The sequence below is a fragment of the Stenella coeruleoalba genome (genome assembly GCF_951394435.1).
Source record: "Stenella coeruleoalba genome assembly, chromosome: 19".
Lineage (NCBI taxonomy): Eukaryota > Metazoa > Chordata > Mammalia > Artiodactyla > Delphinidae > Stenella > Stenella coeruleoalba.
In genome coordinates this window covers 29,235,994-29,524,351 of record NC_137165.1, presented here as the reverse complement: position 1 = coordinate 29,524,351, position 288,358 = coordinate 29,235,994, and the positions used below count along the sequence as shown (strand labels likewise).

Here is a 288,358-nt window from a genome sequence, read left to right as displayed (position 1 = left end):
GGGAGCTGGTGAACATGGGAGAGCTAAGCAGCTGCACATAAAGGAGGCTGAAGTGGTCCTCAAAGGACCCTAAGAGACTCGATTCTGAGCGCGGCAAGGAAGCCACAGTCAGACCTAGTCTTGAGGAAAACTCGAGTGGACAAAATTAAGGGCATGTACTGTGGAGTCGAGCTATCTGTATAGGTAACCTTGGTCAAGTTATTTAATAGCCTCTGTATGCCTCAGTTTCCTCATTTGTAAAATGAGGGAAGGTAGATATACCCACCTCGATAGGGTGGTTGAGTTAATACTTGTAAAGTGCTTAGAACAGGAGCAGGAATGTAGTAAGCACTCAGGATAGGTTAGCTGTTATTATTATTTATTATGATTATTATTAATATGATTTTTACATAGCCTATCTCCTCTACCATGAGCTTCCTTATTTCTGGGTTTTCCCACCCCACCAGTCTTCTTCCTAATACCCCATTCTTTTTTTTTTTAAATGAAGTATAGTTGATTTACAATATTGCATTAGTTTCAGGTGTACAGCACAGTGGTTCAGATATGTATATCTGATTCTCTTCTTCAGATTCTCATCCATTATAAATTATTACAAAATACTGAGTATAGTTTCCTGTGCTATATAGTAAGTCCTTGTTGGTTATCTATTTTATATATAATATATAAATATAATATATATTATATATAATATATATACTATATATCTTTTATATATAGTAGTGTGTCTATGTTAATCCTAACCTCCTAATTTATCCCTCCCGCCACCCCCTTTCCCCTTTGGTAACCATAATTTTGTTTTCTCCCAACACCCCATTCTTGGTATTAGTTGGTTAACAACTAGTCTCCACTAAGCTGCATCAGGATAACAACTATTATTTAATGTTAAAAAGGAGGGACCCCTTGGGGCTTCCCTGGTGGCATAGAGGTTGAGAGTCTGCCTGCCCATGCAGGGGACACGGGTCCATGCCCCGGTCCGGGAAGATCCCACATGCCGCGGAGCGGCTGGGCCCGTGAGCCATGGCCACTGAGCCTGCCCGTCCGGAGCCTGTGCTCCGCAACGGGAGAGGCCACAACAGTGAGAGGCCCGCGTACAGCAAAAAAAAAAAAAAAGTGGGGGGGACCCTGGAACAGTTCAAGGTCCAAAGGAGTGGCAGGGAGTGGAGCTACATTTTAGAAATGGGAATCTTTTCTGATGCCATATCAAATCTCACTCCCTGGTTGACCTATCTTGTCTCTTCAGATATATGGGTGGAAATGCGTTGAGTTTGACTAGGATGAGTAATGCACCAATATCTGTGGCTCTTAATCCTGGGTACAGATTAGATGCACCAGGGAAGATTAAAACAACAGCAACAACAAAAACCCTGGTGCTTGACCCCACCCTGGACCAATTAAATCTAAATCTCTGGGGCGAGGCCTGGGCACTGGTATGATTTAAAAGCTCCCAGGGTGATTCTGACATACAGCGAGATTTGACAGCCACTGCCCTAAGGCATTGGATGGGCCCACTGAGACTTTGGAGTCAGATACAAGTGAATTTGCGTCCTAGCCCTGCAATTCATTAGCTGTACGACATGGAGCGAAAAGCTTTATCTTTCTGAACTTCAGATTCCTTCTGTATTAAATGGGAATAATAATTGCTGTCTTGCAGAGATTCTATAAGAAGTCAGTGGAAACCCACGTGATGCACCTCATGTAGCTGGCATGTAGAATGGACTCACTGAGTATTTGTTAATCAAATGAATGACAGTCAGTGAGAGCAGTGCTGGAGAGCAGGGTGGGCGACATCTGATCCCAGGCCGGCCGTCTGCCTTCCCGGCTGTTTGTGGTGGCCGCCTTCTCTGCTCTCAGGCCTCCATGAGAAGGACAGAGTGAGACCCAAGGGGAGGCTTGCTCCAGGGTTACTATGTCTATTGACTGATCAGAAACACCAGGTCTGGGGAAGAGCAAGGGGTGAAACCCAGCCTTTCTTCTGATCGCCTGAGTCTTGTGCCCACAGGGCAGGGCCAGCCTAGGGGAGCCAACTTTTCTAATCAGTCCTCCCAGAGGGGGCGTCTTATCCTAAGTCACACAACCATGCTGTACAGGCTAGCTGTGGCCTTGCCGGCTCCCTCTGCGTCTGGGGACAACGCTGCCAGGAGGAGTTCATGTTGGCTGCTCTGCCAGCTTGCCATTCGAGCCCTGACAACAGCTACCAATAGCTCACCTGGGTGGAAGGTGGGGATGCAGTGAGCAAGGATGGGGTAGCTATTTTGAGCAAAGGTGTCGGGCGCTGTCTACATGGTGGTCTAGTGGTTTCCTCCAGGTGGCAAGAGGTCTGCTTTCTGGCTGGGTTCAGGCTTAGCATGTGATAGCATTCATACTTTTGTTTATTAATAACAAGATATCTGATGAAGCAACTGGGTTTCTTCGATCTCATAGCTTTCCATTCAAAGGTACGCGGCTGGGAAAAGAACATCAGGACAGACGCTTCGAATCATGGTTATCTCAGCAGTTAAGAAACCTTTTAAAAAAATTCCTGCTACCTGTGACACGTTCTCACTCTATCTCCCGCTTAGCGCCACCAGTCTAGAAGATTTTGTGGGTTTGACTCTTTGTAGTTTGTATTATGGAAACAATAGGTCCCCTGAATGTGTTCGGAGACACTGACATGTCCCGCTGGGGGTGTAGCTCAGACGAGACTCCTGGCATGACTCATGAAATCCTCCAGGCCCGTGGGAGATAGACTTTGTCATGCCCCTTCCTCAGACAAAGGAGCGGAGGTGAGTAACATCTCGAGCAGGCAGCATCTAGATTCTAGCCCAGATTTTCTGAATTCAGTCCGTGATCTTTCCATGTTTATAGGGAAAAAAGGGAATCAGTGTTAACAAATCGGTATAAAAATATAACAAACAGAATTTGAATTTTCAAAATGCAGTTTCCCATCAGGAGGAGGTGAAAATTAAGATTTGCAAGCAGAAAGTCAAAATATATTTCTTACCCAGGGTGACAATTTTATATGGGAGTGAAATAGGTACCTACCTTACTAAGTTGTCTAACAAGAGAAAGGTTTGAAAATGCTCTGTAAATCAAAGGGAAAGGCAAGTGGTTGTTATTTAGATCAGAGATGCTTAAACTGGGGTTCATAGGCCCTTGGGAAACCCATGCATGAGTAATTCACCACGTGAACTGCCTATATTTGCAAGAAAAATTTTGTGTGTATGCACATACCTGATTTCCTCTAGGAAGAGAATGCATAGCTTTCATCAGCTTCTTAAAGAAGTGTGTGACTCAAAAAATGATTAAAAACCACTACTGTAGCCCAACCCTTTATGTCATTTGCCAGTAAGAAGAGCAAAGTAATAATTTCAGGATCTGACGTGCCCCCTACACCCTCTGCAAGTATCTTTCCATACCAAGGGAACCCAGGGAAGAGGTAAAAGAAAGTTTTCCAGGGGAAGGAAGATCAAGTAAAGATGATGCCCTCTCCCCAGTGGCCATAGGCCTTGGGATTCACCCTGGGGTTCACATATCCAGCGCGAGAGAGAGGTGCATGAAGGCATCACTGCTCGAGTAGATAGATGGCAGAAACATCATCCCCTTCAAAGTGATGAAGTGAGATTGCTCAGACAAATGCTTTCAAAGTCTTCAACCTGTGAGTTTTGCTCCGAGTTCAGGAAATAACAGGATATAAATCTGCCCGAATCATCTCAGCTCACGCAAATTCAGTGCCAGGCCACAGTGGTTCTGGCAACATCTTGTTCTTTTTGTGTAATGACTTTTGATGCTATGGATTTAGATGGATTAGGCCATTTAGGGGAAAGATGGGGATATTAATATACAAAATTGTTAAATGTCAAATAAAATCCCTTAATAACGTGTGTGTTTAAGATGAGTATGCAGGTACTTTGAAAATTCTTCTAGCACTAGCTCAAACATTTAAGAAATCCATTTTGCAAGTCCAAACAAATAACCCTCCACCAATTATGCTGTACCTGTGTGAGTCTGGTGGGTGACTCTGCACAGTCTCGGCTGGGAGTGAAGGCCTATTCTCTTACTGCTGTCAGTAGTACTGACACAATTAATACTTCATCCAACTGGCTGAATGCTTAAATCCCACAGATAAGCGTACGGCTTGCAACCAAGAATTGGTTTTCATATTTCCTGCAAATTAATTACCTAAGGGGTTGATTTTACTTGTTTTAAAGGCCAACGTTTGTGTTAGATGATCTGGACATTTCCTACCCTGAAGGCCGCTACATTGTGGTCTTGCCAACGACAGCCTGGGATTTGAAATCATCTGGGGGTGGGGGGAGGCAATTGACAGGCAATTGACAGGCAATTGACTAAAAAATTGAAAGTTGTAATGACAATGTAATAATTTATATCATATTATAATATTATATATTCTAATCAGTGTGGGCTGAAAACATGACCATTCTTTCATTTATTGGTTCAAAAATAATATCCTATCATAAAGCTGGACAGGCATGTATATAGATCATCTATGATTCAGTGTAGACCCTGGTAACTCCTCTGACAGAGACAGTAATGTAAATCTAGGGGACACAGAGGAGAAAATACAGTGTCTTATGGGGACAGTGGGAGGGAGTAGTCAGGGAAGGCATCTTGGAGGTGATAACATTTAAACTGGGCTGTGTTTGAGGTATAAAGTTTAAAAGTGACTTAATTCCAATCCTATAGTAGATGTTGGCTAAGTGTAATACTCTCATTATAAAAACCACAGAACTACATCAGAAACCGTTTAGAAAACAGAAGAAGTACCACTCACAGTTCCATGCCACCAATATAAATTTTGTTGGCATTTTGCTGCATTTCTTGCCAGCCTTTTTCCTTGGGTACAGCTTCTCCGTAGCAGTTGTTGTTATAGTTGATATCGTATGTTATCGTAGTAAGCATACACACATTGTTAAAAATGAATCATTAATTAGAAGGCTTTTTCCATGTTATCACAAGAATGGGCAGATTTAAACTAGGTGGAGATGGGGGAATAAGCATTCCTAGGGAAGGAGAGAGTAAAAGTGCCAGTAGTGGGAAGTGGCATGTTGTCAGGGAGTCCCCTGTGGCTGCCCCTCAGATTTTTATGCAGGATCTGGAATGTTACCCTAAGGAGCTGGAGGTTTATCACGCTGGTGATGGAGAGAATTGCAGGTTCTGGGTGAGACAGTGACATAATTAGAGTCTGACCCCCTCTCTAGTGCTGGCTTTGGAAATTCTGGGATTCCCTGTGGCACTTGAGAATTTGGGGGTTTCTTGTGGAGATGAGTAAATAATTCATCCATCGTTATATAGAACAAAATCATTAACTAGTACCTGAATGAGAATGTTAATGCATTTTAAAATACTGCTTGGTTTTAGCTACAAGAGGACAGCCTGTGCATCATAAGACTTTATTTTAGAAGCTTCATACCTAATCATTTGATCTCAATGACCTGTCAGAACCTAACCCCTGCTGCTCCTTGCCAAGCTTGATCGTCCAGTTCATAGATGGCAAATAAGCTCCAACTTACCTAACATCTCCAGTAGTTGGCTGCAATGTCCTAGGAACTGTGTTGAGAAGGACTGAGGGCACGTCTGGCCGTAGTAGGAAAGAGGCCAGCTGTGTGGGAGCAAGAAGCATTAGCATGTATGTCATATATTTGCCATCTTTATTCTCCCTCAAATGTTCACTTAAGATGTCTTCTGCTTAATTTTAGTATGGCCCAAATTGATATAGTCCAGCCAAACCAACTGGGGTCCAAAGAAAGAAGCAGATGGAAGAAAATTCCTATTAGTCAACATCTCCATAAAGTAAAGGACTTGATCCATCAATCTATATCCATCCATCCATCCATCCATCCATCCATCCATCCGTCCACTTATTCAAATCTTGATTCTGCATCTGCAATGGGCCAGACAGTGTGCTAAGTTCTGGGGACAGAGAAGTGATTCTTGTCTCCAGAATTGAGAATCTAGTCAGGAAGCAACTGAAGAGATGGTAATTATAATACAGTATGTACCAAGCTAGGCAGAGGACTGAACACAGTGCCACGGCACAGAAGCAAAACCTACTGACCCCAACTGGGGCAGGAGAGGTGGTGGGGGCAGAGGTGGGCTGTGATTTTCTCATTAAGCTCAGACCTCCATGAGGACAGGGGCCATGCATCTTAGTCATCATTGCATCCCCAGTACCTAACATAGTGCCTGGTACATAGTAGGTGTTCAGTAGACTTTTGTTAATAGTGAGGTATCCAAGGAGTAGAAGGAACCCCCAAAGGTCATCTGGTCCATCCACCTGCCTCTGGGCTGAGGCACCACCGAAATCATCCCAAGTGCTATTTCGGGCGTGGTTATTCTTAGATGGCCTCTCTGACAACTGGAAAGAGTCAGAGCAGCAGCCTCTCCTCTGAGGCTTCAGTGCTACAGGCCTCCTTCAGGAGGAGCTCTGTTTGGTGGAAACGAGAGCTGGGAAGAGAGAGAGGCAAGTGGGTCCCAAGCCTGAAGCTTGGCTGGAGAGAACTAAGGTGGGCAGTCTCCTCTTCCTGGGTCATCAGGAGGAGAAACTGAGAAGGTGGTCTTCAGGAGAGGCTTGGAGAGTTGGGAATTGAGGCTCCGGAAGGACTGGGGCATTGTTGGGTTCTTAGCCTGGGGACCTACCAAGGGGGAGGAGGAATTTTCATGGTCCTCCTTGGATTTCCCCCACTAGAAGCCTCTGTTAGGGCAGAGGTCTCTTGAAATGTGCAGACCCTCCTGTTTCCACGGGTTGACTCAGGCCCTATAAGCCCTGCCCCCACCTCTGCCAAAACCTTTGGTGAAAGAGGAGTTTGAGGCTGCAGCTCTTAAGGAGATCTTTTCTTCCAGGACCTGTTTTTTCCAGGGTATTTCACAGTGGCCGGGGAGTGTTGGGGCCTAACACAGTCAGGCTGTACCAGGAGCCAGAGCCCACAGTATTCTAATCTCATGGGGAGATAGGAAGAAATGATTAGTGCGCACTGAATAGCCCTGCTGTGAGCATTCTGAGCTGGACTGGTGCTGGGGCAAAATCAAGGGCAAGTTCTAATCTCATTTTCAGGTAGGGGAAGGGTAGAGAAGTGACATTCTGGGGCAGTCTCTTGAAAAACAGGCGTAAACAGGGAACAATGGTACCATTCCTTTCTGACCTACTCGACCTGGTGCTTGATACAAAATGAGTGTGTGTGTGTTTGGCATGTATGTGGGTGAGTGTGTGTGTGTGTGAGAGAGAGAGAGAGAGAGACTAAGTATAACCTTGTGAACCCTCTTAGGAGGCTAATGCTTGCTCCCAAATCCCCCCTGCATAGGGATGGATTTGCCCCTTTTTTTCTTCTAAAAACCTGTGTTTTCTAAATGCAGTACGAAAAGTGGTTCAGTGGAGCCACCTCTGAGCTTCAGGGCCCCTTGATGGCTATCCAACTCCCACCCCTGTTCCCCTCTGTCCCACCCCCTGCCACCCAAAGCTTTTATTTTTAACTAAAAATAAAAGTTACAGAACAAGCCTGGGGAGACATCTTCTGACCCTGGGAGAGTAGGAGATAAAGGGCTGAAGGCTCATGGCCCGGGAGGGTGGAAGTGCAGAGACATTGTGCATTGGATCCGGCAAACATTACTGTACATGACCATGTGCCTAGAATTGTGCCAGGACCTGTAGACACTACAGAGGGGGACGAGATGCTGTCTCTGCCCAGGAGGGTCTTCCAACACTGCTCACTTCACGTCTCTCTGCAGAAGGTCTTGCTTTAAAGACAAATCGGACACACTTGCTTGAATGATGGTGGGAGCTCATATTCAGTACTTTCTTTATTGTGAGCCTGACAGCGTACACATGGTCAAAACCTCCCAGGTTGGCATCTCTGAAGATCTAACTGCTTCTCATCAAGCCCACCCTTATCCGAGCTCCTCACAGAGGATGCCTGAACTTCCTGTGTCTGTCCCTTCTTTGCTCTTGAAACACACTGGATGTGTCCTGGCTTTGTCACTCACTGTCTCTGTGATGGTGGGAAAATTACTTTTTGGGCTCAGGTCCCCTCTTGGTACTAGGTTGAACCATATGAAACTGCTGGGGTTTCTTTAGGTCAAAAATGACCTAAAATAAGATGAAGGGGCTGATGTGAAAGTCCCTTCGATCGCTAACATTTTAGACTCCTTAGATTAAGCCCATTTTTTCCCCGACTCCATCCTCCACAAGCTGAGTTCACCACTACTCATCACTTAAACATCAGTGTACCTGGCCTGGCTGCACAGCCGGCCCCTTAAGATGCACTTACTGTCACAGCAGCTTTAAGGCAAGTCCCCCTCTGCGTTTTGTTTTCTGGATCCAAAGCTGTTTCACGTTCCTTCTTTGTTGGGTTACTTTTTGTCCTTCAGTGCCAGCTCCACGTCACCTGCTTTCAGGTACTTCCTCAGCTCTCTCAGTCAAAAATAATTTCTCCTTCCTTCAGGCTCCAAGAGCCTGTCTCATACTTTTTGTAACATTTTCTCTTCCTCGAAATGTAAACATGCTCATTGCAGAATATTTGGAGCTGGAAAAGACACAGAGAGGGAAATAAAAATCACGTGCCGTCTGCCAACATCTAGTGTCAGCGTTTGATATGTTTCCTCCCGGTGTCCTTTTTATGTCTCTACTAAATTTATCTTTTTCCTAAACTGCCATAGCCCTTTATAGTAGGTAGTAGGTTGTATTTTTAAATAGACCTTACTTTTTGGAGCCCTTTAAGGTTCACAGCAAAATTGAACAGAAGGTACAGAGGTTTTCTATATACCCCACACGTGCACAGCCTCCCCCATTCTCAACACCCTCACCAGAGTGTGGTGTGTTTTGTACGACTGATGAACCTGCACTGACCCACCATCATCACCCAGAGTCCATAGTTTGCATTAAGGCTCACTCTTGGTGTACATGCCATGGGTTTGGTTGAAATGTGTAATGACATGTATCCGTCGTTATATCTCACACAGAGTAGTTTCACTGCCCTAAAAATTCTCTGTGTTCCACCTGTTCATCCCTTCCTCTTTCATAACCCTTGGCAAGCACTGATCTTTTAAATGTCTCCATAGTTTTGCCTTTTCAGAATGTCACAGTGTTGGAATCGTACGGTATATACCCTTCTCAGACCGGCTTCTTTCACTTAGTGATATGCATTTACATTTCATCGATGTCTTTTCATGGCAGTAGATTACATTTTTGGCCCTAATTCCTTATCCCCTCCTGTGTGTGTATCCTTTGTCCTGTGACTTTGCAGTTTCTCCCACTAATGGGGGTGGAGTGTATCCCCTCCACCCCCCTTAACTTTGAGTTTGGCCATGTGACTTGCCTTGGCCAGTGGATTTTTATTGTTTGTTTACTCTATGATAATAACTTTATTATAATATTTATTTATTTATTTTATTTAAAAATTATATTTATTTATTTAATTTATTTATTTTTGGCTGCACTGGGTCTTCGTTGCTGCGCGCGGGCTTTCTCTAGTTGCGGCGGGCGGGGGCTACTCTTCGTTGTGGTGCGCGGGCTTCTCATTGCAGTGGCTTCTCTTTGTTGGGGAGCACGGGCTCTAGATGCACGGACTTCAGTAGCTGTGGCACACGGGCTCAGTAGTTGTGGTTTACAGGCTCTAGAGTGCAGGCTCAGTAGTTGTGGCGCATGGGCTGAGTTGCTCCGCGACATGTGGGATCTTCCCGAAGCAGGGCTTGAACCCGTGTCCCCTGCATTGGCAGGCAGATTCTTAACCCCTGCACCACCAGGGAAGTCCTATAATACTTATTTAGATGACTTATAAGGATCTGCTTTACTAGCTGACTCACAGAGAGTATCTAGAGGGCGTTGAATGGATCTTATTCATCATCTCTTTTCCCTTAGAATCATTGTCACAGAGCAGCTGTTCGATAGGACGTCAGATAACCACATTTGTTATCCATGTGGATATAATAAACGATCCCTAAACTTAATGTTCAGAGCAACACACATTCATTATCTCACAGTTTCTGTGGAGCAAGCATCTGGGCGTGGCCTAGCTGAGTCTTCCGGCCCAGAACCTCTGATGCTGGGGCTGCAGCTGGGGCTACTATCAACTCAAGGCTCGACAGGGGAAGGGTCTGCTTCCAGTCTCACTCAGGAGGCTGCTGGCAGGATTCAGTTCCTCCCAGGCTGTTGGACTGAGGGCCTCAGTTCCTCACTGGCTGATAGCCAGAGGCTGCCCTTCTCCATAAGGCAGTTTATAATATGGCAGCTGGCCTCCATAAGAGCAAAGCAAGCAACAGAGCTGAAGAGGGCTCACAGGATGGAAGCCAGGATCTTTTGTAACCTAATCTTAGAAGGGATATCCAGATCCTACCTGCTGAAGGAAGTTACTAGGTCCAGCCCACATTCAAGAGGAGGAAAGTATGAAATACTACTCAGCCATAAAAAAGAATGAAATAATGCCATTTGTAGCAACAAGGATGGACCTAGAGATTATCATATTAAGTGAAGTAAGTCAGAAAGAGAAAGACAAATACCATGTGAAATCACTTATATGTGGAATCTAAAATATGACACAAATGAACCTATCTACAAAACAGAAACAGACTCACAGACACAGAGAACAGACTTGTGGTTGCCAAGAGGCAGGGGGGTGGGGAAGGGAAGGATTTGGAGTTTGGGATTAACATATGCAAACTATTATATATAGGATGGATAAACAACAAGGTCTGGCTGTAGAGCACAGGGAACTATATTCAATATCCTGTGATAAACCATAATTGATAAACTATATTCAATATCCTGTGATAAACCATATAGCACAGGGAGCTATATTCAATATCCTGTGATAAACATATATATATATATATATATATATATATATGTATAACTGAATCACTTTGCTGTAAAGTAGGAATTAATACAACATTGTAAATCAACTATATTTCAATAAAATTAATTTTAAAAAAAGAGAAGGAAATTAGCCTAGGGAATGAGTTTTAGGAGGCAGGGACCCTTGGGAACCATCTTAGATGCTGCCTACTGCACTCTCAGAGGACAGAATCAGGATTTACGTAACTCTGGAGAGCCCCGACACACACCTTATCGTTTAATTATTTGACAGTGATGAGGAGAAACGGGAGCAGAATCAACCATCCGGATCATTCGCATACTAGATACCTGGACTACGAAGAGATGACATACACAAAACAGCAAATTCTACAACACAGTGAATGAGATCACGGGTTCTTCAAAGGGGTTCTGTGTATGTATGATTTTGTGTTTATGTACATTGGGGGCGTGGAGTAGAATGTATAGCTTTCAGCAAATCCTCGTAGGGTTCCCTGACCTCTAAAGAGTGACTACCCTCAAGAGCTGAAGTAAAGGATGGGTGAAGATGGGTGGGGGCGTGTCAAGACTAAGAGCTAGGCTGACAGCTCACTGGCATGTTCCTCTCATGTGATTCGGTTTTGTGTCAAAGGGACTTCATGCCCTGCCTGACCCAGAATGGTCAGTTCATCTCTGAAGGACAGGAGGTATTGGTTGGAATATTCCAACAAAGAAACATGTGATGTGTCAAGGAGCCTGAGTGAATTAGGAAATATTAGAAAAGAAGTTGCATTTGCCTGTATCCTTAAGGCGGGAGCAGGGGATGGGGCCCAGAGGCTCAGGGTTGAAATTAAGCCGGCAATGCTACAGGTGGCCCCTGGATAAATGCTCAGTCTCTTCAGCAGGCCGGTGCTGTGGAGAGAGCTTTGGGTCAACTTAGGCAGACTGAGATTGCGATCCTGACTGGCCCCTTCCTAGCTAGAGGAGAGGTGACGTTGCATAATATTTAACTCACAGAGCTGATGAGAGATAATTTGCTTGTTTAAACCTCTACTTTGTTCACAGGGGATTCAAGGCAGCACTTGGAAAATAAAAAGGCATAAACACAAAAGCATTTACCACAGAGCCTAGCATTTCACCCACCCTCCCACCATTTACTCACCTGCCTATCCGTTAACCCATCCACCAGTCCAGCTGTTCACCACCCTTCTATCCATCCACCTATCCACCCTCCATCAGTTCATCCATCCATCCACCATTCACCCACCCATCTACACATCCAGCCACCTACATATATAATCATACATCCAGCTACCCGCTGTCCATCCCTCTACCAATCTATCCATCCATCCATAGTATGAATTGAGCACCTACAGTTTATCAGGCACTGTACTGGTTGGCCTGGTGGCCTTAGGCTCTGGGGGAACAAGACAGCTGTGGTCGCTATTCTCATAAAGGTTGCAATCAATCAAAAACAAAATAAATGTTTTTCCTTTTTCTTTTTCTCCTTCCCTCCCATCTGTCGTCTTCATCCTATTTTCTCTTCCTACCTCCTTTTCTTCTTCAGGTTCTGTTTGGGGGAAGAACTGACTCCATCATGAGTTTGGGAGACAGATTGGGACAAAGTTGTGGTGCACCCAGTCTCCTATAGAGAGACCTTTGGCCGTGAGGAAGAGTGCAGTGGTCGGTTGCCCCAGTAAACCCTGTGTGATGAAAATTAACTGCTTGTTTGAACCACTGTGAGAGGATAAAAGGGTCCCTGAAATCCAGCACCAAGTCTCTCTATGCATCACTCCTGTGGGATTGGCCCAACCCATAGGTGGGGCAGGTAAATGCCTTCTGCCTTTGGTCCCCAGTACCCCCTCCCCATCTACTCTTTGATGCCTGGAAGGCCACCAGGTGAAGTGTGTTTCTTGAGCTTAAGGCTTTGATCCTGTGAAAATGAGAATCTCTGTGGGAAGGTCCCAGTTTAAACTGGTGCTGGTTATTTACACCTGGCTGTGATGAGTATCACTTTTTTTTTCATTGGAATTAAATCAACAGGTATTGATTAAGTCTGCTTGAGATCAGATTGGGGGTGGTAGCTGTCAGTGTGACGGCATATTTGGAGAGAGGCCTGGGTGAGGAACGAGGAGACACTGCTGATGATTCTTGCTGGGCCACGTCTGGGCTACTGAGACTCCCACTCCTCTGAGTGGGTACAGAAAGGGGGCCTTGAGGGTTGGCTTTACGGGCACGTGACCTGAGCAGATGCACAGGGCCCTATGCTTGGTTTAATGCTCTCCTGTGTCTGTCTTACGAAAAATAATTTTTGAATGTGGGGCTTAATATTTTCAGCTTGCACCGTGAGGGCAAACTAGAGAGTCGGTCTTGGTGGGGAGGTGGGACCCAGGGAAGGAGACCCAAGGTCAAACACTGCTCAATGCAGAAGCCAGCCTCCAGCTGCCACTGCTCCCTCCTTCCCTGTCCGGCTCAGGACTTGCCTCCCTGAGAAAGGCATTTCTAAATATGCCCACCTGCCCGCATCACTCAACTGCTCCCCTAAAAGTCTGCAGACAACAGGCTCTGCTTGGCCAATCATTCGCTTGTTGATGGGCTCAGGGAGGAGTTGGCTGGATTCAAGTGCATGTACCCATTTCCCTGCCAGCACCTTGAGGCACCTCTCCCTTGCAACCTATGTCCCTGGCGTGGTGACTTTGGTCCTGAGTTAGAGTTCCGACCTCTCCTCTTACAATCTGTTTTCCTATGTCATAGGGCAGCAGGGTGCCCATCTCCCTCCCGTCTCCCTGGGTGGCAGTGAGGGCGGAGGGAGGGAGATGCGGGCTGGGAGGTACTGGGCGCACAGTAGGCACCAACGAAATGGAAGGGTCTTCTGGACCCTCAGAGCCTCCTTCCTCACCCATAAAGAGGAGAAATCACCCCCATCTCTCTTTCGGGGGCCAGGCGCAAGGGCATCTAGGCAGCTATCAGCTAAAAATACCCGGACCCCCAGCAGCGCTCGCCCCTGGCCGCTCGGGAGCCACGCCCCGCCCGGCGGGAGTCGGTCTGCAGAGCAGCATCTCTGGGGCGATTGTGCCTTGCGAGTTTCTAGCGCCGTTGAGCCCGTTGAGGTTTGAGTTACATTTTCACTTGGCAGAGTCTAGTTCTCTGATTCAAAGAGAAAAGCTGTCAGAGAGAGCAAGGGGGATGGGGGAGAGGATTGTGTTAAAAAAAGAAAAACAAAAAAACACAAAAAAACAAGGCTCCCACGGCTTCTCAGACTTGGAATGGAAGGGTTCTGTGGAGACCCGGGGCGGGGGGTTGGGGGGGGTGGGGGTGGGATGCATGCAAATCAGAACCACATGCACAAGGCGTTCCTCCCGGCACACGCGGCTCCGGAATGAAGGCGCCAAGCCCTTAACATGCTGTCTTAGGACCGGCCAGGCTTTGGCTGGGGAGGAAGACGTGGAGCTTGCACCTGTGTCCTCTCGTCCAATCGTGGGTGAAAGGGGAGAAGATGGGAGCAGTGGCTAGTTCTATGGCTCTACTCTTGGACTCTGGAAGGTCTTGAGACCTTGAGACCTCCTGGATCAGTAGGCCACGGGGAAGCTTTTTAGAGGTAGGGGAACATCTGGCAGCGCCAGGCAGTGGAAAGAGCACGAGCCTTAAATGTTAAAACTTTAAGCTTTAAACTTGAAAGTCAGAATGACTCTGGTTAGCTTCCTAGTTAAGTCCCTCACTAGCTGTGTGACTTTGGGTAAGTTACTTAAGCTCTCTGTGCCTGGAATTTCCTCATCCCAAATATTAGGGCCGTGGCCACTATCCCAACAGGCTTTTGTGAAGATGCAACGAAATTTTGCATTTTCATTATTAATTTAATGTCTGATTGATTAGGTCCCATATGCTTCTTTTCTTTCCAGAAAGGATATGAGACAGCTCCCTAAAAGAGATGCAGTACATTAAAGAAATCAAGACACAAAGAAATAAGAGTTGAACAGAAATATGAAGCTAGGGCAATGTTAGTCCACAAACCTGCACGGCATGGAGTCTTGCACAATTATTAAAATCGGTTACTAAATTTGTCTCTGAGCTTCTGCTTGGCCAAAGTAAAGCAGAAAACATCCTTTATAAGATTCGTGTTGTGTATTTTAAAAAATGGTTTCTCAGGAGAGCAGCTTTCCTTGGCACTGAGGCCACAGTCATTTTTCCCAGGGGTCCTTAAAGGTCCTTAAAGAGCTCGGGAATAAATGGGCAGCGGTTCTTTGTTGCATTGACTGTGCACAGAAGGCATGGGGGAGGAGTCCCGGTGCACAGTAGGCACGCTTTCCAAGGGACTGCACACGGTGTTTGGGGGAGATTGTCTCCTTGCAGGAGGACTGGGGATCCAGTGTCACTTTTTCTCCACTTCCTGTTACTGGTGGCTCGATTTCACCTCCTGCAACCCTGCCTCTCCCCTCTCCTTGCCAGGCTAAAGCCTTTGTGGGGACACCTCTCGGTTCCTCTTAGCTGGAGACGATGTAGAGCTATTGGGCTGCTCTCAGGAAGCCCGAACTCTCCTCCTGGAACTCTGCATGCTTGGCTCAGTGACATCCAGCTCTCTGGGTTCTGTCCCAGGGAGGAAACGTGTGGGCACTGTCTAAGAACTCAAGCATCGCTCCCTCCTGCTTTCCTCTCTTTGTCTTTCCTTCCTGGGCGAATGAAAGGCAGAGTGAATGAAAGTTCCCCTTCTGATGGGAAAACTCACTCGGGCCCTGTAATGAGCTAGAATAATTGATTTGTGGATGAAAACCGAGGTTGTGGAATTGATGCTCAGTGTCAAAACAGTCCGGATCACTTCGGTACCAATTCATTGTCACTGGAAGGGAGCTGTTAGGCGGGCGTCTGGTGAGAAAGGGGCAAACTTGAGTGGAAACATGAAAAGATCTGATTGTGTTGAGTCTCCCCCGCATGGCGCTACCGCGTTGGGATATGGTTTCTGTGCTCCAGATCGAAGGTCCTGGCTAGTATTTGCTTTCTTCCCTTTCTCGTGAGGGTAGAGACAGCTTGGCATTGCCCCATGAGAGCTACTGTTTGAATGTGGATACTAATTTAATCTGGAGTTCTGTTACTCTTTAAACAGTTAGGGGTTTGGCTGAGGTCTTTGTGTTCTTAGGATGCGATAGACAGTGAAAAATGGAATTGGAATGTTTTTTAACTCGTTTCAGAATGGAAAAGGATTCTCAGCCTCCTTCCCTCCAAATCTCCCTTCCCCCCCAATTCCCTGCTTCCATTTCCTTATCCTCTGACTAAAGCTTCTGATGAGAACGAAGAGCTATGGGGTGGAGGAGACAGAATATATACTTTAGAATCAGATAGATCCACGGAGGATGTTCAAATCCCGGCTCCTTCCCTGTGGGCCATGCACATTCGGTGGGAGCTTAAGAGCTCCGTCTCCTTATCTGTGAAATGGGGCTATGGACACCTGCTCTTTAGAGCTGATATAAAGATTAACTGAGATACAGTGGGGTAGGTAGAGCAACCACAAGAATACTATTATTATTTTATGAAAATGGCACTGACCTAAAGTAATATACTCCCAAAGCATTCGTGCAGAATTCTGAGTGGGTGTATTTCTTGTATGATGAATCTAGTTATTACTTGGGTCTTTTGATCTTGAGGAGTTTGTTGCTAAGTAGAGAGGCAAAGGGGTTGGGCTGTGTCCTGTTGTCCAGAGAAAAGGCACAGAGAAGCCGAGGGCTGGAGAGGTTCTGTGGGCCAAGGACCGCCATTTAATTCTTGCGTTTTATCCCTCCAACAACTCAAGGAGGTAGGGGGCATGTCTTCCTTCGAAAGATGAGGAAACAAACTCATATTCTCTGAGCCGCTTGTCATAGGTCACACGGGTGACACAGAGAGCGCAGTTCTGGTCTCACTGCCTCCAAATTTCCAGTTCTTTCGACTTGACTAAGATGCTGCCTCTGATGTTGACGGGAGGCGGGGCCCTCCACGTCTCCACTAGGAGGCCCTTCCTTGGGACTCTCATTGTTTCATTGTTGGCTTATTTCCCAGATATTTATTAGGCATCTACTCTGTGCCGAACACTGTAGGAAGTAAGAAGGCAGAGACCCCATCCTCAGGAAGCTGACACTTCATCTAGAGAGACAGACAGATACGTAAACAATTTTTCAAAAAGAAGAATGAGGAGAAATTTGGGAAGGAGTATCGGGTGCTTCTCTTAGCTGTAATTGCACTGCCAAGCCCGTGCATGGGACTATGCACATGGTAGGTGTGCATTAAATGTCATCTGAGTGAATACAATCTCTCTCCCCCATCATCATTCCCCAAATACTCACTCTTGGCCTCCCTGGATTTAAGACACCATGTGTTCAGTGCATAGTCAGCCCTCGGACTGACAGTCCAGGAGCCTTGCTCCATAATAGAAGCCTTAGCTGTGGGAACCAGAGAGGGTGGTTCACCCAAGAGAACAACAGAACAACCAGGGCTACTAGCTGTTGAGATGACTCGGGACCCAGACAGATCTGCACATTCATTTCCTCCTCACGACTACTGATGATGTGGGTATTCTTACCGTGCCAATCTACAGATGAGGAAACCGAGGCACAGTGAGGTTGCCATCTACAACTCCAGGCACACAAGGGGGAAGGGAAGACTGACCTTAGGCCTGGCCCCAGGGAGGACCTGGTGATGCACGAACGCCTACCTGTGGGCCCCCAGGTATCTGGGGTGGAGGGAACTCTCATCAGCTTCAGGAAGGAGGGGAGGAGCAGGGAATTGCCCAGCATTCCCCAGGCTGGACCTGACACACCCCTCCTTCCATCTGCCTCGGGCCTGCCCACCCTTCCCACGTCACTCTGGCAGGTGAAGGTCTCAGAGTGTGACTGCTGAGACAAAGCAGGCTCCGAGGAGCCTCCCTGACTGAACCCACACTTCCTGAGCCCAAGGAGCATCCTGAGAATTGCCGGCAAGTTAACGGCCTCAGAGCGGTATGGCTATTCATTCTGCCAGGGAGAGATGTCTTCCTCTGTTTCCTCTCCTAGTGATTCTTTCACTCACCCATCCTCCTCTTCCTCTTCTGATTCCTCTGACTTTTCTATCTCCTTTTTCTTCTCTCCCGCCTTCACACGCTATTCCTCCTCCTTTACACACCCTCTGTTCTTTTTGCCTCCTTCTTCTCTTCTCATGGGTTTCAAAAGAGTTGTCTTTTATACACACACGTGTACAAAACACATCCACGTAGGTGTGTGCATGTGATGTGTAGGATTACTTAACTGTGTATTATCTATGTGTGCATATAACACATATACATATATAAAACCATTGTATTTGCGCTGCTGAATATGTCCTTCTGCTAAGAATGTAGGAGATTCAGAAGGTCTGGGGTCAAAGTCTGGCCAGGGTCCCATTGGGAGGTTCAAGGATAGGCAGTAGAATGGGTGGGAAAATTACAACTCCACAGAAGCATGGGCTTTGAGTGTTAGAGATCACCTGGGCTAGTATCTTCTTTTTGATGCTAAGTTGCTGTGTGACCCTGGGGAAATTACCTGCTTTCTCTGTTTCTTCTTCATATGGAAAATAAAACCTGCAATACTATACAGAAGTGCAGTGATGCTCAAATAAGAGATGAGTGGCAGGAGAAATATAAATGGGTCATCATTGCCACTACAGGCTTTTATTCACACACCCCGCCCCCGCTCCCACCCCACTTCTTGTTTGAGTTGTGTGTGAGGAGGTAGAGAGAGAAGAGACGAAAAGGGGAGGAGAAGCTTCCTCTTCATAGAAAAGGAGAGCGGTTTTTCCATAATTCCGGTTGGATTGCTCACCCTCAATCTAAGGGAATACTTCTTAATTTTCTTTTTACTCATGCCCAGCTGAACGTTTGTCTAACTTTAGTCATTTGTATAAGTTTTGAAAAGCCTATTTTCTTTTTTCTATGTATAATGTTATTTTGCAATATCCAGTATGCTTTCTCAAACTCCCCCTCCTTGAAACGTGGATGAGCCCCGGCCTTGGAAGGGTAGAGAATTTGTCCCCAGTGGTTGTGTGACCTTGGATCAGCTGTTTACTTCTTCGGAGCCTCAATTTCCCTTCTGAGGGATGAGGGCCGACGACGCCTGCTCGGCACCTATAAGGCCTGTGGTGAGGAGATGACGTCCGCAGAATCAGCATCCTTCGTCCCGACGCATGGGGCTCGCGCCAGGCCTGCAGCGCAAGGCAGGGGTCCCCACGGTGGGAACAGTTTCTCTCTGGGGACTGCCTTCTGGGGATTTAGTGGCATATTTTTTCTCACCCTCAGGAAGCTGGCCAAACTCCAGGGTCGCCTATCATGAGCCGTCTTGTTTGCTTGCCGTTTGCAGAGCTGAGAGGGTAAAGGACAGGCTTTGACTATTCAGTCAGTTGGGTGGGGGTGGGGAGCTGCTTTAGGCCAGAGATGTGGGCTTTTTCCTCTTCTAGGAATCAGGGATTCCTTACAGGAGTCAGTGGAAGTGTGTGTTGGGGTGAGGGGGAATGTAGTCCTTGTTGGGGTGACATACAGTGCCGGCCAGTTCTTGGTAGATGTCCTCCCATCTGATGTTCAGTCATGCTGTGTGGAGGCGTGATTATCCCCATCTCACAGACGGGGCCACCGAGGCTCAGAGAGGGTACATAATTGTTCCTAGTCATGTGCCTAGCAGGATTTGCACCTATATCTGCGGCCTCTGAAGCACAGTGGGAATCTGGGATGGAGGGAGGGATGTTTCCAGGGGGTGACAGGACACATTTCTGAGGGTCTAAGGTTTCTTATCCCTGATTACCCATTTCCTTGAGCGGAATGAATTTGAGGAGCTGGCAGCAACAGCAGCCTGACTCCTGCTTGCGTCCACCCAGCATCCTGTGCGGCCTGCTGTAGAGGGAGTCAGCCACTCAGGAGGGGGGTCTTCTCTCCCCAAGCTATGGTTGACCATCTCTCCTAAGAACCACAGGTTTGGAGAAGTGGATTATGTTCCTGCTGGTCTTCTCCCCCAACTTTCATGGGCCTTTATTCCTTGTTCTGGGACGTCCAGCATGATGGCCATAAGGTAAAGAGAGTGGATACAAGAGGAGGGAGTGAAAAAGTGTGAACTTATAGAGGCTGACACATCTAGGCTTACATCTTGTTCTGCCACCTCCCATCTATGTGGCTTCAGGCAAAACACGGCACATCTTTGAGCCTCAGTTTACCCATCTGTAAAATGCGGTAAGATGAACCGAGGTGGGGGATGGAGGGAGAGCCCAGGATGGAGTGAGGCACAGAGGAGGAACTCAGAAGATGCCGGGTTTTTTTTTTTTTGTGGGACAGAAGATGTGTGCCCTAGGGACCCTTTAGTAAAGCAAAGTCCCACGCTTCCCTGCCCCCAGCTGTTCAGAGTAAATAGCAAGAGACATACATTTCATAAGCATGAAACTTCACTTGGAGAGAGAAAAAACAAGGAAGGGAAAAAGAAAGGAAGAAAGATGGGTCTGTGGACAGTCATCAGCAGAGCCATGCTCGGAGCCATTCTCACCAAACGGCTTCTTGATGAAGAGATTAAGCTTCAGTTACAGGTCACACCCAGAGGTGGCCAGAGTGTTTCTCTGTCACCCCAGACTCCTCACTGTGCCCGAAGAGCGGTGGGACCCAGTTCTGATGAGGGGACTGGGGCCCTGGCCTTCCTGGTTGCTCTTCCTGGTTGCCCTTTTCCTGGGACAGGAAGAGCCGCCCGGCTGGGGCTCCCTGCCCGCTGTCTGTCGTCAAGGGACAGAGCCCACTGAGCATTCCAGAGCCGAAGAAACAGAAACTCTCCAAGTTCACAGCTGTGGAGAAACACTTACCCAGTTTGTTTTTAATCAAACTCCCCATGCTGACACTGGGTCTCCATTCAACCGTTTAAAAAGTTCCACTAGCAAATAAACACTTCGCCAAATATTTGCCCTTATGTGTTTTCAGTAGTAAATACCAGCTATATTGCTCATCTCCATATAACACCCCGGCTGGGCCCGCCCCTGGTTGCTCTGGAGCCGAGTGTCCTCTCCAAGGATGGGTGGGAACCCCTTCCTGACCTCCCACCGCGGAGCCGAGAGCAGAGGACTCTCCGGTGAAAAAAGGCCCCTCTTACCCCAAAGGCCAAACCCGCTTAAGACCTTCACGTGGGCTTTGTATTGACATGTAGCTTAGCCCCAGGATGCAGAAACGTATTCTCTTTTCCTTGGACGCTCAGCGGCCAGCCTGCGATCGCCAGCACATCTCTGAGGATCGGGTCAGGGTTTGCTGCCGCCTCTCACCCAGTCCTCTGACCCGAATGGACAGTGGGGGAGAGTTTAGGACCTGGGGGTGCAGAATGAGAATGAGAGTGAGAGGGCTTCAGCTTTCACAGGGACAGCAGGGTATCTGGGCACTCAAGTTACACAAAACACAATTCCATACAGACGCACACACATACACACAAACACACACCTTCCCACTCAGCAGCCGTGGCATGGGTTAGCATTCCTTGGTTGCTAGCAACAGATCCCTCTACTTGGAGGAAGTAAGGGGAGCTTAGAAGAGAAGAGGTTGAAAACCCAGGTTTGGAATAGACAGTGCTCTCACTGGAAAGAATGTTCTACCATTTTCAGTCCCAGACACTGCTTATGAATCATGTTCCAGGGAGGAACCAGAGGAGGACAGGACACCTTCATTAACAGTCCCTCAAGGCTCAGTTGCATTGGTTTTCAACTTTTTTCACACCCCAACACACATGAAAAGTATTTGCAAGACATAATGAGGTGAAAGGATATAGGCTGTAAGTCTAGGCTGTAAGTCACTGCTGGACACTGCTCATTTCCCGAATGGGCCTGGGGCCTCAACAACTCAGCAAGCTTGTGCCCATTCATAGCAAGTGTTGGGAAGCTCAGCTGTTTCCAAGAGGGAGAGGTAACTCCTCAAAATACAATCAGGATGCTATCAACAATAGCACATGGCACAGAGGCGGAGTACCATCTAACCGCCAACGTGCACTCAGGCTTCCATCATCGTCCGCGAAACGATCGGAGCTGCTCTCCTGCCTTGGCTGCTACCTCCGCTCCTCCCCATCTCATTCTGGCCACAGTATATGGACTTCCCACCTAATTCCCCTCTCAGTAAAGGGATAGCAAGCAAATGCATTTATATCTCTGCTCACACATCACAAATCTCTCCTTCAAAAGACCCAAAGCCTGCAGAGCCCAGGCTATGGGCCATTGGTTTTTTTCATTGGCACCTAGAACAGTACTCTACACACATGTCATCTGCAAAACAGACCCCAGACTTAGCTGAACCCTATGCTGCAGACAAGCCACTCCCATGGCCCCAGACACACTCTTCTGTTTACAGGTCTGCTTGGATGCCCTTCTTCCTTTAGGATCTCTGCTAACGGAGACTCTTGATGTATACTTATAAAATAAACGATGAGAGAGGTCAGGTGGACTCTCCCCAAATAATAATCAGGTTGAAGCATCAGATAACCCAAAGGTGTTCATGGTATTCTTCGTTTTTCAAAGCTTGGCATCTGGATTCTCTTATGAAAATCCAGTCTTGATCCAGAGTGCCATATTCTTGGGCTGGAAAAACTATAATGCTGAGGGTTTCTGCCAATTGATAATCCATGAGAAATAAAAGAAGACCTGCTCTGAGACGACCATGCACATCGATGAAGAAATGGGATTTGATTTACAAGACCTTTTGATGAAGTCTCAGGAAGTCTCAAGAAAAGAGAAAACTAACTTCTGAGGAGAGCTTACCTGTGCTAGGTAATTGCACTTGTTATCATTTCATTGCATCTTTTCAGCAAATCTTTGAGGTAGATGTTATAATTCCCATTATGCAGATGAAAATACCGAGGAGTGATTTAGAAATATACCTGGGCTTGTTTTTTAAATGACGGCTCTGAGGCAGAGCTGGGGCTCAAACTCAGGTGTTTTATGTTTCTGTTTTACCTCTGCAGCTCTTTGCCTGCCTTTTCTCTAGGATCAGTGATTTTTTTGAGCCATGATTTTTGGCTAACTGGCACCAAAATTACATGACATGCCACCAGACTCCTTGCAACACGGGAAAAAGACACTCCTATTTGGTTAAGCTGCTGTTACACGTGGCTGTGGTGATCCAATCCAATATTAGTGAAAATATTGAATATATAATTATATAAATGCATATTTGCACTTAATAAAGGTAGCTATTATTAGGATAATATACATATATACATTTTAAAAAACACTCAGTGTATGAAAATCTATATTTATTTATTTATTTATTTTTGCTGTGTTGAGTCTTCTTTTATGTGCGTGGGCTTTCTCTAGTTGCGGCAAGCGGGGGCCACTCCTCATCGCGGTGCGCGGGCCTCTCACTATCGCGGCCTCTCTTGTTGCGGAGCGCGGGCTCCAGACGCGCAGGCTCAGTAATTGTGGCTCACGGGGCCAGTTGCTCCGCGGCATGTGGGATCTTCCCAGACCAGGGCTTGAACCCGTGTCCCCTGCATTGGCAGGCAGACTCTCAACCACTGCACCACCAGGGAAGCCCCTGAAAATCTATATTTATTAATGGGATACATTGCTCGAAGATTTTTTAAAGGAAATTCTGCTTTGCTAATAACTCAATAATTCATGTGTTTCTATAGAAAAAAGAACTGGACACTACAAAAGGGTATAAAGCAGAAAATGAAGACTTCTTTCTGCCATCCCCTCAATACTTCTCTCCAAAGGTAACCTGTGTATGAGCCAAAAACTTTTTTCTACGCAGACAGGTTGGGACTAGGGTGAGGCAAGGAAGTGCCTAGGATGCAAAATGTAAGGCAGTGCTCACTTGAAGGTTTGTGCAGGTGCGGCGTGGATCTGTCCACGAGCCTGGGGGTGGGAGGGGTGCCTCCTTACATTTTGCTCCCTATATGCTTTGCTTGAATCCCCTCTCGTCCTGGCCCTGCTATGCACTGCATATATTTATGTGGGTCTTTATATGGTTATTTAAAGAAAACTGGGACTTCCCTGGTGGTCCAGTGGTTGACTCCACGCTTCCATTGCAGGGGGCATGGGTTCGATCCCTGGTTGGGGAAGATCCCCCATGCTGTGTGGTGTGGCCAAAAAACAAAAAAAAGTGAAAAAAAACACAAACAAAACTGAAATAAACTATTTTATTGTGGCTTTTTTTTTAACTCAACAGTGAATTAGGATCCATTTGTGTCCATTCCTATAAATTTAGTTCAAATTTTTAACAGTTGTGTAGTATTCTGTACTATGAATGAACCATAGTTGAGCCATTGCCCTACGGATGAACATTTACATTTTAATTTTGCTATCATGATGCGTCTTAGTCAATTTGGGCTCCTGTAACATAATACCATAGACTAGGCGCTTAAACAAAAATTTGCTTCCTCAGTTCTGGAGGCTGGGAAGTCCAAGATCAAGGTGCTGGCAGGTTTGGTTCTTGGTGAGGGCTGTCTTCCTGGTGGTAGACAGCCATCTCCCTGGGTGCTCACATGGCTTTTCTCAGTGTGTGCTCATGGAGAGAGCAAACGCTTCTTGTCTCTTCCTTCTTTTATCAGGGCACTAATCCCATCACGAGAGCCCCACCCTCATGACCTCATATAAAACCTAATCACCTGCTGAAGGTCCTACCTTCAAATGCTAACACATTGGGGGTTTGGGTTTCAACAAATGAATTTAAGGGGACACAAACACAAACATTCAGTCCACAACACAGCAGATGCTATGAAATAGATAACCTAGGGCATAGGTACTTGCAAGTATTTCCGGGTGATAGATTCCTAGAAGTAGAAATGCTGGGTAAAGGGGTATTTGACATTTTTGAAAGCTGTAACCAAAGCTCCCTTTGAAAGTTTGGCACCAGTTCATATTCCCATCAACAGTACAGAAGGATACAATGGTAGACAGTTCACATTAGAATTATCTGTGGGATTTTAAAAAATAGCCGGCTTTCTTGGTATTTACGATTTCTCCAATTAGATTCATGTGCCATTTTCCAGCAGTCAGTTGACTGACTAGATCCAGACGGGCTGGCTGAAGCGTGTGTGCTGCCTTCTGGGCCAGTCCTTTGCCTTGCTGCTGGGGAATTCCACTGGCAGTGGTCGCTCTAGCTTTTCCTACAGGCCTGAGGTGGGTCTGGGCTGGCAATGGGGAGCCAGGCACTCTGAAAGGCTTTCCCACGGGTCAGTATTTCATCCTCGCTCTCCAATCTCTCCAGAGATCAGTGCAGGATCATGCAAGTGCTATGGGGCGTCAGGAGGTGACAGCTGTAGGGGGCGACTTCTTGGATACACAGGAGCTTGTGGAATCTTGATCTTTATACGTTGGAAACAAATAACTTGATGTGGAATAGTGCTCAGCCACCTTGGCAAAGAGGCAGAGTGCTGGACCTCATGACCCTTTGAGATTTTTGAAATCCTCCTCCCTGCAATTCTGGATGTCAGTTCCTGTCCATCCACCTTCTAGATCGGGAGTTGGCACACTTGGCCTGTGGCTCACATCTGGCCTGCAACCTCCTTTTGTAATAAAGTTTATTGGACCACAGCCATGCTCATTTGCAGATTGTCTATGGCTGCTTTTGCAACTGTAGTAGTTGTGACAGATTGCATGGCCCACAAAATCTGAAATATTTATTATCTGGCCTTTTATAGACAAAGCATACCAACTTCTGCTCTAAATGTCTTTTGCATTTGTCCCCTCTTCTTCCTTATTAGTTCATCTCATCCTGCCTGGACGGCTACAGTAGCCACCAAGCTGGTCACCACTGGTGTGAGCTTTCTGAGATGCAGATATCAGGGTGGCAGGCCTGCAAATGCTTCCATTTCTCCCGGTTGCCGGCGGTGTGAGTGGCTTGCCCCCTAAAACCCTCTGATTCTGCAGGCTGTGTGCAGCCGTCTCTCCACTTCACGTATTTGTGTGCCCCATGAATACTCCATAGTCAGTTACTTCATCCGGAACACGGAGCTAATAGCACCTTCCTGGTGTTTCAGTCCCTATGAGCTACTGACCTTCCCAAACATGCCGCTCACTGTCTCACCCTTTACCCTTGACCCACGCTGTTCCCTTTGCCCAGGGGTCCCTCCCCATATCCCTGGTGAACTGCCATTTCTTCACTGATGCATTTTCAACTCTCTCATTAGCAAAGACCTTTACCCCTTCCTCTTTATTCCCAATAAACTGCTCCAGGGCTGTCTCCCTCCACTGGAACACTTACCTGGCATTGTTGGTGATTACATGCATCTTTCCCTGTCTCCCTCACTGATCTGTGAACTCCAGCGTGCAAGGTTCCATCCTCCTCTGCCTCTAACGGGGCCTGGGCTGCACAGGTACTAAAGAAATGTTTGTTGAATGAATAAACACTAATATTGTTTGAGCCCTTGCTGTGTATCCATAGTGTCTCAGAATCTTCACAGCGACCTTGTGGCACAGTGTTATAGCCCCACTTTACGGATACGGCAACTAAGGGCATAGAGGAGCCACATGCTTGGTCTCAGAGCTCGCCAGGATCTAAACTAGGCAGCTAAGCTCCAGAGCGCATGCTCTAACTCCCGTGCTAATAGTAAGCAAGTGAAGGAATGAATGAATTTGGCGAGATTCTGTGAACTGAAGGCAGAAAAGGTAAATGTTTTCTGAACTTATGAAACTCGCTAGTAGGGTTTACAAAAGAAAAACACAAAGATTCCAGGAGACCTGGCAGGGATGGAGGCTATGAAGGGATCAATAGCCCACAGAGTTCAGGGAGAGTTTAATTTGAGTGAAAAATCAGACCATCCTGTGAATTCCTGGCAGTACTTGAAGAAGCTGAGGGGCCACAGGTAAACTAACAAGGCCTGACCCTCTGCATGTAGGGAAAAGGGGAAAAAAGGCACCAACTGTAACATTTACGGCATGCCATGCTTAACACTATGCCATCAAGTTTCATGTATGCTAGCTCACAGAATGAAAATTGCCCCCTGCCCACAGAAACTTTCTGACTCCATACATTTTCATTGACTAGCTATTATGTGCCAAGTCCTTGAAGTAGATGCCAAGGAAACAAAAATGAATGGAACTCTAGGGGTCTCCAGCCTAGCAGGGGAGACAGATGAATGTATAATTCTAGCAACGTGCTCAGTGCTATCAGAGAGATACAGCCAGGAATACAGAGGGGACATAACTCAGCCTGGAGACGTGGAGGAAGACTTCTGGAGAGCAGTGACTGAACTGGGCTCTGAAGGATGAATAGAAGTGGACAAGGCAGGGAAGTGCTTCCAGACAGAAGACAAGTCAGTGCCAAGGCGCAGAGACAAGAATGTCAGGGACTCTCTCTCTCATGTGAGCATACGACAAGGAGGTGGTCATCTGTTAGCCAGGGAGACAGCTCTCACCAGAGCCTGACAGTGCTGGCACCCTGATCTGAGACCCCCAGCCTCTCAAATTGTGACATGTAAATTTCTGTTGTTTATTTCACCCAGTCTATGATATTTATTGTAACAGCCTGGGCTAAGACAATAATTAAAAATAATAATAGCTAAAAAAAAAAAAAAAAGGAATGTCAGGAACCTACCAACAATTTGCTGGGGAGGAATGGCAAGTGAGGTCGATCAGGGAGGGTCTCAGAAGGCATGCCGTGGAGACTGGCTTTCTCCTGTGAGGTGACGGAAATACAGCAAAAGGGTTTTTAAGCAGATGGTATTTTTAAAAAAATGAGATGGTGTTTGCATGAAGGTATTGTGGAGGAAACAAAGAGAGGCACGGCTGGAGGCCGGGAAACTAGCGAGGAGGCTGTTACCTGGTCCAGTTGGGAGGTCATGCAGGTCTGAGCTAAGGACACAGGCAGGGGAGGTGAAAAGAGAACCAGAAAGCCAGGAAGTCTTGGCCTTGAAATGTTAAAATATGCACTAACCACCTATTTTCTGAAAAGCTTGGTTATTAAGATCTTCATTTGAGGAGGCTGCGCACACGCAATACTGGTGAATGGCCTGTACATGGAGCGTGCACACGCATATACACACATGCACACACATTGCAGATAAATAGTGGGATGAAAGCATCCAACAAAAGGACTAGACTAGACTAGACTACTGTATAGTCTAGTCTAAAATAAGTGGGTGTGTTGTGTAGGATGGAAGTAGGCAGGGAAGGTAAGAGTTAAGGTGCGGCTCTGGGAGGGGTGAGATGAATTAGTTATCTAATGCCGGGTAACAAATTACCCTCAAAGTTAGTAGCTTAAAGCAGCAAGTATTTTTTTTAATTGAGGTATAGTTGATTTACAAGGTTTCAAGTATATATCAAAGTGATTCAGTTTTGTGTATGTATGTGTGTATATATATATATATATATATATATACACATATATATATTCTTTTTCAGATTCTTTTCCGTCATAAGAAAAGATATTGAATCTAGTTCACTGTACTATACAGTTGGTCCTGTATATCTATTTTATATATGGTAGTGTTTTCTGTTAATCCCAAATTCCCAGTTTATCCCCTGCCCCCCCTTCCCCCTTTGGTAACCATGTTTGTTTTCTATGTCAAAGGAGCAAGTATTTATTATCTCACAGTTTCCATGGGTCAGAATTTGGGAGTGGTTTGGTCGGGTGGTTTTAGCTCCGGATCGCTCCTGAGGTTGCAGCCGGGATGCGTGGGGCTTGAGTGGGGCTGGACCATCTGATTCTGAGATGTTGAACTCATCTGGCTTTTGGCAGAAGGCCCCAGTTCCTCACCACAAGAACCTCTCCATAGGGTGGCTTGAGTGTCTTCATGACATGCCACTTGCTTCCCCCACGGGGAGTGAGCCGATAGAGCAATGTGGAAGCAGCAGTGTCTACCATGACTTTGCCCAGCCGTTGTTCCCACAGTGCCCTAGCGGTTATGCAGCTCTGCCCTATCATGTGGGAGGGGGCTCTACAGGCTTGTGGGTGCAGGCGGGCAGGTCATTGGGAGCCATCTTGGAGGCACAGATGGGCCTGGGGCTAACTGGGGGCAGAGTAAGTGTGGTGCGCAGGAAAGGGAGCAAGGCTTGGAGACAGAAGCTGACTGATGACTGGTCATCCCGCCTATATTCTGCCATGAGCCTTGTCTATGAGATGCGGCTCCACAGTGCAAATGCTGGAGGACGGTAGTGAAGGTCACTTGAGAGAAGGCTTATAAAATGCTTCTTGGTACCCACAGAGCACTATAGTAAGGTGCTGTGTAAAGTGACTGCACAAACGGAAGCAATCCTTCTGGATGGGAAGTTTAGACTTGATGAATCTAGGCGCACCTCACTGAAGACACTTCATCATTTATTTCTGTAGCTGCAGAAATCCGATGAATACCATTTATTTATCTGCTACTTCTGCACTCCAGGAGAGGCACAGTCATAATTTCATTTCATTTTCTCAGTGATGCTGACAAGTGGGATCTGTAAGCCACACTTTACAAGAAAGGAAAGTGAGGCTCAGTGAGGTTAGAAAACTCGCCCGAAATCGAGGGAGCTGGGGATGCAAGCTCAGGCCTGCCTGACCCCGATGGGTGACAGTGAGGCAGATGAGAGACGGGCTCAGCAGGACCTGGGCTGCATCCCTGCTGTCCACATCTGGGACCTGGGACGTCGTCACGGTTGGGCTTTTGCAGGTTGGTGACAAGGGGAGGGGGAATGGGGAACAGCAGGGCCTCTCCTAGCCTACACATCCCCCCCAAACTCTTGGTCCTGAGCTGCTGAAGGGTCTTTGTGTGTGTGTGTGTGTGTGTGTGTGTGTGTGTGTGTGTGTGTGTGTGACCAGCCCGGCAGCTGCTGCCATCCCCAAGCTGGGGATTAGGGTGACGAGGCCCACAGGGCCCTCCGGAGCTGGCTGCAGGCCAGAGCCACACGGGGCTGGGGCTCCTGGGAGTTGGGCTCCCAGGCCGTTCTGAGAAAAGTATTTGCAGCGAGGCCGCTCCAGGTGCGAGGCCGGGCCATCAGTCCCTCACTCTTTGGAGCAGTGAGTTTATAAAGCAGCAATTAAATAAGAGCTCTGTAAGTGCTTCTGGGAACTGCCCTGAATGCATTTTCCAAACGTAAACAACAGGAGCTCTACTTGGCGCAGGGCACATGCAGAGCGGAGGGGCAGCCCTGCCGGCCAGAAGGGAGCCCTGTTTAGCCGGCGAGCCAGGCTCCGCGCCCCTGGTGCGCGCTCTGTGTAGGTGGCAAGTCCAGTTGTCTTGCCTGCCTGGGTGGCATGGCAGCCTGCCTGGACAGGTCGTGGTGAGGGGATGCGACTAGCTCCTCGCTGGGGAAGGCAGGAGATCACTGGCTGTCCCAGAGATAGTGATAATGAGAGAACAGAGTTAACAGCAGTGATGGCGTCTACCTACTGAGCACCTACTGTGTGCCAGGAGCCCACAGATTCATATTATTGGGAGGTTAGGCGACTTGTTAAAGGTGATGGGCTGTAAGGTGGAGGGGCCCAAATGACGGCCTTCAGCATCTCACATTTACCAGGCCTCGTGATATGCCGGGTGCTGTTCTAAGAAGCAGATACTCTCATTACCCTGTTTTATGGGAGAAAAACTGAGGCAAGGAGAAGCGCTGAGACCCAGGCGGGCTGGCTCCAGAGCCCCTGCTCTGAACCCCTCACTGTGCTGCTTCAGAGCACTGGACCTGAACCCTGGTACCAGGTGTCCCTCCGTCTTTTCAGTTCAGGTTTGATTACTGTCAACGGTCTTTCCCAGCCCAAGGCCTGACCCGCTCGGTCTGGTTCAGAGAATAGTGTCCGGCAACGTCCTCCCCGCCTGCTCCCCCGCCCCCACAGTGGGCTATCCTGCGCATCCTCCCAGCCCCTGGAGCTGGCGCCCCCAGCAGTATCCAGACGCCATGGGCCATGCTCGCTCTCTTCTAGCAACTTCATGCCTCTGCTCGTGCTGGCCCATCTTCCCAGGTGTTCTTTCCCCACTTGTCCATCTCACAAATATTGAGGTATGTTAAGTCACCGATGATGGGTCACTCACTCTTAGGAGTATTTCCTGACCATCCGCCCTCGCCCCCCCACCCCCCGCCACCATCCGGCTGAACGGGATGCCCTTCTCCGTGAATACCTCCGTAAGAATGCATTCTTGTTGCTTTTCTAGCCTGTGTGGATATTGCTGAGTGGGTAGGTGGAACCATTTTCCACAAAGGGTGATACTCACTCACATCATGTCTGATCCTGGATTCCCGAAGGCTCCATCCTTGACTCTTCCCATCCCATCAGAGCAGTGGGCTAGCAAGATGACTGATTTGAATGAGGACCGACTTCGGCTCTGCCATCAACTTGCTGTGTGACCTTAGCCAAGTCACTCCACTTGTCCAGGCTTCAGTATTCTCATCGGTAAAGTAGGAGCAATTGTATCTTCCCGGCAGGGTTCTTGGGAGGGCTAAACAGAATACAGAAAGCAAAGGCGCCCAGCATATGACGAGTGCTCGATAAATATTAGTTTCCCTCCCCTTTCCCCTTATCTGCAGAGACTGGGGATAATCGGGGTGGTACCATGGCAGCCCTTTGTAATGTTCATCTCTGTGGGTTTATGATTTTTCCTCCACTCCACAAAGCTGGGGGTCCCAGCTTTCTGCAGAAGATCCTGACCACAGCGGGGCTCCTTTCCCTGCTTCTCCTGGGGTGATGGAGCCCACTCCACCACCAACTTGTTGTCATGTCACAACTAAATGTAGCATTTCTTGAATGCTGTCTTCCCAGCACTCCCTCACCAGAGGATCCCATCGTAAAAACCCCGTCAAGAATCTGGCCCCTGTTCATTCCTGAGCTGGGAGTCAGTGATTTCCCTGTCTCAGACTCTATCGAAGTTGCCAGTGATTAAGAAACTCATATATTTTCACACTCATTAAAAGAAACATGATGTTCACTTTTCCAAGAAAAGCCATCCTTGTTTGTAGACCCTGTAATATATTGGGAACGCCTCTTAATTGGCTTCTAGGACTCGGTGTCAGAAGTCAGACCCAAGTTTGTTTATTGACACAAGGAAAAAAATAAAACGTCGTATAATTAGTTGAGTGACTGACTCTAAATTCAGTAACTCCCATCGGTATGTGGCCTTGTCAGGGTTTAAGATTCCATTTTGGGTTATGAAAGAGGCCGGGTCCCAGGTAGTCCAGACGCGGGCCGCCCTGCATCATAGCTATTGTACAAATGGGCTCAGTGTGCTGTTTGTGTTAAGATGGAAAACTTTTACATGTTTGATTTTTATGCAAGTCAATTAACTTGTTTTTTATAACTGTAAGGGCTTGCTTTGCAAATAAGATTACTTACCACTATAAATTACGGGAACATAGGGGCCTATTCAGACAAAATGTTACACACCCCTAACCCGTGCACCAGGCTGCATGCAGGCCTTCTGCAGGGGGGCACAGCCGGCCGAGGCAAAGGGGGAGGTGCAGGAGGAGGGAGGGGTTATTTTGGTGCATTCTAAGGGGCCCTTCCAAGAGGGATGCAGGGGGAGTGGGAGGGCCGGGGGTGGGGACTAAGGAGTGAGCCAGAATACCCGTCTCTGTGCTGCTCCCGCAGCCCCAACTCTCCCAGGTTGCGCAGAGCTGGCCAAGGCCTTCCCTTACATGGCAACGGAGGAATCTCGTTGGAGGAGGGTGGTTTTTTCTTCTTTTTTTTAATGTTTGCTTCTTGGTGACAGCACGTCCCCCTGAAGTTTGAAGTTTGGGGTAGGGTAAGGCTGGGCTTTATCCTCACTGTCGTCTTGTCACCCTTCCTGCAACGACAGCCCCGTGCCTCTCCCGGCACTCAGTGGGCCATCCCCTCCCACGATACAAATGGAGGGGCGAGGGCAGGGCAGAGGGAGGGGGGAGAGCAGCAGGCATTCCTGCAGGCTCAGCAGCAGTGGTGAGGCGTGTGGGGGGGTCCAGGCAGGCGTGAGAACCAGGAGAGTCTGTCTTCTGTGCATGCGCCGTGGAAGGCACCGCGGTTCCCCACGTGAGGTGTTCCGGGAAGTGAAGTCGGACTCCTGGCTCTTAGATTCCTTGGTGAGCTTGGATGGGCTCCTTCCTGTTCTGGGTCTCAGGTGTTTTCTCACGTGTGACAGGGAAGCAGAAACCCCTGCCTGGCATACCTCCTAGCGGGGTGGTGGCACAGGTGATTCTAAACACAGGGCATTGTGCCCCCCAGCCCCCTGGACATTTGGCAACCCTTAGAGGCATTTTGATTACTACAGCCACGGGGTGGGTACTGGCATCTAGGGGTTAGAGGTCAGGAGTGCTGCCAGGTATCCTACAAGGCACAGGGCGGCTCCCACAACAAAGAACTGTGTGACCCAAAATGTTGAGAGTGTCGAGTTTGGAAAATTCTTGTGGAATTGCCCTGCTTCTCCGAGGCATGTGAGGGAAAAGGAGATCCTTTGGGGGGTGGTCCCCCTTTGGGACAAGATTTGATTTACTGAGGAATCAATAGAGTATCTGGTCACTCAGGAATACAGGGACAGGTCTTTGACGGAAACAACAAGAAGATAATTTTCCACACACGAACAGGAGGTTGCAGCGGATTCAGTGCATGGGAACGCAAGTCACACTATGAGACCTCACAGCAATCTAAGGATGTAGCTGGGGAAACAACAACAATAGAGATAATAATCCTAAAGAGAACTAGGATGATCATATTCCTATTCTGCTGAGAAAGAAACTAGGGCTTAAAAACATGAAGTCATGGGGCTTCCCTGGTGGCGCAGTGGTTGAGAGTCCACCTGCCAATGCAGGGGATGCGGGTTCGAGCCCCGGTCTGGGAGGATCCCACATGCCGCGGAGCAACTGGGCCCGTGAGCCACAACTACTGAGCCCGCGCGTCTGGAGCCTGTGCTCTGCAGCAAGAGAGGCCGCGACAGTGAGAGGCCCACGCACCGCGATGAAGAGTGGGCCCCGCTCGCCGCAACTAGAGAAAGCCCTCGCACAGAAACGAAGACCCAACACAGCCAAAATAAATAAATTAATTAATAACCTCCTACTCCCAACATCATCTTAAAATATTATATATATATATATATAAATATATATATATATATATATTCAGAAGTCCGTTGTCTAAAATCACACAGCTAAACCTCCAAGTGCTGGACCCCTCTCACATACTTGGGGAATGAATCAGGATGCATATGATATTCTCATGAAACAAAGTCAAATGTCATTGTCAAATGTCACTGTGAGGCTTGACTTCACTGCATTTACAAATACTTCCCAAAGGGAGGCCTTCCTTCTTAACTGCGCTCTTCCACACACCTTGAGTACTTTGTAGCCACTCTTTTTGGATCATAGGTCATGACCTCCATGTCTGTCACCTCTATTGAACTGGGGTCTCTTTGAGCGTAGGGACCGGATCTTAATCATCTTGACAGGTCTCTTTGAGCTGCAGTTTCCTCTTCCAGAAAATAGGAACAATGGTTTCCACCTCACCAGGTAGACCTCCATTAAATGTTTGTGGAACACCTGGATGAAATAAGAATGCTGACTTCCTTTCACGCCCCAGTCTCCGCGCCCCCCCCCCCTTCACGCTTCCTCCTCACTTGCTTGATGTCACCTTTGGGTGCCAAGTGTCAGAGAAAGCAAAAGATTTGCGGAGAGTGTGAAAAGCGTCATTGCACTCTGAGGGTTTTATCTTATTTTTGAAAGGGTGGCTTATTGGAGTTCAGTGGTATCAAGAGGGATTGGCCTTTGAGAATCCAATTTTCATGACAAATAGGAACCATAGTGGTAAGACTTCAACCTGCAAATAGATTTCTGCTCTGGCTCTTTGAATCACCCAAGAATCGAATGTCCCTAAAGAGATGAAAATTTAGGCGGCCGCTTGGCTAACCCACAGAACTGCGAGCGCCCGATATTTGCAGATGGCAAGACTCACACGTGGCCCGGTGTGCTCCCGCCTGTGCCACTCACGATGCATGTCCACAGGATGGAAGCCTCGGGAAACTCACCGGACCTCTTGGCCTTTGCTCTGTTCAAGTCAGAGTCTGATATGATCATGCAATTATGTCTAGTCTAGATGCTGTGTGGTTAGAACGTATGATCAGAGCTTTGTTCTCCAAGTCATTAGTGGTTTTGGGGACACACCACTCATTCATTCATTCATTCTACAAACGTTTTTAGGGTCTTCCGTACAAACAGCTGTGTGCTCATGGGCAAACTAACCTCTGTGAGCCTCAGTGTTCTCTTCTATATAATAGGAATGATAAAACTCACGTCATAGGGTTAAATGCCCAGTTTCAGGCATATGGTAGCTACTCAGGAAATGATAGTTATTATTATTAGATTCTAGAAAGATGTGAATTTCACAGTATCTGTTAAGGCGTAAAAGACATTTACATAAATTTATTCAGTGACGTACAAACAAGGGTTAACTGATGGCCCAGTGCATGTTGAGGACTCTAAACACAGCCCCTGAATGATCTTGGAAGGCTCCACGGAGGAGGTGAGACATAAGTCTCAAGTAGAGAACAGCCAAGATCTTAGAGCTTAGAATTAAGATTTAGTCAGTAAGGTTGTCAGTAAGTAAGGTCGCTTTGCCTCCAGCCTGGCACGGTACAGTTACTGTTATTTTCTCATTTTTGAGTTGAAGAAACTAGAAGTAAATGAGCTGAAGAGTCGTATGCCCAAGAGTTAGATACTATCAATAAGTTCTTTCCACAAATGAGGAAACTGAGGCATAGAGAAGATAACTCTCCCCCAGTGACGCATCGTTAATCAGTGGTAGACCTCAAATGGGACTGCAGGTAGCCTGGCTCCAGAGACTAGGATTGTAACCCCTGGACTCAATGGAATCAGAGGCTCAACTAGGTTTGGAGTCAGACCAACCTGGATTCTAATCTCTGCTCCAGTGCATACTATCTTGTGAACCTGGGAAAGGCACTTAACCTCCTGGGCTCTGGTTTCCTTATCTGGGAACTGGAAATGATGATGATATCCACCCTGTAGGACACTCATAGAATGATAAATACATATGCAAAGAGTTTTGCGTAGTTCCTTAGATAGAGTAAATTATACCTCAGATTGTCATAGATTCTTAAAGTTCACAAGAACTTTTGTAAACATGACTGCATGGAATTTGCTCAGATGCCCAATGAGGTATACAGGGGAGAGATTTTTATCTCCCTTCCATGGATGAGAAAGTGAGCCTGAGAGGGAGAGAAGGTTAAAGGGAACTGTTTTAAATTCTCCCATTTATTTAACAAATGACAGCTAAGCAGCTCTTATATTCCAGCATCTCATTATCTTGAGGGGTATAAAGGATTGGCCTTATTTTTCTGGATGAGGAACTGAGACTCAAAGAAACTATATAACTCGCACATGGCTATAGAACCAATCATAAGCAGTACTGAGATTTAAACCAAGGTTTCGCGTGGACCCCAGGCACGCCCGTGGTAGAGTGATTTGCTCCTGGGTCACAAGGCAGAAAAGGGACAGCCAAGGAAGGCTCTCACCCTGGTCTTCCAGCTCCAGGTCTCCTCATTCACCTCAATGTGTGGATTAGGGCTTCAAATAAGTTGGATTCCAAATTCTAAGCAAGCATTGGCTTATGCAAAAGGTTAAAGAGCCAGAACCCCAGAGACAGGAAGTATCACCTTCCTTGATTAAACATAGGAAATCTGCCCATTATGGATAAGATTTGCTGTCTACAGGAAACCTTCCCAGACATAAACTGATCCTATCTTCCAGCCAAAGTGATTTGGAGATGGCTTAACTAAAGAGATTTAAGAAGTAGACCCACCTCCAAGGTAATCAATGAAAGGGGATAACTGACTTTGGGAAGTGCAGTCTACCATGAAAGTCTGTGAGAATGATGGGTGTGGTTCTGTGTCCTGTGCAACCAGAAGGTCTATATGGGTTCTGGAAAAGAGAGGGTGACCAGGAGCCAGAGATATGGGGCAAGTCCGGGTTTCTCCACTATCAGTTGAATCACTCAACTTCTGTGTGTAAGATGGGAATAACAATTTTTTTTTTTTGCCAACACAGGATTATTTGAGACTCTAAAGACATAACAAATGATGAAACTGCATTGTATAATATCTCTGACATTCTTTTCTTAGGGAAGAGTCATGGAGAATAGTAAAAAGAATTGGAGAGTAAAGGTATTTCTCTGTATCAGCAGCACAGTCCAGAGGAGAGAGATACAACTTGGTCCTTCGAAAAGAGTAGTGGATTTGCTTGTGATGTGTTTCACCAGGTCCTGCCTTATAAACATGATGATGATGATGATGATGATGATGATGATGATGATGATGATGATATAGCACTTGGCTATCTACGACACACTTCCACACACGGTTATTATTTTCAATTCCCTGAGTTGACCATGCACTCTCTTACTTTCTGGCCTCTGTACAATATTGTTACTGCTGCCTGGAATATTTCTCCCCTCTCTTTGCCAGACTAACTACTTATCCTTCAACATCAGTTCAGGTATCTAGTTCTCAGGGAAATAGTTCCTGACCCACTCTACTCTCAACTTGGATGAAGAGCCTTTCTGAGTTTTCTGATCCCATCACTCATGTTGTAATTGCCTGTAATTTATCTGTATCTTCCCATCCTCATTCCATGACAGCTGGTGTTGACTCTTATTCATCTTTGGACTTCCAGAGCTGCTAGAACAAGGCTAAGCACATGGATAGTGCTAATGGATATTGCAGTATGAATGGATGAATGAATGAATGAATTTGACTTTTAGGACAATTGCATCAGGAAGGTAGATAGGGCTGGAAGACACTGGACAGATGGCCCAACCCAGCTCTCCACCTCAGATGTAGGAACCAAAACCCCCAAATTAAATACGAATCCTGAAGGCACTCTGCCTATTAGTGGCAGAGCCACATTAGACACAGCCCTTTGACTGGTTCAAAACTGTTCTTTCTGTCTGTTCTGAGTCTGGTCTCCAAGCAACCTCAGGATGATGTTAGATATTTAGGCACCTTGTTCTTGGGCTGGGAACACTCCAGACAGTAGTCAAGGTTATGTCATGGAAAGGACACTGAGGTTATCCTTGACTCCTCCCCTCTCCCCTTGACTCTCCAGAGCCAATCAATCACCAAGACCTGTCAATTTTACCTCCCAAGAAGTTCTTGCATCAACTCTCTCCTCTCCATCCCTAATCTTTCTATGACAAAAGACTACTCAATCTCAAGCCCAGACATTGCCGAGTTTTACTAATTGAGCTCTTCTTCTGATCTACCCTCTACATGATAGACAGAACTCTTCAGTGGCTTCCAGTGAACGCTTCCATGATTTCACATGAGAGTCCCCTTCACATGAACCCTTCAATGGCTCCCAATGGCCTTGGAGAGAGTCCAAATTCCTGAGTGTGGACTCCAAGGCCCTCCACTGCATGGCCCCTGACTTCCACCAGAGTTTTAACTGCCCCATCATTCCCAGGCACACTCTATGTGAACTGTACTGTATAGAGTTCACACTGAACTGTACAGAGTTCCCAGTTCACACCAAGCTATTTCAGATCCCCATGCCTGTGGTCATGTCATTCTCCCTGCCAGGAATGCCTCTTCTCTTTTTGCTTGACTCACTCATACTCATCCTTTGACTTGTTGAAGCTCCTGTGCTGGACCAAGAGCTCAAACAGCAACATTTGCCCACCTCAAGGTCAGAGACCAGTCCTGCCACATCTCCATAGCTCTAGCACCTGGCTTAGCAGGTACGTAGCAAAAGTATATTGAATTAGACTGTACTAAGATTTAAGATAGGAGTTTTAATCCTATCCTCTTATTAGCTATGTGGTCTTGAGCATATCATTTCCCCTCTTTGGACCTCAGTAGATATATATTATGTAACTACCATGTGTAGACCTGATAAAAAGTTTAATTTCCTCCATTGTGTAATGGATCTAATCTTTAAGATCCCTTCAAATTCTAAATGATATGGTTACCACATCAATTCCACAGGCATAATATTACCCCACTGTCATGCAAGATAGTGTCTAAACGGTGGCTTGGGGTCAGGATCAGCTGTAGCATGATGGCCAAGAAATCAGACTTCACATCAGGTGAAGAGGTTGTGAACAACTGATTGGTGTTTTCTTAGAGACTCAGTTTCCTAGTCTGAAAAAATGGTGGTGATAAAAGGCCTACCTTGGGTTGATGGGAGGATGGAGTGAGATGCTCTGTGTGATGTGGTGTGTGGACCCTCTCGTGGTGTGTGGACTGACAGGATCTGAGAACTGCAGAGAATGGCTCTTAGTGACCTGTCTCATGTGATAGCATATCGCAAGAGCTGCGAGGTTCAGCATCTGATTGCTGGTGCAAGGTATGCATTCTGCGATTCCAGACTTACAAGGACTGGGCTCAAATTTTCCATCCGGGGAACTCACCAGCCAGAAAGGCTGGAAAAATAGCTAGCTGCCCTTAGTCATAACATACCACAGGGGCTGAAGACCCCAATTAGCCTCTCCAGCGCCCATGCCTGGGGAAGGCTTGTCTGGCCCAGCCAGGGGCTTGGGTTCTTTCATTCTCTCCATCCTAGACAGGGGGTTGTTTTAGTTGTTTGTTTTTAAAGTGGAGGTTCTCTAACCTCTTCCCCTTTGCCTCCTCCCTTGGGAAACTGTCCCATTGACTTTTGGGTGAGGCTAGCCCAGCCCTCCGAATGAGGGATCAAGAATGATCTCTTTTTTTTTTTTTTTTTTTTTTTTGCGGTACGCGGGCCTCTCACTGTTGTGGCTTCTCCCGTTGCGGAGTACAGGCTCCGGACGCACAGGCTCAGTGGCCATGGCTCATGGGCCCAGCCGCTCCGTGGCATGTGGGATCTTCCCAGACCGGGGCACGAACCCGTGTCCCCTGCATCGGCAGGCGGACTCTCAACCACTGCGCCACCAGGGAAGCCCCTCAAGAATGATCTTGATCAGTCTTGATCAGCGAGACAAGGGGATGGGAGAAACAGCAACTATGCCACCTCCTCATTGCTGCTGGGGTGTGTTGTCATGGATACCGAATGCAAGGAAGCAAAAGAAGCAGAAGAAAAACAAAAGCCACAGTATGTGTGTATGTATATGTCTGTGTGTGTGCCTGTGAATGCTTGCACACTCCTGCAGGAGAGCTAGAGAAAAAGGGAAGGTGGTCATTTCAGAGGAGGCCTGACATTTTAACGATTGGGCTGAAATGGTCCAAGGTGGATTAACATTTCCATTCACTATATGAGGTGACCCCTACATGAGGCTACATGGTCAGAACGGGTCCCAGAATCTTGGTTCCTGTCTTTCTTCTTCTCGTTCCTTGCTATTTGCCTCAATGCTATAGAATGCTCTTCTGAAGAGCCCACATGTGGCAGGCCTGGTGCTAGGCTCCTACATTTCTTACTTGCTTTCATCCTTGCTATACCCCTGCAGGGTAGATTTTGCTACTCCTATTGTACAGATGGGGGGAGTTAAGGAGGTTAATGGTGTAGGCTGTGAAGTCAGGACGTCTGAGTGAATCCCAGGTCTGCCTTTCCCTCGCTGTGTAATCTTCCACGCTGCTGTGTGTCCCAGTACTCTCACCTGTAAGCAGTAGTACCAGCTCCTCACTTAGGGATGAGGATGCTTAGTGCAGGGCATGGTAAGTGCCCAATAAATGACCGCTGCTGGCACTGATTTTTCTCAAGGACAAGTGGTGGGGAAGGAAAGAGTTTTCAATTCGTTGTGACTGCACAGCACCTACCATGAATGGAGCAATAACATTACCACGGTTTCGCTCCTGTCGGGGTCGGAGAAGGACTGACAGGATTAGAGCTATGTTCTCCGAGCCGGTTGCCAGTCCAGATCTCTCTCACTCTAAAACTTGACCTCTACCTGCTCATCACATTCACCTGACTCAGATGCTGGGCTGATTTTCCCAGCCTGGGGAGGGTCGTGCCTTTGGCAACATTCAGAGGAGTGGCAGTGGCTGGTCTCTGAGAGCCAGACTGTACCTGGCAGGGAGGAAGGGGCTCATCCTGGAAACATCCCGGGCACTGTCCTTTCAGCACCTCCAGCCCTCTCACACAGCTCCCAGGGCTTTGGAGACTTGAGGAGTGTCTCTCTGACATTGTGGGCTAATAGGTCTAGCTATTAACTAAATGCTTCATTCAGGAACACAGAAAAAAGATAATCACATTGAGTGTTTTTGAAAAATCTTGGGAGGATATCTTGGCATATCATGGGTATCACTAGGTTCTAGTCTCAGCTCCAGAGCTAACCAGCTTGGTTACTTTGGGCAAGTCTCTGCACCTCTCTGGGCCTTGGTTTCCCAACCTCTAATGTGAGAGGGCTGGAACAATGACAGTCACTTTGCTCTAATGTCCCTTCCGCACTGGTCTTCTATGACTCTGGCCTCAAGTTGCTCCTGGTTTAAATAGGCTGCAGTTCCTCACTGTTCCATCTTTTGTCAAACCTGCTCCTCACAAGACAGCAGCCTTGACACAAGAGTATCCCTACCTGGTGTTCACAGGCCTTTCCAGTGAGACACCAGTGATCTCTGGGTTATCTCTCCCTGCTTTCCTTCTCTGGGTGGGGACAGGCTGAGTGCTGTTTGGAGAAGCACATGTTAATAACAGCAACTTGTGTTTGCTCAGGGTTTTAGAGCTTACAAAGGCATTACTACTATCAGTCACACAGCTGGGATGGGGTAAACAGCTTAGGTTCAACTTCAAAGTCTCTACTTTTTTTTTTTTTTCAAAGTCTCTACTTTTAACAACCCCACATTACCTATGTCTTCAAAAGATCTCCTTAAGTTGGAGTTGGAATTAACTGATGTTCATTAAACAAACCAACACATTCTGTTTGGATTTGATTTAAAAAGAAAAAACTGGAACCCCTTCTCATATCCAGTTACTCAGTTACTCATTCACCATATGTTTATCAAATGGTTAGTACGTGTCAAGCACTATTTTGGATAACATAGTTGGAAATTAGAGTCAAATACAGCAGCTGCCCTCAAAGGGCTTCGAAATCCGGAGGTAGCCACATATGGGTTCATCCCAACTTATAAGCACTGGACTAATGTGGTGAGACACAGTATGCAAGATTGGAAAGAGCATGGGTTTTGGAGTTTGAATCCTAGTTTTGAGTCATGGTTTTGCCACTAACTAATTAAGAGTCCGTGGGTAAATCACCAAATGTCTCTGAACCTATCAGTAGTAATATATCACTTAGGATCTCTGTGGGCGTTTAAATGATATAATGCACATAAAGTACCTAGGACAGTGTCTGTCACACATGGGCAGTTAATACCTATTTATGATTATTATTAATCATCAGCACTGTGGGAGGGCAAAGTATGGCTTGACAATTCCACCCTGGCCAAGGACTGAGGAGGTACCATGTGGGCTGCGCCCTGAAGTATGAGTAGGTCTTTCCTAGGTGGAATCCTCTTTGTGGTGATGGGACAAGGGTGGGGTGGGACCATTTCAGGTAGAGCAGATGGTGTAAGAAAAGTGTCAAAGGGCTGACAAGTTCGGGCAGCCATGAACAAGTTGGTGTGGCTGGCTGTTGGGGTTAGGGTAGAACAGAAAATGGAAGATTATAGTGGAAGGGAAATTGGTGTCATAGACTGTAAAGGACCTTGGGAGCCATGCTAAGGAAGTTAGTCATGGTTCTATGGCTAAAGGGGAGACCCTGGAAGTTTGGAGTGTGTGCTAGGGAAATGGCAATGCAAGTGGCACTGTTGAAGATGGGACAAGGCTGGAGGTGGAGAAATTGACTATTAGGGTATTCAAAGGCACAGACAAGAGATGACAAGGGCCTGAGCGATATATAACTCATGGTGAGGATGAAGAAGAGAGGATGGGCAGAGAGTTAGCTCGAGAGGTGCTGGCAGATACTCTGTTAGCGAGGAGAGGACGCTCACAAGAGGTAGACCAGAGTTTTTTGTGTTTTTTTGACCATATACTTGGGTGAACGGTGGGGCCATTACTCAGGAATGAGAAAACTGAAAACTGATTAGAAGGTTTAGGAATAACGTTAGGATTCAGCTTTGAACCTGTATTTGATGTGGTGAAGTCTGGAAGGCAGCTGGCTCTGCAGGTACGGAGCTTAGGAGAGAAGTCTGGCCCAGGGCAGAGATCTGGGTGTTGGCCTTCCAGGTGTGGTAGCTCCCACTGTGGGAAGCCCAGGGTTTCCCCTCAGGCAGTTCTATGCAGGGAGAAGAGGAGAGTTGACCAGAACTCTGGGGTGCATCAATCTCCAAGGGTCCAGCCAGAAAGAGGAATCACACTGAACATGTCCCCAGGAGTCCCAGTGGGCAGGAGCCACAGCACAGGGCCTACCTATGGTGCTTGCTTTCTAAGGGAAGAAGGAAGACGCAGCAGAGCCCAGGCCCTTGGGCAACCAGCCTTGGAATGTGGTCTTTGGGGAAGCTGTCCAACCTTGGGGTGAGAGGTACTTGAGTCCACGGCTTAGTTCCCAGCAGCCCCACACTCACGTCAGCATTTCTCCATTTGTCTTGGTCTCTAACCTGAGGTTTGACCTTGACCAGGTCACTTCACCTCTCTGGGCCTCAGCTTCCTCATTTCCATGGTGGTGGTCACAGGTAGACAGATGCTCTTTAAAGCTCTCCGTTCCCTGATATTACATGCTGACCCTTCTGGAGGCCTTGGCCCTACCTGGGTAGGATTGTCTCTGTCCCTGAAATGAGGTGAGAGTGACACCAGTCAAAACTGTTTCTGGGAGCAAGTCACTTCTGGGTGATTCCTGCCAATAACTAGAAATGAGGAATTTCTAGAATTAAAACAAATTAGGGCTAATTTACCTGGGCTGAATTCCTCTCTCTGTTCATGTGAAACAAATTCCCTGGTCTCCCAACTTCCCTTCATCCTGATTTAACCTTTTCTCTCAGCTTTGCCTTTGGTCACTGGTTTTCCTCCTCATTTACTCTTTGGCTTATAATTTATAAACAATAACAGTAAAAGCTACTGGCCCTAAATATACAGCCTTTTCATCAGTGGAGAAAAAGAAGAATCCATTGGATTCTTTCCCCCCCAGGTGTGGACCTTGCAGAAATGAAGACCTGGGCAAGTAGCTTGTCACTGGCTCTGGGTGGTAGGGCATTCAGCTTCTGTCCTGACTCGGAGGGGCACTGCACAGGCCCTGGAATTGGGCAGAGGGAAGGAAACCACCATTAGCTGGGCTCCTACACCCCACATGGAGCTACACGTATGGAACACACTAGAACACCCTAACAACCTGGTAAGGTACATGTCATTATGCCCATTTTAGACTTGTGGAAGCTAAATCTCAGGGAGGTCAAGCTAATAGCCATAGACCAAGATTCAAACCCAGGCTGGTCTCACTCCCAAGTCCAAGATTCCCTCTCCACCCCCACATCAAACTCCTTTCTCTGGTAGAAAGGTTTTTGCTTCCAGGGCACGTTCTTGTACAGCTAAAAATTCTGGCTGTGCCCCCCTGTGCACTTTGAAAGTGATAATGGATGTGAAAGTGGTTTTAAACTGTAAAGCATTAGGTCTGAGTTAGTCATTGTCTAATTTTATTATTCCCTGGGCAGGGAAAGATCAAGTTTTAACTGTCCAGCAGATAAGGTAATCTCTCCCATTTTTAAGGATTTCAGATATGGGGAAAGGTGACTCTTCCACCCACGCCTGAAGAGTCTTAGAATTTTCTCTATGGAATCACTCAATGCTATCTAGCTCCTGTTGGGAAAGCCGTTTTGGGGGGGGGGTGGATTCCCTTTTACTGGGCGCATCCTTGATTTGCTAAGTGTTTATCTGGCAACTTAGCTATCCTTCCCCACATACTCCAGTAGCAGGGACCTTGGGCATCAGTAGCCTGGGAGTCGCCATAATCCCCAGAACTGATAGCATCATCTGAACAGCCCTGGCTCTCTGCTCTGTATCACACACTGGGACACATTCTTAAATTTTCCTTGGATCACTATTTAACTGGAGCTGAACTTTGAACTCCTGGTATCCTCAGAGTCCCAGATAGAACCTGGCTAATATCAGGAAGGTTATCAATTAATGTTTCTCAATTTATTCAGTGTGGTCATTCATCCTTATATATATTGATCCATATATATATATATATATATATATATATATATATATATATATATATATATATATATGTATAGAGAGAGAGAGAGAGAGAGTCTGTATGGGCCCCAAACTGCACCAGTGCCCAGGAATACCATGGTGAGCAAAATGGCGGGAGGTGACAGTCTACTGGAAGAGACAGAGCATACAAATAAATGCAGATTATAAATACTAATACAAGTTGTGACATAGCCTATGAAGAAAAAGTCCTGAGAGCTGAGAGAGCATGGAGAGAGGGACCTGACCTGCTTTCCGTAGGGATGGGATCTAAAGGACAGGGTGGCATTTAGGGGTCCTGGTGGCAGAGAAGGCATACCAGACTGAAGGTTTAGCATGTGCAAAGGTCCTGAAGCAGCGGCGAGCTCAGTGTGTGAGTGAACACACATGAGAGACTGGGTGGCTGGAACACAGAGGCAGGGGGAGAGGGGCCTCAGTCGGGTAAGGATTCTGGCCTTTATCCTCAGAGTGATGGGAAGCCATTGAGAAGTTTTAAGCAGGGGAGTGACAAGACCACATGTGTGCCTTAAGGTCACTTGGGCAACAGCGTGGAGAATGGATTGGAGCTGGGGCGAGCATAGAATCAGGGAGACTGGCTGGGATTATGAACTCAGAGAGCACTAAACCCCTCTGCTTCTCCCAGCAGCCCAGCAGAGAGCTGAGTGCTGTTTGGATCTGGGCTCCACCACCAGCTCGCTGTGCAATGTAGGGCGAATCACTTAAGCTTCCTGTTTTCCCCACATTTCCACATCTGTAAAATGGGGGAAGAACTATTTCCCTCGCTTGACTAATTTCTTTTCCCTTAATTGAATACACTGAACACCAGTCGGGAATCCTTTACAACCTGGGCCGGGAAGAGGTTGCCAAGCCCAGTCGCTGCAGGGCCTGTTTGACTGGGCAGCTGCAGACCACCTTATCTGCCTCAGCCTGATTCCATAGACGTACTGAACAGTCTGCAGATGTGTGGTTGGTTTCCCAGTCCCAACCAGGGGGAAAGAGCAGCAGCTGGATGTCCCGTTACCGGTGACACCAGCGACTCCTGCCACCATCAGGAAGGAGCTCGGTGAGCATCTGTCCTTTCCTCAACTTCTGTGAGCTTCAGCCTTCCTATCGGTAAAACAAGCCTATGCAGATTGATCCTTCCAGGCAATATTTGTGAAGCGCTGCTCCTGGTCAGGGACTAGGCTCTGGGGACATTCAGACAGACCGATTTCCTGCCCTTGGGGGCGTTCACGTCTCATTGCACATAAAATTATGGACGTGAAAGTGCTTTTAAAATTCTAACACTGTTTATACTTAGAACAACTCTAAAGGGAGGGTTGAACTGGAAATATGGAGATATTGCTTCTGGCGCTAGTTCTATTCCAAAGCAACTGGACCTGAAACAAGTCCATTGACCTCGAGTTGACAAGTCTTAGTTTCTTCAGTCAAATGAAGGAGTGACATTTAAGGCCATCCCACTTTATATGTTGTAATTCTATCTATCCTTGAAATCTGAATCCCCTTCCCAAATTCTGTAGCTGATTTCCTTTAGGACTTCCTTTTTTTCTTATTTCAAAGACTCAAAACTTGCTTTTGACTTTCAGTCTCCTCCTTCTATTGAGTCCAGGAGCCTCCAATGCATAACACCTACAGTGGTCCTGGCAGGGAGTATGATGAGTGAAGCATGCCGTCGGGAAAGGTGAGGACTGTGGCAAAGGAGAGGGGGCTTGTGCAATTTAAAGGGGAGAGCTTCTTCTCAGCTCCAACAAATTATTCTTTTATGCAAAGAGGCAGGCCGGATCAAAGTTCCATTTTCCTTTAGAACAGCTCAGTTTTGTCCTTTTCTCTCCCTTCCCCCCTGATCACACTGTCCTCCAAAGATAGACAGTAGCAGTCTCTTATGTGGTCTCCCAGCCTGCACGTTTACCTTTCTAATCTTCTTTTACACAAACCTAAGCCAGAAGAATCTTCCCACTTCATCCCTTGCTCGGGAACCTACAATGGCTCCCTGTGGACCCCAAGTCAGTTCACTGCACTTTACCTAGGGTTTACTGAACACTTACCAGGACAGGCATTGTACTGGATGCTGTGGAGAGGCTAGACGCATGAGTTACAATAAACAATTCTGTCACTTAAAAATCTCATGGACTGGGACAGGATTTAACGTTTGTTACTGACCTTAGAATCTGATGAAAACGACAGACTTTCCTCCCAGAAAAAACACATACACATATAAGTAACTGCAAATTATAAATACGAACTACAGACTGTGACACATCCTATGAAGAAAAAGTCCTGAGAGCCAAGAGAACATGGATAGAAGGACCTGACCTGCTTTCCAACCTGGACACCCATCTTCTAAGCACCACAAGTTAAGAACCCCCTTCCTCAAGAAAGTGCAGCGCTGAGGGCTAAGTGTGATGGAGAGAAGGGGGATGATTCATTCCAGCCAAGGAAGCCCTAATGGAGGAGACATGATGCCCCTTTGAAATCACACAGTCCTGGATTTGAGCTTCCACTCACTAGATGTGTGTCCTTGGGCCAGTTATTTAACCTCTCTGAGCCTTGATTTCCTCATCTGTATAATGGCACCAATGCTCCTCATTTCTCAGTGGAGAGGAATTAATCAACGTGAAACACCGGCTGGTAGCATCACTCAAGGAGTGTCAGCACCTTCTTTGCCCCTTGGCCTCTCCCAGGTTTGCCTGTGCTCCTTTCTTCATATCACTGTCAAATGCAAATATGGGGCTTCCCTGGTGGCGCAGTGGTTGAGAGTCCGCCTGCCGATTCAGGGGACACGGGTTCGTGCCCCGGCCCTGGAAGATCCCACATGCCGCGGAGCGGCTAGGCCTGTGAGCCATGGCCGCTGAGCCTTCGCGTCCAGAGCCTGTGCTCCGCAATGGGAGAGGCCACAACAGTGAGACGCCCGCTTACCGCAAAACAAACAAACAAACAAAATAATAAAAGGTTAAAAAAAAAATGCAAATATGTTTGGCTCTATCAGGACACTTCTGTCTGCTGGGAAAAATCCTACTGCTCCCAAGCCGTGCTTGTTTATCCCCGCCCTCTTTCTTTTGCCCTGTCTCTACCATTCATTCACTTATTCATTCACTCACTCATCTTGATTATAGACTGAAATATTCTCCAGGCTTCTCAGATTCCTCTCTCTTCTGGACAAGCCTAGAACCTCCCTGTGTGTGTGTAGGGGAGGGGTGAGGGTAGGAGGAAGCTCTTCCACCTTAGATTCCTCTTCTGTGCATGGCCCCTTGCAGGCCTGAAACATCAGGGGTCTTTCTGGCATCTCTCTCAGTCCCCACATCCAATCAGTCACCAAGTCCTCTTCAGGCTTCTGGCAAATGAGCTTTGTGTTAATTGGCATTGATATTTCTCAGGTTCAACTCTTGTTGATTCTTTCTGGACCTCCCCAATTTCCTCCTTAATGAATTTCCCAGAAGCCGTTATTATCCCATTTCCAATCCATCCTGGACGCTGGCACCAAACTTAAATTGAAAATGACTGTACTGGGCTTCCCTGGTGGTGCAGTGGTTGAGAGTCCGCCTGCCAATGCAGGGGACACGGGCTCGTGCCCCGGTCCGGGAAGATCCCACATGCCACGGAGTGGCTGGACCTGTGAGCCATGGCCGCTGAGCCTGCGCATCCAGAGCCTGTGCTCCACAACGGGAGAGGCCACAACAGTGAGAGGCCCGCGTACCGCAAAAAAAAAAAAAAAAAAATGACCGTACTTTTAAATTTTTGTGTCTGGGACATACAACACAGAGCCTAGCCTATAGAAGATGATTGTGGTAGATTAAAGATGGCCCCTGATTCTTTGCTATTGCTTCCATTGAGGGGTGATGTCTAATTCCCTTCCCCTTGAATCTGGGCTGGTCTTAGACACTTGCTTAACCAACAGACTACAGCAGCAACAAGGTCATGGGACTTCTGAGGCAATTTCATAAGAAGTCTTGCAGCTTCCATCTCAATCTCTTGGAATGCCTTCTCTTAGAGTCATGGGCTGCCATGTAGGAAGTCCAACTATTCTGAAGCCACCAGGCTGTGAGAAGACCCAAGCCACACGGAGAAGCCACTTGTAGGAACCCTAGTCAACAGGTCAGCAGAGCTCCCAGCTGACAGCGAGGGGCTAGAAGCCATTTTGGGAGTGGATCTCCAGCACTCAGCTAACCCCATGAGTATCAGAGATGAACTGCCCATCCGCGCCTTTCCCAGATTCCTGACCCACAGAATCATGAGCAAAATAAAATGGTTATTTGAAGATTGTTAGTTTTGGTGTAGCTCGTTGCATACCAGTAATAACCCGAACAGTGCTCAAAACCTTTCTGTTGAATGAATAAATAATTCCTTTGCAGTAGTGCACTAATGGTGTCCCTGCCCTATTTGAGAGCTCTTCATGGCTCCCTATTGCCTGAGCAATAACGTTTTGTGCCCTTAGTTGGCGTTCAAGGTCCTCCAGAATTCGTCTTCAGCCTGCTTTTCAGACCTTATTGCCCACTCTCACTTGGTGTGGATCCGTCCTATACTAAAGTTTGTTCGAGCTGTGTCCCAAAAACGCAGATATTTTTCCAACATCATGTCTTTGCTTATATAGACTGCTTTCTCCTCCTAAATGCCCTTTCCTCCCATAAACCCACCTCAGTAGGTCCACAGTCAATTTGTCCTTAGAGATGTGAGTCAGATGCCTCCTGTGGCTTCCCAGGCCAGCGGGGAGCCCTCCTCTTTCTGGCCCAGGTTTGTCTGCTGGTTTGTTTAACTCCTCTTTCAGCACTCACCCTGTTCTTCATTCCTTACCTCCTCTATTGCATTGGAAGCTCCTTGTGTTTGGGGAGGGGGTGAGGGAGAGAGGTCCTGGCACATAACAGGGTGCACAAAAATGTTCGGTGTGGCTTCCCAGGCGTGAATCCCTACAGAGCTTGAGTTGAGACTGGACAGTACGTAATGTGGCACGTGGTGTCTCCCAAGCCAGGTGTATGTGTGGTTGAAGGGAGGAAGGATATTTAGAAGAAACATAGGCTTTAGCATAAGCTCAGATTTTGAGCCATAACCATGCCGCTTACTGTGTGGCTTTGGGTGAAATGCTTAAACTCTCTGAGCTCCAGTTTCCTTATTTGGGAACTAGAGACTTTGGATGAGAATGTGTATAAACGTGCTCAGCGCTTGGCACATTGCAAGCCATTAATAATTGCTTGCTGAATAGATGCGACAGAATGGTTGATCAGCTTCCTGATGATCAGTTACAATTATGTCAATTTGGGAGAGAACTTTCCTTCAACCCCCCCCCCCCAATAAATAAATATTGAAGAAAAAACAAACAAAGAAAAAGAGAACAGTGTAGAGGCACAATGGAGACCAGTGTAATCTTCAGCAAGTTCCCACTGAGGTCTCAGTCTTCTCATCCGTAAATTGAGCGGTGGTCATTGGAATCTAAGCTCCCCTCCAGCTCTGACATTCCAAGAGCATTAAAGAAAAAGGATGAATCACCCCTTCAAAATACCAGTATGGGCTGGGCCCTCCCCCGGTCGTCCCCATCCAGCACAGCCAAGAGCTCTTAATACACAGCCAGCTTCCTCTTGCAGCTGCCACCAAACTTCAACCCCCTTTCCCAGGAGTCTCAGAAGCAAGACTGATAATGGACCCCTGGCCTTCTCCATCTCAACAGGGAACCAGATCCCATTCCCAGACTCTGGGGGCCAGAGGGTCCTCCCCTAAGGGGGCTGGCTTTCTGTGGACATTTGGCCTCAGTATGCTTGTGCATCAAGTGTCAGGATGCTGGAAGGGCAGAAGGAAGGAAAAAAGGGAAGAGTTGAAAATAGAGGGTTGATGAGTGAATTCCTGCAGTCAGGGCAGGAGGGCTGGGGTGCTGGGAAACCTTGCCTTTCTCTTCCAGGATTTTGAAAAAGTTGATGTGTCTGTATCGGTAATGGTTATAAATCTCCATTCGGGGGACGCGTGGTCCCTCAGCAGCTGCATAAGTTCATAGACACAGGCTGTCAAAGCCTCAGAGGACGCCAAGATCAATTTTCCTCCTTACAGGAGATAGGCACTAGGTGACCGCAGAGGACAGTTTTCTTGCCTCTCTGCCCAGAGCTCTCTACTCCTTTCCGCGTTGATGCTATTATTAGTATTATCAACATTAATAATAAGGGAGACGCAACCGGCTGTGCATTAGTCACAATGTTCCAGGAGCCAGCACCTCCTTCGCTCTCTTGTGGGACTGGCTGGGTCCTGCTGGATCTTCCCTCCGTGTCCGGAACGGCCCTTTGAGGCTGTCTGTCCGGTGGTCTGTCTATTGCCGGTCACGTCTGCAGCCCGGGTCCTCCTAGCTCCCGCGGGCTCCCGCTCTGAAAGCCGAGAAGCTCGCCGGCTGCGAGCGGGTTTTCCAAGTGGGCAGGGGTGGGGAGGAGGGGCGGGCGGGCGGGCGGGCCAGCGGGCGGAGGGAGGAGGGGGCGTCGCGGAGGGGAAGACCTCGCATTGTAATCCAGTGACACTGCCAACATGGGGGTGGGGGGCGCTGGCCTCGGCGCGCTCTCCGAGTTTTGGCTGCCCGCCCAGCTGGGAATAACTCTCTTCGCATAATTCGCGTGTTTACCAGGCATGAAAATTCTTGCTTTCGGCTCCCCCCACCCCCCGTAAGCCCCCTCCTCTTCCCCTCGCCCCACCACCTCCGCCCCTCGCAAGTGAAACTCTGTCTAAAAAAATATTGGCCCGCGGCACAGAAAGTTTTGCATAAATTCATAAGTGATGAATGGCTGATTTTAACGTTATTTGGGTATTTGTCAGAACTTAACAAATATACATGGGGACGGCGGTTCATAAACTTAAACATCTCAATATCCCCTTTCTTCTGGAAATAAATTACGTTTGTTTGCCCGGCTTGGAGTCTTAAGGTAGCCGACATTAGGAATATTTTAAAAGCCATCATCCATCGAGCATGTCTCCCAGGCGCCAGGAAGATTAAATGAAAGAATCATAAGATGGAGGTCTTTAACTTTTAATCCTTTTACAATGAAGCCTCAGATAGTCGCGGGGGCAGGGTGCCCTCTCTGGGGGGAATAATGCCGTTATTCCTCGGCTCTCAGTTAATGAATACCCTAACGTCTGTCCCACGGCTGACGGAGGCAGCGCCGGGGAGGGGGCTCCGGCTCCCGAGCCAGGCTATTGAAATGAGGAGCCACCGAGGCTGCGTCGGGAGGGAAGAAAGCGCCCGGCTGGAGGGACAGGGCGGGCGGGGCCGGGGGCATTGAGACTGCGCCGGGGACCCAGCGCAGGTTTGAAATAATTAGCATAGATTCCCCGGGACTCCGGACTGGGGGTGGGAGGGGTGGGAGGGGGGGTTGGGACGCCGGGAGGGAGGCGCGGGGAGGTGGCAGGGGGGTGGGGAGGGAGCAAAGGAGAGCGACTTTGGAGTCCAAGATAAATAAAAGGAGCGCTGAGCAGTGTCAGGAAGCCGGCCCACGTGGAGCTGCGCGGACGGGCGCCACCGCGGACTGAGGCGGAGGGACGCACGCGAGTCAAGAGCTGGCCCCGAGAAGCTGGCTTTTTAAGGGGTGGGGTGGGGGTGAGGTCTTGCACATCCCTTTAAGGGGTAACACGTCTGTTGCCCCTCTGTAACCCAAAGCTCAAAGATGCAGATTCTGATTTCTCCTCCCTCCCCCACCCCCAAGTGGAGTAAGTGTCTAGAGAGGGGGGGACACCCGGTTCCCAACTGCAGATCCCAGTGGTGGCATTTTTCACCCAAATTCGGACTCCTCTGAAATCCTGACCCTCTGAGCCCTCCTTAGGTCCCAGGGGAGGAGGGAGGTGAGTGGCAAATCTCCCAGCTATCACCAGCAATTCTGGCTGAGGGCCTGGGATTTCAGGGGCTCAGACCTGCAGGATCCCTGAGGTTGCGTTGATTCCAATGGATCGCCTCAGCTAGCACCACCACAGCTTCCGGGAGTGCAAAGGGTTAACGCGGGCTGGATATTGAGGTGGGGGGGTGCGAGGCGGGAGGGGTGTCGGGATCTGGGTGGGCGCGCTCTGATCTCCCCCCCCATTCCTCGGGGGTCAAGTTTCAGCGGCACTCCGCCCCCAGGGTAGGTGTGAAAGACACGTGTCCCCATTGTGAAGGGCCTGTCAGGCAGGACAAAGCAGCCGCCCACCCTCCCCCCCGCCCCTCGGCCCAGCCTGGGGTCAGCTCCAGGGGGCCGGCTGGGTGTCGAGGTCACGATGGGCCCGAGCTTTGGTGACATAGGGAGAAAAAGCTGGGAGACTGGGCGGAGGCCACGTGATGCTCAAGTGAGGAGTTTGAGAATAGCTCCCCCCCACCCCCCGCCCCAAGAAAAACTGAGCGGTCACTTCCATCACACCAGAAGACGGGATGAGCCCCTTCTCCCAACAGGCATAGTAAGCACAGCGGCACCCCCAACCCGCCCCTCCCACCCCTCACCCCCCCCCCCCCCCCCATCAATCACCAACACAGAGAATCGCAGTGTCGAGCGCAGTCGATTTTAGTGGTTTTCTTTAATCCTGCTCTGCACTTCTTTCTCATTTACTACACGGGATATTATAAAGAATAAATAGCAGATACTCTTAATTTACAATGATTAGTCATTCCATTTGTTCTCTATATTTACAATAACTGTAAAATAACATTGAACTCTATAGCTTCTTCGAGGTCCAAGGAAAACCAAAACACTTTCCGAAGAATGGAAAATAGCTTTTTAAAAGTCCTTCTACAAAAGTTCTCCCCTCTCTTTGTACTTTAAGAAAAAATAACATTTCCCCCCTGCTTCGCCACGCGAAGGGCACTGGAATATAAATAGCAGGTTAACATTATTAGCAACAACCAGAATAAGTCTCTCTTTTCTCTGTTCTTTTTTTTTTCCTTTTGCTTAAAAAATTTTTAAAAATACAGTAGAAGCCGGTAACTTTTAACGTATAATACTGACCTTTTAATAAGTAAATTAAAACTGGGACCGTATATACATACACATATACATTCCTACACAGTTAAACAGTGCATTACATGAACCAGAAAGCTAGGTCTCTGTAGCCGGAAAAAAAAAAAAAAGTTCATTGAATCCCCTCGCGAGAGGGTGGTGGAACTGGTTGGAGACTGTGCGGGGGGCGTCGGTGGGGATCGATCAAGTGTCCGGGTGCGGGCAGGGGGCCCTGAGTTCTAGCATGAGCACTTGCACTCGGAAATGATGGGGTACTGGATGGGAATCCAGCCGCAGCGCTGGCCCCCGCGCCGCTGACAGCGCCACCGCAGCACCGTGAGGTGCACGGACTTGGACGGCTTGCACACCATGCCCTCTGGCACGGAGCACGAGCGCTTGCTGAAGCAGCTGCCCACCTTCACGTAGCGCGGCCAAAAGCGGCTGCCCAGGTCGTTCCAGGCGTACAGCACCGGGCAAAAGGTCTGCGACCACAGCCACATCTGTAACTTCCTCCGCAGCTTCTTGCTCAGGCGCTGCTTCTTGCCCGGGGCCAAGCCCTCGGAGAACTCCAGCCCTTTGATCTCGCTCGGCATGGCCCCCGACGGCCGCTGCCGCAGCAGCTGGTCCAGCTCCGCCAGGTCCTCGGCGCCCCCGGCCGCCACCCCGCCCCCGCCGGGCCGGTCCTCGGGGGGAGAGGTGGCCATGAAGCCCGGGTCGTAGTGGCCCCCGAGCAGCGAGCGCAGCAGCGTCTCGTTCAGATCCTTCTCTTTGGGGTCAAAGATAGGGTCCGGGTGTTCGATGAGGTCCACCAGGGGCAGGTTGTCGCTGGGAGCCGGGCGGATGTGGAGATAGTGCTGGCCGCCGGCCGGTGCCGCCCGCAGCCCCAGGACCACCACCAGGGCGTAGAGGGTGACCCCCAGGCTGGGGCAGCGCTCCATGCCTCCGGCGCGCGCCCGGGGCTGCTGCTTCGTCCCGCGTCCCCGGAGGAGAGCACGCCGAGCCCGCGGCGCCGCCGCGCTCCCCCGTCTCTCCGGAGGCGGCTCACCCGAGGCTGGGCAGGCGCAGGGCCGGCAGCATGAGTCGCCGGCAGAGCCCTTCGCACGGCGCCGGCTCCCACCGGGGCGGAAAAAACGCACACAAGTTGGCCGCAACTCCTCTCCCAGGTCTACTCGGGAAGGCGGCCGCGGCGGGGCATCCGAAATTACTCCAGGGCAACCGCGGGCGCTGGGGGCGCCGGCTGCTCGCTGCCTTCCCGGGCTGGCGGCGGCGCAGGGCGCGTGGACTGGCCGCTCTCCCCGCCTCCTCCTCTAGCTGCTCGTCGTCCGGCCGCTCTGTGCAGCGCCGCGGGCCGAGCCGGTCCTAGGGGCACTTCCCTCCGCCTGCTCGGGGCTCCGCGGCCGTCTCTGCCCGGCGGACTCCAGCGGCGGCGGCGGCGGCGGCGTCCGCGCACGTTGGCACCGGTTTGTCTGTCTCGCAGGGTCCAAGCCTTTAAATTTCCTGCACTTTCAGCTCCATCACCATGGAAACCACTGACTCTCTCGGCGTTGCCCCCTCCCCCTTCTTCCCCCCAAACAACAACCCCACCCCCCACTTCTCCACCCCCGAGGAGCCGGAGCCGCACAGGCTCCGGGGGAAGCTGCCTGCACTCGCCGCGGAGGCGGCGGCGGCGGCTTCGGCAGCGCCCGGGCTGTGCCCCGCCGGACCCAGATGCCCCGGGAAGCCGACAGTCCGGCTGCCCGCCGGAGCTCACAGGCGGCGGCGGCGGCGGCGGCGGCAGCGGCGGTGGCGGCGGCGGTGGCGCTTGGCAGGTCTCCGCGCAATTTTCTCTCTCCCCCACCACCCACCCCCCTTCTCCTCCTCCTGCAAAATGCACCGCCCCCCTCCTTTCTCCTGGGGCTCTAGGCGCCCCGCCAGGGCCAGTCCTGGGGAAAGCTCGCGGCGGCGCTGGAGCCGGGCTGGAGGGTGCAGGGCCAGTTTTGGGGGGTGCTCGAGGTGGGGCTGGGAGGATTCTCACTATCTGGGTACTCTGCACCGGTAAGGGAGCTGCGGGGAGGTGCTGGAGGCTCGTTTCTTGGTGCAGTTCAGTGCAAGGAATTTCTCCATGTGCATGAAGCTTTTTCCCCGGGCGCGTCTCGCCTTCCTCTCTCCCAGGCTCGGTCTAAGTCCCCTGCCCCTCCCCCCAGCGCGCGCGCACACACAGACACACACACACACAGACACACACACACACAGACACACACAGACACACACACACACACACAGACACACACACACACACACACACACACACACTGCGCCGGAGGAGTCCGGGAGCCGCAGCGTTGCGCAGCGTGATGTAATTCCTAGGAAGCTGTTACCCGGGCCCACAAGGGGGGTCCGCTCCTCACCCTCCTCCTCCTCCTCCTAGGCCGGGTCTTGCACCCTGAGTGGCCGAGCTGCAGGGGCGCGTCCGGCTTGCCTGCGGCTCCCCTAGCCGGCCTGGCTCCGCGCAGCTGCCGCTCGGCTCCCTGGGGGCGGCGCGCCCTCTGCTGGCCTGCAGCAAGCCCTGCACCCTGCGCTGGCGGGGTGGCCCTGCGAGGTGGGTTTGTCTGCTGTCCAGTCTGTCCAGCTCAGTTTCTGCTCTTGTGTCCGTGTCACTGTGTATGTGTGTGTTCGTTCTTGTGTGCGTGTGGGTGCGTGCGCGCTGACGGGTCTGTTCTGGCTCTTCAAAGATGAGCTGGCAGTAGGGGACCTGAGACCTGGCTGGGGTCCGTCCAGATAAAACTACGTTAACCTCGGACAAGTAACTTTTGTAGCACCACACACCTTACTTTCTGCATTAGTGACATAACTACATTACTCCTCCAGTTCTACCTTTCTGTGATTCTAAATAAACCTTCATGATGCTTTCTCTTCCAGAAGCAGTTTGTTCTTGATGGTAGATGGATATTGAAATGACACTTAAGGTTAATTTTCCTTTGGATGAAGAGCTGAATCCAAGCTTCAAAACTCAAACTCAGTTTCCTCTGTGGTGGATGTGACTGGAGTCTGGAAAACGCTGGAGAAGAGAGACTTGGTGTGGATGACTCAAGCATTCACAGCGTTCCACAGAGTGGAGTTAGGAGGTCTCGTTGTGACAGCCTAAATCACTCTAGTTTCTTTCCCCAAAGATCTGGTTTTTCCTTTCAACCTGTGCTCTCCCACCCCACCCCCACCCAACACACACAGAAATTTATCATCTGTCTAAGGAAGCAAACACACTTTGTTTCATGGCAGTCTTTCTGCAAAACGCCAGCAGTTGAGAGGGATGGCCAGTTTCAGCTGAAAACCTTTTCTTAAACTTTCGAGTCTAGACGATATCTAGAATTAGACAATTAAGGTAATGCCTACAAGAAAATCTTGCTTTAATGAATATGGGAGATAAGAACAACCAATTGGTTGTTTGAATTGCACTGATTCTGAAATAATGTGGGCCTAGAACCCAGCACACAGTAGGCTCTTAAACAGTACTCCTTTCTTTTTGATATGCTTTAGGGGGCTTGGCGCTGGTTTATTTTCTTAGGAAGATTAAATGTTCCAGAGCAGTTCTGCCACTGCTGTGAATTAACTAAGAGAATAATTTTTCAGTAAAGAGTTCAAAAGGCTAAATTCTAGCCCACCTCTCCTGAGATGGTGGGTTCCACTTAGTGACATTCTCTTGTGCTGTTTTCTATTCCATCAGTCTCCTCTCCTTTCCTTCAAATCACCTATTTTTGTTTGAAAACCAGATACTTCAGTCCTTTATTTAGGCGGGGTAGAATGAAAACAAACCATGTTAGACAATAGATTGGGTGACCTGTTTATAGAGTGTCCACTGGGTGAACACCATGGGAGGGGGGAAATGCAAAGGAGAAAGAAGTCCCAATCGATTGCTACCATCCAAGACATTGCAGTTCAGTTAAAGTGTATATGACAAATGTATGAAGAAAACATTAAATGGGTGTGTAAAAAAAAATCTATAAATTCCCCTAATAGCATAGACCAGTGTTTCACAACCATTTTAAAACCCATGCCCACTTTTGGTAAATATTACAGCTTCATGCTATCCTTTGAATGTTTGAAATTTTATAATACATTATGGTGACCCAAAAAAGTCAAAACAAGTATAATATAAGCTATACTCTGTTCAAACCACACTTACGCTTCTTCACTGTGGGGTTCTGAAATGCCCCTCTTGGGGAGCCTGCAGTCAGTCCCCCACTCCCTGCCGTACTAGGGTAGCTCATACACTTAGGTACTGTGTGAATCTGTGGGAATGCTGTTTATCAGAGACTAGGCAGTACTAATACCTTAATGGTAGAACTGAGATTTAGCTGGGCTTGATGAAGAAAAAGGATATATTTATCTGAGTAGGGAGAGGCAGCATATGAGTCTGCATAAAGAGGGGAAGCACACCGTATCAGAGAACAGCCAAAAGATCTGAGGTGTGGAAAATGGGGTAGTAAATGTCATAAGCAGGGAAGCTCAACACAAAGACAACCTTTGGACCAGGTGGATCTTGGTTGGAATTCTGGTCTTGCCACTCACCAGGTGGGCTACCCTCTCAACATAGGCATCTTAACTCCAAACTTTCCTTTCCTCATTTGTAAAACGGGGATAACACACACCCCTCAGAACTGTGTTATACATAGGAGATAAAGGATGCTGTGCTTAGCACAGCACCCAGGGCAGAGTGTATAGTGGGCAATAGACTTTCAACACATGTTAGTTCTTCCAGGAACTCCAACAGCCTCAATTGGCCCACCATCTTTGATTTGAGCCAGAGGGGCTCGAAGGGGTTGCGATGGCTGTTGGAATCACCTCCAACACCTTTGGGCCTGCTTTCTGTCCGCTCGGCATGTGTAATTGAGCTATTCTCCGTAGCTGCTGGCGTTCAGGAGTTTAGGGGAGGGGGACTGAAATTTCTTGGGGGACTCAACAGGCAACCCATTTCATGCTTCTGCCACTCTATTGATGAGGGAGCTTGACAAGCGGGACAAAGAGGGTGTATTTATTCAAAAGGAAGCTGTGGGGTGGGAGTGGGCCAAAGGAGGGATGGTTATCAGCTCAGCTCTCTGATCAGGTCCTCCCAGGGGCTGGGGTGAGATGGGGAGCAGTTGGATGTTAGTGGGGGTTGGCCAGGGGCTCGGGCCTTGGCAGCCTACGTGGGAAGAGTCTAGTGAACGAAGTGACTCTAGGTCCATTCTTGGTTATCTGCATCCCAGGATTCCGTCCCTGCAAGGTACTCTGTCAAGGGAAACTGAAGCAGTTTTTTTTTGTTTGTTTTTTTTTTTTGCGGTACGCGGGCCTCTCACTGTTGTGGCTTCTCCCGTTGCGGAGCACAGGCTCCGGTCGCGCAGGCTCAGCGGCCATGGCTCACGGGCCCAGCCGCTCCGCGGCATGTGGGATCTTCCCGGACCGGGGCACGAACCCGCGTCCCCTGCATCGGCAGGCGGACTCTCAACCACTGCGCCACCAGGGAAGCCCTGAAGCAGTCTTTTGAACCATGGCCTCGGCAACTCCAGGTGAAGGCAAGAGGACCTTATGCATCCTGAGGGCACTTAGGCATCTTTTCTTATTTTCAGCTGATTCTCAGAACAATTCGACAATCTTGTTTTTCTGGCCCTGGAAGCACAGACCTGAGGCAGCTGTGGGTGATGTGCAAAGGACATGGGGCTTGACTTTGGAAAACCCGAAACCTAGCAGCTGTGTGACCTCGGGTGAGTCACTTTACCTCTCTGGGGCCCCGTGACACAGAGAGGTCAAGGGAGCACGAGGCACCACAAAGGAGAAAACACGACAGTGGCCATCTTTTAGGCCCCGGATCATCCCAGGCACATGAAAATTGTGTCACCCTGTGATTCTGACTGTCTCTTGGGTCCCATAAATGTCAAATTTGATGGACTTCCTCTCAATGAGACCCAAAATGGCATTTTTGGACTTGACCCAACTTAGCAAAGTGAGGGAAACTCAGCCACAAGGCTTGTCACTTTCCTCTCCTGACTGTGGACGGAATGGGAGAGCGGAGGCTTCTAGGGCAGGAGGGTGGTGGGCTCCCCATTGCCTGCGGGAGGCTGTGGGAAACCTGGCCGGTTCAGGACTCTCAGCCAGGGTGGAGGCCAGTGCAGTTTCACCATAGGGTCTAAGTTTTTGAGTGTGATTTTTTTGGTGATGGGATTCCAGTTACAACAGTGAAGTTCTAACCAGCATAGGAAGAGGGGATAGAAGGGGAGAAAGAGGGGAGAATGGGAGGGAGATGACTCTAAATCGTGGGGCTGGGGTGGGGAAATGGGTAAATAAATGGGAAATACATTTCCAGGGATAGAGACAAAGCTAAAGGCCAAAGGAGGCAAGCGCTTTGCTCCAGCCCTGACAGCCCCTTCCCTTCCCCAGTCTGGTTCCCTCTCCGCCCGCTGCCCCCGCCCCGCCCGGCCGGCTCCACGCTGGGGAAGGGGAGCGACTCTGGAGCCCGGTGGCTCATTCATCTCCTGATAAACTGTTTATCTGAGTTTTAACGAGGGCGCCTCTCTTCCAGCCCTGGAGACAGAAGCCGCCTCGTGTTTAGCCTGCCCTGGTGTGGGGGGCCTGGGGGTGGGTGGAGGCAACGCTGGCGGGCCCATCTTCTGCCCTGGCGTCGTTGCCAGCACGCGCTGCCTCGGCCTCGGCCTTCGGCTCTCCTGGCTTGACGTTGCCTTTCCTGGTCTGGGGTCTGGGTCTCTCTGGACTCGAGGTTCTCATCCGGAAAGGAAATCTTTTTATCATTTCTCTCCATTCACTCGTGTGCGCGAGCACACACACACACCCCCACCCCCACACATACACACATACTTCCTCTCTAAACACATACATACGTAAATACATACATTTAGAAATCAAGGGACTTCCCTGGGGGTCCAGTGGAAGACTCCCCTTTCCAATGCAGGGGGTGCGGGTTCAATCCCTGGTCGGGCAGCTAAGGTCCCAGTACCTCTTGGCCAAAAAACCAAAACCTAAAGCAGAAGCAGTATCGTAACAAATTCAGTAGAGACTTTAAAGAAAAGGTCCACATCAAAAAATCTTAAAAAAAAGTAAAAATCAAACCCAACTTGGTTCTGCATTGTGGACTTTTACCATTTGTGACCCAATATTTCAAAAGGAAAGTGAATGGAATGCTACTGCTACAGCATGGGTAACACAGGAAAGGATTCTCCAAAGTGATGGAGGGGCTGTTCTGTGAAAAGGCAGCTGTCATCAATAAGAGAAACAAGCTCTAATTGTTCTAGGACTTGCTTCCCACTTGCCACCATTCACCCTTATGGATTCACACGGGTGCACACTTTACAGACACTGATGCATCTGTGCATGAGCATACCTCCCCTACCACAACACATACAGGAATGGGGCATACAAACAGACCAGGGTGCACTCCCATGCACACCCCCGCCTTTGCCACCCAGGCCAGAAGGGCTCCTGGAGACAGTCCCCCTTAGCCACCTACCATGAGGAATTTACACACAGCCTCCCCCCGCCCCATCAAACACACAAGCACCCATCTCAGCTTAGGCTCACGTTTCCCCCACATCCTCTCGTCCTGCTGCCTCAGATAGATGTTTATTGAGATAATATGGTCTAGCCTCCCTTATCCCCTCGAAGACTCAAGATAACAAGGAGACAGGAACTCAATGGAGTGAAAAATTAAGTGAAAACCTCCCCTATTTGAGTTGGGTGGGGTGTTCGCAGGCTCTGGCTACTGAATCCACCTAACACAACAGTCTCACATCTCTGCATCTTTTCCTAGCCCCTACCTCTGTCCCCTCACCAACCAAGTATTGGTGCAGCCTTGGAATGACTCACCATGACCACCTACTGTCATCCATCGGTCTTATTCCTCCACCTATTCACCAGGCATGTACCCTGATTCCAGACACTCTCAAAGACTGTTGGGGATGGGAAAAGAAAAATAAACCCAAGATTACAAGTCAGGACGTCAACTGCCACGATAAAGCACAGAAATGTTGGGGTGGGATGGAGGATCCAAAAAAACTCCTTAGGAAACTCAATGTCCAATGACAAATGGGAGGTCGCAGTCTAGTGAGGAGGGGACAGTGGCTGGATGATATCTGGGGCAGTGGGGGGAGGGGAACACCATCCGAATGCTGTGGCAAGTTGGCAATGCTGAGTGCTGGGGCTTGAGGACTAAAGGCTGGAAGACAAGGGGTTTATATAGTGAGCCATCAAGGGTCTTAAGCAGTTTCAAATCCAATTTGAATTTATACTTGAGTTTAGAAATATATGAAAGAAACTTTGGAAACCATATCAATATGATGATGATAGGTCCTAAATATTTTAAGACAGCCCCTATTAAAAAACAAAACCAAAACTTTATTCTGATCGAAGTCGAGGCTGTTCAGCCCTAGAACCCTGGCTTTTAATCTCTATGCAGGGATTATTTTATGTGTAGGGGAAAATCCCTAAAAATATGCCTATAAATCATTCACTGTAATGATTACCTGTAAAGAATTGGATAAGTTGGTGGGGTGAGGAGGGGAGTGAACCTTACTTTACGTTATTTGTATGTAAATCTGTTTAAAAAGAGAGAGAGCCGTCATAAAACATTTTTGTGTTTAAGGAAAAGTCAATGAAAGATTAAAATCAGTGAATTTAGTGGCAACAACTTGCCCCAAAGTAAGTGTCAGGCATGAGTAAAGCTGGAAATGGCATTTAAAGTTCTACGTGTTGAAAAGAGTTTTGAAGCCAGCACCAGGCTGCCGGGCAGGGCTGACTCGTATTATTGGGTGATCTTTGTTTCAGGTTTAGTTAAATGGTTCAGCGCTCATGTGCAATGGTGAGACGAGGGGGAAGCCCATTTGAGGAGCTTTTGTGTGCAGGGGTGACTGTTTGTACGCACGCATGTAAGTATGTGATAGGCACTGTTTCATGACACTTTAATCTCCCGTCACGGGCGTCTACAGAGAAATCAGATTGCTTTCAAAATAAAGTGATATCCACGTCAAAACCCACCACTGGGCTGAAAAACAAAACAAAACTAAAATGCACCAAAGCCCAATCTCACGCTTGATCTAAACCCTACAGTCTGGAAAGTCTGGAATGAGTTTGGGGCGGGGGCTGGGTACTGGAAGTAAGTCACCTTAGTTGAGGGTTTGGAGGACAGGGTCCCCAAGTGACTAAATAAGAGGCTTTCTCTCCCAGTTGCCAGTCTTAGAAACAGGGCTATAAGTTTAACATGTGCCAGGAATTTACCATCTGCCTTACAAACATTTTCTTATCTACATCTTACAAGAGCTTCTGGAGTAAGGGCAATTAAATCCCCATTTTATAGGTAGGGAAATTGAGGCCCAGAGAGGTGAGGGAGCTGCTGAAGGCCATATTCTTTGACTCCAGGATTATCTAAGGAGGTAGGGAGAGGATTCTTAGCTCAGAGCTGCAGGCCCAATGGGGCCTTCCGAAGGCATCCGTCTTTGTTGGTCTGTTACTGGTCCCTTGGTCCGATCCATATCTGGCTTACTTCAGAGGTCGTCGATACCAGCAGGCTAGGGAGATTTACTTTGGCCAGTGACTTTTGACAACCTGGTCAAGTTGGAGCGAGGGCTCATTTCATCCTCCCCTCCCCCACCCCACCCACAGTCCCACCCTCCATAATGGAGCATGACTGTAGTAAAACAGGGCTTTTGATCAAGCTTCCTCACATCACTTTCAAGACAAACAATGTCTCTGAAGCCCCCAACTGCTTTTATTTTTCTTATATCTAAGGTTTCACCTTAGGGTCTTTACCCAGCTTCATTGAAAAATGACCTCAATTAAGAAAAGAAAATCATGGCATTTCATTATTGTAATTCACAAAACATACCTATAGAATTGAAAGAGAGGCTTCAAAGTTATAAAAACAACCTTCGTAATTTTCTAAAAGGGGTTCCTACCTTCCCTCTAACCCATCAGGTGTCTCCCACATACCACAACGATTTTCCAATCTTTTCTTCGGCATAATTAATTAAGAACATAAGCAAACATATTAATTAAAATACAAATAAAAGTAAATAAGACGGTGGCTAGTCTTTCACCCGCGTGGTTGGCGGATATACTCATGTTTCAACACAAGACTTTTCAAAGGTACGATTCATTATGTATAGGATTTTTAGAAAAAATTAGTTTTATAAATTATTTATAAACATATGAATTAAAAAAAAATTTTCCCATCCATGGTAGAGGGATGGATAAGGTTAGAGCCGAGTCCAGTGTTTGGGCCCCTGGGTCTCCTCCCTACAAAATGATTCCAGTACACTACAGTTTCAGACAAGCATTTCTTTCCTCACACAAAGGCTTAACCATGTTAACTAGTTAATGTAAAGCTTGATTAAACTCGCAAAGATAATCCCTAAAATGCTGGGAGAAGGGCCCTTGAAGTGCCTGGAGGTGGCAGGGAGGGGGCGGGCTGGTAATGAGGCAAGGTTGCGGTTCAAACCTCATTTTCACTTTGCTGTGTTTCAAAAGTGAATTACTGCAGCGGTTCAGCAAAATACATTGAGACAAATGCAAAGCTGCCTTCCTCACATCCTGGAGGATTTGAGTCACCACAGATGAGCCTTTAAATGTAATAAGAGGCATCGTAATTATCATGCCACGGGGGTAAGAAAATCCTGGCAGATCACATTTTATAGAACTCTGCTTTTCTTTCAAGCCCCCAGCCCAGAAAGAGAGGCAGCTACATTCGAGACTAAATGTTTATGGCTTAGGCTGCTTCAACAGCACGAACGTTTACTTCTGAGGTAGTCCTATTGTTCCATGTGTGATTTCAATATGCTTCTTCTAAATATTTTGACAGCTAGGCAAGCTTTGGGGCACTTGTCCTCTTCTAGGGACCACAGGGCCGTGACGACAGATTGTGGGGTGGGGGGTTGGTGAGGTCTCTGACTTGTCCCTGATAGCAACTCTTCTTCATCTCACAGCTATTAGGGTCCTAGGCGAGGCCCTCATCTCTCACCAAAGCTCCCCTAAGTTCCCACAAAGAAGGAGGGCTTGCAAATAGCACTGGCCCGCCCAAGGCAAGAAGCTTTCTATGGAAGTGCACCAAAGTGCCCCTCTCATTTCTCCCAAAGTCTTGGCATTCTTGAAGGAGAAACAGGCTAAAATAACTCGTATATAGAAATGGAATTATTTACAATTGTTCAGCGACCTCTGAGGATTCTCTTGGTGACTCTCAAGATAACGTTATGACATTGGATGCCTTTTCCATTCCGACCCTGATCTACCTTCTAGTTAGAGAACTCCTTGGAGGTCTCTACACATAGCCTGCTCTGCCTCATCGTTATATGTTCTGTCTACTATCTCCCTCATTTGCAAAATCATGTTTTTAGATTCTGCTTAAGTGTTGCCTCCTCCATTCTCGATTCTTTCTGTACAGAATGAGGTCCCTCCTCTCAGCTCCTATGCCATCTGGACCTTCTTCTAGGTTATGGATTACCAGATGGCATTCTAGGCAGTTGTCTTTCTTGACCACTAGTCTGCAAGCCCTTTATGGGAGTTTATCTCTCTAATCCTGGTGCCTAGCGTTGTGTTTGATGTACAGTAGGTTCCTAGTGAATCAATGACTCCCTGAGCTGCTTAATTTCTTTTGGGGACAACAATGGATGCTGGTAGTGGTTGGAGGGAAACCATGGTGGGGAAAGCTATGTCCATGTCTTTTTTTTTAAATGTAGTTTTTATTTATTTTATTTTTTATTATTTAAAAAATTTTATTTTTGGCTGCTTTGGGTCTTCGTTGCTGTGCGTGGGCTTTCTCTAGTTGCGGCGAGCGGGGGCTACTCTTCGTTGCGGTGGGTGGGCTTCTCATTGTGGAGCACGGGCTCTAGAGCGCACGGGCTTCAGTAGTTGTGGCACACGGGCTTAGTTGCTCCGCGGCATGTGGGATCTTCCCGGACCAGGGATCAAACCCGTGTCCCCTGCATTGGCAGGCGGACTCTCAACCACTGCACCACCAGGGAAGTCCCTCATGTCTTAATTACTGCAGCAAATCCAGACAGCAATGGCTTATGTTTGATTACTTATTTATTTATTTATTATTTATTTATTTATTCAGCTGCACTGCTCAGCTTGCAGGATCTCAGTTCCCCGACCAGGGATTGAACCCTGGCTTGGCAGTGAAAGCACCGAATCCTAACCACTGGGCCACCAGGGAATTCCCTGTTTGATCTTTTCTTATAAACTAGGTCCCTCATAGGTATCTGGAAAATAAAAAGACCAAGTTGACCCAAATAGCTGCTTTATTATTTAACTGGTACACACCAATGACTCGCCCACGCTGAACTGGAGACAGCCTGATTGTTGTACCGACACCTTCAGCAGCCTGATTCCTCACAAATTAGCAGCTCAGTGTCTTGAGGTCTGCTGTCTTTGGCAGCAGAAGCGAGTCAGGGCAGGGGAGGGGGTGAGGAGAGGTTGGCTCTATCCCAGGAAGCTGCAGCTTGGGCTGGGGGTCGGGAGTAGTTGAGTGATGTGATCCCAGCTCATTCTGGGGAGGCACAGCTGCTGTGACATGTCAGGCTCAACTCAGTCCATGCCCTTGGGAAGGAAGATGGTGGAGTCCCCCACCCCCGCCCCTGAGACCCCAGAACCCAGTCCTTCTGGGAACTATTTTCTCTCCCTTCTGCCTCTACTGCTCCAAGTCCCTGCTGTCCTCTTAGAGAGGTGGGTTCAGAGGAGTTCCAAAAGGTTAGAAGATCACTAATCTCTCTGAAGACTAGGCTCCCCTTGGTGTCTGATTCTTCTTTGTGTAGCCAAAGAGCTTTGCACACCATCTGGCTCAGTCAGCACTCGCTGGGGGTGGCTGGATCAATGGCTAGGTTCACTGTCAACACTGACGAGGTGCAATTCCCTAAACATCCTTTAGGTCCTCGAAGCTGTCATTCCATAGCCACAACTGTCCAGATAACCAGGTCAAAGGCGCCCCTCTGGGTATTCTTTTCCCAGCCTGAATGGCGCAGCCCAGTGCAAAAGTTTCTCAGGGGCAGCTCGGCATCACTCGGGTTCTGTCCACCTGGCACACAGGGCAACGCTTTGAAGAAGAAATGGATTAAGGTATTGGATTACAGTTTCTGCAGCCAGGCTCAGGGCCTGAGCTGAATGTCCTCCCCCAAGTAGGGTGACTTGGCAGAACAGTTCAGGCTTTCCTCCCTCCTTCCTCACTTTCCTCCAGTCTCCGTTGCTCTCTGGGTGAGGGGAAGAGGGGGAGTAGGGGGACCCTCACTCCCATAACTTAGATCCACATTTTTGTAAAGGGTAAATCTTACACTTCTGCACATGGTCTGTCCTACCTCGTGGCAGCATGAAGATGTGGGCAAGAACAGTCAGTGGGTGCTCTGAGTGAGTGACAGCAGGGCAGAGGCACAGCTCAACAAGAAAATTGATGTTAACCTCTTTCTTCTCTTCGGCTTTCTTACCAATTTCTGAGTTCTTGCTGTGTGCCTGGTACGGTGCATTATATTTGTTATATCATTTAGTCCTCAAAGCATCTCAGTTTATAAGCGAGGACACTAAAACTCAGGGAAGTCAAGTGACTTGACCAAGGTCACCCAAGTAGAAAGTGGCATAGCTGTGGTTTAACTCTGCCCAACCCCAAAGCACGTGGTCTATTCTTGATGGCCCTTTTTTCGTTTCATCTAGGATTCTGATTCTGGTGTTCCTTATACAACCAGTAAATATGGAAAGTGGTGGTCAAGAGAGACACAAAAATGGAATTCAAGGTGACTTACAAAATAGTAGTATAAATTATTAATGGATGCAAATATATGTGGTAAATCTTATAATGAGTGGGAATTATACACACCAACTTGGAGACAGTGGTTATCTTTGGGGAGAGAGAGAAGGAGGGTGACGCACTTGGTGGGTATTTATGTGTATTTATATTTCTTTAGAAAGAGAAAGAGAGCTATCAAAGCAAACACAAAACAGACACAAATCTCTGGCGTCCCAAACCACAATGAGATATCACTTCATACCCATTAGGATGGCTATTATATGTATATACCATAATGAAAAGAAGTGTTGACATGGATGTGGAGAAACTGGAACCCTTGTGAACTGCTCGTGGGAATGTAAAATGATGCAGCTGCTATAGAAAACAGAATTGCAGTTCCTTAAAAAATTAAAAATAGAATTACCATAAGATCCAGCAATTTCATCTCTGAGTATATATCCCAAAGAACTGAAAGCAGGGACAGCAACCCACATACACCCATGTTCATAGCAGCATTATTCACAATAACCTAAAGGTGGAAATAATCCAAGTGTTCATCAACAGATGAATGCATAAGCAAAACGTGGTGTATACGTACGATGGAATATTACTCAGCCTTAAAAAGGAAGGAAATTCTGACATATGCTACAACGTGGATGAACCTTGAGGACGTTATGCTAAATGAAATGTCAGTCACAGAAGGACAAATACTGTGTGATTCCACTTATATGAGGTGCCTAGAGTAATCAAATTCATAGAGACAGAAAGTAGAATGGTGGTTGCCAAAGGGGACGGGGAGGGGGAGGGGGAAGAGGGAGTTAAAGTTTAATCCCTTTTTTTTTTTTTTTTTTTGTGGTACGCGGGCCTCTCACTGTTGTGGCCTCTCCCGTTGCGGAGCACAGGCTCCGGACGCGCAGGCTCAGCGGCCATGGCTCACGGGCCCAGCCGCTCCGCGGCATGTGGGATCTTCCCAGACCGGGGCACGAACCCACGTCCCCTGCATCGGCAGGCGGACTCTCAACCACTGCGTCACCAGGGAAGCCCGGGAGTTAAAGTTTAATGTGTACAGAGTTTCAGTTTGGGAAGAGGAAAAATGTTCTGGAGACGGATGACGGTGATGGTAGCACACAATGCTATTTAATGCCAGTTACAAATGGCTAAAATGTGAATTTTACATTGTGTGCATTTTATCACACACACACACACACACACACACATCCTTGATGCCCAGCAAGGAGGGAGGAGTAGAACAGCTTCACAGTTCCCTGTCACATGCCACCCTTCTTTGGCTTGGTCCCCATCAGGGGACACCGGACACAGGGTGAAGGGAAGAGCCCCCTCCCCTGGGCACTCCCAGCAGGCAGCCTTCCTGACTCAGGTAGGCCAGCAACTCTGGACACTCAGGCTCAGAGGAAGTTCATCTGAAAATAAAAGCAGTCCTTCAGGGGTCCCTATGGATTGAAAGACTCCCTTCCTCGTTGTCTCAGAGGCTGAAGCGTGACTGCTGCTAGCCCCCTGGGTATAGTAACAGCCCTGTCAGCCCAGGCAAATCTGCCCGACCTCAGAATCCCAAATTAGCACCTGGCCCTTAGATAGGGCAACTTTGGTTTAAAGTTTAAGTGAAACCTTGACAGCTCTACTGCCTTGAGGGGAGGCCGGGGGCTGCTCTCATAGGATGTTCTTTCTTCGGAGGAATGCGGTGGTGTGTACAGTGTGGTGTCTGCAGTCAATTCCTACAACTGCAATTAGGGCCTTTCAATGGAGGTGTCAGCCACATTCAAAGTCTGAACCGTCTCAGCCATGAAATTCATAATGGGATAAAAGTTCCATTCCGGGACTGACAACTTCACATGGAATTTGAAGTAATCTTTTATTTATTTACGGGGCCGTGGGAGTGGGGGCGGGGGCTATGAAAAATCCCACCTCCCTCCACTCCCTTTCCCCCAAAGCTTCCAAGGATAAAAATGAGGGTTGGGATTACATTTGGAGGGAAGCAAGGCTATGTTTAAATAGGCTTTGGAAAGTGTGGCTCCACGTCTGAGGCAGTCCGGAGCGACAGCTTCATCCAGCCCAGTCTGGGACATTCCAAAGAATCATACTGAGACCTTGTGCTAATTGGTTCCAATTTATCAGTTCCAATGTCTCAGTGGACCAGGGCCGGGTCTTGATGCTTGACGGTCTGCGGGGACAGCGACGCACTGGATCTACTGCAGGAGCCAACGGAGCCTTCCATACTTTGGTTTTCACTGATGGCGATGGCTGTTTAATTAATTCTCGAATACCTTCTTTTTAACCGACGCTTACCCAAGCCATATGCCATGAGCTGCCTCTTGGTAGACCTTTCAGTAACTTCGGTTCATCTTATTTACACAAAAGCAGAGGCTTTTTGCGGTATTAAGGGAGCCGGGAGACCCCGGGGTGGGGGCGGGGGGGAGGATTTATTTGTAATTACAGCCGGGTTCTCGCTTAGTCCCATCCCACCGTTCTGCCCATTCACAGGCTCCGGCCAGGGCTGGCGCCAAGATCTCCAAGTTGCCCTGTGTTTATGTCATTGAGACGAGGACAATATTTCAGTGTGAAGCCAAGCCACAGGGATCCACTCTATAAAACCCTCACTAAAAATAGACGCTCCAACCCCTGCCCAGCCCCCTCCCCGCCTCCGCGACTCCCCAACGCCTGCCCCTAGCGCGGCAGCACCCAGCTCCGTACGCTGGGAGACAGGCGTGCCAAATCGGCCGGATCGCGCAGCTCGGGGTGGCGGGGGGCGGGGGGGGGGGGCGTGAGCTCCTTTCTTCCCGAGGAGTTTTAATGCAGAATAAAAGGCGTCAATTAGCAGCCTTTAGAGCTGACAGGGCAATTAAAGCTAAATTGCAAGACAGAGGGAGAGCTGGAAGAAGGAGGAAGAGAGAGAGGGGGAGGGAGAGAGGAGAGAGATTTCCAGTGTATTTTTGGTGGCAGCTGCATTTTTGAGAAGGGTGAGCCTCTCAGACTACAACTGGCTGTTTGGATATATTTTCACTTCTGAAGTGATATTTTCAGCGAACACTGATACTCCCCGTTTATTGCACTTTTCATGTTAGAACTGAGCCGCTTGGGAAAATGAAAACAAACACAAAGTGAAAGGATCTTGTCTTTACAAACTCTCCCAACCAGCCTGGGTCCCAACAAACACGTTCCTTTGCAGGCTGAATGAGATGCAGCATGAAATTGTGAGGGTAGACGGATGGGTGGGTGGAGCCACTGCACCAGTTAGCAGCTAATTTGCGCTTTGGGGATCCCAGAATTTAGAGTTGGTGACTCTGTCATAATGCCTTTGCACACTTTCTGTCATCAGCCCAGTCCCCCAAGGTTATAAAACTATTGGAAAATAGTCTTCTTTTGGTCTACTCGGGAGTGACCTTCCTGAAGGAACAGTCAGGCTTTGGTTTGGGATTTGGGAGCTCTGAGACTGTCTTATGCAGATAGGAGTTGGTAACAACGGTGGTATTGATTTTGATTCACTGCTGCCACACACCAGTTCCAGGGAATGGATTCGAGGGGTGCTGTGCACCAGGATGGGCACAAGAGAGAAATACACCATAATCAGAGGAACAGTCAGCCTGGGGAAGCTAGAGCTCCTTCAACCCTTCACAGGCATCCTACCCTCCCCTGGCCCCCAACCCACGGAGGAAACGGTAACCACAGTTCCTGAGAGGATGCTCCCGAAGTCACCTTTGCTTTGCTGGACCTCACATCTCCCATCCTGTAACTACAATCCTTTTCTCTTTATCCTCCCTCACTCATTAAGAACTACCATTTCTACAGCACCTACCCTGCTCCCGGCATTGTGTTAAGGACTTGCCGGGCTCTGAGTGCGAGGTAGGCGCTATTACTTTACGTGTTTTATGTAAGAGGAGACTGAGGCTGAGAGACATTCAGTAACTCATTCAAGGTCATCCTTCTGGTAAGCGGTAAAGCTGGGGTTGGAACCAGATCTTAGTCTAAAGACTGTGCTCTTGTACTCACCTTGTACAGGGCCCCCATGCATCTCCAGGAAAACTTAACTTGGGATCGGTGTTCATTTGGTTGGGGCTGAACTTCAAACCCCCTGGAAAGGGGGACTTGCTGTCTTAGGACACTGGTGATGCTGCAAGGACACAGTTCCACATGCTTAGGAGCTGAAGGGACAGGAGAGTGACATTGAGTTGTTCGTGTCCGGAGCTAGGGTCCAGAGCTCCCAGATTTCTGAGAATCTATTCTCAGGAGCATAATGAGATTATATATTTTGAGACAATATCTAGCTCAAGCCTTGCCATTTTGACAGCTCAGGAGGGTGAGAGGCCAGAGAAGGTCACACAGCGAGTTATGGTGGATGAAGTCAGAACAAGGATGACAGCCCTGCCCAGGACTATGTCTGCTAACAAGCAACGTTTTCAAACACTGAATTTATAGGTCCACTTGCACTGCTTGATTGAAGCCCTTAGGGGCTTTAATAGATATTTGATGAGTAAATGTGTAAGAGCAATTTAGGAGTGGTTACAGGTAGGCAAACACTTGATATGCTAATTACAGACTAGTCTTAGCTGCACTCACGAGTATTGGTATTTGGTCACAGTTTGGCCTCCTAATCTCTATTGCTTAAATCCAGTAAAGTTGCCTTTCTGTGTATCTCCTGAGCTCTTCTCTGTTCATTCCACATTCAGTAGTTTTTTTATAGAATGCCTAATATGAGCCAGGCACTGTCCTGGACTGTAAACAAAACAGACTAATTCTCCACCCCGCTCCCTGCTAATCTGCTTTGTAAGGCATTGCTATGCTGTATTGCTGTGTAATTGGGATTTGCTCTGGTGAGGTTTGGATGGTGAGAGGCCGTCCATTTTGTTTGTTTTTTCTTATTTTCTTCTATTATGCCTAAGTGAGTGGCTCTTACCTTTAAATTTTTTAAATTAAAAATTACAAAATAATGCCTTGTGAACAATAAAATAATGAGAAGTATAAAAAGTAAAATCATGGAAGTGTCCTGCATCCCTCCCTAGAGGGGCCAGTGTTAATAGTTTGATGGTATATATTCTCTCCCTGTGGTATGTACGTATAATAGTTGTACAGTATATTATATGAACTCATACATACAAGTGGAGGGTACACAGATGGGGCAGTTCAGTCAGCGGGGCAGGATAATCATACTTTTAATTTTGTAATCTGCGCCGTTGGTATCTTTCATAGGCCTCTTAGGATATCATTAAGAGCAGAAACTTCAAAATCAAATTTTAATGATGTTCAGAAAAGAGGCGTCAAGGGTAGCAGCTCACAGCTCTCTCCTTGCCTCCCCTTCCCTGAAATCATAGGCCCAGGACAGCCTGGGCATCTATTTGAAGCCCAAGGGGTGGGCCTTGATCTGAGTTTTTTTCCCCCCTTTTGTCTGTTTTTGAAACAGAAGTGTTTGATCCTATTATTCATGTTATTTTCAACTTGCTTTATTTATTTAACAACGTGGATATACATCCATGACACTACAAGCAGAGTAGCTCATTATTTTTCATGGCTGCGTGCTCTTCCATAGCACGGACATGTCATGATTAAAAAAACAAGTTGTGCTAACAAGGAGCATTTCGGTTTTCTTCAGTTTTTGGTTTTTTTGGGCAAAGTTACAACGGAGCAGCTCTGGTGCATGTCCTCTGCTCACTCACGTGAACACTCCTTGCGCATAGATTCCTGGAGGTGAACTGTTGGCTTTGAGGGTATGTACATTTATGATTTTGATGCTGCCAATTCTCCTTAAAAAATGTTTCCGTTTGTACGCCAGCCAGAAGAGTGCCTTTGAACCACCCGTATTACGATGGACATTTTTTGTTCTTTATGAAGCTAAGTGTAAGAGTTGACCAGTGACAGACCTACCAGTGAGGGAGGAAAGCAAACCCCGACTGTCCTAAGGATTCAGCTGTTGTTAAGTCTCCCTTAAACAACCATGCCCAGCCAAAATGGAGCTGAGATGATAATGTTATACCTGGTGACGTAGGAGATCACCCTTAAGGAGATGCTTCAAAAACGATACGTCAGGAAAAGGCCTTCGACAAGGAGCTTGCGTCAGAAGAGAGGGCACTAGACTGAGAAGGAGGGATTCGAAGATTGGCTCCCACCTGGTCTTTGCCACTTACTACCTGTATCACCTGGGGCAGGTCACTACCTAGAGTTCCAAGAACCTCAGTTCCCCAACCTGCCAAGTGGGAGCACATCATATACTCTTCAAACTTCATGGGGTTGCTGTGAATTTAACGTGCTCCGGTGAAGTATGAGAAAGTGTTTTGTAAAAGGTGTGTCATTTTGATAACTGCAGATTCAATGGATCTCTGATAGGGAAGACAACTGCTTCAGTCCAGATATGAGAGTGGCTTGGATAATGGTATTAAATGCCAACAGACTGAAGCCCTGGTATCTGAGTGTTCTGGATTCTTCTAGATCTTGGGTTGAGGTTTTTTTTTTTTTTTTTTTTTTTTTTGCGGTATGCGGGCCTCTCACTGTTGTGGCCTCTCCCGTTGCGGAGCACAGGCTCCGGATGCGCAGGCTCAGTGGCCATGGCTCACGGGCCCAGCCGCTCCGTGGCATGTGGGATCCTCCCAGACTGGGGCACGAACCCGCGTTCCCTGCATCAGCAGGCGGACTCTCAACCACTGCGCCACTGGGGAAGCCCTGGGTTGAGTTTTTAAACCATGTTTCTTGGGGCTTCAGAGGAACTTTTGAGGAATGTGCTGAGTAATGAGTTGTTTCTGGGGATGCTTTGTGATACAGCTGAGGAGAGGCTGACAGAATGGTGTGTAACTGCCAAGACCGTTAGGTTGACTTTTATGTTTGCTGGACTTAGCACATAGTAGGAGCTTAAGACATCTGGAGCATGAATAGTACTCACACTTATAACCCCAGTATGAGTTTCATCTTTGACCTTGAGTTGGAGACCACATGCTGGCCCCTTATGCTTTGCTCTCTGGTTTAATGGATTGATGCATGCCATTGCCTACCACTGTACCTGACTTACGGCAGATGCACAGTCAATGGCTCCCATTTTGCTCCCTCTGCCCTTTATGTCTGAACCCTCCCTTCATGGCACAGTTCACATTGATTACCCCTCCCCTCCCCCACTTTTTGTGTGTTTTTTGGCATAATAATTACGTATCATTGCAGCCAGACATAATTGTGTTCCAATCCCAACTCTGCCATGAACTTCGTTATATGATATTAGACAAAGTGCTTAACTAGCTCAGTGTGTTTCCTCATCTGTAGAAAAAAGAGAACACTAGCACATGAAAAGATGCTCAACATGACTAATTATTAGAGAAATGCAGATCAAAACTACAATGAGGTATCACCTCACACCAGTCAGAATGGCCATCATTAAAAAGTCTCCAAATAACAAATGCTGGAGAGGGTATGAAGGAAAGGGAACCCTCCTACACTGTTGGTGGGAATGTAAATTGGTGTAGACACTATGGAAAATAGTATGGAGTTTCCTTAAAAAACTAAAAATAGAGCTACCATATGATACGGCAATCCCACTCCTGGGCATATAACCAGAGAAAACCATAATTCGAAAAGATACATGCACCCCAATGTTCATTGCAGCACTATTTACAATAGCCAGGAGGACATGGAAGCAACCTAAGTGTCCATCAACAGATGAATGGATAAAGAAGATGTGATACATATTTACAATGGAATATTACTCAGCCATTAAAAAGAATAAAATAATGCCATTTGCAGCAACATGGATGGACCCAGAGAGTGTCACGCTGAGTGAAGTAAGTCAGACAAAGACAAATATCGTATGATACTGCTTATATGTGGAATCTAAAAAAATGGTACAAATGAACTTATTTACAAAATAGAAATAGAGTCACAGATGTAGGAAACAAACTTATGGTTACCAAGGGGGGAAGGGGGGGACATAAATTGGGAGATTGGGATTGACATACACACACTGCTATATATAAAATAGATAACTAGTAAGGACCCACTGTATAGCACAGAAAACTCTACTCAATACTCTGTAATAACCTATATGGGAAAAGAATCCAAAAAAGAGTGGATATATGTATATCTATAACTGATTCTCTTTGCTGTACAGCAGAAACTAACACAAATCAACTATACTCCAATAAAAACTTAAAAAAAAGACAAGAAATGATAGTAACTGTCTCAGAACTCTTGTGAGGTTTAGATGAAATGATGGTGCAGGGTGCCATTCCAATGTTTATGACCCAACATGTTGAGGTGTTTTAGATCCAATTACCCTTCACATCATTTTAATTCAATGTTAATGACAACAACAACAAACATTTTGGTGTGTTCCAGCTTACAAACCCCTCTTACCACTTACTTTACTTCCATTCTTATAAGATGTCATGAAACTGTGTCTCAGAGAGGTGAGGTAACTTCCCCAAAGTCCCACTGCTAGAAGTGGTGGAGCTACGTTTCTGCACCAGGCAGGATCCCTAAGACTAATTCCATCATGCTTTCCTGATCTGACTCCTATTCCAGCTTCAGAGGCCCATGGGCACTTGCCAAGTTTGGAAGCAAATAAAACCCATCACTGGGTTGGTGTGAGAAGACCTAGCCACTTCACTGGCCCTAATCCTACTGAGTTCTACCTGGATTCTTTCCTTGGAACTTAGGAAGACCAGGGAGCTAGAAGGGTATGGGGCCCTTAAGTTAACAGGTCTCAAAAGAGTGAAGGCCAACCCCCGAGTGAGCCTCTTTTTGAAGCCTGTGGTGGTAGATGACCTCACGGGGGAGCAGGTCCCTGGGGAAGAATTAGGTTAAAGACAGCCAGACTAGGAATGACCTCTGGATGCTGGCCTCTCCCTTCTGGCCTCCATCCATCACTGCTCCTCTCTCCCCATGTCTCCAGTCTCCTGGGGGATGGCTGTCTCCTTTCTTTTTTCTTTAGCATCAGGGAAGATGACACAAACACTGCCTTAGGGCACCAAAGGCATCCACAAATTGGTCCCAATCCCAGCTAATGAGGAAGGCAAGGGAGGAGACAGGCAGACTGTCCTGTGGCTTGGGCCACAAGAGGAGAGGAGAAGGAGGCCACCAGCTAGGCCCCTCTGACCCCACACAGCTCTAAGGCCCAAGGCCTCCTGCCCTGGGCCTGTGGGTCAGGCTTTTCTAAAATTTCTTCTATTCCAAGGTGGTAAATAAACCAGTCTCTCTCCAGCTTCCCTCCCTCCTTCTCACACATGCACTTTCTTACATCAGATCAGACAGAATAGAGGAGAGGTTAAGAGCACATCTTTCTGAGTCCAAAAGATCTTAGTTTCCATTCCAGCTTGTCCACATAGAGCTGTGGGCCCCAGGATAAACTGCTTGACCTCTCTAAGCTTCAGTTTCCTCATCTGTGAAATGGACACAGTAACACTCATTTTGGAGAGCTGTGATGAGGAGGTGAGTTCAGACATGTGAATTGCCTGTAACCCAATCCTTCAGGAAGTGGTGTCTTTGATTAATTTTAAAACCTCCTTCCCCTGACACCACCCCTGCCCTCCAACACACACAGATTAGAGCAGGCAACTATAGCACTGACACAAACCCAAGACCCATTTCTCAAATCATTCCCTTTCTTTTAAAATTGATCCTTATATGACTACTTGTAGCACAGGGACCCTGCCCTCCAAGGCTGAATTTCGACATTAGTATCACTGATTAAATGTGCAATGACAGCTGAATGGATAAAGAAGATGTGATATATATATATATATTACTCAGCCATAAAAATGAATGAAATAGGGGCTTTCCTGATGGCACAGTGGTTAAGAATCCGTCTGCTGATGCAGGGGACACGGATTCAAGCCCCGGTCCGGGAAGATCCCACATGCCGCGGAGCAACTAAGCTCGTGCGCCACAACTACTGAGCCTGCATCTAGAGCCTGCGAGCCACAACCAGTGAGCCCGCATGCCACAACTACTGAAGCCCACGTACCTAGAGCCTGTGCTCTGCAACAAGAGAAGCCACCGCAATGAGAAGCCCGTGCATTGCAACGAAGAGTAGCCCCTGCTTGCCACAACTAGAGGAAGCTGGCACGCCACAACAAAGACCCAAAGCAGCCAAAAAAATAAATAAATTTATTTAAAAAAGAATGAAATAATATCATTTGCAGCAACATGGATGGACCTAGAGATTATCATACTAAGTGAAGTAAGCCAAAGACAAGTGTCATATGATATCACTTATATGTGGAATCTGAAGAAAAAAAGATACAAGTGAAAGTATTTACAAAATCAGAAATAGATCCACAGACATTGAAAACAAAATTTATGGTTACCACAGGGGAAAAGGGATGAGGGATAAATAAGGAGTTTGGGATTAATATATACACACTACTATATATAAAATAGATAACCAATAAGAACCTACTGTATAGTATGGGGAACTATACTCAATATTTTGTAATAATCTCTAAGGGAAAAGAATCTGAAAAAGAATATATTTGTATGTATAGCTGAGTCACCTTGCTGTACACCGGAAACTAACACAACATTGTAAGTCAACTATACTTCCATTAAAAAAAATAATCATCATCATCAAGAAAAACACAACCTCTTAAGGTCAGATTGGCTCAGCCCATTCCCTCCAATGACATAGATGTGGGGGAGGGGAAATAAGTAGCCAACTAATGGGCAGGAGTGTTCTGAAATCCTTTCAGCTAACTCTCCTTTCCCCAGCACCCCGTCATCTCTCCTAATTTAAGGTGGTCTGCTTGGTTGATAAACTCAGCTCATTTCCCTTTTTTTTTCACGCCTGGCTTGAAGCTGGAAATTATATTGGTAAGACTCACGATGGTGGATGTTACTAATGTGCTTAATGGGCACTTAAGACAGTTGAAAGATCTGAGCCTTTGCACCGTGCTTTATCCCACCCTGGGGGTACATAATGGAGATGCTAACACAGTCTGTAAAGGGGAAAGAGCATCCCACTTCACAGGAAGGGGATGCTTTGATGACCTGTCTGCAGGCAGGGTGATGAAATCAGTTTCCCTAGTTTTCATACCCCTTTCAAAAGGCCAGTTCTCCCAACACAATACATATTTCCATGTCGTTTTAAATTTGGCATGAAAACGTCTCCTTTATTCCAGACTAGAGCCAGTGGAGTTAATGGGAAACACACATCTGGGCAGCTGTGCTCTTCCAAGTGAGGAGGTGAGCAATGGGGGGCAGGAGTGTGATGCGGGGATTAAAGGTAGTGGCTTCCCGGCTCCATCAACCAACAGGGATTCAGACCATCACACTGGAATTGCAAGTTTTCAGAGCTATCTATGGCTCCCACCAGTGGCCATGGTTCCCTTCTTTTCCTCTGTGGAGGTGAAGTATGGGGCAGTAGGGGTGTCAGCTAACCTTTTGGTAGTCCATAGTTCCTGGTCCCAGGCTATGGGGGTGGGGGGACTTTCTCTGTTTCTCTACTAAGTGAGTCCAAACGATTTCCTGGCTGGTCCCTCTTCCGCTGCGGACGTTCCCCATGCCTGGCCCTCTTCGTGAGTCCTGAGGATGGGGCATTTGGCACAGGGATAATGGGTAAGGGAAGGCTTTGAGCACACCCATGTCAAGCTTTCAGGATTCCCCATTCCTTTCCCTGCCCAGCTTTATGGTGTGTGAATTCAAATTTGGAATGAATTTGTATCTACGACAATGAGGCAGTGGCCCTGGTAGACAAGTGTATATCAATAGTGACTTTGCCTATGAACGCCTAGGGTCCCAGAGGAGGGTTCCTCTACTTGAACTCATCCCATCGTTATTTTAGCCTCAAGTTTTAGGCATACTTTTACCATACTATGGTTTGTGTATTATTGTTTTTAATTGCTCTTTAGGGCCGGATGTGTAACCTGAGGAACCCTGGGGCCTGTGAATTCCTTGGGATTGTCTGCAAAAAATGTGTCTGCCCGTGGCTTTCATCAGATTCTCAAAGGGGCCTCAAAGGCTAAAATTAGGGTTATCATACATCCTGATTTGCTTGGGACAGTTCCAGTTTACATCAGTTGTCCTGGTATAATTGGTAGTAGCAACTCTTTTCACTCATAAAAGTGTCTTGGTGTGGATGATAAATTACAGTTGATCCTCAGTATACGTAGATTCTGTATTTGCAAATTCACCTACTTGCTAAAATTTATCTGTAACTCCCAAATCAATACTTACGGCACTTTTGCAGTCATTTGTGGGCATACATAGCAGCAAAAGATTGAGTTGCCTGCTGTGCACGTTTCAGCGGAGGTTGAACAAGATGATACTTTGCTTTCTTTTTCAGCTCTCATAGTGTGTCCTTTCCATGGTCTCTTTAGTGCCACGTTTGGCATCTTGTCTTTTGTTGGTGATTCTGCTGTTTAAAATGGCCCCCAAGCATAGTGCTGAAGTGCTATTTCATGTTCCTAAGTGCAAGAAGGCTGTGATGTGCTGTACAGAAAAAAAATAACGCGTATTAAAGAAGCCTCGTTTGGTTCTGAGTTATAGAGCTGTTGGGTGTGGTTCAGGACTAATGAGTCAACAATATATATTAAATAAAATGTATTTAAACAGAAACACATGTAAATGCATTGACGGATTGACAGAAAGGAGGCTCACAGGAATCTCACTGTGCATTTCCCCTAGGAGCTGGGGTTCGGTCTTCAATATTCAGGTGTCTTTATAGAACGTAACGACCGTGAATAATGAGGATACCCTTGCTAAAATTCATCGTTTTACGGGAAGATAACCAGACTCAAAGTGAACTGACTTGGTTCTAAATCCCTGCCCTGCTTGTTACTAGCTATGAAACCCTGAGTCATCACTTCCCCTTGGCAGGCAGTTTTCAGGTTTCTCTCAGTAGGATGAGAATGGTGCTCTTGGGGTGCCCTTCCTCTTTGCCTTGAGTCAAGGAGCCTGTTACTTCCTTGGAGAAGCAGGCTGTCTATGGAAGGTAGCCCCAGATATCAGTTGTAGGTGCCTACCTGTGCCTGGGACATAGTGACCACTCTGTTGTGGACTCTTGTGATGATAACTGGAGTGGGCCCCTCCTAGGGCCTCTTTGTTGGGGGAACTGGTCACCGCATGCTACGGTGGGATCCATCCCCTTCACCATGGCCTCCTTTCTTGGACCATCCACCAATCTGGAGAAGTTCTCAGTCCCCCAACAGTCTTTCCATCCTGGGAACATCCTGGTCTGTTTTACAGGTACACTATAAAGCTGAGCGGGAGGCATCCAAGCGAGCCAGTAAAAACCGGCAAGACAAAGGGGTCGGAACTGTCACGTGCTGAGCGCCCAGAAACAGTTGGGCATTGTGCTGTGTGCTTCCATCAGTTGCCCTATTTCCCATGACAACTATGCTGGTTAGATATTATGATGTCCGTTTAAAAACAGATGTGGAAACTGAAGCTAAAAAAGGTAAAACATCTGCCGAAAGACATTCAGTCAGTAGTTGTATGAACAATTCAAACTCAAGTCTTTCTTACTCCAAATCCCATCATTTTCACTTCCCTATGGTATTTTATAGTAAAGCCAGCTTTTGGAGGGTAGGGGCTTGCCTTCAAAAGCCCATGATCTCTGACTCCCCAGGGAACTTTGAGAGAGAGAAAGAGGATCCTATTGTATAATGCAAGACCCAAGGGTATCAGTAATTTCTCAGGAACCCTTGGTTCCAGTCGCCCGGCTGCAGAGTGCCATGCTAGGAGCGAGAGTAGACCTCCAAACGCGTCGTTTCCCACCCCCCACCCCGGCCCTGTGGGCTGCTGTCTGGTGAAGGTCACCCTCTTAGCCTTGCTTGCTTTATGCTGCTTTCGAGCACCCTTTTTCAGAACAGGAGCTCAGTTGCAACTCTCTCTTTTGCTTGGCCCCAGGACAAGTTTTCCACTGTCACCACCCTGTAGCCTCAGCTGGCACAGAAATTCCAAAATAAATGAACGTGTTGTAAATCGGGAGAAAATATTGTGTCCTTGTGGTGTTGATGTTGATTGCAGCTCAACGGCTCAGGCAGCGATGACCACAGCTCAAGCTGCATATTTCTTTACCCAAACACACAGAGGGCCTAGCTCTGCAGACGCCTCCGTTCAGTGTGCACTTCAGCTTCTAGAAGGTGTGCCTGCAGGGCTGACAAAGTGCCGTTGATCCGCAGCCCCCAGCCAGGCCTGGAGCCCGGCCATCAAAGCCAGGCTGAGACCAGTCTTCAGCCTCGAAGCACTTGGGAACAGAGGGCTGACGATAATACTTGGGCAGGAGACAGCTCCCAAAGCAGCGTGCTGCTGGCCCTCAGAGTGGCCCCCGGGCCTGGGTTTGACTGGGGCTGGCACAACACAGCCTGTAGCTAACCGAGGCCCTGTGCTAAGAGGCTTCTTGGGCTGAGGGTGGGACCTGGGCTTGCGTGTCAGGGTCTGGCTGCAGGCTCTGAGGGGGGTTTGAAAGTTTGGCCACCCAGCGTCATTTTGGTAGGGACATGAATAAGAGAGAAACAGAATCTCCTTTGAAGAGGGCTATGGGCAGGCAGAGGGAGAGAGTGATTTGTCACAAGGATTTTTTCCCCCTTAGCTCAAAGACTGGGCCTGAATTTTCCAGGGAGCAATGGGGATTCTTATGCAGGTCACTCTCCAGAGAGCTTTGGAGAAGACATCTGTTATTTTTTTTTCTGTCTGTCCAGCAATCCCCCACCTCCTCCTTTAAGATATTGCTCCCAGTTCCCAATTGCGGGAGTCGGTGGGACAGCCAATCACAGTCTCTCATGCCCCTGGATGCAGGGGTGGGACATAGTCTCGATCCGCCAATCACAGAACTCCATTTTTCTGGCCGGAATGGACATTTGACATAAGGTAGACCCACCAGGATCCTTCTCTGGGACTTTTTTTCTTTCTCCCTGGGACTTTGGATCTGGAGAAGAAGGTCACTTGCCTTTTAGGTGAGGGAGCTAAAAGCATATGAATTGAAGATAGCTGCTGGGCACCCTCTTTACACTTTAGGAAAGACTGATTTGTAGAATACGTGAGAGTGAGATCACACACAGAAAGTGTCAGTATCAAATGATGGTAAAGAGAGTGAGAGAGAAGATTCTGAGTATGACCCTCGAATTCCTGGATCCAGGTGTGCTTGGAGCCAGGTTCATCCTTCGATTTCCTGGTTAAATGGATCAATATAGTCTCCTTGTCCCTTCTTTTTTAATCCTAAACTAGTTTGAGTTGTTATTAAAGGAGACTTGTCTAAAACCAAGTGGCTTGTGGCTCAGCCTTGGACAAATAGAAGTGTGTTTCTGAGGGGAAGCAGAGAGGGACCAGGGAAGGAATTGTGGCAATCATTTTATGAAAACCGTGCATCAGTCCCACGTCTGTTCTTTCCCATTCATTTATTCCACACACAGTTATTGAATGCCCACTACGTGCCACGTCTGCCTGGGCCAAGGCTGTGGCTATTAAAATGAATAAGGTGAAATCTCTGCCCTCAAGGAGTTCACAGTTTCGTTGGAAAAACAAACAAAGAGTGGCAACGATGATGCAGTGGGATACAATACAGTGCTAGGATTAGAGTCCAATGCTAGGATGGAAGACCCGAGGCTCTGGGAACATGGAGGAAGCCCGCTATCCCAGGAGCCAAAGGAGATCAGGACAGACTTCCCAGATGAGGCAGCACAGGCAGTACGTAAGCTGCAGTGGATGCTGGTGGGATGGGAATGAGCAGTAGCTAATCTCTGGCCTGGAGCTCTTATTCCGGGGTTTGGGCTGAATGGACTGGGGATGAGACCAGCACAGAAACCATGGTAACACATGACCAGGTGGTGAGGTGATGGGGCCTAACTGATGACCAGTCAGGAGCTGCAGACGTTCACAAGAGCTTCCAATATGCTTCTCAGGAGATGATCTTTCCAGGCCTGTCGCAATTCACCTGCTCACTCTGCATTCCTCCCCCACATTTACTCCATTCCTTTTGGCTACTGACTTTGCTATCGGCCTGCTCTTTCTAACCGTGGTTTTCAAATATTTTTGATCATGCCCCTTACCAGTAAAATGGTTTTGATGAGACACTGACAATATTTGTGATATTTACTTAGATATTTATAAATTTTATATGTACACACACACACATATATATAGCTGCTGTGCAAATATAATATGCCATTAAGAGTATGTTCAGAAGTAGGAAATATAAAAGAATAAAAATCAAATTAGTAGTGTTTTAATTGTCTTGCTAACTGTACTAGCTAAATACACATTAACCAATGTGCCTTTCGCGTAAGGTTAATTGTAAATGAAGGTAGATTTATAGCCACTCATTTTGTGAATAGTCTTCTTAATAATTTGATTTTTGACAATTTTCTTATCATATTTGATGATGCAACTGATGGAGAGCTTCTACTAGACAAAGGAAAAGTGAGAGTGTCACTTCCCATTTTCTCATTGGTCACTTGTACTGTTGCTATCAGTATTGTCCTCCATTCACTTTCTTTGCAAGAATTCTTTTAAGCCATTTGTCCATTTTGTGAAGATGAGTTTAGATAAAATTAGGTAATTGTCACAGTCCAGTCAGGCTGCTATAACGAAACACTACACAGACTGGGTAACTCATAAACAGTAGAAGTTATTTCACACAGTTCTGGAAGCTGGAAGTCTGAGATCAGGGCGGCAGCATGGTCAGCTTTTGGTGAAGGTTCTCATCCTGGTTGCAGACTGCTGACATTTTGCTGTGTCCTCATGTGACAGAAGGGAGAGGCAACCCTCTGGGGCCCCTTATATAAGGGCCCCAATTCTGCCCTCATGGCCTAATCACCTCCCAAAAGTCCTACCTCCAAATACCATCACACTGGGGTTTAGGATTTCAACATATGAATCTGGAGGACACAAACGTTCAGCCTATAGCAGTAACAGAAAACATTAGTCTACTTAACCAGGCACATGTGAACTATAACACACAGAGATGTTCTGAAATCAAGCAAACAAATGAGGACACCCTCACTGTCAGCCTCTATCCTGGGGGAATCCTGCTCAACCCTCAGTGCTGTTTGTGCTGTGACCTGCAGCATATGGAGCAAAGAAGACTGCAATGCCAGCCTAGATATTAAATAGTCATAAAGCTTAATTAATTCATTCTTAAGAGAAAATAAATATGCGTTGAAATGCTAACATTTTTTTTCCAGTCCTGGGGATCATTGTGTGTGTCTTCTGGAATGTTAAAGCCAACTTTGGAGACCATTTGTTTACATCATGGTGAGGTAGGTTAAAGGTGGCTGCAGATTCTTTGCTTCTTGAAAGCTAGATCATACGAAGCCTTGAAGCCCTGGGCTAGACCTCTCAGGATACTCTCTGTGGGAGCCCCGAGCAGTCATATTAGATGCTTGATTACCCTGCTACTGCTATGCCCAGCCTAGCCTTCCAGATATTCCTGCACAGGTGTTAGATGTGGGAGCGAAGCGGTCTTCTGTCTACCAGTGGAATACCACTGAGCTTCCTTTGTTGACATTATATGGAACAGAATGACCAGCCAGTTGTGCCTTGCCCAAATTCCTGAGATATAATCTGTGAGATAAAATAAATTGGTGTCATTTTAAGACACTGCATTTGGGGGTTGTGTGCTATGAAGCAGTAGAGAACCTGAACACATGCCTTTTCGGCCAGATGCCTATGTAGTCTCTCTCGATGTTTAGTGATGAAAACTACATTCTTAGCCTGATTTTTCTCCCTGAATATACCACCCAGTAGTGCTTATAGATTGTGAATGCTGTCTCTGGTGGAGACGGCATCACCAGCAAAACTCCACCTCTTCTCTGATTCACAGGCAGATAGGACCGTTCAAATTACTCATGCCTAAGGCTGGATCTGATCTGATCTTTCTCTGGATCCGATTTTGCCCAGTTTTCTCAATCCCAGGGCTTGGCTTCCACCTCACGGTGCTGACCATCTGCAGAGATTTTTTTTAAAGTCCTCAGTTAGTGGACCCACTCCATCTTTTCTTATCAGTCCCCAGTCCTCTGGATCTTGCTCTTGCATTGATGGAATTCTCTAAAATTGATGGAATTCCAGCCTTACTTGGAATTTGGCCTTCAGTGCTTCTCTGTCTTACAGCCTCAAAGTTGCATTCTTATTTCCTCCCTCCAGAGTGACTTTCTTAGGCCTCTAACAGTTGACTTAGATCTGGTTTGGGCCAAGGAAGTCACTCAAGACCAGTTCCTTGGATGTTGGTCCTTCCTTGAGGGACAGTCAACTTGTCCTCTACAAGGAGTCCTTGCCAACTCCTCCTTCCCCAGGTTCCCTTTCTTCCTCCCCCAAAGCAAGTCTGGCTGGGCAGGCTTTACTTCCTCCCTGAAATGAAAACAAATTAAGACACTGTATCTGTTATCTACTGTCACAATGATGCTGTGTAAAAAACTACCCCAGGGCTTCCCTGGTGGCGCAGTGGTTGAGAGTCCACCTGCCGATGCAGGGGACGCGGGTTCGTGCCCCGGTCTAGGAAGATCCCACATGCCACGGGGCGGCTGGGCCCTTGAGCCATGGCCGCTGAGCCTGTGCGTCCAGAGCCTGTGCTCCGCAACGGGAGAGGCCACAACAGTGAGAGGCACGCGTACTGCAAAAACAAAACAAAACAAAACAAAACAAACAAAAAAACTACCCCAAAGCACAGTGGCTTAAAAGAATAAATTGGGCTTGCCTGGTGGCACAGTGGTTAAGAATCAGCCTGTCAACGCAAGGGACACAGGTTCGAGCCCTGGTCCTGGAAGATTCCACATGCCGTGGAGCAACTAAGCCCATGCGCCACAACTAGTGAGCCTGCGCTCTGGAGCCTGTGAGCCACAACTGCTGAGCCTGCGTGCCACAACTACTGAAGCTTGCGCGCCTAGACCCCATGCTCTGCAACAAGAGAAACCACCACAGTGAGAAGCCCATGCACCGCAACGAAGAGTAGCCCCCGTTCACTGCAACTAGAGAAGAGCCTGTGCGCAACAGCAAAGATCCAACGCAGCCAAAAATAAATTAAAAAAAAAAAAGAAGAATAAATATTTATTGTTGCTCATGAATCTAGGCTTTACCAGATGGTTTTTGTGGTCTCAGCTGGGCTCACTCATGTTCTTCATGAGCTGTGAGTCTGCTAGGTGACTCCTCTGATCTTGCCTAAGCATTTTCATATGTTTGGGGGTTGGTGGGCTCTAGGCTGGTATAGGAAGCCTGGGCTGGAAGACTGGACTTTTAAAATAACCCTCCAGCAGGCTAACCCAATCATGTTGAGAAGCTATCACAGTTTCATGGTAATAGCAAAGAAGCAAGAAGAAGTAGAAACATTCAAGTGTTTGTTTTTTTTTTACAATTCTTCTTTCCCATTGGCCAAAGCAAACCACATGGCCAAGACCAGAATCATTGTGGGAGGAGACTATGAAGTTACAGGGCAAAAGATGGACAAAGAAAGGCCAATAACTGATGAGTAATGAAGTCAATCCAATGATAAGCTAAACTCTCTCTTCTATCAAACACTTGCTGAAATCTCAGCTGGAACAACAGAAAGGCAGTCACTTGGTAGAAGTCACTTGGTAGTCATGAGGGGAATGAAGTTACTGGCAGAAACACAGTGCTGGAGCAGGGAGGAGCGATGAAGAAGTAGACTGATCATTCTCTCTCCCTGACCTCCAATCTCCTCTCAATGGCCAAACCCAACCTGAAGCCAGCCAGTGAAAGAGCCCAGAAGACACAAGCCATAGAAGTCAATCTCCCTGAGCACAGAGCAGGGCAGAGGGTGGATCTGGGTGTGTGTGTCAAGCAGGTCGTTCTAACTTTAGCTGTACCACTGGGACAGAACTGAAAAACCAGTCTCATAATTCCAAGGTCAAGAACTTTTGATATGGGCTAGTTCCAAACTTAGCCATGCTCAATACCCTCCCTCCCTCTCTTAGTTTCTCCCTCCCTACATTGGTTAGGTTCTCTGAGATGTAGACGCTAAGATGATGGTGAGGAAAAAAAGGGGAAGGGGCCAAAGGAGGCTGGGAGAGCCATTAGACCATGATGCAAGTCTGACACCTGTGGAGAAAGGAAGAAACGCTGGATAGATAGAGTCTTAGATGGCACTGCAGTTCTAAAAATGATTGAGCCAGGTCAATGGGGAGCCCTTGAGCCAAAGTCCACATCAAAGGGGTCCTACATCCCATGGAACTGTGGCCTTAGTACCCTGGCCATGCTTACTCTTTGCTGCGAGCAGTGGTGGGGTGTATGGTCTTGGTGCACACTCAGAGGTCAGCAGCTGGACCCATCAGTTAATTATGCACTTGGGAGCAGGACAGCTGAGAAGCACGTTTCATGGCTTCTGCCCTCTTCCTTTCTTCCCTTCCCTCCCTTCCTTCTTTTCTTTTTTTCAGTTAAGATTTTTAAAGTGCTGTCTAAGTTTCAGACTTTGTGCCAGGTATTGGTGATACACAACGAATATGGCCAACATGATGTCTACTCTTACGGAGCTTAATTACTCATTCTGCTTTAGGATTTTTGGGTAGGGTTCTGTTGAAATAACTAAACTGAAATCACTCTTGAGTGGAAGGAGTGAGGCTTACCTAGCTCTATGCCCTCCCTCACCACTTCCTTATCCCACAGAGCCTGATCAGTTGCCTGGTACATCATTAAGATGACCATATTTACTAAATCCAAAACCATTCTTATTAGTGAATTTATTTGCAGAAAAAGTCATAAACAAGTGTGAAAGTTAAATCTTATTTCTTTTATAGTTGTAATAAATCCCCTTTCAAGAATTAGGGCAGGGCTTCCCTGGTGGCGCAGTGGTTGAGAGTCCGCCTGCCGATGCAGGGGACACGGGTTCGTGTCCCGGTCTGGGAAGATCCCACATGCCACGGAGCGGCTGGGCCCGTGAGCCGTAGCTGCTGAGCCTGCGTGTCCGGAGCCTGTGCTCCACAATGGGAGAGGCCACAGCAGTGAGAGGCCCACGTACCGCAAAAAAATAAATAAATAAAAAACAAATAATTAGGGCAAATTCATGAAATTGGACTGATCCCAGGAAATCCAGGCTATATGTTAAATATAGCCAAGTAGGTTGATTTAATCAGACTTGTTTGGGTGAAAAAACAGAGATTCATTCAAATTATTCTTAAGTTCGTCATAAGGTTACGTGTGTGGGAACTCAGGGAAAGCTATTCAGTTGGCCTTGGGAGGATCAAGAACTCCAGCAGAGTGACATGGACATATATACACTACCAAATGTAAAATAGATAGCTAGTGGGAAGCAACTGCATCGTACAGGGAGATCAGCTCGGTGCTTTGTGACCACCTAGATAGGAAGGGTGGGAGAGAGACGCAAGAGGGAGGGGTTATGGGGATATATGTATATATATAGCTGATTCACTTTGTTATAAAGCAGAAACTAACACACCATTGTAAAGCAATTATACTCCAATAAAGATGTTAAAAAAAAAAAAAGAACTCCAGCATATTCTGGGCCACACAGAGACTGAAAGCGGAATTGTAAAGTCATTTGGAATCCTGGGTGGTTCCAGGAATGTTGGCCTCAAGAGTGTATGGATCGTGACTGCTGTGTTCCATCGTTTTCATGACTCATGGCTTCTTCATGGCTGCAGCCTGATTTCCTCAACCTCTGGCCTTTATATTTTCTTGACTTCCTAGTTTCTGACTCTCATAACTTCACCTCGTTTATGAAGCACCACGGTCTCACTGCTTTATTTCTGTCTCATGATCTTTTGTCTTCTGCTGCTAAGTGCTTTATTCTCCTGGTATTTCTCAGTTCAACTTTTAGAGAGAAAAATAAAATCTGGTTGGCCCAGGTCTTTTTTTATGACAGTCCATGCGTAATTGGTGCTGGACTGGGGACCTTTGTTTAGAAGTCCGGTTGTGGTCTAATCAACTTGGAGGGCTGGGTGGGTTTCATATGACTCCATGTACACTGCCTAAGGCTTTCTTTTCTCCTGGGGTAATTGGTATGCCAGTTTCCCTTAGGAGAGAACCATAACTTCTTTGCTGAAGATATAACATTTTAAAAGTCTTATTTTGGGACTTCCCTGGTGGCGCAGTGGTTAAGAATCCGCCTGCCACTTCAGGGGACACGGGTTCGAGCCCTGGCCTGGGAAGATCCCACATGCCACGGAGCAACTATGCCCGTGTGCCACAACTACTGAGCCTGCATGCCACAACTACTGAAGTCGTGGACCTAGAGCCCGTGCTCCACAACAAGAGAAACCACCGCAATGAGAAGCCTGCGCACTACAACGAAGAGTAGACCCTGCTCGCGCAACTAGAGAAAGCCCGCGCACAGCAACAAAGACCAAACGCAGCCAAAAATAAATAAATACTTTTTTTAAAAAAAGTCTTATTTTGGTTCTGTACCACAGTCATGGTGAATGAAATAATGTTATTATACACCTGCCATATCCCAGTCATTTTCATATAAACTAATCCACTCTTCCTGTTTCCTAGACCGATGGAGGAGGGATGGACATAATGTTGATCAAGTCTCCCCTACATGCCGAGAATTCTGCTAGATGTTCTGCCTTCATTAATTCATTAAACGATGACAATAACCCTATAAGATTGGTACTGTCCACATTTTACGGATGGCAAAACTGAGACTCAGGGCGGCTAAGTAACTTGCCAGAAGTTGTAGAACTAGCAAGTACTTTTTATGTCCTTCCAGAGCTCCACTTTGCCTGGCTCGACAGTACTCAAAACATTGCCTTCTCTGCCCTCCGTGGCCTGACACCCAGGTTCCCTCAGGGTCCAGAGAACATGTGCTGCTTCTCTTTGTTCTTTACTTAGCTAAGACTCCCAGTGACCATATAGTTCATGAGGATAGTGACCCTGTGCTGTCTGTCCCCTTCTTCATGTTGTGTTGGTCCTCTACTATACAGCTACCTGGGTGGCTGGGTGATAAAATAATTTTGAATTAGAGGCTGTCAGAGGACCTGAGTTCAAGTCTCGGCTTTCCTACTAATGAGGTAGGTGACTTGAGGTCCGAATTTTCAGGTGACAGTTGAGGAGGATACTTAAGCTTCTTTCAGTCTCAATAGACCACGCCCCCGAAGAAAGCGTGGGTTCTTTCTGCTTCTCTCCACTTCTGAGAGGTTTGACTCAGGATCCCAAAGCTCTGAAGACTCAGTCCTTACAGAAGGTCAAGGCTCTTTGCACAGCCCACTGCTGATAGGATTCACTATATGCAGTGTTTGGGAAATTGGAGGATGCTGGGCTGCGACTAAAAAAGGCTTGAAGTTTGAGTAAATGCTACTTTCCATTTGATTTGGGGCCTTTCATGTGGGAGGCATGTGAAATATAACTGAGTGGGAGAGAATAATTCTCCATAGTCTGAATTCATTTTCTCCAGCTGCTTCACAGGACCATGCTTTGGATTCCCCAGAGTCCCAGTTTCACACATACCATCCCAGCCTGCCTGGAGCCCCAGCCCAGGGATGCGGAAGTCAACCCAATGGGAAGTCCATTACCCTCACTTTCATTCATTAAACATGGAGTGCCACCGTATAGTTCTGGGTCCTAGGTTTACAATAGTGAGCAGAACAGATGTGGTCCTTTCTTGCCATTGCTCACAAGCTGGAATGAAATATAATCAATAAACAATTGATAAGTATGTAATTCTAATTTCTTTTTTTTTTTTTTTTTTTTTTTTTTAGCGATACGCAGGCCTCTCACTGTTGTGGCCTCTCCCGTTGCGGAGCACAGGTTCCGGATGCGCAGGCTCAGCGGCCATGGCTCACGGGCCCAGCCGCTCTGCGGCATGTGGGATCTTCCCGGACAGGGGCACGAACCCGTGTCCCCTGCATCGGCAGGTGGACTCTCAACCACTAACCACTGTGCCACCAGGGAAGCCCTCTAATTTCTTTTTCAAAATTTATTTTTATTGAGTTAACATTGGTTTATAACATTGTGTAAGTTTCATGTAGGCAACATTATATTTCTACGTCTGTATACACTACAGTGTGCTCACCACCAAAAGTTTAGTTTCCATCTGTCATCACAGGAATCCCCTTTACTCATTTCGCACTCCCCCTACCCTTTCCCCTATGGTGACCACTACTCTGTTCTCTGTATCTACATGTTTGTTTTGTTTTGTTTTGTTTTGGTTTGTTCATTTACTTTGGGTTTTGTTTGTTTGTTTTTTATATTCCACGTACGAGTGATTCTAATTTCTCAGGCAACCCTTCTTTAGAAATCTCACAGAGAGTAAATCGAATCGGGCTAGTATTGTTTTACAATACTGCCTCCTAGCATTATGCATTACAACTAAGATCTCACTGTGAAAAATTCCTCCACGTAGCCAACGGGTTTATCGCAGTCAAATTCAGTTCTAATGAGACCTAGTAAATCACAGTCCCATCTTAGAAGCTGATGCTAAGGTTGCAGCAGATACACTTTGATAATCTCCTGAGAAGCAGCAGGATATAGTTACATTTTCTTGGCTCTGTAGTCAGCCAGGCCTGTGTTTAGATTCCCATTCCTCCACTTACTAGCTGTCTTACATGGGCAAGTTACTTATCCTCTTTCAGCATATATGTACCATTTATCAAATAGTTAGGATCATTGTGTAGCTTTACATGACATGTCAAATCAACGTACTTGGTGCATGTAGTAGGGTTCCTTAAATATCAATCTTCAATCCTTTCTCTAAAGGGAACAAGTTAAGTGACAAGGTGACAAACAGCAGAAGGAGGAAACTATTATACAGATCGTTTTTGTTTTTTTTTTTTGCGGTACGCGGGCCTCTCACTGTTGTGGCCTCTCCCGTTGCGGAGCACAGGCTCCGGACGCGCAGGCCCAGCGGCCACAGCTCACGGGCCCAGCCGCTCCGCGGCATGTGGGATCTTCCCAGACCGGGGCACGAACCCATGTCCCCTGCATCGGCAGGCGGACTCTCAACCACTGCGCCACCAGGGAAGCCCTGCACAGATCGTTTTGAAGTAAGCTGCATTCAATGATTAGACAATTTTTGCACTTATTCTAATTATTCATTAAATACTTAATTAAGGGCTTACTATGTACCGGGGCTACTAGGTTGTGCTAGGTTATGGGTATGCAGTGGTAAGCAAAACAAACACAGTCCTTGCTCCTATGAAGCTGTTTTAAAATTTTTCTTTGGCTTCGTTGTCTTCCTCCCCCCACCCCATCCTTCCTTCTTTCCCGCCTTCCTTCCTCTCTCTCAGTCTCTCTCTCTGTGTCTCTGTCTGTCTGTTTGTCTGTCTGTCTCTGTCTCTCTCCTTTCTTTTTTTCCCACTAGTGGGCTTTCATGTGGGATCATGCTTTAGCGAGCATGATTAAGATGATGTTTGAAGTTGTATGGCAAGTAGTGAGTACAGAGACAGAAAATGAGGCAACAGAATGAGAAGGCAGTTTTTCTTTCCCTTCCCTTTTCTCTTGTATAATGAAGAGCCCATAATTAGAATACCACTGCTGTAGAGAGTGACTCTTACATAGAAAGGATCTAGAGAGAGTATTTGTCGTATAGGAGCATTAATCACAACCATGTGGGCCAACAGCCTGTCATGGAAATAATCCTGTTATTTACGTAGCTCTTTACAGCAGTGGGATGTACCATCCTGGAAGCTGGCCTGTATTACTTTCTGCAGGGATGCAGGCCAGTGACTATTTACAAGTCTATATATTCTAGGCTGCTCTAAACAACTGGTAACTGAGGTGATGATGGGGCAGGGGCTTTGCATAAATAGAAAAGCAAATGTATATTTGTCGGCACTGCTCTCTTCTCCTTTGTTTTATCCTCTTTCCAAAAATAAAGTGCATTGTTCCCCGGGAGTGGAATTTGAAGTGGCAGCTGTCTGCCTGGCTGACTCCTTCCCAAAGAACAGAGCCCAAGGAGGTAACCAGGGTTAACTTGAGTTTGTTCTGTCCTCTACCAACACCCGGATTCAAGCTGCCAAAATAGCTGCATTCGCAGAGTGTGGCAAGCTGAGCCCCAATGCCCACTGCTCACACAGTTGCAAGTGACACACAAGCCTTGTGGGTGCCTATGTCCTTGGGGTCCACACACGTGTTGCTCATTGGAAAACTTGCCCCCAAATTGTGCCATTTATAAGGAATCATATAACACTACTCTGTCCTTCTCTCTCTCAACAGACAAATGGGGGCTGAAAATCACCTCACTTAGCCCAGGTCAACAACAATTCAAATGAGGTTTGGTTTTGACTGTGCTGTTGATCGTGAGCCTGTTAACCTGAGGGACCAGCCACATTTAGGAAGGTGGACACAGATGTTATCTGGCTTTAAGGAAAACTTAGGATTCGCTAGGTGACAGCTCTAAGGTTTGCCCAGGAGAGGGAACATTTTATTCAGAAAATTCAGGTACATTATCCGAGTTTTCTGGAATTGAGTTAAATTGATACGACTCAATACAGCAAACACTGATTAAACCCTTTGGTGTAGTTAGTATACCAAGATGTCTGTGTAAAAAAATTTATCCTCTCTGCAAATGGCTGTTTCAGTATTTTATGTTAGCAGGGATATGATGGAGGGATAGAATGCGTGTGATCCCAGGAGCGTCAGTCTTTAGTGCTAGGAGATAAGTTCCCAAGAGATGGCATTACCGCTTAGGAGAAACTTTTCCCAGCCACGTTTTGCTAGCAGGCATTAATTAAATGTCCTAGATGTGGGTTGCGGCAGAACAGCCATCCATCCCATTTTAAAAATTGACTCTATACTAGGTTTTAGGGTGGATGGCAATATGTCTCTACCATAAAAAACGAGCATTTACTGGATTGAATGGCACAAAAGATATACAGGACGTGTCCTAAGGCCCAGAACCCGTGAATGTGACCTCATTTGGAGAAAGGGTCTTTGCACACGTAATTTGGTTAAGAATCTCAAGATCATTCTGGATTATCCGAGTGGGCCCTAAATCCAATGACAAGTGTCCTTATAAGAGACACACCAGGAAGAGACACACAGAGAAGAGAAGAAGGCCGTATGAAGACAGAGGCAGAGATTAGATTAACGCAGCTGCAAACTAAGGAAGGAGTGTGGAGCCGCCAGGAACTGGAAGTGGCAAGGGAGGATTCTCCTTTAGAGCCTTTGCAGGGAGCACGGCCCCGCCGACCCCTTGATTTTCGATTTCCAGCTTCCAGAACTGTGGGAGAACACATTTGTATTGTCTTAAGCCACCAGGTTGGTGGTAATTTGTTATGTCAGCCCTAGGAAATTAATACGGGGCATCAACCAGCCATTTTCTTCCTGGAAGTCCATATTGGGCTCTTTCTGAGGCCTTTGTAATTCATTCATTCACTCCCTCCACAAACACACAACTTGGGGCCTCTGCGTGCCGGGTACTGTTCTGGGTGCTGAGTGAATAAAGGCAGGTAAGACTCAGCTTGGACCTTCAGGGAGCTCACCGACGCAAGCAAAGGAATAACTACCAACACGGTGAGAGGGACCCTCCAAGGTGTGCCCTGTGGGAGCACAGAGCAGAGTTGGGCGTCTCTGTACTTGTGCAGGGAGATGAGATGTTTACCAAAACAGAGACACATGCCCTGAGGTATGGATGTGCTCAAAACCAGGGGACATCTGCTTCCACAGAGAGCACTTCTGTGGGGTGAGCTACGATTTCTCTCCCCTAAACTTAGGCTCATTTAAAAAAAGGAAAGACTGTGGCTCATAATTTATGGGGGCCCGTGGGGAAGCAAACAAAAGGGTCCTTTCTTGGGTAAGTTGATGTGTGTGGGGTTTATGTGCAGACTTCCCTCTGACATCCCTTGCCCTGGTTTTGAATCCTTTTGAGCTGGAGATGGTCAGGGTTGGTGGCGGACGAAGGAGGAGAACAGGGTGGAGTGAAGGAGGGGGCGTCCTGCCAGAGGAAGACATCCCCATGGAGAGGTAGGCCAGAGCTAGGCGTGTAGTGAAATTTCCCAAAGATGCTGTTTTGTCTGTCAGACTTGTTCAAAGGCAGTCGCTCGTTTATTCCCTTATGGAAAGCTGATTGACCCTCATGAGATGAGCAAGATGTTTCTGTGCTAGGGGTCAAGATGGAGTGGTACTTACAGGAGGGCAAGAAATCTCTGAGGAGCTGATGAGTCGTATGGGGAACAAAGACTCTGACGAGTAGTGTGAGACCAGGCATGTTGAGCCTGCATGTGAACTGTATAGACAGACATGGAAATGCTACAGACCGTTACATTAGAAAGGGGAGGCCAGCGAGGCCAGATTAGTTAGGAAAGCCTTTCTGGAGAATGCGTGGCTCAAGGTGGGGGCTGAAAGATATGTAGGACTTAACCAGATGAGAGTAGATGGGGAGGTCTTCCTCTCTCCCTCCTTCCCTTCCTTAAGCCCCGGGTAGGAAGAAGGTAGTATGCCCAAATGTCTACTATCAAAAAGGATTGTCACCTGGGGGAGAAGGCGAACATGTGTTAGCTGGGATATCAAATTCTGGTAAGAAAAAAAATCTTGGGAGACAAAAAAGTTACATAATTTTTAAAAAGAAACTGTAATTTGTGGCCAGATTGAATATCTGCTAAGGTGTTTGTCTGTGATCCTAAAGGTAGTGGAGAGCCATTGCTTCTTTTTCTCTTTTAAGGAGATAAAATCTACTTTCCATCCTAAAAGTAATAATGCTCATTACAGGAAGTAGAAGGACTATGGAAAAGAAGAAAAATAAATCACTTATAATCTCCCCTTAAAGAAATGATTACTGTCAGTATTTTTCTGGCATGTAAGTTTTAAAATAGTTGTAGAAATCACATATATACTATTTTATATCCTGCTTTTTAATCTTACCATTATAACACAAGCATTTCCTGATGTTATTTTGGTCCTTCAGGAGCACGGTTTTTAATGCCCACATCTAGGAGACGTACATTAATTTACTTAATCTTTCCCTTATGGTTGAATATTTGATTTACTAGCATTTTTCATTATTATAAATCATGTTGGGATGAGTTTCTTCGTGTAATAGTCTTCTTCCATATTTATGATTATTTCCTTTGGCTACATCCCTAGATGGGGAATCACTGAATCAAAGGGCAGGAACATCTTTAAGGTTCTTTGAACATTCTGCCAAATTGCTTCCTTGGGGGTTGTTGAGCTTTGCAAGTACATGATGAAAGATGAGTCTCATAGCTGAGGACAAGCAGGGCTAGGCCAGAAGAGAAAGAGCATTCCAAACATTCTAGCAGAAAGAGACATTCCGGAGTCACTGAAGCCGCAGACCTGGTGATATGCTGTCCTGATATGAAATCGTTGCTGGTGGCCTTGCCATTTTTAGAGAGCCAGTTTTGAATTCTTCCCTACAAGGGTGGTAGTGCTCCAGACACACCGGCCCTTGTTTTTTGTTACTAGAGCACACCAAGCTCGCTTCTACCACAGTGCCTTTGCATTTGCTGTGTTCCTCTCCTGAGAATGTTTTTCCCACATAATTTGTCATGACTGGTGCCTTCTCATCATGTATGTCTCAATTCAAATGTCAAATGCTCAGAGAGGCCATCTCTAATGACCTGCTCTAAAGAAGCCAGACATCCTCTGCTCCAATCACTTCTATCAAGTTAATTTTATTCAAAGCATTTATTATTCCTGCCCAGTGTCAATGTTCAGTAGCTATCTGTGGAATGATTGAATGAAATCATTCCCTCATTCATGTAATCTAGACATATTTTCCGAGTGCCACTTTAAAATATTCCCATTGCTCTGAACATAAAGACCAAACTATATAACACAGCCTGTAGAAGGGTTTCTGGAACTGGTTCCCACCCGACCTCTCCCATCTTATCCTGACCCACATCCTGCCTTAGTCTCTGCACTTCAGCCATACTTTCTTTCTTTACGTACTGGCATGTGTCATTCTTCTTACTGTCACAGGACCTTTGCACATGCTATTTCTTAAGCCTAGAACATACTTCTTGTCTTTACCGTGTGAATCCCTCCTCATCTATAAGACTTCCTTGGAAACCTTTCCTGACTCCTCATACTAGGCCAAGTTCTTCTGCTATACACTCTTTGTGGGAGCTAGTCTCCAAAGATGGCCCCCAAAGACTCACACCTTGTAGCATTCATGCGTTTTGTAGTCCTCTCTCTTTGAATCTACTCTGGCCTTGTGACTCATTTTTTTGATTAGTGGGATGTGGCAGAAGTAACACTGTGCAGTTTCCGAGGCTGGGTCATAAGGAACGTTGCATCTTCCACCTGGGCCTCTAGGAGTACTTGCTCTAGGAGGGATACTACTCCCTCTCAGAACCCAGCTGCCATGCTGTGAGAAGCCCAGGCCACATGGAGAGGCTATGTACAGGTGCTCTTGTCAAAAGCCCAGCTAATGCCCAGTTGAAAGCCGGCATCAGCTGACAATCATGTGAAAAAGCCATCTTGGATGTCCAGCCCAGTTGAGTCTTCACATGAGTCCACCTCAGCTGCCATCTGCCTACAACTGTATGAAAGACCCCAAGTCAGAACTACCTAGCTGAGCCCAGTCAGTCCACAGAACCATGAGAGGCAAAAGTGAATATTTGTGTTAAGCCATCAGGTTTGGGGGTTGCTTGTCACATAGCAATGGATAACTGAGACACGCTTAGAGCATTATATTCCTTACAGCATATGATTCCTCTCTTTCACTGTGGTCATCACAGCTGTGGCTGCGGGTTTCTTGCCTGATTATTTAATTAATGACCTCTTCCTTAATAGCCTATAAACTTTATGAGAGCCAAGACCAGGTTGATCTTTGTTTGTTTGTTTCATCTTGTTGGCTCACCGTGTGTAGTGGACAATTGTCACTTTGTGGACACCAAGAAATGTTTGGGGAACCTCCCATGGTGTGAGTTTCTGGGCAGGCAGGTTTTATCTCCGAGAAAGAGAGCTAGAAAGTCAATAGCCTCTGCATGTCACAGCATGTGCCCCGAGCTCAGCTAACTGGACGCTCCTGCTTGGGTGTTTGAATCTGGAGCTAGGAAGACAGAGAAGCAGCATGGGCTTAGGATTCATTCAAGTGGCCCTAGTAGTGGCATCTTCTGTCCAGCGGTGGCAGCTTGGACACCCTCACTGACTCTTCTGGGTACAGCTTTGGCTGTGCTTTGGCTGCCCGCTTCCCTTAGTCTTGCCTGTCTATCTTACAAGTTGGTTCTCCAAACTTGCTGGTGATCCTCTGGGCTACTCGATACCCCTCCAGAAATTTCATTTCTAGGTAAGTTAGCTAGAGTTGCTTTTTGTTATGTACAACCAAGGATGTTATACCAGCAAGGTAACTAAGGCACGAAAGGCTTTTTTTTTTTTCGCGGTACGCGGGCCTCTCACTGTTGCGGCCTCTTCTGTTGTGGAGCACAGCCTCTGGACACGCAGGCTCAGCGGCCATGGCTCATGGGCCCAGCCGCTCCGTGGCATGTGGGATCCTCCTGGACCAGGCACGAACCCGTGTCCCCTGCATCGGCAGGAGGACTCTCAACCACTGCGCCACCACGGAAGCCCGGCACGAAAGGCATTTAATAAGTATTGTTAAAGGAACGAATGAGTGTGTGCCAGGGACCCAGGTGGACATCTGGGATCCCAGGATAAATAAATCTCTAATTCAGGGGAGTTTATAGTTTCCTAAGTTACACCTAAACAAAGACAGCAATTAAAGGTTAGTGCTATAAGAATGATAGGCACAAAATTATGGGAATTAACTATAACTAGAAGAGGGGGAAGGGATTCCCTTGACTTATGTCAGTGACTATAATTAGATGAACAGTAAAGGTTTACTGATTGATTGAACAGATGGGTAAAAGAATGTAATGTTGAAATAAGGTATACCAAAATTCTCATCAATTGTAACATTTGATTTCTGTATTAAATAGGACTATTTATGTTGCAAATATCAGAAAACTCCAGTCAAACTGGCTTAAGTAAAAAGACGATTGATTGTCTCATAGAAAAGGTCGGGCATATAATTTCAGGGGTTCAAGCGCTATTATCAAGAACTTCTCTTTGATCTTATCTGCATCGGCTTCATTGTTAGGTTCTCCCGACATGATGGTTCCCAGGCATTCAAGGCTTTCCTGTCTCAGGTTCACGGTCAGAGGAAACAAACACTATTTCAAGAAACTATTTCTAGTTTTCAAGCAGAGCTCCTTGGGTTTGCATTGATTGGACAAGATTGGCCTAGCATGGCTAATACATCGCTCTTTAAATCAATCACCTCTGGAGGGGAATCTATACAATGCTTGCACTGGCCAGATCTAGTTCATGGTCCTACCCCTGGAACTGGAGTAGAGGTCAGCTCTAATCACTCATGGTTAGGACCACGGCACTGGATGCAGACAGCTTGGATTTGTATATCTTGCTTCTGCCACTTAAGTGAAAAGTACATATTTGTCTCTATATTAGCTGACACATCTCTGAAATGGGGATAATAATAGCCCCCCTTTGTATAAGGATTAAATGAGTTAACGTATGTGAAATGCTTAGACCAGTGCCTGGTACACGGTGAGAGCTTAATGCACGTTTGTTATCATTCTTAGCTATTACTGCAGGGACCAAGAATAGGGAAGGGATGACTCCCAAAGGAAATTTAGGGAACCATTACCAGAAAAAGGTATGAATGAATGCTCCAAAGGCAAAAACAACAAACGTCCACTACACTTCATCCCGAAGTTCTCACCAATAAACCACTGGAGGTGAGAAGCCAATAAGGTCTTGGATGAAGCCAGCGGGGATTCCCAGCTGCATCTTGGTGTCAGTCCTGTCCCCCAGGAGAAGTTCCAAAGCACAATCACGCCCACCTGATCAACACCCCAGCAGGGCTGAATGTCTCCCTGGCAATCAGTCCGCATTTTTCCAGGCTTTACCTTTGGGGCAGTCTTAGAAAATCCATGCCCTGGTCAGCCTGAGTGCATGTTAAACCATTTCAGAATGTTGGAAGAGGAAGTCTGCTTGCTTAATGTGTAATTTAGCTGAAAGAACTGGAAGAATTTTGGTATGTTCCTCATTTTGCAAATGAATGTTATTTTCGTAATGGTCCATAATGGCTCCCTCCGAGTTATTCTGGTCCGTCATATTAATGTGGATTGTGGTGCTTTAAATAAGATTTGACTTTTGACTCCTTAAGTGTGCATCGTGATTCCTTGGATGCCCACACACCAAATCATCAGCCATTATTCTTCTTGTGAGTTGATATCTAGTTCTTATTTTGCTACTTCCATGGGATGAACAAGAACATAAATAATACATCAACAAGCCCAAAAGTATGTCAATGGCTTGAAGTGACAAAGGGCTGGGTTCTTTTGTTTTTTGTCTTAACATCTTTATTGGAGTATAATTGCTTTACAATGGTGTGTTATTCCTGCTTTATAACAAAGTGAATCAGCTATACATATACATATATGTATATGTATACATACATATGTATACATATACATATGAGATACCCCATATCTCCTCCCTCTTGCATCTCCCTCCCACTCTCCCTATCCCACCCCTCTAGGTGGACACAGCACCGAGCTGATCTCCCCATGCTATGCGGCTGCTTCCCACTAGCTATCTATTTTACATTTGGTAGTGTGTATATGTCCATGCCACTCTCTCACTGCATCCAGGCTTACCCTTCCGCCTCCCCGTAAAGGACTGGTTTTTAAGTCCTTACAAAATTCTGGTTGAGGAGGCACAGTGTCCATATTGTCTAACTTTGTCTGAGGTCACTATGTCCCCAACATTCTCCACATCTCTCTGGAGACAGACTAGTGAGATGGTCCAGACTTCTAATTTTCCCCGGTTCAGTTTGTTTCAGGATGGGGATGTTCATGCCGTAAAATAACTGGGTAAGAAGGATATTCACAGGCAAGAATTCCTGGAGAGCACTTCTGGCAGAGAAGTGGTTTTGAGCTAGGTTCTTGGAAAGAAAACATAAACCCTTTAAAATTTCTAATAGGAGTGCTGGAAAATCTGCAGACCCCTCTGTGCTGAGTCCAACACAACTGCTTGGGGACACTTAGGTGTTGGCTGTGATAATCTATTGCTGTAAAGCTCCTGGGATACACCTTTGCCTCTGCCCAAAACACAACAAGACTCAAGGCTTCCTTTGATCCCTTTGTGCAGCATACCATGAGTTCTAGGCCCACTTCTAGAAAGTAACTATTTGCTTCTCTGTCTCCCCAGTCCCCAGTCCTCCCTCCTTTCACTCTCCAGTGGATAATACATCCCCAAGACCCCTCCTAAATGACACATCTCACCATCTCCTGCCTGTCCTGTGGCCTCCCACCTCAGCCTCCTCTCTTAGGGCAACTACTTATTTTACATATTCTTAGGCGGATCCAGTATCAGGTGTTACATGGCTTTGTTACAATTCATATCACAAAAGCTCCATGTCAATTATTGGTTTGGAATATATGATCACACAGTTCTCCCCTCATCAACCCTGTTACTGAACAGTCCTTAGCTGCTGTCCTGTGGGATAGTAGACAGAGTCTGGTCAGTGCACTCAAAGAGACTTGGGATCCCATCTCAGCTTGACCATCTCACTGGCTGTGCAATTTGAGGCAAGTTAATTCACCTCTCTGAGCCTCAGTGTGCCCGTCTATAAAATGGGCACAATTATATATACACGAGAGGGCTTTTTATGAAAACTAAATGTGATCGTGTTGCTAACATACTGAGCACACAGTTTGGCACACAGCTGACTCTCAGGAAATAGTTGCACTTGTTATTTTAGAAATTGTTCTGGCAGACAGGAGGTCTTGTCTGTGGAGGACATTGGTGCCTATTCTTCTCCTCCTTCTCTGAGCTCTCCTGGACTCTCTCCTGTCTCCTCTTTTCCTTCCTTCTTCCTCAGCCTCTTGTCTCTTCCACCTTTTTCAATCCCACCCACAACTTTGAGAGGATGGAAGAAGATAGACTTGTTTATTTGGAGACTAAATTCAACATTGACCCTCAGAGAAAACAAGCCCTGCAATACGCTCTATTACCACATAAGCACCACATTTAAACAAAGCCTTTTGGCCTGAGCTGAAAATTACCATCCCGCTGTGAGGCATAAACTGGAAGGGCTGCCTGTGTGAAAGAGGGACAGGCAGCAGCTGGCAGGGCTATGTCTGTGGGAAGGAGAAGCCGAGCTCCTTGCTTTATGCGTTGATTTTACTTGGAAAATTGCACTCCCCTTTTCCTTCCACAGACAGGAAAACAATAGCAATCTGTTAAAATGTGGGAGGGCAGGAAAGCAGCAACTCATAGATTAAAATCCATAAGAGCCCCAATCAGCTACCAGCTAGAAAATTCTGTTGGGCCTTCAGATGATATAGTCTGAAAACAGTATGTAGATATGATGGCAAAGAATTCCCCTATACCAAAGGAGCAAAAGAAGACAACAGAGAACAGTGGAGCTGAGGAATTTCTCTTTGCCTGGGTAATGATATTAATGCTGATAAAAGCAGACATTTATTGAGCACTTATTATGTACGAGGCACAGAGATGTGGGGAAGCTTTACATCCATGAATTCATTTAATCCTCACAGCAAGCCCATGAGGTAGATCCACCCTCCCTCCCTCCCTCCCTCCCTCCCTCCCTCTCTCCTCCTTCCCTCCCTCCCTCCCTCCCTCCCTCTCTCCTCCCTCCCTCCCTTCCTTCCTTCCTTCCTTCTTTCCTCCCTCTTTCTTTCTTTCTTTCTCTCTTTCTCTTTCCTTCTTTCTTTTCTTTCTCTGTGACTTTTTTTAGAATAGTTTTTGGTTCACAGTAGAATTAAGAAGAAGGTACAGAGATATCCCATATACCCCCTATTATCACACATACATAGCCTCCCTCGTTATCAATATCCCCCACCAGAGTGGATAGATACTATTTTCATCCTCCTTTTTGCAGATGAGGAAGCCGAGGCTCAGAGAAGTTTAGTACCTTACCTAATGTCACTCTGTTGATGGTCTGTGCCCCACCATTCTGGGTCCCCAACCGACACTCTTAATCCCCATCTTGTACTGCCTTATTCTGTTTGAGATGCACTTAGCTGATGACACGGAACAAACACAAGTTAAACCGCAAGGACCTCTCCAACAGACTTGCCACTGTGTTGCCTTGGGTGCATGCTGTCTTGTCATCCCCTGAGAGACTATAGGATCCTTGAGGATCTTTCTATTTCGGTGTCTGCATGCTGTGCCTGGCACATAGAAGGGGCTCCAAAAAGGCTTGTTGAGCTGAGAACAGGTAGATGCTAAATTGGGCAATGCTGACTGTATATGTGAGCTAGACATTCAGAGAAGATGGAGATCAGGGAGGGATGGAGAGGCTTAAGAAAGGTCTTTGGCAGAGAAAGGAAATGACTTGTAGGTAGGCCTTGAAAATTTGAATAGAGAGAGGGCTGAAGAAAGGGTGCTCAGGGTGGGAAATCACATGGTAAAGCACGCCAGAAGGAGGGAGAATGGTGTGGCAGGTGCTGATAGGGAGATCTGGTCAACCAGAGTGAGCGCTCGGACTTGATACAGTTGGCCGTCACCGGGGCTGGCAGAGGTCCTGGAGTTGAGGGGGGTCCATGGGCCGGGCAGTGCTTTCAGGAGCCTGGGGGGCCAGTATGGCCTAGTGGTTAGGCGCTTGGACTCTTGGAATCAAAGGCCAACTCGACCATTTCCCAGTTGTGGGATTTTGTGCCAGTCACTGGGCATAGGGGCCTCTCAGGGTGCTGAGAGGTTTAAGTGAGATAATGTGTGGACAGTGCCGTATGTTGTCCCATAGTAAAGAGTGTCAACTGCCCTTATCTATCCAAAGCCTTGAGGCAGGAGATAGGCAGGCTGGAGAGAGACTGAGGAAGGGGTGAACTTGAAGGCTCTGGCAATCGCAACAACAATAGTGAATTCTGATATTTAGGGATTTTTACACTCTGGCTCCTGGTCACATAATAATCTAGGGAGGTGAGTGAGCATCCTGTCAGGAGGGAGTGCCTGCGTTGGGTTCACACACACTCTGGTTTCGGGGCTGATGGACTTTCCCCAACTATATCCTGTTGATGTGGTTCAGGATGTGAAGGAGGAGGGGATTTTACTCGTGGAAACATCCCTGGGCTGTGAATAGGGTAAGTGCCCTAACTTTCTTGTAACTCTTTCTGCCTTTTCAGAAGCACACAAGAGCCCGCCCTCCACCCCAACTCCTGGAGATTCTGCCGAAACCACCGCCCCTTTCCCTCTGTAGATGCCCATCTTTGTGTATCCCCAGTAAGTGGGAAGCATTGTGTCAAACTTAACTTTCTGTAGTTTGTTTTGTATTTTGTTGCTATTTCCAAGCAAATTTATAATTTTTACATTTCTATGACTAGAAGGTAAGCTTGGTCACCATTTCAGCCTCATCACCTAGAATAGTGCCCACCACATAATAGGGGCTCAATGAGCATTTGTTGAATGAATGAATATACAGTTAACCCTTGAACAATGTGTAGTTAGGGGTGAAGACCCTCCATGTGGTTGAACATCTGCATATAACTTATAGTCAGCCCTATGTGGTCACAGTTCCACACGCAACACAGATTCAACCAATCACAGTTGTGTTGTACCATAGTATTTACTATTGAAAGAAATCTGCATATAAGTGCAGTTCAAACCCATGTTTTTCAAGGGTCAACTGTACTTCAAATTACACACATATCCTTGGGAATGCCCCTGGCACGTGTCCAGAAAATCAACTTTTCTCCAACCTCACTGCCCACAGCCCCAGTTCAGCAGCTAGACTGTCCATTCTTTCCACTGTGTCCTGGGGTCTTCAGGATAGCTTATGAGTTTCTTTCTGAGTTTTGTAAGGGGTGCTGTATGGAGTAGGTGCTCAGTCAATTCTGAGAGTTTGATTCGTTGATCGGGCTTGTGTGTCTTTGTGTGCACGTGTGTGTGTGTGTGTGTGTGTGTGTGTGTGTGTGTGTGTGTACAGGTGGATACGGGTGTGGTTTCCTTGCAGGTTCCCCTTCCGTGGGGCTAGAGGATGTTTGCTGAAGTTAGTCAGAGTGGCTGGGACTCAGGACTCTTGGGTCCTCTTCCTATGATTCATAAGCATTTTGGAGAAGTCTGTGAGGCCCTTAAACTACAGTGAAAGCTTGTATTTAAAAAAAACAGGATGACTTCGCTCCTCACTCCCTTTTGTACATTTTTCCACTAGCACACAATCTCCTCCAGGAAATTTTAGATCTTTAACCATCTTTAGAACAAGTCATTTTACTAGTAGTATTTATTTTGACTATTTTTTTTCAGAAGCTGTCTACTAACTGGGCATTTGTTCATAAACATTCATTCATTCATCCATTGTTTTGACTCTGTCTCTGCCCCTACTATGTGCCAGGCACTGGCTGGCACTACAGAGGTGAGATACATCTTTACCTCTGAGGAGCTCCTGGGGCTAGGAGACCAACAAGGGCCTGGGAGCAGAGATCTGGTAGAGATGTGTGTGGAGTAGGGGAGGGAGAAGGTCAGGGGGTCAGGGAAGATTTCTAGAGGAGAGTGGGCTCTGAATGAGACCTCACAAGGTGCCAGGAGTCATGCTAAGCATGCAGACATTATCTCATCCACTCATCATCTGTCTATGAGGTAAGCGCTATTATCCCTGTGCTTGTGTGACCTCGGATGAGTTACTTAACTTCTCCAAGTCTCAGTTTCCTCATCCGTAGAATGGGGTCTGTAAAACCTCAGAGAGTTATGGTGGGAATGACGTGTTTAATAAGACACACAAGAACTCAGTAACATGCTAAGTTGGAGTTACTAGGTGGCTCAGAAGTGTCACCTACTCTGACACTTACAGTGAGGAGATGAGGCCTGGAGAGGATGAATAACTTGCCCGAGTTTCCTTGGAGAGTGTCACAAGTAGGATTTAGATCCTGTGCACTTAAGTACAAGCCACATGGCCACGTATGTGTGGCAGGGGTTTGGAATGGGTTTGGAGAGTTTCTCCTGGATGCAAAGGTGTATTATTGAAAGATTTTCAACACGGAGTGAAACTCATACTTCCTACTCTGTAACCTCATTCCCAGTAGCTAGGCTGGTTACCCGGTCAACCTCTAAAACAGACATGGTCACCATGTCCTTAGTTTCTAAACATGGTAGCTCTTGTTCCAAAGTCTCTCCTTTCTTTTGAATTATCAGGGAATTGTTTAGATTGGAAACCATGAAGCAGGTAGAGGATCAAGGATTCTCACTATGGAGCTCCTGGCTGGCGAATAACAAAAGGAAGTCCCATAGGAGGAGTCGGGGAGGGAAAGAAAAGAGGAGAAAAGAAAAATAAAAGCGATCCATCTCTGACTCAGCACCACTGACTGAAACAAGTTTTTGTCCTGTGTACAGAGTCACCACCCAGCTCTTCCAGGAGCCACCTCCCAGGGCAGTTCGAAGGAGGCCTGATAAAGATTTATGTCGTTTGTTTTCTTTCCCAGAGCCTTTGAAGATCAACAGAGGAGGTAATGTTTATGGCTGGTTGGTTAACCCTACAGCTCTCTGGGGTCTCCTTCTGCGACCCCCAGGCTGGTTCTCAAGGCAGGAGGCAGCTGGCCGTGGCTGCCCCATCTGGGGCACTGGCCGTCTAAAGGCCAGGGTCAGAGAGAATTTCAGACCCAATAGCTCTGGAGGCTTTGCTTACCACAACGGCGTCATCACAGCAGAACGTCCCCACCGTCTTCGGAAGAGGACCAGTTCATCCCACAGGGGAGTGAGCTCTAGAAAATCCGCGTCAAGAGGAAGAACCAGGCTGGGGGGGAGGGGCTTATGCTTGTAAGGTTGGGGCAAGCAAGACATGAATAGATCTGCTCTGAGGTGGCTGATTCTGGACAGGCGAAGGCAGAATTGTCCAGAGTTCTTTGTTGTGAGGGACGTTACAGGAAGATATGTATATATTTAAAAAATAAATGAATCTCTTCTTTATTTTTTTCAACTCTAATATTTTCCTGGCACTGCTAGTTAGAATTACTTGTCTGGGTGTCCTGAACTCCATATTAGAACCCAGCTGAAAACCGTGGATAGCTGGAGGGAAGCAGACACCTTGGAGATCTGAAATGTGTGGCATGCCTTTCTGACCTCATTAAAAAAATGAATCTGTTTATTTTTTTCACATGTTCTTCCACATCCTAGGATAGCTACTGAAAGAACATTGGAAAAACATGTCTTTTTTGGAGTTAGGTTGCGGAGGAGAGGGCTTCAGCTCTTTGATTCATCTGGGAAACTGTGGATTTCTAGCTCCATATCTATCATTTCTGTTCAGGAACCCAGGAGCCAGCAGTGGATTCCTCCTCTGAGTAACGGTGGGATTCATTTGAAGAAATGTTTATCTATGTATGGATTCACTGGTTCATTCTTTTAGTCAACAAACTGGCCATGAGCTACTCAATAAATTTGCAAATCATCTGTAAGACCTCTGCTGACCCATGACAGTCCTAGTAAGGGTGGTCATTTCCCACTTTATATGGATGAGGAAACTGACACACAGGGAGGTTGAATCATTGGACCACACAGCATTTCTGATTCTTTTCATTTTTCCAGGTTGTTTTCCCCAGAATCTATGGTGGGATGATCCTAAATGTGGAAGCCAGATAGACCTGAGTTCAAATCCTGTCTCTTCTTCTTACTTCGTTTGGGTGAGGCCTTGGGCAAGCTCAAGCCTCAGTTTATTCATCTATAGAATGGAGATCAAAGCAACAATAACACCTTTGCCAGGGTTGTAGCGAGAATGGAAGCAGACAAGGTGTTTCAGAGCCCTCTACAATAGGTTCTCCATATGTAGTATGAATTTTGGCATTATTAGGCCAGAGTCATGATCCTTTGCTCCTGGGGCCTGAAAGGAGTCCTTCGAGTTCACAGAGGAGTCTAACTGGCCTTTCAAAGATGTAGGTCCTGCCTTGGGTGCTATGTTCTCTGTGCTAGGCAGAGGTGGTCTTGAGAGCAGTCAGCTTCAGTTTCTCCACCAGGAGGTAGAAATATTTAACATAACAAGGTGACCTCATCAGGGGCGGACCAGATGCTATCATCCATAAACAGCCATTTATTCAAGTCAGGCAGGACCCACATGCCACAGGTAAGCTGGTGAAAGAGAGATTGAATTGTTCAGGTCTGCAGGAGTGGAGGTTGAACAGAAAAGCAACACAACCCTTACTCATAACTTCCAATCGCTACGTGTGTGTGTGTGTGTGTGTGTGTGTGTGTGTGTGTGTGTGTATTTAAAGCAGGTTAAACAGGTTTTCCATGGAAAGGTGTGGAACAGACCCAAAGTAAGGCAATGATGAAATTTTCTTTTTCATAAAATCGTCTTCCTCCGCCCTGTCCCTAAACTCTCTCCCCATCTCAACCCACCGTGCCCCCGACCCCACCTTTCAGCAACCATCAGTCCTCCTGCTTCTCAGCCCTGAAGAAGCATGTAAGGCACAAATCAGGCTGATTGAACTGCATAAAGGCATTCTCTTGCCAAATGAGCAAAAATATTCCCACTTAAAAAGGTATATAAAATGTTTATGAAATGAGGGAGGAGATTCTGAAGTTATTGTAGGAGCTGGCACAAGGCAGTGCCAGACGTGTGTTCGAGCACCTCTGATGGATTTCACTGCGGTTGCCATTTAAAATATGTAGACACGTTCCTGCTCCCGCGCTGGAAGGCGCCCCACGCCCCACCCCCAGGCCCAGCTGCACATGCACACAAGAGTCTATATATATATATATATATATATATATATATATATATATATATGCACGCCTGCTCCGACCCAGGAATCCGGCAAAACACGGGGCTGTTCTTTATAGGCGGGAGCTTGTTGTTTTAGCCTGTTGTTTTCATTTCGGTGCACCTGCACCCCGTGCCTAAGCCCCCTGCCACACTGCCCTTGCCTCGGCCAACAACACAGGGATGTGTGTTTCTGAATAAGCCACACATTATTCAGTTTGGTTTCCTCAGGAATTTGGTAGGAAAACTGGATCCCAGTGAATTGGGCTTAATTGGATCCTTCAGGGTCCTGAGCATGTTTCACCTGCCTTGGGCTCGTTCTGTGGCCTCCCCTGTCCCCATTGATCCCCTCTTCTCCATCCCCCCAGGAGCTGCATGCGTGATGTGGCTGAGGGCTCTGTCCTGAGCGGGAGCAGGGCAGTGAGCTGGGTATGTGGGTAGAAAGGACAGCTTGGGCTGCCCGACATTCTGGTGGCTGAAGGGCGGGCAGAGAGGGTGGGCTCCAGGCTCCAGGCTGATGAAGATCTATTCCATGCATTTGACGTCCAGCCGCTACAGAATCCTATTTGCAAATGCTAAGTAACCTAGTCAATATGGTACAAATTATCAATAGCAGCAGGGGGAATGTTGACTGTGGCAACTTGGGCTTTAATTACAGATTACTGTGCTCTTGGTGCCATCCGGGGCCAGTGATGTCTTAAATCCAGTTTCCATTTGGTGGGTCTCTAAATCATGGCAGAGATGGTATTGCAAAAACAAAGCAATGGCATCTTCCTGGTGGGGACAAGCCAATTGGGATCCAAATTAAGAACCAGAGGAAAATCTTCCTAGAGTTGCCTTGCCATAGTCTGAAGGGGACCTTACTTCCGTAGCCAGAGAGAGGAGTGAAGGTCTGGAAGCCAATGGTGGCTGGTTGGAATATGAAGGATAAAGATGAAAAATGAAGAATTTGGGTTCTAAGCTCATCCTTAGGCACCCAGTGCAGACATCACCTTTACAGTATCCCTGAGAGGTGGGCATCCTCCGGGCTGAACGTAGGGAACGCACTACTTCAACTTCAGGTGTTATCATTCAGTACACTATTAGACAACTGTGATCATTGGAATTTTTTCCTGTTAAAATTAAATTGGTCTCCTTGCCAGCTCCATCTTGGGTGTTATGTTAGTTATCTGTTGCTGCATAACAAATTCCTCCCAAATTTAGCAGCTTGAAGACAACAAACATCGATTATCTCACAGAGTTTCGGAGGGTCAAGAATTTAGGAGCAGTTCGGCTGCGTGGCTCTGGTTCAGAGTATTTCACGAAGTTGCGGTCAAGACTGCAGTCAGGAGGTCAGGCAACTGAGTTTCTACTGGGGGTTGGAAGGTCTGCTCGCCAGGTGGCTCACTCCCATGGCTGTTGGCAGAAGGCCTCAATTCCTCATTGGGTAGACCTCTCTGTAGTGCTGCTTGAGTGTCCTCATAGCATGGCAGCTGGCTTTCCCCAGAGCAAGTGATCTGAGAGAGAGCAAGGCAGCATCCACTATGCCTTTTCTGACCTACTCTTGGAAGTCACACATTGTCACTTCTGTCACATTCTATTAGTTAGAAGGGAGTCAGTAAGTCCAGCCCACATTCAAGATGAGGGAATTTAGGCTCCACCTTTTGAAGGGAAGAGTACTGAAGAATTTGTGGAAACATTTTTAAACTACTACAGTCGTAATTCTCCTAAATGATATTATAGAATATAAGTCTTTTAAATTATTATGGTAGCCCTCCAGATACCTGACTGTAGTTATCATATATTAACACCTCTGGCTAAATAGCCTCAATTCTTTTAACTATTCCATGCATGACTTGCTATATATCCCCCTACTGTTCTCATGTAACGTGCCAATGAAGCTGAAACATGGTCCCTTGAATTGGGCATAAGACTCAAAGTATGAATACAGAAGACTATGTAATTGTTAGAGTTCATTAACTCATGCTTAGTACAGTGTTTGACACGTAGCAGGTATTCAATTAATGTTTACTATTTTTTAGCAGATTTCTATACTTTTATTTAATTTGAGTTTGTTACGTGAAATGAAATGCCTAACTCAATTTTTTAAAAATCCTTTGTCCAGCTACAATTCTCCCATACCATTCTTGGATTTTTCTGACCTAAACATGAAACTTTAATCCCTACTAAATGACATCTGCTGATCAAGATCGTTCTGAATTATGAGCCTGTCACTAGTATAAGCTATCTTGCCTAGATTTATGTGTTCCAAAAATGTACGTAGAAGTTATTGATTAAGTACTGCTTCTTCAGGCTACCGAGATTTCATCTGTGTATACTTGCTCTGCCACCAGGGCTCCTGATTTCCTATCTCTCCTTCTCACTGGGCTCTGCATGCAATCAGCACTCCAAAAATGGCAAACGACCCATAACTAACTTGTTCTAACGGCAGTTAAGTCCGAGCCATCCTCCACAGATGTGGCTCTCTCTCAGGAAAGAACTTTAGAAAGGGAGATTCCACCACCTCCCACAGTCACCCATTTCCAGAGTTCACCATCTGGAGTTTAGGGAGAAAAGAGTGGGGAGAATAATTGGGGTGGAAAGCATTTATTCTTGGCCTTTTCCGCAGGGGACCAAAGTCTTTTTTGGGTATGAGTGGGTGGAGGGAGAGGTGGAGGTGGTGAAGGTGGGCCTCAACTGAAGTCTTAACGTCCAGCAGAGGTGGCCATTTTGAAAACCAATGTAGAGAGTGAAGAGTGGATGTGTTCCACACAGATGTCAGTGTCAGGGGCCAATTAAGAGAGTGCACTTGGATGAACCCAAAGATGTAAGGGCAGGAATCTGAGTTTTCTTTGGTCAAATCAGGCTTGGCAAAATTCTGGTCTTAGTTTATTTTTTATCTTGATCTGCTTTATTATTGTTTTAAATTATAGAAATGATATGTGCTTTTTTTACCGAGTCAGATAATTCAGAAGTGTGCAGAAATGTCAATATTCCCTCTGCTAGTCCGAACTCTGAAGTTACGATTTATGTTTCTTTGCATATTTATTTCTATGTATATGTATATATATATATATATATATATATATATACACACATATATATACATACACACACAACATACATATGCATTAATAGGATTTTTAAAAATTACTTACAGCAGGCTGGGTCTTAAAATACATTTTACCCTCTTCCCCTCCTTCCCCTCCCTCCCCTCCTTCTTTTCTTTTTTCCTTCTCAACCCATCATGGATCTTTACAGGTCAATATAAATGACTCTTATTCATTATAATAACACTATAGATGCAGCATAATTTGTCCAACTCTTCCTGTATATGTGGGCACTCAGGTTGTCTGTAGTTAGTTTTGCCACAACCAGCAAAGCTGCAATAAGCATCTTGTACAAATATTCTTAGCTACTGGTGCTTTTATCCCTATTGGATAGATTTCCCAAGGTGGGATTTTGGTTTTACTTGGTAGCATGTTTTACATTCTTTTATGCTGGTTATTGGTATAATAAACGATGTACTGTCCTCTCTCCCTTAAACCAAATCTCTAAGCCATTATTCTATTTTGCTTATGCAGTAGCCAATTTCTCAAAGTGGCAATGTGGCTGAAGGACAATCCAGGAAAATGCATCTACTCACTGTTAGAGTCAGGCTGTCGGGTGGGCTAATGTATATGGACCCAGTTTTAAAGTTGGTCTGTGTGTGTTGGTGAGTGTATGTGTAAATGTGAGTGTCTGTTGTGGTTTAAATGACTTAGCTGAAATGCAAGGAGTAAGCATATCTAAATATCATTTCATATTAAATAAAACAAGTGGAGTGCAATACCGAGGTGTGATATAGTACAGAGAGCATAGGATTTAAAGTCAGAAGACCTGGGTCTGCATTTCCTGGTTCTCTACTTACTGGCTATATTCTCTTAGAGTCGATATCTTCATAAGAGAAATGGGCATCATCACAGTGACCACCTTACAGGTTGTGAGAATTAAAAGAGAGATCACATTGTAAGCCATTCAGCTCTCCACATGTGATTTAAATGCAGTTAAGGCAATCAAAACACTCCAGGGGAAGATGCTTTCTTTTTAACACACAGTGAACACATAAAGTCAGAAAGGGGCCACAAGGACCTTAAGAGTCTTCCAGAAACTCAGGAGGGCAAATCCCAATGGCACCCAAAGACTGGAGAGGGGCTGGCTGGGTTGAGTGGAAGATATCAGAAGCTTACGATCAGTAGTGTATTTCAAAACAGCCATACACAAAAAGCTCCTCAAACATTTTCTGCATTTGAGGACCCAGACTTTACCTGGCTGACCAGGATTACTTTCTTTTGGAGATCTGTCTGGTTTTGATATTGGGTGTAAAGATTCTTTCTAATAGGTTAAAGCTGTAGGTTACAGTCCTGGACTAAGAAGCCAGGTATACTTCTCAGGTGTTTTCTTCTTTCACTAAGGCACCAACTCAGTGATGTGCCTGGGACTGTCCTCGATCCTGGGCACATTAGATAGCCTTCCTCTCTCTCCTGGATCACTTGATCTGGGGGAAGCCAGGTACCATGCCAGGAGGACACTCAAGCAGCGCTATGGAGAGATACACCTGGTGAAGAATTGAGGCCTCCTACATCTTGACCTTTATTCCTTTTCCTTTTTAACATCTTTATTGGAGTATAATTGCTTTACATTGTTGTGTTAGTTTTTGCTGTATAACAAAGTGAATCAGCTATGTATATACTTATATCCCCATATCCCCTCTCTCTTGCGTCTCCCTCCCACCCTCCCTATCCCACACCTCTAAGTGGTCACAAAGCACCAAGCTGATCTCGCTGTGCTATGCAGCTGCTTCCCACTAGCTATCTATTTTACATTTGGTAGTGCATATATGTCCATGCCACTCTCTCACTTTGCCCCAGCTTACCCTTCCCCCTCCCCATGTCCTTAAGTCCATTCTCTACATCTGCATCTTTATTCCTGTCCTGCCCCTAGGTTCTTCAGAACCATTTTTTTTTAGATTCCATATATATGTGTTAGCATACGGTATTGGTTTTTCTTTTTCTGACTTACTTCACTCTGTATGACAGACTCTAGGTCCATCCACCTCACTACAAATAACTCAATTTCGTTCCTTTTTATGGCTGGGTAATATTCCATTGTATATATGTGCCACATCTTCTTTATCCATTCATCTGTCGATGGACACTTAGGTTGCTTCTATGTCCTGGCTATTGTAAATAGACCTGCAATGAACATTGTGGTACATGACTCTTTTTGAGTTATGGTTTTCTCAGGTTCTATCCCCAGTAGTGGGATTGCTGTTGACCTTTATTCCTGAATGGCTAAAATTATTTAAAGAAAGGAAAATATGTCATGACCACAAAAGTTGCCCTCCATCCCTTACTCCCTGGGGGTTATTCTTGGTTCTTTAAGGCTGAGATTCTCAAACTTTGCTTTTATGGAATATTGATGTTCTATGAACTGGAACAAGGGGTCTTCCATTAAAATTGAATGAGCTGCTTTTCTCAAATATCAGAAAAGAAAAAATTTAAAAAGCAGTAGAAATTTATCAATTTTCAGTCCTCCATCCAAATATGACTTATCACTTTATCTCTTATCACTTATCTATAACCTTATGATTTTTAAATATACAATAAAATTATATTTTAAATTAAAATTTCTATGTGAATATCATAGTATGCCATAAAGGGCTATTACTTCCAATGGGTTTCATGATATAGAATAAAGTTTAGGACCGTTTTCAAAGGATTATCTTAATGGAATGTTATATAGGGACCCTTTAGAAAGTTATAGGAAGGGGGATCCTATGTCCCAGTTTTCCAGGGACGGTCCCTGGTAAGCCAGTGTCCCAGGGTCAGTCCAGTTAGTGTCCACTCCCACTATCAGAAGTGTTCTAGTTTAGATGATAAATTATATTTTCATCCTAGTTATGGGGGAGGGTCTTCCAGAAACCCAGTAGGAGGGAATTTTTTGTTGCTGTTTTGGGCTAACTTTTGCTAGATATATGCCAGGCATTGGTTTGACCACATTTTGTGTATTTTCTCAATTAACCCTTATGATCACTAGTAGGTGCTATTAGAGATAAAGAACCCAAGTCCCAGAAAGATTAAATAATTTGCCCACATTCAAAAAGCTACTAAGTGGCAGAGTCAGGATTAGAACGCACGTCTGGCAAACTCCAGAGCCTGTGCGCTTAACTGATGCATACTCGTCTTCATCCTCTGTATTAGCAAGTGGTCTGAGATGTCGGACTTAAGTCCCAGCTGCCTGAAATCCTTAAGAATTACAAGGAAGCAGATGAAACCTCAAGTGGCCAGTGGGGCTTCCTTCTGGGAGAGCTCTGTTCCTTGGGTAGGGAAAATGAGGTGTTTGTATTTATCTGATATTTCAGATAACCCCAAGGGATGCCCTGTCCATTCCTCATTAGTAGAACTGCCTGTTTACAGCCCGGCTGAGATTTTTTTTCCAAATTAAAGTATAACGAATTCGCTAAGACTTCATCCCACATAGCCCTGCCAGATGGGTGTTTTGGGGGCAGATAAAATGAAGAAGTATGAGTCCAGCGGCCTGCCCTAGGGTGAGAAGAGAAAAGAGCAGATCTGTGTGCGTCCTAGCAGCCGGCAGCTCTCCCTCTGCTGTGGCCTGTTCTGGGCCTGTGGGCCAAAGGAGCCTTGGAATTGCTTTAGACCTGCCTCTGTGCCTTTAGCTGTCCGGGTAAAAACATCACCTCTCTGGAGGCCTGAGCTGGAGCACAAACCCACGTATTGTCTGGCCCCTGGCAGGCTGGTCTGTGGAGGGGACACTCTAAGAGCTCTATTTTAATCTTTTGGAGCTGGGCCAGGGTAGGAATTCAGCTACCAGCGCAGGCTTCCCACCCCCATGCTCTCGCCCCGGCCCCCATACAGCCACCCCCTCCTCCTGGTTTCATTTGCTCTGACCTCCCATCATGAGAGGTGCTGGTGTTCTTTTTTCTCCCTTTCTCTTTTTTAAACTACCAGGGCTCTTTCATTGATTTGACCTCCCAAAGTGAGGCAGACCAGGGCTGCTCAGTGGGCTACTCGGGGCTCAGAGCTGGCGTGGAGCCAGCCCTTGAATCCTGAGATTTACCTCCAGATGTGTGTGCTTCTGTGCTTGTGTGGACGGGTGTGTTTGTGTTGTGTGTGTGTGTGTGTGTGTGTTGCGGGGGGGGGGATCTGAGCGTGTTGGTGCGTCTATGTGTGTTTTTGTATCTCTGTGACTGTTCTCTCCACGGGAAAAAGATGTATGGGGTGGAAAATCGAGGGGAAGAGCAGATGGCAGGGATAGGCAAGGGTGGCTCTAGTCCATAAGCCCCCTCTTCTCCCTCTGCCAACAGTCCTTCCCCAGTTGTCTCTCTAGGTGGGTCTTCGTGTCCCTCCCCTGAGTCACTTGGGTCCGTTTCTGGGTAGGAATGAATGAGTCTTGTAGTGAGGCCATGTGGCAGAGCCAGCATGGGACTCCTTGAATTCTAAGCTCGGCCACTTGCTGGCTGTGGGATGTCAGGCACGCGATTCCCCTTTTTATGAGCCTCAGTTTCCCAATCTGTAAAATGTGGATGATAACACTACCAGCTTTCACAGAAACTAGATGTTTCAATGGCGCTCAAAAGGTGGCCCATAACATTAGCTCCTTCCCTGCCTACCTAGCCTTTCCCAGGAATAAGCCCTAAGGCAGCAGCAGGGCTTGGCCCCCTCACCCCAGTGAAGAGGCCCCTAGCTGGGAAGGAGGGGCTGTGTTCTTCCTGAAAGAGTGGGAGGGGGCAGAGGGTGTGGACCTCTTTCTCCCACCCGGAATCTCCCATCTTCTCTCACCCCCATCCTTCTGGCCTCTGCCAATGATGTGCATTTTCCCCTCTGCACCGGCCTCCCAAACTGACTCATTACCTCGACAGAGTAGCAACTTCCAAAACAAAACTTTTTCAACCAAGGAAAATATAACTATGGGGAGGAAAACATTTCAATATCAGGCCTCCTGGGACCCGAGGAAATGTACTGAATGTCTGTCAGGGAATGATGCTGTCCTGACTTCACGGACTTTGCTGAGCGCAGCGGGAGAACAATGGCTGGCACCCGGCTCTGGCCAAGCCAAAGGGCCCAAGTGAGGACCAAGCTCATGCTCAAGTTGCCCCAGACTTGAAAGAATCAAATGTGCGTCCAACATCGTGCCTCAAAGCAGGCCCCATTGTGGTAGCGCAAACATCCCACATAAAGGGGGCCTGTGCTCTGTCCCATGCCAAGCCCTCCACTTCCCTTCCACCCCAAAGGAGATGCCTGCTGCAGCCTTGCTGTCTGGCAAAGGGCATGCTTGCTTCACTCCTGGGTTCTGGGAAATGGCTATCGGAGTACATTCCACACTTAATAATAGTGCCCCCTGGGGTGGTGCAATGCCTTGACCCTTTCTAGGACACTCCGGGGAAGGGATGGTAGGACAGTGATCGGGCAGGATCTAAGAGAACAGCTGGGGGGTGACGTGGATGCCAAGTCAGGATGCCAGGGAAGGTCCAAGGGCTATTCCAGACCCCATCCACTGTGATTCCACAATGGTCTGGATGGCCAGGGAGAGGGGAACTGAAATAGGTGGAACTGTTTTCTGAGAGAGACTGGGGTCAGAGTGAGGCAGAGGGAGGAATTTGGTGGGGTGGGGTATTGGAAAAGGATGCTGAGCATGGAGCTCTCAGTTATTTTCCTTCTCCACTCTCCTTTAGCTACAAGAGACTCAAGGTCATGTCTACTTATCTTCCACCACCTGCCCTCCCCCAGAGAGCAATGGCAGCACAAAAAGTATCAACAAAACAGAAACGCTCTGAGAAGAATCCTGATGCATCTCTGGTACGTCCTCAATGTGAGTACTTTTGATTCATGAAATTTCAAAGCTGAAAAAGATCCCACACATTCGATAGATATCTTCATCTGTAAGTTCAGAGAGGCAAAGTGTCTGGCTTATAGTCACAGAGTGCCTGACTCTGAGCTAGAACATGGGCCTCCTGGGAAAGGGTCTGTGTGCTTTGCTGTCTGATTTAGCTTCATTTGTGGTCATTATCTGTGTGTATATAACGTCCCTTGTGTGTCTGTCTATGCAGGGTGTCTGTTCCAGAGAGAGAGAGAGCTTCCAGTGGCCAGTTCAGGCATTGTCCTTCCTTTCTCATAAGACCTAATTCAATGACATGTGGCATACTGGACAGTCAGGGGTCATGGACCCTAGATTTCACTTTATTGAGCCTCAAGCTCCTTATTTGCAAAACGGAGATAAAAATTCTTGCCCTGATCACCTCACAGGGCGGTTTGTCAAGTTCAAATAGGATGGTGCTTGTGAAAGTATTTTATACACATATAGGAGATCGCAGTTATCAAAAGCTCGATGGGGAAAATGGTGTGGGCAAAAGTGGCCTTTTGGGCCCTGGGACAAGACTTTTGCAGGTTTTTTGCAGCTGGGATGGGAGACCTGCATATATCCATCTCTATGGTGCCCGAGCACTGGACGTGATGCTGGGCACACAGATCTAACGGTGGGCTGTCTGGAAGCGCACCTTTCTCCCCAGGCCGTTGGCTTCCTTCAGGGGGCTGACCTTAATCAAAGCACTCTGGTGATGGTGTGTGGGGTGGGTGGTAGAGTTTTTCAGGAAATCCTAAAGAAATACATTCAAGGCAGCCTGAGTGGAGCTTCTTCTGAGTCATCATAGAGAACCTCAGGCTGACAGGCATTTGGAAAGGTCCTTGAGTTCATTTCTTTGTGGAGAAGTTAAGCAAATTATGAAAATTAAGCTGATTTTCAGTGATCTCTTCATCAGCTTATCACCCGTTTAACAGGTCTTTGCCAGGAGCTATGAAATGTGTTGGGGAGATGCTGACCAAAAAACAGGCAATTGCCGAGGGGGAGGGGGGTGGGGGAGGGATGGACTGGGAGTTTGGGACTAGCAGGTGCAAACTATTCTATATAGAATGGATAAACAACAGGTCCTGTTGTATAGCACAGGGAAGTATTTTCAATATCCTGTGATAAACCATAATGGAAAAAAAAAAACCAAACAGGTAGTTGTTTTTGACTTAGAGCATCTGATCTAGCCTAGTGTACAGCTGGGGCCTAACTTCCTTTAGTCTGTATCTAATGCCAGTCCCTTCTGTGGCAAAATAACAATGCAGTGATTGACAGAGCAGGGATTATGACAGAACAAGGATTATTATTATTACTACTATTAGTCGTAGTAGTATTGACAGAACAAGGAACTTTATGCAGAGGTGAGCGTGCCATATGCTACCTGAAGAAGAAAGGCATTTTCACAGCCAAGGAATCATTGTAAAGATTTAACTCACTTGACAGATAATATTGGGCAAAAGAATTTCCTTCTGAGTGTTTTTCCCTGCCTTGTAGTCACTGTAAATCAATAAGAAACTCCTGGTTTAAGCTTGCCTAATTCCCTAACATGATTTTCAAACATTTTTATAGAGAAGGAGGAATTATTTCTTGCTGGCAGATGGAGACACTGCATATTGCTTGGCATACCTTATCAAAAGGGCTACCCAGTCAGTGAAGGCACACTCCTTACCTTGAATTTGAAAGGCCTGCTTTTACTCCATTCTGTCCCTCCCCCAACACCTCCCCGGGAGTGTTCATAGAAGAAAGGGGATATTAAAGAGCAATGTCATCTGTTTGGTTTGAAAAAGAAGGTAAACTTTTATTTAAAGACGGAATTAGGAAAAGAAAGTAATGGTTTGCTTAGAAAGATGACAATTTACATAGGGAAAACAGCACATTTGGTCAGGACAACAAAACGGCCTTCTGAGGCTGTCAGGAAAGCCCACCACAAACACGCCAATAAAGAGTTGAATTTGTGTGTGTGTGTGTGTGTGTGTGTGTGTGTGTGTGTGTGTGTATTTAAAAGAAGTCTGTAAAACAGCATAAGACAAATACGTGGTCCAAAGCAGCATATTTCCTGTTCTTGGGAATTCAGGAGAAACTTTGTTCAAGTTCCTGGGATGGAAGCAATCTCTTTGTAGTACTCTCAAACACAGAAGAAATCTCAAGTCTCAGCCAGAGGGAGTAGCGATAAGGGAGGAGCTTTGTGGGTGTGGAAATAAAGGCATAGAGAAATAGAGATAGGACAGCACATGCAGAAATGCACTGAAGACATTTAAACATGCACGCAGTGGAGAAGGGCAAAGGTTAAGGTGCCTCAACTCCTGGGTGCAATTTGGTGAGAGTATTTGCCATGGTAGTCTGCTGCTGTATTTTCAATACCTGGCAGTAACCAATTATGCAAGAAAAATAACTCAAATGCTATCGATCAGTTGAGGGCCAACTGGTCAGAATTTTCCAATAATTGTCAAAACAATGCCTTATAACTCTTTCAATGATAACTCTTTCAGTGTTTCAGCGAGAAGATTTTAAAAACTCAGACTGAAAAATTGTCTTCATTGAGACTTAGAAAAAGCATCAGGTAAGCCAAATACTGACAATTCTATTAGTTTATTATTTAATTGACATTCCTCCATACTGAAGACAAGGGCTTGGAAATTGTCCTTTAAACAACAAAAGATCTTATGAAGAATCAAAAATATGTTTGACTTCTTCACCCTTGAAGTAGATTTCAACAACATCAAGTTAGATCTAAAGTAAAAATATATTAGTACTATTTAATGCCTATGAAACAAAGTCATTCCCTCTGACAGGTAAGATTTCTTCTGTTGACAATTTTTCTTTCAAATACAATTAGGCATGTAGGAAATTATCAAAAATACTTGCCGTTAGAAAAATTGTCTTAATTCTTGTTAACCCCTGACCTCTTATAAATTGGTAGGCTCAAGAAGCATGCATTTTACCAATGCTGTTTTTGATTGAGGTCCTGGCCATTTACAATGTCTGTTTAAAATGTTCAAAGAGTCTGCAAAAGTACATACTACAAAATACTATCGTTTCAAGATTGGAGGTCACATTTAACACACCACACATGATTCATCTGTACATTTACAGAGGTTTAAAGCACACGAAATTGTGCAGATAACAGATCGAAGTCTAAACTTTTACATGCACTCAGTTGCATACATAGCAATGAGATACAATCAATTCTGAACAAATAACAACCAATAATCAGCTAAATTACTATGTACACATTAGGCAGGAAGCAATTAAACACTGCCTGATAGAATGTCAGTGAAATTACTTTTCCTATAAAACACCCCTACTCCCCAACCCCACACTTCTTTAAATTCTTTTTCCATCACAAACATTAAACTGATGCTGTGACCATATACGTGAGAATCCCCAAACGTCAGCCTTGTCACGGGGCAAGAAGCAACACAGCAACTCAAAGTGACTGAACACAACAATTTGCCAGTCTTGTCTTTTATAAATCAGCTACTGGATGGTGGTTACTGTGAACGCATAGTCAGACTTTCATGTCATGGAATGAAGGAAGAGGAACAAAGAGTATTAACTAATACCTTCTTAACATTTACCACTAAGTTAAATACTGGCTTTGCTAAAATAAAGAATGTATATAACTGGAGAGGAAAGACCCTAGGATAATATTTAAAACAAACAACAACAACCTCCTACTTCCTTTATCCAAACAGAATATTGTCACAGGTCCACCTGTCTGATTATTGAAGCAAAACCAGCTGTCCTTTTGAATAACAATTTTACAAATTCATTAGTAATGGAAGAAATAATTTTAAAAAATGTATAACTACTGTGTGCAGATGTGGTGGAAAAACCAGAGACCCGAAATATGGCAAAATCAATGCTTCATAAACAGTCAATAGATTTTTCTAAAAATATTTTTTGCTAATGGCAAAGTTCAACACCTCAGAAAAACTCTGAATTAAGATCTTAGAATAAGTTTCCAAGCTGTACAACATAGTTTCAAATACACTACCCTTGTTGTTTGTAAGGCAGCATTGAAGTTTAGCTTAACAGTCATAAGCCATGTGTTTGAACATCTTATGAAAGGTGACCAGCAAAGAAACAGGTTTTTTCCTTATTCACCCTACTACCTGTGAAGAGGTATCATTGCTTTCCAAATAGCTCCTTTACAAATTTCCTTAAAGGTAAAAAAAGAAAAAAACTTCATATTCGCTTAATTGAATCATCTTGAAAAATATTTAGACTTTATAAAGTGACAATGTAGCACTTTCAATTCGCTAAGAGTGCTCTCTTGTTAATCTATAACTACCCTCTCTAATTCGTATGTTATAGTTCAATAAACAATATTAAGAGATGCAAATTCTCTGCTGTAGCTCTGCTACATGCAAAGTTGAGAGAGCCATAGAATAATGGCATCATCTTTCCAACAAGTATCAATTTTAAAGAGCCAGTGAATTCTGTGTGCTGTTGACATAACTAGGGGACTGAAATGCACTGCAGACCCCTTAACAGCTTGAGTTGACAGTTCTCCAAGAGAAAGGGAGTACATCTTGGTTGGAGCGTGATGAACGAAAGAGGGCCAAGGAGTTGAGGTTTTCTGGTGTGCCTACTTGTCTAAAATTGTTGTCTTCGAGGGAAGAACTCAGCATTCATCAGGGTGCACGTTCGTGTGGCAGGATAACAATGGATGAGAGGCCAGTCCTCTTTCCCACTTGTCTGGCATGATCTCCTGGCAAGGATGGGGTAGGTGTTTGCCAGGTGGCTCCCGGACAAGGTCTTTTTAGGGGAGCACAACCAGGCTTCAGTCAGTGCTTTTCATAAAGTGCTTTGGGATCCTTCAGGAATGGGGGCTGGAGGAATATTATTACTAACTGGATTCAACTTTCAAATCAAATGCAACCATTTTCTCCAGTGTAATTATTGCTTTGAACATTAGTGAATGTTCTTAAAATGGAATGGTTCTTATCTGAAGTAACCACTTCTTAAAATACCCACTCCCTAGAGTGAATGTTTTTGATGACTGTCTCCCGAGTACCCTTGCGAAGGAAGAGGATGTGATAGCCTTGTAAATGGTTGCCGAGCATATACATTGATGAATTGCATTTTCCAGGCTATCCTCTTTTATGAATAGATAGCAAGAGTGAAATCAAAGATGCCTAGCCCAACATGCACTGTGTTGGCCTGGCCGAGGCGACAGGCTCCTGCCTCTTCTAAGACATTGATAAGAAAATGTATGGTGATGACGGCTACACTCATAGCAGAATGTGAGCTCCTTGTGGCCCGGGAATCTGTTTCATACTTGATTCTTTTGTTCTCTGTGGGACTTGGAATAGAGACGGACATATGGGAGGACCTCAGTCAATGATATTTGAGGGTCTCACAAATGACGAGATAATACAGGTGAGAATTAAGCATGTCAGAAACACGGTGGAAAAGAAGACCTGAAACAGGAAAGTTTCCTCCAGAGGCTCCCCGGTTGGACTTAAAAAGAATGAAAGACAAAAGTCCATCATATCCAAAACAAAAAAAAACAAAGCCGATAAGACAAAGCAAAACAAACAAACAAAAAACCCTCAGATTTTGTAAAGTTTCTATAATGAGAAGACTGGAGAAATGAATAAAGGACTGTGATTTAGAGAAAACAATTCTCTCTCACAAGAATGTTTTAATTTAAACTAGGCTCACAAGAAGTTGCAAAGTGGAGGTATGGGTAGAGGGAAACTTCTTGAACAAATAGCGAATTATTGAGGATATAGCTTTCCTCAATTCCACCTTTCTATAGGAATATTGCTAGGAAAATGCATTTTCAAGTTGATTAAGTATGCCCACTGAAATCTAACGTTCATTATTCATTTCGTGGGCACGCATCTCTTTTCCTCATAGAAGGTGAAAAAATAACCCCATGTGCCTAATATAAATTAGTGGGTTTGAATTTAATGCCATTTTGCTTAATGAGTTATTATTTGGTCCAATGTGTCAAAACGTGCTGACCAAACGCAGGGTCAGAAGGATGGGTCAGTCTTTGCTTTTGCTGCCTGTCAAATGTCTTCCATCTAATTTAGTCACAGACTTCCTTCCTTGCCACCAGAAAGGTCATGATCAGGGAATCACTTGGTTTCTGAGTCCTTGACAATTTCAACATCTCATCTCACAAACTCATTCAATATATATAACCTGTCTTATAATTAGAAGTAAGTAAGAAACTGAGTGGAGATGACTCTTATTTTCATTTTTAAATGGGAGTCGTATGGTAAGCAATTTTAAATGCATTTCTCCTGATTAGGTTTTAAATTAATTACAATTAATTAGCTTAGATATCTAGTATATGAAATTTGTAATTTCTGGCAACAGAGAGCTGTGTGATATTGGAAATCTGTTAGGTAAAGGTTGAGAGAAGGATTTGAATTTGGAATTACCTGTAAACTAGGTAAGCAGCCTATAGAAAATCAAAAGTTGACTAGGTGTGTACCAATTCCCACTGGGACAGTCTGCTATAAAGGGAATGGTTGTGGATTCTGACCCAAACTCTGAGATTAAAACCAGCTCTGTGACCTTGAGTAAGTCACTTTATCTCTCTGGGCCTTAACTGCTTCATCTGTGAATGCAAGGACTTAGACTAATTTTAGGTTCTCTTCTAGACTAATTTTAGGTTCTCTTTTAGTTCTAACACTCCATACATATAGAATTCACTCAGAATAGAAGAAAATTGCATTTTAAAATCCTCCCAGGCATGGAAAAGGAGCTGCAGTGATTCTGATCAAGATTCTTCGGCTGGAGTGGGGGGTCGGGGCGGGGGGTCGGTTATTGAGTATAAAATCTCTTAAAAAAATAAAGACTGAGCTCTGGGCTTTAGTTTTCTAATGACCATAGGCCATGGGCCAAATCTGTACCTTCCCACCAGGGTAATTATTTATGTTTAAATCAAATGTTTTAAAAATGGAAGGAATCGGAATAACATTGTGAACAGGGGACTTTGTGTGAACTCCCATGAGGAGGACTGGTAGAACTGTGAGGACAGAGGTAGGGCCATAAAGAGCAATATTTAACTAAAATGCCTGTGAAGCAGAAAAGGACCATTTAGAATATCAGTGAACTGAATGGGTCTTGGCTCCAGGAAAGGAGAGAAGGCTCATGCCTGTTCTGAATATGCAGTGGGATTGCTCTTTGATTTGGTTTCTCCTTTGTGAGAAAGCCAGGTGGGAGGCAGTGAGACCAAAGCAAGATTTTCAGGTGTCTTTGAGCATAGCCTTGGAACCACAGGCAAGGCCTTCTAAGGAAAGATTTTCCCTGAGCTCAGTGGGCCAACTGATCTAGGGGCAAAACTGACTTTGGAAGGGTGGATTGAAAAGGGGAAGGCAGCAACCGAAGCTCTGGACGGTCTGTCCCATTACCTGTTACGTGGGGGAGAGTAGATGTGCCTGTGTCACCGAGAAAACTCCATCCCTGCCTGGCCACATCTGAAGGGCACTTTCTTGCTCAATTACAAATCTATCACCTAAGAATCTGCAGCAGATCCATTATCATTCACAGAGACACAGCCCCCACCATGGCTTTACTTATTTTAGGATTGGAAAGGAAACACAATTTTGCACATGTCTCCCTCCCTCCCCTTATCTTGTGTGTAATCCAGGCTTTCACTTAACTCAGCCATCTCCTTGCACCCTGGAATAATACACGACCCATTTTCATGCTTGAATGGGAGCTGAGTGTACAGGAAGGGCTGCTTCCCGCCCTATTCTATCTTTGCAAGACAGAGCTAGAAGAGAAGCCTCCTCTACGTTTGTTTCTGGAGGTTTCCACACAGCACTAAGTGAAGAAAAGGCCTGTCCAAGGCCTACTTAACTAGATCAGTGCTGACCGATAAATTGGATTTGGTGAGCTGCTGAGAACGCTGCACTTTGGAACGACTTGGTTTAGCTGACGGGGAACCCAGGACAAGTCCACTGACCCTATTCCCTAGAGAGACAAACTGGGCTTCTTTCCCCAAACTCTTTTAAAGGTTTGGGATGGAGGGAAAAACAATGCTAATCTTATTTTCATCTATAGAATTCCTCCCTGTCAATCACAAATGCATGAAAGAGCCTAAGCTCAGGAGTCAGATTACACAGCCAGCTGCAGAATTGAGGGTGGCCCTTTGGGCTGTCCTACCTCCGCCACAGGTGCCACCAATAGGATGGCATGTTTGAACCGTTGTGTCCAGGACTCCATGTTGACACAAAAGCTTTTCTATGCCCTTTATAGGCTGAACTGGGAATGACATTGGCAACTGTCGCCTCCACTCCAACTCTAAAAAAGAGGACCTTGAACCTGTAACCTTTGGGTTTTTAACATTCAAACCATTTAAAAATGGGTGGGGACATGGTGGGGTGGGGGCAGGCTGGGGGTAGGGTGATGGAAAATGCAGGGACGCACAGTGGAACTGTGGACAGCCAGTCGTGGGCCTCCCTAAAGCATGCTGCTGAGTATTTCCGACACAGGGGAGGGGGTCGGGCCCTCTGGGTTCATCTCCGGGCCCGTGAGGCTGGGCAGACCCGAGGGGCCTCCGGCGGGCGGGCTCAAGGATTCCCAAGGCTTGGCGTCCATCAGGGCCGCGGGGTAGGGCTCCACGTAGATGCGGCGCACCGCAGGCCTGGGATCCTGGAGGCTGCCCTTCCGCTCCTCTGGGAGGCTGGCGGCGTGGGCCAGAGCCAGGCCCCGCGGCCCTTCTTGGGCAGGTGCCCGCCGCTCAGCTTCCCCGGGCTCCTGGCCTAGGCCGCAGGCCCGGGACAGCTGCTGCGTGTACACGCCCTCGGACAGCGACAGCGACTGCGTCTCGCTGTGCATGCGCAGCCAACGGTAGTGGCGGCTGAAGCCGCCATAGTGCGGGGACTTGGCCAACTTCCGCTTTCCCAGGAAGCCCAGCGGCGGCTGCGCGCCCGGTACTACTTTGGCGTGGTTCTTGGGCGCGGGGCCTGTGAGGGTCAAGCTGTGCAGGAGCTCGGTGCACGAGTGGTCGGCCTCGGGCCCCGAGCCGCGGCCCTGGGCATCCTGGAGTGGCCCTGACAGAGGCTTCGTGTTGTGCACCTGCAGGACGTCGGGGGCGCTTCCGCTCAGGCCACTTCGGGTCTGCTGGGCGATGTCGTGCGATGACAGGTAGACCAGGTCCAGGTCTCGGGGGCTCAGGGCGTCACTGGAGTCGTAGTCGCTGTCAGTGGGGAGGAAGACTTCGGAGCAGCCTTCTTCGTCAGAGCAGGGCTGTGAATCTGCAAAGCCAGAGACTGCTGTTAGAGATAAGAGAAACTCCTAGCCAGGGCTCAAGGAGGGTCCTGTGGTTGAGGCCCTCCCCTATCCCTCTTCCGTGCCTAGAAGGGCTTGCGCTTCGTTTAGTGGTCTGCTCTCATTTCTTGACATTTTAATAACTTTTGAACAAGGGGCCACACTTTTTCATTCGGCGTAGGGCCCTGTAAGTTCTTAGCTAAAAGGGAAAGGAAGGAGAGGAACTCGGACAGGACCAACCACCCTTTGCAGCAGCAGAGGGGAATGTGCCCTCCTTCCCCACATCTAATTTTACTGTTCACTGGGCTTGTGGAGAGAGGATGAAACAGGAACAAAGCTGGATGTCATTCATTTATTTGTTCCCTAGTTTTATTTCAGAGATGATTTTTACATTTGATAAAGTAGCAGGAACTTAAAAGGGGGAAGGAAGGAGAGGAGGCGTTATGGTGGTGGAAGTCAGGGAAACCTGGTTTCAAATCCTAGTTGTCCTCCAGATTGCTCTGTGATCTTGGGAAAGTTACTTAACTTCTCTGAGCTTCAGTTTTTTTATCTGCAAAATGGGGATGACAGTAGAACTTCTTACTTAGGGTGACTGTAAAAAAGAAATAAATGGTTTATATGTATAAATACTTACCACGTTGTCAGGTGTTTAAAACGAAAAAAAATTAAGGCCAAAGAAAAAAACAAAACATAAGTAAAATCAGAGGTGAAAATCAGCCTCAAAGGGCATACGACACCAATCATACTGAGCCACAAGTTAGTTCTGTAGATATTTGTCATTTAATGCACCAGTTGTTTATATCTTTTTCCCAATCAGGTTGTACATTTCTGTAGGGCAAAGACTGCCTTACAATCCTTTGAATTTCCCACAGAACTCAGTCCATAATAGGTACTTGGTAAATATATGCTCATTTTGAAAACATGAAAGTCCTCTTAAAAAGAACAAGAAATCTCTAAATTTGAGGCAATTCCATTCAAAAATCTCCACAGAATTTTCTTTTTTCTTTTTTAGTGTTTATTTGGTTGCACAGGGTCTTAGTTGTGGCAGGTGGGCTCCTTAGTTGTGGCTTGCAAACTCTTAGTTGCGGCATACATGTGGGATCTAGTTACCTGACTAGGAATCGAACCCGGGCCTCCTGCATTGGGAACACGGAGTGTTATCTACTGTGCCACCAGGGAAGTCCCCACCATAGGGTTTTTAAATGGAATTTAGAAAATTGATTTTAAAATTTATCTGGAAAAGAAAATTTGTGAGAATAGCTAACTTTTTTTGAGGTACAGTAGGGAGGAGCCTGATTTATGAGGTATCAAAACATATTATAGAGCTTTGGTAATTAAAACTTTGTAGTATTGGTGTACAGATGGACAGATGGATCTGTAGAACAGAAATATAAAGTCCAGGAACAGTCTTAATTCAGTGTGATAATTGAACATGTGGTAAAGATAGCATTTAAAAGTAGGGGAGTGAATAGATTATTCAGTATATAGTGTTGGGACAATTGGTTATCCCTTTAGTAAATTATTAGAGAAAGTCCTGCCTCATCTCAAATATAAAAATAAATTCCATGTAGTTTAGATATAACAAGCAAACTGTACAAGTATTAGAAGACAGTATGTCTGTAATTTTGGGTAGGAAGGTCTTTCTAAGCAAGGCAAAACCCCAGAAGTCAGAAAAGAAGTGACTGATAAATTTGACTACATTAAAGTTTAATACTTTGTAAAAACAAATGATCACATAAACAAAGTAAAAAGGTAAGTGGTCGATTGGAAGAAAATAGTAATAACATGTATAACAAAAGATTAATATACAGGATGTATATAGATCTCCTGTAAATCAGTAAGAAGACAATCTGAACAGGTAGAAGATAACCAACAATTCAAAGAATAATTAATACAAATGGCCAATAAGCATAATAAAGATATTCAACCTAGGTAGACTATAATTACTAATTAGGTAGTAATTTGGGAAATGCAAATTGAAGCAAAAACAAGGCATTTTTTTGCCCATCAGATCTGCTGAAGATAAAAATGATAATCTCTTGTATTGGTGATGTGTGGGAAATCAGGAACCCTCATATAATGGTGGTGGGAATAGAAACCGGTCTGGCTCTTTGGATAGCAGCTTGGTAGAATATATTAAAAATGTGCATATCATTTGTCCCAGCAAGTCCTTTTTCAGATATCTATGTTTGAGAAATTGTCCCTATGTGTACATGGAGGCATTTACAAATTGTTCACTGTAACATGATTTATAAAACTAGAAATAATCTTGTGGCTGAGACTACTGTGAAAGGAAGACTTAGAGACACAGAAGCATTAAGAAAAGAAAAATAGTTTAAGAAAAGAAAAATACTTTACTTGGCAAAGTTCTGCAAGGGAGTCCAAATTCAGTGCTGGCTTGCTGATGAAAAAATACAACAGGTATTTAAAGTAAAAACCCACAGGGTTACAAGGTTATAGTTAGTCGTGCATGGTGGAAAATCAGTATGATTATCATAAGAATACTGTAAACTTAAGGGAAAAAAATTTTGTTAGGGAGTTAGTAATTTACACAAATGGGATTAAGGTTTCTTCTATTTTAGGGACTAGAACCAGATGTAATATGTATATTTTTTGCTTGTTTGTTTATATCAGGGTCAGGGTATGAAGTGTTTCTTTTCCTCTTTTCTTTTTCCTGACTGTAGAAGATGACGTTTCTTACTCATTGGCAGGGAAAGATTTCAGTTTTGTTCTCTTGCTGCTGGCTTCTACCCAACATCCATTATCCTTTTTTAGTTACAAAATCTTAAATTTTGTATGAGACAGCAGTGCATTCATGTAAAAGACCACGTTTTTTTCAGCTTCCTTTGCAGCTAGGCATGGTCACATAACTAAATGCTGGCCAGTGAGATAGAACTGAAAGTATGGTATGAAACTTTTGGAAGGCTGCATTAGGGGAGCTGGCTTAGCTGGGAGATAGGCCATTTTGTTTTTCCTCTTTCCTTCCAATTGCCTGTAACAAGATGTGTTGGCTGGGCTCACAAGGCAACCTCGGAAAAGGAAGCCATGTGCTAGGATGGTGGAGCTGAAAAAGAGGGCATGGTATCTGAAGACGATGGAGTCCACATACTGTTGCTGAATTGTCTACCTCTGGGCTTCTTTCACATAAGAGCGAAATAAAATATCTTGTGTTAATGACACCCTTATGTAGGTTTTCTGTAACAAGGGTCCAGACTTAATCCTAACTGATAACAAGCCTAAGTGTTTATTATTAGGAGAATGGTTTAAAAATTTGGGCACATCCATACTATGGAATGTTATCCAGCAGCTACAAAGAATGAGATCAACCCTTATGTGGTTCTTTAAATAATGGCTATCAAAAAGGACTCCCTTTTTATTTTGGGGGTTTCTACTCATCTGTTCAAGGGTCTCCTCAAACAAAGCCTTCTTTAGGAAGCAGCCCCCAACTGTCCCAGAAAGGATTGCCCACTTGTCTGCACTGCTGAAGTAGTTTTTCCTTCAATTATCCTTTGGCACTTACTTAGCCTGTATAGACTTGTATTATTAGTTATCTTTTTAAATGCAAATATAACATCCTGGTTTCCTGGTTGGACCAGAGCCCTCTTAGGGCAAAGATATTTAATTCATCCATTTATTCAACAATGAAGATTTTGTTTTGCTTCAGCTGCTGCTCTAACAGAAACACTGTGTTTGGTGGCTAACTGAATATAAAATTAATAACAAAGGATCTGCTTCAGGGATTTTACTGTTTTAATGGAGGCAGGGGCATATATGCATCTATGAGACTGTGGAAGAACATACCTTTTATAAAAGAAGTTTAGCAAATAAGATGCAGGTTTATAGGAAGGAGATCACATTTTATTGGGACAGGATTGATAAAGTACTCCATCATCTCTATTTTTTCTCTCCATTCATTCATCTCTATTTCTATCTATTTAATTTATTTCTTCACTTTCAAAAAGTGTTTTGAGGCAGCTTTTAATAATAAATATGGAAATGTTGATGAGAGGCTTAGAAACCAGAGAGGAAAATGAAACAATACAGGTAGTTCTGTTTGACTATAATATGGGAACAGGAATGGAATTTTGGGAAAATGAGGCTACAAAAGTAAGATGCCAGCAGTTTCACTCTTGGGAATTATCCTAGAAAAATAAAGTTTATTTTCATGCAGGAACTTGTATATGAATGTTCATAGCAGTTTTATTGGTATTAGCTTCAAACTGGAAACTACCCAAATATCCTTCAGTGGGTGCATGATACATCCATACAGTGGAATAATACTCATCAGTACAAATAAAGAATTCCATTTATGTGACATTCATGAAATAATTATAGAGATGAAGTACAGATTTGTACTAGCCAGGGGCAAGGATGTGGGGAGGGGTGGTGGGTAAGGCTATAAAGGGGTAACAGAGGAAGTTTGGTGGTGACGGTACAATTGAGTATCTTGACTATGGTGGTGATTACCCAAGGCTGCACATGTGACAAATTACACAGAGCCTGACAAATTACATACAAGCGAGCCTGCATGCTTGTGTGCATGTGCACACACACACATACATACACACATGCACAAGTGTATGTATAACTGGTGAAATCTGGAGAAACTGTGCATTATACCAGGTTCTTGGTTTTGATATTGTATTGATATAAGAACTGTGTAAGATGTGAACACTGGGGAGAGGCTGGGGGAAGAGAACATGGGAATTCCTGTACATTTCTTTGCAACCTGCTGTTCTTAGAATTATTTTAAATAAATGGTTAAAAGAGGTTATTTAATTTTTTTAAAAGGTAGGGTGGAGCCAGAGGAGAGCAGTGAATGCCTAGATAAGGAGTTTGTACCTAATTTTGTCACCAGTGGGTAATTATCAGAGAATTTTGAAGAAGTAATTGACAAGATGAGAGCTGTGATTTAGGATAATTATGTAGCAGGTAGGATGTAAGAAGAACTGGATCAGGAGGAAAGAGCAGGGAGGCCAGCTGGGAGGCTGTTGTCCAAGCTATGTTTCCTTTAAATATTTACATTTTTTAGGTTGTGGGGCTGAGCAAGAGTGGTGGTTACGTGGAAGAAAAGAGAAGTCCAGGAAGGTCATTCATTCAAAGATGTTTACTGAGCACCTGTTTTGTGATAGACAGACATGGTCTCTGCTTTCAGGCAGCTCACAGAGGGAGGATTAGACAATAAGAATATACATAAGATTAACTTCAAAGAGTGTAAAGTTCTATGAATAAAATGAAACTGGACTTCAACTAGAGAGTGACTTGGGAGGGAGGTTCTTTTAATAAGGTAGCCAGGGGAGGAGTCTCTGGAGTCTAGATGAGACCTCAGTGATCAGAAGGAACCAGCTATGTGAACATTTTAGAGAGCAGTCTTCCAGACAACTTGGAGAAAGAAGTGCAAAGGCCCTGAAATGACTAATAGGTTTCAGGCCTTGGTGCCTGGGAGATAGGAGTAGCATTAAACCAGAGGAGTTTAATTGCAGCAGGGTTGGGCAGTGGAAGAGATGGTAAATTTAATTTGGGACAGGTTGAACTTAAGCAATTGGCCAGAGCATCCTGGAGGGATGGAATGGGAATGTGGTAGGGTAGCAAAGTTGAGGGAAGATGTTTGTGGGTAGAGAAGAAGGAACTGTTGGAAAGGGAACTGTTGAAGATATGAGTAGTACGTTGATGGAAATAACAAGGCGGGGTGATCACTAGGGAGCACAAGTGCTGTCATTGGTCCTTAGTGAAAAAGATGTAAGGACTCCTGGTTAGGGAAGAAGACAGACATAGCTTTTCAAGTTAAAAGGAGAGAACTGGATAAAGGCTTGGGCTGAATGACTTTGAAATTCTTAAAACAAATTTTAGACAGTACTTTTCCCTATCTTTAGTGGGAAAAATTGGGAACTGCAGGTAATCGGGTGTCAGAACTGTTGGCTGTTTTTGATGATGGCAGTGGTAGGTGCCACAGGGGTCATAAAAAAGAGAGGTTAACTGAAGATTTGAAACTGGGCTGGAAATAAGATCCATGCAATTAATTGAAAATTGACTTTAGTTGAACTTTCTTCTCTATCTGATCACTGTTGTCTATTCAGCTATCCATATGTACTATTCATTTGCATCCACAATAGTAATAACAATACTCGCTATTTACTTAGTACGTACTGTGGGCCAGCCATCAGGCTAAGTGCTCTAGGTGCTTTATCTTACTTAATTTTTACACCAGTTCCCATTCTGCAGATAAGAATACTGAAGTCTAGGCTTATTAAAATTTCCAATTCGTATAAGCTGATAAGTGGCAGAATAGGAACCTACACGCAGATTTGACTCACTCCAAAGACCTGCTCTACTCCCATTTACCTTAGAATTCCCATGGCTTTCTGTGGAAGCTTTCTGAGGGCTGGGACCTGGTTCATCTGATTCACTTTGCACGGCGCCCACACATAGCTGTATTAAGCTCTTAGTAAGAGAAATACGTTAGGTCTTGTATTAGTTTCCTGTGGCTATTGTAACAAATTACCACACACTCATGGCTTAAAACAACAGAAATTTATTCTCTCACAGCTTTGGAAGCCGAGAAAGTCTGAAATTAAGGTGTCAGCAGGGTTGCACTCCCTCTGGAGGCTCTAGGGGAGAATACTTTCTTGCGTCTTACAGCTTCTGGTGGCTGTTGGCATTCCTTGGGCTGCATCACTCCAATCTCGGCTTCTGTCTTCACATGCACTCTCATCTGTGTCTTATAAGGACACTTGTCGTTGGATTTAGGGCTCACCTGGGTAATCCAGGATGATCTTATTTCAGGACCTGAATCACATCTGTGAAGACTCTTTTTCCACATAAGGTCACATTTGCAGGTTCTGAGGGTTAGGACATGAACGTGTCTTTTTAGTGGCCACCATTTAACCCACTAGAAGTCTGATAGTAAAAATGATATGTCTAGAAGCAACTGCTGAGGAGTTTGTGTCACTTTTTTCCTCTCTCCAGCCCATATCAGATCAAATGCTCTATAAGAACGGTTTGCACTTTGACCTCTCAGCGTACAAATAGTGAGCATTTGTTGGTTGTAGGGGCATAAGGAGTATATGAAGGTATGCTTTAAAGGGCTGACATTCTAATATTTCAGTGGAGCATCATATTTTAAGACTCAGTCTCTCAGGAAGAGCCTGTGCTGATTTCCCCAGGTGGAGTTAGTTGCTCAGTTCTTTTGGTTCATAAAGCATTTTATTTATATCTCTGTTACTGCATTTATCAAGGTTTATTATAAATTATTCACTTGTATTTTTATCTCCCTCATTAACTGTGAACTCTAGAGGGCATGCACTATGTCTTGTTCATCTCTGCTTAGTAAATGTTGAAGAAGCCAGTCAGTGAAGGAATGGGCTAAGGAAGGAGTCAAGCAAAGGGACATGCAAATCCTCTATTTCCCAGATCATCTGATCTGAGCATGGACATATGAACAGACCATGAGGACTAGAGTGTGAATTAATCATCACTGTATTATTAGCCTCTTGTACTGTATCTGGTACCTACAAGGCTCTCAGTAAAGAATGCTGGGTTGAACTGAAACTGAAACGAATATTGAAATCTGAGCGCTTACAGAGCAGAGATTTGATTGCCTCTTAAAAGCAATACTGAAAGCAGCCTGAGAAGATCTAATTTACTTCATCTGCCATAGAAATGTCTGAAAACAATCACCTAAATCATTTTGCTTTATTTTATTTTTTTCATTTTGCTTTATATTTGGTGGTACTTGACTTGAGTCAGCCCAGTTGTTATCAGGAAGAACAATTATCTTAAAACTAGACAAACCTGGGCTGAAGTCCTGTCTTGTTCCTTACTGTGTATATGATCTTGAGCACATCACTTAGCCCCTCTGAACTTAGCCCCTTCATCTGTAGCATGTAGGTAATTATGTAACCTGTCTTCCATTGGTGCAATGAGAATTAAATTTGTTAAAAATACTTTAAGTGCCTTACAAACAGAAGGTGTTAATATTATTGAAATCCTTTCCACTTTTATTTTTTTATTAAACAAATTTGTTTTTATTCATTTATTTATTTATTAATTGGCTGCATTGGGTCTTCGTTGCTGTGGGCTTTCTCTAGTTGCGGCGAGTGGGGGCTACGCTTTGTTGCTTTGTTGCGGTGGCTTCTCTTGTTGCGGAGCATGGGCTCTAGGCGCGTGGGCTTCAGTAGTTGTGGCACGGGGGCTCTAGAGTGCAGGCTCAGTAGTTGTGGCGCATGGGCTTAGTTGCTCCGCGGCATGCGGGATCTTCCCGGACCAGGGCTCGAACCTGTGTCCTCTGCATTGGCAGGTGGATTCTTAACCACTGCACCACCAGGGAAGTACTCTTTCCACTTTTAAATAGAGAATAACTAGAAAGCATATCAAGAGGTGACTCATTAAAGTACAAACCAGTAATCAGAAAAACTTAAAGATTTTGCTGTGAGAATGGTGTTGGTAATAAAGGAGAACAGTAATCTCTTGAAGGGTGTCTTGTGTTAGTCCAGTACTGTATTTCTCATCCTAGATTTAGCACTGAATTTGTAAATGATGTGAATTCTTTACTGTAGCTCCCAGGAGCAAGGGAGATAGGAGATAAATCAAGAGAAGAGCTAGTTATAACTGTAGTAACCCAGGAAAGAGATGAAAAAGGGCTTGAGTATGGAGTGGTAAATATTATCTTGTAGGTTCAAAGACCTACACTTTGGAAACACTGCTCTAGTGGGAATCTAAATATTTGACTTTCATGGTGGTTGTATTATTTATTATAGGACTTAGTGGAACCGATTGCTTAGAGTGGGATACCCCTCCCAGAACAAGCTGGGAAAATCTCCAGGATGCCAGCCAGGGCACTGAGGAGAGTTTCCAGGGATTTAGGCCACTGCCACTCCCTCCCTTCCTGGAAAAGAATGCAAAGTGCAGCTTCCACCCCCAGATCCAGGCCATATGCTCCATTAAGCATTGTAGGCGCCTTGCCCAGTTGTTATTTTAATAAACCTGGTTGTGCTCCTCAATTTCCCTTAGAGGGCCCACTGGGCAGGCCAGCACTGGTAGAACCTTGCATTTCCCCTCTGGTTGACCCAAGAGCTGTTTGATGGAAGTTCTGCCCATAGTATTAGGGCTGGCTTAGGAAGCTTGGCTTTCTTGCCATTGTAATGGGTGTTGCAACTCCTGGTCTCTGTGGATCAGGCCAACAACAGCAGAGTAGAATTGATGTGGATTTTGAGGGCTTTATGGGGAGATGACATTGCAGGAGGGAATAATTGATTTAAAGCCATTGCTTTTCTCTTAAAGGCAGGGGGCATGGCAGGATGGAAAGAAAGGAATAATAAGAAGTATTTGCCCTAAAAATCTATCTTCACATTTTTAATATGTCACTGTCCAAATTGCTACTTTTTGTGTGTGTGCTTCATTGAATCTGTTTCTACTGTGTTTGAGTAGAATTTAAGTAATTTAGATATAAAGAATTTTAATAAACCTCTCATCAGGCCTTGGGTAGAACCTCAGGGGCTTGTTCACCTTCTAATTTCCCATCTTCAGATTCCTGTTGATATTTTTTTTCTTTGATCTGTTTAGTTTATGCCATAGTGTTCTTAATCTTAACATCATCTGGGAAAAGCTTACCAGGAAGATTTACATTTGGAAGATCAGGATAATCTTCACATATATCTGAAGGAAACAATGCCCCCCTCCCCCTGGTTGCCTCACCCATGTGTCACTAGGAGAAATAGCGGTGTTGGAAAAAAAAATAATTGCTGCTGCCTGTGACTACTATACCCACAGAAAAGGAGTGGGAGAGAAAATACCCATGTGATGGACCAATCATTCCACCCCTGCCTTGCGCTGCCTTTTCTAGGAGCCAACTTTCCTCCTTGGGTCCTTGGGAGATGCTTAATTTTAATTGACTCAGAGGAGTTCTACTTTGTGTTTGAAAACCACACAGAAATGGGAAGTAAGTTAAAGAGTTCCATTGCCCTCCCACCCTGTTTGTCCAACCACATACACACACAAACAAATCCAAGGTACCCAACAGCCTTAGAACAGAATCTTGGGCTGGTACCAGAGTCTAGGCTTGTGATAGGCTTTGTATTTCCAGCAGGCTTCTCAGAAGTTAAGAGACCCCTACTCACACAGAATGGAATTGTGTTGCAGACTTTGCCCTGTGAGCAACCAATGGGGATATACTTCTAAATTGGCTTTTTCCCTCTTCATAAATGGTTTCCAAACAATTAAAAATAGTCATACTAGTGGAGAGGACAGAGTATGCAGGAGCAGACTTCATTGCTCTGAAATGCTTTTGCTCTTGTGAGGGGATGCAGTGCTAAATGTTTCTCCCAGTTATCAACAGTTTCCCTGTCACTGGGTTCCATTTTTCATTTGCTGCCCTCCACGTCTTTGTGTTTCACAGCCCATGGAATCTTGGCTTCAGAGAAATAAATGGACCCAAGAGAGAGTTATATTTTAAGAAACAGAATGATGATCGCTCACATTTTAAGTTAATAATAAAATCCGAGTGTAATTGGCCAGATCTTCCCAGCAGGGAGTGTGTGTAACCCGTCATCTGGCCAACGTGAGAATTTGGCACTTATGTGTCACAGGAGAGGCCACCCTCGTACAGCCAGGGGGGACCCACTTAGGACCCTGTGGCCAAGAGAAGATTAAACACTGGGAAAGTTCTGTGAGTAGAGAGGGCAGACAAGGGCTGTGAAGTGGAAGCAGAGTTGAAGAGTTGTTTGTAGAATTATGTGAATTGGGGAACAACAGAGGGTATATCTATCCTGCCTTTAAAAAATGCCCTTTCGAGCCTATACCTCGCCAGCTACTGCCCTCCCTCCTCCTCCTCTTTCACAGCCAAGATTTTGAAGAGTGTATCCTTGCTGATCCCATTTACTCCCTGATCGACTTCTATTCGGTTTCTATCTCCTTTCCTTCATAAACTGCTGTCATCAAGTTTACTGATGACTTCCTTGTCGAAAACAAAAAAACAAAACAAAAAAATAGAAGCTTTTCAGTTTTATTTAACCTTTTACCATCATTTGATATGTTTTAATTTCTGTGACACTACTCTCTTGATTTTATCTTCTTCCTCTGGTTGTTACTTCTTAGTTTAAGAAGTCTCGCTGTTCTGTTCCACAGGGATCCTTCCATAGTCTGCGCTCTTACTCTACCTGCTCTGTTTAGGAAATATCAAGCATTTTCATAGCTTCATCATTCATATGTCAACAATTATTAAATCTATATTATTAGTCCAGTTCTCTTTTCTGAGCTTCAGACCCCATACATCTTGTTTTTTTCTTTTTGAATGTTTCTTTTTGCATGGGATGTCCCAAAGCTAACCTAAATTCAACATGCCCATTCGCTCAAGCTTGTTTCTTCTCCTGTCTAACCTGTTTTTGGTAAATAGTATCATAATGTCCTGAGGCACTGTGTCCTCTGTTAATAAGCTTCCTAATTGATCTCCTGCTTCCAACATTGGTCTCTTCAAGCAACATACAGATTGGATTCTAAAGAAAATTCAGATTATATCAATCCTTGCTTAAAAGTTTTCAGTGGCTTTCCATCACAGGTAGAGTAAAATTCCAACTTCTTACCATGCCCTGCCTGATCTGGCCCTTGCCTTTCTCTGTACCCCCTCTCTTACCACTAGCCCCTTTGTTCACTCTGCTCCGGTACTTTGGCTTTCTTTCCACCCTCACCCACCTCAGGGCCTTTTGCTGTTTTGTTGCTTGGAATATTCCAACTCCAGGTCTTTGTATAACTGGATCCTTTTTTTGTGGCTGGTTCAAATGTAACCTTCACAGCTAGGTCTCTGCTGTTCATCCTAGTGGATTCAGCACTCTCCCTACCCACCGTGATTGCTGTTTTGTATTATGCATTGGAATATTCACTATTTGAAATGATCTTGTTTATATTTTCATGTCAGCTCTGTGGGAGCACAGACTTTGCTTTGTTTATCATTATATCCCTGTTACCTTGAAGAGTGCCTGGAACATAGTGGGTAACCAATAAATGTTGTTTTAAATGAAAAAAAAAAAAAAAGGCAGTATCCTTAGATCCTGAGTGCAGCCAGACTGCTTGCCGTTCCCTGAACTACAACACAGTTGCACATTCTGCTTCCTCTTCCTATAATGCTTTCCTCTTTCCTCTTTTTCAGCTCAACTCCTACTTATCTTTCAGTACTTGACTTTGTCACCTCTTCCAGGAAGCTCTCTTTGATCTTATGATTTCCTGGTTAACACCTTCATTAGACTCTGTAGCACCCTATGCGTGTCCTCATTATAGCACATACGCAATTAGTATGAAATTGCTTGTTAATGTATCTGTCTCCCCTGTTAGATTAGCTTCTGGCAGGGATGGTATTTTATTTGTATCCCCAGCCCACTGGGAATCTATAAAAATCTACTTAATTATTTTGTTGAATTATTTGTTAAATCATAGAATCCTTTGGTAATGTAAATTAGCTGTCCCCCAAGTTCTTGCACTAGCCAAGATTTGATTTTCAGACATTGATGTTTTAAAAATGTACATAACCTTACTTATAGAAAAGGTTCACGTTCCCACTGAAGTTTTCTGTAATAAGAATAACATTAAATACTATACTTACAATTTATTGTCTACTATGTGCCATGAACCTCTGACATAGATTGTCTTATTCACAAATAACTTTTCAAGGTGTATATGTTATTATTCTCATTTTACATATGCAGAAACTGAGACTTACACATAGTGATCTGTTCAAGCGCATATAGCTAGCAAAAAAAAGCTGGAATTTGAATCCAGGTCTTTGATTTCTAAGCCCAAGTTCTTTCTGCTACGCCATGCTGCCCCCTATGGGACAAGTTCACATTTCAGAACTGTTTATTAAAAATATCAATTATTATCATTGTAAAGCTTATAAAATTTGAGGTTTTATAAGCTACAGAATCAGGAAGGTTGCTTTGAATACCATTATTTTAATCAACTAGAAAAATGGCATTAGTTTTAACATGTTCTAGGCAAGAGCATTATATTGTCTGTGACTAGTATGCTTTCTCTCTGTTTATAAGCATAAGGGTGTTTTGTAGAAGTCTGTATTAACTCAACTATGTTTTTTCAGTTAGTATTTGCTATGTAAACTCCAGTTGAATTCCCGAGAGTGGAGGCGACTTGCTAGGCCTCTCCTCCAGCTTGTCTGTAAGTTGTCTCCTGATTGTTGTATCTATGATGAGACCAGTCTACTTATTTGGCCTCAGGCTCAGGATTCTAGTGTATCCACGGTTTCTCTCTTTCCCAACTCTCACCCCACGATATTGGTGCCATGTGGGTGGGAAGCTTGCCATGAACTTTACCCAGGCTAGGACCTACTTCCTGCCTCATTCCTGTCAGTCCCTCCCTATTTACTGGAGGCTGGGCCTGTTCTCTTTATTACCTGGTTTTGGTTAAATGCCTTTTTTATCTTGGAAGCTTGGACGAGAACTGGACTGAATCTTCCCCACCCCTAAATGGAGGTGATCTCAGGTCATTGCTCTAGCTTCCTACCCCTCCCCATTCTGATTTTGTTTCCTCTGTGCTTCTAGACTCTTACCACTGAGTGGTGTTTCCTCCTGCTTGCTGGAACTCATGACTTAGCACAAAAGAACCTCATCAATGGAGATAGGACCAAGAATCTGGTGACTGAAATACAGAACTTTAGATCTTATTGCTTACCGCTCACTGCCTTTCTTCTGTGCATCTCTGGGGATGGGGATGGTGATGGAAGACAGTCTATATGTGATGATGTAGAATTGATCTTCTTTAGGTTCTGCTCATCTGAGGGTTCTATCAGCTTAGTGATGGATAAGCCAGAAACTGGTTGTTTGTATCTTGCATAATGTAGAGCATCCATGATCCACCTCATTTCACGCCAAACTTCATCAATTTGCTTTGGGATAAAATGGTAAAAGACATTAATTATCAAACAGGTTTAAAAAGGTTTAAGTTTCCCTGAGAGTCCAAGATGATACATCTTCCACAGTATTGGTTTTGAGCAAGGGTAAAATATTTTCAACATAGGTTTGCTAAACCAGAAAACACCTCTTCTTTATAATCTCTTGTGTCTTGCATGTTTTTACCTGAGAGGCTATTTCATTTAGTGCAAATAGTGGAAGACCTGGATTCCAGCTGGGACCCACAACTTACTGGTTCTGTAACAACCTTTGGCAAATTACTTGACCTTTTCCAGCCTCAGATGCCTTATTTGTGAAATGTGGACAAGACATTTCCCCTTTTATACCTCACAGGACTGCTGTGATGACTGGGTGAAATGATATATTTGAAGGTCCTTTGTAAAACTGCAGGGTACATTTCTCATACATATGAAGTGTTACTAATTCTCAGCATGTAATGAAATATTTCTCATTAGGATATTATGGGGAAGGCATATGATGAAGTCTGAATTTCAGAACAGGTGAAGAAAGGAATGTAGTTTTAGTTCTATGTGAACTAGAAGAACAAAGCATCACTGGCATAAGCAGAGATTCTTGGACCTATTTTAATAGAAATAACTTTCATATATTAAACTTACTTTCTTACATATAAGTGCTTCTAAGTACAAAACAGCTTAAACAGCGTATTCTCCCTAAGTAATTTAAACATCCTTGTAATTTTACAGTAGCCCATTTGATTTCTGGGTTACCAAAGTGATTTTAACATTTTCATTATAAAGTATAATAGTTGTTACTCAGTTGTAAAAGTCATTCATATTTTTGTGTCTATCTCTGTAGATGACAGATATTCTCCCAAATCTTAATAGACACTGTCCATAAACTTTCTGGTTATTCTGACTCTCTCCAAGGAGGTTGTTAATGACATTTTTTCATGGGACCCTGGAGCTTGTGATAGGCTTTGCATCTAATTTCACTGGGTGCTTTGAGCAAGCCGTTAACTTCTGACCCACTTACTCAACTGTAAAAAGAAGAGGTCGTACCGAATGTCTAAGTTCCCTTCCAGCTCTGACACTTTATGATTTATCTTTGAAGAACCTTTGGAAAGTTGGTGTCACTCAGTTTCCAGGTAGAAGGTGTTCATTGTATGAATACTACAAGGTTAAGGTCTCTCTGATTGTAGAAGGGAGTATCCAGTGTTCTATTTTATTTTCAAAATTCCTTTTTTAGGGCCTTAATGTGTACTTAAAGAATACTCTCTAAAGAATCCACAAGCCTGGTGCTCCCAACAAACACAGAGTCTGAAATTGAGAGAGTCTGTGGTGTTCAGAGTGACAGGCAAGCTTGAGGGAACCAGTGAATGGCACTGCAGCGTTGGTAGCCATTTTCCCTTGCTTTCTAGTAATGTTCTGTAACGAGAGCATTCAGGCTTTGTTAAGGCAGTGAGTTGGGCTGAAGGTTCAGCAGTGGCAGGCCCATGAGGAGGCTCTGAACAATGTAAAGAGAGAAATCTGAAGTTCAGGGGGTAAGGCTAAAATGGAAGTCCAAGTCCAGACTTGGACAGATTTTTTAAATGGGATTGTTGCTTTCTTAGCTAGCTTTTATTGATCCGACCTCATGCAGCATACTCTCATCTCAAAGTTTAAGGCACTGCATGACTATGGACAACTTTTGGACGTCCTGCCAAGGGCAGGTACTGTGCTTGTGTACCTTTAACTTTTGGCTGTGTAAAGAATAGGTACTCAATAAATGATTATTCAGTGAATGAAGGTATGAATGAATGGGTATCTAATTCTTTAGATCTCTGCCCTCGAACAGAGTTATTATGAGGATTAAGATGATGTAGATGAGTGCACCTTGTAAGCTGTACGTTGTCATAAAGTTTTCAGTTGTCACAGTGACAATCATGGTTATTGTAGTGGATGGAATGTGGCCTCCCGGAATACATGTCCACGTCCTAGGCCCTGGAATTTGTATTACCTTGTATGATAAAAGAGTAAATATTACATTGTATGGCAAAAGATGTGATTAAGGTTAAGGATTTTGACAGGAGGAGTTCATCCTGGATTATCTGGGTGGGCCTTAATTCCAGTGACAAATGTCCTCATAAAGACATTCTTATGAGAGTGAGGCAGAGGGAGATGTGGCAGTCAGAAGAGAAGGAGGCAGTGTAACCACAGAAGCAGAGATTGAAGTGAGGTGGCCACAAGTCAAGGAATGCCAACAGCCACCAGAAGCTGGAGGAAGCAGAGAACAGACTCTCCCACTCTCCAAAGGGAGTGTGACGCTGCCAACAGCTTGATTTTAGATTTCTGGGCTCCAGAACTGTGGGAGAATAAATTTCTGTTGTTTTAAGCTACCCCGTTTGTGGTAATTTATTACAGCAGTCCTAGGAAATGACTACAATTGTTAACAATCTACTTGTTCTCTTTGGATGGATTGCTTTAGCCTTATTGCTGAGGATGGATAGTGAGAGTTAGTGTAGAAATTTAAAAAATTATGTGTAGAAACAATGGTTATTTCTTAACTTTTCTCAGTGATGAAGTGAAGAGGTATTAACTGAAGAAAAATCAAAAACATAGGTACAGGGAAGCCTATGGACTGAGTTTAATGGACTTAGCTAAGTAGCTCTAAAAGAAGTACAATTTTCACCCATTTTTACCTTTTACTGTTGATCTAAAAATAACTGCCAACATAATCCCCCTGATTTTAATGTCCAAATTCAGCTTCTAAAGACTTGCTGACACGTTTTTTAAAAAGAAAGACCATGAACTTACTAGGTCTGTTGGTTAAAAGTTTTGCATCCATTTCTCACCCTGCCCTTTAAAAATTTTGGTTTTCATCCCCAAAATTACACCCCTTTCTCTGTACTCAGGCAAGATAATATTTTTATTTAAATGTGAAGGTGATTGGTTTTCTCACAGCACAGTTACAAGGTGCTTGAGGGGATGATAGATTGGCTATATTTAATGAGCTGTGTTTCTATTACAGCTTAGGAGCATTTGAAGCGTTACAGTATATAAATTATAGCCTAATTGCCCTTTAGGCTTTAGCAGCTCAGGATATGCCAAGTGCCAAGTCTCAACACCTTGACATTTCTGCTGCATGTGTTGTCTGTAAAGGCTGTATACCTTATCTGTGATTTTCTACACCTCCCCTGGCCTAGCCCTTCCCCTTTCTGGCTGCACTCTTTGGCTTCTTTTCCTTACTGTATTTACATAGACTCCCTTGCTGTTTACATTGTTTGGTTTGTGTAGTGCCTTCAGCACTGTCTTAGATCTGGAATCCTACAAATGCTCTCACAGTTGTCACTTGCCTCTGCAGATTATGGTGTGTGGTGAGCTGAGCTGTGAATGCCAGTGGGTGAATGGCTGCAGCTGGTTTTCATTCTGAGCAAGAGAGATTGAGAAGCCCAGTATAGATAAGGGGAGAGATGATATTGCATTAGCTCTGGCCAGGGAAGTTATCCATGTTGGATGGAGCAAGGCAGTCCACTGAAGGCTGTGGGTGCAAGGAGAAGGTTTGGTTTCAGCCTGGCCAAGAAGTGCTTTTCTGAACCCTTTGGGAATTAGCTTTTATCCAAGTCTACGTTTACCTGGCTGGCTGGAGAGTATGTAGAGGCCGCTCTCAAGCTGCCTGCTTTGGGAGACCAGAGCAGGCTAGAACTTTAAAGAATTCCTGGCCTGGCCTGCCTTTATCCATCCCACTTACTGGTGTGATGAACGGGAAAGAGAAAAAAGCAGTGGAGCCCTCGACTAGGTGAAAGAGAGGAGTGAGAATAGTCAGCTGGAAGTAAGAATGGAGCCAGAAACTCTTGGAGTAGCTTGAGACTGTGACAGACTGAAGAAAGTCAGCTTTCTTGTGTTGGAACATAGTGGATTCAGGGGAGCCTTAAGTGGAGTAAAGCAGAAATGGGACTTAAGGTATGATTAGAGAAGTGCTTCCCTAAAAATATTTATGGTTGTTAAAGAAGTCATGAAATGTTAGAGCCAACCAGGTGCTTAGGAAGGCATCTAGTCCAATTCTTTTATTTTATATATGAGGAAATTGAGGCCCCTGGATCAAATGCATTGTCCAATACTCCAGGGTTTATCAGTAGAAGATTCAGGACTAAAAATGTATGCTAATTGTCTTCTAGTCATTATTCGTCTTACTCTGTTCCACTATTCCTTACACTGGGTTCAAAAGAGAAGCCAATCTTTCATATTCTCCTCATGCTTCATTCTTCCTTTTCCCACCACCTTCCCCCTGTCCGTGTTCTACTTTTACTGGCAATAAAGTAAGTGATGTAAATGTTTTGAATTTTTAAATACTGCACTCTCAGGTCAAGAAAGCAAGTAAGTTCTTGAAAGGTTTGTTTTTTTAGTCTACGAGGTCACCTGAAATATCTCATTTAGGATGAGAGAAGTAGGATAGGATTTGTCTGCTCACACTTTGCAAGCATATTAGAATATCTTCTTCCTGAGTACTTAATAAACCCACAATCTTGCATATCATGTTTTAAAGCATTTTCCCTTCTTACTGATTAATAAGTGAATGAATGTATAATTTATTGCATACTTATTATGTGTGGGCACTTTAGTGAATGCTTTGCATGCATTCCCTTGCTGAATTCTCGCAGTGGCCCTGAGAGCTAGTACTATTCTTACCATCATCCCTGTTTTACAGATGAGGAGACTGAGATTTAGAGAACTTTATTTGCCCAAAGCTCACAGCATTTCCTCATCTTAGGTCCTCATTACTTGCCTGGAGGGTTGCAATAGCTTCGTATCTGGTTTCCCTGCCTTTAGTCTACTTCTCCTTAAATCTAGGAACGGTATGTAAATTATTTTAGTAGCCAATGAGAATGAGTACTTACTGTAAACAACCAGTGTGGCCATACCAATGCGAACGGGAGGAATATCCTCCCCTGCGTGAATCTATCCTAAACATCTGTGAGAACCTATGACTGACTTTCTCCAAAACTTTGGCCAGGTCCCTATTGCCTGCAGAATCAAGTACAAATATCTTACCATGGCCTTTAACAAAGCCCTTGTGCGATCTGATCTCATTGCTACTTTCATTTTTACCTAATTTCTCACTACTGCCCTTTACTCAGTTTATGCCCCAGCTAATCTTGACTACTCATCATTCCCCAGATACGATTTTTCTGCTCTCTCTGCCTTATCTGTTGATTCTTTTTCTTTGCCTCTTAGTCTATTTCTCCTCACTACAGACTAACCCATCCCTATAGGCCCAGCTCAGTTACATCTTCTATGGCAACTTTTTTATGCCCACAAATGTAGGTAAATTTTTACTTCCTTGTGTTGGCACAAAACTTTTTTTTTTTGGTACCTCTCTTTTGGCACCTAACTCATTTTACAAATAGTGTTTGTACACATTTCTTGTCTACCCTAATGCATTTTAAACGCTTTAAGGTCAGGGACCATGTGTAATTCAACTTTGTATCTCCCTTACAGTGCCTGACACCTGGGTGTCCAACAAATATTTATTAGATTGACCTGAATATATGTCAAAGTGATATTTGTGGTGGGGCTATTGCTATTACAGAAGTCCACACTTATCCATGGTTTTGCTTTCTGCAGTTTCGGTAACCATTGGTCAACTGAGATCTGAGAATATTAAATGGAAAATTCCAGAAATAAATAATTCATATGTTTTAAATTGCCACTGTTCTGAGAAGTGTGATGAAATCTCCTGTCATTCTGCGCCGTCCTGCCCAGGACGTGAATCATCCCTTTGTCCAGCGTATCCCTCCCATTAGTCACTTAGTAGCCACCTTGGTTGTCAGATTGTTGCCATATTGCAGTTCTTGTGTTCAGGTAACCCTTATTTTACTTAATAACGGCCCCAAAGCACAAGACGTAGTGATGCTGGCAGTTTGGTTATGACAAAGGGAAGCCACAAAGTGCTTCCTTTAAGTGAAAAGGTGAAAGTTCTTGACTTAATAAGGAAAGAAAAAAAAATATGGTGAAGTTGCTAAGATCTGTGGTAAGAATGAATCTTCATTCTGTGAAACTGAAGGAAAAGAAATTCTTCGTAGTTTTGCTGTTGCACCTCAGACTGCAAAAGTTCTGGGCACAGTGCATGATAAGTGCTTAGTTGAGGCGGAAGAGGCATTAAATTTGTACAATGAGATATTTTGAGAGAGAGAAAGAACATTCACATAGTTTTTATTATGGTATATGGTTATAATTGTTCTATTTTATTATTGTTAATCTCTTACAGTGCCTAATCTGTAAATTAAACTTTAGCATAGGTATGTACGTATAGGGAAAAAATAGTATATATAGGGTTAGATACTATCTGCGGTTTCAGGCATCCACTGGGGGTCTTGGGATATATCCCCTGAGGTTAAGAGGGGACTACTGTATATTCATTTAGTGCATTGGGTTACTACAGGCGTAAAGATCGTAAGATTTGTCCAAGGGATTTAGGGGCAATTTCAGACTAGATCCAAATTCTCTTGTTGACTGGTCAGTACCCCTTTCTCAAGACCCTAAGATGTCACTGTAGGGCTTTTCCAGAAAAGACCATGGACAGGGAACACATTTTTTAACCTCTGTAGCTGCACATTAAAGTGTCAGTTCAGCCAGAAAGAAGTCCAAAGGATGAGAAATCTTAGGTCCAGCTGAATTTGGGTTAACATAAACTGATGGGTCGTTCTCTTCTCTTTTTCTCTGGGATATTGAATTAATTAATACAGTTTTTCTCTGTGTTGGAATTATCAATGGGCTACTGGGTAAGGATAATATTCTGATCTCTACTTCTGGCAGTGATTTTTCTCTCCAGTATGGGAGACTACTGCTACCTACCACAGGGGCTGATACAGCTCTTACTAACACAGTGTTTTACCTGTAGCTTTTTCTTAAGCCTTTGTATAAAAACTCACATTTCCTTGAGCTCTGCATTTTAACCAAATCAACAGGCTGTTTGCACATGGTTGTCTTTAAATTAGCCCAGATTGCGGTTCTTTCTTATGCTTGGTTCTCATCCCCTCCACCATGTCCCTTCTTTCTCCCTTTTACCTCAGAAGAAACAAACTGTTACCTGAATGAAATCTAAAACTTGCTGGTGTCTTTGTTTGGCAGCTGCAACCTCACTGTCTGAGATTGCTTCCCTCAGGGACTGTTGGGTATTCAGAGAATCCAGCTCCACAACAGCAGAAAGGCGGCAATACAGACTAATAAATTTCTCCCTGTAGCTGCAAAAATGAACTGGAAAATGGACAAGCAAAATAAAACATGTTAAGACCTGGTATCAAAATAGAGAAATTCATACCTCAGAGGAAACAAGTTGAATGAAAACATGATTTATTAATCCTATCAGTGGAAAATATTAGGCCATAAATAAATTATAAATGTGCTCTTAAGGGGCCAGTTGTCTGGCTTTAGTCATACAGTATTCCCTTTTAAGGTTTACCAAGTCCTGGTAAGGTATGGGGAAGTGGAGCCGGCTAAAGCTGCAGTTTATGTTCAGCCCCTAAAGTTGGGCCACTACTGGGAGAATAAGTTTGCTTATCACTTTAAAGGGGGGAAAAAAAAAAAAGCAAGTAGCAATTTGAAACCTAGTTTTGACTGCCATGTCTGATTTCCAGTATGTATCTTGCATGTTCCTTTCCAAGGCCAGAAGTCCCAGAAGATACAAGGCATGCTTTTCTCAGCGTATGTTTTGTCTTTTGTCTGGCTGGGAAATGTCTGTAAAGACCTAGTATGATGAGTTTTGCTTCTTCTCCTGCCTCTCCACTCCTCAGCTCCTCTGGAAGGATGATGGAGCTAACGCTCGATAGATCATTTTTGTCTTCACCTTCCTCTCTTGAAAGATAATGGGCCAGAGGCCAAAGGAAACAGTCTAATCTTCATCTCTATCATGGAGGAGGGAGAGAGGAGTGTGGGACTCAGCCTGATGCAGGCAACCTGAGGTGATCCGATTTTTCATACTTCTCTGACTGGCTCTGATCATATACCATAACTTCAGATTCCAGTAAGATGAGGAAAGCATCCCAATTCAGACTAGTGTCGTACCAGTCTCTTCCTGGCCATTGCTGAGTTTGGAGACTCACTCGCCAGGAACCTCACTTACTCTGTGTGCCTCTGACCTGCGTCAGTGTGTTTTGTGCTTTGGAAATAGGGCTGTAATAACTCAACAAATCTGTGGAATGGAAACATTTTTATTTTGGCTTCTTTGGTGAGGAATTCTAGGAAGAACATCTAACTATTGTACTTGGGCCTCTTTGCTGCTGATTCCTGAGACCTAGACCTGGACATTTAGGGAAACTAAAACCACATACCTCAAAATGGGGCATCTGGTCATCTATACACCTTACTGAGGGAGCCCTACTTTAACGCACATTGAGAGATTTTGTGTACCCTACAATTCCCGTCTTACCACTGCCTGCTTCCTTACTTGATTTTCTCTCAGGATGAAACTCAGTTGAGTGTAAGGGTAACCTGCTCTGTTTGTGTTTCCTCCTATTGAAGTAGTAGAGAAGAATGGAGTGAGGTCTCCAGTGGCCCATCCTTATTCCAGCTGTGCACCATTTCAAGGCAGTGTTTCTGAATTCAAGTAGCTTTGGTTCTGGGTTTTTTTTTTTCTCTCTGATGTCAGATCCTTCCCTCTCACTTTCTCTGCTCTAACACTTCCTTGTCTGACAGAAGAACTGATCTCATTAAATGACAAACTATTGAGCTCTTCCCAAATGATCTACTTTTCACGCTTTTCCCTGGTTACAGACCTCTGTAGAGCTCCGTCTTGACTCAGGATAAAATCGAAACATCACTATAAAGCAAGCTCCTTGAGATCTAGGATTTTAATTTATCTTCAGTCATATCTTTTGTCATGCAACCACCCTCTGCTGTCTGCCTGCATTGACCCTACACTGTGGTCAAGCTGAACCTACTACAGGCCCTTTTGTGCTTCCATGCTTGTGAACATGCCATTTCCTTCTCCTCCAATACCCTTTTTTTTTTACCAGTACCTTCAGGTCAGATTCTTCTGATACTTGAAAATTTTAGTTTAAATAATCTTCTCCTCAGTGAAATCTTCATGGACACCTCTTTCCCTCCAGGCAGAATTAGTTTCTCTCTTTTGTGCTCCTAGACCACTTGTTTTCTAAATGTATCAGGACACGGATCCTGCTTTACTGTAATAATGTGTTTACTTGACTGCCTTGGTATTAGACTGTGATTTCTTTGAGGGCAAGAACCGTGTCTCCTGTTAATTTTTATTTCCTCAAAACCTGGAACATTATAACTTCTCAGTTAATGTTTATTGACTGAATGAACAACAACAAAATGTGCACCCTGATCTGAAGAGAGCAGACCCTTCCTCCAAAGTCTCCTCTTTCCCTCCATTCTCTTTTCTCAAGGTGCTTTTGCTTTTCCTGTTTCAAAAGGTGTACTTCAGGTCTGTGATATTTACTGGCCTCTCTACAGGAAAGAGTCACCATTACTTTTTAGCTTACTCTTGACCCTTGTAGCTCCCTGAATGTGTCTTTATGCCTTTCAAGGAGGAATTATATCCTGTTTGCACTTGACAGATGTCCTCTCTTGGCTGGAGAGTGGAGAGAGTGAAGTGTCTCACAGTCTGCCTTTCCAAACCAAGTTGTAAAAAAAAAAAAAAAAAAAAAATCAGCTTTTTTCCTTCTTTCTAAAATATGACTGGGAAGATAGTGAGAGGCACTGAAGAATTTCTTTAAAGGAAATACTATCGGTCCCATCTGAATTCTAGAACGCCAGGGTGTCCACAACTTTCTCTTGTTGTGTCTCCTTGTGGTCAGAGCCTTGGATCAGTGGGTGGTCTCACAGTGCCCACACCACCCGTGCCACTCACCACAGTGAGCTATGAGGACCTTTCAACGACAAGGACAGGGCTTCACTTTCCCGCTCTAGTGGTTTTTATCCAGAGCCTTTAATGTTACTTTAACAAATGTTACTTTAACATAGTCTTTTGTGGTTTAGCAATGATACATTTGGTAGCCATCACTGAGAAGGGGAGGATAGACTGGAAGCTTCTAATTTTTTTCTAATGTGAATCACATGCATTTTACAGGCAAAATGGTATAAGGATACAAAAATGCATTATCCCAGACCACATGATTTGTTATTAATTTACAAACTAAGACTGATTTTCTGTGGTGTTTTCTCTCTCTTTTTTCTGTATAAAATTGTTGGCACCAACACTGGAAGTCAGATTAGGAGTAGAGTAGAGTGGAAAGTACTCAGGGTTAGGTATCAGATGAAACTGGATTTGAATCATAGTTCTGCCACTTACTACCTTCATAATAATCGGCATATAACCCCTGGGAGCCTCCGTTTCCTCATGTCTAAGACAGGGGTAATAATATCTACCTAGGATAAGACAACATAATAGTAAACAGTAAAGTGCCCAGCGTAGCATGTGGCACATATCAGATATAAAAGAAATTTTTGTTCACATCCCTACCACGTCCCCCTGGAAAGAATGAGGCATTTAGTAGGTAGAATATTAGAATGGGATTGAGATTAGAATATTCTTCCTAAAGATCTCTAACTCAGTAAAGTCCTAATCAATCTGGGCCATGTAGCCTAGTTTGGAAGCTAAGGAGCCAACAAGATTACCTCCTAGGGTCAGTTTAGTTCCGTGAGTCTTTGCCAAGGTGTCAGAAGGAACCTGGGCATAAGATGCCTCTCTAAAGATTCCTGGTAGTGAATGAGTTGATGTTGGAATTCAGGAGTGGTATCCTAAATCATGAAAAATGGGCATTGGGAATGAGGGTTGAGACCGTGCCATTTCTTATAAGCCTGTGGCCTGGATTCCATTAGGCTCAATGCCTGGATATCCCACAGGCACCTCAAACAAAACTCATCATTTGTCAAACTGAACTAACTCATCATCTCTCCCCTCCCCCCAAACCTGTTCCTCCCCTCTTATTTCCTGTTCTGGTAGATGGCAGCATTATCCATTTCAGCACCCTATTCAGACTCTCTGGCTCCTCCATCTTGCTCTTCAACCACATTAAATCAGTCACAAAGTCCTATTGATTTTAACTTCTAAATTCCTCTTGCCTCTGCCTTCTCTTCTGTACCCCTGCTGTGGCAGTCTTGGTTTGAGTTCTTATCGTTGCCCACCTGGGCCAGTCTCTTAACTGTCTCATTGCCTCTAGTCTCAGTCCTTTTTTTGTTTTCCTGCAATCCATAGAGTTGCTAAAACCTAGTAAGACCATATTATTCCTTTTCTTAAAATCTTTTAATGACTCCTCTTTGCCTGTAGGATAAAATCTAACCGCTTTAGGATGGCCTAGCCCTTTGTGATTTTTACTTTTTTAAATTTTAGTTGTATCTTCTGTCACTCTTCCTCAGATGCCTGAAGCATCTTTCACAATGAACTACTAAGAGTGTACTTAATTGAGCTGCATTTTCCCACGTCTCCAAGCCTTCGTGCATGCTATTCCTTCTGCTTAAAATGATTTTCCTTTTCTACCTTTTCTTTCCTTTTCTGAATGTTTATTTATACTTCAGGGTCTATCTCAAATATTATCTCTGTAAGAAAGGATTAGGTGTCTTTCCTCTGAAATTCAACAGCCTACATCTTAACAGCAGGATTTTCATTGCATTGGGACTATTGGTGTAGACGTCTGTATCCTCCACTGGATTCTAGACTTCTGGTGGGCAGATTGTGTCCTATTAATGTCTCTATGTCCAGCCCCAGCACAGTGCTTTGCATACAGTGGAAACTCAGTAAATATTTGTTGAATGAAGGATGCAGCCAAGCACTGAAGTATGAAATATATACCAGGCTTCAAACTGTTTCTAAAAAATTCCCCAGTTTCTTAATCTTGCTAGTCAAGTCAGTTGGAATCATAGAGCCAAAGAAATTGATAAAAGTCAACTTTCTTCTTCATAGGCCTGCTCTCAATTGTGACTGCCCACAGGGTCAGGGCAGGGTGACCTCCTCAGTGTAGGCTAGGCAAATCCTCAAGAGACCATATCACTGAACAGAGTTTCTAAGGGCTTTTCCTTTCATTTCTGGGAACAGCATAAATAGTGACCCTTGTTGTTCCCTAGGCACATACTTTATTACTGCAGAGGATTGCTATCCTGCTCCTATCCAAAGAGTCGGGGAGTATCAGCTCTTACGCTGTGGAGGGGGAGTGGGTCTGCAGTTGTACCACTTTGCCTCAGCTCAACCCTGCTCATAGAGGTCTCACAGCATCCTCCTGTATGATGGTCTCTCTCTTTCCCCAACAAGTAATCCTATGAAGGAACATCCTATGGGTCTTCCTCAGCCTAGTCTTTACTCCAGGAGACAGAGGGCTAAGCTCCTTTATCATTTTGTCCTTGCTAGATCTAGTTTGTGCTGGAATAGGCACAGATACAGTTTCCCATAGCTGGTTAGCAAGTTATTTATGATTCACTCGGACCACTGGCAGGAGCATGGTCAGTGTGCCAAATCTCAAATCTTTTCGTTGTATAAGGCGTGACTTATACAAGTCAGACTGAAATATAGTATAACACTTTATTCTGTTATAGGGTGTATATTCCCATAATTTGCACTTTTCAAGTTTTCTTAGAACTCTTATGTTGTTATTACAATTTTCTGAGTTCTGATTGAATTTTCAACAACATTCTCTTCCTCAGGAATGCTTAGTGTATCTATTGACCTTTTACTATGGACCTGTCTGTGGAATATAGAAATCCCTACCTACCTACAAAAACGAGCAAAAATTGCTTAGGTCTTTCTTCGAGGGGCCTAGGCCCACTGTAGCAAGCTCTTAGGAGTTCCTGTAGACGGTATTATGAAGTGCTTGCAGGAAGTAACTGATAATCTGCCTCTTTGGAAGCTCTGATTGCTTGGAAATAAGAGAGAGTTTATCATGGTTCTCACTAAGGCCCAGTAGTATTTAAAAAATTGTTGCTGGTGGTGCTAAAGTACAATAAGCGTAGTACTAGAGTATATTAATTTCCTGATACTGGCAATATTTCCTCCTGATCCCTAGAGAAGACTAATAGGATTGTGTATGCCAGTGGAAACAAGCCCAATCAAGTGGTCTTTTCTGGAAACTTACATGGCCCTCATTAATCAAGTGGGTCACCAACGATCTGGTAACAACGGAGAACCAGTAGGATAAGAAGTTATGTTTTACTCTAGGAAAAAACATCTTAAAGTCAGAAACTGTTGAGATCCAGGCTTTGATCTACAGCCTGGTTTTCATAGGTGAAGGATAGTACCTGATGGTCTTATACTGCTTTTAGTATTGAGAAGAGGTAAGACGGGTCAAAGAGATAGACACTGTTGGATTCTATTACTTTGCTAACCACGACCCTAGTTTTGTAAATTCCTGAAACGTCTTTTGCTCTGTGTTCTAGGCAGCACTACTTGAAGTGTGGTCCATGGATTGGCAGCCTCAGTATCAGCTGAAAGCTTGTTAGAAATGCAAATTCTCCAGCCCCTACTGACTCAGCATTTCTGGAGTGGGACTCCAAGAATCTATTTTAACAAGCTGTCTCAGTGTTTCCTATGTACATTAACGTTTGAGAAGCACTGTTCTAGGGCATCATATCCTGAAGTATGTTTTCTGTGGGTTTTTAACAGGTGCCATGCCTAAAATGGTTCTAGTTGTTGTCATATGAATTTGGAAAATGTTGGGTTAAACCAAGTTAAGCTTTTTATTTCTTTGTGGGGAGGACTGCCAGATTCTGCAGAGCTTTTAATATGTTACTTTACTGCTCAAAAATCTCTATTGTATTTCCAGCACACTTAAAGTAAAATCCAAAGCCCTTATCATGATCTGTGAAGCCGTGCATGATCTGGCCACTGCTGATCTTCTGATATCATTTCCTATCTTTGTTGCTCTTGCTTACGACATTCCACCTACACTGACCTCTTAGCCAGGCACACTCTTACTGTAAGGCCTTTGCACTTGCTGTTTTCATTGCACGGAAATCTTGCATCTCTGCTCAAATGTATCTTCTTCAGTGAGGCCTTTCCAGGTCATCCTATACAAAATTGTAGTTCCTGTCACTTCACTCCAGTCCTTTATCCTGATTTTTTTTTTCTTCGTAGCTCTCACTACTCTCTGACATTTACAATATTAATGTTTGTTGATTAGTTTACCATTTGTTTCCCCCACTGGACTGTCATTAGCACCATGAGGAGTTTGTTCATTGCTGATACTTCAATACCTGGAATGGTGCCTGGCACATAGTAGGTTACTAAAATATTTATTGATGAATTAGTGAACAAATGAGTGAAGAGAGGAAATTGTAGAATAGTAACAGCAGTAGGATAAAGTGTGGTTGCCCAAGAATAGTGTGTGAGCCTCCCAGAAAGCAAGATAGAGAGGATACTTGCAGGGCTTGGTCCTCCAGGGTTTTGAGAGTCAAGTCACTATTATGACTGATACTAAATCATTGATCATTCCCATTCCCCACTGAGGCACGGGGAAATGAATCTCATGTATTTTTGCCTGTAATCATGGAACAGTAATGACCATTTCACACAGAGTGGACTCCCAGTTGGCTCTCCAGTGAAGTGTTTTCTTTAGTTCTTTTCTCTGTCATTTATCTATCCCTGGGAAATCATTCACTTTCATGGCTTCAGCTGTTATCAGTAGACATTGGCCAAATTTCTGTGTTTAGTACCCAACTTCGTCTTCTGCATTTTTACTGCCAGTTGTATATGTCTACTTGGATGTTGAATTAGCACCAAGATATTCAGAGCTAGAAGTATCATATTCTTCCCCAAAGCATTTTCTTCTCTGATTTCCTTATGTCTGGTTAATGGCAGCGGTATCCTCACAGTCTTTGAAGCTAAAAACCATGGGGGTATTCTAGAAGTCTCTAAACTTTGCCTTTTCTCATTCAAACAGTTGTCCAGTCTTGTCGATTACTTCCAGTGTTTCTTACATCTGTGTTTGTTTCCTTTTTTTGTTTTGTGTCTACCTTAACACTGGAATATTATAATAACCTCTGAACTATCTTCCCAACCCTGCTTTCAATCCATCTTAAACAGATTCCTCAGCCTGACTCCTAACAGTACTGCCCAGTATGGCTACAGCTTGTCCATACAGCTTTATGTCTACTGTTTCCTCCGTTCATTTCTCAGATGTAGCCAAATTGGACCACTTGTTCTTTTTTCTGATTCTGAGTTTTTCTGTTCTTACGTCTTTGCTTATTCTGCTCTCCCTCTGACAAAAAAGCTTTCATTATCCATGTTTATTAGCATCCTGTCCATTCTTTAACACCCATATCAAATATCCCCTCTCCAAGACGGCTTTTTGATACCTTTTTTGAGAAAACGTGCTTTCATTTCTTTTTTCAGTATCGCTTAACGCGTAACATTTTGGCACATTATACATCATTTAAAAATTAACTCGTGTTCTTATTTTACTCCTGCCACTGTACTAAAAAGCCCCTTGAGGGCAGAGCCTTAGTCCTAACTCATCTCTTAATCTCCACAGTAGGTACCTAATGTGCAGGTAGCGACTTGAATTGAAATACCTTGACTCAAACTATGTTTTGTAATAGCTATATCATATATATCATATATCAGTTATATCATAGACTAAAAATGTTCATTTGGATGGGGAACTCATTAAATGGTCACATTCACATTCAGGCATTTTGGGAGTGGCATGGCCAATATTATTAATGATTTGACACAGAAAAGGTACAAGAAGGTTAAATGATGGCCGGTGCCACACAATAGAGGACCCAGTACTCTCAAGTCCCAGTCTGCAAGTCTGATTCAGGCTTCTCTTTATAACTCTCCCTGCTCTGGAAATAGCAATTGCTGTTCATCAGCTTTTGGGCATGTAAACTGCTTGGAGCAAAAGGGAAACTGGGAGACTTTATCCATTTATCCTCAAGAGATAAATTCAGATTCAGATGCCCGGGTCTCAGGATGAGACATCAGGCAGTTGCCTTGTCTGTTTCTAAATCTGGCGGCTGGGGAGCAATCCAAAGAGAGTCTGCCCCCATTCCACCCACCCCGTCACTCACCCTTCCACAAATCCTGCAATCCATTTGAACTGATGGAACTCCTGTTAATTGCCTCTTATTGGCCTGTTACAAAATGAAGCATGGGGAAGAGACAAAGCTTCCCTATTCACATTTTCAGTGGGCAGCAGGGGTCTCTGCAAAAATAGAGAACCTGGGGCCCAGGCTATTCATTTTTGAAAGTTAGGACAAGATCTTCCACCATTCAGAATCCCACATTATAATCACAGTTTTGCATCCTGGGAGACCCTGTCAACTTCTCAAATGGTCTGCTAGAAATTGAGTCTATTTAATAAATTAGCACTACTTATAGGCTTTTTTCCCCTTTAAAGTGATACACACTTTACATTTTAATTTCAGTATTTTTTTTCCCATTTGGAGGAAAGAGGGGGTGGGAAGTGGGGGAAGAGAGAAGAAAGAAAGAAAGAAGGAAAGAAAAGAAAAGGAAAGAAAAGAAAAAAAAAAAGAAAAGAAGGGAGGAAGAAAGAGAAGGGGCAGTGCTTTTCATGAAAACATTAGTTCTTGTATTTATGTTTTAGGAAAGCAAAGGGGAGGCAAGAACTGCAGCCTGATAACTGAACTTTCTGTTTAGAAGTCCCTCCTCTCCATTGGGCCTTAGCTAGGTTTCAATAATTATTGCTCAGGCACATAGTTTTGGAGCTTTGCTTTCTCTCAGACTTGTACACAGTTCTAGGAAGGGTTGTTGCCAAAGCCGTCATGTGATTTATTGACCCTCCACTGGGACAAGGGGGAACAGATATAACTTTGTGATTTTATTATAAGGAGGCTGGGTTAATATTTCTAGGTGAAACAAGCTACTATACCAAGTTCAAACATCTGAAGAGGGAGGTTAAGAAACCCTGAGTGTGGGGTGTAAGGATTATTCTGTCCTGGGGCTGTACAGACGTCGTCTGAGGCAGGGAGCAGGAGAAGAAAGGACACATTGTGACCCATTTCCAACACCTCCTGTGTGTAGAGGCGGAAGTTCCTTGCCTGCAGAGGGACACGCGCGGAGGAAAAATAGGAGAGTTACAGCATGGCACTTACATAAACAACACCAAACTGGCATAAAACATCTAACAAAATTACACAACTTCAAGCTTGGAATTTTTATACAACATAAATATTAGGGTTCAGTCCATTTAATAATGCTATATAAAATCAAGATTTAAGGCAGTAATGTTCCACATAAACTCTGAAAACAACATTTATGCTTCTTATAAAAGCAGAAAATGATTGCATTCTGTGGGCTTTTCAAAATGATGAATATAATTACATGAAGCAACAAAAATGGATTGAATTAAAAATCCACTAGTTTCAATTTAAGTTGGTTAAGGGGGGAAAATGTAGTTTCTGGCCAAGGACTGAGAAAATTTTACAAGTATCCAAAAAAAAAAAAAAAAAAAGTATGTACTCTTAGGCAGTTAGGCAGCCTTCTCCCAACATGTATACGTAGCCCAAGAGTCACCAGTGAAATATGAGCTGCTTCAAACTTTCTAAGCCCAAGAAACCCTTTAATGGTATCTACTGTTGCAAGTTGAGCTGGTATTTTTTTTCCTCCTCCTGAGTACATGGCCACCCCCAGAATAATCCAGTTACTCCTCTAGTGTCTTTATAGCATCTTGTGCAATTTATTCTTCATCAGTGTTGGCTGTTTTGGACTAGGCTTGCAATATTGACTTGTAATCAGAGCAGTGCCCCAATGGAAGAACACTCTCAGATAGACTCTTGCCTCCATGGGTCAGAGGCCAATTCATAGTTGTCTTTCTGTTATTTAAAGAGAGCCGGTCACTCCTGTTAACAGTCTTCCTGTTTGCAGGCTAAACTTGGTGTATTTTCTGTGTGTATAGGAGTAGTAGTGTGTGTGTGTGTTGAGTGGGGAGAGATGGTGAATGTAGGTCCAAAAAAAAAAAAATCCAACCTAATGCTACATGATGTTAGCTTACTAGACAGAACCTGATAAACATTTACTCTTCTCTTCTGTGCCTACAGGGTTTTTGTTTTTGTTTTTTTTTTGAAGTTGCTTATTAGTGGAGGTAAGATTTGCACATCTTGATTTAGACAAGACAAGTGATTTTGACAGCAAATTTTCTGTTTGTGGAAAGATAGCATGGCATAACCTTGGCCACTGCTCTAGACTTAGACTACCAATAGTCTTCTGTTCGTAAGTAAATTATTTGCAAATCTAACCATACACTTATTTATTTACTTATTTGTTTATTTATTTATTCCCCTTGCTTCATGCTATCCTGAAGCTGAGACTTGATGTCTTTCAAGGTGGGTTAGGCAATTATTTTTCCTTGTTTGACCAAACCACAGTGAAGTGGGCTCTGGGAACTTTGGAAGACATCAGTATGGAGGAGCTAGAGAAAAGGTACAGAAGTGCAGCCTGTGTCCACTTATAGGCATCAAATTGAAAATGTGCATGTATGTGCAAAGTGGTGTGTAAATAAATGAACAAAATATGTATACATATATTTTTTTACCTCTTGAGTTTTACCCCATAATGCAGTTTCCATGAGCCATAAAAAGAAGATAAAAATGGTAAAGACTGGTACCTGGTGTAGAGGTATATTGATCTGCTTAAGGAGAGCTTTCACTGCCATCTGGAGCTCGTAGAAGAACAATTGCACAGGGCAGTCAGAAGTATGATCCACACTTTCCATAGATTCAGAGCCAGAAAGCTTTTGGACCAGTTCCCACTCCTCTCTGTATGTTGAGTCAAGTTAAAATTAGAAATATTACAAAAGTTCAGAACACAGCTCAGAACATTTTTACTGCATATGTCCAGAACCTGAATAACCAATTTTTGGTGGTTAAAACTTGATGCAATTCTTGAAATTTGAACTTTTTTGCCACCCAAATGGAGTTTAAAATGAACTCTTTCTAATTTAAGCTTATTTCACCTATCAAACCACATACACCTCAGAACAGCAGGTCTGATTTGTAATGAATCAGTTTTTGAGATTGGAGCTTTGAAATATTTTGTAATAATTTCCTGTCTTCATTTTTCTTTTCCTGAAGATCCCCTGTAAGTTCTGAGACCCTACATTTTACCACAGGGGCATCTGCTGGTTAATTCAGCAGTTGGGTAACCACAGGACTCTGGTCCAACTCAGGCAAGAAACCACATGGCACGTTTCAACCCTGGCCTGTTGTGATCGTGGGTACTATTTTGGTTTCCTTCCCCTTCCAAAAGCTTGAGAATCACAAACAGGAACAGCAGACAATTCCAATAAAAGGAACCAGGGGACACACATCACTGCTTCCATCCTCCTTTCAAACCAGTCATCTGTGTCTTTATTCTGCATGCTCTACAATCCTTCCTAGTGAACTTTTCCAAATGTCCTGCGGAAGGGAAGGGAAAAGAATGGTGGTGGGAGGAAAGCACATCTGGTTTGTCCCCCAAAAGCTGCTCTTCAAAAGGATCTTGAAAAGATCAAGGTAAAAGCCTCTTGGGCAACATTGTTTCCACAGGTATTTTAGCACAAATCTCTAAACACATTGAGTTGGCACATTTTCTAACTCTGCATGGAGCAGCAGTGTGCTCTCAGGAGCAGGCTAGAGAGGAAAGGAAAGCCCTCCTGTTTTGGGTTGGAAAGAGAGGAGGTGCTAACATATGTTCCCACCCTCGTGAAAATCCTCTGAGGGCTCTCCCTGATGGGTTATCCTCACTGGGGCTCCGAGCTATGAGCCAGAAAATGAAATTGATTGTGACATGAGCTTTTCATCAGAATACACTCTCTTTTAACCAGCTACCCTCTTAGAAAAGTTTCTGTTTTCATGATATCAGTTTCATTTCAATTCCCACACTGGAAAAGACTATGGAAAAATCTACCCTTTGTCTCAATAAGAGGAAAAAAAAAAAAAAAAGAAAATTAAATCCTGCTTCAATCTGGGCATACTGTTGGCCTCACAAATAATTGAAATCTTTGAGAACCTGCTTGGGAACTATATCTTTTCTTCCGTCACTGATACTGAATTAAATGAGGGGTTCTGACTAGCACGAGTATGCACAAAATCTGAAGGACCACATTGCTAAAATATTATCTGTAATCAAATTAGAAAATAAATTACCAGGAAGAATACCATGAAACATCTACCACTAATCAGTTTAGTCTTTAAGGATGAGGGAGATGGAACTGGCAGAGGGAAGGCTACTGGAGTCTTTTGTAAAAATGAAACTTGGATCCTTGGCAAATGGAAATTAGTTGGTACAACCACTAAAAGATAGAGTCTAAACCTTTAAGGCACAAATGTAGAAAATGGATGAAAGTAACCATTGCAAAATCAACCCACAAATGAGCCTCTTGGGAAGGACTGAGATAACTAATGCTGATTGTAGAAGTGGCCACCAGATGGCAGACTTAAGTCTAGGTGTAGTTGGTAAGTGGAAGAGAATATGGCAGCTAGTGAGTTCTCTGAAGAGACCGGCGTCATCGTCATCTCCTTCATTGTCATCAAGTAGTATTTAATAAACATCGTGAGATACTCTCGTCAAAAAGTTCTTCTCACTTTAGTGACCAAATTTTAAATGACCAAATTAGAGTCTCCTTTGGTTAAGCAAATCTGTAGGTGCAGCCTAGAGCCTGAGGATCTAAATTGTACACGGAAGCTTGACAGACTCTTTTTCAAGTTCTTTTCCTTTTCTTGTCTGTTCTTTCTTTGCCTTTTCTTTTTGTGTTGAACACAGTTCAGTTCATTTTAGTAGACCTTCAGAGGTGTACTAGAGGGCTAGCGGTAAAGCTGAGTCAGATTTCCAAGACTGGGCAACGTTTTCCAAAGTTAACGGTAATTCACCATAATGCCAAATCGTAGAGCAATTTCCAGAAGGTCAGGCCTTGTTACTTCTTTTCTTCCCTAGAGAACCATAAAGAGTGTAGGAAACACACAAAGTCCTTAGGCCAGGGGGTTGGGGTGGGGGGAGTGAGGGTAGGGAGGGTCCTTTAAGGTTAAGGGGAGACCAGTTACTCTACTAGAACCCATTTACACAAGTGATTTTTTTAAATGTGACTTTTTAGGTTGTGGAGAAAAGATATTGGAAATAGCAGTGCTGAAAGAAAAGGGCATCTATTCATTAACCTGAATGTCAGTGGTTGCATAGAGGAAAGTGAAAGGATAGTGTCCCCTTTAAATGGGCCCACTCCTTCCACCAATCAGTACTACAAGCCCTCCTTATCCTAACGTTAAAACCGAGCTATGCCTTTGCCCCAGTGTGCTGGCCCCTGAGGACATCTCATCGTAGAAACTTCACTCAGAAGTAACATTTCAGTTTCCTTCTGGCACATCAAACCCATCACTTAGCCATTGTTTCATCATGAGGAAAATCTAAACTCCTCACAACTTACTTGGAAACGTTATTGTTCTCACGGATCTTCACATGGCAGAGAATGTTAGGCAACTTTTGGGTAACAAGAACTTTGATTTGATCCACAGAGCTACATAGCTTTAGGTAACCCAGATATAATCCAGGAGAGAGACGCTGATGACTCCTTTTGTGATAGGAGAGAATATCCTGTAGGATGAAAAACAAAACAAAAAACACATTAAAAGGCAATCTCTTTTCATTTCTTAGGCACACCATGTCACGAATTAAAGGAGCTGTAGCTAAGTAATTAGTGAGAAACCTTGGATACCACCATGAACGTTGAGAATGTGTTGGTGGTACAGCCAGTCTTACCTTCAGGAGAATTAGCCTCCAAGTCAGGTACTCAGCCTTTAATATATTCTGCATGCTTATTTTCCTCAGATTTCTGTTCCACGAATAGGTGTGTGGGTTGTGATTGGGAATGGTCTGGTTGGTGGTGGAGGCGGATAGATACTAAAGAAAAATAGAATTCATAATTTCTGTCCTTGAAGGGTTTATTGTTTAGCTGGGGGAAAACAAATTGCAAGTGTAAAAACTGACAAAGCAGTATAGGAAGCCTCATTATTTCAGGATAATTGGTGTCAGGAAAAGGATCAAAATTTTACAGTAAGTAGAAAAAAAAGGATTTGATTGTTATCTTGAAAAATCAGACAAGCAATAGCAATAGATTTATTTATCTTATTAACATTCGAGTTATAATCACTAATTCTGAGAATGAAGAGAGAATCAAGTATTGATTCTTGGGTTAACATTTTAGACTAAATTGTATGATAGCTGAAATGCTGTTCCTCATGTTTGACTTTCACAATGTGATCGTGAAGAGGATAATTTTTGCAAGAGTATCTGAAGGCTCCATATATTTTTTTTCCCTTGCATTAAACAAATTTGATATTCAGGTCATTCTCTTATAAAATCCTTGTTCATTGTGTGGTCTTCAGTTGTTAACTGGCCTACCATTGCTAGATTCTCAATTGTCAGTAAATTTGCATGTGATTTCATTAGTCTCCATGTCATCCTCATCAGCTTCACAAACTTCTGTGTCTTTTACAAGATTTAAAAATTTACCTTGTAATAGATTTGCATTGAATTTGCATTGTATTGTCACATCACAATATTCCATAGGCAGCGGAGACTGAATAAAGTTGGTGCGATAGGAGGTGCCAGCCTAGTTAAGCACAGAGGGGTGTTTGAGTGGAGTTTTGTTTTCTACGTGGTCAGTTTTCTAGTGAACTTTTAAGTTTGTGACTTTTGCTTCTCTCTATGACTGCAGGAACTCAGGTAATAAATACTTGGTAATACAGACACTTCCTCTCCTGTATATCAGTAGGTAAGACTTTTTATACATTTGGGCAGTGTAGGGGTGAAACAGAGTAGGAGTGATGACTCAGGAAACTGATTATAGGGGAAGGATTTCTATAGGCCAGAGTTTAGCCTAGTTTTCAAAGGGGGTAAAAAAGAGGGAATCAACTCTACCACTAAATATAGGGAAGGCAAAAGAGAAGAGAAAAAAACAAGTTTAAACTTACATAGAATTCAGTATGGAACAGAAAGGTATGAGGTCTTCCTTGACAGTATACTCTGAAGAAATGACCCCTCCTCTGTAGAATTAACCATCTGTAACATCTAACATATGCTATTGTGTATTGTCTCCTTTGTCCTGTCCTTATCAAACATATTGAGTTCCAGGTACTATAGGAGACATTGGGGTTTCAGGTGAACCTTATATGATCCCTGCTTTTGACGAGGTCAAGAAAGACAGATGAGTAAAGGAATGATCACAATATACCGAAACCAGTTTATAATAGAGGCAATGTAGGCATACAGAGGAAGGAGTACTTAACTTATATTTTTCTTCTTTTATGTTCTTTTCTTGAACTAGACTATGAAATTAATGGCAGGGCCTTTTTTTTCCCAATTGCTTTGTCTCCTTAGTGCCCAGTACTGTTTCTATATATAATAGGTTTGCAACATGTGGAAATCAGGCCTTGTCCCTAAAACAGAATGTATGAGAATAGCAGAAGAGGGACAAAATAAGAATGGTCACAATTGGAAGGAAGACATAACTAGCATGTATAGGAAAGCAAAGACTAAATAACTTTTAAGATATTTGGCAAAGAAATAGACTAGAAAAATTTGACTTCACGATTAAGAAGGAGGGAATTCTTATTCATATAAGGAGATTGATAAAGCTGAATGTTTTCATCTTGTCTCTTCAGAACAGATTGCAGATAATTAGTTGACTAGAGGAAGTTCAGTCAAGGTGAAATTTTGAGAAATGAACAGGTAATCAAAGAGAGAGAAACAGTTAATGAGAGAAGGAAAAATGCAAGTATTTAATCAGCAGAATTTGACGATATGCACCCTAGGGGTGCTTGCTGTACAAGCAGATGTGGCCACAGACCCACAGATCATTATTTTTGAGAAGTGATGGAGAACTGGAAAAGTCCCTAAAGACTGGAAAAGGGCAAATATGCCTATCTTTGAAACAGGAAGGGGAGAAACACAGAAGACACTAGTAATTAAAGACCACCAACTTATAGATCTTTGGGAAAAATGAGAAAAAACCATCAGTCAATCAATTTGCAGTCACCTAGGAAACCCTGAGACACTAAATAGGAGTCAGCATGGTTTTGTGATGGGCAGATCATACAGACAACTTTAATTTCCTATAGCAAAAGAACAAGATGCATAGACCAGGGAGTTGTCTCCAGTATAATCTGTTTCACTAGATAATCTGGGAAAAGTATCAATAGAATCTTGACCGCATGACTTTAATAATAAGCTGAATATCAGGGTTGAAGATTTGTGGATGATGGGGATAGTATGGGAGTAGTAGGACATATTGAGCGATGGCCCAGTAGAGACTGGTCCTGAGAGCCAGTCGGTTCATCATGTTTATTGATGTTCCAGACAAAGAAATGAAGAATGTGTGTATCAAATTTGTGGGTCCCAAATTTGGTGTGGTTTTGATTTTCTGGAAAATAGTAATAAAGCTCTGAATGACCTTATGCATTGGAAAAATAAGCCTATCATAATTAGGGTTGAAACGTAATAAGAAAATGTGCTTGTAAAGACCCAAACCCAAGAGTACAAATATAGAATGCGTATGAGTATAAGAAAAAACATGTGGGGGTCAGAACTGACCACAAATAGAATGTGAGTTAGGAACATACTGTGGTTATGTAAAAAACAACACCATTCTGGGATGGAGTCATTCACTCTTCCATTCAATTTTTTTAAAGACTATTACTGAGCATCTACTATGTGTTTTCCTGCCTTTACATAGTCATTTAGCCTTCATTAGTCAGAATGTTTTTGGAGCCTGAGAAATGCATGGGAAGAGAAAGAAGCTGTCCTATTCACATAATCTGAGGTACATTAGAAAGGCCCCCTAAGCCAAATCAAATGCCTGTGGGTTTATATATTGCCTGATTTGACCTCTAACCTGCATTTCCAGTCTCTACTTCCACTGCAGTCCTCTTGTGTCCCTTATCTCCAGCCAAAATGGATTGCTTTTCCCTTCCTCATACATAGCCTAATCTCTCTTCTTTGATTCTTTGTTGGTTCATGAATCCACTCATTCTACCAACTTTTATCGAGCACTTACTATGTATCAGGCATTATGCTGGGATGTTAGTGACATCAAGATGAATAGGACATGATCCTTCTTTTCATGGAACTCGTATTTCAGTTTGTGAGAGAGACATGTGAGCAAGTTGTTCTTAACCCAGTATAATAAAGGTTGTGTAAGGTCCATTGTGGACTCAAGGGAGGGTGGGATCTCCTTTTCCAGCTTTTACCTTAATTTTTTGTACCATGCCCTCTATTTAATTTAATTCTCTATTTAATTAATTCCTTCCTTCCTCCCTTCTTTCCTCTCTTCCTTTCTTCTTCCCTCCCCCTTTCCTTTCTTCCCCCTCCCCCCTGTCTTTCTCTCTCTCTTTTTTTCTCCACCTGGTAAACTTACCTTACCCTTCATGGCTCAGCCAAATGTCACCTCTTCTACAACGGCTTCCCTGATATTTCCAGGTAGAATTAATACTTGCTTTGTCTGTGTTTTCATAGTACACTGTTTGTGCTGCTAGCAGGTTCTGGTTTAATTCTGCCTTGTATTACCTTGATTTGTGTACAAGTCTGTCTCCCTCCCTTGACTGAACTTGAAAGGAAGGACCTTGAGTTATTCATTTGTTTTTCCTATAGCACCTAGAAGAGTTCCTGGCACCTAGCTGGTGATGAAAAAATGTTTATTAACTATGAAGTGAGAGGCCCAGAGGTACTGGGGGTCTGGGGCTGAACCTTCGGGAGAGAATATGTTGTGTTGGAGCAGTGACCAGGAAGGGTATACCCTTCTTCTCTTCATTGATCAGATATCCTAAGAGCTTGTTAGAGAAACAATGTGTAGTTGCTTTTCCAATAACTACAGGGCTTTTGTTTTGTTGGATAGGGTATGGAAGCTGAATTGTCCAGGGTTGACAGAGGTCATAAAATGGTGGCCTGTGGCCCAAGATTATATAGGCTGCCAAGAATGTAAATTTTCTGAATCATTTTCTAACTTTTAAAAATAAAGAGATTTTATCCCAAACTCTGGACTTTCAACTTCTCTTTAAAAATTGAAAAATATTTCAACATTGGGACCACTTTCTTGCACTGCAATTAGTTGAGGCTGAATAGGGCTGTTCTTTAGATGAGACAGGGGCTCTTCAGATTACTGTAGTCTTTGTTACTTCCACTTTTTCTTATATTGACATATAACTCACATACCATAAAATTCACTCTTTTAAAGTGTGAAATTCAGTGGTTTTTACTATAGTCACAAGGCTGTGCAACTATCACCACTATCTAATTTCAGATTATTTTCAACATTCCAAAAAGAAAACTCCCATTCATTAGCTGTCATTCCCCAGTCCCTCCTCTTCCTGCCCCTGGAACCACTCATCTACTTTCTGTCTCTATGGCTTTGCCTGTACTGGATATTTAATTGTGTAGCATTTTGTGTCTGGCTTTTTTCACTTAGCATAATGTTTTCATCCATATTAGCATGGATCAGTACTTCATTTATGGCTGAATAATATTCCATTATATGAATACATCACTTTTGTTTATCCATTCATCAGTTATTGGACATGTAGGTTGTTTCCACTCTTTGACTACTGTGAATACTTCTGCCATGAACATTGGTGAACAAGTTTTGTGTGACCCCAATTGTTTCTTATATCCAGTCCAGTTGACTCATTTCCATTAATCTTCCTGATTCCAGTAGTTTTTGATCCCCACGTTAGGGGTTCCTTGGAGGTAGAGAGAGCAGGAATGTGCAGGAAAAAAGCAGAAAAGGGCAGAAGAGATAGTAGGTCCTGGGCACCTCAGGTGTAAGAAGAAGATGCTGGGTCCTTGTAGGTGACAAGAAATGCCTAAGGAGGTCAAGGGAAGGAAAGCAGGGATGGGAGGGAGACGGAGGGCAAGCTTCACCACAGCTTCTGTAGGATCACACTTTTAAAAAGGATCTAGAGAAAAGGACGGGGAAGGTGTGTAAAGCAGCATGGCAGAATGGGAAGGGCACCAGGCTAGGAGTCAGAAGACTTGTGTCTTAGTCCCACAGGCTGCTTTTTTGGCTGATAGGACCTTGGTGAGTTACTTCCCTGAAATCCATAGCTTCATTTATGAATTGGACAGAAATTTCCCACTCAACCTCACTGGGTTTTCATGAGGATCAAATGATATAGATGTGACAAAGTGTTATAAACTTGAAAGTGTAGTACAAATGTGAGAGATTAATCTTCAGAGAAAACTTTACCTGGAGGTTTCCAGTTATTGAAGTGACCCCTGAAGGTTATGGTCAGAGAAACTCAGCACCTGAGAGGGGCCTTTCTGTTGGAAACACAGTTGACCCTTGAACAACATGGGTTTGTACTGTGTGAGTCCACTTATACCTGGATTTCAATAAATATACAAAAATATATGTGTGGAACATTGTGCTAGACTTGTATTGAGGTGGATAACCTATCCTTACATAGGCAAAAGGTGAGTAGTATTTAATGTAAAATTAATAATGTTTTAGTTTTCTTACTGTTTTATAACTTTTTTTTCAGAGAATTACATTACCATACAGTATGCCTGTCTCTTGTAATTGGAGAAACTGCCTATCAGCCTGTCATCACAGGTAAGTGGTTTTTTAAAAAAAGTAACAGTTTCCAATACTGTATTATGAATGTGACTATAATACTGTATGCCGTAAAAATTTTATGACCATTCATGAGCGTATATAGGCTAGGCTACCGTGAAGCAATTGTATCAGTTACACTAGGCTACCATAAAGCAGTCATACTGCTGCTTCTTTATTATCAATGCATGAATTGTTATACCTCTAAATAAATATGAATTTCTTTTTCACATTATAATTTTGGGGCGTCAAAAGTTATATTTGGATTTACTACAGGGGGGGTGGTGTCAGCACCCTTAGCCCCCATGTTGTTTGTTCAAGGGTCAACTGTACCCTCATTGCCAGTTAGTTTGCTCAGGGGGATTCTAACTTGTCTGTAATAACTCTCTTTTCCTTCCCAGGCAAGTGTGGGAAGGATTTCTCTCTCCCTTCCAGATATATGAGAGAGGCCTGCTATGAAGGTCTGGGACTTGAGAGGGTCAGGAATTTGAGCGGGTTAGACCCTGGAGGTTCCCTGGGGCCCTAAAGGATTAGTGCATTAGTTATGGGCCCAGATTTTGTTAAAGCCCTTATCTGTTTTGAAAACTCCATTGTGGATCATTTAGTCTTTATACAATTTTTCCTTAGTTCTTACGAAAAGGTAGAAGTAGTGAAATGACTGAGCCAGTACCTAGGGTCTCCTGGGAGAGTACAGATGAGAAGGAGATGGACTGGGTGTGCCCTGAGGGAGAGCCTAGCATTGGTTGGATTTTTCTGAGTAGAGAAATAATAAAAATAACTAACATTTATAGACCACTCACTTTGTGCTCCTCTTCTAATGCTTTATGTGTTTAACTCATTTACTCTTCATTAGAACCCAGTGAAGTAGGTTGTTTTGCAGAGAAGGAAATACAGGAGGTAAGAAATTAAGTAACTTGTTCTAGTCACATAACCAGAAAAGGTGGAGTCAGGAATCATACCCAGTCGGCCTGAGTCCAAAGTGGTGCCTCAGAATGTGGTGTGATGTAGCAGAAAGAAGCTCAGGCTTCCAATCAGAAGGCCTGGAGGTCATCACTCTTATGACCCTGAGAAAAAAGAGTGGTTTGTGGCCTGGAATTGTGGGAATTACCCAGCCTGCTTTGGTCAACCACCAAGACCTATCTCTATGTTGAATTGGTGGGGCTGCCTCCTGACATAATTAAATGTTAAGTCTAGGAGTAACTGAATACCGCACTAATAGTTTTATTCCCCCATTTCCTCTCCAGTGTAAGGCCTGTATGGGAAGGAGGGGCGAGAGAAAAAGTAGAAGGAGAAAAAAGGAGAGTAGGGGGTGGGTGGGAATGACATCAAGCAGGAATGTGCCAGTCAGCGGGGGTAAATGTTCCACTTGGATCTGTGTGGAAACCTGATCTTGCCTCTATTTTTGGTCTCCTTCTCTAACAACTTTTTGCCAGATTGGAATTTTTCTGCACCTGTAACACATTTTTAATGTAATAAGTCTAGGAGAAACCAGGTATTATATCATGCTGGGGCCTGTGCTATGTTTCTAGGAGCAAAGGTAGCCCAGACTCCAATTTATCCCTATAGGGGATTAGTGTATTAGTCACCCTGTAAAAGCTCAATTTATTATGATTTTTAAAATGTTTCTTTTAGCACTTACTTATAAAAGGTGAGGAGGGGAACCACGAATGTGACTGTGTTCCCTGCTCCCACCTACACACACGCGCGCGCGCACACACACACACACACCCCCCCGCACCCTCTATAAATTTCATATGAACCCAAATTCCATGAAACCAAATCCAGAGGTATTGGCTTTGACCAATTAGCTTACCTTTGCTACACTGGACTTTATCCTGGTCTGGGCCAGAGCAAGTAATAGAAAGGTGAGATTATTGTACTAGCCACCCCTCAGTGGAGAATGAAAGTACGTCAGCAGGCTGGTTACTTAGCTGTTTAGGGTGATCTGAGGGGTTACTGGGCCAAGGCTTGGGTTTGGCTTGTTTGTCTGAGATTGAGCCCTTTCTTCCCCATTACTCCAGATTGGCTGTCTTGTCGATATATGCCATTGGTTGTGTAGGCCTCAAGGTAGTTGTTTCTCCTAGCTTTGCCACCTAACTGGAGAGCTCTATAGAACTCATCCCCATCACTGGATTTAAAAGAAGGAAAAAGAAACAGCTTGAAGCCCATGTTTACATAAGAACACGTGAAGCTGTGTGGTGGCGTGGAGAGAGCACTAGACTCAGGAGCACGAGGTATAGGTTTGTATCCTAGCTCTGCCATCCAGGTTAAGAGACTGGATCTCAGCTGCCTGGTTTTTGAATTTTGGTGGCTATTTAGTTCTCAGGTGACTCATCTTTTATTTCACCTCCCATCCCTCACTCATTAAAATCCTAACTCCTGCCTCCAAATGTGATATAATATAGCAGAAAGAAGCCTGCTTCCAATCAGAAGATCCGAGTTCAACTTTCAGCTCTGCCATTTTCTAGCTGTGTGTCTAGGGGCAAATCCAAGTTTGGTGGGGCCTTAAGCTGATACAATTTTTTGTGCTTTTCTTAAGGAAAGGAATACAAAATTATGAATGTGAAGTTCTTAGGGCCTTGGAAGGGACTTGTAGAAGTGACGAGCTGATTGATGCTTTTGAATCTTTCCTACGTGTGGAATACAAACAATGACATGCCTCCGGACCTCTTCATTCCATTACTGCATATGTAAATGGCTCTTGATACATTTCACTAGAACCTCAATAAGTGTGTTTGGAATTTTTATTAGGAAAATTGAAAAGACTACATACCTGGATGGTTATCAGTAAAATGTCTAAGGCTGTTGGCTCCTCAGGTGTTGAGAGAGACTTCCTCTGGCTTTGCAGCTTTGAGATCTGCATCCATTTGCCATTAAAAAATGAATAGAGCATCTCCACCTCTCTGATGGTGACTATGAGGATGTTTCCATGCCGGTCTTTAATGGGTTCATAGTAAACTCTTCCCAAATTGTGTGTCCCAAGTAAATTCTAGAAACAAACAGATTTCTGGTAGCTTAGATGATGTGCAAACAAAGCAACAAAACTGCAACAAAAGACACTGAATAATTATCTGATGTTTCTGAGAAGCTGTTTTTTGGTGGTTGTTGTTGAGCAGACTTAACCCTATAATAGAATATGTAGCATCATACAAATGTACTGAACAGAAGCTCAAAGAGAATGTCTTCACCATAAGCCTGCAAAGATTATAGCAAGAGGCACAAAAATTATGTTTTTTTTTAAGCAAATTTAATATCTGTAAATATCTCTTACCCACATAGACACACCGGCACATAAACCTCAGTTACCAGCACTTGAAGAGAATCCCAGATGTTTTAAAGAAAAATGCCTGATATTTCAGGTATGCTACTTGTGGAGTTTTCAAGAGATCTACAGTAAGCTGGTATGAAGTGGGGTTGTTTAAAATGAAGAAGTGAATTGACAATGTAGCACATTGTACAGGTCCCCAAATGACTGCACATTCCCTTCAAGATACTTTAATTGGGAGATTGGCCTGGTTTGACTTATCTGCATTTCAGAGAGTTCTGTTTATTTAAAATTTTGTTAAAATTGTTTGTGAGCTAGGTCAACAAGGTAGACAATACTTTGAGAAAGGTAAGAAGAGAAGGATGCCACATTAAATGTGAAGGGGCCCAGGTAGTTGTTATTAAAATAAGCAGTTTTACAAATGTGCAAGGATTGAAGATTTCTAACTTAGAGCACTGGATGAATAGGATAAAATACCCTTTTACTTTGAATATCTATAGCTTTTTAAAATAATTAATCATCTCAGAGCTCCTGGCTGTTATTTTTGTGAGCTCACATAAGTGCTGACAAGATAACCTGTTAGCAGGAGTGCAAAAATAGAACTGGAATTTGTGAAAGTGATAAGGATGACCTAAAAATGAATGAGCCAGCTGATCAGTATTCACATTTACAAAAACAGTGGAATGTTCCTCATAGGTAGGGACTATGTCTTTTTTTTTCTTTTCTTAATTTGCAAGGACAGAACACATACATAAGAAATTTCATAAATAATTATTGACATTATAAAAATTCATTTGGAAGGATTACTGTTTTTAAAAATGGCCTAACTACTCAGTCAGATTATCCCTTTCTAACAATTAACTTCTAAATCATAGAGAAGTAATTGGGTAAGGCTTTTAATCCAGCCATGTGTAGTACTACAGTCTTATATAAAGCAGTTTGCTGCAAAGCAGTACTGGCCAATCAGCAATGGCATGCTGGTAAACTGGCCATCAAAAAAAAAAAAAAAGGCTTGATATATAATATGCCAATTTCTGTGGTGTAAATACTCCCACAGTACCCTATTTCAAGCTACCAAAGGTTGTGACAACAGGCTTTGAAAATCTCTGAATACTTAACTGTTGGCTCTCCTAAGCGAGTACAAGTTGGCTCCAGCACATTACTGCTGTTAAGCCTTTAGTTAGCCTGGTGTTGAGTTTCAGGTCTGGCTGCTGTTCATTAACACTTAGACTTCTAAAAAATGACTTACTCTTTCTGGCTCTGAGTTTCATCATCTAAAATTAAGAGTCCTTACAGCTCAGACATCCCTTACGCTAATCCTTACCTTATAGAATGATTGGTGGATTAAGTCAAGCAATGTATGAGAAAGTGTTTCGTAAACTTTCGAGCTTGATACAAGTAGGCAGGGTATGGGCTTTCTTTAGTGCTCCAACTGGAATTCCACCCTGGTTTATACTTACTCATTTTGAACACTCAGCCCGGGTCTCACCTTCTCTGGGAGGACTTTCTCAACTCTCACAGGTAGAACTTACCATCTCCTTTTTTGTCCCCTACTGCTTCGTGTACCAACTTGTATCTTAGCATGACTCTGACTTTCCTGTGTATTGACGTACATGTCATGAAATCATGGTTTTTTCATCTCTGTTTCTCTGGGTTCCTTGCACAGTGCCTGGTACATAGTAATAGCTCAAGAAATTTTTGTTGACTGAAGTAACATCATTAGGACACTGGAAAATTTGATTTGCTTTGGATCAAAGTGGGTGAGTGGACATTGAATGAGATGGTCATTTCATTTAGGCAGAGTTTATTATCAGTGATTCACTGTTAGTTTTGGATATGCTGACTAAACGAGAAGCACTAAAAGTCTTCCTGAAATTCTTTATTGATAGCAAATTGGGTTGGATAGCTAGCTCTGGGAAGAGGCCAATTTAAAAGAGGAATATCTTTGGAAAATAAGTTGCAACCACGTTCTAAGGGGGCAAATTTGGGGTTCTTTAGTGCCTAAAGGAAAAACATACCATGTTAATACCTGTCATGCTATGCCATCAAGATTAGGAGATCTGGGAACTCTGAGGATTCTACAAGGTAAAGAGAAATAAAAGGCATCTGATGGCTCACAGGAATGCCTCTAGGTTATAACCACAGCAAACCACAGGGCTGTCAGTAAGCCCTGGACAGATGCACAATACTTAGAGACTTTCATTCAGTTTGGGGTGACATGGGAAGTTGAAGGAGGTCTGGCGTAGAGATATGAAGGCCTGGAAAAGAAGAGTAAAATTTCGGGGAAACCTTCTCCCCCCCTTGAAAAATGAAAGAGACATAGTATTCATGAATTGTTACCTGGCTTTAGCTCACTAACACTCGTTTCTAAAAGCCGTAGAGGAGGAAGCTAAAAAAAATGGTACAAATGTTGTGACAGCCTGGAGGGGTGGGATAGGGAGGGTGGGAGGGAGGGAGACGCAAGAGGGAAGACATATGGGAACATATGTTTATGTATGACTGATTCACTTTGTTATAAAGCAGAAACTAACACACCATTGTAAAGCAATTATACCCCAATAAAGATGTTAAAAAAAAATGGTACAAATGAACTTATTTACAAAACAGAAATAGAGTCACAGATGTAGAAAACAAACTTATGGTTACCGGGGGGAAAGGGGAGGAGGGATAAATTGGGAGATTGAGATTGACACATACACACTACTATCTATAAGATAGATAACTAATAAGGACCTACTGTATAGCACAGGGAACTCTACTCAGTACTCTATAATGACCTATATGGGAAAAGAATCTAAAAAAGATGGGATATATGTATATGTATAACTGATTCACTTTGCTGTACATCTGAAACTAACACAACATTGTAAATCAACTATATTCCAATAAAAAATAAAGTAAGAGTTTGCAGGAAAAAAAATAAAATCTGTGGAGGAGGAAAGTTTAATATAACCCAATCTAGTTTCAGGTTATTCCTGTATTTTGAGGATAAGTAGTTCAGGTATCTCTCAGTGTAAGAGGAATATACCCTTCTGCCTCTTGGGGCCTCTGCCATTTTCCTAAAAGTAAGAAAAACAGTGTGGGGTCCTGGCCACTTATAGGCTTTCTAATCTTATTATTAGTATTTTTTAATCCTAATGCTGGCAGATACTTATCTCTCCTGCCTAGGTCATATTAATTCATACTTTACCTTCTTCCAGATAAAATGTAAGACCACTTCTCCTAGATAGGCTCCAAATGATACAGAATAGACTTTTACCTTTTCTTTTTTAACTATAATATACATAATTTGTTCTGTTTAAAATTTTTGTCTGCTTTTTGTAAAATGAATGCACAATAAGGTGATGAAATATTGGAAAGAATACAGGCTTTGGAGTTATATAGATCAGGGTTTGTATCCAGGCTCTGCTACTTCCTATCCGTGCAACCTTGGGCAAGTTATTTTCCCTTTCTAGGCCTCAGTTTTATCCAGTGTTAAATGAATATCAATAATAGTAATTTCTCATTATGGTGTGGTGAAGATAAAATGAGATATAGTTTGGAAAGCACTTAGCAAAATGGCTGGCACTTACTCTGTTAGAGAAATGAAAGTTGTTTCACGATTATTATTTATTATCATGTATTAAAGAACCTTCGTATGTATAAAAGAGATAACTAACGAGAACCTACTGTATAGCTCAGGGAACTCTACTCAGTGCTCTGTGGTGACCTAAATGGGAAGGAAATCCAAAAACAGGGGATATATGCATACGTATAGCTGGTTCACTTTGCTGTACAGTAGAAACTAACACAACATGGTAAAGCAACTATACTCTAATAAAAGTCAATTAAAAAAAAAAACTCCCTATAGAGCAGAAACTGGAAAATAAGGCACAGGGTGTACAGTGGTTTGTATGCACTTGATGAAGGTAAGTCAGGGTGCCATGGAAACAGAGGAGAGGGAGAAAGATGGCAAGGAAGGCCTTTGTGTGCCGTGATAAAATGTCTGCGCCACTCTTGAAAGAGTGTGAGTCAGGGAATGACATGGTCAGCATCCTTTATTGGCTACTCTGGCAGGAGTGTGGAGAACAGGTTGGAGGGTGTTAAGACTGGAAGCAGGAGGACGACTTTGGAGGCTTTTGACATATCTGGAGTAATGAAGCAGTGGTAGTGATGCTGGAAAGGGAGGGAGAGTAAAATGAGATATACCATAGGTAAAGCAATAGGATTTATGTATGGCTGATGCCAATCGAGCTATTTAAGGATGCCTTTTAACGTTTCTCAGAACATTGTAAGACATGTTAGATTAGTAAAGAGACCTAAAATATTAAGCATAAATCTCCCCAAACTTATGTTTCTTCCTCTTCTGAGAAGTTTTTTTCTATGCCTTGTCGCCCCCCGCCCTTCCACCCCCCCCCCCCAAAAAAAAGAGTGGCTTCAGTATTTCGAGACATTTTCATTCTAAAGGTCAGCAAGGAGTTTGGGCAATAGGTATTACAAGAAAAGATGAAAGTGACTGCTGTTGTTTAGGCAGGTGGTGCTCTGACCTTTGATGGGCACTGAAAGGGGTAACTATTAAGTACTACGAGGCACTGGTCACTGTGCAGGGCTGGAGAGCTCTCCAGGTGGTAACTATGGCATGAGGTACGTTTCTGTGATCCCTTTTCCCTTTGGTTAGATAGCGTACCCTCCAGTGTGATCTTAGGGGTACAGGGGTTGGACTGATAAATACAGTTATTTATCCAGCCAGTACTTAAGGATGATCTGCCACATGCCACACATGGGGGATATAGTGGTAACCAAGGCAGATACATTCCCTGAGCTCAGGGACTCACAGTCCAAGTTGGTCAGTGACCAGATCACGATACAGATAATTAACTAATGGTATTATGATCACCATTCTGAATGAAGAATGCGACGTGCTATGTGAGTGATTCACTTAATTGGGAGATCAGAGAAAGGCTCCCTGAGGAAGTAGAAAAATGAAGCTGAGATCTGAAGGATATGTAGGAATTAGTGAGACAAAGAAGTAGAAGAGGATTCTAAGCAGAGGAAACAGCATTTAAGCTAGCAGAGGAGACTGAGAAAGACAGGCCAGGAAGTTGGAAAAATCTGGAAAGTATGGAGTCATGGAAGCCAAGGGATGTGGCAGTTTGAAAAAGGAGAGCAGGACCAAGTGTATCACATGCTGCTGAGATGTCCGTTGCAAAGAGGATTGAAAAGTGTCAGTTGGACATAGTGAAACCGAAGTCATTGGCAGGGATGGATCCAGGTAGGGGCCTGTACCACACAATTTTGGGGTCCTCTTTAAGATAAAGAATACAAAATTACAAATATGAAAGTTAGGTATAAAAGTGAATTTAAAAAAAAGTGAATATTTAGACTAAAAAGAAAATCTCCCCCAATACTGGAGTATTTGGAATTTCTGATCCCCTTTCCCTCCTGGGTTTCTTTAGGCAGTTTATCACGAAGATTGTAACCCAACTTCCCCTCCCTGAGCACTGCACGACTCCCACACTCGCGGGGTCATGCAAGTGAGGGGCCTTTCGGCTCAAGCTTTACGAGCACCATCTGCCTCTGATTATTGGTGGCCTGAGAGAGCAGTTTGGTAGGCATGGTGGTCGCAAAAGTCAGGGAAAGAGCTTGGAACTACATGGGAAGTGAGGAAGTAAATGCAAAAGGAGAATGTTGGCCACCCTTTCAAGAAGTTTGGTTCTAAAGAAGAGAAGAGAGATTGGTAACTGAAGGAGGGAGTGAAGAACTGAGATCCAGAGCACATGTGAGGGATGAGCCTTGGGTAGGAGGAGTGAGGCTTTATCTGTTGGAATGGGGGGGGGAGGGAGGAAGAGAAAGTAGCATCAGTGCAAGGAGGCCTTTCAATTTGGCAGTGGAAAAAGAATTATTTCCTATTTATTTTCTTGATGAGTTATACAGTAAAGTGTCACCTGATGTGGGGATGGAGAATGTGGGGAAGGGGAAAGAGATGTGGTAGAATGGAGAAGGTTTTAAATAGTTGCCTTGTAATTTGGGAAAGTGAATTTAGTAGAGAAATGGAATGTTATCACAAGGTAACCTTATGTGTGAGAATTGTAGTCATGAATTTAACATAAAACCAATCATACCTCACCCCCCCCCTTTTCAGTGATGCTTTTTCTGCAGCAGTGTACAACTACTCTAGTGTAGACATGTTGGATTCATCCAGGCTTGGATTTTTTTCCAAATAGATAATATGGAGGGAGACAGTGGCCAGAAATTTAGAGGATTTTCAAGGGAGTGATTATGATGGGCTAATTAATCTAAGCTAGGCAAGGAGGAAAATGACCTCAGAAGGGGGCTGATGCATTATGAAAAGTGATGGGGGTCAGTACCTTGGGGGGCCAAATCCAAGAGCTGTTGCAATGGAAGTAATAGTTGAGTAGGGCACACTGACCATCATGGCTTCCCTCTAGCCCCTCAGTGTTTAACTGCAGTGGCTTGTGACAGACAGCCTAACCCTTCTCATGTTACTGATATCAGATGAAGGTGTTCTAGGAAGCCTCTAATAAACATAAAATAAAGAGCCCCGTTTGAAATTCTAAAGTTGTTCAGTCTGTGATCTAAGCACGTCTGGGCTGTATGGTGGGCTAATGGGAGGGTCCATTAAGGACTCCTGGGAAAGAACTTTACTAAGGGACCAAGGAGCCTACTGGGAATGAAGTTTATCCTAAAGAAAGAGGTGTTCTTGAGGTCTAGTGGCTTGATCCAGCTCAAGCTGGTCAGTGATGAAAGGAAGAGGCTCTTTGAATTCAGCACAGTCATCATGGCCCAGCTCCAAGAACTTCTTGAGTTGAAGGAGAAGATTCTGTAATCAAGAGTGAGTTGAAATGGAGAGCACGGTTTTTTTAAATCTTACTGAGGACAAAAGGCAATATACTGCCTATGCAATGGAGCATAGAACAGGAGGTTTAAGGGTTACCTTTCAGAATTTATTATAATAGCAAGACAATAATTATTATTATTGCAAGGAGTCAAATTATTGCATGGGTCAAGAAATGAAATTCGTGTAATTGCAGGTGGGGGTGGAACTGTAGAAAATCTTTTTTTGTTATTATGACTCTATTTTTATGCTTCGGTTGGTATGGCCTGGCCGAACACAGCTTATGTAGATTCCTGTTATGTGTATCTCTGGGGTTGATGTAACTGACAGCTTTGTAGGTAGATACCCATCACTGATCAAGGCTTATCGATATCTTAAAGGGCCCAGTTCTATGTTGCAGATGTTTTTTTGTGCTAAGAAGCACGAATTCAGATATCAAAACAAAACAAAACCAAAAACAATGAAAGGGAAACCCAGAAGAGACTGGTTAGAGTTCAATATCATTTCTAGGAGGGGCTCTGGAACCTACAAAGATTCTTGCAGGGCTTGGGGACCTGATCTGATTGGGTTAATAGTACAGAAGGATTAAATTCAGAATTAAAGGTAAGCTTTTAAGTTTTTTTTTTTTTAAATTATCAAAAATGTATGCAAATGCCTTTGCATCATTGATGCCATAAGCATCAAGCCAAGAAACTCCTTAAAATATCTGGGGGTCTCTTTGTCTATCTCCGTATACTCATAGATGCACAGGATGCCAGAGCATCAAGAGGTCTTCAAGGGAGCTAGTCAACCTCTTATTTTGCAAGTGATGAAACTCAGACCCAGAAAGGAGAAATGAGTTGACCGATTAACATCAAATCCAGAATTCAAGTCTCTTTACTCCTTGTTCCCACCTAGACTCTTCAGGTTAGACCCCTGTTCCTCCTTCCAGGAGACTGCCAGAAGCACAGGTTCCCTACAAAGGCAGGTGTGCAGCTCAAACTGTCCAAGAAGACTTCATATATCCTTTCCAGGTAGGATTGGTAACTGAACTGCCGTGTTTTTCTTAAATTTCCTTGGAGGTCTGGGTTGAACCCTGGCCCCTCACCTGTAACTGGGCTGTTGCTGCAAGCATCTTCTGCCGAGTTTGTAGTACTGTGGACGAGGACATCGAGATAGGTGTGCTTTGCCTCAGCCACCTTATATCTTCCCACATACAAGACAGCTGCAAAAGAAGTCACGAAGTCATATCATCGTCCAAGCCAGTACATGATTTAGGTCGTGGCATCAAAGCAACGTAGGGAGAAGGAAACCTGACCCTCGATGTTTGTTCTCCAGTCCATTTTCAGATGCATGCGAAACAACTTTTTGATCTCTGTCCAATTGGAAAAAGATCTGAATGTTAATGAAACCATCAGATTCACATTTTAGTCTTTGCCAAATGATCCCATAACTCAGAATCGTGGAGACACAATCTGACAGGATGGAAGCTTCTTTGCTTTGAAAATGTAGTGTAGATACTATTTTGGCATTCTTAACGACATAGGGCAAATCAGGGCTGAAAGAGACCTTTGAGATAATTTACTCCCACCCCAACATTTTGGTCACTGGAGACCCCTCAACCCCTCAACTAAAGTTTCAGAGATTTATGCACAGACTGTTGGTGCAAAGTGGGGAAGAATAAAATTAGAACTCAGGATACCTTTGTGAACCACAGAAAATCTTGTGCAATGGAACTGGTGTGAGAGTCATCTATTTCAGCAATCGGTATTTGATCTTCATTGGTGACTAACATATTGTCTTTGTAATAAAATATAACAGCTATGTAGAGTCCCCTAAAAAGAAAAAGCAAAATAAAAATTGTCCTCAATCATCTTCTCCTCCAAGCCTGGATCATGGAAAAAATATTTTTGGACATGATAAAAGGTAATTTAAAATATACCTATGAGCATATTCTTAAATACAACAAATTTCTTGGCTATCTTGTCCAAATTTTCAGAAGAAAAGTGAATTTTGTATTGTCTTAATAATAAAAAAAAAAGAAATTTCTACCAAGTTTCCACTCAGAACCCAAAGCAGCAGATTCCTGAGAAGCTAAGACTTCCTGGAAAAACTACATAGGACCCACCGTTTCAAGGTCTTCACAAACTTGTTTGAGGAATGGAATAGGTGTTTCAGGCTCCTAGAGACTGACTGCTTGCGGCCCGTGGTTTGTAATTTTGAACTTTCTGGAACACAGAAAAAAAAAATACAGTGTAAATTCCACTGGAAGAACAACACTCTCAGTGCCTTCTTCCCACCGTTTTGCCTTTCTGTCTCCTGTCCCTTCAGTGTCACTTATACTCAGTTTCATGTAGGGATTCAACTCATTCATTCCGTCAAGATGCTTTTGTATCTTGAGATGCCAGTAGTTAATTAATGAACAGTTCCTCAAAACTGTTGGAAATGAGTAACATTTATAACTCCAGGTGAAGTCACTTAGGTGTTTTGTTTATATTCTCCTTATTTATTAGGAGGTGGGATATGAAGACACGAGATCAACTTTTGTCCCCAGCTCCCATTGCCTTTTAATAGTCACATACTTCTCAATGTTGGCAAAGCTCTTCTTGTTAGTCTGCATATTCCATTAAATTTTTTTTTCATTATAAAATTAATATAGGCACATTGCAGGAAGTCTGGAGCATAGAAAAAAAGAACAAAATCCCACACATATCATCCTGCCACGTTAGTAGAACCACTGCTAGCATTCTGGGGTAGTTTTTTTCCAGTGTGTATGTTGGCTTACAAAAATAGTTGTAGGCATAGGTATGATTATGCTTGTTATTCGGAAGAAGAAACTGAGACAGAGAGGTTAAGTGGATTGTCCAAGATAAAAAAGGCAGTACCCAGAAAAACAAGCATTTGTTCACTGAATAAATATTTATTGGTACACTACTATATGTTAGGTTCTATGGTTACAGTGATGAACAAATCATCCATTGCTTCTGTTTAGCTCTTTTATTTACAGCTGGAGCTCTCACTGATAAAAGTAGTAGATTTCCTGTAGCAGTCTTTGCAAACTGTGCTCCCTAGAGCTGAACTAGATGATCACTGATTTAATTCTCATCTTAAATGTAATTAATGAAGGGAAGCTGAGGTTATTGGGGTCATCACCAGACTCCTGACAGACGTGTTACTGGGGATGAGAACGTGGTCCATATCACTGCTGTTAGACATGGAAACCTGGGTGGATGGCCCATGCCTGAGGCCCAGTGTGGCTCTGCCCGTGATCCTATAGGAGCAGTTGGGAATGAGCTGATTGACAAAAGCATTCATGCCAGCTTCAAGCTTGTGTTGGTAATGGTTATTCCTGGCAGAACAAAGCAAAAGCATTTTTTTCTAACTTGAACATGTATTTTGCTGGTTATATTCTACTTGAAAATAATGCTGCTGGGACTTCTGATTAAAGGCAGCATATTGAACTTATTTATCACATACTACTCTCTCCCAAAATCTTACTAAAAGCAGAGTAAAGAGATTTAAAAAAGAGGAAGTGACGTAAATCTGTCAAGACAAAGAGATGGGAAAGGAGACAAAAGCACGTGAATTTTGGTAGCTAGAAAGCAGATGGACAGATGGATTTAGCAGACCTGAGAAAGCTGAGAAGTAACCTGACTCACCCATGGGCACCGTATACTGCTGGAAGAGTGGTGAATGTGGAGCTAAAATCAGGGTGTTTTGTTGAAATCTGTTTAAAAAGTAGTTAGACTTCTAAATATCCTCTCCTACCCTTTCCCCACTCTGGAAGAAAGCTAGTAGCATATTCTCTGGAAAGCATAAAAACAGAGATCTTTAGAGTGAAAGATATGGTGTATGGTTAAAAAATAGAGGGAGGGAGTGGTATGTACTCAAAACAGGTGGATTAAATGAAAGTTGCCATACAGAGTATTTCCCCACTGGACTCTCGGAACAGTGGTACTCAAATTTATATTCTCCAGGCAGAACACTGGAAGAAGCATCTCTGGAGACTCTGATTAGCGTAAGAGTACACCTAAAGATTCTGACATTGGCTTTACTGCTTTCCTAAAGATAAGGCCATGCCAGATCACCCTACAGTGATCTGTGTAACTAAGGAGCCCTATCCATGTGCTCAGAGCTTCCCAACAGCTATTGAGTTCTCTTCTCTTAAATCTGAGTACACATCCAAGGATCACTAGGCAGTTTGAAAAGCATGTCACAGAAAAAACACAGGCCAAAACCAAACAAAAGCAATTTAGAGGGGAGACCATGTTGAGAGAAGAAAACATAAAATGAAACAAAGCCTGTCATTAATAGCCTGAGAGACAAGCAAAGACATTGCATCCTTGTAAAAAAGATAAAGGTCTGTAAGAGAAATATTCAGAGAACAATAGACCCACCGTTTCAAGGTCTTCACAAACTTGTTTGAGGAATGGAATGGAATTTTAATGGAAATTAAAAATATGTTATCAAAGTCTGAAAAACCAAATAGAAAATAAAATTGGGGAAATCTGCAAGAAAGTGGAGCAAAGAGACATGAGGATGGAGAGTAGGAGGGGCGGGGGTGGAAAACCTAAAGGGCTAGTCCATGAGGTTCAGTATCTGAATAAGAGTTCTCATAGGAGAGAGCAGAGCAAAAGGAGGGGAAGAAATAATTTAAAAAATAATTTAAGAAAATACCCCATACTTGAAGGCGCTAAGTTTCTGTATTGAAAGAGCTTGCCAAAAGTGCAGCACAACAGACAAAAATAGAGCCACATGAAGGTACATAACAGTGCAGTTTTAGAATACTGAAGGTGGAAAGAAAACTTAAAACCTTCCAGGGTAGGAAAAAGTAGATTTCATATAAAACTTCTGGAATCGGAATGGTATCAGACTTTTCAGCACTGAAAGCTTGAAGGCAATGAAGCAACACCTTCAAAATATGAAGGAACATTATTTCAGTTGGGAATACTATACTTATCTACTTCTATACTTATTTATCCTAAATAAATATTAAATAGAATAAATACATCTTAAGACACTTAATGTATCCAAAAATTAGCTCCCAAGTGTTCTGACAGGAAGCTACTAGAGGAAAGGCTCCCACCAATGGCAGACAAACCCCAGAAAAAGGAGGAGATGGTAAACAAAAAAGAAGAAATCCAGTATTGGAGAGTGGCAAGAAGAGTGCTCAACGTGGTGGTGAAAGGAGATCCTAGGGTGCCAGTAAGTAACAGACATAGAGGCAGCCAGTAACCAGGCTAGATTGGAGCAGGTCAGAGGGCTCTATGAGAAGTTTCTTTAAGAAGATGCCATTTGAAACAATACTTATGTATCTGATTGTATTGAGAGAAAATTGAGAGAACTGGAGAATAGCTTGGGGATTAATTGGTTATAAGCACATGGAAAAATAAAAAAACATAATAAAAGTTGATTATTATCTACAGAGGAAACAAGTTATCCAGGAAAGGAAAATAATCATAAAATTTATATGATCATTATAATGTTAGCAATAAATATTGATCTTATTAAATGACTATATTAGGAGAATGAGGGAGTAGGAATTACATATACGTAGAAGAGGGTGGAGGGATAAAAAAGAAATAATCATCTTCCTTAGTGAGATAATAACTATATATATATATTTAACATACAAATCATTTTAATGAAGGACCAATTCTACTTTGTATATTTTTTAAAAAATCAAGAATTAGCAATATAAGCCTGTTATTTAGAGATATGGAGAAAATATCAAAATAATTGAGCCTCTAGGGAAGAGAAAATGGAGGATGGGAGAAATTGTTTTTTCATTCATAATAAAGTTCTTCGTAGTGCTTTACTTATTTTAAGTAATTCAGTCCTCAGATGGCCGACAGGTTTATATAATTCTTATCTGCATTTTACAGGTGAGCAAAGCGAGGTATAGAGAAGCTGGCAACTTGCTTAAGGTCATGCAGATTTGTAAATGTCTAGCCTGTATTTGAACCCACATAATCTGGCTTCAGAGTATAGTCACATATAACTTAAATAAAAATGAAAACTAAACTAAAAAAATTAGACTAAAAAAAAGAGAAAAATGAGAAATGCTACTACCAGTTGGGAAAGGGGCCCATGAAAATGTCCAGTATTTCAGGTCTCCTCCAGTTTGGGCACATGGTACAATACAGTTGTACTTTTGGAGCTCTTGTGGTTGGGTTGGGGCCATGTGACCAGTTTTATCAATGAATTTTGAGTGTAAATGATAAAGTCTTGTCCACATGACACCTTCAAGAGTCTCTTTTCCTTTTCCCATGGGTGCTGAAATATATTTCCAGAAAGAGGATCATGACAAGACAGAAGGACAGCCAGCCCTCAGGCAACCGGTGGTAGACCTATAGCATGTGGGAGAAATAAATATTTGGGGGGGTCATGTGGATACTACAGCATGATATAGCCTATCTTGACTGATACAAGGTCTAAACTCAGGTTTTCCTAAGAACCACTGTGGCTTCTATTCTGTCTCTGCTTAGTTCAGGGCTCTGGAGCAATGGTTAGTTTTCTGGACTCTGAATGAAGCAGATCTTTAGCTTTTAAGTGCTTGGAGCATAGAGAGCTTATGTTATTCATACTGGTATGTCTCGCACCTAACACATAGGAGACAGTGTTTCAATTAATGTTTGCCAGTTGAAAAATTGGATGATAATTGAAATTCACTCCTGTAGGGGACTGCTTTAGTGAACACAGTTGACTTCTTTATAATTCATTATGTATGTCAGGGCATCAACCCTGTGGACAATAAAGGCCACTCAACATCTCCATTGAATTTCCGTCCCAGTACTGAAGATGCGAATTAGCTGTGGCCAGTTTTTTAGCCAAAAATAGAGAAATTAATGTGGGTTTTGGTATCTCCCATGCAGGGCTTTGGTAGGAGAAGGGATGTTTTATTATTAGTTCTGCATTTAGAATATGCTGTGTATCTATTGAGTACTCCAGGCTCATTACAATGGAGTCAGTGATTATACTTTAATTCTAGGACATATAAAATGCTGAGGATGAGAGCATCTCATTCTTCATTTGGAAGAACAATGAAAAAAAATAAGCTACAGTTTGTAAAGTGCCTACTCATGCCAGATGAGTTTAATACATTATCTAATTTAATTCTTGTAACAGTCCTGAAAGATACATATTATTATGGTTGTTTTTTTCTGATAGGGAAGCTACGGCTCAGATAAGTTAAATGCTTTTCTTAAGTACACACAGTAAGTGGGTGAACTGGGGTTTGAAGTAATTGTTTTTTCTAATTATAAAATTTGTAAACCACGTAGTATCAATATAGTTTATTTTAAATAACAATTTTGTAGTTTTCTGTATGCAGTACCTAATTATCCTTAATTTATCCTTTTAGATTTAGAGAGATTTATGTTGTATCATCTCGGAAGGTCATTTCTCTTATCCTGGCATATTATAGGTCAGTGTTCCCCAAAGTTTGTGGCTTGGAACACTAATTCTGTAAAAAATGTTTTACAGTGGCCAGGTAAGTTTGGAAAATGCTTGCTTAACCAAATTCAAAATTTCTTTTTATTAGAGTCTTTAATATTTTAATGTCTATTTTACATTTCCAAGAGAGGGATATATAATGTAACAATATCCAAATATACTTGACTAGAGACCCTTTTCCAGCTGAGCATCTTATAGAACCACTCTTATGTGGAACACACTTTGAGTACTGTTTAAATATACATTTCAATATAAAAATATTCCTCCCTTTTGGGAAGTTCTACCTTATGCCTTACTTAAAGCTTTCTTGATACTGTGTGTATATTTACATCCCTGTGGGGTGAAAATAGGTACATGATAAAAGTTGGATGGAAACCATAGAAATAATTGGGCTGTCTAGACAATCATTTCTTGATTATTGGAATGTAATCCAGTAGTAATGGGGAGAACATCTAAATCCTCAGATAATATAAAAAATAATCCCTCATTCTCATGAGTAGTTTTAGCTTTCCCCCTCTGATAAAGACCAAACACAAAGTGGCTTATGAATTGCAGAGAATAATCTATCCAATTGCTTCATTATTTTAGCCTGCCATGCAGGAACTAATGGGCAGGGAAATGATGGAGAGGCAGAAGAAGAGAAAGGAGCCTAGATAACGCCTGTCTTGGTTAAATGGGCCCTGGATAACTGAGAACTGAGTGTACTTTGGTCGGTGTGGAATGTTGAAGGCCCTAGTCTGGGTAAAGTTTTCCTAGAGATCCGAGAATGAAATCCCACTTGGGTTTCCTTCTTAAGCCTCTTCCATGCATATTTACATCTCCTAATGAACCAACCACTCATTAGAACATTATTTTCTTGCAAACAGTTGCCCTCATTTCTAGCTATAGCCAACATTTCTGAAGGGCTCTGTTGTCATAGCTATACAGCAACTGGGAACAACTTTTTGCTAATGCTAAGTATGATTTCTTTATACCTAGTCAAAACTCATTTAGCATTTCTTAGTCTCAACCATAGATTATTAACCTAGCTGGGCCTGCAGTGCCCTGAATCTAGAGAGTACAATGCAGTTAGAGATGTGATGGGTGAAGGAGCATGGAAAATGAAAACTTTATGGAAATTTAATTCTCCAAATAAAACTAAGTGCCTGCTCCACGAATCATTACACAGATCAGAAACCTGACCCTGTCCCATTTGAACAGCCCAAGTAGAAAATAATCTTTTTAAAGCTTCTCAGAGACTTTCTGGGTGTCGTTGGCTAGGTCTAGAGAACTTATGCTCTGCTTCCTCTTGAGCAGTAGTATAGGGGAAAATTAAAAGCCAGTGCCCTGTCCTGATGTAAGGGTGGGAGACAAAAACGAGGTGTGGCAGGAAGACTGGCTTGGAGACAGAAAACCTACGTTGGTATCTTGATTCTGTCTCTTCTTGGCATTGTGACCTTGGTCAAGTCACTTAGCCTCAGTGATAATTGCCAAAATGAGGATTGAAAAAGAGATATTGGATGTGAATTGTATGTAAATTTTATAATAAATGTACACAGAAGTTTAATATTATTGTTGCTTTTATAATTGGTTGTGCTTCCTCAGGGATGTTCACAGAATTTTTGTTGCAGGTGAAAAGTTTGAGCGTGAATATCCCGAAGACTCAGCACACTGAGAAGTTTTGTGAAGGTACAATTTAAAGGGAAGGGAACTAACGGCAGCTGCAATTTTTCCTGTGCTTGTTTTCAAACTGTTCCTATGGAGTGAGGGTGCAAAAGAAAGAGGAAGGGAAGGAAGGGAGAGGGAAGTCTCTTCTGAAGGGTTAAAGTAAGATAGTGCTGTAAAGTGATTCCAGATGTACAAATATTAATATCTCTCTCCCTCCCTGATGAATGAGAAGGTATGACCCAGTTAGGAAACTGCTAAAATTACCGGCGCCACCGAGACCTCAGTCGATGGCCCAGCACAGATTTTTATCCTTACCCCGGCAACTATAATGCTGATGAAGGGCTCGGACCTGCTGCAGCAGACCTTCCAAAACTTCACTCTGTCCCTTGTGTCTAGGCGCTCTGTCGTCACAGTCTTTCCAGTCTATTGAACAAAAGAAACAAACAGAGTAAAATTTTCAAGTAGGCGAGGCCTCTTGCCTGCACTGCCTCGGGAGCTGAGTTTTGCTCATACGACCCACAGACTGTGTGAATGAGCACCCAGTACTTGCACAACTAGCAGGCATTACCAAGGGTTTGGAAGCTGCCATTTTTCAGGCCCTGTGCAAAACAGCAATTGTGGTTGGTTTCTCGAGTTGGGCAGTTTTAAGGCAAGAGAAAATGGTAATTGAAAGCCAAAAGAAAATAGAGAATTTGGGAGTCCAATTTCCCCTCCCCCAGCTCCTTACCCTCCTTTTCAGCGTCTGTGTCCTAATCAGTTCCCTGTCACCTCTCCACTCAGCACCCCAAGTCGCCACTGGATTTTCACAGTAGGAAAGAAAGGGGTGGGAATGTGCAGACTAGATGAAATCCACGGTCCCAATGCTTTTATTGTAGGTTTGACACTTTTGGCCAAATTGACATTTCTTTCCAAGGAAAGAGCCCATGTCAGATGCCAAGAAATGGAAATCTACATTTTGCTCTAATGAATGTCTGCTTTGGTTAGCTGGCACAGCAACTCCTGCACATACTCCGAGCCACCAACCACCCTGTCTGCTCAGTCTCTAAATATACAGTATTAGCTTACATGGCAAATTTAAATTGCAATACCCACTGAGATTTTTCTCCCCCTTCTATTTTCATTCCATTTGGCTATAATGATATCAAGAGTAATAACCCGTATGGGACTAATGTCAAGATTATAATTCTGCTGTCTCCAACTCTAGATTTTTTTTTCGGCAGGTCAGTCATTTCATAGTCCATCCCTATTCTCTTTCCCCTGGTTTTACTTTCTGGATCTTTCAAAAGCAACAACTTTAAGTGCTTCTTGGTTGAAATGCTTTCTCTAAAATTGCTAGACATTCTTTTCGAGAAAAGCCCGTTAGTTCACAAGTATATTTGAGGCTTAAATTCTAATCGAACAAGTTTCAAATTCCCTCCACCTAGAGTGATTTTAAAATATGGAGTCTCCCTTGTTTAGAAACTTAAGCAGATGCCATGACAGTTAAAGTTAGGTAAAAGCATTCCACATTGGTCCATCCAAGGCCGAGTAGGACAACATAGTTAGAAAGAATGCAGGTTCTGGAGTCAGATAAACCTGGGTTTGAGCCCTGGTTCTTCTGATTCCTAGCTCAGTGTCTGTAAAACAAATTACTTATACTGACAGGGCCTCTACTCCGTAGTATGAAAAAGGAGTATAGTACCTATCTTGCAGGATTTTTGTGAGGATTAGATGAGAGGTACATTAGCTATCCAGTGCAATGTTATGTGGAAAGCCTTACGTAGATAATAACTTAAAAAGAAGGGAAGTCATTGTTGGAAAGTTAACTTCCTGAGTGGTGAGTATGGAAACATCATTTCTTAACCTTAGCAGATAATTCCCTTTGAAGAGGAAGGCCTCAGAGATTTTCTAATTCCTCCTCCTTCCCACCTTCCCCCATGTACCCTTCTTCATTTTACCTCTTAGAAGACTGAGGCCCAGAGATAACCATTCCAGTTCTAAATTTTTCAGCTTGGTGGTGATGGTGGCATAGCCAGGACTATAACATAGTCTCACGACCCTCCGTATAGTGCTCATTTCCTTATACCATGGACATGTTTTTGTTTTTGTTTTCTTTTGAGAAGGAGGGTCAGAGTTTGGTTGGAGTCTGTGTGGTGTGGCTTAGTTGTGGTCAACTCTGGAGACAGGGAATTGGCATAGGTGCTTTCTGTGGACTCTGTTCTTTGTTGGCAGAAACTGTGACTTAATTTCTCTTTGCTTCAGGTTTTTTCTCTGTAAAGTGAGCTTTTGAGTCTCTTTTTAGGTTATTTGTGGTTTCAAAGAAATACTGTAAGTAAAGCACCATTCTGGGCACATTGGAGATGCTCATTAAATGTTGGTGAGGCACTGTGACTAGAAGCATGATGGTGTTCACGTAGGATGGGCTAGGAAAGATCTTTTACTGGGAAATTTGGAAATGTTTGAGGGAACGAACTCCAAGTGGCCCTTGGACTATCTATAGTTTCCCTGGTATCTGGACACAGTGAGAATAAACATTGCTCTCATGTATTCCCAGAGGCCGTTATGAGTTTGTTTCCTTAGTTGGATGAATGTATCTGAAGTACTCAGATAAGATGAGCAATGTTGTTGGCTTGAGTAAGACTCCTGGGGGACTGAATTACTATATGGCCCTGAACGTGCTAATACATTCTAATGAGTGTTAATGCTGCCATCAGTGCAGGGGGAGATGAAGTGGACCTGGCTCTTTCAGCTGAGGCCTATTACATCAGAGGTGAGCTTGAGCTGATGACTTTATGGTACATTAGAAAATTGCTAATGCTAAATTGCAGCCCGAGTGAGCACTGGACATGATGCCAAGGTTTTTGGAAAGAATGAGTCTTTCTCGTAGATGTTTGGAAGGTTCTGATGACTACATAAAATAGGAGACTTTAGGGATGAGGGAGAAAATTGAAAATATATTAAGAAATCAGGAGCCTGACAGGAATAAACTTAGTGTGGTAGGAAAAGAGCAGATCATGCCACATAATACTGTTCACTGTTCTGGTAACGAGACACTTGAATTGCAATGCAGTGCAGAGCTTACATTCACTGGTGATATCAGGGCTTTCCTGATCGTAACTCAGACAAGCCTGTCTGAGTCCTTTTCTCTTATTATGTACCATACCATATAACATAAGTCTATAAAAACACATTCAGGCCTTTTGTAAAAATACTTTAAAAAGTTTTATAGCTTATTGGAACATATTACCAAATTTCCAATTATTCTGTCATGTTAGAATACATTGTCTTCTAGTAAATATCTGAATACTGATATATGTTACATCACAATGTCATAGTCTGTTTATAAATAGAACCAGAGTGTTTTTATATTGTTCTTTCCAAGTGACATGGCATGTCTGCAGTGACTGTAATGACATGTTTGGATTTCAGTTCTTTGCCAGATACCCCTACTAATCAAATGTGCTGTTTTAGAAAGTGTTGCCATTTGCTACGTTAATTACCAAGTAATAAGTAACTCTTCCCAGACTTGGACAACTGTTCTTTTCATTCTGGAGAGAGCTCTTCAAATGGGCTCTGAGGGAGAGTGTCTGACTAGAACTTGAAGTTTATAGAACTGGGACATCTGGTGTTTATAAGTAAATACATCATACAGATCAGAATTTGCATGGGGTCTGCGTTTGGAGTGGGTTTCCCTCTGACCCACCTTCAGGTCTAATTTTTTTTTTTTTTTTTTTTTTGCTGTTCTATCCCTTCTATCCCTCCATCTCCAAAAATACATACTCTTTTTACCCCCGTAGAATGAGATGGGTTCCCTAAGTATCTTAATCTTCCAATATTCCCCGTATGTGTTTCTGGTAAGTCTTCAGTAAGAAAGATGTCCAAGTAAGACTGGAATAGTTAAATCATCAAATGCTAGGGGACTTAGGAGTCTTAGAGATGCCTGGTATTTGTGGTCCAAGGCTCTGTATGGCCTGATTTAGCTAGCTGAATCCACCAGAGGCAGTAGTCAGGAACGGTTGGCTGGCTTTTGGTCTGATTGTCTGCCTGATAGCAGGGCATTAGCTACCACAGCAGAGTCTTGACTAGTTCAGACTTGAATCCTGGCTCAGCCATGTTACCAAAGTTGTGACCCCAGGCAAGGCAACACCCTCTCTGAATCCTAATTTCCTTATTAATAGAGGAGGAGGACAGCATAGTGGTTAAGAGCAAGGAACATGGGGTTTGGACCTGACTTCAGTGCTGGCTAATTTTCTGTTGTTGGGCTGTATGTATGCGTGTATGTACCTCAATATTAATAGTTCCCTCATCAGTAAAATAATAAAAATCACCTCAATCTTCATAACAGACCTTAACAGGTCTGTTATGAAGATTGAGTTAATCTGTGTAAAGTTCTTAGATTAACATGCAGCATATAATGAGTTTTATCAATGTTAGCTCTGCTGTTGATGGTGATACAGATGATAATATGATGCTTAGCCACAAGATGGGAACAATGACTGTTGTCAGGATTAAGTGAGACACTGAATGTGAAAGCCCATAACATACCACCTGATTCATGGTTTTTCCTGGGCAAAGGGTTATTATAATACTTGAAAAATACAAAAATATATAAAATAGGAAACTAAAGAGCCCATAATCTCATAACCCAAATATCTGCTGTTAAATTTTAATAGTTATATGCAGACACCCCACCTAATTATAGTCAAACTCACAGTTTAAATGTTATATGAAAAAAATTATGATGTTTGTTTACATAAAACTTCTAAGAATTTCTTCTATACAATGGATCATTTCTTAAAACACCATTTTTAGGGGTTGCATTTTATTCTATAGTATGGATCTATAGATATCATACTTTATTTAACCGCAGAGTTAATATTGGATATTTGTTCTCCCCACCACACGTGATATTTCACTATATCAATATATTGCTGCAGTGCACATATTTGTTCATGATTGTGTGTCTGCATCTGTTTCTTTAGGTTAGATTCTTAGATGTATAATTATAGGGAAAAAGAAACGAATGTTCTTATAGCAGCTGATATAATATGGTGCATTGTGTTCCACAAAGGATGGAGCGGTTTGCACTTTCACAAGAAGTGTATGATACCATTTTAAATGATCCCATTAGTGAAGATTTTTAAAATAAAATATAATTCAGAACAATAGGTTCATTATGCAGAAAACTCTATCATGTAGTATGTCTGGAGATGTTCTTCTTGTTAATTAAATTTTCTGGTTAATAGAGAATTGCCAAATACACCAGACATAAATTATTAAGTTTAAGATAATTAGAAGGGGCTTTGCTGGGTTTTTCAGCCACCATAATAAATATTATAGATTTCTGTTTGTGGCAGAGTGTATCAGAGTGCCTGTTGATAAGAAAGCTTTTCTTCTGACAGAATGTAAGTAAGATTTGCTAGACTTTTGGTGAAGAAGGGGAGGTGAGGTCTAAAATGGACTGCGTGTACTCTGGGCCAGCCAGTCCTACTGTGCCATTTCAGTACATCTCCACAAAAGCCCTGTGAAGGGTATGATCGGACCCATTCTACAGATGTTGAATTGAGACTCAGAGACTTTAAGTAAATTTTGAAAGTCACACAGCTAATAAAAGGTATAATGGGTATCAAATTCAGTCTTGCTGGTTCCAAATTCCCTCTTCTTTCATTCCACTGAGTTGCTTCCCAGGGGAACATTTCTGCAGAGGAATCATTCATTATGTGGCCAGATGCTACTCTGAGAACATCTTATTAGTCCCAAGCAGTGGGGAGAGGGAATGGCAATGGCATCCTGAGGATGGAATTGGAGTTGGAGTCTGGCCAGGCTTGAGAGAGTTCACAGCCACCACCTACTAGAAGGAGAGGCACATGCTGGTGTCGTGGTCTGAGCAGGTCCCCATCCTTTCATGTTATAAGCCGAGACTTGAACAAAATACTGTTGGCCCTGCAAAGTATCGAAATAGAGAGAATGATGGGTTGGGAATTTTATTTAGTCAGTTTTACCCTAGAAGCTTTATTCTGTGTCTGATGAACTTGTTCATCCCACTACCCATACTTTAACTTTCTAGCTTTTCTTGACTATTATGTTTTTACATGATAATAAACATATTTGGGGTGCCCTCTTAGTTTCTTTGTGCTTTCTTTTTTCAAAATTGGAATATCATAGTTGCTTTTCCTGACCTTCCCCAAACCATTATACACCAATTTTTAAGTCATAGTTCTGTAAGGTTTACCAAAACCTGCAGTTTCTCACCCTTACCTCTTTTTCCTTATTCTCTCCTCCCCAGTGGCAACTACTATCACCTTTTTCTAGCTGATCAACTTGCTTTACAAGATCAACAAGTTGTAATGAACATCTTTTCAGATTAATAATTAGAGATCTGCTTCATTCTTTTAGTAGTTGTATAGTACTTCACTTTGGGTAAACACAGTCATTTATTTAACCAATCCCTCATTAGTGGACATTTAGATTGTTTCCACATTTTATGCTAAATAAATAATGCTGCAATAAATATCCTTTACTCAGTTATTCAGACATTTTAAAAATTAGTTCTTTGATGCTACTTCAGTTTTAAAACCATTATTAAGACAATGGTTTATATGCTTTAATGTTTTATGACATTAAGAATTAAGGAGTTGTGGCTGTATGGAGGCTCCTCAAAAACATAATAGACCTGCTGCCATGTGATCCAGCAATTCCACTCCTGGGTATTTATCCAAGGAAAACAAAACACCAATTTGAAAAGATATATGCACCCCAGTGTTCATAGCAGCATAATTTACAATAACCAAGGTATGGAAGCAAACTAAGTGTCCATTAACAGATGAATGGATAAAGAAGATGTGATTACACACACACACACACACACACACACAATGGATTATTACTCAGCCCTAAAAAAGAGTGAAATTTTGCCACTTGCAACAACATGGGTGGGCCTGGAGGGTTATTATGCTTAGTGAAATAAGTCAGACAAAGACAAATACTGTATGATATCACTTATATGTGGAGTCTGAAAAATAAAACAAACAAACTAGGGAATGTAACAAAAAAGAAACAGACTCAGGATGTAGAGAACAAACTAGTGGTGACCAGAGGGGAGGGGCAAGATAGTAGAAGAGAATTAAGAGGTACAAACTACCAGGTAAGAAATAAATAAGATACAAGGATATAATGTATAATACAGGGAATATAGCCAATATTTTCTAATAACTTTAAGTGGAGTATAATCTATAAAAATATTGGATTACTACATTCTACATCCAAAATTAATATAACATTATAAATAAACTATACTTCAATTTAAAAAAAGAATTAAGGAGTTGTTTTTTGTTTGCTTATAATATTTTAAAATGTTTTATGCTTTTATATTTTTGCTTTGAGGAATTTTTTTTTTCTGATGAACCCAAAGGGGTATTTTAGGAGTCAGCACTTGTTAAAGCATTGCTTGCAAAATTTGTAAAGTGGTGTTTGAAGTTAAAAAAAAATAGCAATCGTTGTAGAGCCTTTGCTAGGGATTTAATAGTATTGGCCCTACCATATCGTAAACTTGATTTTTATAACATTAAAAATGGGTTTCTAGGTACCTCAAGGATATGGGGATTCTCTGAAGTGTAAATCTACTTCTAGGCTTTTATGTGATTAGGATAGTGTCTGTGTTGCTCTCATTGGATGACCAACTGCAAAACCTTAATCCCTGTAAAAAATTAGTTCAAATATTAGAGAACCTCTCTATGGAGAGTTTTCCATTTTTATCACCATATCACTTTTTCTTTTAAGCAGCGGAAATTCCCTCGGGTTCTCTCTGCCCCTCTTCCATCATGTGAGCTATAGGGTTGGGAGTCAGATGACAATAGCATCTGTAGGGGCCACCCATTCAGGGGTTTGTTCGTTCTGCTAATCCACGGTTTTGGCCCCTGGTGTATATGTGTAAGTAAGACTAAAAGTTAAGATTCTGTGATGGTGACCCAACCACCAAGAATTCTATTAGAATAAGCTGGTTCAAACTTGAAGAGGTGCAACCTAACACAGATTTTTAATTCTGGGCTTCAGGATTATGCTTTACAGATAACTGTTTTAATTGACTAACCTTTTAGGAAAACAACAAGAAAATTCTCCTTCTACCTCTCACATATGAAGGTCCTAAGATATTAATTATTTGAATTGGATAAAAAGGTACAGGTTTAATTTAAGTTTACTTAAAATCTTTTTCAGTTGAAAAGATTTTGATGATCCACTTTTGTTGCATTTAATTGTTTGAGGAAATATAGGGTTTGTTCCAGTCCGGACTGATTTGTTAGGTGTTTTTATTTTCTGCATTTCATATGCTTATATGGTTTATAGTTCTATAAATAATTAACACTTAAGTTTAGATTGGTTAAACAAATAAGCACAGTCTGTTCCAGTTTTTCATTCACAGTTTAAATTGGTTCAGGTTACTGAGAAATGTAGTGCCACCACATATAGTTTCTTTTCTGTGAAAGCACATTTGGGCAGATTTTTTTTTTTTTTTTTTTTTTTTTTAATCAAGGGAAAAGGGTTTCTCTCAGGAAATTGTGTGACTCCAATTGATGACTGATCTCAACTGAGGCTGTGGGGATGAGGGTTAGATGAAGCTATTATTTTTACCATCAGACAGGGAGTCAGAATTGGATCTCATAGAGCCTTTGATCCCTCCCCAAAGATTAGACTGCGATCCAGAAAGCAGCAGCTTTCAAGGCTTGCATGAGGCCAGTCTTTTTCTGATCTCTGTAGAACATGGCAGCTTACAAAGTGGTTCATGCTGTCTGCTCACTCCTTTGTGGGGTTCAGATTATGGGTACCAGACATAGCACGCTTAACGAGTGGCAGTTGTTGCCAGAGGACTGGGCGTTGGCTGTTGCTGGGATGTGTGAATATCCCAGCACAAGCATCAGGGGTAGGGGAATGGGAAGTCTAATGGTGTTTACCATTGTGAGTCCTGTGATTGTGCATCTCAGGGTCTGCAGGTTTTCCATGATGATTTCTCCAGCCAAAGGACAAAAGTCTTTAGACATGCTCCATTCCACTGGATGGAAAGGGGAGGGGGGAAGAGGGGGAGGGAGGGAGGGAAAGAGAAAAAGAAAGAAAGAGAGAATAGTCATCTACCAAGAAGCATCATAGAAACTCTAGCATATAATCTCTCTCAAAAACAGTAAGTTTACCCTCCTTTCCCTGTATTGGCACATCTAACAATTCTCCTCGGCATAAGTCAGTTTCCAAGTTCACCATTATTTTTTAAAACAGAGGCGGGGAATAAAGTAATCATTCAACAGTGAATAATATACCTTAATGTGTATGTATGTATATATGTATATAGACACACGTGTGCAGGCACATTATATATAAAAGTTCATTGTATATAGAAGATGTTATTTACTTCATGTAAGAAGTGAAGGGCTCATTAGGATATTACCTTCTGTTTGTTCCCCACGTCTGGTTTCTGTTTCACCATTTTGCTGAGTGTGCTACTTTGAGCTCCCAGGGGCATTCTCATCCCAAATGAAGAAGCCTCCTTTCATTTCCTTCCACATAATTTGACTCCTTTTCCTTCTGGAATCACCTCTTCCTTTAGTGTGTCGTATGCTGCTCCCCTGGCTTTCATTCTCCTCCCTGATATTGCCTTCCAGGCTTTTTCATTAGGCTTCTTTTCAGCTGGAGAATTTGGGATTTGTGGCTGATCTCTTTGGTGGTCCCCACACACCTGACGTCCCCAGAGTGGGTGTTCATTCACAGTTAAATCTTAACACCCAAATTGTAACACCCCATTTTACTGTGAGACACGCTCTTTCATAACATTTTCCTCTGGTTGAAAAAACCGTGATCAGGAGAGAGAAATTGTACATCATCAGTAAAAAGGGTCTTAAGTGACCGTTTACACATGGCAGGATTTGAGGCAATCCTAAATGAAGCAGGAGCTTCCGTCACATGGAAGACAAGGCCTGCATGTTCTAAACCTCATGATGACAAGCTATAGGCCTTAAGATTTAAATTATATTCTCTATGACACTTAAATACTTCAAAATTAAGCCAAACCATCTCTAAATCCTGCTGTTCCCCTAGAGTCACACAATCCCTCTGTTCAGAGTTGCTGCCCCTGCCTCATCTGCTTCTCTTCATTATGCTCCTGGGAATCTAGCTTGCTATCCTCACTCTCTTGAAATTGCGCTCCTAAAATTCCTAGTGCTTTGATCATCCACAACAGCCTCTTCTTGGGAAGTCCTGCCACTTTGGCCTCCCCCCGTGTTTTGCAACCTTCTTTCCCCTTGGTTTCGGTTGCACCCTGTCTTCTGCTTCTTCTGCCTCCTGATTCCCTCTTTTCAGGCTCTCCCTGGTTCCTCCCTTTCTTTGTCCTTTGATGTGTTGTTCCTTGAGGGTTTGGCTCCTTTTTCATTCATGCTTGTCCCAGGTAGTGACCTTATCCACTTTTATGGCTCCAACAATGACTCTTAAAACTGTAATTCTAGGTTTAGCTTCTCTCTGGAGCTCTGACTTCTTTCTGTAAATTTCCACCTGAGTGTCCCCACTCCACTTGAGTGGAAGTACTCCATTAAGTACTTTTCCTTACCAAAATATGTTTCTCCTCTTTTTTTCTTAATTTTAGCTCATTTAGCACTGCCACACATCCAGTCAACCAACCCCAAAACTCAGTGCATCCTGCTTCCTCTTTTTCCCCAATTCCTCACAACCAGTTGATTACTAAACCCAGTAGGTTCTATTTTTAAATGTCTCCCAGAAATTTCCCTCTCCTCCTCACACTGAAGCTATTCTAGAGCAGACCCTTATAATCCTGAGCATGAACTCTGCAATTGATTTTTTTGTAGGCCTAATTGATAAACTCTAATTGATATTTCTGTTCATCTCCTTATCCTTATATACAATCTTCTTACTATAGCCCGAATTATAGTTTTAAAATGCAGATCTAATTGTTTAGTTTCTCCTCATAAAATCTTTTCATAGTGTCCAGTTGATTTCCAAAGTAAAGTTAAACCCTAACAAGGCATTCAAAGACCTTCATAATGTAGTCCCAGCCTTACTCTACTATCCTCATGTCCTGCCATTTCCCAAAGCAAAGTCCTTGTCACCTGTTTGTCATTCTGTGCATTTGTATGCCTCTGTCTTGTGTTCATCTTCCAACCTTTGCTTGTCAAAACCCTACTAATGCTCTGAATTCCTCAGGAATAATTGATTAAATACATCTTTTCTGTGTTCCCAAAGTCCTTAATTTATATAAAAACAAGATTTATTACACATATATTATGCTTCCTTTTCTCGTTAGATTGTGAGAAATTTGAGAATAAGAAAAGTGTTAGTCATTTCTTCCCTCTCTAGATCCACACTTGGATCTGTGTGCTTGGTGCACAGAAAACGCTTACTAAATATTGTACACATCAACTACATATATATTTGTTTTATTGTATGCATATACATATGTACACACACACATCCAGAATAGACTGCTTTTCCAACATGGAGATATTTTTCTTCCATGTGAATCTTCTCCTTCTCCAGACTCTTGCCCTTTGAAGTTCTTAGGCATATTGTAAAATCTAATTAGAATCAAATGATTAAGGTTGTATGTTTACTCTCAAATCAAGCCTATACCTTATTATAAATACATATTCTGAAACATATATATGTATGTATTTTAATATATGTGTTATATATATATAGGTATGTATGTATACTTCTTTCCCCAGTTGTTTTATTATGCCTATGAGCTACTAGCTCTTGAAAAAGCCAAGTTTCTTAAGGTCAAATTAGAGAGGGTTTGTAATCAGAGAATAGTGTTGCATATTATTTTAAGCTAAAGAAAAAAGAGCAGTCGTTGAGGGAATTATCACAAACAAAATGAAAATTAGTAGCACATGTGCAAGGACATCTAGAAAGAACAAAGAATATAGGAAAATTCTAGAAACAAAAATATCTTTGGTTGCCATTGAGACATGCATGGTTCACTGATGTGGTGAAGCCCCAAGCCCAAGACTGAGGATCAAGAGCTTCTGATTTCAGGCTAAGGATTCAGGGTACATCCCAAAAGAAGAGCTAGGGATTAGTGGGAACAAGACCAGATTATTTGAGAAATGATTAAAGAAAAGTTGCTCAAAGATGCAATCTTTAAAATTTCTGAAGAAACAACAATTTCTTTTTGAATGAAAGCTGTCATGTTCTATTTTTTTTTTTTTTTTTTTTTTTTGCGGTACGTGGGCCTCTCACTGCTGTGGCCTCTCCGTGCTGTGGCCTCTCCCGTTGCGGAGCACAGGCTCCGGACGCGCAGGCTTAGCGGCCGTGGCTCACGGGCCCAGCCGCTCCGCGGCATGCGGGATCCTCCTGGACCGGGGCACGAACCCGCCTGCATTGGCAGGCGGACTGTCAACCACTGCGCCACCAGGGAAGCCCCTGTCATGTTCTATTGAAATAGTTCTACAAAACATGTTTCAGGTGGAAAAGAGGGCCTGGCTTCTTCAAAAACAACAACAACAACAAAAACAAATAGAAGCAGGTTTGTAGGGAGGTGTGTTCTTCTTTAGGAGTTAATAGAAAGTTTTAACCATTTAAGTCTAATTAGATCTTATAATATGTCGAGGTTTCAAAGGGGGAAGGGTCTAGAGAAAGAGAAGATCTACATGGAAGGAAAAAAATTCTCCATGTTGGAATGGCCAGTCTATTCTGGGGCAACCTATAGTTTTTTCCCTCTGTGTACTTCCTTGGGTTGATGGACTCTTGACATAAAGAAAGGAGCTTCTGCTCACTTCTGGAAATAGAATGAGCCAGAATCACTTTGAGAGCCAACTGGGAATTCTAAGAAGGCAACTTAGCATGGTCTCTCTGGAAAGTTATGTGTAGGTAGTTTAAAGACTTAATATTAAAGCCATGAGAAAAATCACTTATAAGTCTGCTCTAAATCCCTGAAAGGTTGGAGCCATGTATATGAAGTTTAAAACTATAGAAGACTTACAGTTTTAAGATAAAGATCAGGGCAACTGTTTCTACTTAGGTCTGGGAAATAGAAGCAGGGTTCAATCATGCAGTGGCTCATAAGCAGTTGAACGTTAGTAAGAAAGGTACCAGACAAAACCTAGGTGTTAGTATTTCTTAAAAATTGGCTCTGGCTCAAACTGTGATTCACTCTATGTGTATCAAATAGCTATGAATATTTTAAATGTGAAGTTCTGTTATTTTAACAAGTATTTCATTTTTATCTAAGCTTTAGAAATGTAGAGCAGTTGGGCAAGAGAGTTTCTACCTGAACCATCACCATTTTCCTGATGGCAGCTGTTATAAACCACAGACCAAGCTTAAGAAGAAAACAGAGCTCCAGAAGGTTTCCCCTCGTCATCTGAAGTCTATAATGTGAGGAGGAATGTCCCAGAATCAGTGAGAAGAGTAGAAAATTCATAACTGGAAGTGTTAGGGCACGCAAGCTGAGAACTTAGTCAAAGTGCAGGTAAATTTCAAGCCTCATGGTGTGGACTGTGTGATGAACAAACCCTGAAGAGTTATAACACTCTTCAGTGTAACTGCAGAGTGATAACACTCTTCAGGCCAGCTTTTTGAGAGGTGAAGACTGTGCAAAAGGAAAGGCATAAAGAGATAACGTTGCAGCAATATCTAATTTCTATTCAGTTGATTAAAAAAAAAAATCTAAAAACTGCTATTGTCCAGGTTCTCCCTCAAATCTCAAATGCCTCAAAGTCTAGAGTTGTTTTATCCTCTTCACACACCAGGAGGACAGACTGTAAAAGTTATCCTCCTGCCTCTTGCCCAGGCCCTACTCAAGCTTTCCACTTGAGCCTCACTGGTCACTCGACCTCAGACCCATTGCTTATGCTGTTTTCTCTTATAATATGCTCTCCTTCCTCAAAATCTTCTACCCCTTCATTCAAACCCCTGGTTCAATGATCCTTCCTTACCATAGCTTTTCTTGGCTTTCCAAGGGAAGCTCCTTTGCCAGCTTTCCCATAGTAATTTTAACATGTCTCTTACATTGCACTTGCTTTATTGTTTCGTATTTAAGAGCTCTGTCTCCTCTTTAGTCTATAAGCTCTTTGAGAGCATGAACCAAGTTGTATTAATACCAGTTTCCAAAGCATCTATCACAGCACCTAGCACAGTATAGGTGGCTCAGTTTATGTTGCGTGAATTGAATACTTGATTCATGACTTTGGAATGCTTGAAGAATAAGGTAGACAGAAATCTGACGCTGTTACTTAAAGAATAAGAAAACAGTGTTAGAAAAAATACAGTCAAAAGAGAACGGAAGTTGCTTGAGCTGCCCAGTAAGTAGTTAAGATGGAGATTAATTCCTGGCTTCCAGATTCCCAGCATCCCAGACTCCTCACTTGTCCATACTGCCTCTAAGGACCCCCAAAAATAAAAGTTTATTTCCTGTTCCCTATCAGCACTTCTATGGAACCAAAACAGCATTTTTACTGGCCACACTCACCCCGGCGCCTTAGCTAATGAATGGAATTTGGCTCGACTGCCCAGCCCAGCACCAGAGCATTATGAAATCTTCCCCGATCCATCTAATTGTGCAGTTTCTAACCTTTCAGGCCAACCATAGCACAATAAGTAGAAAGAGGGAGAGAGGGATGTGCCGAGAAACCCAGAAAAAGATCAAATGCAGTCATTCCTAGAGATGAGAAGATGTGTCTTGCTGAAGCATGAACCCACTCAACACTTGTGGGTTTTAAATTGGGAAATGACGTGTGAAAACTCTGGATCTGGGAATTCTGTTTAGCTCTGGCAAAACACGAGGTTGGAGCTGCTTGCATTTTTTATTTTAAATTCCCTTGGTAGTTCTAGGAGTAGGGGCATGCATTACTTTCAAACAAGAATCTTTATTGTTTGCATAGCACACAGTCTTCCAGTTAATTAGAAAAACATTTTTTTTTCCCAAATTAAATTTCCCTAGAACAACAATGATTTAAATTAAGGGCAAAAGCCTTTTTTTTTTTGGACACTAGTAAATCCTTCCTGCACCTACTACTTCTAGAAGATTAAAAGCACAGTTGGAATTGGAAGGCTATATTCATTTATTTATCGTCAGTTTCTGCCATCTACAAAAGTAATATGCCCCTACCTATGTATATTGTGTATTGTCTTAGTTTTGCCTGCCATATTACAGAGCTACCTACAGATACAGACATGATTCTAAATGTTCAGGTTTTTTGAAAAGTACATAATACTACAAGTAACAGCAAAAAAGTCAGCTCCACAGTCTGATCTATTTGCTTCTTTATTTATCTCCTAATGGCTCTCCTGTTATGGCGGAATTTATTCTTTCTCTTGATTGTCTTTGCTTTCTAAATAAACGATACTATAATTTTTGTGATTCTTACTACTGCTGAGAGTTCTTTCTCTTTTTCCAAGCTTGGCATGAAGTGTTTGTTGAAAGAATACCAGTCTTCTAGAGACCCAGCTGCTGCCAGCCTAATGTCTTCAGTGAGATTCACGGAGCTTCACCTTTGTACTTTTTTGGTCTCTTAACCAGGGGTGACTTTAAACAAAAATTCCTTCAGTAATTTCTGCAATTTGGGTATGAGAAAGTCTGAATGATCTGCACTAGTGGAGTTATCGGAAGTATAGGTAATCCCCAAGCCCCAGATCATATAGAAATCACTTTTTTCTTTGCGTTTATAGGATCTCTTTCCTTAGTAGATTCACCTACTGGTTTTCCTAGAACATGACGAGTTGGGAAGGTCTCAGATTTATCACAGAGTACAAAGTGCAAAATCCCCTCATCATGTCACATCTGAGATTAGGTGGCATAGTAGGGCAGCTTTTAGAGGCAGCACAAAGTGGGAGAAGGAGAAAGCCAGAGCTTGGCTCTATCCACATTTAGATGGGATAAATCCAGCGGGTGCTGGAGTTGACCCATATGGCTCGCAAGAGCTGATGTTAAAATTTTAGGAATTTTGCCAGCTGGTTGTTAAACACAGACATTATTAAAAATTAAATTGTATGAACTTAAAGTTAAATAAGGTGTGTTAAAGAAAAAGACAGTAAATATTCAAAACTCATGACTCCCTAATTTACTGCATTTTACTAGTAATTATGCTCTTGAGATTATTGATACCTATTTTATCTGTAGGGTGGAAATAGCATATTATGATGTACTACTGCACTTATCTTCCCAGTCTGTTTAGTGACATCACATTGGTAGCTTGAAATTGGCCATGGTGGGAATATTTGCAGTATAGCAATGAGCAAATGCTAGAAGACCAAGGCTTGATTTTTTATTTTGTGGACTGTCTAAACCAGGTATCGGCAAACTATAATTCCAAAAGCCAAATCCGACCCGAGGTCTGGCCTTTGCATTTTTAAAGGATTGTAAAAGCGCGTGCACATGCACACACGCACACGAAGAATATGTGACAGAGACCATATGTAGTCCACAAAACCTAACATATTTACTCTCTGGTCCTTTGCAGGAGAAATTTGCTGACCACTGGTCTAGACTTAAGAAAGTGATGGAGAAAATGTTAATAATTCAGATTAAAGTTAGAAGTTTCTGTGGCTGTTACATTGCGTGTAGCACCAAACAATTGAGGAAATAGTCTTCCAGTACTCGAAAACTGTAACTTGATTCCACAAAGAATGTCATTGATGAGTCAAGTTGTAAGTCTGTATTGTTTCATTTTTGTTTTAATTCCTTAAAGTAAATGAAAATATCAACCAACGTTTACATGGTAACTACACTCATTGCATGAAAATAAACAAAAGCATTTTGGGAGAATTGATAGGCTATGAGGAATTTATAAAAAAGTGTATGGTATATGTTATTATTATTTGTAAATTGTGTGCTACATATCCTTTCTATTAGTAGAATTTATAGAAGACTTTGTGTGTGTGTGTATGTGTGTGTACTTTTTTTCCCCAGAGATCCAATTGTTCAACATTTACCATCATGCCATTGGATAAATGCTAGGTGGTTGCTCATATAGACTCAGAGTGGATGTATCCTGACTAGCAGGTTATAGTGTCCAAGGGGAGCAGATTTCTCAGATGTACCTTAGGTAACATTCTGTTACCAGGAGATGAAAATGAGGTACATAAGCCCCTTTAGGAGGCAAGAGTGGCACAGTGAGGGAATCTGGGGCAAAAGTTCATTTACTAAGCAGTCACCATCTGAGAGGTCTGTTCAGTGGCCAAGACCCAGGCACTGGGCAGTACAGGTGCTCAGACCCCCTGCATCAGTTCTTCTTGCCCAAGCCAGGGCTGACCCTGAAATTGGCACAGCATACAGCCTGTAGGGCAGGCATCTGTGGACTTGACTGCAACAAGGATGGCAGAGTCAGGGGCTGGCCAACAGAAACCTAACATCCAGTAGGTTTGGCAAACATCCCAGTCCACTGCTTCTGATGGCCTGAAAGAGCTCCATGCCTAAACAGAACAGTCTGGGCTTCCTTATTATTTTATTCTTTATTATATTTTATTATTACACATTATTATTATATTTTATTTCATGATTATCTGGGTTTTATGAATGGGCACTTTTAAGACACTGTGGACTGAACATATGAACATTGGTTATTAACTCAGATAAACCTCTCACTTTTCCTTTTTCTTTGGAACACTGCCATATCTTTGAGTTATAAGATGTCCAGGTAAATTTTCACTTGTTTTAGATTACTTCTTAAGAGAAACTGTCCAGATAATTTTTGTTCATTAAAGAAGTATAAGCTTTTAAAAGGCTGCAATGGATAAAGTGGAACAACTGTGACAAAACCAAGTGACAATTAGAGATCTGAAGGCTGGGATTGCCGCCCCACACTCCTTCTCTGAGAATAGGCAGCATCTGAAATCTGTTCCGTGGGGTAAGAGCTGCTCTGGGAAGCTTCTGGGATGCTGAGATTTTTTGTTTTTGTTTCGTTTCCAGCAGCGTGATGCCCTTCTTGTCTGCAGGAAGAGAACTCTGACAAGCTATTTTACTTTCTAAAGGATACAGAGTAGGGCAGGATCTGTGTGATTTACACGCACAAGGTCCAAGATATGTGATCAATTTGCAGCTGTCTGAATCCTGTTGAGTCCTCATGGAATTAAAATAACCAGCCACAGGGGCAAAAGCAAAAACATTCCAACTTTTTTGCCAGATGACAACTTTCATTCAGAGAAAGTGACTCCATTTGGCTTTGGGGATGGGGGTCATTTTCCTACCCATTTTTTTAAAAAAAATATTGAGGTAACATTGGTTTACAACATTATATAGGTTTCATGTGTATAACATTATATTTCTACCTCTGTACACACTACAGTGTGCTCACCACCAAAAATTTAATTTCCATCTGTCATCATACAGTTGACTCCTTTACCTGTTTCGCTCTCCCCCACTCCCCCCGCTTCCCCTGCTTCCTTTTGGGTAACCACTGTTCTCTTCTCCATATCTATGCATTTGTTTTTATTTAGTTTGTCTTGCTCATTTATTTTATTTAAAATTTTTTCATATTCCACATATGAGTGAAATCATACAATATTTGTCTTTCTCCATCTGACTTATTTCGCTTAGCATAATACCCTCAAAGTCCATCCATGTTGTCGCAAATGGCAAGATTTCATCTTTTCTTATGGCTGAGTAGTATTCCATGTGTGTGTGTGTGTGTGTGTGTGTGTGTGTGTGTGTGTGTGTGTGTGTACCACATCTTCATTCATCCATGAAGCACTTACGTGGGCACTTACGCTTGTTTCCAAATCTTAGCTGTTGTAAATTTACTATACCCACTTTTAACATCCCATTTTCCTCCTTATAACCTTAACTAATTAAACTTAAGGAAAGGACTCATGCCATATTGATTTTTGGACACCCACCCCACTGTCTTGTAGAAGTATGGAGTATAGTCTCAAATAGAGTGGGTTTGACTTGAGTCAAATTGAATGGGTTTATATGTGGACATTGATGAGTGAGGGACAGTCCTCAGAGTTCTATTTTGGTCCCTTGATCTACAAAATAAGGACTTCTTTGCTGGGCATTTAACCTAATTTCTGAGGCTTGTTTTGCCCTACTCCCTGCATTTTCCCTGTGTTCCAGGAAAAGAAAACTAACACTTAATGAAAATCGACCAGGTTCTTTCACAGATAATTTTGTCATTTTGTTCTCACAATATTCCTGCAAGATAGGCTAAGTCATTCATTCAGTAATTCTACCAATTTAACAAGCGGCAGAACTGGGAATTAAAGCCAGGTCTGTGTGAACCCCAAACTCACTTATAACTTCTTATTGAGCCTGGGATAAAATCCTCAATCTGTATCCTGGCCTGCAAGGCCCTGGGTGACATGGGCCTTCTCCATCTTCTAGCTTCAGACTCATTTCACCCACATGTTCTCTTTCTCTCTCTGATTTTTAGATCCTCAAACATGTCAGGCTTCTTCTCCACACATACTGTTTGTTTTGCGGGAAATGTTTTCTCCTTTCTGACTTTCGTAATTATCCCTCATTTTCCCTCAGGAATCAGTGTAAATGTCACTTCTGCACATAAGCCTTCTCTGCTCCGAAGATAAAATTAACATCCCTGTTACGTATCTCAGAGATATAACACTGTCCCTTTGTAGCACAGTAACTACCTATCAGTGCAGTTATCTCTTCAATCTTACAAACTCTTTGAGGACAATTGCTATGAATATATATTTCCTAATAGCTAGCATATGCCATAGCATATACTAGGCCAATAAATATTTATTGAATTGATATTAGATTATTGTCCAGCTAGGTTGTGGGGATATGGAGAGGCAAGTGACATGGTCCCTGGCCTTAAGAAGCTTATGCTTTAATATTATGGTCCACTTTTACAGATGAGGACAGGAGGTTCAGAGAGGTCAAGTCTATCTCAGACCAGAGTTCTTTCCTCATCACCATGCAAACTCTTGGGAAACAAGTTGTCTTTCCAGCCTGATGCCTCTCCCATCTCCTCTTGTTAAAACCTACTTGAACGAAAGGCTCATGCTCCTTCAACCCCGGTCATTCTCCCTGATTCCCCAGAGTAATTTCATCTGTCATTTTTTCTGACATTAATACTCTCTATTTTGTATTATAATGACTCATGCAATGTATTTTCAACTCTACCTGCACAATATATTTCAAGTCTGTTTCCTTTTAATTTTTTTAAACTCCATATTATCACCCTCATCCAAGCTACCATCATTGCATACTGGAACTTCTAGGGCAGTTTCAGAGCTGAACTAGAAGGTCTCTCTGTCTCTGTGCATACCCACTTCCCCTGCCCCCAGTCTCCTGAAGCCAGAACAGGCTCTTCAAAACATAAATAATATCACAATACCTTCCTTCATTGAAACCTTGTAAGTGCACTTCTCATAAAATCCAAACACCTTAACATAGTCTACAACAGGGGTTGGCAAACAGAGACCCTGTGGGCCAGATCCAGCCTACCACCTGTTTTGTATAGCCTATGAGCTAAGAATGGTTTTTGTACTGAAAAAAAATCAAAATATATTGTAAGTTGTGAAAATTATATGAAATTCATATTTCAGTGTCCATAAATAGATTTTATTGGAACACAACCCCACTCATTCTTTTATATATTGTCTCAATGGCAGATTTGAACAGTTGCAATAGAGACCATATGGCCTGCAAAGCCTAAAATATTTACTATCTGATCCTTTATATGTAGACCCTAGTCTACAAGGAGTCGTGATCTGGCGCCTGCCTACTTCTTTGGAATCCCCTATCCTACTGTTCTACCCATTTTGCTTCATCTGCACTTTCTTTTTCTCTAACTTACTAAGCTATTTCTCCCAAGCTCATCTGCATCTCACTCTAATACATCATCCTTCTTTATTTTTGGTACTTATCATTATCTGAAATTGTCTTGTTTATTTAAATTTACTTGTTTATTCAAGGAATATGAGCTTCGTGAGTTTGTCTGTTTTATCCCCCACCGTATCCCCAGGCCTCGAAGAGGATGTGCATATCGTAGGCATTCAAAAAAACTGTGTTAAATGAGAATTTTTATCTTCCCCTTAGTTTTCTTCAGGGAAGACACTGGGTCTGACTCATTTTTGCATCCCCTACAGTGGCCAACATTGTGTCCTGTGTGGAGTAATAATAGTTCCAAAAATAGCTGTTAACTGACTAAAATGCCAGACATTTACTTCCTCTTCCTCCTGAGTCAAAGTGAGAAAACACTTGTTGTCAGCTGGACCCCAAGAAACAGTGAAACATGTACGGCATCTTTTCCAGCTTATGTCTATACTGCTTTGTTTGAGGGCACATTTTAGTGAGGGGCCATGAGTCCCAGCATGTTCCTCACAGAACGTTAGCTATGAGTGCCTCAAGTGCCCCAACAAAGGGTGTTTCTAGTTGATGCTGAGTTAGGCTCAGTGTTTTCTGATAATGGGAAAGAACTATTGGCAAAAGGTGTGATTGGCAGTTTTTCCTATGAAAATAGCTCCAATTATTTTTCAAAAGGTTACATAGATTGCCTTTTAGAATACGGCATGTGTAAAATGTTACAAAAAATAAAAGGTAAAAAGAAAATCCTGAATCAGTTAAAAACAGATAATGGGGGCTTCCCTGGTGGCGCAGTGGTTGAGAGTCCGCCTGCCGATGCAGGGGACGCGGGTTCCTGCCCCTGTCCGGGAAGATCCCACATGCCGCGGAGCGGCTGGGCCCGTGAGCCATGGCCGCTGAGCCTGCGCGTCCGGAGCCTGTGCTCCGCAACAGGAGAGGCCACAACAGTGAGAGGCCTGTGTACCTCAAAAACAAACAAACAAAAAAACAACAACAGGTAATGGTTTATATGAAGCTAGTGCTTAGTGATCTTTGGAGGATACTGGGAAAACATCTATTAATATTTATTGGGGTACTTTGATCTACTTCTAAATATTTTACTTAATCCTCCTAACAATCCTATATCATAGATAATACTTGTCTCATTTTACAAATGAGAAAACTGAGATTCAAAGCTTTTAAATAACTAGCTTAAGGCCACACAGCTTATCAGTGCAGAGTCTGGATTTGAACCCCTGTCTCTTTCGTCTTCCTCTCAAGCCCATATGAGGAGAAAGTGATAAATGGACTAACAGCCATGTTGAGGCCTTTTAAGCTAGAGAAAGCCCCAACTGTGAAGAGTCTGCAGAATTCATAATATTTGACTTCTACTGAGTGAACCTGCGGCAGGGGCTCCTGGTTGGCACCTCTGCCTCCTTTCCCCAAGGGCCAGAGTTGTCTCCAGTACTGTGGTTTCCTTGTTGTGGTTTCAGGGGGGGACCGAGGATAGTGAGTGGCGGCCACTGAGCAGAGCAGGGGACCGCACTGAGGCTGAGGGTCTGTGAGTCTCGTGAAGGTGTTCTGTATTTTGTGTCAGCTACGTGTAGCTGTGGTGGCCAAGATAAGTACTGATTAAAGAAAACAAAACAGCAACAGTGTGAACAGTCACGGAAGACTCGTAAATTGCTGGCATACACTTTGAGCCTGTTCCGTGTTATGTATGTAACCTCACCGGTGCCAGATATTCTTCCTTCACCCTCCTCCAGTAGCCAACTCTAGCCCTCCCCAGTCCTGAATAAGGCCCATGTCTTTTTTCACCCGTTTCTCTCTCCTCTGGCTAGAGACGCTTAAGCTGAGGTCAGAGGTAGGATGAACGGCCTGGGAACAGACCAACTCCAAAGCAGGAGCGGTCCCCCAGGATCCAGAGGAATTTGTGGGAGAATGAAATAAATAAGGAAAGGAAGACAGGAAGGGAAAAGAAGAACGAAAGGAGGGAAGGAAGGAAGAGAGAGATGAGCAGGAAGGGAGGAAGGAAGGGAGGAAGGAGGGAAGGAAGAAGGAAGAAAGCAAAGAAAAGGAAGAACGAGACCACCTTAGGTGCAGCTAGCCATAGTCCTCTTCCCTTTGTGTCTCACCAAGGGGAATGTGCTATTTGGGGCACTTCCCTTCAGTATTTGTTTTCACGTTCTACTGTAAATTACTCAACAAGGTGCCCTTATTGATCCTGAAAAATTCAGTCTTTAGATTTTCCCATCAAGGCAAGAATAAGCCTTTCAGAGCTTCTCAGGGAGACGGAGCCCTGTCCTCCAATCCCAGACTCAGATGCTGCTTCTATGTGAATGATCAGACTAGCTGATGTTGAGGGCACAAACCTCAATATGTTGATATGGGGGTTCTTTACTTGGGGTCCAGAAATGCCATATGGGCTTCGGGGTATTAGAGAAAACCCTTCATATTGTAAGCAACATACATGTATTTTTTTCCCCTCAGATCCCTCTGAAAGGTTACACGTCACAGCGCACGATGTATATCCTAGCTGGAGCTATTTGAAGGGGCTAAGTACTTTTCTTGGAGGTAGTGCTGTAGTTATCTCTATTTTGTTTGTTGCCTTTGGTTTCAACATTTCTACTTATATGTGAAGTCTCTATATTTTCAACACTCACAAAACATATTTGAATCAGTAGCTTGGACCTAAAATGTTTGTTGAGTGTTTTACAGCTCATTTGTTTAACTGGCAGATCCACCCATGCCTTTTATCTGGGTCCATGGGAGCAAATGGCACTTAGTAGGTTTCCAGTACAGATGTCTTAAATGAATGATTACAATAATTTATTTAATAAAGAAGACTTTGTCACATTCACAGTTAAAAATGAAGAACAAGACTGCTAGTTTGCACATTCAAAAGAGGTTACTCACTTGTGGGAAGATGAAGCTCTCTAGATTTTGAAAAGTCTTTTATCTATTCTAAGATAACAAGGCAAGGCAGGAAAGTCAGTGGCGATATTTAAATCTTGATAGTAAAGTACTTGGCCCACAGTGAGAGAAAGAATTATGTGGACTTACTGGAGGGATATATACATAATCGGATTTCAATAAATAAACATAGTTGAGTTTATTGAATTTTGTATCTATTTGTCCAACACCAAGTTAATTCCTGGCATGTTTGGGATAAGAAATCAACTTCAACTTTCAATGTAGTGCTGTTTGGCTGACTGACTTATCAGACTTTCAGTGCTGCCCTGTTAGGTACCAGATGATGTAAAGTGCTGAGTATGTGAATATGAATAAGCCTGATCCCAGCCCTCAAGACAATGCGGAACACAGACAAGCCAATATGAGGTTATAATGGAATAAGATAAGTGCTGTGATAGAGGCAGGCTTAGAGTGGGGGCACCCTCAACAGTCGGGGGAGAGGGTGGTTAGGGATAACCTTCTGGACAAGCTGGATCTTGGCAGACTCTTGAAGGATGTGTAGGTCTGCCAAGGGAAGAGAATGGTTAAAGGCACTCCAGGCAGAAGTTTGTGGGTGTGCAAAGGCACAGAATTGTGCTGTGGTCAAGGAAAGGCAGGGAGATTATGGGGAACAGAAGAGGTGAATGGGATGGGGGTGTGGCTTTAGTTAGAGATGGGATTCCACAGGGAGGCAGGAGCTCATCATGCTAACAAGTGTCAGCATTATTCTGAAGGCATTTTGGAGCTATTGAAAGATTAAGCCATTGTATGATCACATTTGCATTTTAGAAAGATCACTGTTACAGCTTGTGGGAGAAAAACTGGAGAGAGGCAAGGCTGTAGTCAGGGAGACCAGAAAGGTACTACTAGTGCTGTGATCCATGTGCGATGGGGTACCCGCTCAGGGCTGGCATTATCTTTGCCCTTTGTGAGGAGGAGGAAAGTGCCTGACTTCTTGTTAGCCACCACGAGATACCTTTTCCTATTCACTGAGGCATTTGTGAGCCAAATTTTTATGTAAACTCAAGTATTTGGCATTTCAAGCTCTCATAGGAAATAGTGAATTCTGGAGTTCAACGTTTTTTTTGTTTTTTTGTTTTTTTTTAAACTAAGAGCTATTAGCAACGCTGTATACTTAAAAATTCCCAAATCAAATATCGTGGTCATATCAAAAACCATGCCCTCTCTCCAGGTGTATGTAACTGGTTTCAGCTTTACTCAAAGTTCAATTGCAAACAGTAATAAAAACATTGACATCTCTTTGCTCGTTCAGTACTTATGTAGCTGTCCCCATCTCATTTTTACACATGCAAAACCTCAAGAGTTGGTTGAATTTGAGGTGAGCTGAAATCTCCTTTGACAGTGGGTTTTTTGGAGGATACTTTCATCCTTAAGTAGCTTTCAAAACAACACTCAGATAGTGGCAAGAGATCAAAGAAATGCTTTGTTACCACAGGGGCTGCTGAAACTGTTATTTCCCCTGCAGAAGTTCTCCTTTGCGGAAAAGAAAGTAGATCAGACTTACTAGGGGCTCGAGCAAATACTCCTCTCTGCAGAAGCAGACCCAAGCCCAGTGAGATGTATATCTGTACTGTGGGTCCTCTGAAAAGAATCCAGGAGGGAGAATTGGGGGAAGAAGTAACAAAAGAAGGGGAAACTGTGGCTGCTAAGTCTACTTCTCGCCATGGGAATAACAATTTACAGTTCTAAAACATTTTTAGATTGCAATACCTTCTTCCACATTTTTCTCATTTGATTTTCACAACCACCCTGTTATGCATTTTTCTCATTTTAGAAGTGAGGTCACAGGCTCTGCAAGACTGAGTACACCGTCCAAGGCCACACACGGGGAATGAATGGGAGGGTTAGATTTCGAACCTGTGTCTGTCTGGTCTCAAAATCCAGTGCCTCTTTCCCTCATAGTTAAATGACACTTCAGCATGGATTGAGAGGTGAGGAAAACAGTAGCTGCACAGAGGAAATCATAGAGGTACACAGGTTCGTGAGTTTTGATTTGGAGAAAGTCTGAGAAATGTTCCTCCTGAATCTTCAGTTTGCTGTCAGATGAAGGTACAGTTCCATGGACCGGCTGTGTCCCACAATGAAGGGTAGGGTGCTGTTATGCCTTGTAACTCCAAGGGGTTCACCTGCTGGTGCACCCAGCCATTCCTCTGCAGGATCATGGAAAAACATGTGGCATCTAGATTGAGAAGGGTTGTGACACAAATTGTTTTCAAGTACAAAACTCTGGGACCAAATTCTCCTTATTGCTCAGGTTCTTCACCTTTAATAATGCTAATTACTACGTTAAAATGACACTTTACAGTTTAAAAACACCTTCAGGTATTCACATTTCCATATATGGGTACATAATTTTTTGAGCAGCTTTAAGATTGGAAGGCACTGAGCTGGGTGATGGGATATAAACACAAAATAAGACATCATCCTTGCCCTAGGACTCACAGATCAATGGGCAGATGGATAAAGATACAGGCAATTATAGTAAGATGTGATCTTGCAGGTGAACAAAGTGTTGTTGAAGTTCCAAGGACCATCAAAGTTGGAAGAGGGGTTGGAATAAAGAAAGGCAATGTTTGGTCTGGGTTTTGAAGATCGAGTAGGATTTTACTGCCCAGAGAAGGGCATTGCAGGGGGAGAAACTGAGGATTGAAAGAGTTGAGCATGATAAGGTAGAGGAGGGATGCTTTGCAGCAGAGGAAAGAAGGATGTGGGGGCTGAGGGATGGGCTGATATGTGAATCAATGCTGATATGGCATTGATTGCAATGCTGAGGGTTGTTTTTTTTTTATCTCATGGGAGCCAGTGAAGGCTAATGAGCAGGGGAATGACATGATCAGTTCATATTTTAACTTGATGACCAGTGTTGGTATAAAGAGGGTAATGGGAAACATTTAAATCTCACTAGTTCTGCTGGGTTAATTCTTATTCTTAAATTTCAAGTAAGGGAGCTAATTCTTAAGAGTGTTTCATTCTCTTTCAGATAGCTAGTAGGTGCAGGTATTACAACTCAGCTGTACAATTTCTGACTTCAGTTCTTATACAAACCAAACCACATGTCTGTGTGACACATGGCCCCAAAACTCTTTGTTTTCTGTAGGGCTTATGGTTTATAATGTTTGGGGTGTCTGCCCAGCTCATTCACTACCAACATTGTGCACAGATAACTTAGATTTCCCACGAAGGTCTGGTATGCCTGAGAACAGTGACCTTTCTACACCATTCTTTTTTTTTTTCCCTCACTTCAACTCAGTCACTAAGATGAATCTACTCAGAGTAATTGTTGGATGGTGTTGACAAATGCTGGAATCACATCATCTGACTGCTTCTGCACAAATGCGCTGTTGCTTTCACCCTCCTAGGCCAGGACTTTGGGAACCTGGACAATTGCAGTTCTAGACCTGAAACATGGAAAAGCTGGTGGAAGGCTCTTCTTGAAGTTCATCTTTGCATCACCAGATCTGCCATTGAGCTTCAGCAGTAAATGAAAGTCCAGGCAGAAACCAAAAATAATTACTCTGCTTTGGCTTTCTGCTTTATGGAATAGATTCTTTCGTGTTTAATAGAAACTAAAAAACCTACTGGAGTTGGATCACAGCTGAATTTAAGTGTTTCCGGCTCACCACTCAATAATTTATTTTGAATCATTTTGAATGGTAAGGTCTCATATCAAGGTGTTCATCATCCTTATTTGTTTATAGATGTCCCACCATTTTTTATTTCTTCAAGCCTCAAAATAGAAAAGTAATAAGCATTTCCCGATTCAGGGTTTTGATTTTTAAAAAACATGTACAAACACTAGATATTGATTATTTAGTTACCTAAAAATTTTAGTAGCACACAAAGAGAAGAAATACTTAAAAATGTGGCAGTGGGGGAGGTGTGGCTAAATGCTGCCTGGAACTGGAGAATGAAGAAGAGAAATTTTACTTACTTTAGCCCAAAAAATAAGTAAAATATGTATCCAAAAATCTGGCATAAAATTCCACAGTCCAGTAATTTTACTGAAAACTAATTTGCAAGTCAAAAGCCAAGGACACCCAATAAAACATTTAATTGTTACAAATATAAGTGCCATGTATTAGCAAGATACAGTCTCATCATGCTGCAAAGAAATTTACTTTTAAAATGTATTATTGTATATATGTCCATGCCACTCTCTCACTTTGTCACAGCTTACCCTTCCCCCTCCGCATATCCTCAAGTCCATTCTCTAGTAGGTCTGTGTCTTTATTCCCGTCTTACCCCTAGGTTCACTACCAAACGTAAAATCGATAGCTAGTGGGAAGCAGCCGCATAGCACAAGGAGACAGCTCTGTGGTTTGTGACCTCCTAGAGGGGTGGGATAGGGAGGGTGGGAGGGAGGGAGACGCAAGAGATACGGGAACATATGTATATGTATAACTGATTCACTTTGTTATAAAGCAGAAACTAACACACCATTGTAAAGCAATTATACTCCAATAAAGATGTTAAAAAATAAATAAATAAAATGTATTATTTACCTGTAAATTATCTGACTAGTGTTAGGGGATAAGTGATTTTAAAATGATATATAAATTGTATTAAAAGTTTTCATTTTCAGAAGACATTGAAAATATCTGACTTTTCTAAGTGTACCCATTATTTCACCTATTGAAAGGGATATAAAAATGCAGGTTTGAAAGTGGGAGATCTGATATCTTTCTTTTTTTTTAAAAAGTGACATCACACATGGAAAATATACAAACACTACAGAAAGTTGAATTCTCCCTTAACTTGCTTCCCGGAGGCAAAAAGCACTGATACCAGTTCTTGACTTTCCTTCTGGATATTTTTCCATATAGATAGAAATAAAAGATATACTCTGAAAAACCGGCTGATGTTCTGTTTTCTCATGAGTAAGATGACAGGGTGCCTGGCGAATTGGGTTGTTAAATGACATCATGATATGAAAAATACTTGACAAACTTTGGAACGGTCTGCAAATATTAACCAGTCATGGGGTCCTTAACCTGAAGTTAATGGACCACTATGAAATCTAAGTCTTGGCTTCAGAGTGTCTATGAAAGTACAGAAATTGTAGATAAACTATACTGGGTATATATGCATAAGTGCATTTTTTGGTTTGTTTTGTTCTGTGTTTTTCCTGGGTAGGCAAAGCCATTGTGTCCATGAGCTTTTCTAAGGGAGAATGTTACCAAAGTTGTTTAGAACCAGTATTCTAGAGCCTGAGTTCTGTTTTCTTGAGATTGTGCCCTATTCATTGAATGTGCATCAAAGGAAGGAGAGGATGAAGACTGTGAACAGTTCAGAGTTGTCCTTGGGACCTTCTAACTTGCATTCTCTGGGTCTCTCCTGTTCATCCAGAGCAATGTCTATGTGGTCCTCACTGAGTTATCCTGTTCCTCTAAATAAGCCTAGTCTCTTGCACCACTGTGCCAAACTTCCAAATTACCACCCTGCCTTCTCCCATTATCAAAATTCTGAACCCAGCTGTCCCAGAAGAAAGTTAAACTTCTAATAAAAAGTAAAAGACACATCTAATAATAAATTACTTTATATCAAAGTATGAATGATGGCTAATAGCATAAAGACATGCCCTGAGACTATTTTCACATGTATTTTGATCAATTATTTGTTTTTTCCCCCCAAATGTTTTTATTTTTAGATAGGAAATCAGAAGATAAAACAGGGACTTCCCTGGTGGTCCAGTGGTTAAGACTTCATGCTTCCACTGCAAAGGGCACAGGTTCGGTCCCTGGTTGGGGAACTAAGATCCCACATGCTGCGTGGCACGGCCAAAAAATAAATAAAAATAAAATATTAGCTAGCAAAAAAAAAAGAAAAAGAAAGAAAAAGAAAAAGAAGATAGAACATAGGGTATTATTTCTACTACAGAGTTTCCAAACTTGTTTCCTCTACTGCAAACATAATGGGTTATGGGTTCCCATATATGCTGCACTCCCATTGATATATACAGGGTTGTGCCCAATTACATGCACCTTAGGTATAATTTCACATCTTTTGTACTCAAGACTCCAACTTCAGTATCATAATCATTATTTAAACTACTTACTAGATGCCTCACAGCTGAAAATCACAACACTGTTGTGATCCAGTAGGGAAGCTGAGACTATTCAAATAGTGGGGGCTTATTTTAATGTTTTGAATGGGAGCTGGAGCTGCTTTAAGATGGCAGGTTTTTCTGGTGCTTCTCAAATTATATTTATTCATTCCCTCATTTATTTGCCATCCATCCATTCATCCATCCAGCTATCTATTTGTTCAGTCTAGATGTTGGGAGAAGGTGGAAGGGCATGCCATGCAGGGGGAACAGCATGTGCAAGGGCATGAAGGCATGAGATTGTATGATGAGCCCAAGGTAAGGTGAGCTGCTCCGTGGTTTCAGCTGTAGAATGCAAGATGGAAAGAGGTGGGAGATGCAGCTGGAAGGGAATGTTGGGGCCAGGTTGTGAAAAGATTGTCTACATGTTAAGGAGTATGGACCCATGTCATCACCATTTAAAGCTGGTTATACTTAGAAACCACATGAAGAGCAAAGTCAGTCTCTTAAAGTTGTTTCTTTTTCAGAGTCCTGGAGAGGGAGAGCCAGTGGGCTACTCCCATGCACCGACTGGAGATGCTGACCTGATGTCTTGGTTACCATGATCCCACTCTGGTTAGAAATGCAAGAACCTGAGGCTTAAGTTGTGAACCTCTGATTCCAGTAGAAGTAGCAAGTGTCTAAGAACTCTCAGCATGTTACTCTAATCCCAGGGAGATCAGAATTGAACAAGCTCCTTTTGTTGAGAATTCTCAACTTCTGCAAACTCAAGAAATATCACCTCAGTGCTACAAATTGCTCAGATTATGGGCTAGGTGCATTAACCCCTGAAGTTCCTAGCCTCGGCTTCAGACCTCTCTGTGGTTTCTGGTGAGATTTTTACTAGGGAAATGATATGCTATGGGGGAAATAATAGTGAATTGGGAGCAGGAATCTAGATTCTTACTTTGGCTCTGCCGGATATTTTTGTGACGTTGAGCAAGTCTCTTCACTTCTCTGGGTCTCAGTTTCCTGAGTTTTAAAAGAATAGGTTGAACCAAATGATCTCTGCTTTTCTTTGGCTGTTAAATTCCAGGATCCTGGGGTTTTCTTTTATTATTTATTATACGTATCTTATGTGGCTCTTAGTATTTTATTGTTTCGTTCTTGCGTTTTGGAGCTCACCACCATTTTAAGTAAAACTCTTTTCTAAAATTGATTTTCATATGGTTTTATATTTATACCTTTTTATTTTATCCTTTTTTAATCACTCTGTTTTACTCTTCATGTTTTAAAACAAAGGGTCATCTCTTAAGACCATTTAAAAAATCCCAATTCTTTTGTTAACTTTTACTGGGTTTTGATTCTCAAGAATTAGACCATTTTAGCAAAAGATCCATAAGTCCAAATCTTTATCCTCTTATCTCAAAGAACATCCAACCAACAAAACACATTCCTTAGCTTTATTAATTCCTCACCAAATAACAAAGAATATACCACCCCAGTGTTAGGTAGATTGAACTGTTTAAATATGGAAGAATAAAATTTTTGGAAAAGAAAGTAGGTATCATTTAAAATGATACCTTTATTTGGAAATCATGGGGAAGTTTTGGCAAACTATTTCTATTGGGTAGTTAAAACTATTCAAGTGAAAACCACTCAAGTAGAATTTGCAAGAAATTATATTCCCTCTCCCTGACTAACAAAGCAAAGTATACTCTGATTCAAGAAAACAGTCATGGAGGAAAGGTAAAGTCTACAGGATGTACTCTTTCTCCTTGTGGACAAAACTATCTTAAGACCTAACTTGTTGGAGAAAGAAAAGAACATGGACTTTGGAGAATTCTAATAGGTTCCTGGTTATAACAAGGAGATGCCTCAGGGCAAAGAAAATGTCCTTTGGGGCTTCAGCTCTCAAAACTGGCCCGGCTTTTCTTCTGCTTAATAGTTATTGTGCTCTCAGTTATTTTAAGTTGTGTATTATTGAAATAACTGTGGATCCATTTTTATGACTTCCTAAAATAGGAAGGCAGAAACATTGCCTTCCTATTTTAGGAAGAAACTGAGGCCAGAGGGGTTAAGTACTCGCTCGAGGTCATACAGCTAACAAGTAGAGAAACTGGGAACGAATTCAGAAGAATGAAGAAGGGAATTGTGATTGCTTATGTTTAAAAAATAGTACCTGTTCTTCCTTTATTAAACTCATGTTTGAGGAAAAAAATAGGCATAACAAGAGTATTAAGGCCATGATTTAGTTATCTGGGGCTAACTTGCTGTAAGGAGGAAGAACAAGGTCATGAAGGCTATTTGAGTCTCTTTGAAAGAGTTGCTGATGAACTTCTATAGTGTTTTCCTCATCATGGAACTGTTAGCTACAGGGATTTATTCACATGCCACTATGAACAGGCTTTTAAGTAAATGAGACTGTAAAACGAATTCTTTCCATAGAAACCTAAAATTTTAGGCGTTCTCAAAAGAGTTTTATAATCTTTACTTATGGGAGTCATACCATTCATTGACTTTTTCTGTAGATTTGAAGAAAATATTTATCTTTAAAATAAGGAACATAACATTGAGACAAATATAATCTGATTGCTGTCTTCCTCCACCACTAAGATAATACAAGAGAGTATACCTGTCAGGTCCACATAAAAGCTCCCATCATTTCCACAGGTGTCTTTATCCTAATCCACTAGCAATTTATACCTCTGCTACTTCATAATAGGAACCCAGGTTTAAACAGAATGTCTCAAAGGAAACAAATAGAGGAAACATAGTTAACAAATGTACATAGGGAGATAAAACTCCTGTAAACACCTATGATAATTTTCAGAGAGACACCCAGAATATTATGATGGGCCAACTAACTGACCAATACAAGGAATTTAAGTATGTAGCTATTTAAGCTTAGTAAAATACTTTTCTAGAAAGTTCATATTGAAAATAGTTGTAGTAATTGCAGTCACTGAAGAAAGCATCCAGACATTTTGTTAAAATATGATTCTGAGATTATTCCAGTCTAACTTATTTCCGATATGGATGTATGGAGTTGAAATGATCTACAGAAAATATAGCCTAAAATGATTTGTCAAAGTGTTCTAAATTATTTTCTGTCTTACTTGTAGTCCTCTGATACTTTGACAGTTTGTGCTAGGAGTGGTTGAGATCCCCTTATTTCAAGCCTATGTTTCAGAAGCCATAATCAAATACAAAGAATCTATTGATCATAAGTAAGCTCTGACCCGCTACAGAGCAATAAAAGCCTGTATATGTTTTAACATAAATGGAGGTCCAGTGTGATGTTATGAATATGCCTTTTGGAGAAATATGTATATCCTGACTTTATCACTTGCTACCTGTACAACTCGGGCAACTTCTTAATTTCCCTCATCTACAAAATGAAGAGAAGAATAGATCCTACCTCTTAAGACTGTTGAAAGGATTAAATGAGATTATACATAGAAAACATTTAGCTTGGCACATACTAAAAGCTCAATAAATATTTCCTACTATTAGTGCTACCACTTCTACTACATTTCTTCATAAGCCAATCTAAGGGATAGCACTTTGTTCAATGTGCCCTATTTGGTAGACTGTTTTTATCATATACAAATGTTCTTTACTTGGGTAGAAAAATTAAACTCTTTCCAGGTTCCATGTCCATGTTCAGGTTTGAAGGTAGATACTGTTAGACACCTTTAGCCCATCAGATGTTTACTTTTGAAACCCTGAGCTGGAGGATCATCCACATTCCCTTCCCTTTTTTTCTCTTGCCATATTTATTTGGTCTCATGCCAGAAACTTCTTGGAGGTAGTTCAAATTAGCATCCATTACAGATTAATCTAGAAGAGGTTGACTATTTATTATCAGGTGGATACATGAACCTTGGCAGTTTCAGAAACCATAGCTAAAGTGATCTTATAAAGTTCCAGTTAAATCAACACAGTGATGTGCTAGTCTCATGATGACTTTCATGAAATTACCTCTGAAATGCTAAGTATTTTCCCACTCAGAATCTCATTCTAACTCTATAACTTATACCAAAGATAACACTGTACCTGCTCTTAGCCTTATAAGTCTTAAAAAAGCCCTTGGCCAAAAGCAATAAAATTTGACCTGACCTAATCCTGGAGTCACAATGGATAATGTGTGTATTTTTCATTCAATAATTTAATGTGGAAATTAACTGCATGTGTCACATATTCCCCATCTTAAGTAGAGAGACTTTTATGGTTCTAATGTTACACAAAAATTAAATATGTAAGCACTCTTGTCATTTAAGACTCTTCACTTTCCTGATAGCTTAAATAAGTACTACAAAAGACTCCTTTGGAGAATTTGTTATTTTATAACATGGAAAGCTTCTCCATGGGTCTCACCCCCTATGGTCACAGAAATGATAGCAACATATTTTTTTCTTTCCCCTTAAAAGATTTGAAATAATTTTCCTAATTTGGCTTACTGTATTATTCTCTCATGACTGTAAATATAGGAAAAACACTGGAAATTTATAGAAAAATTTTGTTCTCTTTCTTTAGGTGTACTCTTGAGCATTTTCTACTCCTGGGCATGGGAAGAAAAGTGTCTCTCTACCTCGCCCCTCACTTTTTCCATAAAGGCTATCACTTCATGGTATCTTTTGTCTGATATGTCTTTTTCCATTGCCTCACCTTTTTTCCTCTGTATCCCATGAACTTTATTTTTTCTTTTAATATTTTTAATTAAGTTTAATGTTTTGAATAGATCCATGTGGTTCAAAAACCAAAAGATATAAACAGTGATACAGGGATAAGTCTCCCTCAATTCCTGGTCTGACATCTTGTCGGTTTCCAGACTTGCCCTTCATAGGTATACACTGTTCTTAGTGTCTTATGTATCCTTCCAGAGTTTCTTCATGCATACTCAAGCAAATAGGAATATAGATCCCAACCCCTCCCCCATTTTACACAAAAGATAGCATATTATATGTATTCTTTTAAACTTTTTGTAAACTTAATTTTTCCTAGAGATTTTTCCATACAATACATAATGATTTCCACATGCTTTTTTATAGTTACTTTGTATGGTAATTTATTTAACTAGTTCTCTGTTGATAGATATTCTGTGTTTTACTCTTATGAACTGTATGTGATGTAATTTACTCTTTCAAACAATGATATGAATAATCTTGTGCATATTTTATATTATACATCTCTAAGTGCATCTGTAGGATAAATACCCCTAATAAGGATTGCTAGGTTAAAAATTATTTGCATTTGTAATTTTGATAGATATTGCCAAACTGCCCTCTATAAGAGTCATAAAAATTTTTCTTCCATCATCATTATATGAGAGTGACTATTAGATTAGAGCCTAATCAACAGTTTATGTTAAAACTTTTGGATTTTTGCCATTTGGAAAGGTGAAAAGTGATAGCTCAGGTCAGTTTTTAATTCCATTTCTTTAATAATGAGAGAACTTGAACTTCTTTTTATATGCTTAGGAGCCATCTGTGTTTCTCTATGAACTATCCTTCTCTCATTTTTTCTTAGAGACTTTAAAAGCTGTTTGTATGTTAGAAAGATGAGCCTGTTCCTATTGTATGAAGTTTTGTCTTTTTTATGTTGCTAAAGTTCTTCCTGCTGAAGATATTTTTTTAACGAGGTTGAATTTATTCTAGATTTTGAGTCATGGTTATAAAGGCTGTTCCTATTTTAGTTGTAAAGGATTTCTCTCATGTTTTCTTCTAGAACTTTTATGATTATATTTTATTTACATTGAACTCTCTGATCTCTTTACAATTTATCCTGGAATAAACTGTGAGACACTAATTCAATTACATTTTATTTTTCTATTCAATAACCCTCTTATTGAATTGTACATCTTTTCCCCACTGATTTGTGATACCACTTTTATCTTATTTTAAATTCCTGCATTTAGAGCTACTAACGGATTTTCCCTTCTAACCTATTGACTTATTATGCTCCACTATTTCATTGTTTAATTGTTTTGGCTTTATAATGGGTTAGTGTCATGACCTCTATGTTAACCTAATAATAATAATGACAGCATCATCTTACGTATATATAGCATGGTATCATTTACAAAGCATTTTTGCTTATATTACTTCATTTGTTTTGATTCTTATAACATCACACAGGGCAGCCGAGACAGGTGCTTCTGTCCTTATTTTGTACGTGAAGAAACTGAAGCCCAGAGGAGATGAACGGTTTTCCCAAGGTCACAAGCAAAGCTAGTAGGTGGAAGAGTGATGGCTTTTCTCTTAGTGTTACCTCTGCCAATTCATAGTACACCTCTCAGAATATTTCACATATTCCCTAAGATTTCTCTACACCAGAGAGGTTGTTCATTCCCATAGATTAACTCTGTGCTATAGAGTTCTAAGTCTTGCAGATCATCAGCTTTATCTAAACTTCTTTGGATTGAAAAAGGGACAAAATCATGAAAATCGTAGAATGTTAGAGCAGGAGGAGACCTGAGAGATCATAGACTATCCTGGTCATTTTATAAAAAGAGGAAACTGAAGCTCAGAGAAGCTGTGAAATCTGTGCCCAAGGTCATACAGTTTCTAAGAAGTCAGGGTCAAGTCAGAACTCAGAGATAGTCGTTTTCACTTGGTATAATAATGAAGAGAAGGACAAAAATATTGTATGTACTTTACTGAAACTCATCATCTCCATGTTTTTAAGCACCTCCAGGACCAGAAATAATAGGTGTGAATTCATTCATTCATTCATTCATTCAACAAATAATCATGTACCACCTGCCAAGCACTGTGCTTGTCATTGGGTTGATAATGGTGAACTAAAAGTAGGCACAGTCCTTGCCTTCATGGAGAATATAGTCTAGTAAGAGGAACAGATATCAAGCAAATAATAAATGGATAAAGGTGTAATTACAAACTGGGAAAAGACTATAAGGGAAACTTACATGGTGCTCTGAAAGAATATAACAGGAAGACTTAATTATTTAGACTGTAGAGTCTGGAAAACATCCTGCTGTTCCCCCCACCCCCAAAACTGCCTTGCCACGTTGTCCTGAGGCATCTCTGTGGAGACCTAAGATTCCATGGATCAGTTTGAAAACCACTGAGCTAATCTTATTCCCTCATTTCTTCAGAGGAGAGAACTGTGGCTGAAAGAGGAGACATGACTTACCGAGGGATGTCACTTAGCTAGTTCGAGTAGAACCAGGACTAGAACAGCAGCCTCCTGACTTTTTGGTTAGTACCCCGCTTACTGTATAATGAATGACCTCTTAGTGCAGACTCGTGCTCTGCTACCAGAATTTGCAATGACACCATCCTTCATGGATCATGGGCTCCCAGGAGACTGTGTTACTTTGACTTAAGTTATACCATGCCATAATCAGCGCACTGTAGAGAACAGGCAAATCAAGATTTGACAAACACTTGCCAATAAAGCTAGGTAGTTTTTATTTTATTTATTTATTTTTTGGCTGTGTCACACGGCTTGTGGGATTTTAGTTCCCCGACCAGGGATTGAACCCAGGCCCTCAGCAGTGAGAGTGCAGAGTCCTAACCACTGGACTGCCAGGCAGTTCCTGGCTAGGTGGTTTTTAGAATGCAGTTTATCTCATTTTCCTTGAGTGGGATATCAGTTATTGTACTTAAGGGTGGGATGAATATCCCTAAACCAATGCACATTTTTAGAATTTAAACCACTTTGTAGAATATCTTAAACCCTTCCTTTGTCAATGGACAACTCTTTTTTGGCAATCAACAGTTTGACCTAAGTTCTCCCGACCAATTGTTTCACTCCATCAGTGTAGTCCTTAGCACAGACTTAATCTGAAGTAGAAATGATTGATCAGAATAGAAGAGATTTAACTCCATTTATTTAGATGTGGTTCCTGTGTGTGCCCTGTGCTCATCAATCATGGATGTGCTTCCATTTACCACCTGGGACAGGGGGATTAGGCAGGGGTGATGGATTCTCAACTTATTTAGATGCTCTTTCTTGTAAATGAGAGCTCCTTCACTCATTATGCCTCCCCTCCTTTTCTTAATTTTATTTTTCTTTTCTTTGGGGATGGGGTAGAGTGGTAGAATAGGAGAGTTTTAATATTATTTCCCACATCCATATTTAGCTATTTATAACTGTGTGACTCAGAAGTGATAGAAAAATCAGGACTGATTTTAAAATGGAGGAAAAATTACCCTTTTTATAAAGGGTTAAAGAATGATTACTGTATTAGATTTTAATTTTGAAAAATCAAAATTTCTTTTGTAGATGTGTTTTTGTTTGCTAACTTTCATGGCTGCATTTGAACATAACTTGATGTTTTGAGAATTTTTATACATATGCAAACCCTTCTCTTAAATACATCCAATAATTATAGTGCTTAATTTTTAAAAAAATGGAGGAAAAATTAGTAGAACTCTCCTTTTAAGAAATATTCCAAAGTGCAGGAAAGACTCTAAATACAGAGATGTTCATGACAGCAGCATTTATAATAGTGAAATAGTTGGAAGCAACTTGAATAGCCAACACTCAATAAAATATAGATATATTCCATATAATGGTAAATATGGATGAAAACAGTGCTTCAGAGCAGAAGTTGTAACATGGGGATGTGAAGAGGAGAAGGCAGTACAGTATAGTCATTAAGAGTAGAGGCTCTGGGCTCGATGACTGAGGTTCAGTTGAACTCTGGCGTGGCCATAGGACCTTCAGCAAGTTCCTCTCTTTGCCTTAGGTTCCCCATTCATGAGGAGAGGATGATAATTATACTATTCCGTAGGGCTGTACGAGGTTTAGAAGAAGCAATGCTTGTAAAGCCTTGACCCAGTGCCTGGTACCTGGCTTGACAAATGTTCACCGTTATTATTAAATATATTATATCAGTTTTAATGGATATGTCAAGAAATACTGGACATTCCTTCAAGAAGTAGATTTCTTTGGGATGTAGGATTAAGGGTGAGTGATTTGTTTCTTCGTTTAAAATTTCTGTTCTTTGCAATGTTCTGTAATTATTATGCTTGATTTTCCTTTTGTCCTTCCACCCTCTTTTCACCCCAGAAGTTTTTTTTTACCTTTACTGTGCTGCTCTGTGTTCCTCTGGGGGCTGACCTTTGTGCATACATTCCCCAGGGCTTTTTGCCCTGCAACTTCTAGTTGGGCTCATCCAGTGCCTCAATCTGGTGGTAGGTGTGTCCTTTCTCACAGCAACTCCTGACTGGTGTCCCAACTCCAGCTTTTCCCCTTACCCCTTCAGGAGTAGGGGTGATAACAGCTTCCCAGTGTTGCTGGTCCTGCATGCTTTGCTATCTCTTGTTCATTTATGAGCCCTGATCAATCCTCTGTAAATAATCCCTTTCTTCAGAATTCAAGCTGAGTGTGTTTTCTGCTGGGACCCTGGATGGTACAAGGAGCATACATAATTTTTATAATTGGAAAATTTGTACAAAGGACCTCCCCCGCCTCCCACCTCCCAAAAGGAAGCACTCTTCACGACGTGGAGAGGCCTCTCAGTTTCCAGACTTCAGGGTGATTATTTTTGTTTCATTTTTGAGCCCTCACATGAAATTAGGCTTTAGGCTAGAACACCTATTTCTTAGAAAAACACACTTTCTCCTGGAGAGAAATTCTAGAAAGCAGTCGCGGGCTATTGACAAACTATAATGCTGTAAAGGGTTCTGGCCAAAAAGGAATCAAGAGAAAATCTCCATGGGGAGAAGGTGGCTCGGAAAGTGGCTCATCATCTGTGGTGCCAGCTGTGTGCCCAGTTGGGCAGTCACGGACAGAGCTGTGCCTTGAGTGGAGACCTGCCTCTGTGGCCACTGGAAACTCACCAGCCCCTGTGGCGTCTGGGCTCAGCAACTGCCAGGCTCCTAGGGGGTAAGTGATACAGTTTGTTCAGTCCGGGGGTGGGTATGGTGGTATGAGGCAGTGGTGGGGCTGGCTGACGGGGAAAGCGGGGCTCGGCACGTTACAGCGCACTGCTCCGCTGTTACATCTCTAGTGACAGGCTGACTTTTCCTCAGGAGGAAGTGTGGGGAGGAAGCTCACAGTTGCAGGGCAGTAAAGAGCTGCCCGGTGAGCCTCTCTCTCCGCCAAGAGGCTTCATGGCTCCAGAGTTCCAGAGGGGTGTGCGATGGGGAGGAGGGAGAAATAAGCTTCTGTACTCAATAGTGACGTGATCACCTTTGCAGAAAGTTCCCAGTGGCAAGTGTGTTGAAGACAGCGAGCTTAGGGGAGCCAGCATAGTACAGAAGAGTGAAACTGAAGGCAAGGGGAGGGGCTCTGAGAAGAGAACTCTAAACTACTTATAAAGGACAGGGGTGAAGGGGGAGGCTCAATAAAAGAGGGTGTTGGACAAAGCCAGTTAAAAACTCCAGCCTCAACACTTTGGTCAGTGGCAGGCCCTATTTTCCTTACACTGCGAACTGAATTCTTAGGTGAGTGAGCTTAATTTTCTACACTAACCTCTAAGCCCCATTATCAAGGGGACTGTGTTTATTGTGTTCATTGTGACAGTGAATTAATTGACTACCCCCCATAAAAATGTTGAGCCCTGTGCCAAGTTCTAGGAACACGGAGATAAACAAAAGTCCCTGTTCGCGTGAGGCTTACCGTCTGAAGGGAGGGATAGGTATCAAAAAACACGACCACACATTAACAGCCTAGCTGCATATTAGAGCCATCTCATGGCTCTTGAAAAATATCTATGCTTGGGTTCCTACCCTGCGAAGACTCAGATTTGATTGGTCTTGGAATCGACCCTGGTATGGATCCTAAATGACTCTATTGTTCGGCATAGTCTGAGAATTCCTGTTCTAAATACTCTCAGGGTTTTATGAAACATTATTCCCAGGAAACATCCAATGATGCTCAAGTTGAACTTGGGAAATAATTTATTATATGTATTAGATATTAAAGACTCCAATAAGTTATATAGTAAAGAAACCTATTTAAACTTAAAAATATATCACAGAAGTAAAGATGTTTGCAAACCGAGACCACTACTTTGGAGGAAAGGTGAAAGACATGATAGAACTTATAATAGGCCTGATTTATATTAAATACTTGAAAATGCTTCCCTGAGCTCTAATAAGCTCTATTACTTATAATAGAGCCATGAACAATCAGTGGGCAATGGGAGAGCAATGTTCTAGGCAGAGGGATCATTGTTTTTTTAACTGAAGTATAGTTGATTTACAATGTTTTGTTAGTTTCTGGTGTACAGCAAAGTGACTCAGTTATATATTTATATATATATGTATATATATTCTTTTTCATACTCTTTTCCATTATGGTTTATCCCAGGAGATTGGATAGAGTTCCCTGTGCTGTACGGTAGGACCTTGTTACATTTAGACCTATTCTAAATGTAATAGTTTGCATCTACCAACCCCAAACTCCCAGTCCATCCCTCCCCCACCCCCCTCCCCCTTGGCAACCACAAGTCTGATGTCTGTGAGTCTGTTTCTGTTTCATAAATAAGTTCATTGTGTCATATTTTAGATTCCACATGTAAGTGATATCATATGGTATTTGTCTTTTTCTTAGTTCACTTCGTATGATAATTTCTAGGACCATCCATATTGCTGCAAATGGCATTATTTTGTTCTTTTTTATGGTTGAGTAATATTCCATTGTATGTATATATGTGTGTGTGTGTGTATGTATGTGTGTGTGTGTGTGTGTGTGTGTGTGTATATATATTACATCTTCTTTATCCATTCATCTGTGGATGGGTCGATGGACATTTAGGTTGCTTCCATGTCTTGGTTATTGTAAATAGTGCTGCTGTGAACATTGGGGTGCATGTATACTTTCGAATTAGTTTTCTCCAGATATTTGCCCAGGAGTGGTATTGCTGGATCATATGGCAACTCGATTTTTAGTTTTTTAAGGAACCTCCATACTGTTTTCCATAGTGGCTGCACCAATTTACATTCCCACCAACAGTGTAGGATGGTTCCCTTTTCTGCACACCCTCTCCAGCATTTGTTTTTTGTACACTTTTTTTTTTTAAGCAAAAAAGAAATTTATTGGAAGGATTTCTGGGACCTCACAAAATTGACAAGAAAGCTGAAGCACCAGACATGAAAAATGTGCGAGTGAAGAGGTCAGGCAGCTGAAAGCACAGCCGAGGTCAGACCCCAGGAGCAGTATGAATGGGAAACCACTTGGCTCTGCTGCTACCACCATAAAAATCTCCAACTGTTTCAGGTTCTTTGTGTCACCAGGTCAAGCTTCAAGTCCTAGGTGGGGGCATCCAGTTGACTAAACTTAAAACATTCCCACAGCCAGGGAGAAGGAAAGAGAAGACATCCTCTTTTTGTTTTTTTTTTTTTAATGGGAAGTAGAGTCCTGCCATTCACTTCATTTGTGACTTATTTCAAGTAGCAGAAGTGTTCATATGCCAGATAATCCTCCTCCATTTTGGAATAGTAGACCAATTTCCACTTGGTAGTCAGGATCAATTATGCCAGCTAACACCATAATTCCCTTCTTTGCCTGTTGTTCCAGAGGCATGAGGAATCTGACGTTCTTGAGTGGCAGCTTTAACTTCCAGTTCAGTGGAATCATGGTTATATTACCTGGTGGAAACATTCTTCCTTCTAGAATTAAAACCACTACAAAAACTCCTCAAATCACAAAGGAAGCCAGCAGCATAGAAAGCAAAGAGGAAATGATCTGCTAATATTGGAGAGTCTCCTGCAGAGGTGGAGGGCAGCTGTGGCTCATTGTATGGACAGAGACACAGGCAGTGGCAGCCCTGGGAAGTTCTCATTGGTGTGAGCCCTCTCAGAGGCCGCCATTTTCGTAAGACCTGGCCCCACCCCTATTTGTACATCTCACACCAGTCAGAATGGCCATCATTAAAAAGTGTGCAAATAGGGGTGGGGCCAGGTCTTAAGAAAATGGCGGCCTCTGAGAGGGCTCACACCAATGAGATTTGCATTTCTGTAACAACTAGTGATGTTGAACATCTTTTCATATGCCTGTTGGCCATCTGTATGTCTTCTTTGGATAAATGTCTATTTAGGTCTTCTGCCCATTTTTTGATTGGGTAGGTTTTTTTTTGTTTGTTATTGAGTTGTATGAGCTGTTTGTATATTATGGCTATTAATCCCTTGTTGGTTGCATCGTTTGCAAATATTTTCTCCCAGTCCATAGGTTATCTGTTCTTTTTTTTTTGAATTTTATTTTATTTTTTATACAGCAGGTACATATTAGCTATCTATTTAATACATATTAGTGTATATATGTCAATCCCAATTTCCCAATTCATCGCACACCCCACCTCCCCTGCTTTCCCCCCTTGGTGTCCATACGTTTGTCCTCTACATCTGTGTCTCTATTTCTGCCTTGCAAACTGGCTCCTCTGTACCATTTTTATAGATTCCACATATATGCGTTAATATTGGTTTTTCTCTTTATGATTTACTTCACTCTGTGTGACAGTCCCTAGGTCCATCCATGTCTCTACAAATAACTCAGTTTCGTTCCTTTTTATGGCTGAGTAATATTCCATTGCATATATGTACCACATCTTCTTTATCCATTTGTCTATTGATGGGCATTTCGGTTGCTTCCGTGATCGGGCTGTTGTAAATAGTGCTGCAGTGAACATTGGGGTGCATGTGTCTTTTTGAATTCTGGTTTTCTCTGGGTATATATATGCCCAGTAGTGGGATTGCTGTGTCATATGGTATTTCTATTTTTAGTTTTTTAAGGAACCTCCATACTGTTCTTCATAGTGGCTGTATCAATTTACATTCCCACCAGCAGTGCAAGAGGGTTCCCTTTACTCCACACCCTCTCCAGCATTTGTTGTTTGTAGATTTTCTGATGTTGCCCATTCTAATAGGTGTGATATGATACTTCATTGTAGTTTTGATTTGCATTTCTCTAATAATTAGTGATGTTGAACAGCTTTTCATATGCCTCTTGGCCATCTGTATGTCTTCTTTGGAGAAATGTCTATTTAGGTCTTCTGCCCATTTTTTATTGGTTATTTTTTTTAATATTGAGCTGCATGAGCTCAATATATATATTTATATATGTAAATATATAAATATTTATATATTTTGTAGATTAATCCTTTGTCCATTGATTCATTTGCAAATATTTTCTTCCATTCTGAGGGTTGTCTTTTCATCTAGTTTATAGTTTCCTTTGCTGTGAAGTTTCATTAGGTCCCATTTGTTTATTTTTGTTTTTATTTCCATTACTCTAGAATGTGGGTCAAAAAAGATCTTGCTCTGATTTATGTCAAAGAGTGTTCTTCCTATGTTTTCCTCTAAGAGTTTTACAATGTCTGGTCTTAAAATTTAGGTCTTTAATCCATTTTGAGTTTATTTTTGTGTATGGTGTTAGGGAGTTTTCTAATTTCATTCTTTTGCATGTAGCTGCCCAGTTTTCCAGCACCACTTATTGAAGAGACTGTCTTTTTTCCACTGTATATCCCTGCCTCCTTTGTCATAGATTAGTTGACCATAGGTGCATGGGTTTATCTTTGGGCTTTCTATCCTGTTCCATTGATCTATATTTCTCTTTTTGTGCCAGTACCATATTGTCTTGATTACTGTAGCTTTGTTGTATAGTCTGAAGTCAGGGGGTCTGATTCCTCCAGCTCAGTTTTTTTTTCCCTCAAGATTGCTTTGGCTATTCGGAGTCTTTTGTGTCTCCATACAAATTATAAGAGTTTTTTGTTCTAGTTCTGTAAAAAATGCCATTAGCAATTTGATAGGGATTGCATTGAATCTGTAGATTGCTTTGGGTAGTTTACTCATTTTCACAGTATTGATTCTTCCAATCCAAGAACATGGTATATCTCTCCATCTGTTTGTGTCATCTTTGATTTCTTTCATCAGAATCTTATAGTTTTCTGAGTACAGGTATTTTACCTCCTTAGGTAGGTTTATTCCTAGGTATTTTATTCTTTTTGTTGCAGTGGTGAATGGGATTGTTTCCTTAATTTCTCTTTCTGACCTTTCGTTGTTAGTGTATAGGAATGCAAGAAATCTCTGTGCATTAATTCTGTATCCTGCAACTTTACCACATTCATTGATTAGCTCTAGCAGTTTTCTGGTGACATCTTTGGGATTATCTATGTATAGTATCATATCATCTGCAAACAGTGACAGTTTTACTTCTTCTTTTCCAATTTGTATTCCTTTTATTTCTTTTTCTTCTCTGATTGCCATGGGTAGGACTTCCAAAACTATGTTGAATGATAGTGGCAAGAGTGGACATCCTTGTCTTGTTCCTGATCTTAGGGGAAATGCTTTCAGTTTTTCACCATTGAGAATGATGTTTGCTGTGGGTTTGTCATATGTGGCGTTTATTATGTTGAGGTAGGTTCTCTCTATGCCCACTTTCTGGAGAGTTTTTTTTTTTTTTTTTTTTTTTTTGCGGTATGCGGGCCTCTCACTGCTGCGGCCCCTCCTGCTGTGGAGCGCAGGCTCCAGACGCGCAGGCTCAGCGGCCATGGCTCATGGGCCCAGCCGCTCCGCGGCACGTGGGATCCTTCCGGACTGGGGCACGAACCTGTGTCCCCTGCATCGGCAGGCGGACTCCCAACCACTGCGCCACCAGGGAAGCCCCTGGAGAGTTTTAATCATAAATGGGCGTTGAATTTTGTCAAAAGCCTTTTCTGCATCTATTGAGATGATCATATGGTTTTTATTCTTCAGTTTGTTAATATGGTGTATTACATTGATTGATTTGCATATATTGAAGAATCCTTGCATCCTTGTATAAATCCCACTTGATCATGGTGTATGATTCTTTCAATGTGTTGTTGGATTCTGTTTGCTAGTATTTTGTTGAGGATTTTTGCATATATGTTCATCAGTGATTTTGATCTGTAATTTTCCTTTTTTTGTAATATCTTTGTCTGGTTTTGGTATCAGGGTGATGATGGCCTTGAAGAATGAGGTTGGGAGTGTTCCTTCCTCTGCAATTCTTTGGAAGAGTTTGAGAAGGATGGGTGTTAGCTTTTCTCTAAATGTTTGGTATAATTCACCTGTGAAGCCATCTGGTCCTGGATTTCGTTTGTTGGAAGATTTTTAATCACAGTTTCAATTTCATTACTTGTGATTGGTCTGTTCATATTTTCTATTCCTGGTTCAGTCTTGGAAGGCTATACCTTTCTAAGAATTTGTCCTTTTCTCCAGGTTGTCCATTTTATTGGCATAGAGTTGCTTGTAGTAGTCTCTTAGGATGCTTTGTACTTCTGTGGTGTCCATTGTAACTTTTCCTTTTTCATTTCTAATTTTATTGATTTGAGTTCTCTCCCTCTTTTTCTTGATGAGTCTGGCCAAAGGTTAATCAACTTTATTTATCTTCTTAGAGAACCAGCTTTTAGTTTTATTGATCTATGCTATTGTTTTCTTTGTTTCTATTTCATTTATTTCTGCTCTGATCTTGATGATTTCTTTCCTTCTACTAACTTTGGGTTTTGTTTGTTCTTCTTTCTCTAGTTCCTTTAGGTGTACAGTTAGATTGTTTATTTGAGATTTTTCTTGTTTCTTGAGATAGGATTGTATTGCTGTAAACTTCCCTCTTAGAACTGCTTTTGCTGCATCCCATACATTTTGGATCATCGTGTTTTCATTGTCATTTGTCTCTAGGTATTTTTTGTTTTCCTCTTTGATTTCTTCATTGATTTCTTGGTTATTTTGTAAAGTATTGTTTAGACTCCCTGTGTTTGTGCTTTTTATGGGTTTTTTCCCTATAATTTGTTTCTAATCTCAAAGCGTTGTGGTCAGAAAAGGTGCTTGATATGATTTCAGTTTTCTTAAATTTACCGAGGCTTGATTTGTGACCCAAGATGTGATCTATCCTGGAGAACTTTCCATGTGCACTTGAGAAGAAAGTGTAATCTGCTGTTTCTGGATGGAATGTCCTATAAATATCAATTAAATCTATCTTGTCTATTGTGGCATTTAAGGCTTGTGTTTCCTTATTAATTTTCTGTCTGGATGATCTGCACATTTGTGTAAGTGAGGTGTTAAAGTCCCCCACTGTTACTGTGTTACTGTCGATTTCCTATTTTATAGCTGTTAGCTTTTGCCTTATGTATTGTGGTGCTCCTATGTTGGGTGCATATATATTTATAATTGTTATACCTTCTTCTTGGATTGATCCCTTGATCATTATGTACTGTCCTTCCTTGTCTCTTGTAACATACTTTATTTTAAAGTCATTTTATCTGATATGAGTATTGCTACTTCAGCTTTCTTTTGATTTCCATTGGCATGGAATATCTTTTACCATCCCCACTCTTTCAGTCTGTATGTGTCCCTAGATCTGCAGTGGGTCTCTTGTAGGTTGCATATATATTGGTCTTGTTTTTGTATCCATTCAGCAAGCCTGTGTCTTTTGCTTGGAGCATTTAATCCCTTCACATTTAAGGTAATTATCGATATGTATGTTCCTGTTACCATTTTCTTAATTGTTTTGGGTTTGTTTTTGTAGGTCCTTTTCTTCTCTTGTGTTTCCCACTTAGAGAAGTTCCTTTAGCATTTGTTGTATGGTTTTGGTGGTGCTGAATTCTCTTAGCTTTTGCTTGTCTGTAAAGCTTTTGATTTCTCCATCGAATCTGAATGAGATCCTTGCCGGGTAGAGCAATATTGGTTACAGGTACTTCCCTTTCATCACTTTAAATATATCATGCCACTCCCTTCTGGCTTGTAGAGTTTCTGCTGAGAAGTCAGCTGTTAACCTTATGTGAGTTCTCTTGAATGTTATTTGTCGTTTTTCCCTGTTGCTTTTAATAATTTGTCTTTAATTTTTGTCAGTGTGATTACTAAATGTCTTGGTGTGTTTCCCCTTGGGTTTATCCTTCCTGAGACTCTCTGTGTTTCCTGGACTTGGGTGGCTATTTCCTGGAAATTTTTGACAAAAATCTTTTCAGATATTTTCTCAGGTCCTTCCTCTCTCTCTTCTCCTTCTGGGACCCCTATAATGTGAATGTTGGTGCATTTAATGTTGTCTCAGAGGTCTCTTAGGCTGTCTTCATTTCTTTTCATTCTTTTTTCTTTGTTCTGTTCTGTGACGGTAAATTCCACCATTCTGCCTTCCAGGTTACTTATCCGTTCTTCTGCCTCAGGTATTCTGCTATTGATTCCTTCTAAGGTATTTTTCATTTCAGTTTTTGTATTGTTCATCTGTTTGTTTGTTCTTTAATTCTTCTAGGTGTTTGGTCTTTAATTCTTCTAGGTCTTTGTTAAACATTTCTTGCATTCTCTCGATCTTGGCCTCGGTTCTTTTTCCAATGTCCTGGATCATCTTCACTATCATTATTCTGATTTCTTTTTCTGGAAGGTTGCCTATCTGCTTCATTTAGCTTTTTTAGCTTTTTTAGCTTCATTTAGCTTTTTTTCATTTAGCACTTCATTTAGATTTTTTTCTGGGGCTTTATCTTGTTCCTTCATTTGGAACATAGTCCTCTGCCTCTTCATCTTGTCTGTCTTTCTGTGAATGTGGTTTTCGTTCCACAGGCTGCAGGGTTGTAGTACTTGTTGCTTCTGCTCTCTGCTCTCTGGTGGATGAGGCTTATCTGAGAGGCTTGTGCAAGCTTCCTGATGGGAGGGACTGGTGGTGGGTAGAGCTGACTGTTGCTCTGGTGGGCAGAGCTGAGTAAAACTTTAATCTGCTTGTCTGCTGATGGGTGGGGCTGAGTTCCTTCCCTGTTGGTTGTTTGGCCTGAGGTGACCCAGCAGTGGAGCCTGCAGGCTCTTTGGTGTGGCTAATGGTGGACTCTGGGAGGGCTCATGCCAAGGAGTACTTCCCAGAACTTCTGCTGCCAGTGTCCTTGTACCTGTAGTGAGCCACAGCCACCCCCACCTCTGCAGGAGACCCTCCCACACTAGCAGGTAGGTCTGGTTCCGTCTCCTACAGGGTCACTGCTCCTTTCCCTGGTACCTGGTACGTGCACTACTTTGTGTATGCCCTCCAAGAGTGGAGTCTCTGTTTCCCCCAGACCTGTCAAAGTCCTGCAGTCAAATCCTGCTAGGCTTCAAAGTCTGATTCTCTGGGAATTCCTCCTCCTGTTGTGAGACCCCCAGGTTGGGAAGCCTGATGTAGGGCTCAGAACCTTCACTCCAGTGGGTGCACTTCTGTGGTATAATTGTTTTCCAGTTTGTGAGTAGCCCACCCAGCGGTTATGGGATTTGATTTTACAGTGATTATGCCCCTCCTGCCATCTCATTGCAGTTCTCATTTGTCTTTGCACATGGGGTATCTTTTTTGGAGAATTCCAGTGTCTTCCTGTCAATGATTGTTCAGCAGTTAGTTGTGATTCTGGTGCTCTCGCAAGAGGGAGTGAGCGCATGTCCTTCTGCTCCACCATCTTGAACCAATCTCCTCTGGCCTCTTCTTCTATGCTATTAATCTTTATGAGCCTACTGGAGGCTGGAGGAGAGAGTTCATTCCTTGGTTTCTCCAGCTTCTAGAGGCTGCTCGCATTCCTCTGCTTCTGTGTCCCTTCTTGGTGTTCGTTCATTTTGTTTTGGGTTTCCTTTGCCATGCAAAAGCTTATAAGTTTGATTAGGTCCCATTTGTTTATTTTTGCTTTTATTTCTATTGAACTGGAAGACTGACCTAAGAAAACATTGGTACAATTTATGTCAGAGAATGTTCTGCCTGTGTTTTCTCAGAGTTTTATGGTGTCATGTCTTATATTTAAGTCTGTGAGCCATTTTGAGTTTTTTTAGGTGTATGGTGTGTGGGTGTACTCTAACTTCATTGATTTACATGTGGCTGTCCAGCTTTCCCAACACCACTTGCTGAAGAGACTGTGTTTTCTCCATTGTATATTTTTGCCTCCTTTTTCAAAGATTAATTAACTGTAAGTGTGTGGGTTTATTTCTGGGCTCTCTGTTCAGTTCCATTGATCCATATGTCTGTTTTTGTGCCAGTACTATCCTGTTTTGAATACTGTAGCTTTGTAGTATTATCTGAAGTCTGGGAGGGTTATGCCTCCAGCTTTGTTCTTTTTCCTCAGAATTGCTTTGGCAATTCTGGATCTTTTATGGTTCCATATAAATTTTAGGATTGTTTGTTCTAGTTCTGTGCAAAATGTCATGGGTAATTTGATAGGGATTGCATTGAATCTGTAGATTGCTTTATCAGTGTTTTATATTTCTCAGCATATAAGTCTTTCACCTTGGTAAGGTTTATTTCTAAGTATTTTTTAATGTGATTTTACTTTGTCTTTCTGTTATTTCATTGTTAATGTAAAGAAATGCAACAGAGTTCTGTATGTTAATCTTATATCGTGCTACCTTGATGAATTCGTTTATCAGTTCTAGTAGTTTTTGTGTGGAATCTTTAGGGTTTTCTATATGTAATATCATATCATCTTCATATAATGACAGTTTTACCTCTTCTCTTCCAATCTGGAAACCTTTATTTCTTTTTCTTGTCTGCTTGCTGTGGCTAGAACTTCCAATATTATGTTGAATAAAAGTGGTGAGAGTGGGCATCCTTGTTTTGTTCCAGATTTTCATGGGAAAGCTTTCAGCTTTTCACCATTGAGTATTATGTTGGCTGTAGGTTTGTCATGAATAACTTTTATTATGTTCAGATGTGTTCCCTCTTTACCCACTTTGATAAGAGTTATTATCATGAATGGATGTTGAATTTTTTTTTTTTTGCAGCCCACGGGCCCCTCACCGTTGCGGAGCACAGGCTCCGGACGTGCAGGCTCAGCAGCGATGGCTCACGGGCCGAGCCGCTCTGCGGCATGTGGGCTCTTCCTGGACTGGGGCACGAACCCGTGTCCCCTGCATTGGCAGGCGGACTCTCAACCACTGTGCCACCAGGGAAGCCCGGATGTTGAATTTTATCAAATGCTTTTTCTGCATTTATTGAGATGATCATGTGGTTTTTGTCTTTCCTTTTGTTAGTGTGGTTTATCACATTGATTGATTTGCATATTTGGAACCATCCTTGTAACGCTGGGATGAATCCAACTTGACTGTGGTGTATGATCTTTAATTGTGTTGTTAGATTCAGTTTGCTAATATTTTGTTGAGAATTTTTGCATCTGTGTTCATCAAAGATATTGACTGTAATTTTCTTTTTTGGTATTTCCTTTTTCTGGTTTTGGTATCAGGGTGATAGTGGCTTCATAGAATGACTTCGGGGGTGTTCCCCCCTTTTCAATCTTTTGGAAGACTTTGAGAAGGATCAGTACAAGTTCTTCTTTGTATGTTTGGTAGACTTCCCCAGTGAAGCCATCTGGTCCTAGACTTGTTTGCAGGGAGTTGTTTTTGTTTTTTTAAACAGATTCTGTTTCACTTCTAGTGATTGGTCTGTTCAAATTATCTGTTTCATATTGATTCAGTTTTGGTGGACTCTATGTTTGTAGAAACTTGTCCATTTCTTCTAGATTGTTCAATTAGTAGGCATATAATTGTTCATAGTATTCTCTTATTTTTTTTGTATTTCTGCAGTATCAGTTGCTATTTATCCTCTTTCATTTCTTTTATCGTTTATTTGGGTTCTCTCTCTTTTCTTGATGAGACTGGCCAGAGGTTTGTTGATTATGTTTACCCTTTCAAAGAACAAGCTCTTAATTTTATTGATTGTTTTTCTATTTCTTTTAATCTCTATTTTATTTATTTCCTCTCTGATCTTTATTATTTCCTTCCTTCTACTGACTTTAAGTTTTGCTTTTTCTAATTCTTCTAGGTGGTAGTTTGGGTTGTTTGTTTGAGATTTTTTTTGTTTTGTTGAGGAAGGTCTGAATTGCTATGAACTTTCCTCTAAGAACTGCTTTTGCTTCATCCCATAGATTTTGTATGGTTGTGTTTTCATTGTCATTTGTCTCAAGGTATTTTTAATTTTGCCTTTGATTTCATCACTGACCTATTGGTTTTTTAGTAGCATGTTGTTTAGTCTCCATGTAATCTTTGTTTCTCATTTCTCTTTTTGTGGTTGATTTATATTTTCATACTGTTATATCAGAAAAGATGCTTGAAATCATTTCTACCCTCTTAAATTTGTTGAGGGGGTGTTTTGTGTCCTAGTACATGGTCAATACTAGAGAATGTTCCATGTGCACTTGAAAAGAATGTATATCCTGTTTTTTCGGGGTGTAGTGTTCTGAAAATATCATAAGTCTTAACAGTTCTGTTACATCACTTAGGATATCTGTTGCCTTATTGATTTTCCGTCTGGAAGATCTGTCCGTTGATATGAGTGGGGTGTTTAAGTCTCCTACTACTATTGTATTTGGCAAAGGGATCATCATGTGCAAAGAACATGCAGCGGGGGAAATGGTTTAAGATCAGAAAGAAGGCCAGTGCCGCTGGAATGTAGGAGGTGAAGGGAAAAAAGAAAAAGACAAGATTTCTGCCTTCAAGGAACTCCTCATACCTTAGAGAAAAATATTCCAAAAACTCCTTATTACTCTATGGATCTATGCTTTTCCAAATATAATAGGAAGAAGACATCAGTGTCAGGAATAACCCTTCACTAGCTGATATAAAAACCCAGTTTCATGTTTGTCCTTACCTAGCTTACATAATTTTTTGAAATAGCAGATATGCTTTCATAAGTTGTTGGCTTAGGCTAATGCTAGTATTAGGTCATGTTTACTGAGCATACAGCCTGGCTAAGAAAGAGAACTGACTTGGAGATTGAATCAAGATGCCAAACTGACACATGCCTGCCTACCCTTTTTCTCTCCAAATCTCTTAAAAGATAAACAAGGTATGTAAAAATATATCAGTTATTTAGAAAACAAAAAAGTGAGCCATACATACCCATTTCTCTCCTCCTCATTTCCTCCTTAATTTCTAGCAACCACTAATCTGTTCTTTACTTTTATAATTTTGTTATTTCAAGAGTGCTATATAAATGGAATAATACACTGTGTAGCTTTTGAGGATTGGCTTTTTTACTCAGCATAATTCTCTGGAGATTCATCCAGGATGTTGAGTATATCAATAACTTTGTTCCTCTTTATTGCTGAGTAGTATTCAGTGGCATGAAGGTACCACAGTTTGTTTAACCATTCACCTGTTGAAGGGTATCGGAATTGTTACCAGTTTGGGGCTATTACAAATAAAGCTGCTGTAAACATTTGTGTACAGGTTTTTATATGAACACAAAACTTTCACTTTTATAGAATAAATGCCCAGTAGTGCAGTTGGTAAGATGTATGGTATTTTCATGTTTAGTTTTTTAAGAAATTGCCAGACTGTTTTTCAGAGTGCCTGTATCATTTTACATTCCCACCAGCAACGTATGGGTGATCCGATATCTCTGCATTCTGGCCATTTGGTGCTGTCACTATTCTAAATTTTTTGGTACTGTGATATGCATGTAGTAATATTTCTTTGTGGTTTTAATGAGCCTTTCCCTAATGGAAACCTAATGAGTTATTATTATACAGTGGAACATGAGCAGAGAGTATTCTGAGAGGGAAAGTAAAAACTACTCTTGGGAAAATAGGTACCACCCTGAAAGGATCATTTGAAATGAATTTTGAATAAGATAATGGTAAGTAGGGTAAGAAAGAAAAAAATATAATTAGAGATTAGAGGAAAATACGTAGGAAAGGAAATGTAATCAAAGTGTACTACTTGAGTTTGCAGTGTCAAAAACTTACACTCATAATAGTATAAGCATTGTTGCCTTAACTAAAAATAGAAATATAATTATATTGAGAGAATAAGAAAGTGTAGATGAGTGTGGTATTGTGAGAGAGTTAAATTCTTTTCTGTTATAATTCTAATTCCATACATAAGACCTGCAATTGCTAAATCAAAAAATAGCCATAGAAGCTTATTGATTAAAGTAGACAAGTAACTATGAGAAGTGGAGGAGTTAAAAAGCGGCTGGCTCTGAGGGGAAGAAGGATGGTAATAATGGAGCAAATAAGGGTTGTTTTTTCATTATAAATAAGCCTTTCAGTACAAATTTGCTTTTTAATACTATTCTTATAAGGATATATCACTTTGGACAAAAAAAAATTAAAAGTGTTTAGAAAGAGACTCTCAGAGTAAATAAATTTAACTCTATACTTTTTACAAGAGACAAATGTATTTCAAATGTCATGGAAAGGATGAAAATGAAAAGATAGAAAAGACAGGAGGCAAATGGAAGCATAGAAAGCAATGTTAATTACAAACAGAAACTGAGTCAAACAGCATTAAGCAAGACAAATAAAGCAACTTCTCAGAGATCAAAGATTAAAGGGACAAGTACTTTAGAAAAAAAACAGGGATTTAAATAACACACACACACATTCCCGCTTTATACCCAATGGGGTTTACACATTCTTTTCAAACACCAAGTATGGTACATATCCACGATTCATTGGTTAGCCACAGGTAAGAATTTTGAAAAATCTCAACAGGGTACAGTCCACATTTTAAATTTTTCTTATTGTAATAGAATACAATTAGAAATTAACAATAAAACTATGGCAAAAGATATGGCCAGTTAGAAGTTTAAGATAACTCATCTAAAAACTTTGCTTAAAGTGGAAATGAAACAAATTGTAAATTATTTATAAATAAGTGATCATTATAGCAATGCATTTTAAACTTTTTGGGTATGGACAAAACAGTAATCAGGGAAAAATTATAGCCTTAAAATCCATGAATTAGAAACAAAAATAAAGAAGTAAATTAAGTTTTCAAAAAAAAAAAAACTAGGAAAGAAGTAATAAAGTAAACCCACGGAAAGCAATAGGAATTGGCAAAGCTAAAGCCAAACATTAATAAAATAGAAAATAAGCAAGAAACACATTTTATGAATCAGAAAAGTTAATTCTTCAAACAAACCAATAAAATAGACAAATGATCAACAATTCTAAAAAAAAAGGGCACAAATACATGACTTTTGAGGTTCTAAAGGGTCTCTAACCACAGGGGAGATTTAAAAATTGTGTTCAACAGTATATCAATAATCATAATCCAAATGAAACGTCTGTAATTTGGTGAAAGATATCTACCAGAAGATTACAGTAGACATCATACTTAATAGTAAAATATTAGATGCATGTTGACAAAAGCAGGTAAGAGAGAAGAACATCTACTATCCCAGTTACTATACACAATATAATGGGTACTAGAATTCACATTGATTCTGGTTAATGAAGTGAGATCTGAAAAAGAATGCAAAGTATTGGAAAGGAAGGGACAAAATGATCCTTTCTTGAAGATGAAATGACAAAAAGTATTCATGAGGTGCAGGACAATCTACTGGGGAAAAAAAGGCTGTTACTAAGAGAGTTCAGTAAAGCAGTCAACTAAAGATTGTTTTAAAATTACAATAGCTCTTCTACTGTCCCACAATAGCCCATTAGAGAATATCTTGAAAAGAGAGTTCATTTATAATAGCCACAAAAACTGTAAAATATATCCAGCATGAAACTTTACAGGAAAGAAGACCAATAAATAAATAAAATTATTAAATTTTCCTGAATATGTAAAATTCAACTTTATTAGGAAGATATGTCATGGATGGGAAGTCTTTCCAAATTAATTTAGGAGTATGATGGTATCTCAATAAGATTTAAAAAATTAAAGTTGACAAGCCAATTCTAAAATTCATTTTGAAGGGAACATATTACCACAGGGAGGGACTTGCTATACCAGATGTTAAAATATACTATGAAGTTATTATATGGCATTAGCATGAGTATAGGCAGATCAGTGAGACAGAGTATATGAATACATAAACATTTCCACTTCCAGTTTACAATCCCAGAAAAAAATATTCTCACAGGTAAGAGACACATACTAGGATTGCAACATTATGTAACAGGAAAAAAATTGAAACCACCTATGTTCATCCGTGGGAGAATGATTAAATACATTATGGCATCTCTGTCTATGGAATAGCAATACTATACAGCTATTTAAAAGAATGAAGATCCAAACACACTGACATATATATATTGTTGAACTGAAAAAAATCTAGCTGTGTAACTAGACAAATAGTATGATATTTATATTAGAGCACACAAACAAAACTATACATCTGTGTGTATATACATATATGTGTACGTGCATCAAGAAAGGATTTGTAAGGGTATACATTAAACTCATAATAGAGATTAACTTGGTGATAGGGATGTGACCTTGGGGGAAGGGTAAATCTTGACTTCTTATTTTTCATTGGAGTATAGTTGATTTACAGTGTTGCATTGGTTTCAGGTGTACAGCAAACTGATTCAGTTATACATATACATATATCTATTCTTTTTCAGATTCTTTTCCCATTTAGGTTATTACAGAATATTGAGTAGAGTTCCCTCTGCTCTGCAGTAGGTCCTTGTTTGATTATCTGTTTTATAAATAGTAGTGTGTATATGTTAGTCCCAAACTCCTAATTTATCCCTCCCCACCACTTTTCCCTACAAAGGCTTTAATAATTTGCTATTAAAGCCTTTGTAGGGAGGAATTAGGGTGGCAGTTTCTAATTTGTGAGGGAACAAGATGAGAAGAGAGGTGGGGAAGGGCATCATCCAAACCAGGGTGCTGCCCACATGCACTGGAACGACTACAGCAGCATCACGTCATTGGCAGACTCCAAAGTGTGACCACTTCAAGGCCTGCTTTTGAAAAAAAGCTAGAAAATAATTCATCCAGTAGATGGAAAATAGATGCTGCACTGCACCTGTTAAAGGATACCTTCCTATCCACCCCTAACCCTGCAAAGAGCAGTAAAATCACTTTTGAAAATGATTTCTGCTTTGGGACTACTGGGAAATGACATATCCTCTGCAAATGAGAGCTCCAGGTAGGTCACCCAAGGCAGTGAGGAGAAAATGTGGAATGAAGTTCTGGCAATTGTCCAAAGCATCAGTGTATCTGAAATAAGTCTAGTTTTGCTCTGTAAGCCATGAAACCTGGTGAGATGGGACCAAAAGGTGCAAGCATTCTTTGAGTCCAAGGAGGAAACACCTAGAAACAGACTGTAGCTCTCTTAGCTTCATTTCTCTGTTTTCAGGGAAGATGCAGGCAGAAAAGTCCAGGGGGTCTCACTCAAAACTGTTTTCTGGGTTTTAAGCTGAAATTTACACCTTTAATCTCCAAATTGTGATGGCAGCTGGCCTGGTACATTGCCCTCAGGGCCTGAAGAAGGTGTATAAAGGATGCTCTTTAAAATATTTCTGGATATCAACAAACTTTTTTTGAAAAAAGAAAACCCAAACCAAACCAAAACAAAACCCGACATGTTGATGAGTTGAGTGTAAATAAGAAGAAACAGAAGGATTCAGATTTTCTTTCAAAAACTGGCTTAACATGAAGGGGGAGAACATCCAGGTGTCAAAATAGGCTTGAGGTTTTGCTGAACCCAGAAGTTCTGGAGAACAGTATGAGATGTTTTTGCCAAACCCTAAATACTGCAGGGTTAAACCTTCCCTCTAACCCATTAGATAATTGCCATTTCATTTTGTGGATTTCTTAATTGTTTCTTCTCTTTTAATGCAAAAAAAATAGCCTTGTCTCAAGGTAATTTTGCTAATATTTTCATAATTAAATAATTACTTCGACCCTGAATTAAAAACTGTCCTGCTGTCTCTAGGTACAGTAGTCTGGCAGCTGTTTTAAATTTAAATAGCCCTTGAGAGCAGTCAGGTTAAGGACTCAATTTATAACCTTATAAATTAACAGAGGGAAACCTACTCCATAATGCAACAGACAATTCTATTTATAATGCTTAATTAAGCCCCTCCAGTCACTAACAAAACCCATTTGTGACCTTTCATTTCAACCTCCCCCAAATGCAAGTCTCCTGAGATGATATGTGTTAATATGTGAATGTTGATAGAATTTGCTGGCATTATGGTCAGGTATTATATACCTGATGGTCTGGATAAATTAGCTCCTGATAGCTCACTAATCAAATGTAAGAAAATGTCAAGTTGGGCAGCATTGATGAAACCCTTTAGCAAAACCCTGGAGAGAGGTAGAAAGAAAGGAAGATGCCCATGTCTAATATTGCCTGCAAGTCCTTGCTCTGAATTTCAGAAAGTCTTGGCAACCAAGAGAAAGTATCAGAATTGTATTGAAGGATGGCTGTGGGCAGCCATTCTTGATGGCTTGATTTATTTGCTATAAATGAAGGCAGCTTCAGGCTACCTTCTCTTAGCTTAATACAGAAAACCCGAAGTGATAACCAATTCAATGCTGTTTTACCTAAGATATTACAGAGTGGAGTTATCTGGAAAATTCCAAGTAACTCAGAAAGCTACAGGGTGTGGGTAGACTAATGTTTGTAGACATAGGAGTGTCTCCTGGGAACAGTCCCTAGAAGGAGAAAGGAAGCACGTATACTACTCGGACACTTTTGTGGCCCAAGGGAGTAGTAGGGACCTGAACACAGGAATTCTTGGAATATGGCCTGGCATCTTGGAATATGTGTGGAGAGTCTTATCAGGTTTTAGGACCGTTCGGGGTATTTCCATATGTAGAGTCAGCATAATGTGATACTTATGGCTCTGCTGCAAGTCTTTAGGCAATCCTTAATTTCATTGCTTCAGTTTTCTCATCTGCAAAATGGGAACCATACAGTACCTACCTTATAGGGTTGTTGTGAAGAATAAATAGAGTTAATACATATATAGGCTTTAAACAGTGCCTGGTGCATAGTAGGCACTATGTAAGCCTTGGCTGTTATCATCGTAGCATCTCCATAAAATCTTCTCCTGTGGGCTCTCTCCTTTCCCAGTGCTGCTATAGCAGTCAGGTCAGGCTGTTGTGACCTCTCTCCTGAATAGCTTCCTAATTCATTTCCTTATTCTAAATCCATATGTCTTCCAATACATCATACACAGTGTTTGCACTTAAATCTTTGAAAAGTCTACTTCTGATCTTGTCCCTATCTTATTCAGTGGTCTGCAGAGTTCATCACGTAAACTCTAAATTCCTCATTCTACTCCTTCGTCCTAACCCTAGTTTCACTTTCTAATTACATTTCACTGCTTCTTCTCACGAACCCTCCCCTGGAGCCACTGCAAGCTCCGTTACTCTCTTCTACTTGTTCTGGCATGTTTTTGCTTTTATACCTGTGCTCACTGTTCTCTCCACTTGGCGTTCACTTTCCTCCCAATATCTTCTGCTTCACCTCCCAGCTGTCCTTGAAAACAAGTCCTGATTGCCACTGCTACCCTGGGGCCTTTCTGATTCTGTCATTTAACCATCCCTCTTTCTTTTCTGACCTCCAATGTTGTTGTTGTTTTAGTTCTCAACCCTAGTTACCTGCTATTACAGCTATTAATTTATATGCCCCCTATTCCATATCTTAGCCTCTGAGACCTGTAAATCAAGGCTGATTCTTTAGTGTGTCCTACTCAGTCCTGTCCTGAACCGTATGCTATGCACAGAGCAGGCCCTCTGCAAACAGGAATTAAATATTAATACTAATATTAATTGGGTCTGTGACTTATTCTTAGTCACTTTATTGCTCTGTGTTTGACTGCCTATGGAAATATTTCAACTCCAAAAAGTAAATAGGATGAAAAAATACCATCAGCAGGAAAAACAAACATACAAAATGCACAATTGATCTCCAAACAATGGATTGTTTTTTAAGAAGGAGCAGTCACAAAAATATTTGGAATCCAGTACCTTTATATCTGGTTACTACAGCTGCGTTGACACTAAGAGGCTCATGAAAGCTGACCGTGAGTGATGTGCTGCTGGTTACCATGAGACAAGCATTGGTTGGCACCTCAGGGGCTCCTGGGACAGAAGGAGAAGCACAAGGATCTTAATATAGCAAATCCTTTTCAAACAATGTTCCTGCCTCTTCAAAGGGTACCCCGAAACACACACTATGGAAACATTTGTTTGTAGAGCCTAATAGATTTTGCTTTTGAACATTTTCATTAGAAGTCTCAATGGCCTTTATTCATTGCTAGTGTGGTCTTATTTGAGCATTAGAACATCTTCTGAAGGGGTAAATAATACCAGTTAGGCCTTCTCAAATTATCTTAGAAACACAATAGGAGATTGGGCTGGACCAGTGGAGAGGAGGCCAGAAAGTGTTAGCAGGAACTGACATTGTAGATAGAGACTGTTACATTTCATAAAGTACTTTCATGTAAATCATTTCGTTGGAGGCTTTTTGCAAGCCTGTTGGGTAAAAAGAACGAGTAACAGCATCCCCACTTTTAGGATGAGGAAACTGCAGCCCAAAGAGGCCAAATTACTGGTTCAAGGACACAGTGAAGATATGGCTAGGATGGAAGCCCATGGCTTCAGATGCCCAATTCTGGGCTCTTGCCAGCATGGAATGCTAACTTGCCTTGCTCTCAGGCTGCTTCCAATTACATCAGGTACTATTTTTCTAAGAAAGACTGCATGGGCAAATGTCATGTCCACTAACCTCAGGTTTTAAAGGCCTTCTGATCACTCTAGGTACTTTTTAACACCCAGAAGATGTTTTGTAATTTAGAAAAAATTTTAAAAATGGCATCAAGCCTAAAAATGTGACTGATTCTAGTATTAATCTGTCCTAAAATGAGGTACCATAGTAAATACATTTATTGAAACAATTGCTGAATATCTTTTTTAAAAAAACGTGTATCAGCATTGCTAGAGATTGTTAATGTTAAAAGCAGCCTTTCGTTAATGTTACTTAAGTTATTTGCTTCAAGAGAAAGGATTAGGCCTAGATTTGGTACTTAGTGTACAATACTACAGAAAACAAGAATTTCCCTGCCTTTGGTGTTTGTTTATATCACAAAGCAGAGGCGGATAATTCCTAGCCTAATAAACCCATCTTTCCCTTATGTTTAAATTTTCAAGCCTAATTTTTAGTTTTTGTTGTTTGAATAAGATCACCTGTTGGAATAAGAGTTTAATGTTTCACAAGTGTTCGGATTTTATATGAATTTTTATATCACGGGCGGCACTAAGCAGTACCTTCCAGTGCTAATGAGTATTATCCAGAAACAAGGCTTTTCTTAAACTAACAGAAAGAACTGGTAAAGAGAATGGAAGTGCAGACAGCAGCGTAGTTCATGGGTTGATTGTCCTTCTCTGTTGCCTGTATTAACCGAAGGTCAGTTTATATAAGCTGTATATATTAGAGAGTTGAAAACAACTTAAACTGGAGCTTGAAGCAGAAACTGGACAAATAGGCAAACAAATGGTTTTCCACCTCCACATCCACAAAATATAGGCACTTCGGGCATCAGACCATTCAAGTCATTAGGCATTAAGGTGTAGCGGGTGGAAAGTGCTAGATGAGTGTGACATGGTGGAGGGAAGCCAGCAGCACTAAAGCCTCATGGCTGTTGTCAGAGAACCTATCAGGAGCCCGAAAATCAAGCAAGACAAAAGATCCTTTTACAGCCTCCCAGAGCCCTTGCTCCACATAGGCTGACAACGGCCATCCATGACCCTGTAGAGCTGCAAAAAATCAGTACAAGAAGGCCTGGCTGTCTCAAACCAGGGTTCAGTCTAGTTAAATGTACAAGTCCTCTGCTTATACTCACTGGCATGTTCAAAGCCTGTTTTCATGCGTCTGTAGAGTCGGTACCTCCACTCCCAAGCTTTCAGTTGTTTCTCTTTCTCTGTGTTGTCCAGGCTGAATCTTTCATTCTCCACCTGAGCAGACAGTTCACTCACCCTCTCCTGGGCTTCCTGCACCAGCGTGTTGAGGTGCATTGCTCGGCTTTCCAGGCTGACAACTGAAGGGAAAAAAAAGGGGTGACTCCCTTTTCTTTCTGGGGAAATGCTACTTCGTTGGCAGGATATCTGAGAGTCTACTATGGGTTTTTAAAAATGCCTGGGGAAAGTGGAATCTGTGTTCATTATTAACTATCTTACTATGATAAGGTCTAATTGGTGACACCACTAGTTGATAGTACACCTATCAGCTTAAGAGATTCCCATTGCTCTCTGGCCGAGACAGCTGCCTAGCAGAGTTAATTAGAATTCCACTAGTATGAGGCCCACTTCTGTTTCACATTGCACACGTCTGTTTCCGTGATCTTCAGAGGGACAAACACTAAGGGGCAAAAGCTTTGTAGGACTAGGAAGGCCTTAAGAAAAGCTGTCCATGAGGCAAGTTGCATTCTGCTGAAGAATATGTTTGGTTTTTTTTGTTTTTGGTGTCTTTTGTTTGTTATATTCTTCCCAGCTCATAGAGATTTTTCTATGTGTGTCTTAGTGGTAATTTTGTTCTTGTTAATCAATTTACGTATTGCTAACAAAGTGTTCCACTATTGCTGCCCCAGTAGAGCTAGTGAGCCCTGATGGTTGGGTGACTTGGGTGCGATCAGACATTGATCTTTGAGCAGTTTGATCTTTGATTGTGGTCTGATTGGAGGAACGGTTTCTGGAGATGCCCATGCCCAAGAGAGCAAGTTGTACTGGCTCCTCTTGCAGAGAGAGGTTGTCAGGCTTGATATTTCTGTTTTATTCAGTGTGTGATAATCTTTATTTGATTCACGTCACATTGTTTACCCAACCTTCCCCTGTGTGAGAGAACGTTCATGTCAATGATAGAACATTTCAGATTCTTAGGTCAGGTTGGGAGTCTGCTTCTTGCTGTTTACTCGCAGCACTCATGCATGTGAGGGCCTGCCTAGGTGGTCACTTGGTCACTTCAGTGGAGCCCTTCCTGGTTGGTGACAGAGACAGAAGACAGCCTTATCATGGGCATGTGGTAGAGGATCATACAAGTAATGAAACAGATCAGAGTCAAGTTCTGCGGATCTGTCACCAACATGTGGTTGACATTCTGCATGACCAAAACAATATTTCCCCCTGGTGGGTGGGAAAGAAATCCAACCATTTCATTCTTCTAATCCAGAGAGAAAATATTATGAAGATAATGCAAGTGAAAATTTGTTAGATATATTTTGAAATGGAAATTAAGTGGTTATATAGGCATGTTTGCATTAATTATAGGAAACGAATACTAATTTATTATTGCCCCTGCTCACCATCAGTCTAAATTTATTTATAGATGAGGTCAATGAAAAATTAGTTGAGTCTTTTTCTTTTTCTTTCTTTCTTCTTTCTTTTTAAAGTTGCTGTTTAGAACACTCAGGACTGTGTTTTGCTGCAGATTTGTCATGGTTAATGAATGTTGCTATAGCAGTCAATCATGTACTCTAAATACTGTCACACTTTTTTTTAAAGCCTCAGTCATGAGCCATGACAGAAAAATAAACAAACAAATATAAAGCTAAAAAACTCTTTCACTGAGCAGCTACACTATGCAGAATCCCTTGGGAAGGCTAAAGGAGGCCAGAATAAATGATAATATAAGTGCTGTGGATGTAGGGAAGCAATGATGGTGTATGAACACAGAGGTTCTGGAGAAAAGAAATACACATACACACACATGGGCGCATACTCCTGTGGAAAAATTGGCAATATTAGCAGCCTCAAGGTGCAATTTCCTGGAGCAGTGAGATTGACAGGTCAGTACTAAATGCTGTTAATTTAACTAACTTCAGATTAATGCTAGAGTCTGCTGTGACTGAAGCCCTCAAACACAGTCTCATTATAGCCTTGCTGGGAAGGTCCTAAATATAGGCATTGACAGTTTAAAACAAATTCGTATACATTTGTGTATTTTTAGACATAGGTTAGGCGTCAGAGTTTGTGTCACAGTTTTCAGGTTGATTAATTGACCCAGTAACTGCACCCTCTACACTCTCGCCCCCTCCTTCTTCCACTACAAATTATGGAGAAAATGGGGGAATTGTCTTTGCTAAGTCATTCAGTGAGCTTTTTATTGAAAGCCTGATGTTTGAATTGCATGCATGCGTCAACACTTGGGTGATAGACACATGATTTATAAAAATAAATTTTTCTAATACTATGAAATCCCCCCTATTAATTTTTATATCCACAACAGTTATTACTGGTGTGAATTCCAGGTGGCATTTCAGATGGACAGCTTCTCTTGAGCTATGCTTGGCTCCCCCTGGAGATTTTTCCTGCTTTTCCTAGCACAAAACATTTTGTTTCTAGACTTTTCCTTTACTTCTAGACTGTAGACCTGACGCTATTTGAGTTGTAGTGGTAAAGGAATTCTGTATCTTTAAGAAAAGCATTCACCTCTTCACAGAATAACAAGGAAGATACACAGAATTTTATAGCCAAGTAAGTTTTCCAATCATTTAGGTCCCTGTGCTTCTCAAAGTGAGATACCTAACATGCAGCATAGCATGGTGGTGGTGTTGATGGGGTGCAGTGGGCATCTCTGAAGCCTCAGAATAAATACGTGTGTCTTTCTGGAGCATCAAATTTTCAATGCAGATTTTGATGAAAGCAAATTATTTAGAAGTTAAAACAAACACTTCTATTATGGAGAAGAATGGAACATTTTCCTAAAAAATGAAGATAAAAAAAGAAAGTTTATAGATCTCTCGCTTCCCCCAGGCTAAGTTCCCAGATGCTCCTGGGAGTATACCTACTCACTTGCTTCTGTTAGAAGTAATTCCATGCACGAGTTGGAGAGGCACTAACTGAGCCAATGGTTTCAAACCATTTCACCAAGCAAACGTTTTATTATTTTTATTCTGTGGATTTTTAAATAGTTTAATAAAACACTCTCTTTTGAAGGATTTTCTTTATTGACTGCCAAATCAGCTGACTTAAAGTAATCATTTTTCTCCCTATTAATAGTGACCTATATAACTGCCAATAGAAGCATCTCTTCGGTATTAGATAATCAAACCTAACAAACTGGATTAATATTTTAAGGAAAATCAAGTAAATATGATAATCATATTAGAATTTGTAGTTTTATCTTGAGTAATGATGTGTTGGTTAAGTTTTTGACACCTTGGAAATTGTTTGGGGAGCCCCATTCCTATTTTTTCCACCCCAGCATGAGAACCTTTTCAATCCCCTTATTTTTAAAGGTAAAGAAACTGATACCCAGGGAGGTGGGATGATGATCCAGGGTTTCCTTAAAAACCTTAAATTTAGTGAACTTCCTCTAAACCTAAATGGAACGCAAATTAACCTATTCTTTATGTATTGCAGTGTTCTAATTGCTATCTATTTGGCACACGATTGGTGAACTCATTTTGGTTGGCTGTTTGGATATAGAAACTAGAAAGGTTAATGTCAATTTTGTGATTAATTTTCCTGCCCATCCACTTCCCTTTTCCTTGGGTCCATTCTCTTTTCACTTCTACCCTCTGGATATTTTGAGTCCAGAACTCCTGTATCTGTTTGCAAGGTTTGGTCTTTTCACTCTTACTGCCGTTGATCCCTTCTCCAGGCAAGCAGCTATCCCTCTGGGCAGCCGTAGGCAGCACAATAGAGGGTCTGTGAGTGTGTGGTGAGCTGTCCGGCTGGGGCAAGACCACTTGGCGGCTCCTGAAATAGGCTCCGTGCTATTGTGGTGTTTAATTATCAACAGCATTTCTACCACCCAGTGTTTCTGAGTGGGCATTTGTTATAAGACCTGCGCAGCTAATTAACTACAGGGTGGGAGTGGGGGGAGGGGCAGGAACTTGGTGTCCAAAGAATACAATTATGGCTACTGTTTAAATCCTCAGATAAATAATAATCAGACCAAGTGAATTTTCTTCACCATCAGAATCTAACCTGTTGGACTTCCCTGGCGGTCCAGTGGCTGACTTCGCCTTACAAGGCAGGGGGTGCGGGTTCAATCCCTGGACAGAGAGCTAAGATCCCACGTGCCTCATGGCCAAAAAACCAAAGACATAAAACAGAAGCAATATTGTAACAAATTCAGTAGACTTTAAAAAATGGTCCACATAAAAAAAACTTAAAAAAAAAAAATCTAACCTACTGATTGCCAACTACTTACTATCCTTACATTTCTTAATTTTGCCTTTGCCCTGCAACTGGTGAATTTGGGCCTAGTTGATAATTGCTTAAAGCTTGAAAAATATAATGAGGGTAAAATGTAAACTAATTTTAATTTTTAACTGAGGCTTTTAGGGAGCAGTTCATTTGACTTGCTTAAAGAAATACCTTTGCCCATTACTAATGATATGCCATTTTGCAATGTAGCAACAACTTTTCTATTGTTATTGGCATTTTCCTTGTTTTCATTGATGAGAAATATGGGGCACCAAGACAATCATTTAACCTCAGTGTTAGAAGGATCCTTACAATCAGCCTTAAGTGCCTCTTCCTATAGTACCTTTGGCCCTGTATGATTTCCTTCATGAGGGGAAGTCACTGTTCACCAAGGTGGCCTTGTGATAATCTTACATAGAAGACTGTCAATTAGCAGAGGTTTGTATTATTATTATTAAACCTATTAGTCTGTGTTGTATTTTTAAGAGGCACACAAAATAAATCAAATACTTGTTTTTGTAAAATAGCTGTTCTTCCATCCAAAAAAAAAAAAATCTTGCCCCAGATAAAAGTTTTCTGTTCTAGCTACCATCAGAAATATATTATATACTAAGTCATGTCAATTTCAACCCTGTTATTTCAAAGGAGAAAACAAGGTCACTTAGGTATAACCCTTGATTATAAGCCAATATCCTCTGGGCAACCAAGAATAGCAGTTAATAATATTTATCTTTGCTGATCATAAATGACAACCTCCTAACAACCTCACAACTGACTTGTTTTCAGCTAGGAATGTCAAAGGAAATAATATGGAGGTATTTTAATAATTAAATGTTTTTTAATTCAAAAACTCAAAGCTTAAGGTGCAGTTTACCTGTCCTGATAAGGTTCAGGGCTCAAAATTCACTTTGGTTTCACCTGGGCCTCAACCTGTTGTCTTATTTTCAAGTTTTCCCAAGGACTTTGAGAGTGTGGTTTCCGAAAGGTTTTAGTGATTTGGAGATTAAGTGTTTCATTTTAGTTACTGTGAGCTTTCTTCTCCTAGAACTCATTGCACCCTGGACATAGGGCTCTGGAATGTTTTTCTCTGCTATTTTCAGCAGAATGTGGATTCACGAAGTCCATATTATATAGTTTAAGTTGTAATTGTTGCTCTTTAAGAAGCCAGAGCCATTGACATAGAAAGGGACTTGCTGCCCAGGTCTCCCCAGCTCCAGGGGGGCAAATGGACATTTTCTCTGAAACAAACACACAAAACACCTGAAGAAATTATTTAGAAAATCCAAAGCAGATTACCCAATGACATCATAGGGAGTTTAAATATGAAATAAGATAGCTGTATCTTCTGCTGATTTTTCGATGCTGTCCAATAGAAATACAGTGTGAGTCGCATCACTTAAAATTGGCTAGTAGTGACATTAAGAAAGCAAAAAGAAATAGGTGAAATTAATTTGCATAATATATTTTAGTTAACAGATCCAAACATTATCATTTCAACATGCAATCAGTATAAAATTATTAATTAGATATTTTATATATTTTTTGGTACTTAAGTCTTGAAAATTCAGTGTTAAGTTTTACATTTAAAACACATTTTAATTTGGACTGGACACATTTCAAGTACCAACAGTCGTATGTCTATGTTCGTATAGTTTTAGAACATAAAATCCTACAAACTTCAAAAAGTGCCTATATTGGACAGTGTTTTCACAACACTAGACAACAGATGGGTAAAATATTTAAATTCTCTACCAGGAGATCTTGGGTTTGTTTTATTTCGTTTCTGTAAGTTATCTTGGCTAACAATCTTTTTGACCATTTACAATGTGCCAGGGAAATGTTTTAAACCTATTACATTTAATTCTCAACCATCTTAGATAGGTAGCGGAGTAGCCAGCCTTCAAGAGGGCCCCTAGTGATCTCTGTCTCCTAGTTTTCACACCCTGTACCGCGGCTGATCTATGTTGGTCATCGAGATAACAAGATTCAGCAAAAATGATAATATATCACCACTGATGTTAGGTTAGAAAAGGGACTGTTGCTTCCATCTTGGTTGGTCTCTTTGTCTTTCTTAAATCATTTGCTCTGGGAAGCCAACTGCCGTGTTAAGGAGCAGCCCTATGGAGAGGCCCATGCAGGAAGGGACACAGGTCTCACCAGCAGTCACTCTGAGTAAGCCTGGCAGTGGATCCTCTGGCTCAGTCATGCCTTCAGAGGATAGCAATGGTTACGTTGGCAGAACTGAGGGACAGGAACCTCGATAGTGAGTGTGTGCATGTGCACATGTGTGTGTTGGGTGGGCCAACAAAGGTATCTTTAAACTTTATATGTTTTAATTTTTGGCAAGGACAATATATTCTGTGTTGCACGTATATTTAAAATTTAAAAATAAAAGACTGAAAGGACAGTTATCAGCTCTTGAAGAGCAAGTGACTGGAACTTAGGCTATGGCCACCTGATGTCTAAATAATTATTTGGAAACAAAAAGAGATAAATTCACTTGATATTTACTAAAATCATTCCCTTCAAAATTAGTAATATATTCACACCCTTCAAAACAAGTGAGAGTAGCCTTGGCATTTATTCAGTTCAATTAAACACACATTTTTTGAGTGCCTTCTGTTTGCTGGGGATACAGGGACACATGAGACAAATTTTGCTCTTGTGGAGTTTACATTCTAACACAGGGGAGGCAGAAAATAAGGAAATCAAAACCTGGAGAAGAATATCATACAGTGATTTCAGTGCTGTGCGGAAAACTAAAATAAAGTGATGTGATTAGAAAGTGACTTTAGACTTTGGATTTGGTGGCCAAAGAAAGCCTCTCTTGAAGATGTGACATTTAAGGTGAAATGATAAGAAGGAGTTAGACCGAGTAATGATCAAGATTAAAAGCACTTGATCATTTCAAGCATAGGGAATAGCAGTCCAAAGGCCTTCTAATAAGATAGTGAGGAGTGTTCAAGGAATGGAATGGAGGCTGGTGTATCACGGGTGAGGGGTGAGCAGTATGAGATGAGGTTTGAGAAGGAGCAAGTTTGTAAGTCAGGGTGAGGATTTTTACACCTATTTTAATGAAGCAGATAAAAATATCTGGGGACGCATTCTAGCAACCGGCCTAAGGCTTGTTCTTTACGTAGTCTTAATGGTTGCAAATCTTTGTCTTTTGAAGGTGGATTTGATTTCAGGAAACCTCTCTAAATCATTGGAAACCACGACTGGTGAACATGGAGGGTGATGACGCCGAGCAATGCTGTTTTGGAACAAAAATCAGATGTGACTCTAAGCAATGAGTCAGATTTTCTCATAAACTGGCTCTGAGGACAAATCCAAAAGCATTTAGAGCAATGGCAGCACTGTTGGAGCAAGTGTGGGGTCTCCCATGTGGACCCTCTTAAAGGATAACATTCGAGTGGATTGTAGACTTTCTGGTGTGTTTGTTTACATAAAGCCAGCCTCATTAGTTTATAGTCACACCTCTTAGACGTGCCCTGAACCAGTCCCAGCACCAACACGGACCCTTGACTACTGCAGAAATAGTGGTGCATCCTGACCAGTCTGCCAAAATTTTAACATTGGTGTCTGCACCACACTCAGCTGACAGCTGCTCTGCGATCATATTTTATGAAGTAACTGAACATAACTAATTCTGGGAGACATTTCCTAGTTCCACAGGCAGTATCCAAGGGAAAGTGAGAGAGAGGGGTTCACAAAGGATTGCAGAGAGAGAGAGGAAAGGGTCTAGAGAGAAGGGAGAATGCAGCTATAGGAAAGGGCAGAAAGACTAAAAATGAGGAGCGTTCTGCCGTATTATTAATCGGTGTAGAAATAAAAACAGTCAGGCTACGTCTGCAACCAAATTTCAAAACAATGCCTGGAAAACACAATAATGGCAACAACAACAGGTTCCCCACAGTGTAACTTACTTGAAGAGAAAGTTTTCTTCATACATTGTGTGTGCAAGTGCATGTATGTATGTGTGCATGTGCACTGTACACATAGTGTATATGTGTGTGTGTGTGTGTGTGTGTGTGTGTGTGTGTGTGTATGTGCTAAAATTCAATACCTGCAGTTCCCAGCAGTATTAGGCAGGGCTTAAAATTCAACTGAAATTTCAACTGAAAATTTATCAGCACCTACATATGTGCCGGGTATTGGGGTCAAAAGATGAGATAACATCCATGTGAGTGACCAGATTTGCACATGGTAGGTATCCAAAAAGAACTAGTTTCTTTACGGTTACTGTTTATAGAGCCAAAATGATGCCAAATAGATAGCAGCCTCAGAAAGGCAAGGACCTCATTGATGATTCGGTGTGTTCGTCCTGGAGACTGTTGAAGTGTGATTCGAGGGTAGAGGTAGGATATGAGTTAGAATAAGGGAGGGGTTTATGACAAGGGACTTTCAGTTATGGAGCAAGTCTTTCTCAGCCGTTGTTCAACTGAGTATGAGTTATGGCAAGTGGGATACTGAATGGATGAAAAAATCAAAAGTATAGCCCCCAGGTATCCTGTAGTAGCTTTGTACATTAACTTTCCTAGCGCTAGTCCTTTTAGATTCTGGGCCTGTTTCCTGAGCTTGGCACACGTATGTGGGATTCTACTTCAACAATGGCTAATGTTTTCTCCTAGAAGGAATGAATATTACTTTGTGCTGCTTACCTAAAGGTGGGAGGAACAGAAAAAAGTTGCCGAATAAAGATAGTAGATTCATCTAATGAGCAGGTTGAGGTTCTGTGTATATTTAAACTTGGGGCAGTGTGCAAATTTGGGTGGCCACTTCTGGAACTTTCCTTATGAATAAGGAAATGTACATGGTTGAATTTCAAGCCATGTTTATTCAGAACACCTTCATATAGCTCTATGATTTCAGGGGCTAAAGCCCAGAAGACATGCCTGACCGGTGGCTTAGGAGGTAAATCCCTAAACGTATCTGTGTCTTTGTGATTCCTGTTACGAAAGGGAGAGAATTACAGAGGACTTTCTTCTGAGTTACGTCAGGATCTTTGGTTGGCATAGTGAAAAGAGTATTGGGCTGTTTTCAGAAGGGAACACACAGGGGAAGAGAAGACAGAAAATTTACCCTATTAGAAATCCTGAAATATTTAACAGGCATTAGAAGAGGACAGATGGAGAGTCAGGGAAGGAAGGAATTGAACATCTGCAGTGTGACAGTGAGTGTGCTAATGCTTTTCCACAAATACCAAAACAATACAGAAGATCTGGGTTCAAATCATGGGTCCACCACTTATTAGCTTTGGAGCACTGGATGAATTATTTGTCTTTATTTCAGTTTCCTCGTTGATCAAAACGAGGAAGCTAACTCTCATCTCACAAGTCAGTGGTCAGGATCAAGTGAGATGACGCAAGCAAAAGCATTTTTGCAATGTGTAAAATACTCTAAGAACTTAAGACGTCATTCTTCTATCCTGCCTCTGCAGCTTCTGCGGATCAGTTTGCAGTGGGTGCTTGCTTATCTGGTTCTAGCTGGGAGACTCTGGTTTTCCTCATGGGCTGGCTCATACTCATGCCCAGAAGCAATTTGATTTCTCTGGTACTTGATACATAAAGTGAATTAAAAATCCCTGAAAACAGACTGTGTTCTTCTATCCTGCCTTTTTTCAACAGGAATGGCATCTCAGCTCATAGAGCAGCACAAAGAAATACACCATAGGATTTTAGCAAAGGCACAAAGGGAAAGGTCCAGGGGCCCAGCGGCCACAGCCTTCTTTATTAGTTACTTGGAAAGACAGTGAGTTTGCACAGCAGGATTCCAGGCGTGGTATCTCACACACTTGGACTTGAATCCTTGACATCCCTATTCATTTGCTAGATGTGTGACCTTTGGTCAGTCACTTAACCTCTCAGAATCACGAATTCCTCTTCTTCAAGATGGAGGTAATAACATCATCCTGAAGGGCTAGTGTGAAAACTGGAGATAATGTATGTGGAGATTTCATAGTTTCTCAATCAATAGTCCTTTGCCATTTTTACACATGTGGGAGTCTGTACATGATCCTATCTCTTTAACTTTTTGGGTGGCCAAGGTGACTTCGGTGTCATATTTCCTAGAAGCTAAAACCTGGGTTTCTCTCTCACTGTCCTTTACAAGTTTGTGATGGTAATGTGGTTACCGTCCCACAGGGAATGAGAAAAACCAGGGATCTTTTGAATGAATTTGCTTTCGGTTTAACTAAATATTTAGTACTTGGGTTATTTTATGGAGATTTAATTATGCACAAGGGGGATTGGGGAGATTGGGAGTATTACTGGTTTCATGGAAAATGCAGAAATTCTTTGCAGCGTCTCAGGTAAGTAAGACTAATGTTTCATCCAGCTCAGTGCAGGCAACATCTGGATGAATGGTCTCCTTGTTCCTATAGAATGGGGCTCAGTCTGCATTCTCTATGTTCAGACCCCTTGATTCTCTCTCCACCGCTCTCTCACTGCATCTTTAGGACAGACGTTATTGCAACATAAATTGGAAGGCAGCAAATAAACCTTTTTGATTTCTTCCATCCTTATTTGCCCATCCCTCCAAATCCTCCAATTCCACTAAAAAGAAGCAGCACTTTGATGATGGAGCTCTTATTGAAGAGCCCCAATGCTACTGAACCCAAGTCCTCATTCTTTTTGACATGGATGTAGTGAGTTTAGCATTTTTAAAATAAAGAGTTTTATGATACAAGGTTCTGCCTCTGTACCTAGTTTTTGGGTGGCAGGGGTTTATGAAATTTAGGAGCAGAGATGTGACCTCTAATTATATATTTGCTTGCTTCTCTTTCAGCCTTCTGGGTCTCACCACTTGGAAGTGAGTGAATCAGTATTAGTGAAACTAACAATTTGATGAGTTTACTTTTTTCTTTTAGGAAACATAAAAACTGTGGCTCAGAGCCATTGTGGTCATTGGGTCAGAGAGTTTGCACCTAAGGGAATATGAGTGCCTCCCTCAGAACGTTGTGTGAGGATTCAAGGAGTCAATACATGTAAAGTGCTCAGAATAGTGCCTGGCACAGGGCAAGGGCTATATGATTTTATCCCATCCACTCCTGGGCGGGGTCTATGACCTGAGAGCAGTTCCCTGTGGTAAGTACTATCAGCTCTACTTCAAAATACATCCAGAAAGAAGCCATTCACAAAAGACCACATACGATGTGATCCCGTTTATCTGAAATGTCCAGAAGAGGCAAATCTATAGAAACAGAAAGTAGATTCGTGGTTGCTCAAGGCTGGGAGGAGTGGGGAGGTTGGGGTGAGATAGCCAAAGGGTATGGGGTTTCTTTTGGGGGAATGAAAACGGTCTAAAATAGACTGTGGTGATGGTTGCACAAGTCTGTGCATATACTAAAAACCATTGAATTGTATGGCATGTGAATTATATCTCAATAAAGCCGTTAAAAAATACATTCAGAATTCCACCGCTGCTCACCATCCATGTCACCATCAATGTCACTATGGTGCTAGTCCAAGCAACTGGCATCTGTCTCCTGGACCATTAGAATAGCCTCCTAATTGGTTTTCACAGTTTCACAGTTGCCCTAACCACTGTGTATTCTCCACAGACGGCTGTAGTGATCTTTTATTTTTTTATTTTTATTTATTTATTTTTTTTGCGGTGCGCGGGCCTCTCACTGTTGTGGCCTCTCCCGTTGCGGAGCACAGGCTCCGGACGTGTAGGCCCAGCGGCCATGGCTCACGGGCCCAGCCGCTCCGCGGCATGTGGGATCTTCCCGGACCGGGGCACGAACCCGTGTCCCCTGCATCGGCAGGCTGACTCTCAACCACTGCGCCACCAGGGAAGCCCTGTAGTGATCTTTTAAAATATAAAGCAGAATATGTCTTCCTCCCTCCCTCCCTCCCTCCCTCCCTCCTTCTTTCTTTCCCATGCCACGCGGCTTGTAGGATCTTAGTTCCCTGACCAAGGATTGAACCTGGGCCCCAGCAGTGACGGCACCGAGTCCTAACCACTGGACTGCCAGGGAAGTCCCCAGAATATGTCTTTCATCTGCTTAAACTGTTCCACTGTCTCCCCATCACACTTAAAATCAAAGTGAAACTTCTCACCTTGGCTAATCTGCTCCTGTATGGTCTGGTCCCTGTGACTTGTCCCTCAGCCATCACTCTCCCCTATGTTCATTTTGCTTTAGCCACACTGGCCTTCTTGTTCTTCAGATATGGCAGTCCCATTCCTACTTGCCTCAGAACCTTTCTGAGTGTTTGCCATTCACTCTGCCTAAAATTTGACCCCATGTCTTCTCATAGCTCATTCCTTGATATTGCCTAGGACGAGGCTCAAATGTCACTGCATTAGAGAGGCTTTTCTTGCCCAACCCTATTAAAATAGTCCCCACTCCATCAATCTCCAGCCATTCATTCACTTTATTTTCTTCATCGTATTTATCACTATTTGAATTTATATATTAATTTATCTATTTACTTGATTGTTGGAAATCTCCTCCCCTAGTACGTAAGTTCTTTGAGCGTAGAGATTTTTGTCTTGTTCACCACTGCATTCCTAGTACTTAGAACATGCCCTTTCCTCATTGTTTGTTGAATGAGTGAATGAATGAATGGAACCACCATGTTGACTGTGGACAGAAAGCCATTAACACACACATACTCATTCTCTTTTCTATCTCATTCTTTTTTCTATGTATATGTGCTATGCTATAGCCTCACTTGGAGTCTTTCACATATCTTAAAACTTGCATTCAATTCTTACGAGGAAGTTCCTTTGAGGTTCCTTTTCAATAACATTCTGTGTATTCTATTTAGAACGTAACTTGATGCTTGGACTGATAAACACTATCACTGTTTGCATGAAAGTTCATGAAAACATGTAAAGGATTTCAGAGCCTATGCTTAGTCAACCATTCATTCTAAGGGCCAGCAATGGCTATTTCGGTGGCATAAAGCTGCGGTCTGGCCTTAATAGTACATGTTTTATTCTTGAGTTTACTTACAGTGTGGACTTTCTTGGGCCCCTGTTCTCAGAAGAATCCTAGCAATGGGCACATTGTTGGTCATGATGGCGATATCCAGAGGTGTCAGCCCCTCACTGTTAGGTGTGTTGAGATCTAGTTCTTCCGACGTGTACTGATACAGGAGGATCTGCACAGCATCCATGTCTTGCTGTTCAACTGCTTCAAACATGGCTTCATTGCCCTGGAAGTTCTGGAAGAGAATGAAGCAGGTTCGCACAGTTTCATAGACCAGCTTGTCTTCATGGCCTAGCTGTTTTGAATTTTAGGGACTGCTTCAGTGACTGCATTCCCACTTATAAGTGGTATAACTGCTATTTATTCCAAGGTCTCCAAAGTAAACACTATTGGACCCTCCCTCCATCTTTTTTAATGAACATTGAAAAGATCTGTATATTTAGATGCATTGAGACAATATAGTATACAGTCTACAGATAAGAGCAAACATCAGTTTTTCTCAAACCAGTCTTCTGTGGAATACTGTTCAGTAGGCCATCATAAGGTGTTCTATGAAGAAAGTAGCATGTGGTCAAGTGAATTTAGTAAACATTAGATTAAACCAAGTTACTGCATTATTTTATTGTAAGACCTCTCAAGCCCTTTAGTAATTTTAACATGCAATTATGACTCTCTAATAGGTGAGAAATATGACCTGTTTCAAGTATTTTTTCACAGAACATATTTTTCATTATATTTGTTTTAACTGTCCTGGAATAAGGTTCTACCAAACACAGTTTGGAAAACGCTGGCATAGATAACACAGCACAGGTAATTTAAATTATGACTAGCTTGGAATACACTTCCTCTGTTTCTCAAACTCATCCCCTCCCTTTCCGTCCCTGTGTTTTGACTGTTTCTCAGACTGTTACCAGATCATGGCAGTGACCTACCTGTTGCTAGTCTTAGTCTCCTCCATCCCTACTCCATATTGATACGAGTAGTCTTTCTAAAATTTACACTGCTACATGTCCTTTCCTTATTTACAAATCTCTAGTAGGTCCACACTGCCTGCAGGCTGACTCCCTAACTCCTAGACTCCTTTATACTAACCTCTACACTTTCTCAGCCCTGAGCCCCAGCCACTGAATACCTGGCATTTCTGAGACCTCAGGTGAGGGGCTCAAGAGGTGGTGTCCAGGGAAGGTTTCAGTGAATGGGCGGCAATTGCTTTGGGGCCTGAGAGGGCCAAAAGTTGAATATTCATAGGATACAAATCACCTATAGAAGAGAATAGCTAAAGACAGTATCTTTCCTTTGAAAAGTTCTTTCAGGGGATTAATAGTAAGCAAAGGAGAAAAGCTTTAGAATTCTCTCAAATACATATTTCTGTAGCTCATGGGGTAAGAGCAACACACACACTATTCATACATTTATCTGGTATCTTCTCCAAGAGTTCCCAGGTGTTTAAACATGTTGAAATACCAATGGTCCTGAGCTAGCATAGGGGTTGCCTGATTAAAATGTGGAAGGTCTTCAGTAACCACATATTTAGGTAGGCAGGTTTTATTTTTAGTCTCATCAAAAATCAATTCTCCCATTCAAAGGCTACAGGTCGACATAGCTGAGTGCGTAACACATGAATGAAATTGGAGGAAAACACAAAGCTATTATGCAAATGCTTGTTTTGACAAAGGGGACCCAGGGGATAGAACTGTTTGATATGCAGCTCTCTTTGCTACATGGCAGTCTGCTGAACCGAAAAGTGTTTTGTCGACAATCTGCTAAGCTGAACAGCCTCTGATGCTTAGGCCGTAACTCAGCCACAACCAAGCCCTCCCAGAAGATGAGTTTGAAATGAGAAAACAAACTAGAAAACAAATGAGTGCAAAGTTAAAATGCTGCTCTGTCCAAACAACACAGTTGTGTATTTGTTTGTGATTCTTAGTCTGTCTAATTTCTCATGTGCCATACTTGCTCTCACTCTTAAGTCATTCCCTTCGCCATATGCTTTTGTTGGCAAACTCTGGTACGCTTCTATCTGGAAAGGCTAGGGCTCATTTCTGTTTTAAGCTCAAACAAATGGTGCCATTACCCCCTGCAGAAATACCCTTGCTGAGCATGATAATATTATGCCCTCAGCTTTTACTGAGGGGCAGTATAAGAAGCTGCTATGTGAGAATGTTTATAACATCCCCAGTGCCACTCTTTATTCTCCATTACATAATTCACTATGACATCTTATAGAAGCCGGAGGACTTAGCAACAGGAAGATATTCATTTGGTATACTTGCAGTTATTAGTTAATGGAATGCTATTACCAATTGTCCTTCCCCTTCTGCTTTGACTGACTAGGAACTCAGAGGTAAATGTAATAACAAATTTTAGGTACTGTATCTGCCTAGGTTTTTGGTATATCTATTTCTCTTTCCATCCCCACTATTTTCTTTTTCCAGTTTTTTTCCTTCCTTCCTCCCTCCCACCCTCCTCCCCTTCCTTCTTTCTTTTTCCCTTTCTTGCTCCCTTGCTGTCCCCCACAATCACCATCGCTATTGATTTATTTACCATTGTATAATACATTTGCATTTTTTTTTGTTTTTGCCTGGATTCTGTCTTGAATGCCTTTGGAAAGCATATGGGGTATACATTACAAATAAGTAAATAAAATATTGTTCATTGTTCATTCAATATTTGAATGAACACTGGATTTGAATGAACACTGGATCTCTCAGAAAGCCTATTTAATCTCAAACTCCATATTTGTCAAGCTGCTATTTTGTGGGCTCTTTGGTCTATTAGAGAAAGAAAAACTAAGGGAAATAAAGGAAAAGAAATTAAGAAAAAGAAAGGGAAAATCTCACAGTCACTTAAACTTCGACTAACATATATATGTGCAGTTCCTACCTTACCTGACTTTCAACATTTATAAACTTGCAAACATCAGGTTCTGGAGTAAACGTGGATCATCGTAGTATCTCCTTAAATCCAAACACAACTGCACTAATCAAACCAAGATGAGAATAAAGAGTTTTATTACCACCGGAGTCTTTCTGAGACTCAGCCGGTCAGTTCTTGTTCTAAAAGAGGCTTCATCAAACGAAGAGTGGCTCCCTTTCAGTTTCTCAGAGAGGTTCCGGTACAGGCGTTTGGCAGCACTGGGAGATGATGGGGCGCTATGTTTTTTTGACTGAGAAAGATGTAAATTCTGCATTTGCTGGGTCATTTTCACACGGCAATTCCTAAGAGGAGAAAAATCTAATGTCATAATTTACACAACATAATTATACGTTGACAAAAAATTTTATCATCCCCAGTAACCATCTGGAATCCTAATAAAATATTATAGCTGGAAGGGACCTTAGAGATCATCAGATCCAGCTTTTTAATGTTATAGATGAGAAAGCTGAAACCCAGGGAAGGGAAGCAGCTTGTTTATGGCCAAATAGCTAATTGGTGGCAAGAATGAAATGACAACATCCATTTACTATATAAACATATGCATTTACATACAAACATATATGACTTGAGCCTCTACGAAAAATCTTTTGATCTCTGTCCCACTGGGAGGAAGTATCTCAATTCTATAACCCAGGGAGTCTGTTCAATTATTCTTGGCTATATATAATTGGAATTTTGCTACTTATACTCTAGATGCTGTCTTCTGTTGGGTGTATAAAAGAGTGTGGTTGTTTCCTGCAGATCCCCCTTCTCTCAAAAGTGTTAAACTGTGCCTGTTGTCTGAGATTTGTTGGACTATCGCAGTGCCCAGAGCTTTGGGGAATTTGTACCGATAGGCTCATCCCTGCTCACCCCAGATACTTCAGATAGTGTCCTCCAGGACACTTACTACTGGCATTCTCCAAGTAGTATTTGACTGCTGTTCCACAAATCTCTAAACAGGTCCTCACCAACGTCATGCCTGAAGTCAATTTCCAGGAGGTTAGCTATGGATTTCAAAGGCTGTCCATCATTATGTTGGGTATTGCTATTGAAATATTGATGCTACCAAGGCTATTGCTGCCTAGCATGTGTGTATTGGATGAACAAATGTATGAATGAAATAATTGGCTAAGGCAGCTATGTGCAAGGTGTCTCCACCCCTGGTGCAGCCTCTGGTGCATTGGGCCCAGGTCTCTGGAGCATGCGGCTGCCTTCCCACCACCTGCCCTCAAATACCCAGTGGAGTCTTCCATTTGTAATGCTGCCATTGCCACTTAGCCGTGACCCTTAGGACATCTTCAGTCCTTGAGTTTTTATAGCTTTATGGGCTCTGATATAATGCCATGTAGAATCTCTTTTATTGACCAAACTCTTCACAGCACTGACTTCGGTGATTCTCCAACTCCTACAGGATATAACCATATTCTTTAGCTTTACATACAAGTGCTTGCCTCTCTAGCTTCATCTGATACTGTACTTCTACATTATATGTTTCAGTCTTTCTGATCTCCTTAGAGTTTCCTAAGTGGTTCAAACTCTTTGCTCCCTCTGGGTCTTTGTATGCACTGCTCTGTATGTATTAAAATTTCATCTGTGCCTGCATCCCCTAGGAAACAATTGTTGATCCTGAAAGTCTATGTTCAAGTAGTTTCTGACACCCCAGGGCAAATTTGGGTATTTCTTTACTCATTCACTCAGTATGTGCTTGTTACAGTAAATACTTTATCACGTTACAACTGTTTGTTTGGCTTTCTGTCTCCCAGCTAGTCTATATGCTTCACAAGAACAAGGACTGCTAAATATTACTTTTTATATCCCCAGTACCTAAAATGTGCCTGTCTCAGGGTAAAAGAAATATAACAGAGATTAAGATGTGAATCTCCTCTTCCACCTACTGAATATGGGATCTTGGGCAAGTTACATAACATGTCTGCATCTCATTTTTCTAATTTTTGAAATAGAGAAAATAACAACAACTACATATTATGGTTGTGAGGATTTGATGAGATAATGAATGTAAGTAGCTTAGAATGTAGGCAGACTTCTGGCAGCTATCATATTTATTATAGAAGATACTCAGCAGATACTTCAGAGTAAATGAATGCACATTTGAGAGTCTATTACATATAATATAGTAAGGGTCTACCCAGAAAGCTCATTTCCTCTCATGCTTCTGAACTGGGTTCCATGTCCACTAGCACCAACTAACCTTGACTTCCTTGCACTTTAACAAATGGAGATCCATCTTCATTACATTGTTGAATGTCTTTAGGCACCTTTTAAGTCTTGCTTGTAATTTTCTCCAACACAGACTTCCTGATGCCTTCTGAGGAGGTCAGACCTATTCAATATTAGTCATGTGCATCAGGACCTACCCATTCTCAGCTAAACGGCCACATTTACATTTGGAAGGAGGATGTAAAGCACTGTCTGTAGTGTGTATGTACATGTGGGTATATTTTCATTAATTTTTAATAATCGTTTAATTTACACAAAAGCAGTAGGTGATTTGGCATCTTCCTCTTTCTGCCTACAAATCTTTTACCTATAATTCAATAGCAGCCCTAGCACTTCCTCTATGTCTTAACCATTCCCACAGAAATTCCAGATTGATATGCAAGCTAGCTTACATGGGGATTGCCTTTACTTATTTACTTCTGCCTCCTGTCTCTAGCCTTTTCCTTCAGCATTAAGCCATCTGTCTTGTCTACATCATTATCATTCCCCAAATAACTCTACATTCTTTAGTATCTCCCACAGTGCCCTGGAGTCCAGTAAATAAATTCTTGTCGATTGATCAAATTCCAGTGACTTGCCCTCTAACTGATGACACCTACCCACACGGTCTCTTTTGTCTTTGCTCATCTCCTGTCTGTTCCCTTCACTCAAAATAGGTTGACTTTCTCTGTCTCTTTGACTTCCTTCTCATACCACCCCAGCTGTCCCTTCCTTCCAGGCCATCCTTTAGCACGTTTCTGTTTTTCTAGATTTCATCTATCATGATATTTTCTTTTCCTTCTCTATATTTAAAATTTTGTCTGATGAGAGATACTGAGAAAGACAACTTTCTATTATCTGTTCTCATAAACATGCACACCCCTCCCAGCTAAATGTGCTCTTACATTTTTACCATGGAAAGGGAAAAGCGTTTGAGAAGCAGAGGAGCTTTGGCTCTGGAATTTGGCAGACCCAAGCTTGAACCAGGATATTTTTATCTGTAATCTGTGTAACTTTGGGCACTTTAATAAAATTCTCTGAGTCTGTGTAGTATATAAAAAGGTTTATTACAGAGTTGTGAAGATTAAATGAATTAACAAAAGGTATGCATCCTGTTTGGTGCATAGTAGCCACTCAGTAAATAGCAGCAATTATTAAGGTTACTCCAAGTCTTCTTCTCAAACCAGAAACACCAAAGTACACTGTAATAATTTAAATAGTTTTGTTTGTTGTAAACATTGTTTTGAATCTGATTTTATGTATTTACTATACTCCATTTTTATTTTGATAAAAATATGTTTGGATATTTTAGTGTGTATGTTTACAGTAAGTTATGGTAAAACAGAAGTACCAAGTAGAGCTTCAGACGGTTAGAGGGAAGAGAGGAATAAAGATGTCTAAAAATACTTGAGAAATAAAAAGAAACAAAATTAGGAAACATAATAAATAGAAATGTAAAATGAAGGAGTAGGGTTAAGACTGAATATGTGGGCACAATACATTCAGATGGTTTACTTTTCCTAATAAAAGATAAAACTCTCCAACTGAGATTTTTAAATGGCCATTTACCAGTGGTACACCTAATTAAACATTTCACAGAAATATTAAAAACAAAAGAAAAGTATGACAGTGGGAATGGCAAAATAAGGACCTCTGAAAATCCTCTTCTACATAAAAGCAATGAGAACATCAGCAAAAATTGTCAGAATTAATTTTTCAGAACCCTGGAAATTAACCAAAGGTTTGAAGCAATCCAGGAAGTGTTTATTCAAGAAAAGTAACTGAATTTGGTAAGAATAGTAAGCTTTGTGGCATTTTTAACTTGCTTCATTCCCATATTCCTCAGCTCTGTGGTAGCCTTGAAGACTAAACAGCCTACATTCATAGTAAAAACCAGTAGCCTGGCAGCCACTGGATGGTGCAGAATAGTAATGGAGCGTCTTTAAAACCCCATTTTGAGAGAATCATCATTATTTGACACTTCTGGTGGTTCCCTGGAAGAACTCACTCACAAGACTTTTTTTTTTTTTTTAAATTTATTTGACTCTGAGTTCACCAAGTGCAAATAACCTTTTCCTCTGGGGCATCTGTTGAAAACAAACATCAGCAATGGCTTAATATCACAGCTGCCTGAGGTGGTGGATAAGAATGGTAGCAAACAGTAGATAACCAAAAAGCGTAAAAGGAAAAGTTGAGGAATTAGATGTCCATAGAGGACTTTGAAAAGTTCTGACACATTCCTGGGGATCTAGCAGATCACAGGCATGCCCAGAGCTGAGAGCATTCTCATAAAGTACCTGAGAAGGTCCTAAGCTCTCATCTCTGTCTGACTTTGAGACTCTGTGCAAGCAGGATGTGAAGGCTAAGGCAGAGCTGTCAACTGCCTGATGAGTATTGAAGGTGTGCCCCAACATAGACATAGAACCTCTTTGCCAAGATCAGTTCTAGGCCTTTAAGGAAATTTGTGTTCAGTCATTAGCTGACCACTGAGCTAACCAAGCAAAGACTTCAGTGGCCACATATGACAAGAATACAGACTTTACAGATATAGTTCTGTACTTTACAAATTCAGTTAGAGGACAATCTGATTTCTAGAGTTGCCACATTACATTATTTGAGATGCCTGGCTTTCAACAGAAAAAAATATGAGACATGTAAAGAAACAACAAAAAATTTTTCCATTCACAGGAAATAATGCAGTATATTAACATTGCCCTTGAAGAAGTCCAAATGTTGGGCTTATTAGACAAAGACTTTATTTTTTTTAATATCTATCTATTTATTTATTTATTTGTTTGGGGTACAGTTGTTTTACAGTGTTCAGTTACTTTCTACTGTGCAGCTAAGTGAAGTAGAGTTCCCTGTGCTGTACAGCAGGTTCTCATTAGTTATTTTATACATACTAGTGTATATACGTCAATCCCAATCTCCCAGTTCATCCCATTTACCCTCTTTGCCCCCTTGGTGTCCATACATTTGTTCTCTACATCTGTGTCTCTATTTCTGCCTTGCAAACCAGTTCGTCTGTACCATTTTTCTAGATTCCTCATATATGCGTTAATATATTTGTTTTTCTCTTTCTGACTTACTTCACTGTGTATGACAGTCTCTATGTCCATCCATATCTCTACAGATGACCCAATTTTGTTCCTTTTTGTGGCTGAGTAATATTCCATTTAGACAAAGACTTTAAGTTGTATATCTTAAATATGTTCAAAGAATTAATGGAATTCATGTCTAAAGAAATAAAGGAAATTATGAGAATGATGTCTCACCAAATAGAGAATATCAATACAAGGTAGAATTTATAAAAAAAAAAAAAAACTGCCAGAATCAAGTAGAAATTCTGGAGTTGAAAAGTACAATAACTGAAATGAAAAATTGACTGGAGGAACTCAACATCATATTTGAGCAGGCAGAAGAAAGAATCAGCAAACTTGAAGATAGGTCAATTGAAATCAGTTTTAGGAGCAAAATGAAAAAAAAAAATGAAGAGAACCAGAGTCTTAGAGATCTGTGTGACCCATCAAATGTACCAACATATATATATAATAGGCATTCCAGAAGGAGAAGGAGGAGGAGAAAGCATATTGAAAAAATAATGGCCAAAAACATCGCCAAATTGATGAAAAACATTAACCTACACATCCTAGAATCTCAGTGAACACCTAGTTGGATAAAGTCAAAGAGATTCACACCTAGATACATCATAATTAAACTGTCAAAAGCTAAAGACAAAGAGAAAATCTTGAAAACAACAAGCAAGAAATAACTCATTATGTACAAGGAACTCTCAAAATGATTTACAGCTGGTTTTTCACCAGAAAATGATAGAGGCCTGAAGGAAGTGGTTTTAAGCACAGTGTCAAAAGTAAGGACTCTGATACAAAAGTAAGGACTTTGATACAAGGCTGATCTACTTTTAGGTTTTGTTTTTTCTACTTATTAGAAAATTATTCAAATAATTTTATTAGATATAATTAGCTGTATGATATTTAGCAAAATATTAGCTTCAATTTCCTCATCTTAACAGTGGTCCCATCTCAATTTTAATAGTCATGTCTAAAGGGATATTAAAGTTTTAGATAATACATACCAATTGTTTAACAGAGTGCCTGAAATAAACAGATGTTCAATAAATATTTTTTGAACATCTATTTATTTTAGGCCCGCTGTTTCCAGGCAACTACTGGTCTGCGTTTTGATACTATAGATTAGGTTTCATTTCATGGAATTTCATACAAGTGGAATCACCATCATTCACTTTTTTTTTTTTAACCTAGATTCTTCTTCTTTATTTGAGGGTCAATTTTTAAAAATAAATTAATTTATTTTGGGCTGCATTGGGTCTTCGTTGCCATGCACGGGCTTCCTCTAGTTGGGGCAAGCGGGGGCTACCCTTCATTTCAGTGCATGGGCTTCTCATTTCAGTGGATTCCCTTGTTGCGGAGCATGGGCTCTAGGCACCTGGGCTTCAGTAGTTGTGGCACGCCAGCTCAGTAATTGTGGCTTGCGGGCTCAGTAGTTGTGGCTTGTGGGCTCTAGAGCACAGGCTCAATAGTTGTGGTGCAGAGGCTTAGTTTCTCCACAGCATGTGGGATCTTCCCGGATTAGGTATTGAACCCGTGTGCCCTGCACTGGCAGGTGGATTCTTAACCACTGTGCCACTAGGGGAGTCCCGAGGGTCAATTTTTTTTTTTTAATGGTAGCATTTCTTTCTTTTTAATTTTAATTTTTTTAAATTGAAGTATAGTTGATTTACAATGTTGTGTTGGTTTCAGGTGCACAGCAAAGTGATTCAGTTATATATAAGAATATGTATATTCTTTTTCAGATTTTTTTCTGTTACAGGTTATTACAAGGTATTGAATATAGTTCCCTGTGCTATACAGTAGGTTCTTGTTGTTTATCTATTTTATATACAAGTAAGTCCCCTACATACGAACAAGTTCCATTCCAAGGGTGTGTTCATAAGTCCAATTTGTTTATAAGTCCAACAAAGTTAGCCTAGGTACCCAACTAACACAGTCGGCCATATAGTACTGTACGGTAGTAGGTTTATAATACTTTTCACACAAATAATACATAAAAAACAAACACAAAAAACAAAACATTTTTAATCTTACAGTACAGTACCTTGAAAGGTACAGTAGTACAGTACAACAGCTGGCATACAGTGGCTGGCATCAAGTGAACAGGTAAGAAGAGTTACTGACTGGAGGAGGGAGAGGAGGTGGGAGGTGGTAGAGCTGAAGGATCATCAGCAATAGGGAATGGAGGATAAGCTGCAGTTTCACTCACACCTGACGTTGATGGCATAGGTTCTGGTTCCTTGCTGGATTCAATTCTATCTACCCTCTTGAAAAAACGATCCAGTGATGTCTGGGTAGTAGTTCTTTTTTTCTCATCATAGATAATATGGTAGCACTGGATTGCATTCTGACCGGCTGCTGCAACCTTTGTGTACCACTCTACGTTTGGGTCCTGTGCCTCAAAAACTAACAGTGCCTTCTTAAATAAAGAAAATCCCCTTGCCATTTTCTGCATTGTGAATCTCTTTGGTTCTTCAGTTATTTCTTCTTCCTCTTGTCTCTCTTTGTCCTTTCTCTGGGCCTCCAACTCCATCAGGTCTTCATTAGTAAGCTCCTTGTGTTGCACAGCAAAGAGTTCAATGAAATCGTCCTCTTGCAGATCTAGCTTGAAATAAAGGTGCTGTACTACTGTACTCTATACAGTACTGTACAGGAAAGTACACAAAAGCACAACCACTTGTAGAGGGTGCATGAACATGACAACGTATGCCAGACACATGAACTAACTTACGTGGTTGGACATACTAATGCACGCTTGCATCTTTGAAAGTTTGCAACTTGAAGGTTCGCATGTAGGGGACTTACTGTACAGTAGTGTGTATGTGTTAATCCCAAACTCCTAATTTATCCCTCCCCCTCCTTTTCCCTTTGGTAACCATAAGTTTGTTTTCTATGTCTGTGAGTCTATTTCTGTTTTGTAAATAAGTTCATTTGTAGGATTATTTAATATTCCCCATAAGTGATATCATATGATATTTGTCTTTCTCTGACTTACTTCACTTAATATGATAATGTCTAGGTCCATCCATGTTGCTGCAAATGGCATTATTTTACTCTTTTTTATGGTTGAGTAATATTCCACTGTGTGTGTGTGTGTGTGTGTGTATGTGTGTGTGTGTGTATAAATATATATATAAATCACATCTTTATCCATTCATCTTTTGATGGGCATTTAGGTTGCTTCCATGTCTTGACTATTGTAAATAATGCTGCTGTGAACATTGGGGTGCATATATCTTTTTGGATTATGGTTTTCTCTGGATATATGCCCAGGAGTGGGATTGTATGTGAACTCTAGTTTTAGTTTTTTAAGGAACCTCCATACTGTTCTCCATAGTGGCTGCACCAGTTTACATTCCCACCAACAGTGTAGGAGGGTTCCTTTCTCTCCACACCCTCTCCAGCATTTATTATTTGTAGACTTTTTGATGATGGCCATTCTGACTGCTGTGAGGTGATACTTTACTGTAGTTTAGATTTGCATTTCTCTAATAATTAGCGATGCTGAGCATCTCTTCATGTGCCTGTTGGCCATCTATATTTTTACCTGGCTTCTTTAACTCAGCTTTATTATTTTGAGAGTCATCCATATTGTAATGTCTATTAGTACTTCTTCACTTTTTATTGCTGAATAGTATTTCATTGTATGGGTGTACCACTATTAATCAATTTTAAGGTATTATTTTAGTAATAATAAAACTTTAATAAGACTCGGGATTTGCTCTAAAGAAAGAAAATATATATATTCTTCTTCCATGAAAGACGATTAGGAGACCTGAGTTACAAAGAGAAGGGGACACAGATTGGAGGTGTGCTGGTCTCTGCAACATGGATACAGGACTAGACTTTAGGAGATAGTTAACCAGGCAGAGATTCTCTATGGGAAAGCTAATTTCTAGTTTTATGATTTTTTTTTTTTGCATCCTAATAATTTTTTTATCCCCAAATCTTTAATAAAAGTCATGTTAAATGTTATGGTCTGTCAAACCTTTAGGAAAGAAATTATACCAATCCTACATAAACCTCTTTAAAATTTGGGTTCATTTTTGAAGCCCTGATACCAAAACCAGAAAAAAAGGCATTACAAGAAAAGAAAGCTATTGCCTGATGTGTCTCATGAACATAGAGGCAAAAAATGTCAACAAAATGTTAGCATATAAACTTCAGCAATATACAAAAAGGATAATACATCATGATCAAGCAAGGTTTATTGCAGGAAAGCAAGTTAGTGTAGCATTCAAGCATAATTTATTACATTAACAGAATAAAGGGGAGAAAACCATACGGTCCTCTTAATAAATGCAGATAAAGCAGCATTTGACAATATTCAACATCCGTTTATGATTTAAAAAGTTTCAGGAATATAAGGGAACTTCTTCAACCTGATAAAGAGAATCTGCAAAAACCTATAGCCAACATTATATTTAATGATTAAAGACCAAGTGCTTCCTCCTAGGATCAGAAACAATGCAAGAATGTCCACTCCTACCTTTTCTAGTGTTCTAGGTGTTCTTGCCAGTGAAGTAAGACAAGAAAGATAAAGTCATATAGATTGGAAAGAAAGAAGCAAGACAGTCTTCATTTGCAGATGACATGAAGGTTTGGAGAATAATCTAATAAATCCTCAAAAATCTACATAGAATTAAATGCAGCAAAATATATGCAAGAACTATACATTTAAAGCTACATGACATTAATGAGTGAATTAAAGAAGACCTAAATAAACAGAGATATACCTTCTTCATGATCAGATCAGAAGAATTAGTATTGTGAAGGTGCCAATTCTTCCAAATTGAGCTATAGATTCAATTCAGTCTCAGTCTAAATTCTAGCAGTCTTTCTTTCTTTCTTTTTCTTTCTCTCTCTTTCTTTCTCTCTTTCTTTTTCTCCCTTTCTCTATTTCTCTCTCTTTCTCCTTCCCTTCCTCCCCCTTCCTCCCTCCCTCCCTCCCATTCCTTTCTTCCTTCCTTCCTCCCTCCCTCCTTCCTCTCTTTCTTTCTCTCTTTCTTTCTTTCTAGAAATTGATTGACAAGCTGTATGAAAATGGAGAGAATCTAAAATAGTCAAAACAACTTTGAAAAAGAACAAAGTTGCTTACATGACCTGATTTCAAGACTTATAAAGCTACAATAATCAAGACATGGTACTGGTGTAAGGCTAGCTATATAGATAAAGACAGTGGCATAAGGATAGACATATAGGTGAATGAAACAGAGTAGAGAGCCCAGAAATAGCCTGCCCATATATTATCAATTGATTTTTGACAGAAGTGTCAAGGTAATTCAATAGAGAAAAAGAATTTTTTCAACAAATAGTGCTGGAACAATGGGATATACATATGCCAGAAAAAAAAAAGAACCTCAACTCCTACTTCATATCATATGTAAAAATTAACTTAAAATGAAGTAGATCATAGAACTAACTACAAAAGCTAAAACTGTAAAACTTTTAGAAGAAAACTTAGAAGAAAGTCTTTGTGAACTTGAATAAGAGAATGATTTCTTAGAGGAGGCACAAAAAGCACAAATCGTAAAATAAATTGATAAATTGAACTTCATGAAAATTAAAGACTTCTGCTCTTTGACATATTATGGCCTGATCTCAGTTACACTTTTGGAGGACCTGTGAATATACCTGGAGCCACGCTGTAAGGAAAGAGTGACAGCCTGATCAATCCAGGTACAAAATGGCGAGAATAACCTGTGGAGAGTGGAGTCTCTTCAGATTTATTTCAAAACTACCTGTTCCCTGGGCTTTGGCCACTTGCTCAAATAGAGAGCTTTGGCTGTTGCCATCACCCTGTCTCTAAATGCCACCAGCTGTCTCAAGTGAAGGGTGGGTCCATCATGCTTGCTGTGACAGAGCTGCAACAGCTCTGACCCAACCAGACCCATGGAGGGAGGCTTCAGCTTCACTCATGTCTACCTGGAAGGACTGGGTAATACTATCTGGAAATGGAAAAAACTGGACCAATGAGAGACAGGAGACTGGAAGTAGCCAGCAGATAATTTCCTCTCCATTCCTTCCCCGTGGACTGTTTTGAAGGCTTCTTGGAAGCAGTCGCAGGCAAACAAACAGCCGTATGTGTTTTCTTACGATGCCTTGGCTAGTTCAGTTACAAGCCATCTGTATTTGTTTTCCCTCCTTCCTTGACTCATTTCCCTTTTTTCCTTCACTCTTGATGCCCTGAGGTTATATCTCCCAATACCTAATAGAATATTTGCAATTGACTCTGCCTCAGGCTAAGACAAAATGTAATAATCCTATGAGAAAGTCAGTACTGTTATTACATCCTCATTTTACAAACAAGGAAACTGAGGCCCAGAGAGGTGATTAATTTGTACAAGATTCTACAGTCAGTAAATGGAGGAGGTAGCATTTGAACTCTGACTCCAAAGCTTGTGCTCTTAGCAACTCTGCTATTATTCTGCCTGAGGGATCTTGGTCTGGCTGCCTGTCAGCTTCTTCCTAGACCATGATTCTGAAGACAAGATCTTGCCCTCATTATGAGTTCTGGCATGTCCAGAGTCCCTGTCTCACAGGATCTTGGTTGTGGGGCTTTCTTACTGTATTTGTACTGTGAAAAATGATGTGAGCCAGTTTGGGTGAGGAGCGGTTGTAAGACAAAGCATATTAGAAACAGGAGCTCTAGCCATTCTTGACAACGGGGTAGACAGATACATTTAGTGAAGGGAGCATTTCTGACTGGGACAAGGTTACTCTTCAGGCTGTGATGGGAACTAGGGACCTTCAGACTTCAACCTGCCTGTCACTAGATAGAAAAGAAAGTATGACACCCCCGTTCTCCCCTGCTGTTAACACGACAGTTATGTCTTCGATTGCTAAAGGGTAGCCAGTTCTATTACACTGATGATATATAACAGGGTGGAATCATCCTTTCTAGTTCCTGTGCATTTAAAAAAAATAATATATTCAGTTATTCAGTGACAAGTTTTGAAAAGTCAGCTGTGACTTCACAGCAAGAAGAAGACTGATTTTTGAAGCTTAACAGCATCTTTATGAGGTAGAAAGTGAAAAGGCAATTAATATTGGTTCTGTAGTTCAGTAAACCCTTATGGATAGCCTACTCTGTAAGCTATGTATCCTGTGATAGACCCTGGTGATTCAAAGGTGAATAAGATAGGGTCCTCATAGGGTGACCAGCTCTCCTGGTTTGCCTGGGACTGAGGGGTTTCCCTGGTTGCAGGACTTACAGTTCTAAAACTGGGAAAATCCTAGGCAAATTGAAACAAGCCGATTACCCTACCTGTACCCCAAGGGGCTCATAGGCTAAAAAGGAGGGCAGTTATGCAAGTGCCTGTGGCTATGAGATAGTGTGATATGTGAAATTATGGAATAATAATATCTTTTACTTCTATGACACCTTCTGTGAGCCAGGCAGTATTCAAAATAATGCCTTTATATATATCAGTTCACAGAATCCCTTAACAGCCCTGTGAAGTAGGGACTATTATCCCCACTTTACGCAGGAAGAAACTGGGACACTTCTAAGGTGCAGATCTGGGATTCAAGCCCAGGCAATATGGGTCTATATCTGATAAATTAACCTCTAGACACTGCTCTCAAATGCCTAAAGCAAAGAAGTAGCAAAAGGGACAATTGATTAACTTCGTGGGTAACGGGAGGTGGTCACGGGAGAACGGGGTGTGGGGAAATGAATTAGAGAAGGTGATGCCCGAGCAGGAATTTAGGAAGGAAATAAGAAGTCATTCTAGGTAGAACAGCTCAGGTTGGGACATGGAAATGTGAACTGTCATGGTGCTGCTGGTAAGTCAATGTCCACAGGAGCCCTAATGGTATTTTTCTGGGCTCTGACACGTTCACTGGTACATTTCATCCACCATGCCAGGAACTTCGGAAAGGAGCCGCGAGAGGTAGCAGGGCCAGGCTATCAAGCACTTCGCGTACCATTCTAAGAAGCGTAGATTTCAACCTGTTCACGACAGGGAATCACTAGAGAACTTTAAGAAAAATCTGATATTTGCATTTTTATAGAATTACTCTGGAGGCATCCAGAGGGCGATTTGAAAGGGAGAGGGTTGTGGTGGGACCAGTGACAAGTGATAACCAAGTCTGAAGGTCTTGAAGAAGTCCCTGTGAGAGCTGGTGACTTCAACTACAGTATGTGACAATAGGGATGGAGAGGGCTGGACAGATTAAAAAGATGAAGAAAGTAAAATGGATCAAGCTTTGTTAGTGATTGGGTCGAAGGGCTAAAGGAATCAGGAAATATGAAGGTAACTTCTATGAGCTTTGCTTGGCTAACTCGCCAAATAATGGTTCCACCAATAATTTAAAAAACAAAACAAAAGAACACAGGAAGAAGAGTGGATTTAAAGGAGAAAGATGGTAAGTTCAGCTTTCCACAGTGTGACTCTCAAGGGCCTAGAAGAAATCCAGCTGATATTGTCTAAGCCAAGCATTCCACACAAAAAGGACTTGGCTTGTCCTAAAAACTACTTAGTTTTCTGATCAAGAGTGAAATAATAATTATGAGGGAAGTTCTTGGAGACATGTATGAAATCAAAAGAAAGCAGGATAATTAATATAATATTAATGCAGCATTCTTTGGGCTTCCCCTGAGGTAGAAAACATTTAATACATTCATTTATGATAAAGTATTGGTGGCTTCATTTATTACTCCTCCTAAGAAATATCTGTATTTAATAAAAGACAGCAATACTTAACTGAATTCCTGATAAAAGAATTTCAGGTACCTCAATCCTAGAGATGGAACTTTTTTTGTGTGTGATTTTTTCGTAAATGAGCCTTCTAGAACGAAATCACAGTACATTTACAGCTGCTAATTCCATGTACATGGGGGTAATTTGAACATCTGAAAGTTGTCATAAATTCAATACATAGGTTTCTCTCATCCCTGAGTTAACTCCGCCCAAATATTTCCACGTTTGTTTATTTCAAACATTTAAGACCTTCAGTATCTTGTCATCCTAGGTATAGAAAATCAGTTATTATTGACCAATAATGAAAAAAAAATATTTACATGACCTATATTTTAATTTTTTTTTTTTTTTTTTTTTTTTGCGGTACGCGGGCCTCTCACCGCTGTGGCCTCTCCCGTTACGGAGCACAGGCTCCGGATGCACAGACTCAGCGGCCACGGCTCACGGGGCCCAGCCGCTCCACGGCATGTGGGATCCTCCCGTACCGGGGCATGAACCCGTGTCTCCTGCATCGGCAGGCGGACTCTCAACCACTGCGCCACCAGAGAAGCCCAGAATTTTAAGTTTTTTAAAAAATGACATTTTTCATCTCTAGTCTCCCCTTCTAATTCCCTAAGGGTAATCATGGTCCCTTCAGACTACTCCATATCCGTTAGATGGGGGAAGGGGCAGGCGTCTCCTCATCCCCACATAAAATCTCATTTGTGGGTTTCTGATGCATGATCTCTGGATTAAAGTGTATGAACAATGATCTTAATTACCTATTACATCCTTTAACAAGAAAGATTTAAGTGGTATCTCATGGATACATTAGTCGAGCTTAGCATATCTTCTTTGAAATCAGGAATGGAAGGAGTGGAGGAATGGAGATTCAGGGAGAGTAAGTGAATTTCTCTAAGACACACACTTAGTCTCAGAACCAGCAAAAGGGACTTGCTTTCCTGATATCTCTAACCACGAAGCAATGCTGTCTCCTTTCTGTTAGGATGCCATCATTTGTGAAACAGCCAGATCATGTGGGAGAATGACCCTGCTCTTGTGACTGAGTGGCCTGGGGATACTTTCTACTAGGCAAAACGCCACCCATCTCTCAGATTTCTTAACTTTGGTTTTTATTTAAAGAAGCATGCTGCTCACTGTTCCAACATCATCCATCCTTGTCAGCACCCAAGGCCACAACTTCATCTGAATCGCCAATGATATACTGCAGATAGAGTGCACCAAAGACATTAAATTCTATATAACATTTATGTGGACCCTGAGCCCACCAGAGATGGATTGATGCTGCCATAAAGTCTTGCAGTAGCCAGGCAAACAAAAGACTAAGGAGACATGGTGGTGGTGGTAGGAAAAGCAACAGCTTCCTCCGTTCACTTTCCCCCTCTGCAGAAACTGGCTTACATCTTATTTAGGAAATGAGAAAATTAAATGAGAGTACAGGGATTTTGGGGGGCCCAGCAGAGAAGCAAACTTAGCCTTGATTATCAATGGTATTTCCAGCAGCCTTGGCTGGGCCAACAACCAGCATGGGTAACAGGGAACTCAAAATATCCCACTTGCAAACCTAGGGCATCCTCCCAACCATATATCTTCATGGAGTGAAGGACTTAAGAAACATGGGGGTCAAAGTGGCAGTGGATCAAGCAAGGGTTTGCACGCATGTCTGTTGTGTCCCCTTGGCGGGTATCCTCAGCATCACTATCATGAGGTTATTTATGAGCATGTCCACCCAGGATGGACGGAATGCTGGCATTCCTTTCTGATGTCCACCCTGCAGACTGGATGAAAGACCGCAACATGCCTGGATTTGTGTTCGGGATTATCAGCGTGATGGGATCCATCCTTACCTGATCCAACAAGTATTTGGTAGGCACTCAGGAACCCGAGTGGAAGATGATCTTACGCAACAAAAGCATGATGTATTTTTAATAGCTAATGCTAATCAGTTATGCAAGCACAAAATGTCCTTAAGCTTGCTGCAAACAAAATGACCAATGATCAGAAATGGGGCTTCTCTACCCCCATCCTCACCTATCCACATAAACGTGTATGTGCTATTGCAGAACCACTCAGTATGTCTTGTGTGCGTTCTTCATGGACTGCCTGCAGCTAACTTTGGAAGATGCAGATTTTTAAAATCATTTAAACCGCAGCAACACATACACATTTAAAAAAGAATCGGTAACTAAGAAAGCCCCACATTCACACGAAGAAAGACAACAATAAATTGGACTTACCAGTTTAGGTTGTCTGAGGCAGCAGAGGAACAAGTTGTTGGTAATTGTCCAGTGCTCTCATTCAATAAATCACATTGGCTTTGCTTTCTCCTGTGGCTCAGCCTCTGCGCAAAGCAAGCAAACCTCCTTCCTATTCTGTGTAAAGAATAAAATGCGAGGAGGATCACTGCAGGCAAGAGCTGAAGTCCATGATCACTAAGCTACTCTTAATGCAAAACAAAAGAGCAAATGATGCACGGGGAGACAATAGGGGAAGGAAGCAGCCTGGCTCAGAGTCTAGGTGTGCTCGGGACTGCAGCCCTGGGAAGGCTTGATTTCTCAAGCCCTTGTGCATGTAGTAAAATGATGCCATGACTTCCTTGCGTCTTTAGCCTATGGTAACTGTGAGGCCCATCAGGAAAGGCTGACCTGGACGACAAGCTACATGGCAAACACGACTGAATCGAAATGGGTTGTTACTCAGGGATGAGCAAAGGGGCAATGAGGCAGCCAGTTAGCTTTGCACTATGTTAACTGCCGGGGAAGAAATATCGTCTGGCGTCCAGGAGCCCATCCAGCAACCTGTAACTGCAAATGGTCCACAGCTCTCCTGGGGCCAGGCACTCCCTTACTCCCACAGCTGCTTGGGACCAGAAGCACACAGGTGGCAGCCACATCCTCTCACCTTGTGGCACATGTGCAATCCTTTACAAGCTCCCAGCAGGAGCTAGGGGCATCTTTAGAAAGCTCCCAATCCAGTCGGGGCGGCTCAGCCAATGCTAGAGTTTTTGCCTGAGCAGGTTCTGAGAAAGTAGTCAGCAGACTTGGGACTTAGGACACCAAAAGGCTCAGTCTTAGGAAAAAAGATTCCAGTGCTTCCATTCCAGCCTCATCTGGATGCACCTGGCTCCTTTCGCATCGTTATGCTTTATATGACTAATAAGACACACAGAATGGATTTCCTAGAAAGCCACTTATGTAGGCACTTTTCATGGTTCTCTCTGAAATAAAATGGCAAATGACCTTCACAGCTGCTTATTAAATTTAGGGCATATAGGAATACCACACATGCACGCACACACATACACACATAGATACACACACGTCCCTAGCAACAGCATTGAGAATCTTTTCTAAAGCTCTGTTCAGATTCTCTTTCTGCCAAATGAAAGCTTAGCTTCTGTGATGCCTTCAGAAATAATTTTGGACCCTTTTACTAGGCACTGATGCTGGTCTGTGATTTACACCTGGAGCTGAATCAACTCCCCTGTGTTGAATGTGACCCTGTAGCAAATCAGGAGAAAATCTCTTGGTTATAAACCAGAGGGTGGAGTGTTAATATTTGGCCTGGTAATTCATTAGGATCCCGGGAATGGTATCTTGTATTCCTGAAAATCTCCCCCTTTCTAGAGACAGCATCTTACCCATCCCTAACAAGTGGCTCTTCTAGAGCTGGGATCCGAGGTAAGGTTCAGTGACATAAAACCTGGGTGCCCAAAGGAGGAGTTCCGTTAAGTTTTCCACAATTGTTTTACTTTTTCTTTTCTCATTCGAAAGGGAAATTCTCTCTCTGGCACATTTTTTTCTCTCTTTCTCTCATTGAATTTATTCGTCCATGGAAGCATTGCTAGAAATAATCTAATTTGGGAATATGCATGCCCTTGAGGTTGAGAAGGCTATTTTTTCATCAAGGATTAAGAAAGAGTCAGGCTACCCTTTCACAGCTTAAGCCTAAATGATTGCCAGGTAAAACTTTACCCTTATCTCTAGGAAAGCTTTGACTTTAATGCAGATTGACTTAAATTCCATCTGCTGGGGTAAGCCAGGTGACTCTGAGTAATTCTACTAAGGTTAGGGGCTGCCTCACAGGGGTCATTAGTTTAATCTGCTATGCAAACCTAAGGGGATGATGCCGCCTGTAATAGTGGCATTGCTTTCTGGAGCAAATGCTCAAGACTGAGTCATTTCATGAGCCCGTGTCTATTGCAAAGGAGATCCATTCATTCATCCGTTCATTTATTAATCCACCCCTCAACAGACATTTATTATTACTTAGTAGGCTAGATACACTGTGCCAAATACTTTAATGTTATGAAAAGCCTGCCAATAAGTATAAACTCCCAAACATACTTTAGCAAAATTCTCCATAATCTGGCTCTGCCTATCCCTCTAGCCTAATTTCTTACCACCTTCCTACTTGCCTTCCATGCTGTAGCCTTTTTGAATGTCTTTCAGTTCCTTGGACATGCCATACTGTCTCTTAACTCCAGAATTCTGCATATGATTTTCTCCTGTCTGAATGCTCAGTCCCTTTTGTCTGGCTAACGCATGTACGGTCTTAGAGTCTTGACTCAAACATCATCTCTCTGGGATATTTTTCTAGTCCCTGGGCTATTAGGGCCCCCACTCTGTGGTCCTCTAAGACCTTATACCCTCCCATCATTATATCTATCACATTTTCTTGCACTTACTTGTTTAACATCAATCATTCCCATTTTACTGTAAGAGTTTAAGTGCAAAGTCTTTTATTCACTGCTCTATCTCCAGTGTCTAGCACAGTTCCTGGCACATAGAAGGTGCTCAAAAAATATTGAGTGAGTGTTTTGTTGAAGGGCTTAGCATGAATTTACTGAATGATGAATAAACCATCTCAAAGAATAACAGGGGTCTGAGAATTGAAAGGAACCCTAAAGTTCACTTAGTACATCTAATTTTTCTTGCCAAGTGGCCATCACTGAATGCTTGTCTCCTCTGATTATTCCTTCTCGATTAATCTCAGCCCATACTGATCACACATTTACTTTGTCCCATACCCCCCAGCACTTTCACAGCATGTTCTTGCTTTTTGTTTTCCAGCTGTTTCCTGGAGTTTGTCTCATTTCTACAAACTGGTATTCTCCATAACACTTAACATAAGCCTGCAATTATTTGATGCTGATTCATTCAGCAACAAATATCTGAACAGGGAATTAAATGATCAGAGTCTTGCTTTAGGAAGATTACTCTGGTATTGGGGGAAGGATGGGTTGGATCAGCCAGACCTAGACAGGACTCAAATAATGACCACAGCTCAGAGATGGCGTTTAAAAGCAGCCTTGCCCTTTCTTTCCCTCTGCCCCTCCCCCATCGCCCCACCCTCCACATCATAATATCAGTGTTCTCATTTGGAACATTGAGAATGTTTGTTCCATGCTCAGCACTTCCCCTCCACCCAGCTCCACCCCCATGGTTAGTTCACTTGCTTAGGTTATTCGTGAACATGTCTCACTGATTAAAGTTCCTTTGAAGACAGGGATTGCATTTTACTTATTTTTCAAATTTTCTTCCTCCAGCCTTTACACCGCCTGGCCTAGTGTCTTGCAGATAGTAAATGATCAATAAATATTAAGAAAGAAAAGCACTTATTGTATGCAGAGCATTGGATAAAACAGTATGGTGAGGAGGGGTACAAAGTTGAATGAGACATCTTTTGAAAGATAAAAGAGATCTATTTAGTGAGAGAGGTGAAACTTATTATAATACAGGGCAGAAGTAAATGTGTCATAAAAAAGTATGAGCAATGTGCTAAGGGAGCACAAAAGAATTACCACTTCCTTCCAAGATGCTTAGGAAAGATTTACAGAGAAGGTTGCATTTAAACTGGATCTGGAGGAATGAAGACCTCTGGAGGTTGAAAAGAAGAGAAGGGAATGGAGACAATGCACAGAATTCGTAGAATATTTGGCGATTGACAAGTAGTCCTGTTGGGCTGGAGTAAATGGTGATGGGAGGACCTAATGGAATTTAGGTTCCAAAAGTAGACAGGGGCTAGAATGGAGAGCACTCAAACACTGCATTAAAGAGTTTGGGCTTTATCGTATAGGTGACAGAGATTTGAGCAGGAGAATGTCAGTGCAGCTGATTAAAGATCCCTCTACGTCTAGCCATCATGGACCATGAACTGAAGTGGGAAGAACCTGGAAGTAGGAGGACATTGATGGTGAGGGACTGTGAGTGTGTAGATTAGGAAATGAACATGGGACACTCTTTGGAGGTAGAACTTAAAGGATTTGTCAGCAGGTCAGGCAGAGGAAGTGAAATGGAGAAAGAAGCTGGGTTTTAACTTGCATGATGGCAAATGACGGTGATATCGATCCCTGTACACAAACATAGAGATAATTTAGGCATTCATGTAGTGCTGTGAGCACCTTGTGAAGACAGAGGAGAGAGCAGGAGACCGAGTCCTGGGAGCCAGGTGAATGTGCCTAGACTGCTTTGAAGAAGCCATTCAGCAGCAACTGTAGAAGTCAGTAGAGGGTGCGGCAGATGAACTACCTCTGGCAACGCATAGGGCCATTTGCAAGGGGAAGGGTGTAGAATTTCCCTTGAAAGAAGATTTCCCGATTAATTGTTAGGGTTTGCAGTTTGCCATCTTGGAGTTGTTTAGCTCAGTGGAAAGAACCCTGGTTTGGGATGGGGACTTTGAGCTTGAGTCCTTGAGCTCTCCTCACCAGCTGTGTGACCTTGGGCGAGTACTTTCTATCGTGAGGTCTCAGTTTTCCCACTTGAAAACTGGGAGTTGGGCCAGTCAAATTCAACGATTCCTTTTAGTATTGTACTGTTCTCTGATTTGTGAAGTGCAACATTTAGAATTTCAGAACACTTGTGAAATTAGGCCAAAATCCACCAGCATCAGAAGCTACTAATGTCCACTGTCTCCTGCAAGAGCATGCCCATATTTTGAGAATGTCCATTGCAAACGCATGTCTGCCCTGCGGTTAGTTCCATGTGGTTTGTTTGTAAGACACATTTAAATTGATCACTTTCTGATGACCATTTTCTAACAATTTTTCACCCTTTTTATTCAGCGAAGATTTTTTTAAGGGGGTGCCTTTTCATCAGAGTCCCAAAATTAAGTTATGGGAAGAAAGCGGCAGTCCCTTACTGTGGTCGGTAAAGAGTTTGGCCAGCCTACTTCCGCTCCCTAATCTCCTGACCTTCCTTAGGGCGAGGCTGCTCAGTAATGGCTCTGATTCTTTTTTCAAAATTAAAATGTGCTACTTATCGAAAGCTGCTAAAAAGGAGACAAAAAAATAGGAAAAGAAAACTAACACCCCAGGGTGTATCTGAACATGCTTATTATGTGTGAAGTTGTTAGTAATGAATGTGAAACTCTTCCTCCTCCTCCCTCTCAATTTCTAAGCCCCAAAGAAAAAAGAAAAAGGGGTGGGGGAGGGCATTGGCTATTCAGTCCCAAGCAGACCTTTTCAAAAGGTGCAGACTGTTCATAGGCATGGTATTTCTTGATTATTTTGTTTTAAGCGCCAGTTGACCTTTCAGACTAAAAGTAAAGGTCCTCAAATATCCTGAGAAACCCTCCTTTGGATTTTTTTTCTCTAAGTCTTGGAAACTTAGATTCATGACATTCAAAAAGACTCTTCAAAAAGAGATGGTCCGTATGACTTCTAGTATGATTTGATGACAGGGTGTTTATCTGAACTAATCATGTGAGATTTTCCAGAGTTGCATTTTTGAGAAATGGGATTCTCTTAAGGAGGTTACAAACACTTCACTGAAAGCTTTCCAAGAACGGCTTCATTCGGCCTCTCTGCAGCCTCTCGCTGGGCTGTAGCACCGATGTGATAATCAGGGTCCTGCTTCTGAAAAGTCTTCTTGTTCTGGCTGCCACCCTCCTTTCAGTCATCATTAGAATTCTCAAGCTATGAATCCCCTATTGTCTGTGTGAGCCCGGGATCCCCACACCATGCAGAGGAAGGAATGTGAACCTCCTAGGTCTGGCTCTAAGTCTCAACCTTATCCAGCAGGTCACAAAGCCCCATTTATACGCAGCTCTAAAGTTTTATCATAATTCTTTATCTGCTCAGCCCCATATATCCTCTAGGGCAGTCCGGAGACGTTTGGTAATGAAGCTCATTTATCCTCATTTTCTCAATTGGCACACTTAAAGTTCTAATATTTATGTTCACACTGTCCTAATTTTGAATGTCAAAGATACTATGCTAGACAAGTAGCATTGCCGAAGGATAACTGAACCACGCAGAAGAGTTCACCAGAGTCTGAAACATGATGTGGTTTGTCATATTACCAATCATTGCATGAGAAATAGTTACTTTTAATAACTCAATGAAAAAATAATAATAAATGCTGCCATTTATCAAATACCTCCTGTGTGTCATGCAGCAGTACCACTGAATCCTCACACAAAGAGCATTATCCGCTTTTTACTGATGAGGAAACTAAGGTTCAGAGAGGTTAGTTAACGTGTTTATGTGCACTAAGGGGCTGAGCTGGGACTCAAACCCAGATCTCTGTTTGCAAAACTCATGGCATTTGTACCTCACTCCTTTGCCTCTTCCCAGAAATACAGTTTGTGGGTTGTTTTAAACTAGTATAACATACTTATTTTTTAATGACAAATACATGAAGAATTATGAACTTAGGGCTGTTAAAATGTTTTGGCCAACTGAGTAATGAGATTTGCTCTGATAAACATTGATTAGCACAATACCATGTCAGAGTAGGAATTTGCGGCATATACTTCACCTATCAATAGGTGGCAGCATTCACCTAAATCTCTCCAAGAGGAATTAGCACAGGTTACTTCTCCTCGCAGCCACCCCCAAGGCCATCTACGTTCTATCATAAAGAAGAGCATTTACAGTAAATGGGTAGCTAAATGGATCGTGATCATGCCTCTGTATAGTGAAATTTGGACTGTACTGAGGCTGTAGGGGAGGACAGTGAACCCTCCCGGAGACCCTGGGACTCCACTCCATTCACAACATTCATTTTGGCTATTTCTCTGGGGAGGTCTTTTGTTTGCAACTCAAAATTAAAGGGACTTTTGTGTCTTTACTTACTTTAAGAACGTTGTGTAGAATCCTAAAATAATTTAAAAATGAAATTGTTAATGCCCTAGAATTTGATAGTCATGTGTTTATCATTCAGAGAAAGAGTTTGCTTAGATCGGGACAATAAAGCAACTGGCAGACTACATGGTTTCAAAACCTTACGTACAAGGCTTCCCTGGTGGCGCAGTGGTTGGGAGTCCGCCTGCTGATGCAGGGGACGCGGGTTCGTGCCCCGGTCCGGGAGGATCCCACGTGCCGCGGAGCGGCTGGCCCTGTGGGCCATGGCCGCTGAGTCTGCGCGTCCGGAGCCTGTGCTCCGCAATGGGAGAGGCCACAACAGTGAGAGGCCCGCGTACCGC

The 288,358-nt window shown here is 42.6% G+C and overlaps 2 protein-coding genes across 2 annotated transcripts; both read right to left on the bottom strand.

Moving 5' to 3' along the window:
* Positions 1–53,284: 53,284 nt before the first annotated feature.
* NOG (noggin) lies at positions 53,285–54,705 on the bottom strand. Its single transcript, XM_079905091.1, has one exon. It carries the CDS (start codon positions 54,582–54,584, stop codon positions 53,886–53,888), a length of 699 nt encoding a protein of 232 aa, XP_079761217.1. The 5' UTR covers positions 54,585–54,705; the 3' UTR covers positions 53,285–53,885.
* Positions 54,706–126,206: 71,501 nt separating this feature from the next.
* Positions 126,207–265,216, bottom strand: ANKFN1 (ankyrin repeat and fibronectin type III domain containing 1; the record flags this gene model as incomplete). The annotated part of the gene is made up of 17 exons (XM_079904546.1): positions 265,016–265,216; positions 262,024–262,234; positions 248,756–248,950; positions 246,882–246,995; positions 196,513–196,610; positions 193,417–193,507; positions 187,901–188,008; positions 180,612–180,711; positions 180,186–180,318; positions 179,592–179,708; positions 171,178–171,393; positions 162,228–162,394; positions 159,438–159,588; positions 157,704–157,872; positions 147,953–148,119; positions 140,688–140,901; positions 126,207–127,003 (listed from the first exon to the last, which is right to left on the bottom strand). The coding sequence occupies exons 1-17, from the start codon at positions 265,199–265,201 to the stop codon at positions 126,207–126,209; spliced, it is 3,234 nt and encodes a 1,077-aa protein (XP_079760672.1). The 5' UTR covers positions 265,202–265,216.
* Positions 265,217–288,358: the final 23,142 nt, after the last annotated feature.

What these genes read in the sequence shown, in the direction of transcription:
- NOG (XM_079905091.1), bottom strand. Translation starts at nt 54,584, where the DNA reads ATGGAGCGCTGCCCCAGCCTGGGGGTCACCCTCTACGCCCTGGTGGTG.